This window comes from Bos grunniens, chromosome 20 (genome assembly GCF_055505025.1).
Source record: "Bos grunniens cultivar Pamir isolate PY7600 chromosome 20, Bosgru_T2T1.0, whole genome shotgun sequence".
Lineage (NCBI taxonomy): Eukaryota > Metazoa > Chordata > Mammalia > Artiodactyla > Bovidae > Bos > Bos grunniens.
The window spans coordinates 15,767,018-16,055,375 of NC_141184.1; the positions used below are offsets into that span (position 1 = coordinate 15,767,018).

General features: G+C 42.1%; 1 protein-coding gene, 3 long non-coding RNA genes and 1 pseudogene across 8 annotated transcripts; 3 read left to right on the plus strand and 2 right to left on the minus strand.

Annotated features, from left to right (window-relative positions):
• Window positions 1-30,269: 30,269 nt before the first annotated feature.
• Window positions 30,270-134,789, minus strand: LOC147350131 (uncharacterized). Of its 2 annotated transcripts, XR_015149178.1 has the most exons (4): window positions 134,179-134,789; window positions 118,116-118,201; window positions 32,498-32,569; window positions 30,270-30,814 (listed from the first exon to the last, which is right to left on the minus strand). It is a non-coding gene; the product is annotated as an uncharacterized LOC147350131 (long non-coding RNA). The 2 variants fall into 2 exon arrangements; XR_015149177.1 differs by lacking the exon at window positions 118,116-118,201.
• A 167-nt stretch (window positions 134,790-134,956) lies between these two features.
• On the plus strand, window positions 134,957-191,012 carry BASP1 (brain abundant membrane attached signal protein 1). Of its 3 annotated transcripts, XM_086362503.1 has the most exons (3): window positions 135,634-135,825; window positions 142,148-142,221; window positions 189,406-191,012. In XM_086362503.1, the coding sequence occupies exon 3, from the start codon at window positions 189,415-189,417 to the stop codon at window positions 190,096-190,098; it is 684 nt and encodes a 227-aa protein (XP_086218629.1). In that variant the 5' UTR covers window positions 135,634-135,825; window positions 142,148-142,221; window positions 189,406-189,414; the 3' UTR covers window positions 190,099-191,012. The 3 variants fall into 3 exon arrangements, with proteins under 3 accessions (XP_086218630.1, XP_086218629.1, XP_086218628.1); XM_086362504.1 differs by lacking the exons at window positions 135,634-135,825; window positions 142,148-142,221 and adding an exon at window positions 134,957-135,091; XM_086362502.1 differs by lacking the exon at window positions 142,148-142,221.
• Window positions 191,013-197,722: 6,710 nt separating this feature from the next.
• On the plus strand, window positions 197,723-200,183 carry LOC147350133 (uncharacterized). The gene is made up of 2 exons (XR_015149092.1): window positions 197,723-197,896; window positions 200,093-200,183. It is a non-coding gene; the product is annotated as an uncharacterized LOC147350133 (long non-coding RNA).
• Window positions 200,184-203,998: 3,815 nt separating this feature from the next.
• LOC147350134 (uncharacterized) lies at window positions 203,999-210,987 on the plus strand. 2 transcript variants are annotated; one of them, XR_015149179.1, is made up of 3 exons: window positions 203,999-204,719; window positions 208,427-208,598; window positions 210,405-210,987. It is a non-coding gene; the product is annotated as an uncharacterized LOC147350134 (long non-coding RNA). The 2 variants fall into 2 exon arrangements; XR_015149180.1 differs by having other exon boundaries at window positions 208,427-208,545.
• A 63,818-nt stretch (window positions 210,988-274,805) lies between these two features.
• LOC147350135 (small ribosomal subunit protein uS3-like) lies at window positions 274,806-275,740 on the minus strand (annotated as a pseudogene).
• Between the last annotated feature and the right edge of the window lie 12,618 nt (window positions 275,741-288,358).

Here is a 288,358-nt window from a genome sequence, read left to right on the forward strand (position 1 = left end):
GAATGCTTTGTTCTTGTTCATTAGCTCAGTTGTGTCTGAGTCTTTGCAACCTCATGGACTGCAGCATATCAGGCTTCCCTGTCCTTTGCTATCTCCTGGAGTTTGCTCAAACTCATGACCATTGAGTTGGTGATGCCATCCAACCATCTCATCCTCTGTTGCCCCCTTCTCTTCCTGCCTTCAATCTTTCCCAGCATCAGAGTCTTTTCCAATGAGTTGGATATTTGTATCAGGTGGCCAAAATATTGGAGTTTCAGTTTCAGCATCAGTCCTTCCAATGAATATTCAGGGTTGATTTCCTTAGATTATTATTATTATAGTAATGAGTCATTCCCTGACCCCCTTTAAAAAAATAAAAAGAACAATAATCCATGGAACACTGTTTAACAAATTGTATAAGCACATCGTTTTGTTTGCCAAGAGCTGTCCAATCATCTCATTCATTCCATTCAGGGCCAGCAGGGTTGGGGGAAAGCATATGGTGAAAGAACTGAGCTAAGATCTTCTACAGTTTCTTCCCAGAGTTTGTGTATTTTCTTTATGGCTAAAGGTCTAAGTACTGAGACACATTTGAATTAAGGTTTTATGACTGAATCTCAGTACACCGATCATTTGGACCAGAGAGAAAATGGATTGAGTAGGTGAATTCCAGAAAAATCCCCAAGTTTAAACACATTTAACACTACTGCGGGATTGGGGGCAGGAGGAGAAGGGGACGACAGAGGATGAGATGGCTGGATGGCATCACTGACTCGATGGACGTGAGTCTGAGTGAACTCCGGGAGTTGGTGATGAACAGGGAGGCCTGGTGTGCTTTGATACATGGGGTCGCAGAGTCGGACATGACTGAGCGACTGAACTGAACTGACTGAACACTACTACATGATCAGGATTCTAAATAGCGTGCCACCTTGACATATACACGACTCACTTACTTTGGTTTTTGTGAGTGATTGGTGATGTCACAAGTAAGTTCCATTTAAGCAGAGCCACCCTCAGTCTAGAGAATGGTTGGGTGGCTCAGCCTCTGGACGAAGGCTACATAGTTGAAGTTAGGAGGAGAGAGTACTTATGTTGCTTTCAAGTCAAAGTGAAAAGTGTTACTCGCTCAGTTGCCTCTCATTCTTTGTGACCCCACGGACTGTAGCCCGCCAGGCTCCTCTGTCCATGGGATTTTCCAGGATAGAATACTAGAGTGAGCAGCCATTCCCTTCTCCAGGCAATCTTCCTGACCCAGGGATCAAACCCAGGTCTTCCGCATTGCAGGCATTCTTTACCATTTGAGCCACCAGGTAAGCTTTAAAGTCAATACAGATATCAAATCCTTGACCTTACATTCGTGAATAAGAAACTTAGAGAAACTTCTAAGCTGCTGGGAATATTAGCTACCATTTACTGGTCACTTTCAAGCTACCAAGCCTTATTCCAGTGCTTTGTGATAACTCATGTAAGCCTCCCCATACTCCTGAGAAGCAGGTACTCCTACTTTTGTTCCTGTCTGACGCACATGCAGGTACCACTATTATCCCCATCAGGCAGAGAAGCTGGGTAAGTTGCTCAAGGATGCACAGCTAGTGTTGTCTTTCAGTCGCTCAGTCATGTTTGACTCTTTGCGAGCCCATGGACGGCAGTACGCCAGGTTTCCCTGTCCTTCACCGTCTCCCAGAGTTAGTAGCAGCTAAAGTAGCAGATCGGAGAAGGCAATGGCACCCCACTCCAGCACTCTTGCCTGGAAAATCCCATGGACAGAGGAGCCTGGTGGGCCACAGTCCATGGGGTCGCTAAGGCTCAGACAAGACTCAGCGACTTCACTTTCACTTTTCACTTCCATGCATTGGAGAAGGAAATGACAACCCACTCCAGTGTTCTTGCCTGGAGAATCCCAGGGATGGGGGAGCCTCCTGAGCTGCCATCTATGGGGTCGCGCAGAGTCGGACACGACTGAAGCGACTTAGCAGCAGCAGCAGCAGCAAAGTAGCAGATAGAGATTTCCAAGCCAGGTAGGGAATCCTGGAGGGCCTGAGAGAGTTCGGATCTTTTCTCATCTTCCTCTCCTCCCCAAGTTCGAGCAGTTTTAGGACAGTAAAGGAATCTTGCCAGAGAAGGAACAGAAGAAATGGGATGAGGACCGCACAGGCTGGATCCATAACTTTTGAATGTATTTAGGAATGAAAACCATGAACCAAAAGTAATTCTATTATTTTTATTTCTTTCAGATTTCCCTCTTCTCTTTGTTATCATTCTCCCTGATAAGTTTCTCTTTATTCTTATTTGAAAGTTATGGTAAAGAAAGCAAACTTTCCTCTCTCAGCATTCTTTCCATCAACAATGGGACCCTGTCAGCTTTTTGTTCTGTTCCCTGCTTATCTTTCTCATAGAAATTTAAATTTCATATTAGCCACCGGCCTTATTCTTTGACAATGCTTTTAAGAAAGAACAGGAAAGCAAGATACAACTCAAGTCAAACATGAACCTCTTGGCTTTATACCCACAGGATCTGCCAGATGAGTATAGATAATGCATCTTGCCAGAAGCACATTTGACCTCAGAGTTGCAGAGCACCCACAAAGTGTTCAGGCAACACCCAAAGAAAGGCTATTTCCCATGTGCATCAAAATTATATAAAATGCAAAGCAATATGTCCATTGTCATGAGTGAGCTGGGTCTGAAGCCTTATGAGGCATTTATAAAGCAAGATGATGGGTTTCACATACTGTTTTTAAACAATTTGTTAAACAGTGTTCTGTAGATCATTGTTTAAAAAAAAAATCAGGGAACAGTGAATGAGATAACATACCCCAGAATACTGATGAAAAAAGAAATGCGGAATCATGTGTAGGAAGCACAGAAGTAACTTAAAAAAATACAAGGAAGTTAGGAGCAATAACTATACTGATAAGAAGGACATTAGCAATTCACCCATTTAATGGGTTGATAGGCAGATGAGAGCTCTGATTGCTGCATCCCTAGGAAGTAGTTCTTTTAACATTTAATAGCCATTTATTGAGCACCTACTGAATGCCTTCAGGGTCTAAGTGCTGGGGACACGGTGGGCAAACAAAGCAGTCATTTTTCTTAAGTTCACAATTTCATGGAGGAGCCAGGCAAAAAATCAACAAATATGTAATGTGTAAGGTGACGACGCATGCAGAGGAAGGAAATAAAGAGGAGTGAGAGGGAGGGTTCTATTTCATATAGAATAATAGATGAAAGCCTGCCCGATAAGGTGACATTTGAGTTGAGACCAGAAAAAAGCAAGGAACAGAGCAACACAGGTATCTGTGGCCAAGAACATTTCGGGCAGTAGGGGCAGCAGGTGCAACGGCCCTGAGGTAAGAGCTCACCCGGGTGTATCTGAAGACAAGCAAGGAAGTCCCAAAGAGGGCAGAGGAAGAGGAAATGGGGCAAGTGGAGACTGTGTATTTCCTTGTAAGCCATCTGAGGACTCTGGCTTTGGAACAGACGAGTGGCATGATCTGGCTTAGATTTTTAGAAGGATTGCTGTGGCTCTATGTGGAGCCAGACTTTGGGGGAGGGAAAGACTACGTAGCTATGAAAACTCTCTTCCAGATCTGCAAAGTATCAGTAAGAATAGCTGTTCTCAAATATTTTAATGTAAAACTTTATTCAGATAAAAGAAACAAGGCCTTTGGCATGATATTTAAATGACCCACGGGGAGGGAGAAGTTTTGGGCAAATGTAAACAACACCAGATTCAAGAGGTGAGTTGAGACATGCTTTCATTTTAGCATGTGCAATAGCCAAGTCATCACAGCACAATCAGAGCCAGCTGGGACCACGGAAGATGACTCCACATCCTGTTGATGCACTGCTTGGCATAATGTGGATGGAAGCCAATGAGGATGGGCGTGATGGAGGCCCCGTGACTGCTGCCAAGCTTTGCTCAAAGCCAGTGGAAACTCCTGATTCAACTCAGCTCTTTTCTGTGGCTAGCAAGGGACAGGACTTAAAGGGAAGATGCTGAGATCTCCACGATAAAGTGGGTCTCTGATGTCCCACTGGAGCCATTACTGAGCCCTTTCCAGCTCCTTTTGAAACTGCTGGGTCTTTTTGCCAGCATTGCTAGCTAGCCTTTACATAGCATTTACCATGTGCCAGGTAGTGTGCTAACTTACTATATTCATTGCCTTATTAATTTTCACAAAAGCTCGAGGTGGAAGGTACTATTATCTGTGAGCTGGACCATAAAGAAGGCTGAGCACCAAAGAATTGATGCTTTCAAACTGTGGTGCAGGAGAAGACTCTTAAGAACTGCTTGGACAGCAAGGAGATCACACCTGTCAATCCTAAAGGAAATCAACACTGAATATTCACTGGAAGGACTGATGCTGAAGCTAAAGCTCCAAAACTTTGGCCACCTGATGCGAAGAGTCAACTCACTGGAAAAGACCCTGATTCTGGGAAAGATTGAAGGCAGGGGGAGAAGGGGATGGCAGAGGATGAGACGGTTGGATGGCATTACCGACTCAATGGACATGAGTTTGAGCAAACTCTGGGAGATGTTGATGGACAGGGAAGCCTGGTGTGCACACTACATGGGGTTACAAAGAGTAGAACATGACTTAGTGACTGAACAACAACAACATGTTTTAGAAATAGGATCTGAAGTTTAGACACTTTCATAAGGACTGAGATTCAAAGCTGGATAATCCGACTCCTGTTTGTACATTGACACAATAACATGTCTCTGAATGTTACTTGCTAATGTCTCACATGAGGAATTGCCTGATGGCTAAGTTTATTCTTAATTGGTTTCCCTTTAATAGATGTTGGCACAGTTTTGCATCACCATGAGGTCTGCTCATTCTTAGTGCAGGTTATAAATAACAAGGTATTAGGTTGATGTGAAAAAACGCTTATTGCCAGTATGCAAGCCCTACTTCTAGCAAACCTAGTAAAGTGAAACAATGGACTTATAAAACAGGCACAAGAAGGGCATGCTTTGACCATAAACTTTTTATTGCTTTGCCAAAGAATTTGCCTGAGTGTTCCTTTAAATAGTGGGCTCAATAATGCCCCAAGTGTACAATTTACATTTATTCAAGGGGTCGGGGGTTCTGACAAATATAACTGCATGATTATCAAAGTGGAGAGAGTCCATGGTTTTTGGTGAAATGGTTCGTCTGGTGCCGACAATCAAGCATCACAATTTCAGAGTGAAGGTTTCCTGTTGAACTGTTTTACAAGCTGGTAGCTTTTAACTAGGACTGAAACACATGCTTGCTACATACTAGCAGAGAAGTCCTGTGCATTCACCAGCAGGTTTTAAGTTAATATTACTTTCCTAATATGGGGACTTCTTCTCTAGTCTTGCCATTCATAAAAATGGCTGGGCATTTTAGTGGCAAATAATCTGTAGGTGATGACTTATTAATATACTGGCTGGAGAAAGAAAGAAATGAAAATGGAAGGATGTCTCTTTGTGTTCTACATAATTTTTCTTTTTTGAATAACAAAGCTAGACCTTTACTGGTTTTCAGTCTCTGTGCTTTCCTACAATGCTTGCTAGAATGTTCTGAAATGGTTTGAGGCCTTGACCCATGCCTTGCTTGAAGCATGGTCATAGCATTTCAGATGGTTGCTTGCCCCCTCCCGCATCACATGTTGTTATCTTAGATGCTGCGCAAGGTAAAGGGAGCATACATAGGTGTTACTACCCTGACTACACAATTCAATTCATCCATGCTTTGGAGTCTAGGAACACAGCAGTGATAGAAACCACAGTAGGTGAAGGCAGTGAGTTACACTGCTTCTCTCAGAAATGGGAGAGTGGAATAAACCCCCCCCTCCAGGTTCCTGGGTTCTGTGTCAACCTCTGTGGGCTACATGAGGTAGGAGACAGTCTTTGGGGCTGTAAGAGAAAAAGGAGGAATCACGTTTCAGAATTCACAGCCAGGGCTGTCATTCACAACTAGATTAGCAAGTTCATTCCTCTGCCCTAAAGTTGAAGACAGTGGATGGAGAAGTGAGCTCGGTGGGTAGTTTAGAACCTCATTTCTTGAAGACAATCAAATGTGTCTTAATTTAATTCTGAACAGAAACCAACAGTTGTTAAGTTCAGATGAAGCAAGCACCATATATGATCTGATATGGTTTCCATTCTAGCCCCAAACGTGAATCTCCCCAGCCTCTGTTGGTTACCAAGAACTGACATTAACTTACTGATATTTATAATCAACTTTGTGTTCACGTTTTCCCTTCTGGTACACTCAGCACTTCAGTTGTTCACTCAGTATTTTTCCTTAACAGAAGTAGATGTGTTGAAACTCTTTCCAGAGGGTTTTCCTTGTTTGTAACTGTGAATTCTTTTTCTTCACTTTTTCCCTCTCCTAATTGTTGAGTTTTACTGCCTTATAAGCATTTTCACAAATATTTTGAAGGATTATTAAAAATAAAAACAGTGCTTTTCCCCCTCTTGATCTTAAAAAAAAGAAAAATAAGAAAATCACTTCTTCGCTGAACTTTGGTTACCTTTTGGGCAAATCTTTTTTTCATCTTTTCAGTTGCATTAGCAACAACAAATAGATGTGTGAAGGATTATAGGAACGAGGACTATAAAGAATTTCAAACATTTTTAAAAGCTTCAGCAATTCAAATTATTTCCAACATATCTTACTTATATCAAGTCAATATTTTATTAGTACAAATTAGTAATTTTTCCTTTATTAATTTTTCTAAAACTAGAAAACTTTTCTAAAATTATTTATAAAATAAAAGTTTTTTTTTACTCTTCATTTTAACAGCTTCTCTATAGAGAAACAATAGTAATAAGTATTAAATAACTGTACAGTATATTTAAAGACTTGCTAACTTTACTGAAGAGAACTATTATGCTGATTAACTTAGTATGAGAGAGACTTTAGTGCTTCTGTTTTTGTTGTTTAGCTGCTCAGTCATGTCCAAATCACTGTGACCCCATGAACTGCAGCACACCAGGCTTCCCTGTCCTTCACTATCTCCCGGGGTTTGCCCAAATTCATGTCCATTGAGTCGGTGATGCTATCTAACCATCTCATCCTCTGTCACCCCCTTCTCCTGCCTTCAATTTTTCCAGCATCAGGATTTTGTCCAACGAGTCAACTCTTTGCATCAGGTAGCCAAAGTATTGGAGCTTCAGCTTCAGCATCAGTCCTTCCAATGAATAGTCAGGTTGATTGCCATGCAGTTCAGTTTCAGTTCAGTCACTCAATCGTATCTGACTCTTTGCGACCCCATGAACCGCAGCACGCCAGGCCTCCCTGTCCATCACCAACTCCCAGAGTCTACCCAAACTGATGTCCATTGAGTCAGTGATGCCATCCAACCATCTCATCCTCTGCTGTCCCCTTCTCCTCCTGCCCTCAATCTTTCCCAGCATCAGGGTCTTTTCCAATGAGTTAGTTCTTCACATCAGGTGGCCAAAGTATTAGAATTTCAGCTTCAACATCAGTCCTTCCAATGAACACTCAGGACTGATCTCCTTTAGGATGGACTGGTTGGATCTCCTTGCAGTCTAAGGGACTCTCAAGAGTCTTCTCTAATACCACGGTTCAAAAGCATCAATTCTTCAGCACTCAGCTTTCTTTATAGCCCAACTCTCACATCCATACATGACTACTGGAAAAACCATGGCCTTGACTAGACAGACCTTTGTTGGCAAAGCAATGTCTCTGCTTTTTAATATGCTGTCTGGGTTGGTCATTTAGGACTGACTAATTTGATCTCCTTGCTGTTCAAGGGACTCTCAAGAGTCTTCTCCAGCACCACAGCTCTAAAGCATCAATTCTTCAGCACTCAGCCTTCTTTATGGTCCAACCCTCACATCCATACATGACTACTGGAAAAACCATAGCTTTGACTATATAGGCCTTTGTTGGCAAAATGATGTCTCTACTTTTTAATGTTGTGTAGGTTTGTCATAGCTTTCCTTCCAAGAAGCAAGCTTCTTTAATTCTGTGGCTGCAGTCATGGTTAGCCCCTCTGGGAAGTCTGTATTTTGTCTACAAAAATCTTTCCCTGGTCTGTAAACTGACAGATTGGTTGTAGCTTTTTTTTTTTTTTAATTAAAGAAAAAGAAAAATGCAAGCCAGCCAGCCCTCTGCTTAGATCTACTAGTGGGAGTGACTGTGACCCCACTGCTCCTGGTGTTTATTCTCCCTCCCCTCAACCAAGGCACCATGTTTTACTGTGCCTTGTATTTAGTTCTAGGTGCCTAAGCTCCATTGAACAAGTTGGTTGAGTTTAAGAGCAACCCTGAAGCAGAACTATTTGGACAGCTTAGTAGCTACCATGAGTATATCATTTGTTATTGTTCAGTCACTCAGTAGAGTCCAGCTGTTTAGGACCCCATGGACAGCAGCACACGAGGCTTCCCTGTTCTTCACTATCTCCTGAAGTTTGCTCAAACTCATGTCCATTGAGTCAATGATGCCATCCAACCATCTCATCCTCAGTTGCCTCCTTCTCTTCCTGCCCTCAATCTTTCCCAGCATCAGGGTCTTTTCCAATGAATCAGCTCTTCACATCAGGTAGACAAAATATTGGAGGTTCAGCTTCAGCATCAGTCCTTCCAATGAATGTTCAGGGTTGACTGGTTTGATCTCCTTGCTGTGCAAGGGACTCTCAAGAGTCTTCTGTGGATACATCAGAGTTAATACACTGTTAAGATACCTCAAATTGCTTCCAGTCATTTGCATATTCTCTTTCCTGAGCTGAGTTTGCATTATGATTATTCATAGCTCAAATTCATAGCTCCATGTAAAAAAGATAATATGGAGGAAAAGCTTATTTAAAGCTTTGTTTGCCAGGGATGTTACTTATACTATGTCCCAAATCCTATGAATATAGTGGGTTATTTTTAAGGAAACTACTCAGCAAGTCAGTATATACAAAGCATCTTGTGCAGAAGTGAAAGAAGTTTTCAGAAATTTATTTCTATTTAGGAACAAAAGCTTAAGTTATGAGAGACTCTGAGATCGTGTGTGTGTGTGTGTGTGTGTGTTACCATAAAAGAAAGAGTATTGTAGTGAATGTTCACATACACAATGGCACTGCAGGCAGACTTTGCCTAGAATTTTCTGTGACAATAGGGGTAGAATCGAAATGTGGCAGGAACTACACTGGACCCAGCTCTAGGGAAAGGAATGCATATCATTTAGGAGAAAAACGGCCTTTGCTTTCAGAAAGTTAATCTAGCCTGAAAATCTAACCTACAGTGGTCCCAGCACATCATGCTTTTCATTCATTGTCTCTGTCATATCTTGATGATGATGAATTACTAATATGCTCTTTTAGTTTTAATCCTAAAGTCAGTCTCCAGAGTCTACACGGAACTTTTATCACCTCTATTTCTAACAGTCAGTCCATTCAAACCCATGTGTTGAGGGGAGGAAGATGAGTAAAACACAGTTCTTGCCATAAAGTGCAACCGGCCTGATAACCTTGGTATGATGTCATCTCATATAAAGTCCATTAGATCTGTAAACATTTTGAGATGAGGAGGGAAATTCGCCTTATTCCACAACTTTCAACATTATTACATTTCAGTGTAAGGTGTTTATTTTACATAGATGGATGACAAAGTTAAATTCCACGTTAGGAAGCAGAACCCAGTGGTGAACTATGGGGAGGAGAGGATGAAGGCAGAGAGGCAGGAAGAAGGGGAGTGGTGGGCTTCTCCGGAATCTCGGCTTGGCTTTGTGGTCCAGGAATTCTGGGAATTTTCTCAAGCTTCTGGGCTGCCTTGAGAAAGTTTGACCTTTGTGTGGCCAGTCGGTTTTGGAGATGAGATTCCAGCCTAGTGACTTTACTTTCAAAAGGGGCTCTGAATGTTTCCTTCTAGTTTTTGTCTCTGTTTTCACTATGTCAAAAAAGTAACATCTTGGGACCTTCATAAACGAATCTTTCAGCATTTTTTGAAGTCTGTACAATACAAGCTGCATAATATCTTTAAGAGTATTACCATCATTTTCTTTTCTAGATGCAAGCATTTAATATCGGTCCTAATATCCTGTCTTGTCTTTAATGCTTGGTATCCTAAAATCTAATTTGGATTTGCCTTATAAATGATTTCCAAAAATTGTGTATCTTATGGTATCCTATTAAATTTATCTGTATTTCCTGTCATTCATTGTTTAGAAGAAGCAACATACTAAAAAGTCTATGGAATATAAAGAGCCAAAGTTCTTGTGACATTAAATACTGTTATTAATTACCCCAATATACATCTTTATATAATAGTAGTTTACAATATCCCTGAGCATATGAACTATACCTGACTTATCTATCCCCAATTCTAATCATATTTCCAGACTTAAGTGGGCACTTATCACGTGTTCAATAAGTCATTGTTTAGGGAATTAATATAAGTCTGAAGAAAGAGCATTGAAGTGCATGTTTGTTATAGATCGAAAGTTTGTGGTTCCCCCCCCCCACAAATTCATTTTCTGAAATCTTAACTTAAAAAGTGAGGCCTTTGGGAGGTGAGTAGGTCATGATGATGGAGCCCTCATGAATGGAATTAGTGCCCTTATGAAAGGGACCTCAAGAACTCCTTTCCCCTTTTGCCATGTGAGGACACAGCAGAAGGACATGGCCATCTATGGAACAGATACCAAATCTACCAGAGCCTTGATCTTGGACTTCTCAGACTCTAGAACTATGAGAAAAAAGTTTCTGTTGTTTATGTCACCCAATATACGGAACAGACTAACCCATGTTTTTATACCATTAATGATATTTATTGTGGACTTACTTTTAATCTCTTTTTTGACTGCCTCAGAATTTATTCAATGGAATTAAAACATTTGAACACCTTACATTTAATATTAACAGCCCATCAAACATCACAATTATTAACAAATCCATTTCATGTCAGTACAAAGGCACTTGATTTACATTGAGATAGAACAAAATCTGTTTTATTTGTATGAAGCACCTTACTTAGAAATGGAATTCAGCCTCTTATTACCAGCATCCATCCATCCCCAAGATTCAGCCTGTGTGGACACCATCTTGCTTCAGAACTGAGGCAGAGATAAACAAGAGCTCATAGACTGGGGATCAGTCCATCACTTGGCAGTGTACAGCCTCGAGGAGATGATACACATCTCTTTTCAGAAGTTTGCTTTCTTCAATTATATGATTTTAAAACAATGGGCCACAGCTCACATGGTCTTGGAGAATCTCAGATAAAGAATTTCACATTCTTTACTCTCAACCTGACCCAACAACTGTGTAATTCTAAACTGTGTAATTCTAAATTTCCATGAGGCCGTGGGTTTGACTTTCCTGGACTCTGCCTATGGTCTGGAACTAGATGGTTTCTTTATTTGATAAGTTCCCTGGCTAAAGTTTCAACGAGACTGGCAATTATTCTCGGGAAAATGCTATCGCTTTATCTTAAGGAAAGCTTCTTGGATGAAATTTTCAGGTTTCTGGTTGATCCAAAGTATTAGGAAGGGAAGCGTTTGGTGTCAGAGAGTCTCGTCCTTTATCAGTGGAAAATAATCTGTTCAAATCACGAGAAGTCTTATAGGATGTTCTATTCCAAAGCCCTTCATTTTTTTTTCAGATGGGGAAATGGGTGCCTAGCGAGGTTAATTGAAGTCATACCGAGTGCTTTTTCTGCACTTGGGGCAGGAACGGGATCCTTGGTTTAGTGAATGAAACATGGTTCCTTAAACATCCTACTCACCTGGTTATAAATTACCCTTTAAGTCTCTGATTGTGTGTGGAGTCTGTGAGCTTGGCTGAGTGTTACTGTTCACAAGTGTATCTTTTTACTTAAGGATTAGCAAGTGTGTGCAGACTTAGCCCAGGTGAGCTTTGATCTTGCCCAAGGTCAATGTTGAAAACTGGCATCTTTTATGAAAGAGGAACAGGAAAATCCAGTATAAGATTTCACATACATATTTATTCTCCTGATAAGCTTCACATTTCCTAATGCTGTAGCTTTCACTTCCCCTGTTAATGATTTGATTGTGTGTGCCTCTCCATCATGATTTTGGTTTCTCTGAAATGGGATAAGTAATGGTTTACATCTCAGTTTGTCTCATTCAGTCATTAGATATTTGACTATAGTCTGTATTATCCATTTGGTGCTTAACATACAATTTTTTCTTGGTTACATTTTTTTCTGCATTTCACCCCTAAATATAAGCTAAATAGCTACTAAAAGAAAATAGGTTTAGCTTAGTGTCTTGTATATCATTAATGCTTAATAACATTCCTGTTGCTGCTGCGTCACTTCAGTCGTGTCCGACTCTGTGTGACCCCAGAGACCGAACCAGGTTCCCCCATCCCTGGGATTCTCCAGGCAAGAACACTGGAGTGGGTTGCCATTTCCTTCTCCAATGCATGAAAGTGAAAAGTGAAAGGGAAGTCGCTCAGTCAGGTCCGACGCCACCCCATGGACTGCAGCCTACCAGGCTCCTCAGTCCATGGGATTTTCCAGGCAAGAGTACTGGAGTGGGGTGCCATTGCCTTCTCCCTGAAGCTACTCAAAAACCCAAATTTTATAGGGTAAGCTACTTAAAAGTGATCATGGCAAGGCATGAATTTATTGTTATGGCGAGGCATGAATTTATTGTTTTGGCAAAGGTGAATTTCCACAGAGTTGCATGGTGCCAAGTATTCCTACAATTGCACAAGTTCATCTTTCTGGGCCTTTCTGTGCACAGATCAAAACTCTACAATACTTTTTTCATCCCTTCTTGGTTCCTTTCCTCCTCGGACCAACTGTTTGAATTACCAGGTGTTTGACCATCTTCTTGTAGTGGCTAGTTTGAAATTTTCTTAGCTATTCCCCTGTACTTCATAATGGACATGTGTGTTCTCAAAAGAAATGATCATGAATTGGCCAGTATTTCATGGACCATGTCCTCCAGAACTTCTGTATATTTGCTGACAGATAATGAACTGTAACTGGCGTGGGAAACATTGCTCCTGGCTTGATTCCACCCCATCGCTATGATATTATTGCTCAGCCATTAATTCTTTGCCCAGAGAATATTTTCCCTCTATGGATATGCCTTTAAGACTGAAAACAAAAAGGCTTAAGGCCACCAGGCAATTGCAGAAGGAGGGTAATTTCTTTGTTGGGCTTCTGTTGACACCTCTGTGCCCAAGGTTAATTACACATTTGGTTAATTGGTTTAATTAGTTAATTGGTTTGTTGAGCATGCCTCCCTGATGAGAATTACAAGACCTAGAGAACTGCCAATTCTTGCATAGATATGCCCTTTCGTTGCTTGTGGCTTGTAACCAAGGCACACACACTGCTTGCTTTAAAGAGTTTGTTTGGGGGGAATCTACTCCTTGTTCTCTGAAACAGATTTTCTTCTTCTTTAGGATACAAGTAGAGAAAAATGCCAGTTGCCTGCCAATTCCAGCAAAGCCTGCTTCTCTCTAGTGAGGCAGGAGGTGGGAATGGCAGCTCCCGGGAGCAGGAGATGGTTGTGGAGAAGAGTTGTTGGCTGGGAGGTTCATAATCTGAGATTCGCAGGCATCCACTCCCCTCAACAGAAAAGACCAGAAAAGAAACAGGATTCAGTGTGTCAATTCAAACACTAACAGTTTTTGACTAACCAATGAAGAAAATGAATTCTTTCTAGACTGCTGGTGGAATCAAGGAAAAAAGAGTGTTTAGCCATAGATGGGTTTTTACAGTCATAGACTAACTCTCTAATCGTTTCCAATCCTTCCTATTTTCAATTTGCCTAAAATCCTCCTTTTCCCAAGATGATACTGTAGATGTTGAAGATATTATTAGCATATTTTGTTTGGCGTCCTAGGGAATCAAAGCTTGGAGAAGAAACACTCCAGGCTCCTCTTTCCTTGATGAATTGCACTCACATCGGAGTGGGTTGAGGGCTGGTCTCGCCATGCATTTTCACTTACGTGGTTCTGAGCTTTCTGGAAAGCATGTGGCTAATGATTTTAAAGCTGGTCGAGATGCCTTTAACTAGAGAATGGAGCTTAATTATCCATTTTAGGAATGATGCTGTTTTGTCCCAACCAACTCCAATTGTTGGGTTTCTCATTTCAATCTGTGGCATTAACAAGTTTGTAACCTCCTTTGTTAGAATGCCTCACAATTTTCTTTCCTTTCTTCATAATTAGAGAGCCTTTTGTAATCTTTAATCAAACTTTTCTTTGAATAAGCTTAATTACCTCTCACGCCAGCTTTATTGACCGGTGTGGCTAATTGATCTTTTTTTTCCTTCCATCATATTGCTTTTTATGCTTTAGAGGAAATTGCAGCTCTTGTCATTTCATTTTCTCTTAATGGCCGAATATGCCTTTAAAAATTATAATTATTTAAAAATCAGAGAAGTCATATAATAGTAGTACTATTCGGCCTTTGTTTTTCCTTCTGAATCAGCCTTTCTACTGCTCCCTACAAATCATACTTCAAGCGACATTTTTCTTCAGATTTGAGGTTTGGAAACCAAACACGAGCCCAGCATCCTCTAACCAGTGCGGAAGTCTGTGGCAAAAAGTTCTCATGCTTTGTGCCATGTGGGGAGCTCTTGTTCATACGTCCCTGTGTCAAAGGCCACTTCCTCTTTTTTTTTAGGGAGGCTTTGGGGAGAAAGGTGGGTGGTAACACTGTCTCATTGATGACTCATGTTCCTGTGGCTGTGAGCGGCTGGTGAGTGGCGGGCGGAACTCTTCAGAACAGCGATCTCAGGGTGGGAAGTCTCGCTTAGCCAGTCTGATTTCTTCTGCTTTTCTCTGCCGTTTCGCCAAATTCTGGCGAGGTGTTCACGCAGCATCATCCCCTTCATGAGGAAACAGGAAATGAGAACAGAACTCCTTTAGACTAGACTGGGTTCAGAAAAAGAAAACCACAACGAAAAGAATCCAGGAGGGGAAAAGAGGGTGATGGAAGGCAGAGAAAGAAATGAGATGCTTAGGAACAACCTTGAGAAAAAATGGGGAAGGGTATAGAATTGCATTTCAAAAATGACCCTTGTGCTGGTTATCCCTGCCTTTGCATATGGAAAGTTTGGTGTCCAGCTCTAAATGGCTGCAGCAGTAGATCTGTGGGCCCAGACATGTTCTGTGTGAAAGATGCTTTAATCATCCGCTGACTGTTCCTGGCACCTTGGTCAAGGCTGGCTGAATCGGCTCTGTGCAGTAGGGTGGGCTGCGTGGAGGAGGAGATAGGAGGAGAGAGGAGCCCCAGAGAAGGATGAGGTGGTTCTGCTGGGAGTCCCCCTCCAGGGAAACCAGCAGCCTGGTAGGTCAGCAATGGCCAGCTACAGGTCCACGTGGATGGGATGTTGGAGGAGAGAGGTCACAGACAGCAGGAGGTGACAGGGTGATGGATGAACTTCCTGGGGCCACAGGAAAGATGTGGGTATATGGCTCAACTTCCGCTGGCTTCACTTTACCTAACAAATTAGTTGGATGAGTAAGGCTTTCATAAGAATTAGCCAATAGTCCCATACTGTATTTTCACCCCATAAAATGATTAATTTCAGGTGTAACTATTGTTAGTTGTTACCTAATCACCTCTTCTGATGAGAAGACTTTTGTTTCTTTGCTCTTATCAATAGCAACGGAAGTAGTGTCAACCATAAACTAACACTAAATATTTGGCTTGGAGGCCAGTGAAGTCAGAGATAAGGCTGAAACTGGGATCACACTTGCCCTTGGTTTCACCATCTGGAAAATGATGAGGGTGATCTTACTTCAAACTGGCTGCCAGGCCACTTGTAGCACCTTCAGTTTTTCTTGAGGACATGCCAGTCCTCTGCTTGGTGCTGTGGATGCCACGTCCACCACTATGTCTGCAGTAAGAGAAACAATAAAATCATCACTCACATGTGCTCGCTAGGCGCCAAACACTGTTCTAAGTACCACCTAGTACACACGCACTCAGTCGTTTATCCTCCAAACTGTGAGGGATGTTGTGTTGTATTTCCACATTTTACAAATCAGGAAGCTGAGACACACAAAAATTAAAATTAGGGAGAGGGATAAACTAGGAGTTTGAGAGTAACATACATATACTACTATATGTATTAATAAAATAGGGAGTTCCCTATTTTTCACTCAGTGGTGTCTGACTCTTTGCCACCCCACGCACTATAACCCATGAGGCTCCTCTGTCCCTGGAATTCTCCAGGAAAGAATGCTACTGCTGCTAAGTCGCTTCAGTTGTGTCCGACTCTGTGCCATCTCATAGATGGCAGCCCACCAGGCTCCCCCGTCCCTGGGATTCTCCAGGCAAGAACACTGGAGTGGGTTGCCATTTCCTTCTTCAATGCATGAAAGTGAAAAGTGAAAGTGGAGTCGCTCAGTTGTGTCCGACTCCTACCGACCCCATGGACTGCAGCCTACCAGGCTCCTCTGTCCATGGGATTTGCCAGGCAAGAGCACTGGAGTGGGGTGCCATTGCCTTCTCCGCAGGCAAGAATACTGGAGTGCAATATCAAGCTATAATGAAAAATAATCTGAAGAAGAAAACATATATGAATATTTATTCGGTTATAAGTATACAGCTACGTGTATATGTGTATATATGCCAGTATATAACTGTGTACACCTGAAACTAATACAACATAGTAAATGAACTACAGTTTTTTAAAAAAAAGGTTAAAAGAGAAAAGTTAAAGTTGCCCCAGGTCACAGAGCAGGTTACGTATGACTAACCAGACAGACTCACATCCTGCCTTCGGAATGCTGGCCATCTGATGAGGGCATGGGCCGTGAGACACTCAGTTGTAATTAAGTGCTGTTGCCTGAGCAAATAAACACATAGCAGAGGCGATGCACTAAATATGGGGGTTAAAGTGTTATATGAGATAAAGTGTTACATGAGACACGTCTGATGGCCGGGGGCTGGGGCTGGTAGGGGGCCAGCAGAGCACAGGGTGAGCAGCCTGCTGAGAACAAATGTTCCAAGACTAAGGATGAAAAGAAGCTGAGTATGGGATGGTCTGGGATGTTCCGAACGACTTGGGAGTATGGTTGGAGGCAGGAGGCAGCAGCTGCATGGGGGAAGGTCCCTGAGGGGCCTTTAAGAGCGGACTTCAGGGACTTCTCTGGTGGCCCAGTGGTTAAGAATCTGCTTTGCGGTGCAGGGGACGCAGGTTTGATCCCTGGTTGAGAACTAAGATCCCACATGCCTCCGAGCAACTAAGCCCACACAGAAACTACTGGGCCCGACGTAGCCAAATAAATAAACAATGAAAAAACAAAAAGAGCGGACTTCATAGTGAAAGGAGCTCGTCATAGTGGGTAGTGAGGAAGTGAACTGCTCAGACTTGGCTGTTGTGAGACCACTGGGGTTTCCATTAGTGGCTGAAATCTGAAGAGACACTCGGTAGTAACAGGGATTAGGACTGGGGCACTGGCCATGAGAACAGAGAGAAGATGGGTTATGAAGGCCAATGAAGAGGTAAGGTTGATAGACCTAGTGGCCTTGGAGTATCCACCCAGGCACCTCCAGGCAAGATGGCTCCTGTGAGTCAAAGGCATTTTTTGGAGAGGGCCACACAGGTGGCCCTCAAGTAATTATGCAGCTGGGGGGGCAGTACCCCCATAGAACTGGGTCCATGGTGGTGCCATGTGCCGAGGGAGAGAACAGGTCAGACCCTCTCTTCCCCTCCCCTGTATGCCTCTTATGTCCTAAGTGGAAACTTCAACCAATGAAGACAGACAGCTGGTAGGCTTTTGGAATAAACGGCAGAGCCTGGGAAGTCCTGTGTGGGGGTGGTATTGGTGCCTCGCCCAGGACCTCTTTGCATGGGGGTACTTGGATACTCCAAGACCCCTCCCTGCCAGACACACACTGAGGTCAGGCCAGTGGAGTAATACATAGGCCATAGGAAGGGCCACCCCCTTGCTTCAAGATGGGACAACTCTGTGGTTTGACTGGTGGTGCTGGGACCCCCTGACCCCATGGACCAGGCTGAGAACAGGCTTTCCTGAGACAGCATCCTGTCTCCCCTCTTCCCTCTTCCTCAGGCCCCTTCTCTCTCCCTGTGGTGGATTTACTGTATCCTCTCAAAATTCATAAGTTGAAACCCTGATCCCTGGTACCTCAAAGTGAGGCTGTATTTGGAGATAGGCCTTTGAAAAAGTTAATGAGATTAGAATATTGACATGATGTTGAGCTTCCCTCATAGCTCAGTTGGTAAACAATCTGCCTGCAATTCAGGAGACCTGGGTTTGATTCCTGGGTTGGGAAGATCCCCTGAAAATGGAAATGGCAACCCACTCCAGTATTATTGCCTGAAGAATCCCATGGACAGAGGAGCCAGGCAGGCTACAGTCCTGTAGCCTGGGCTCGCAAGAGTCAGACATGCTGCTGCTGCTAAGTCGCTTCAGTCGTGTCCGACTCTGTGTGACCCCATCAACGGCAGCCCACCAGGCTCCCCTGTCCCTGGGATTCTCCAGGCAAGAACACTGGAGTGGGTTGCCATTTCCTTCTCCAATGCATGAAAGAGAAAAGTGAAAGTGGAGTCGCTCAGTTGTGTCTGACTCCTAGCGACCCCATGGACTGCAGCCTACCAGGCTCCTCCGTCCATGGGATTTTCCAGCAAGAGTACTGGAGTGGGTGCCATCGCCTGCTTAGCAACTAAACCACCACCAAGTCGATCTGTCTGGTGTTCTTATAGGGGCTTCCCAGGTGGTGCAGTGGTAAAGAATCCACCTGCCGATGCAGGAGATGCAAGAGATGCAGGTTCAGTCCCTGGGTCGGGACAATCCCCTGGAGGAGGAAATGGCCATATACTCCAGTATTCTTTCCTGAGAAATCCCATGGACAGAGGAGCCGGGAGGGCTACAGTCCCTGGGGTCTCAAAGAGTCAGGCACAACTGAGTGGCTGAGCATGCACCCAGGTGTCCTTATAGGAGGAGGAGACGGGACACACCCAGGACACCAGGAATGTACAAGCACAGAGAGACGACTGTGAGAAAAGGCAGCAAGAGGTCGGCCGTCCGAAAGCCAAGGGGAGAGGCCTCAGGAGAAACCAAACCTGCCAACGTCATTGTTTTTTTTTTCCTTAAATTTTATTGGAGTATAGTTGATTTATAGTGTTGTGTTAGTTTCAGGGATACAGTAAAGTGATTCAGTTATACATATATTCATTCTTTTTCAGATTCTTTTCTTGTATAGGTTATTACACAATATTGAGTAGAGTTCCTTGTGCTGTACAGTAGGTCCTTGTTGGTTATCTATTTTAAATGTAGGAGTGTGCGCATGTTCAGCCCAAGTTCCTGATTTATCCCTCCCACCACGTGTCCCCTTTGGTAACCGGAGCTTGTTTGCTAAGTCTACGAGTCTGTTTCTGTTTGGTAAGTAAGTTCATTTATATCATTTTTTAAAATTAGATTCCACTTATGAGTGATATCATATGATATTTTGTCTTCGTCTGACCCAACACCTTGATCCTCGACTTCCAGCCTCCAGAAATGTGAGAAAATAAACATCTATTGTTTAAGCCGGCCAGTCTGTGGAGCTTTGTTATACCCGCTCGAGGAAATGAACACACTCCCTTACCTGCTTTTCCTAAAGAGCGTTCCCTGAATAAACCCCAAGCACTGGGACCCTGGTCTCAGGCTCGGCTTTTAGGGGATGTGACCCAGGACACCCAAGTGCTAAGGGAAAAATGTTAGGTTGTGTTCCAAATGTGTCAGCCCTTTGTGGTTTATTTTTATTAACTTGTTAGAGGAGAGCTAATACCCAGGAAACAGGCTGACCAAGGACTCCCAAGGTCTGTCTGTCCTGGAGCTGGTCCAGGCTTTGGAGGAGGGGGAATCCCCAAGTTTTCATGACTAGAGTCTCTCCCTTTTTCTCAGTTGCACAGCCTTCTGTGTCTTAAAACAGTGTAAGGAAAAATATTTTAATGTACAGGTAATTTAGTTTCTGGTTAAGGTAAAAAAAATGATTAAAACCAATTTCAGTTAATTAGAATGCAGAAGGAGAAGGGGACAACAGAGGATGAGATGGTTAGATGGTATCACTGACTCAATGGACATGAGTCTGGGTAAACTCCGGGACTTGGTGATGGACAGGGAGGCCTAGCGTGCTGCAGTCCATGGGGTCGCAAAGAGTCTGACATGATTGAGCTGAACTGAAACATTTTTTTTTAATTTCTTTTTTAGAAAAATATGTATTTTTATGTGTTTATTTGGCTGTGCCAGGCCTTAGCTGCAGCACGTGGGATGTGGGATCTTTTAGTTGTGGCATATGAACTCTTATAGGATTCAGCATGCGGGATCTCGTTCCCTCACTGGGGTTCGAACCCAGGCTTATCACATTGGGAGTCTTAGCCACTGAACCACCAGGAAAGCCCCCACACATTTTAAAAAATTTCTTGACATCAAATGCTTGTCTTTACCCTGTGCCTTTACCCTCTGGGTGTGTACACGTTGCTGTTGTTGCTGTTCAGTCACTGAGTCGTGTCTGACTCTTTGTGACCCCTATGGACTATAGCCTGCCAGGCTCCTCTGTCCATGGGATTTCCCAGGCAAAAATACTGGAGTGGGTTGCCATTTTTTTCTCCAGGGGATCTTCCCGACCCAGGGGTAGAGCCCGTGATTCCTGCATTGGCAGGCGGGTTCTTTACTATCTGAGCCACCAGGGGAGCCCGGCTGTGTACATGGGGGAGATGTAAAGGGAAAAAGTGGGTTAGAAAATTATCTAGGGTCAAATTCTGATTCAGCTGGGGTGGGATTTTAAGCCCTTTATTATACCTAGCTTCAGGTTGAAAATGAAAATTAGTTGCTCAGTCCTATCTGACTATTTGCGACCCTGTGGACTGTAGCCCACCAGGCTCCTTTGTCCATGGGATTCTCCAGGCAACAATACTGGAGTGGATAACCATTCCTTTCTCCAGGGGATCTTCCCAACCCAGGGATTAAACCCAGGTCTCTTGCACTGCAGGCAGATTCTTTACCATTTGAGCTACCTTCAGGTTAGTTTTTTGTTTTTGTTTAAAAGATAAGAAAACAAACAGAAAAAAAAAAAAAAAGAAGTCCCAAACTTGTTTAAGTTCCTTTTCCCTCTAGCATTCTAATTATTCTGACAACAACGCTGGGATATTTTCGATAGGGTATTGTTCCGGATACTTGGGTCAACCAAGTAAGCAGAGTCTCACGGCTCTGAGTTCACATGTGCAGTTACAACGCACCCCTCGTTCTCAATGGTGAACTTCAACTCTTTTCACCTTTCTGTCCTCAATTCCCCTGGCTGGCTCTGCGTGTCAAATAAACCTCTCCAAATAGACTTGGAGCCTGGCTCGGCAGCATTTATTGAAAACCCATTATGTCCTGTTTACTTCTGCTGCAATCAGAGCCTGCCCATTTCTGATACACACTAATGGGAAAGTTTTGGCCAAAGAGCAGTCGATTGTTCTGGGTCTGTCCCGTCCCGTGATACCAAACATTCATCTGTGCAATGCATCTGAAAGCTTTTGTCCCCTAGTAGCTAGTGGCTAACCTTGACAGAGAGAGAAAAAGAGAGGGAGGAAGAGAGAGACAGAGGGAGAGAGCGTTGGGGGTGGGTGGGTGTTGATTTTATTAGCTTGGGACACTTTATGCTGTGTTTTTGAAGAAGTGTCAAAATCCCCATAGTGTGTCTTCTAGCGTACAGTTTATTTTCTTAAGCCTCTGCTGACAGGGAACTGACCAAGAGACCCAGGAGGTGCCTGAAACATGCAGGAATGAACAGTCTTTTTCCTTTTGTCCAGCAGAGCGGGTTCCTCGTGGTTTCTAAAAGCTGTCCAGGGACGCCCATTCAAAGCGGCTTGAGGCGTGACTCAAGAAAATTTAATGAAATGTGCATAAGATGTGCTCATTTTTTTTTTCAATGCATGATGACAATGGAGAAGTAATTGTAGAATATTTTTAAAAGCAGGGAGTTGCCAGGGATCAGTAACTCCTAAAAAAGTAAACTCCTTGAGGAGAGCATCCTTGCCTCATTTATTTTTGTATTGTCACAGTATCGAACTGTGCTTGGCAGGTTGGGCCATGAATAAATAAAGTGATGAGTAACAAATGTGGCCCCGAGGCTCAAATTCTGGTTCCTGCTCCAGCCGACAGAACAATTTTAATCCTGCATCTTGCAACCGGCAACAGGTTACGTGCAACACGAAATCAACTCCTAAACCAGCACCGTGTGAAGCCAGCTGCCCTATCCTCCTTGACCCTGGTCTTCATAGCATATACAGCCTTCACAAACCATTTCATATATTCCACGGTGGGGCATGTATTGCTTGTCTCCCCTACTAGTATGTGAGCCCTGCTGCTGCAGCTTAGTCACTCAGTTGTGTCCGACCCTTTGCAATCCCGTGGACTGTAGCCTGCCAGGCTCCTGTGTTCATGGGATTCTCCAGGCAAAATACTGGAGTGGGTTGCCTTTCCTTCTCCAGGGAATCTTCCCAATCCAGGGATCAAACCTGGGTCTCTTGCACTGTAAGTGGATTCTTTATCCTCTGAGCCATGAGGGAAGCCCCCATTTGAGCCCCAGTTGGCACAAACTCTGTGCATGGCCACATTGCATGACGTAGGATCCTAGTTCCCTGACCGGCACTGAACCTGTGCCGTTGACAGTGAAAGCATGGAGCCCTAACCACTGGACAGCCAGGGAACTTCTTCTGTGCATCTTATTTGTAGGGCTTCCCAGGTGGTACTAGTGGTAAAAAAACCCACCTGCCAATGCAGAAGACATAAGAGACCTGGGTTCAATCCCAGGGTCAGGAAGATCCTCTGGAGGAGGAAATGGCAACCCACTCCAGTATTCTTGCCTGGAGAAGCCCATGTACAGAGGAGCCTGGTGGGCTACGTAAATTCCATAGGTTAGCAAAGAGTTGGATACGACTGAAGCGACTTAGTACACATGCATGCATGCACTGCTGTCTAGATAATCTCAGGCTCATATAGTTGAACAATAATAAATTTTGTTGAATGAATGAATATGTAAATGAATATAGGAACACAGAAGATGTACAAGTATCACCTAATTAAATGTATATCCACTGAGAAAATAATCTGTGCACTGTGCTGTTTTAGACCCTGTAAAACAGCCAGATCCTGTTTTCAAAGAATTTATAAGCTCCTTGGAAAGAAGAAAGACCAACATCCTCTCTGACCTTCACTCTCCCATCTCGTGAACTTGCACCACTGACTCCGTGGTCAGTAGGACTCACCATCTACTGGAGCCATGGATATTCCTCTAGCACTGAATGTGGGTTCACACATAAAATTCCACATATATGAAGTTCTAAAGAAGACCAAACGAATCAAGGGTGACAAATCAGAACAGTGGTTGCCTTCCTGGGGAAGAAGGGGTTGGAATTGACTAGAAAGGAGCATAAGGGAACTTTTAGGGTGTTGAAAAGTTTTTAAAACTTGATTGGGGTGGTTTAAATGGGTATATGTGATTGTCAGGCCCCACTGAACCTTGAAAATGTGTGCATTTCATGATCTTTAAATTACGTCTCCATTCATTAGAGGACAATGCTTGAGAGGAGATAGTATTTAGAGGATGATTTCTACTCAAGGACACCTGTTACATCTTAATTTGCCCCTGACCAGATCCCTGTGGGGCTTCCCTCATAGCTCAGTTGGTAAAGAATCTGCCTGCAATGCAGGATACCCTGGTTCAATCCCTGGGTTGGGAAGATCAGCTGGAGAAGGGATAGGCTACCCACTCCAGTGTTCTTGGGCTTCTCTAGTGGCTCAACTGGTAAAGAATCCACCCACAATGTGGGAGACCTGGGTTTGACCCCTGGGTTGGGAAGATCCCCTGGAGAAGGGAAAGGCTACCCACTCCAGTATTCTGGCCTAGAGAATTCCATGGACTCTGTATAATCCATGGGGTTGCAAAGAATCAGATATGACTGAGTGACTTTCACTTCACTTCTCAGATCCCATATGCTCCCTTCTCCTCCATCACTGACACGGTTCAGATGTGTTTGTATGGGGGGCTGGGAGTTGCTAGAATCTGCTAAAACATCTTAGGTTGGTTTGCATCATCAAAGTGGACAGAACACATTCATGGTAAGTCATTTCAGTCATGTCTGACTCTTTGTGACCCCATGGACTGTAGCCCACCAGGCTCCTCTGTCCATGGGATTCTCTAGGCAAGACTACCAGAGTGGGTTGCCATTTCCTTCTCCAGGGGATCTTCCCGACCCAGGGATTGAACCTGAGTCTACTGTGTCTCCTACGTTGCAGGTGGATTCTTTACCACTGAACCACTGGGGAAGCCCCCCAAAAAGTGATAGATTTATCCAAAAAGTGATAGATTTGCACCTTGCCTGTTGTTAAAGACCTTAATCTCTCTGGAAGCAGAGCCCCAGATGAATGCAGCCATTTTTCCTACACTCATATAATCAACCACTGAGAACTGGGTTTGAAACTTAGAACAACTCCCTCCCCACTCCCATAACCCCCATATCTGAGCTAGCTTTCTTTCCATCTTAGTGCGTGGAGCAGGAAGCCTTTTTTGTTTTTAATAAACCTAGGTTCTAATCTTTGATCTATCACGTTATTATCTGTATGAACTCAAAACGATTTACTTACTATCTTCATGCCTCAGTTTCCACATCTGTAAAATGGGGTTACCTCTGGTTAGGATACAATGAGATAATCTCTAACCACACTGAGCGCTTAATAACTGCCGGCCCCTCCTCCTTCCAACCTATTCATTACTAATTCTCTGCACTTCCTTCTCATACTCAGGGCCTTGGTTTGTTTTTTCACAAGGTTATAATATAGTGAATCAGTTCTTTAAAAAAATATTTTTCTTCATGGGAATTAATAACCCTAACTGCTTGAGTAGAGCTTAAAAATTCCATAAGCCTTTTTTCCCCATCCCCAGCAAACTCTTGGTCCAATAAGAAAATAAATCTCATAAATATGACAAACTACAGCCTATTGCAAAGAAACCAGATAGATTTCTTTAAAAAAGAAAATATGTGAAAAGTTAAAAACACTTGGATTTTTGGTAGACTTTCTGTCATCTTTGGCAAATCGTTCACTGTCCCGTGTCCATTAAAGAACTTCTCAAGATAAAAATGGCTGTCTCTCTTGCAATGTTGAGACCCCTCCACAGAAACAATTATTACTTTCTCTGTCTAAATACCTTTTAGGAAAAATCTTGAGGTCTTGTGTTGGATGGTCATGTGGTCATGTGGTCCCTCAGATGACCTTGAGGACATTCTGGTACTGAGAGTCTGTTATTTGAAGGGGTCGAAGGGGACCCCTGCTGCTTGGCTAGTGATGTATTTATCTCGCTGCCTTGTCCCCTCAGCAGCCTCTTCTGCACACTGTGCCCCAGTTCTGTCCCCCTTTCCTCCCCAGAGATTCCAGCCTTGGCAACAGCTCTTCAGAGGGTTGACTAGGCAACTAGGAGCACAGATGGCACACACTCACACGCATACACAGAAAGGTCTCGTAGACTTTATGGACGGAAAGCAAGCAGTCCAGAAAGGAATGATTGATAAACCCGCTGTCCTCTCTTCCCACCGTGGAGGCCCCAGCCGGGGAGGACTGGATCCTGTGCGGAAGCCACACAAGATTGTCGCCAGCATCATCACAGTCTTCCCTGCAGCCAGATCTGGGCTGTAGCTCTGGCCCCCAGTGACCTAATTTTCTGCCTAAAGGTGTGGCTTACACGGCGGTGTTCACCGTTCCTGCAAGGGGGGCTCCGGGGCCTGGTGCCTTTTATTGTACAATGGACTCAGTAACCTCTAAGAAATCACACACTGCACCCAGGAACGTGCAACACAAACACGCTCATCAAACCCCATGAGAGTCAGGTCTTAAACCTGGAACTCAGGGTTCTAGTTGGTGACCTTAGCACAGGCTGCAGATTCTTTTCTTTTTTCAGCCCAGCTGCTCACTTATGGGATCTTAGTCTCCCAATCAGAGATTGAACACAGGCCCACGGCAGTGAAAGTGCTGAGTTGTAACCATTCAGGGCACAGATTTTGCCCATGTTTTTTAACCTGACCATGCTTCCCCAAAGCAAATCATTTTTATTTTTTAAATGTTTTTTTGTTGTGGTGAAAGTCACATAAAACACACTGTTTTAACCATATTTAACAGTACAGTTTAGTGGCACTAAGTACATACACGTTGTTGAGCAACTCGCACCATTATCCATATTCCATCTTCCCAAAGCAAATCTTGGTCATGTTTCCCAGAATCCCCTCTGTCTGGCTTAACTCACAGCACATCACCCGGGGGCAGCATTGTGAGTGAACCAGCATCTCCGTGCTCCCCTCCAGATAAGGCTCAGCCCTGGCCTCTGTCCCCACCCTCCTCATGACTTCTTCCCTTTTAACTTTGGAGGCAAAGCAAGGCCGGACACAGAAGGTGCCTGCTGCTGTGGTTTTTCTCACAAAGAAGGTGAATATGGGGGCCGGGATGGCTAATCCTAGGTCCATCCTAATAGAGGTACAGGTGGAGGATATTCATGAACTTGGTTCTTAATTTTATTTTCGAGTTAAGAAAAAAAAAGTCTGATGGAAAACTTTTTCAGTTTGGCTCACAAGGAAACTTTGGGACTGATGGCTAGCAAGAAATACATCTTCAATTTCATGCATGTGTTTTGCAAAATGTTAATAGAATGTGGAGAGCTCTCTAAATTGAGCGATGACTCGATAAATAATGGCAATTTCTGGCTTACTCGGGTATCTATCGTTTGAACCCAATAGCTGTCATAAGTAGTCAAATAACAGAGGAAAAGGACCTAAATTTTAGTAGAGGCCCCTCTGGAGAGAGGGCAACCCCAGGTAGGGTTGAGGATGAACCAGGCAAATCCTGAAAACAAGAACATGCTTCCAAGTCTACACGTCTTCTTCAAAGCTTCTTCCAACATTCTAGGAAGCTGGACTCTGAACTCTCTTCTAAAACTCTGGGTTGCATCCTGGGAGACATATGAGACTTTCTTCCCAAACATTTGTTTTAAAATCAAATGGGCTGAAATCTATAAGCAGGGGTGAGCGTGGGCCTAGGGGATATACTTAAGGAGATTCATTTTCTAGCAGGACAGACTTATCTTAAATAATGAATAAGGGGCTGTTGATCATAGCACTTTTATTGAACCACAGCAATATGCTGAACTTGATATGTTAATAATAAAGCGAACAAAAATAAAGACGGTGCTTGGCTCTACTTCATTCACTGACTGGGAAATGAAAGCATGAACATGCTTTATAAGTGGCTGGCTCCTTTCCACCAGGTAGAATGCCAAATTTAAAAATAGGAAACTGAGCTTTGAAGTATATATCACAGCGGTTTTCCATAAATTCCACATTTCCCAAAACTGTATAGTCACTCAAGTCTTGGTATTTGGATGGGCCACTGGGTTTATCAATTCTTTTTTTTCCTTTGTAAGATGTTTGTGGGCTTCCATTGTGGCTCAAACTGTAAAGAACTTGCCTGCCAATACAGGAGACACAGGTTTGATCCCTGGGTTGGGAAGATACACTGGAGAGGGAAATGGCAACCCACTCCAGTATTCTTGCCTGGATAATTCCATGGACAGAGGAGCCTGGTGGGTTACAGTCCATGGGGTCACAAAAGAGTGGGGCATGACTTTACAGCTAAACACCACCAGTTCAGTTCAGTCGCTCAGTTGTGTCTGACTCCTTGCGACCCCATGGACTGCAGCATGCCAGGCCTCCCTGTCCATCACCAACTCCCAGAGCTTACTCAAACTCATGTCTATAGAGTTGATGATGCCATCCAACCATCTCATCTTTTGTCATCCCCTTTTCCTCCTGCCTTCAATATTTCCCAACAGGGTCTTTTAAAATGAGAGTTCTTCAAATCAGATGGCCAAAGTATTGGAGTTTCAGCTTCAGCATCAGTCCTTTCAGTGAATATTCAGGACTGATTTCCTTTAGGATAGACTGATTGGATCTCCTTGCTGTCCAAGGGACTCTCAAGAGTCTTCTCCAACGCCACAGTTCAACAGGATCAATTCGAGGCTCAACACCACCAAGCTGTTTGTAAATTGCTAACGAAAGATTACTAGGCGGGTTTTTACTACCAAGAATAAAAGGAGCCCTCTAGTGGTCAGAAAGTGCACAGGCCAAACAATGCAAACCATTCTGTTTGCAAAATTTCAGGGTTTAGTTTTAACTAGACTAACATTTAAGCCTCAAATCTAAGAATGTTTTGCCATTAGGAAAATGATAAGATAATCCAATTGAAAAAGCAATGTTTTGACATACACTTGGAAAGAATAGGGGACCTCAAAAGAAACAGGTTAAATTTGTCTTATAATGAAAGCAGAAAAACAATCACATTGTATAGGTTTCATAACTGCCTTTCCTTGCCATGACTTTATTGTGGGTTTTTTAAATTAGATGTTGCATCATCCTATGATGGGCAGCATGCAACTTGGCTCCTTCAGGCCTCAGAGCATACTCTGTGGATTTGGAAGGCATCCAACACGACTTAGGGACTACACCACCACCACCAAACTTCTGTAGCTGGAGCACTGGGGTCTGGGATCAGAATTGTTTGGGTTTGTACAAAACCGGTCATTTCTCTCCTTGTGCCCTGTCGTTGATTTCTGGATCTCAGGTATAGATGTTTGGTGTGTGTCTTCTTTTTCTCCGGGCTTCTGTGAGGCCCATTCTTGGGTTTGCTACTTGAGCCACTATCTGTAGAACCTGGCTTTGCCAAGCAACTCCTGCTTTTCCTAAAGATCTTTTCTTCCTGCATGTACTTTTTAAAAATAATTATTTTTATTTATTTACTTATTTGGCTGTGCCAGGTCTTAACTGCTACATGCTGCATCCTCTATCTTCATTGCAGAATGAGGAATCTTGTAGTTGTGGTATTGAGGACTTTTGATGGGAGCATGTGAACACTTACCTGTGGCATGTAGGGTATAGTTTCCTGACCAGGGATCAAACCCAGGCCCCCTAGAGTAGGAGCACAGAATCTTAGCCACTGGACCACCAGGGAAGTACCTTTTTTAAAAAGTACCAACATGTACTTAAAAAAAAAATGAGATAATGATAGGTTCATGGGAAATTGAAAGCAAATGGGGAGGTCCCACTTACTCATCACTTAGCCTCATCATGGTTACATCTTATATGACCACAGGACACTGGCAAAACCAAGAAGCTGAATTGCGACAATCAGTAGAATTTCATTCAACTTTCACTGGCTTTACAAACATTCATTTGTGTGGCTGTGTGCATGTGTGTGTATCAAGTTCAGTGCAGTTTTATCACATGTGTGGGTGTTTGTGTAACCACAGCTGTGATCAGAATACAGAACTGTGCCATTAGCACCGAATTTGTCATGTTATTCCTCATACCCACACCCAACTTCTCCTCTATCAACCCCTACCTGGTGGCAACCCCTAAACCTGTTCTCTAGCTTCATGATTGTGTTATTTTGAAAACGTGTAAATGGAATCATATGATATGTCATCTTTCGGAGATGAACTTTTTTTACTCAGCAAATTTCCCTTGAGATTTATCCAAATTGATGTGTATCTCAACAGTTTACTCTTTTTCACTGCTGAGTTGTATTCCGTGATGTGTCCATTCCCCACTTTGTTCAACTATTCACCCACTGAAGGACATTTGGCTTATTTCTGGGTTTTGGCTAATATGAATAAAGCTGCTATGAACATTCTCATACAGATTTTTGCTAAATTACAAAATGCCGGTGAAAGAAATCGAAGATAGCCTAATAGCTCCCTTTTAAGGAGAACCAACTCAATTTTTTCAGCTGAAGGTCACATTCATTTACCTAATACTTAGCCTCTTTGAGGGCTCTTTATGCGAGCCTCCTTTTGATAGAAGTCCTCCTGGGATCCAAGTTTAAATTTTTACTCTTTTATTATATGGCAAGATAAAATATCATTTACTTGTGACGGAGGCTCAAAATAGAGGGGACATATGCATACCTATGGCTGGTTCATGTTGATATATGGCAGAAACCCATGCAACATAGTAAAGCAGTTATCCTCCAATTAAAAATAAATAAATTTAAATAAAAAAGAAAAACTCATTTACTGATGTGTTTAAAGTTTTCATACATGGACCAATGGCATAGAGCTTTCATCCTTGTCATTGTCCCCGTCCCTAAAGTCTATCGTTAGGATCAGTTATTTCCTAAGAGTTAGGTGTGCCTTCCTAGACTAACGTAATCCAAAACGGTGGCTGCTAACCACATGCGTCTATTGAACCCACAGCATTTTTAATTGAGATGTGCTCTAAGTGTGAAATACATACCAAGCCAAAGACTTACTACGAAAGAAAGCATGTAAAATATGCCATTGATAAATTTTTATTATTGATTGCATGCTGAAATATTACTTTGGATATACTAGGTTAAACAGTACACTATTCAAGTGACTTTTGTTCATTTCTTTTTAATTTTCTTTAATACAACTGGAAAATGTAACACTATGTGGCTAGTGTGAAAGGTGTACGTCTATTGGACAGTGATGTCCTCAGAGGAAATGAAGACTGAGGGTGGCCAAGGAACTCGCCCAAATTCACCCTATAAACACGTTACTGATGTCCTCTGTTTACGCTGGTTTTCATTCCAGTGATTACTGATTGGCTGTGTGTCAACATCATGCTTTTGTATTAAACGTGTGACGGCAGGAAGAGATCCTGTTGTTGGGACAGTCAAAAATTGTCCAGATGCTTCTGGATGGTGGGCTCCGTTTCGGGATGCCACTGATGCTATCCTCTTGCTGGCTGCCTCCTATGGCAGCCTCGAGGAACCTGCGCTTCACATGTTCCACTTGGTACAGACATGTTTGAACCACCTTCTACCTTCCGTTTTTCTTCCATGTCTTCCGTTAGTCCTGAAGGCAGATACAAGATGCTGAGCTTTTAAACCCATTTCAGAATCTGTAGCATGTCCTCAGCACATCTCGTGCATATGGGCTAACATTTATTCAGCAATAATGCCCAATTATGTACCATGAATTATAATAATTATTGAATCCTCACACTAGCTCAGTGAGGTACATACCAGCATATAATATATATATATATATAATATATATTTATACATATATCATTGGAGAAGGAAACGGCAACCCACCCCAGTATCCTTGCCTAGAGAATCCTGTGGACAGAGGAGCCTGGTGGGCTGCTGTCCATAGTGTCGCACAGAGTCAGACACGACTGAAGCGACTTAGCATGCATGCATGCATTGGAGAGGGAAATGGCAACCCACTCCAGTGTTCTTGCCTGGAGAATCCCAGGGACAGGGGAGCCTGGTGGGCTGCCGTCTATGGGATCGCACAGAGTTGGACACGACTAAAGCGACTTAGCAGCAGCAGCATACATATATCATATATATAAAGATTTAAATATATTTTATATATTTACATACATATTATATGTAATATAATATATTGTTATATGTAAATACACATATATAACATATTTATATATCTTTATATGTATATTATATATATCCCCTAACAATACAAATAAAAAATAGTTTTTTCTTTCCAATAACAAAAATTTAGAAATCTAAATTACCATTAGCAGAAAAATGGGTAAACTACATTTGGCAAACAATCCAATCTTCTCCCCCAAAATTCCTTATGATAAAGGAATTGTTTGTTTAAAAGAGAATTGGCAACAAGATATACACAGAACAGTTTTTGAATCTAAGTCTACTTGTAAAGCTGTGGGGCCAGATTTCCAGCTGAGTGACTTTGGGTGAGTTATTCACCCTCCCTGTGCCTCAGTCTGTAACTGGAGAGGACAGGAGTACTCACCTCTTGGGGCTGTAGAGACGAGTAAAGGAGTTAAGGGATGAACATGCTTACAGCAATGCCTGGCACACAGTGTCAGCTCTTATTGTTTCTCATGTCCATAATTTTTAGTTTCAACTTTTAAAAAAGTGTTTGTTATTAGGAATGAAGATAATGAAAATATTCTGGCCAAAAGGGCAGATGTTACTTATTTAGATAGAGTTGCTAATTCTCTAGATGGAGAGCAGGCATAAACTTGGAAATGACTTTGATAAATCCGGAGTGTTGCTGAAGCAAATATTCGCTGAGGAATACAAATTTAGTAAATAGCTATGAAAAGAGATAACGTTAATTACAATCCACAGAGACACTGAATAGGGAATACAGCGCTGGAAACATCTCAAGAGTGGGAATTCAGAGAGCCAGCTGCAGGCTTCACTACTCGGGAGCCAGATCTTCTCAGCAAATTTCCAGATCCTCCCCACCCCATGTGCTTTGCTGTTAACTGTGGGTAAGGACTGACCTACAACTTAGGCTGCTGATGAGTGAGTGATGGTTAGTTGGGGACTTTCCTGGTGGCTCAGATGGTAAAGAGCCCAAAATGCAGAAGACCTGAGTTTGATCCCTGGGTTGGGAAGATTCCCTGGAGAAGGGAATGGCTACCCACTTCAGTATTCTTGCCTGGAGAATTTCCTGGACAGAGGAGCCTGGGGGACTACAGTCCATGCAGTTGCAATGAGTCAGACAAGAGCGAGCAGTTAACATTCACTTACTCACCTGGTACACATCTTAGATGTGCGTTGACGAGCCCGTAGGTGAAAAAGTTAGACATCACTAGCACCGCTGCTGCTGTTGAGATGATCACAGAGACATGTTTAGTGGCAAAACAGCCTGTGTGGAGTGGGCTCAGTTTATAAAATGAGACAGAGGATGAGATGATTAGATAGCATCATCGACCCAACGAACATGAATTTGATCTAACTCTGGGAGATAGTGTAGGACAGAAGAGCCTGACGTGCTGCAGTCCACGGGGTTGCAAAAAGTCGGACACGACTTAGTGGCTAAACAACAACAAACTCCTCAGAAATGCTATAGCCCGTGATACTGAGATACTAGAAGTGAAACAGGAATGGTTTAGAGAATTCTTTGTGTGTCTTCTTCCTTTAAGTGTTTCACCTTAGTCCAAACTTTGCTAGAAAACACTTTTTTTGGTTTGCTTGTTTGCTCCTGCTATTAAAAAAGGATGTGAAGAATAGAGACACAAAAATATTGTAAAGGATGCAGTTAGTTCGGTGAGGAAAGGTCCAGGGGTTTGGGATTGTTTGGCCTGGAGAAAAACAGGCTGAGGGAGGCTCAGTGACGACCTTGAGAAAAATGTAAGGTCTTATCGTGGGGAACGTGCGCCAGGCTTTTTGTCAGTTTTGTGGAGGACCAAATTAGTGGACGTGAACGCAAATTAAAGCAGAGGGAGTTCATGTCCATAACTGTGATCAGAAGTCACAGTGAATAAGTCTTGCTGGAGCTGCCAGGAGAGAACAGGAGTCGGCCTCCAGAGGTTTGAAGAAAAGCAAAAACAAAAGTAAGCCATTAAGACAGTCTTTCGAAAATCTCTTCCAGGCCAGGAGGTCTGCTGCTCTTTGGCTCTCACTCCTAAGCAAAGAATGTAAAACTGATTTTCTTATTTTCAGTGCAAAATGGTATTTTCTCGCTCATATCTGGAATGTTTATCAAGTGCCCCAAACCACTTTCTCCTGCCCCTTGTTCCTCTAAGACTGGTTGCTGTTGTTGTTCAGTCGCTCAGTTGTGTTGGACTCTGTGACCCCCATGAACTGCATAGTGCCAGGCTTCCCTGGCCTTCACCATCTCCCGGAGTTTGTTCAGACTTATGTCCACTGAGTCGATGCTGCCATCCAGCCATCTCATCATCTGTTGCCCCCTTCTCCTCTTGCCCTCTATCTTTCCCAGCATCAGGGGCTGTTCCAATAAGTTGACTATTTGCATCAAGTGGCCAAAGAATTGCAGCTTCAGCATCAGTCTTTCCAATGAATATTCAGGATTGATTTCCTTTAGGATTTACTGGTTTGATCTCCTTGCAGTCCAGGGGACTCTCAAGAGTGTTCTCCAATACCACAGTTCAAGAGCATCAATTCTTCGGTGCTCAGCCTTCTTTATGGGCCTACTCTCACATCTGTACATGACTACTGGAAAACCATAGTTTTGACTATATACACCTTTGTCAGCAAAGTGATTATGTTGTCTAGGTTTGTCATAGCTTTTCTTCCAAGGAGCAAGCGTCTTTAATTTCATGGCTGCAGCCACCGTTCACAGTGATTTTGGAGCCCAAGAAAATAAAATATGTCAGTGTTTCCACTTTCTCCCCCTGTATTTGTGAAGTGATGGGACTGGATGCCATGATCTTCGTTTTTTGGATGTTGAGTTTTAAGCCCGCTTTTTCACCTTCATCAAGAGGCTCTTTGCTTCTGGACTTCTGGTTAAATCTGCCTCTGCATATTTATCCCTACTTGCCTTCCCTTTACCTGTTTCTGTCCTCCTGGGGCTCATCCTCTTATCTCCTCTCAAAGTTGCCTGTCTCCTTCCTCTATTTCCCAAATTCTCTGAGTTGCATCTCTGTTTTTTCTTTTATTATTTCTATTTCTAAGGCATAGAATCAAGACGCAACTTGACAGCACGTGTCACATGAATTTACGTTTTGTAATCTGAATGCATACAGTCCTGAGATGTATTTTCAAGGTGTATTTTCTATGAAAATGTGTAAGTTTAACCCTTTCATTAAAAGGTAATTCAAGTTCATTCTAAAATTGTAACATGTATAAGTATAGCACAGTATGGTATGGTCTGGAATATGTGAGTGTTTGGCAACTACTGCTGTGGGTCAAGTCTGGCCCTCTTCTTGTTTTTATATCATCTTTGGGCAAAGAATGGCTTCTGTAGTTTTTAAATGTTTGAAAAAGTGTGGTCCAGTGGCTAAGACTCCAAGCTCCCAATACAGGGGTCCCAGGTTTGATACCTGAGCCGGGAACAATGTTCCACATATTGTGACTAAAGATACTGCATGTGCGACCAAGACCTGGTGCAGCCAAATGAATCATTAAATACAAATAAATATTAAAAAGGGCTTCCCAGGTGGCGCTAGTGGCAAAGAACGAGCCTGCCAGCGCAGGAGACATAAAGAGACTTGGGTTCAATCCCTGTGTTGGGAAGATCCCTTGGAGGAAGGCACGACAATCCACTCCAATATCATTGCCTGGAGAATCCCCTGGACAGAGAAGCCTGGCGGGCTACAGGCCACAGGGTCAAAAAGGGTTGGACACAACCGAAGTGACTTACCACAAATATTAAAAAAAAATAAAGCACTAAGTAGGAAGCAACACTTACAGTTGCACCTCCAGTTCTCTTGGCAAAAGTAGAGAAAAAGCATGTAAAGTTGTGCCAGGAGGAAAGCCCTGCCTCAGTTATGACAAGAAATTAATATGTCATTATTAATGTGGAAATTCACATACAGGAGGATTAAATGATAGTTCTCACAATATGTTCATAAAAACGTAATAAAGTGCTTTCCTATGCTACATATGCTCTGTGTGTGTGTCCATATTATAAGGCAGGGTATATAAACACGTGCTTTTCATACTATGGATTACAGAACCATACAATGGACCAGGAGATAAAAGAGATCTCAAGATACAAAGAGATTTTGTTAGGTTGCTTTTCTCATTTTTTTTCAAAAAAATTTTTTTTTCTCATTTATTTGGCTGTGCTGAGTCTCAGTTGTGGCATGTGGGATCTAACTCCCTGACCAGGGATCAAACCCAAGCCCCCGCATTGGGAACATGAAGTCTTAGCCACTGGGCCACCTGGGAAGTCCCTCTTCTCTCATCTTATACCTTAGTTCATTACAAAATAATCTGTTTCCAAGATGACAGTTCTGCAGAGTTAAACATTTATTGAGCTCTCGTTAAATACTAGGCATTGTGTTAGGTGCTGAGTATGCAAAGAAAAGTGTAACCTGGCCCCTTGGCCTTTGGAGATTGTAGTAAATGAACTAGCGAAAATTGTATCTTCTAAAGTGTTGTTTTCTGCTATCAGAATGATAGGAATATGAACCAGTAATTTTACTTCTAGGTACCCACTCCAAAGAATTAAAAGTAGTTAGGCCAACAAATACCTACACATAAATATTCATAGAAATATTATTCACAGTAGCCAAAAGGCAGGAAACAGCCTTATCCTTCTGCTGATGAATGGTAACCACAATGTGGCCTATACATAAAGTGGGATATTGTTCAACCGCTAAGAAAATAGCGTTCTGATTCTACAATATGGATGTACCTTGAAAATTTAAGCTAGGTGAAGGAAAGAAGACAAAGTGTCACATCTCACACATCCAGAATAGATAGGTTTGTAGAGCCATAAAGCAGGTTGGTGGTTGTCAGCGGCTGAGAGGAAGAGAGTGGACAGTGACTGCTTGGTGGGTATAGGCTCCTCTTTTGGGGTGATGAAAATATTTTGGAGCCAGATAAAGGTGATGGTTGTGTAACACTGTGGCTATGCTAAATGTGGCTGAATTGTACACTCTAATGGGGTTAGTTTTACATTTTATGTGACTATAAAATATTCTATTTCTGTGAATTTCACTTTAAAAACAGTAAATTTGTAAATAAACACAACCAGCATCACAGTTGTGGTATTAGCGCATTACTGCGTGCTTACCATGGCCTGTAGACTCTTCACATGGATTATCTTGTTGAATCCTCAAATTAACCCAGTGAGGGAGATGCCATTAGTATAAGCATCTTACGGACGGACAAACAGAAGTTTAGAAGAGTTGGGTGATGTGTCTCAAGTCACACAGCTTATAAGAATCGCTCATAAGGTCCCCACTCCGGCAGTGAGAGTCTCACACTTGCACTTCTCAGCCTGTCTGCTCATTGATCAGGATCCCTTGGATCTCTGTCCTTTCATTTCCCAGTGCCTACTTCCCCCACATATGCGGCTCCTACTTCCCAACCTGCTGGGTGAGTCTGAAGGTCAAACAACTCAGGAAAGGTGACCTTCAATGTCACTGCTGACTCTGGGCTTTCGGAACCCAGGTGACTCAGCAGGGGGCCTGAGCCGCAGCTGTGGTCCTTCCGGCCCGCCTTTGCCCTAGTTTCTTTCTAGATGAAATCTCCGTGCCTTTATTAAATAGCAGCACCTGCCTTTGGTCACAAGAGCCCAGCCACTTTCTCTCATCAGTCATGGACATGCTTCAGTGGTTCTTCCTTTTCTCTTCTATTCGTCAACTTTTCTCTCCACTGACCCATTTTACCAGCATATTTAGCTCCACCCCTCTTGCAAGCCTCATCCCACTTCTCTTTCCTTTACAGCAAAAGTCCTCATAATGTTTGACCTGATGCTGGGAAAGATTGACGGCAAGAGGAGAAGATGGTTGGAGGGCATCATTGACTCAATGGACTTGAGTTTGAGCAAACTTCGGGAGATAGTGAAGGACAGGGAAGCCTGGCATGCTACAGTGCATGGGGTCACAGACTCAGACACAACTGAGCAACCGAACAACAAAAACAAATGTTTGTCTGATCTCTCTGTCTTCAGTCTCTCTCCTACCCTTCACTCTAAATTTGCTAGAGGTCTCTGCTCCACCTTCTACCATGACTTCTTTGGTTAAGGTCCCCAAGCATCTCCCCATGCCTAGACCCCAGGTTGACACTCAGTTCTCACCTACTTCATCTATAGCAGCATTTGGTGCAGTTTCATCTCTTCTCCAAGACTTTCTTCCTTTGGCTTCCAGAACATTTACTCTCTTCATTTTCCTCCCTGCTCAGCCTCCATGGCTATTTTAATCTTTCTTCTCTGACCTGTTAGATCAGAGGTTCCCAGAGCTGCATCCTGAACCTCTTCTCTCCTCCCCCTGTGTCACTCATATGTGGAGATGGGATCTAGTTTTATGACCTTAAGTACCATCTATATTGGACTTCCGAGGTGGCAGAGTGGTAGAGAATCTATCTGCCAAAGCAGGAGATGCAAGACACATGGGTTTGATCCCTGGGTGAAGATCCACTGAAGAAGGAAATGGTAACCTACTCCAGTATTCTTGCCTGGAAAATTCCATGGACAGAAGAGACTGGCAGGCTACAGTCCATGGGATCTCAAAGAGTTGGACCCATCTGAGCACACATGCACACACACATCATTATATGCTGATGACTCCCAGATAAAATTAACCTGGACAGCTCTCCTCAGTCTAGGAGAGCAGACCTACATCTTCAAGTGCTTACTTAACATCTCCATGTGACTGCCTAAAAGATATCTCAAATTTAAAGCATTTACAACTGAATTTCTACACTTCCCTAAAAGCCAATTTATCACAGTTCTTTCCAAGTCTGTTAATGACTGTGTCTGCCTTCCAGTTGCTCAGACTAACAACCTTGGAGTCATCCCAGACTCCCCTTTCTCTCACTCTGCCATCCAGCCTGTCAGGAAAGCCTTTCAGTTCAGTTCAGTTGCTCAGTCATGTCCACCTCTTTGCGAGCCCGTGAATCGCAGCATGCCAGGCCTCCCTGTCCATCACCAGCTCCCAGAGTTCACCCAGACTCACGTCCATCGAGTCAGTGATGCCATCCAGCCATCTCATCCTCTGTCGTCCCCTTCTCCTCCTGCCCCCAATCCTTCCCAGCATCAGAGTCTTTTCCAATGAGTCAACTCTTCGCATGAGGTGGCCAAAGTACTGGAGTTTCAGCTTTAGCATCATTCCTTCCAAAGAAATCCCAGGGCTGATCTCCTTCAGAATGGACTGGTTGGGACTGTCAAGAGTCTTCTCCAACACCACAGTTCAAAAGCATCAATTCTTTGGCGCTCAGCTTTCTTCACAGTCCAACTCTCACATCCATACATGACCACTGGAAAAACCATAGCCTTGACTACATGGACCTTTGTTGGCAAAGTAATGTCTCTGCTTTTGAATATGCTATCTAGGTTGGTCATAACGTTCCTTCCAAGGAGTAGGCATCTTTCAATTTCATGGCTGCAGTCACCATCTGCAGTGATTTTGGAGCCCCCAAAAATTAAGTCTGACACTGTTTCCATTGTTTCCCCATCTATTTCCCATGAAGTGATGGGACCAGATGCCATGATCTTCATTTTCTGAATGTTGAGCTTTAAGCCAACTTTTTCACTCTCCACTTTCACTTTCATCAAGAGGCTTTTTAGTTCCTCTTCACTTTCTGCCATAAGGGTGGTGTCATCTGCATATCTGAGGTTATTGGTATTTCTGCCGGAAATCTTAAATCCAGCTTGTGTTTCTTCCAGTCCAGCGTTTCTCATGATGTACTCTGCATATAAGTTAAATAAGCAGGGTGACAATGTACAGCCTTGATGTATTCATTTTCCTATTTGGAACCAGTCTGTTGTTCCATGTCCAGTTCTAACTGTTGCTTCCTGACCTGCATACAGATTTCTCAAGAGGCAGGTCAGGTGGTCTGGTATTCCCATCTCTGTCAGAATTTTCCATAGTTTATTGTGATCCACAGAGTCAAAGGCTTTGGAATAGCAAGAAGAGGAAAGCCTTTACCTGTGTCCAATAGGGAAAAAGAAAAAAAAGGCACCCACTATGGAGAACAGTATGAAGATGTCTCCAAAAACTGAAATTAGAGTTACCATATTATCTGGTAATCTCATTCCTGGACATATATCTGGACAAAGCTGTAATTCAAAATGATATACACACCCTTATATTCATAACAGCACTATTCCCAATAGCAAAGATATGGAAACAAACTAAACATACATTGACAGATAAATGGATAAAGGAGATGTGGTATACATATATATTTTGGCCACCTGATGTGAAGAGTTGACTGATTGGAAAGGACCCTGATGCTGGGAAATGAAGGCAAAATGAGAAGAGGGCAGCAGAGGATGAGATGTTTAGATAGCATCATCAACTCAATGGACATGAATTTGAGGAATCTCCAGGAGACAGTGAAAGACAGGGAAGCCTGGCGGGCTGCAGTCCAGAGTTGGAGATGACTTAGTGACTGAACAACAAACAACAATATTATATATACTACATTTGATATATATAATGGAATATTACTCAGCCATAAAAAGAAGGAAATAATACCATATGCAGTTACATGGATGGACCTAGTGATTATCAGATTAAGTGAAGTAAGTCAGAAAGAGAAAGACAAATACTTCATGATATCACTTATACGTGGAATCTAAACTATAACAGAAATGGGATTTCCCTGGGGGTCTTTAGCTCACACCATTGCTAGCTGGATAAAGAAGTGGGACTGGATGACAATTATTGAGATAATTTGCTACACAGCAAAAACTTAGCTGAAAACTAGATAAACCACCTTTAATTGATTTCTCTTTTATTTGCCTAATTAGATGAAAAATTATTTAATGCAACAATGTGTATGTAAGTTACCTTGTTTTATAACTTGAAGTCCTTGACCTTTCTAAGTGCTGTCACTCACAAATCTCACTGGTAGGAGTAGGCTTTGTTGTTGTTTTACTGTATTTCTCTTAGGAACCACATCTAGTTTCAAAAAGGCTTGTATTTTTAAAGCCCAAAGCAAAGGACTACAAAAGTAAACTCTTGAAATTTTCAGACCCTTGAACAGACATTTGTGACATCTGGTTTCTTGAAATCTTCTAATGAACATCAGCTCCAAATGCAGAGAAAAATTCAAAGCCACAAGAAAGAAGAGAAAGACTTTAGTCCAAAGGGTCTTACCTACTACCTGCCCAAACATGCTACCTTAGAAATGGTTAAGTATTTTAAAGGTTTTTCTGTCATTCAACTAAAGGGAAATTATTCTAAACGTTTTCCGTATGTTTTGAACAATAATAAAAAGGAATATTTTTAGAGCATTGTTCCCTATGCCAAGATGTGAAAGTCACAGTCACCTTTCTATCAGGGAGCCATAATGATGGACATGAATTTCTCATTTATTTTATGAAATTGTAATAAATGACTAAATCAGGAAATCATAATTGCATTTCCCAAATGGCATGAGTAAAAGCCATTAAGGATGCCAGGAAATTTGGGGGAGGGAACAAGCTTCTTTCAGGAATAAAGCCCCCAAACAAAAAGCAGCTGTTTTTAAACATTTGACGTGCAGAAAGACGAATTCCACCCTAACCATTGTTTTACAAAGTGCAAGAACGTCCCAAAGGGTTCTTTTCACTGCAAATGCTTTTGCCCCTGTTATGAAATCATAGTATCTGCTTCTAAAGTCTGCTCTTAATTTTCATCAAATCTGAAGGCAAAAATGAAAAATATGTCACCCTCGTCTTTCGAATTTTTTTTTATCTTTTGAATTTTAAAATGTATTTATCTTGGCCAGTGTGGAGAATATTTCCAGGTAGACAGTATTACTCTCTTTGATATGAAATGAGATATATTTTGAAATGCCAACCAACAACCAGTTTCATGGGAAAAACATGAGATACTCATGCTGATCTATTGCACGTTAAGGTGGGGATAGCAGTGTGTGTGTGTGACCTTTCAATAAATATCCTTCCATTGAAAAAACACACTTTCATGCTGACACTTTAACAAGTGAACTGAGCACATAATCTTACAGTGAATTAGAGAAAGAGTCAATGAAATCATTAAGCACAAACTGTCTGATTAGCAAACTAATTTATGAGATGCTCATTTTCCTCTTCTTTGCTCTTTTTGCATGATAAGTTGCTTCAGTCCTGTCCGACTATGTGTGATCCTATGGCCTGTAGCCTGCCAGGCTCCTCTGTCCATGGAATTCTCCAGGCAAGAATACTGGGAGTGGGATGCCATGCCCTCCTCCAGGGGATCTTCCCGACTCAGGGACTGAACCTAGATGTCCTGCATAACAGGCAGATTCTTTACGGTCTGATCCACTAGGGAAGACTTTTTGCTCTTTAAGTAAATGATTTTCTCGACCTTATTTTGGGCTCACTTGGTAAAGAATCCACCTGCCAATGCAGAAGACGTGTGTTTGATACACCTGCCAATATTTATTTTTTACTTTTTTAACTTTTTTTTTTCTGGATGTGGGCCATTTTTTAAGTCATTATTGAATTTTTTAAAATATAATACTGTTTATTTTTTATGTTTTGGTTTTTTTGCTAGAAAGGCATGTGGGATCTTAGTTCCCTGACCAGGGATTGAACCCACACCCTCTGCACTGGAAGGCAAAGTCTTAACCACTGGACCACCAGGGGAGTCTCTACTCCTAATTTTTTTTTTAATTTAATTTTTTTAAATTAACTAATTTGTTTATTTTACTTTACAATATTGTATTGGTTTTGCCATACATTGACTTGAATCCACCATGAGTGTACATGTGTTCCCCATCCTGAACCACCCCCCACCTCCCTCCCCATCCCATCCCTCTGGGTCGTCCCAGTGCACCAGCCCCGAGCACCCTATATCATGCATCAAACCTGGACTGGCGATTCATTTCACATATATTATACATGTTTCAATGCCATTCTCCCATATTATCCCACCCTTGCCCTCTCCCAGAGTCCAAAAGACTGTTCTATACATCTGTGTCTCTTTTGCTGTCTCGCATACAGGGTTATCATTACCTTCTTTCTAAATTCCATATATATGCGTTAGTATACTGTATTGGTGGTTTTCTTTCTGGTTTACTTCACTCTGTATAATAGGCTCCAGTTTCATCCACCTCATTAGAACTGATTCAAACGTACTCTTTTTAATGGCTGAGTAATACTCCATTGTGTATATGTACCACAGCTTTCTTATCCATTCATCTGCTGATGGACATCTAGGTTGCTTCCATGTCCTGGCTATTATAAACAGTGCTGCGATGAACATTGGGGTACACGTGTCTCTTTCCCTTCTGGTTTCCTCAGTGTGTATGCCCAGCAGTGGGATTGCTGGATCATATGGCAGTTCTGTTTCCAGTTTTTTAAGGAATCTCCACACTGTTCTCCATCGTGGCTGTACTAGTTTGCATTCCTACCAACAGTGTAAGCGGGTTCCCTTTTCTCCACACCCTCTCCAGCATTTATTGCTTGTAGAATTTTAGATCGCAGCCATTCTGACTGGCATGAAATGGTACCTCATTGTGGTTTTGATTTGCATTTCTCTGATAATGAGTGATGTTGAGCATCTTTTCATGTGTTTGTTAGCCATCTGTATATCTTCTTTGGAGAAATGTTTGTTTAGTTCTTTGGCCCACTTTTTGATTGGGTCTTTTATTTTTCTGGAATTGAGCTGCAGGAGTTGCTTGTATATTTTTGAGATTAATTCTTTGTTCATTGCTTCATTTGCTATTATTTTCTCCCATTCTGAAGGCTGTCTTTTCACCTTGCTTATAGTTTCCTTTGTTGTGCAGAGCTTTTAATTTTAATTAGGTCCCATTGTTTATTTTTGCTTTTATTTCCAATACTCTGTGAGGTGGGTCATAGAGGATCCTGCTGTGGTTTATGTCGGAGAGTGTTTTGCCTATGTTTTCCTCTAGGAGTTTAATAGCTTCTGGTCTTATGTTTGGATCTTTAATCCATTTTGAGTTTATTTTTGTGTATGGTGTTAGAAAGTGTTCCAGTTTCATTCTTTAATTTTAAATTGTCTTATTCCACCTGCCAATGCAGGAGACACAAGAGTCACAGATTCAATCCTTGGGTCAGAAAGATTCCCCTGGAGTAGGAAATGGCAACCCACTGTAGTATTATTGCCTAGAAAGTTTCATGGACAGAGGAACCTGGCCAGCCTGTGGTGTTGCAAAGAATTGGACATGACTGAGCATGCATGCACACAGGCACATTTCTCTGACTCTATGAATTAGGACTACTGGCTTATCACGACATTTGAATTAATTGAGCAGGGAATTCCATGACTTTATAGATACCTCTTGGGAATAAGATTATTTTAACAAACAACATGGAAATAATTTGTGTTATGTTACATATATGGGTGGGAATAAAGTGAAAATTATTCTCAGTCTATATGCACTTATGTCTTTGGCTAATGGCAGCTTGCCAGAAGCCTATGGTCAGTATATGTAAAATGTTACTTATTGAGAGTAATGGGAACCCTTTGTGACCTCCAATTTCAATTTCTTATAGCTTCAGTTCAGTTCAGTTCAGTCGCTCAGCCGTGTCCGACTCTTTGCGACCCCATGAATCGCAGCATGCCAGGCCTCCCTGTCCATCACCAACTCCCGGAGTTCACCCAGACTCACGTCCATCGAGTCAGTGATGCCAGCCAGCCACCTCATCCTCTGGCGTCCCCTTCTCCTCCTGCCCCCAATCTCTCCCAGCATCAGAGTCTTTTCCAATGAGTCAACTCTTCACATGAGGTGGCCAAAGTACTGGAGTTTCAGCTTTAGCATCATTCCTTCCAAAAGAAATCCCAGGGCTCATTTCCTTCAGAATGGACTGGTTGGATCTCCTTCTTAGAGGAGTTAAAAGAACTGATGATGGAACGCTTGTAACAGATTCTGCATCATGACCTAGTCATTCTGCAACACATTTTCTCCAGGACATATTTTCCCCCAAAGTCATCACTCAGAATGCTGCCTTCTCTCTTAGGGAGAAAGCCCCAGAAGGTCAAAGTCAAAGGCCTCTCCTTTGACCCATGACCAACATGTGTTACAGATCTGTGTGGGAATCTGTTGCATGTGACAGGGTCTTCTATTTCAAGGCTTTGCAATAACAATCTAGAATGGAGACTTTTGCAAAGGTAAAGTGGCAGTGTGTTGGGGCCAATGATATAACTTCTCATTTGGGGATATTTTTCTCAAAGGGTTTCCTCTGAGGTCCTGGGACCCCATAGCCACTAAAGGATCTCTGATTTGGCCACAAACAGAACATAGGATCCACCAACCCAATTCTTTTTTGGATCTGTCTGCATTTTCCCCATTTCAGTCTATTTTTGGTAACTGGCTACAAGATCATATAAACAGCTATGAAAGCCCAAGAACGAAGCATGCAATTGCATTCATTTTGGAGAACATTAATTGCGTGCCTATGGTTTGGAGAGCTTTGCCCTGGGTCCTGAATATAAACTGTGGGCTTTGCTCTCCTCACATGGAGCCCAAGTTCCCATTTAAATGGGGCATGTTTGCACGTACACACAGATGCCAGCACCCAGCCACCAAAGTGCAAACACTGGTAACCTGTGACTCACAAATCTACCCAGACTGGAGAAGGCAAGTTACAATTTAGGGATGCCCTTGATGCAAACATACTCAAACCCGATCTTCCAGACGTGACAACTTGAAATGTACATGAATATGGGGGACAGCAAAGGTCCTTTGCCAACAAAGGTGAGAGTAGTCAAAGCTATGGTTTTTCCAGTGGTCATGTATGGATGTGAGAGTTGGACCATAAAGAAGGCTGAGCACAGAAGAATTGATGCTTTTGAACTGTGATGTTGGAGAAGACTCTTGAGAGTCCCTTGGGTTGCAAGAAGATCAAACCGTCAATCCTAAAGAAAATAAATCCTGAATATTCACTGGAGGGATTGATGCTGAAGCTGAAGCTCCAATACTTTGGCCACCTGATGTGAAGAGCCAACTCATTAGAAAAGACCCTAATGCTGGGAAAGATTGAAGGCAGGAGGAGACAGGGGATGACAGAGGATGAGACGGTTGGATGGCATTACTGACTCAAGTTTGACATGATTTTTACCAAGCTCTGGGAGATGGTGAAAAACAGGGAGGCCTGGTGTGCTGCAGTCCATGGAGTCACAGAGAGTCAGACACAACTCAGCGACTGAACAACATGAGGGACGGCCATGGGCTCTGTCTGTCCGGTGGCTCCGGTTTACAGGGAAACATGTTAGAACAAGCTAACCAGGGGCAAAGGAATTGTCCAGGAGTGCAGGATTTAGTTGAGAGGAAGTTATTACCTATTTTGGTCTTTTGGTTTCTTCTAGATATTTCAATTATCATCGCGGATAGAAGTGAACTGGAGAAATCAGAGATTCTTGCCTGCAATGCAGGAATCTCAGGTTCGATCTCTAGGTTGGGAAGATCTCCTGGAGAAGGGCATGGCAACCCACTCCAGTATACTTGCCTGGAGAATCCCACGGACAGAGGAGCCTGGTGGGCTACAGTCCATGGGGTTGCAAAGAACTGGACACAACTGAGTGATTAACATTTGCTTTTTCTGATTTAATGTTGGTCTCTGATTTCAGCGTTCTTCTTTTAGAACTTTGAGTGGGTCATAGATTTCTTAAGCTTTAGTTTATCTGGAGGAAAAGCACAGACATCCTTCTTATATAGACTCATGGGTATTACAAAACAGGGCAATTTCAGGTCCACCACATCCTGGTGCAGCATATGCAATTTGACTAAAGACCAGCTTACATACAGGATTGGAGGTGGAGGTGGGTAACAGGGATAAAGCAGCAGATTCCAGCCTTTCTGCCTTCATGAAAGCAACAATCCTTGTTTTTCTCAATCCCAGGTACCCCAATGTTATCCATCTTGAGCAGCATCTTTCAGGCTATGAGTAGGGCTTCATTACGTTGGGAGACCAACTGTCCTACTTTGTCTGGAACAGTCCTGATTTCAGTCCTAAAAGTTCATGCATCCCAGGAACGGCCCCCAGCCCTGGGACAAAAAATTTTAGAAACTGCTTCTTACAGTTTCTACCTTTTAGAGATATAAAAGACAGTACTATATCAAGGCACTTAATGAGTTCTTCAGCAAAGATACCTGTTGAAACTCATTGTTTCCTAAATTTTTTGGCCATAGAACCCTTGACAACATCTCTTTAACACTGTTTATTTTAACTTGAAAAATACTCTTATGGTTACAAGGATATTGTGATTTGTAAGAAGAAGTGTATTTCTGATATATATTTGGTTTTTGTGGTTTCTGGTGTACAACTCCCCAAACCCTTGGAATTTCCCAAGCAGTATGAGAAATGCGAGCATCTTTGGTCATAATATTTGGTCTCTAGTCTTCAGTTAGTGAAAGCCTGATGGCTTCACTTCTGTGCCATCAGGGTAAAATGAGTGTCTTGTTATTCATAACAAGCCCCATTTCCAGCACGGCTAGGTTTATGTTAACGAGGTAAATTTTGGAGAGCGTATAAAGAATGGGGACAGGTTGGTAGGAAATCAACCATGAACTTTCTGGCCCTTAGTGATTTCTGGAGAGGGAAGAGAGGCTAGATGTTGAACCCATCACCAATGGCCAGTAATTTAATCAGTCGTGCCTGTAATGAAGGCTACATAAAAATCCCAAAAGAATGGGTTCAGAGCATCTCTGAGTTTGTGAACACTTGGAGATTTGAGAAGAGTGACCTCTTGAGAGAGCTCTTGTCCTCTCCCCATACGTCTTTGCTCTACACATCTCCTCCATCTGGCTGTTCCTGAATTGTATCCTTTTAGAATAAACCAGTCGCTCAGTCGTGTCTGACTCTTTGCGACCCCATGGACTGTAGCCTACCACGCTCCTCCGTCCATGGAATTTTCCAGGCAAGAGTACTGGAGTGGGTTGCCATTTCCTTCTCCAGGGGATCTTCCCAACCCAGGGATGGAACCTGGGTCTCCCGCATTGCAAACAGACACTTTTACCGTCTGAGCCACCAGGGAAGCTCAGAATAAACCAGTGATCTAGTAAGTAAAATGTTTCTCCAAGTTCTATGAACAGGTGTTGTTGGGACCTCTGACCTCTAGCCGGTTTGTCGGTCAGAAGCCCAGGTGACAATCTAGGCTTGCTTTGGTGCCTCAAGTGGGGGCAGCCATGCGGATGAGCCCTTAACCTGTGGGCTCTGACACTGTCTCCTGGCGGAGAGTGACAGAACTGACTTGAATTGGAGGACAACCCGCTGGTGGGGTAAGGAAATAATCTCAAACTCACACACTGAAATTAAACATAGACTTTTTAGTTGCCCTTTTCAATCTTGTGGAGTAATGAATGTGTCAAGCATTGTTTTCTATTAAGCAAGTTTCTGGAAGCACCTACCACCCTTCCCTATTTCACTAGTGGAATGGGTTGCCGTTTCTTTCTTCAGAGGATCTTCCCAAACCGGGGATGGAACCTCGTCTCTTATGTCTCCTGCATTGACAGGCAGATTCTTTACCACTGAGCCACCTGGAAAACCCTGTTTTTATATATATTTTGTTGTTATGCACCAACATTGTGTTGGGGCTTCCCTGTTGGCTTAGATGGTAAAAAATCTGCCTGTAATGTGGGAGACCGGGGTTCGATCTCTGGGTCAGGAAGATCCCTGGGAGAAGGGAATGGCTACCCACTCCGGTATTCTTGCCTGGAGAATTCAATGGACTTAGGAGCCTGGCGGCTACAGTCCATGGGGTTGAGACGAGTCGGACACGACTGAGCAAATAACACTTTCACTCCATTTTCAACTTATAAAATTTGTTTTTTTAAAGTGCCTCTTATGTGTTTCCTACATCATTAGTTTGTATTATCCTTTAACAAAGGAAAGAAACCATAGCCCATCCTATGTCCTATTTTCATAATTTTGAAATTAACTTCTACCTTCAAAGAGGAAAGTTGGCAGGTAGGTCATTGTTCTTGTGCAGGTTGTACCCAAGTCAGAGATCACAGAGTGACTTCAAAGGACACTCAGCCCACACTCTACTGTATACAAGACAGATAACCAGTAAGGGCCTACTGGATAGCACAGGAAACACGACTCAGTATTCTGTGATAACCTATATGAGAAAAGAATCTGAAAAAGAGTGAATATATGTATAACTAAATCACTTTGCTGTACACCTGAAACTAACGCAACATTGTAAATTAACTATAGTTCAATAATTTTTTTTAAAGGCAAAAAATAAAAAAAAAAGAGATGTGTTTCTGATTCCCACTTCTGACTAAGAAGGCACTTTTCCCTCAGTGACAAGGTGTTACAAGCAATGGTTAGAGGTGTCTAGAATCATTTATAGGTTGAATAAGCTTCTGTGCTCTGACCTAAGAAATTTCCCACTGCAAACCTAACGGTGGTGCCTAGGGTCTGGCATGTGATTGGCTCAGAAATATTTGTACTGAATGGAACTAATCTTCACTTATACTCTTGCTTCCATGGGGGTGGGGGTGGGGGGTAAGGGGATGGATTTTGAATTACAAATGTTTATAACACAACTTGTTTAAAAATTGGAGATAATCTGTATTTATTTATTTTTTGTCTTTTCATTTTTTGCTTTTAATTTATTTTTAAAATTTATTTATTTTAATTGGATGATAATTACTTGTACAATATGGTGATTTTTTTTTTTTTTTTTTGCCATACATCAATATGAGTAGGCCATAGGCATATATGTGTACTCTCCGTTCGAAACCCCCACCAACCTCCCCCCACCCCATTCTTCCAGGTTGTCATAGAGCACTGGCTTTGGGTGCCTTGCCTCGTACATCAAATCTCACTGATAACTTGTATTTATATTTAAAGATTGCCTTAGAAGAGACTGTAAGGATCTAAAGTTTACAGTCTGCACCATGTCTTTGTATTCTCCACCAGAACAGTTCTATTTGAGACTATGTTTCAATCTTCTGAGAAGTGTATGAACAATCTCTTAGAATTTCAAGATGTCAGAATACAGTCTGTTCTCAAAAAACGGCAACTGGTGTTCAGTGTGTTCTCAAAAAATGGCGACTGGTGTTATCTTATTAGTTGGACCAGGTACCTCAGATCATCTACTTAGATGGATAAACTGAGGCTCAAGAAGATGAAGTTGCCTATCTCTGTAAATGTCAGGATGGGGGCAAGATTCTTAGTTTGATGAATTCTCATCATATCTCATCTCAATATTCTTCAGATTATTGCTTCTGAGAAAATATAAAGTGAGGATTCAATTCCAAGTCCATATGAGTTAGCGCAACCTCATTCCCCTTCCTCTTTGAATATCTATCAAATGGTATCATATTCTCTTTTTAAAAAAAAATTATTTATTTTTTAAGGTCTTTATTGAATTTGTTACAATATTACTTCTGTTTTGTGTTTTGGTTTTCTGGAACTCAGAAAACCTGGGATCAGCTCCCTGACTAGGGATCAAATCCACACCCCAAGCAAAATCTTAACCACTGGAAAGTGAAGTGAAAGTCACTCTAGTCGTGTCTGACTCTTTGTGACCCCATGGACTATACAGTCCATGGAATTCTCCAGGCCAGAATACTGGAATGGGTAACTAGCTGTTCCCTTCTTCAGGTGATCTTCCCAACCCAGGATCAAACCCAGGCCTCCTGCACTGCAGGCAGATTCTTTACCAGCTGAGCCACAAGGGAAGCCCAAGAATACTGGGGTGGGTAACCTATCCCTTCTGCAGTGGATCTTTCTGATCCAGGAATCAAACTGGGTCTCCTGCATTGCAGGCAGATTCTTTACCAACTGAGCTAACCACTGGACCACGAGGGACGTCCTGGCATTATATTTTCTATAACCAGTGCTGCATGATCAAATCAGACTTCCTCAATTTTTAGTCTGTGATGGAGATTATGTGAAGGATGTTTATTAGGAAGTGTATTCGATATGGACTCCTGCCAAAAAGAGAGAAAATTTGCTTGACTAAGTGTGGCAAGCTGAGCTGTGATGCAGTCTGGCAATAGCTTCAGCTCATCCCACTAGGAGCCCTGAAACGAAGGTGGTGCTCAGAGCTGACTCCTCTTGGGGCAAAGATCTTGATCTTTATGACCCCTATGCATCAGTCACTGGATGTGGGTGTTGCAGAGGGGATGTGACTTTGAGTGAAGAAATTCCTTTTCACAATGGTGGTCATTATGGGGGCAGCACAATGAGAGTCTGGGGCCTGCAGCATTGCCAGCAGCTGGGGGAGTGAGTTTTCATTCCTGAGCAGAGTCTGCGCTGAGCCCTGCAAGGCCCACCATGGGCCTCATCCCATCTTTTCTCCCAGGCTGGAGATGATTAGATTAAAATGTCCTACACTAGCTTCTGTGATGCATCAAAGAACAGGACTGAAGCCAATATAGGAGTGGCTACAGAGCCAACTCCTTTTTGAAACAAATCTGGACAGATAATAATAATCCTTTTAATGTCAGCTTTTGGATGCTAATTCTGTTTACTTTGATAGAGTAGTGCTCAGTCGCTCTGTCCTGTCTGACTCTTTGGGGCCCCATGGACTGTAGCCCACCATACTCCTCTGTCTATGGGATTTTCCAGGCAAGAATACTGGAGTGGGTTGCTGTTTCCTTCTCTAGGGGATCTTCCTTATCCAGAGATCTAACCAGCTTCACTTGCATCTTCTGCATTGGTGGGTGGATTCTTTACCACTAGTGCCACCTGGGATTTCCTGATTGAGTAGAGATGATGGTTAAAACACAAACTCCTGAATTTAAAAAGGAGGAGGAGAATGAGGAAGATGGGGAGAGGAGGAAGGGGAGAAGAAGAAGAAGACAGCTATGGTGCCAGAGTATGGACATTTTTAAACATGTGTCATCTTTTTTGTATATTTCTGTGCAATCTTGTATTGTGTACTATTTAAAAAAAAAAGATTGTGTGATATAAGTATAAATTCCTGTCCCCACCTATGAGAGAGACTTTGGAGCCCTGAATCTCAGGGCAAGCAAAGAATAGTGGCTGGTGACAGCCAGGCTGCTGAGAGAGTTAATTCTTAGGTAGGTTGATAAGAAGTCTGGGGTCCCCAGGGAGGAGAAATGGGTCTGGGGCTCTCGAGGAGGAGAAAAGGACAAACATTTTTTTCTACATTGCTTTGTCTTAGTCCCATAAGACAGTGTTTTCTTGAAGCCCAGAGCTAATGATTACACAACAAAATTCATCTTGCTCAAGGGTATGTTTTTCCTTTAACTCTGTACTAATGATTATATAATAACAATGTATCTTGCTGAAGGACATGTTTCTCCTTTTTAACAAGAACATTCTAACTAATCTTGTTATTTTAAGATGTGTGTTGTGGGAGTGGGTCTGGTAAGACCTTTCTATTGTTAGTTCTCGGAGAAGGCAACGGCACCCCACTCCAGTACTCTTGCCTGGAAAATCCCATGGACGGAGGAGCCTGGTAGGCTGCAGTCTTTGGGGTCGCTAAGAGTCGGACATGACTGAGTGACTTCACTTTCACTTTTCACTTTCATGCATTGGAGAAGGAAATGGTGACCCACTCCAGTGTTCTTGCCTGGAGAATCCCAGGGACAGGGAAGCCTGGTGGGCTGCCGTCTATGGGGTCATACAGAGTCGGACACGACTGAAGTGACTTAGCATAGCATAGCATAGCATTGTTAGTTCTAATCTTGTTAATTTGAGATGTATGTTGTGGGAATAGGTCTGGTAAAAGTATATAAGGCCTTGATAAGGCTCTCTGTCCCCCTTCTGATGTCTATGTCGGAAGTTTTCTCTGTCCTTTTTCACTGTAATAAAATTTCTGCTACACAAAACCTCTTGAGTGATCAAGCCTGTCCCTGGTCCCTTGTCCCAAAGCTAATTCTTCTTCAGAGGTCAAGAATTTGGCATCGTTCACCATAAGCTATCACTGCCAGAGCCAGACTGCTTGGTTCAGTTTCTCCACCACACATGGGCTATGTAACAGTGGGTCTCATGTTCCCAGGACCCTGCCTTAGGAGATGGTTGGAGAGTTTCACTTCAGTGAAAGTGGAAGTGTTAGTCACTCAGTCTTGACTGACTCTTTGTGACCCCATGGACTGTAGCCTGCCATGCTCCTCTATCCACAGAATTCTCCAGGCAGGAATACTGGAGTGGGTAGCCATTTCCTTCTCCAGGGGATATCTTCCCAACCGAGAGATCGAACCTGGGTGTCCTGCATTGCAGGCAGATTCTTTACCTTTACTCCAGGGCACCGCTCAAAATATACAATCTCACAATGTGACCCAGCAGTTCCACTCCTGGGTATATATCCAAAAAAACCCAAACATTAATTCCCATGTTCATTGTCCCATGTCCCATGTCCATGTTACATGTCCCATGTCCCATATCCATGTTATACGTCCCATGTCCATGTAAATTGTCCCATTTACAATTGCCAAGATACAGAAGCAATCTTAGTGTCCATCAGCAGACGAAAGAATAAAGAAGATGTGATACAAATACACAATGCAATACTACTCAGCCATAAAAAAGAACAAAATTTTGGGACTTCTTGGGTTGTCCAGTGGTTAAGAATCCACCTTCCAATACAGAGGACTTGGGTTCAATTCCTGGTTGGGGAACTAAGACCCCACATACCACAGGGCCACTAAGCCTGTGCACCACAACTGCCGAACTGTGGGCCCTGCAGCCCAAGCACCACATCTAGAAGGGGCCAGTGAACTGCAACTCCTGAGCCAGCACAAGCAGAAAAAAAGAAAGAACAAAATTTTCCATTCCAGCAATATGATGAACTTATGAACTTAGAGGGCATTATGCTAAATCAGACAAAGAAAGACAGTGTCTGATATCGCTTATATGTAAACTCTGAAAACTACAACAAGCTAGTGAACATAACATAAAGGAAGCAGACCTACAGATAAAGAGAACAGATTAGTGATTACCGGAGACTAGTGGTTACCACTGTCTCCAGTACCAGTGGTTACTGGAGAGGGAAGCGGGATGGGCATTACAGGGCTAGGGGAGTGGGAAGAACAAACTTATTGGGTATAAGATAGTCTCAAGGAAATATTGTACAACACAGGAAAGTTAGTCAATATTTTATAATAACTACAAGTGAAGTATAGCTTTTAAAAATTGTTAATCACTATATTGTACATCTGTAACATGTAATTATATGCATCAGTTTAGTTCAGTCACTCAGTCACATCTGACTCTTTGTGACCCCATGGACCTCAATACGCCAGGCCTCCCTGTCCTCTCGCCTTCAATCTTTCCCAGCATCAGGGTCTTTTCCAATGAGTCAGTTCTTTGCATCAGGTGGCCAAAGTATTGGAGTTTCAGCTTCAGCATCAGTCTTTCCAATGAATATTCAGGCATCAACTATACATTAATAAAAAAATAAGCTATAGGTTAAAAAAAACAAAAAATATACAACCTCTATTTGCAGTTTCTTTTCCCAATGCATACCCTTCCAGCTGACCTCCATCCTAAATCTTTCAACTGTGCATCTGGAATGATCTGTTTTTTTCTTTTGTAAGGACTTTCTTCATATAATCAACCCATTGTAAACTATCTGCTCTCCTCTCAGAGGGTCACTGTTTTTCTTGAATTACTGGAGGCTGGTCTTTCTTTTACAGTCTATGTATTCTTAATCTGGGACAGGCATCAACATTGTCCTCAATCCCCTTTCCTGTGTCTGGATATCAATCTCCCTCAGGTGGAAATCCTCTTTGTTTTGGGTCATGCCATCCACCTAATCCACCCTCCATCCCTGTGGATCACTCATTTACTGGCCTTCTGATCTCTCCCACATTTAGGAAAGCCTTGGTAGTCAGTTCACAGTCATCTCTATGTCACCATCTGCAACATACAGGATCAGTTTGATGTCCATGTCAACAACCCCAGACATGATGACCTCTAAGGCTTCTTGATCTGAGAACCAATGCATGGACTTCCACTGCCTTTTAACATCTCTCTTTCACTAGCACTCCCTGTTACCTTTTTGCCACCAAACAGTGTCACCTCTGAAAACTCCAACAGCTTAATGCTCTGGCTTGAGTCTGCCAAGAGGTCAACCTTGAGAAGAGACACCAGTCCAAGCAGTTTGTGCTTGTGCTCAGTCACTCAGTCACGTCTGACTCTTTGTGACTCTCTGGATTGTAGCCCACCAGGGTATTCTGTCCTTGGGATTTTTCAGGCAAGAATACTGGAGTGGGTTACCATTTCCTCCTCTGGGGGATCTTCTCCACCCAGGGATTGAACCCACATCTCCAGGGTCTCCTGCCTTGCAGGTGGATTCTTTATGCAATGAGTCATCTCAGCAGGGGACTGGGGTGACAAGGAAGAGAAGGAAAGAGAGCATCCCTTAGAGTTATCCCATCTGGAGGAAGGGAAAAGGAGCCAGGCAGTTATTCTCTGGTTCCCATAATTCCTTGGCTAAGGGCTGCTTCTAGTGGACAGTAACTGCTTGGTGTTCTCAGCCTGAGAAGGTGTTGAGCTGAAAACAAGTAACAGTCTGGCTAGAGAAGGGGGCATAGAAATAAGGATTGGGGGTCACAGACAGCATCCACTTCACCTACCGATTCTCTTCTCTTCATGCTGTATTTCCCCTAAACATGCCTCTCATCTTTATTGAGGTCCTTAATCCCTTGACTCATTCATTTTCAGCTAAATGATCAGCCTCCTGGTACCACAATTCCTTCCATATGGAGTCTGGGTCCCGAGAACAATTTGAACTTCTTTCTCTCAAGCCTCTCAGATTCATTGTCTCCTGGCTGTTGTTTTCCTCTTCTTTCTTCTTTTCTTTTCTCAACCACAATTTGGTATTTCCCAACTAAGCTCAGACTATAATAGCTAGAAAGAATTGCCCACCCAGGCACACTGGTGCCACCGCAAATTAATGGAAATCTGTCTCCCAGTTTATTATATTTTTTTAACTTATTCTAGGTCAGCCCTCTCTTTAATAACTCTCAGAAACTCGGCTGAACTTTCCCTCTCTCCTCAAGGCATCTCCTCTGCTTTTATCCCGCTCATTCTCTGTCGATGACTCAGCCAGATTTCTTGCTGGAATGGTCTATATTTACTGCCTCTATTTTCTTCTTCTCTTCCTTCTTCCTCAACCTGGCCCATTGTGACTTCTAGCTCCATGACCACAATAAAAGAGATTTTTGCCCTGAGGCCAAACTCTGTGTCAACTCAGTGGACACTCCTACTCTCATCTTTCTTCTTAGCAACATTCTTGGATATTTTCTGTTTTGGGAATTTTCCCATCTCTTCTTTTCTGTGCCACCAAACTATCTTAGTTTTCTACTTATCTTTCTGGCTAGTTCTTCTGTTTCTGAACAGTTTCATCATCTTCGATGCATCCACTGAATGTTTGAGCTCCTCAAAATTCTCTCTCGGACCCTGTCCTTTCCTTTGTAAACTTTCCAGAAATAGTCTTACTCTTTTGAAGCCTGTATTTTCTACCTACAGGTTAGCTTTCTCCTTTGGGATTTAGGCTCATATGTGCCGTCGTTTATGTTGAATGTCTCAAAGATACACTAATGTCAATATAGCTAGAAGTCAACTCATAATCTTTCTACCTAACCCAGTACCTTCAGGGTACTTCGTTTTAGCAATCCCTCCAGTCTGTGGAGGGATTTCCAGATTTCCAGACTGGAAATCTAGGAGCTAGCCTCAATTCTCTTTCACCTTATCTTACTGAATCTCACTTCTTAAGCATCTCTTGAAATCTTGAACTCATCCTTCAGCTTGCATCACTCCCACCTTTTTTTGACCTATAGTTATTTCTTTCCAGTATTACAAAGGTGGGTCCATCTTGTCCTCTCCCAACTCTTCTAATCCATTCTCTGAGTGGCAGCTGAAATCAACTTCATGAAATTCAAATGTGATCGTGTCCCCCTGCCCCCAGCCCCTCTTAAGATTCCTCAGTGGCTCCCTAGTACTTTTCGGATTAAGATGTGCCTTCCTGACATGTCCTATGAGGTCCTACTTCTTCTGGTCTTACTCATGTCTCCAGCTCACTCTGCTGCATCCGCACTGCCTGTATTTTCATTCTGACTCTTTCAATTCTCCCCACTTTTGCAGGACTTTTTCATACTGTGAACCCTCCTCCCATCTCTTTCTGTAATAGTTGACCCCAGCTTGTGGGTTGGAGTCATATTGTTTCATCAAGTAACATGTCCCACTTGTGTTACCTTAGCAAAGAAGGCTTTGTTGATACCTTAGTGGGTCAATTCCTTTTGCCATAAACTCTTATTGCATCATGAAAATCTTCATAGCATCTCTCCCAGTTTCAATTTTATCATCATTGGCGTGACTTTTTGATTAATGCCTGCCACTCCATCAGATTCTAAGCTCCAGGCAGACAAGGATGATGCTTATTGTGGTAACAGGGTACTTGGTCAATGCTCGGAAAATATTTATTGCAAGAGTGACAATTTATGAGTGAACAATTTTCTATTTCCTAGAGAAAATCAAGTTTTGAGGTGTGAACACCCTCATTTTCCAACCCACACCTTAATAAGTTTTTAGTCCCCAAAAGATCTCAGTTCTGGATGAGTCCCCTCCACTGTGCTCTTAATCGCATGCCCTCCCTGATCTGGTTCCAGTGATTTCATTTTTTTCAAATTTCAGTGTTTCTTCATTGCCTTATTCCTTTCTTGCATCCATTTATATTTTCAAGCCCCACCAGAAAAAAATATCCTCCCCAATCTTGCATTTTGTCTGCCTTCACTTCTCATTTTCGTGTGCTGTCACCTTCTCTAACATGAAATCAAATTCAAATCATTTTCTTGAACTCCAGATCCAAATTACCAACCGGTGACTTGGTATATTTATCTGTACGTATTAAGGGCTCTTCTAATGCAACCTGTTTCAATTTGTTTGAACCTGCCCTGCCTTTGTTCCTTTGCGTGCTTACTAAGTCACTTCAGTAGTGTCCAGTTCTTTGCAACCCTATGGACTGTAGCCCACCAGGCTCCTCTATCCATGGGATTCTCCAGGCAAGAATACTGGAGTGGGCTGCCATTTCTTCCTCCAGGGGATCTTCCCGACCCAGGGCTCAAATCCACGTCTCATGTCTCCTGCATTGGCAGGTGGGTTCTTTACCACTAGTGCCACCTGGGGGTAAAAAGTAATATCCCTCACTCAACTACCAAATCAGCGTTCTGTTCCTTATCCTAATTGTCTTTAGTTCAGTTCAGTTCAGTTGCTCAGTTGTGTCCCACTCTTTGCGACTCGTGGATTGTGGCATGCCTGGCTTACCTGTCCATCACCAGCGCCCAAAGCTTGCTCAAATTCATATCTATCAAATCAGTGATGCCATCAAATCATCTCATCCTCCTTTGTCCCCTTCTCCTCCCACCTTCAATCTTTCCCAGCATCAGGGCCTTTTCCAGTGAGTCAGTTCTTTGCATCAGGCAGCCAAAGTATTGGAGTTTCAGCTTCAGCGTCAGTCCTTCCCATGAATATTCAGAACTGATTTCCTTTAGGATGGACTGGTTGGATCTCCTTGCAGTCCAAGGGACTCTCAAGAGTCTTCTACAGCACCACAGTCCAAAAGCCTCAATTCTGCGGTGCTCAGCTTTGTTTATCGTTCAACTCTCACTTCCATACTTGACTACTGGAAAAACTATGGCTTTGACTAGATGGACTTTTGCTGGCAAAGTAATGTCTCTACTTTTGAATATGTTGTCAAGGTTGGTCATAGCTTTTCTTCCAAGGAACAGTTCAGTTCAGTTCAGTCGCTCAGTCATGTCCGACTCTTTGTGACCCCATGAATCACAGCATGCCAGGCCTCCCTGTCCATCACCAACTCCCGGAGTTCACTCAGACTTACATCCATCAAGTCAGTGATGCCATCCAGCCATTTCATCCTCTGTCGTCCCCTTTTCCTCCTGCCCCCAATCCCTCCCAGCATCAGAGTCTTTTCCAATGAGTCAACTCTTCGCATGAGGTGGCCAAAGTACTGGAGTTTCAGCTTTAGCATCATTCTTTCCAAAGAAATCCCAGGGCTCATCTCCTTCAGAATGGACTGGTTGGATCTCCTTGAAGTCCAAGGGACTCTCAAGAGTCTTCTCCAACACCACAGTTCAAAAACATCAATTCTTCAGCGCTCAGCCTTCTTCACAGTTCAACTCTCACATCCATACATGACCACAGGAAAAACCATAGCCTTGGCCAGACGGACCTTTGTTGGCAAAGTAATGTCTCTGCTTTTCAATATGCTATCTAAGTTGGTCATAACTTTCCTTCCAAGGAGTAAGCGTCTTTTAATTTTAATGGCTGCAGTCACCATCTGCAGTGATTTTGGAGCCCCCAAAAATAAAGCCTGACACTGTTTCCACTGTTTTCCATCTATTTCCCATGAAGTGATGGGACCAGATGCCATGATCTTTGTTTTCTGAATGTTGAGCTTTAAGCCAACTTTTTCACTCTCTGCCTTCACTTTCATCAAGAGGCTTTTTAGTTCCTCTTCACTTTCTGCCATAAGGATGGTGTCATCTGCATATCTGAGGTTATTGATATTTCTCTTGGCAATCTTAAATCCAGCTTGTGTTTCTTCCAGTCCAGCGTTCCTCATGGTGTACTCTGCATATAAGTTAAATAAGCAGGTGACAATGTACAGCCTTCACGTACTCCTTTTCCTATTTGGAACCAGTCTGTTGTTCCATGTCCAGTTCTAACTGTTGCTTCCTGACCTGCATACAGATTTCTCAAGAGGCAGGTCATGTGGTCTGGTATTCCCATCTCTTTCAGAATTTTCCACAGTTTATTGTGATCCACACAGTCAAAGGCTTTGGCATAGTCAATAAGAAATAGATGTTTTTCTGGAACTCTCTTGCTTTTTCCATGATCCAGCAGATGTTGGCAATTTGATCTCTAGTTCCTCTCCCTTTTCTAAACCAGCTTGAACATCAGGAAGTTCACGGTTCACGTATTGTGAAGCCTGGCTTGGAGAATTTTGAACATTATTTTACTAGCATGTGAGATGAGTGCAATTGTGTTTGAGCATTCTTTGGCATTGCCTTTCTTTGGGATTGGAATGAAAACTGACCTTTTCCAGTCCTGTGGCTACAGCTGAGTTTTCCAAATTTGCTGGCATATTGAGTGCAGCACTTTGGAACAAGTGTCTTTTAATTTCAAGGCTGCAGTTACCATCTGCAGTGATTTTTGAGCCCAAGAAAATAAAGTCTGACACTGTTTCTATTGTTTCCCCATCTATTTGCCATGAAGTGATGGGACTGGATAACATGATCTTAGTTTTCTGAATGTTGAGTTTTAAGCCAGCTTTTTCACTCTTCTCTTTCATTTTCATCAAGAGGCTCTGTAGTTCCTCTTCACTTTCTGACATAAGGGTAGGGTCATCTGCATATCCGAGGTTATTGATATTTCTCCCAGCAATCTTGATTTCAACTTATGCTTCATACAGTGTGGCATTTCTCATGATGTACTCTACATATAATTTAAATAAGAAAGGTGACAGTATGCAGCCTTGACATACTGTCAGTTGTCAGCTGTTCAGTTGTCCCACAGTTGTGTCCGACTCTTTGTGACCCCATGAATTGCAGCACGCTAGGCCTCCCTGTCCATCACCAACTCCCGGAGTTCACTCAGACTCACGTCCATTTAGTTGGTGATACCATCCAGCCATCTCATCCTCTGTCGTCCCCTTCTCCTCCTGCCCCCAATCCCTCCCAGCATCAGACTCTTTTCCAATGAATCAACTCTTCGCATGAGGTGGCCAAAGTAGTGGAGTTTCAGCTTTAGCACTGGTCCTTCCAAAGAGCACCCAGGACTGATCTCCTTTAGAATGGACTGGTTGGATCTCCTGGCAGTCCAAGGGACTGAGTCTTCTCCAACACCACAGTTCAAAAACATCAATTCTTCAGCGCTCAGCCTTCTTCACAATCCAACTCTCACGTCCATATATGACCACTGGAAAAACCATAGCCTTGACTAGATGGACCTTTGTTGGAAAAGTAATGTTTCTGCTTTTCAATATACTATCTAGGTTGGTCATAATTTTCCTTCCAAGGAGTAAGCGTCTTTTAATTTCATGGCTGCAGTCACCATCTGCAGTGATTTTGGAGCCCCAGAAAATAAACTCTACACATGGACATCACCAAATGGTCAACACCGAAATCAGATTGATTATATTCTTTGCAGCTAAAGATGGAGAAGCCCTATACGGTCAGCCAAAACAAGACCAGGAGCTAACTGTGGCTCAAATCATGAACTCCTTATTGCCAAATTTATACTTAAATTGAAGACAGTAGGGAAAACCACTAGACCATTCAGGTATGACCTAAATCAAATTCCTTATGATTATACAGCCTTGACATACTCCTTTCCTAATTTGGAACCAGTCTGTTGTTCCATATCTACTTCTAACAGTTGCTTCTTGATCTGCATATGGATTTCTCAGGAGGAGGGTAAGGTGGTCTGGTATTCCCATCTCTTGAATAATGTTCCACAGTTTGTTGTGATTCACATAGTCAAAGGCTTAGGCATAATCAATAAAGCAGAAGAAGATGATTTTCCGGGATTCTGTCGCTTTTTCGATGATTCAGTGGGTATTGGCAATTTGATCTCTGGTTTCTTTGCCTTTGCTAAATCCAGCTTGAACATCTGGAATTCTTGGTTCATGTACTATTGAAGCCTCACTCAGAGAATTTTGAGAATTACTTTACTAGTTTGTGAGATGAGTACAATTGAGTGGTAGTTTGAGCATTCTTTGCCATTGCCTTTCTTTGGGATTGGAATGAAAACTGACCTTTTCCAGTCCTGTGGTCACTGCTGAGTTTTCCAAATTTGCTGCCATATTGAGTGCAACACTTTTACAGCATCATCTTTTAGGATTTGAAGATAGCTCAGCTGGAATTCCATCACCTCCACTAGCTTTGTTTGTAGTGATGCTTCCTAAGGCCCACTTAACTTCATATTCCAGGATATCTGGCTCTAGGTGAGTGATCACACCATCGTGGTTATCTGGGTCATGAAGATCTTTTTTGTACAGTTCTGTGTATTCTTGCCACCTCTTCTTAATATCTTCTGCTTCTGTTAGGTCCATACAATTTCTGTCCTTTATTGAGCCCATCTTTGCATGAAATGTTCCCTTGGTATCTCTAATTTTCTTGAAGAGCTCTCTAGTCTTTCCCATTCTATTATTTTCCTCTATTTCTTCACACTGATCACTGAGGAAGGCTTTCTTATCTCTCCTTGCTATTCTTTGGAACTCTGCATTTAGATGGGTTTCCTTTTCTTCTTTGCCTTTAGCTTCTCTTCTTTTCTCAAATAACTTACTCTCTACTCCATTTAGTCAGCATGACTTGTCTATGGTGCTTCTTAAATATTGGTGGAATATCTGCATTTAGTCAGCACTGATTCTCATCACTAGTTCCGAGACTATGGAGAGAGCTCCCAAATATTCCCCTAGGTCACCCCAGCCCCACTTTAGAAGTGTATTTACACTGGTATGGTGATCTTTCTAAGGCAATCTGGTCCTGAATAATCCACCTCCCCCAAGGTTCTCCATACTCTCAAAAGCATTGATGTTTATGCAAGTCCCTACATGATTATATCTTCAGTTTCACCTCCAGCTGTTCCTGCCGTCATCCCCTCTGCTCCAGTTACTCCCAGCTGCTACTGCTACTGCTAAGTCGCTTCAGTTGTGTCTGACTCTGTGCGACCCCATAGATGGCAGCCCACCAGGCTCCCCCGTCCCTGGGATTCTCCAGGCAAGAACACTGGAGTGGGTTGCCATTTCCTTCTCCAATACAGGAAACTGAAAAGTGAAAGGAAAGTCGCTCAGTCGTGTCTGACTCTTCGCGACCCCATGGACTGCAGCCCACCAGGCTTCTCCATCCATGGGATTTTCCAGGCAAGAGTGCTGGAGTGGGGTGCCATTGCCTTCTCCGTAGATCTTGCTAATCTTGTAATGCTTCCCTTGTGGCTCAGCTGGTAAGGAATCTGCCAGAAATGCGGGAGACTTGGGTTCAATCCCTGGGTTGGGAAGATCCCCTGGAGAAGGGAAAGGCTGCCCACTCCAGTATCCTGTCTGGAGAATTCCATGGACTCTATAGTCCATGAGGTCGCAAAGAGTCAGACATCACTGAGCGACTGTCACTTTCAGGATGTTGCACTGTTTTATGCTTCTATGCCTTTTTACACACTGCTTCTTCTCCCTACCGCACCCTCCCCCGAACTCTGAAAGAATGGAGAATCTCTACTCATGCTTCAAGGTCCAGGTCAATGAATACTTGTTTTGAACAGCTTTTCCTAAATCTTCCCAAGTAGAGCTGAGCATTCTGTCTCCTGTCCTCCCATGACCCATATCACATGCTCTTAGGACTCATGATGGCAGAGCTGTTGCACAGGGTTGTTCAGGTTGTGGACTCTGCAAGTCTAGGAACTTTGTTTGCAAAATCAGCACAGTCATATATCATGCCATTACTTTTAAGCTTTTTTTTCATTCTTTATTCTTAAGGATCATGGTAATGGAGAAGAGGGATAAAAAGATTAAGAGTGACATGTATTCAAGGAAGCCATAAACAAAACAAAAAGACAACCTAATAAGTGGGAGAAAATATCTGCAGATGATATGACAGACAAGTGTTTAATTTCAAAATACACAAATAGCTCATATAAGTCAATGACAAAAAAATCAAACAACCCAATCAGAAAATGGGCAGAAGACCTAAATGGACTGTTCTCCAAAGAAGACATATAGATGGATAATAGGCACATGAAAAATGCTCCAAATCACTAATTACCAGAAAAATACAAATCAAAATTACAATGAGGTATCACCTCACATTGGTCAGACTAGCCATCATTTTCAAAAATCTACAAATAAAAAGTGCTGGAGAGGTTGCGGAGAAAAGGAAACTCTCCTACACTGTTGGTAGGAAGGTAAATTGGTGCAGTCATTATGTAGAACAGTGTGGAAGTTCCTTAAAAAACTAAAAATAGAGGTACCATGTGATCCAGTAACCCCATTCCTGGGCATATATACAGAGGCAATTCTAAATCAAAAAGATACACGCCCCCCAGTGTTCACAGCAGCACCACTTGCAATAGCCAAGACATGGAAGCAATGGAAATGTCCATCAACAAATAAACGGGAAGGAAGAAGTGGTACATATATGCAATGAAATATTACTCAGCCATAGAAAGAATGAAACAATGCCATTTGCAAAACTGCAGATGGATCTAGAGATTATACTTAGTAAGTCAAAGACAAATATCAAATGATATCACTTAAATGTGTAATCTAAAATACAATACAATGAACATATTTACAAAACAGAAACAAACTCATAGACATAGAAAGCAAATTTATGGTTACCAAAGGGGAAGGGGACAGGAATAAGTTACGAACTTGAAATTAATCAATACAAACTGCTGTATGTAAAATAAACAACAAGGACCTACTCTATAACACAGGAAACTATATCCACTGTCTTGTAATAACCTGTAATGGGACGGACTATGAAAAAAAATATGTATATATATAAGTGAAATTTTTCTCTACAGCAGAAACTAGCACAGCCTTGTCAATCAGTCATACTTAAAAAATATATAGTGTGTGGAATTTCCATGTGCAGGATTGCTATGTTAATTCATGAGGAGTGCAGGACAAAGATGAGTTCAAATTGAGTTGAGATGCTTATGTGTGTAAGGCAGGAGCTTAAGAGCTAAGTTTTGCTGAGCTTTAATGTACCCACACTTAAGTGGTGCATTGTGCAAGAGGTATGACAAGAAGGAGCTAGCTTAGGTGGTGATTTTTGTGCAGAACACAAGAGCGGAAGAGCTGAAGAACATAGACTAAAAATGACTGAAACACAGTTGGTCACTGAGATAGGAGATGATGACTGGTGTTGGCAGTGGGAAATCTCTTCCATAAACCTCCTCCCAGGACTGCTTAAGTACTCAGTCATGGACAGACCAGGGCAATTGCTGCTGCTACAGGATGGATGGGTCATTTGTCTGCCCCTTCCCTCTCTCAATAGATGGGGAGCTTCACTAAGCCAGGTATTGAATCTTTTGATTTTACATCACCAGTATCTTAGGTAAGTGGGCTTCCCTGGTGGCTCAGTGGTAAAGAATCTGCCTGCCAATGCAGGAGATGTGGATTCGATTACTGAGTCAGGAAGATCCCCTGTAGAAGGAAATGTAAACCACTCCAGTATTATTGCCTGGGAAATCCCACGGACAGAGGAGTCTGGTGGGTTATAGTCCAAAGAGTCAGACACGACTTGGCGACTAACAACATCTTTGGTGCCACCTGGCCCCTAATGGGCCCCCACATTGATGTTAGCCAGAGGAAAAAAAAAGGAGAGAGAGGTTTATGGACTTTGACGATAACAGGAATAATAATAGTCAACACATATAATTTATGAGTATATAATAATGATAGTCAATGCGTAGCTTATTATGTGCTTTGCAGTTTTGAAGTGCTTTGTCTATATTAACTCAGTTTATCCTCACATGTAGGTGTCATAATTCCCATTTTACAGATGAGGAAACTGATGCTAAGAGATGTTAAGTAACCTGCCCAAGGTCACACAGCTAATTAGGAGTGGAGTCTCTTTGGTACCCCATCTCTTGTGATGGCAATTTTACTCTAAAGAAAGGTTGGGGAGCTGAAATGAGGCTTCTGGTTTGCACCCTTACAATATTACTGCTTTTTATTTTAATTTCTCTTTTGTCTTTCATATTTAGAAATCCCTATTTGTTAGTAGAAACAAGGCTTCCATGCACATTTTTTTTTCTCTTAATAGTCCTAGTGGATGAGTCAGCAGGCAGAGAGGTTGAAACTCTTATTCTAGGGAGATATTGCGCTCTACTCCCCTCAGCTGCTACAAGGCTGCTTTCCTTTAAATGTAGGAGAAATTAGGGAACTTTTCTCCCAATATTTTACCCACTCATCTTTTTTAAAATTTATTTTTCTCTTTCTTTTTTAAATTTTTTAAATTATGAAAGTATGATAGTGCATTTACAGGAGACTTGGAAAATATAGAGCAAAGTTATCAGAGCAGAAAAAGAAATAAAAGGAATTCAAATTGGAAAAGAAGAAGTAAAACTCTCACTGTTTGCAGATGACATGATCCTCTACATAGAAAACCCTAAAGACTCCACCAGAAAATTACTAGAACTAATCAATGAATATAGTAAAATTATAAATAGGATACAAAATCCTATATAAAAAGGATTATATATATATAAAGTTATAAAAAGGATATAAAATCAACACACAGAAATCCCTTGCATCCCTATACACTAATAATGAGAAAAAGAAAGAGAAATTAAGGAAACAATTCCATTCACCATTGCAATGAAAAGAATAAAATACTTAGGAATATATCTACCTAAAGAAACTAAAGACCTATATATAGAAAACTATAAAACACTGGTGAAAGAAATCAAAGAGGACACTAATAGATGGAGAAATATACCATGTTCATGGATTGGAAGACTCAATATAGTGAAAATGAGTATACTGCCCAAAGCAATTTATAGATTCAGTGCAATCCCTATCAAGCTACCAATGGTATTCTTCACAGAGCTAGAACAAATAATTTCACAATTTGTATGGAAATATGAAAAACTTCAAACAGCCAAAGCAATCTTGAGAAAGAAGAATGGAACTGGAGGAATCAACCTGCCTGACTTCAGGCTCTACTACAAAGCCACAGTCATCAAAACAGTATGGTACTGGCCCAAAGACAGAAATATAGATCAATGGAACAAAATAGAAAGCCCAGAGATAAATCCACGCACCTATGGACACCTTATCTTTGACAAAGGAGGCAAGAATATACTATCGATTAAAGACAAACTCTTTAACAAGTGGTGCTGGGAAAACTGGTCAACCACTTGTAAAAGAGTGAAACTAGACCACTTTCTAACACCATACACAAAAATAAACTCAAAATGGATTAAAGATCTAAACGTAAGACCAGAAACTATAAAACTCCTAGAGGAGAACATAGGCAAAACACTCTCCAACATACATCACAGCAAGATCCTCTATGACCCACCTCCCAGAATACTGGAAATACAAGCAAAAATAAACAAATGGGACCTAATTAAACTTAAAAGCTTCTGCACAACAAAGGAAACTATAAGCAAGGTAAAAAGACAGCCTTCAGAATGGGAGAAAATAATAGCAAATGAAGCAACTGACAAACAACTAATCTCAAAAATATACAAGCAACTCCTACAGCTCAACTCCAGAAAAATAAATGACTCAATCAAAAAATGGGCCAAAGAACTAACTAGACACTTCTCCAAAGAAGACATACAGATGGCTAACAAACACATGAAAAGATGCTCAACGTCACTCATTATCAGAGAAATGCAAATCAAAACCACTATGAGGTACCATTTCACGCCAGTCAGAATGGCTGTGATCCAAAAGTCTACAAGCGATAAATGCTGGAGAGGGTGTGGAGAAAAGAGAACGCTCTTACACTGTTGGTGGGAATGCAAACTAGTACAGCCACTATGGAGAACAGTGTGGAGATTCCTTAAAAAACTGGAAACAGAACTGCCATATGACCCAGCAATCCCACTGCTGGGCATACACACCAAGGAAACCAGAATTGAAAGAGACACGTGTACCCCAATGTTCATCGCAGTGCTGTTTATAATAGCCAGGACGTGGAAGCAACCTAGATGTCCATCAGCAGATGAATGGATAAGAAAGCTGTGGTACATATACACAATAGAGTATTACTCAGCCATTTAAAAGAATACATTTGAATCAGTTGTAATAAGGTGGATGAAACTGGAGCCTATTATACAGAGTGAAGTAAACCAGAAAGAAAAACACCAATACAGTATACTAACGCATATATATGGAATTTAGAAAGATGGTAACGATAACCCTGTATGCGAGACAGCAAAAGAGACACAGATGTATAGAACAGTCTTTTGGACTCTGGGAGAGAGGGCGAGGGTGGGATGATTTGGGAGAATGGCATTGAAACATGTATAATATCATATATGAAACGAGTCACCAGTCCAGGTTCGATGCACGATACTGGATGCTTGGGGCTGGTACGACCTGGGACGACCCAGAGGGATGGTATGGGGAGGGAGGAGGGAGGAGGGTTCAGGATGGCGAACACGTGTATACCTGTGGTGGATTCATGTTGATATATGGCAAAACCAATACAATATTGTAAAGTTAAAAAATAAAATTAAATTTAAAAAAAAGCAAAAGAATCTGAAGAGCAAATTCTCTATGAATTTTAAATGAGCAAAAGTACAAGAACCAATTAAGAAAATAATTGGTGATGATTGTATTGGAAATTTAGACTAAGATTTGTGTTGAAGTGCAAAATGGTAAGCCAAAGCAAAATACAAAAAAAGGAACAGGTATAGCTCTTATATGATAAAACGGAAAACAAACGAGAGTATCTCTTTAATCAGAAGAGATGGATTTTTTTTTTTGGGGGGGTCTGGCACTAATTTATTGCCTAAGTCAAGGAATAGTGAACACTTTGAATGATGTATTAATAATTTCTTAAAAGATTCAGAACTATGCTTTGTTTACCCTATGCCACTGATCAATAAAAATTAAGTATATTAAAAAAAAGAACAAAGTTATATATAGCTCCACTATATATTACAATTATTTTTTAAAATAGACAAAAATTTTTTAGCTGGAGTTTCAATATTAAACTCTCAAAAATTAATAGAATGAATAAACAGAAAAGTAGAAAGATATAGAAACCCCAAAAATACTATGAACCAATTCAACATAATTAAGATTTACACAATTTTCACACAACAGCAGGATACAAATTCTATTCAAGTTCTCATAGACTACAAACCAGGAGACACTGGAACATATCCAGGGACATAAAACAAGGTGCAAAATTTTCATGGTCTAAAGATATTGAAATCATACAGAGTCTGTTCTATCACTGTGCAGTTATGTTAGAAACCAATATCAGAAGATATTTGGGAACAACTCACATATATTCAAGTACAATGTGGTATTTACCAAGAGAGATTTTTGACAGCCATTGAAAGCCCTGACAAAGTTAAAAGACTGAAAAAATGCAAAGGGGGACTGAAAACAAGAAAGTATTTAAGTAAGATCAAAATGAGAAATTAATGTCAAAAATACTTTAAAAAAACTCATGTATTTGGAAATTAAATGTCCACTTTTAAATGATATTACCTACCCACCTTTTGGTTTTGATACTGTTTCTGAGAACAGAAGGCTATGAGCCACTTTCCCATCTTTATAAACACATATGTTTTTCTGGGTAACACTTCAAAGATTTAACATGAATTTTCCCTCCTTATCTGTTGTAAGGTCACCTGATACAATTTCTTTTTCTCTAGCTTATGCTTTTCCTTCTTTTCTTCACTGGCTTTTGCGAATTGAGCAATTTATAATTTGGCTCCACTTTGTCATCTGATCCCAGAAGTCAAATAATTGCATTTCTTTTGGAAACATTTATGATTTAATTTTCTTTGTTATTTAGCTGCATTTCCCTAACCTGTGGGGAGCTTGGGGAGGCAGTGTTGTAATATGAGGTCTGTGAGTCTGAAGTTTCCTGGAGCAAGGCAAAAGAATTCATACCTGGCTTGCATTTGACGAGGATCCCACATGGTCCATTATTTTCTTTTTATCCCAATGGGCTTTAAAGACATATATGTCAGTGATTTTGTGTTGTCTATATTAATAAATAAGAGCTTTGACTTTTAAATTCTAGCTCTATGGGTGGAAACGGGCATTTTTGTTTAACATGCACAGAATCAACAACAATGGACAGATTCCAATTCATCCCTTGATTTGGATCTTGAAAAATATTTAGTTGAAAATAATCCTCTTCCACCCCCGCTCCCTGGTGTTTTCTAATTATGTAGTTGGTTGGCCTAAGAGTCTGAAATGCTGGCCTATGCCATTTCTCTGAAAGGATTTGTCTTCTTGAAGGCATTTGAGGTCTTAGATTTCCTCTTGCCTAAAAATAGAACAGTGCGTGCTTAGGGTCATTTAGCCTACACTTACATGTTGAGGACAAAATGTCCGTGAGTTTCTACCCTTAATTCTCTCTAAATTACATTTGGTTTGGTTTCTGAATGGTGTCAAAATGATACATGGCGGTAAAACTTCAGTTTCAAAATTGGGATTTGGTACATTTCCAGTGGTGGTAACAGAGCTCCCTTTTGTAAAGAATGGAGCAAAGGTTATTTTTCTAGGATTAAGTCATGTCCTATTTGGAAGCGAGACTACGGATTAGGTATGGCTGGGTTTCAAATAAAGGGGATTCCAGTCAATTGATTCTATAAATCACATTACTTGTCAGGCCACATGTCCTAATTTTCCATTAGGAAAATATAGTTCCTGTATTCATTCTCTAGGGGTGCCATAGACTGGGGGGATGAGGACCTAACAGAAATTGAGTTTTGCGTAGATCTGGAGGCTAGAAGTCCAAGATTAAGATGTTGGCCAGGTTGCTTTCTTCTGAGGTCTCTCTCCTTGGCTTGTAGATGGTCATGTTTTCACTGTGTCTTCAAGCAGTCTTTGCTCTGTGTTCACACATTAATGTCTTAATTTCCCCTTCTTGTAGGAACCCCAGTTAGACCAGATTAAGGCCCAATTATATGATCTTGTTTTACCTTAATTACCTATTTCATGACTTTATGTCCCAAACTGTCTTATTCTGCAGTACTGGGAATAAGTACATATGAATTTGGGGGGTGGGGTGAAATAGTGGGGACACAATCCACCCCATGACAATCCCTAGAGGACTGGTCATCTTCTGGACTTTAGTAGCTAAGTGGGACCTGAACTTTTCAGGATATTTATTATTACACTGAAGAATGATGGTAATCTCCAGGACCTAACACATTGCTTGATACCAAAAAGTATGGAATGTTTTAATCCCAGAAAAAATCTAAAAGTATAAGTAGAGTAATATCAGTTCAGTTCTGTTCAGTCACTCAGCCATGTCCAACTCTTTGTGACCCCATGGACTGCAGCACACCAGGCCTCCCTGTCCATCATCAACTCCCAGAGCTTGCTCAAACTCATGTCTATTGAATCGGTGATGCCATCCAATCATCTCATCCTCTGTCGTCCCCTTTTCCTCCTGCCTTCAATCTTTCCCAGCATCAGAGTCTTTTCCAATGAGTCAGTTCTTCACATCAGGTGGCCAAAGTATTGGAGCTTCAACTTCAGCATCAGTCCTTCCAATTAATATTCAGGACTGATTCCCTTTAGGATGGACTGGTTTGATCTCTATGCAGTCCAAGGGACTCTCAAGAGAGAAGTCGCTCAGTCGCGTCCGACTCTTTGCGACCCCATGGACTGTAGCCTACCAGGCTCCTCTGTCCGTGGGATTCTCCAGGCAAGAATATTGGAGTGGGTTGCCATTTCCTTCTCCAGATCTTCCCAACCCAGGGATCGAACCTGGGTCTCCCGCATTGCAGGCAGACACTTTACCATCTGAGCCACAAGGAAGAGACTATTATTATATAATACATATAAGAATGTGGTGTGTCTTTAGATAATAAATCATGTAGTCTAGCAATGACATAATCTTAGGCTGCCAACTATGATAATTGACATCTCAGTACTTATTAGTTAAAATGTGTGAGTGAGTGATAGTCCCTCAGTCATGTCCAGTTGCAACCCCATGGACTATATGTAGCCTGCCAGGCTCCTCTGTCCATGGAATTCTTCAGGCAAGAACATGGGAATGGGTTGACATTTCCTCCCCTATTATATACTAGGTACTTTGCTCTGCTAGGAGAAAATAAACACTTTATCCTCCTGTCCTCAGGGAGTTCCTAGTTTAGGATCTCAAAAATTACAAATATAATGGGGTCACATATATGAACAAACTACATATTTGGCTACCCACTCTTCCCTTCCTAGATCTGACTCAGATCTGCTCAAACTCCTTGTCTACCAGGAAGTTGAATGCCATTGCCAAAACTTCTATCCATTCCTGGTGTCACCTTCCTTTGCTTTCAGCTTCCAGCTTCTGCTGAACTTGTAGTCTCCACTCTATGTCTTGCAGCTATTCCTTTATCTTTTCCTTGGAATCAACCCAAACATTGGATACAACCCTTGATTACTTTTCGTTCAATTAAATTATATTACATGATGCAGCTGTGTGAAGTAGATGTCTGTTGGCAGTTTGATGACAAGGAAGGTTACATTGCAAGGCCATAGAGTGATTAATTTAAAACTGAATAATTGACACCCTTATTCTTCAAAATGTGTCTTGAGCATTTCCACCAACTCTAATTCCATTCCCCCACTATTTTGCTGAGATCTCTTTCTGTCCTCTGCCTTCCTTCTTTCTAAAAAATATTTATTTTTAATTGGAGGATAACTGTTTTACAATGTTGTGTTGGTTTCTGCCTTACAACAACATGAATCAGCCAAAGGTATATACACGTCCCCTCCCTCTTGAACCTCCCACCCCACCCCTCTAGGTTGTCACAGAGCACCAGGCTGGGCTCTTTGTGCAATACAGCAACTTCCCATTAGCTATCTATTTCACACGTGGTAATGTATAGATGTCAATGCTCCTCTCTCAATTCATCCCACCCCCTCCTTCTCCCACTGTGCCATAAGTCTGCTCTCTATGTCTGAGTCTCTGTTCCTGCTCTCAGCTGGTGCTCTGTGAGATCTTCTGCATCTGCAGATGTATTTCTGATGCATCTGTGGAGAGAGATGTACTCCATGTCCACCTACTTCTCTGCTCTCTTGTCTCTCTGCCTTTCTTCTTTCTGCCTCTCCTTCTCTGACTGCCTTCTCTGCTCCATAACCTCACTCACTCCATCCATCTCATTCTCTTTCACTAAATAAGCAGAGTTGTTGAACTCTCTTCTTCCATCTGCTTGCAGATTACACCCTCAGGACCTCAGCTTCTATTCCTACAAATATTTTCTTATACAAACACAGTTCCATCCCAGAATGAACTGCTTCAGCTTGCTGGGAATTATGAGATTTCTTAACTTGATATTCAAGCAAACGGATCAAATGTTAACATCTTAGCAGTAGAGATTAACACACATCCTTTGAAAATTTAGGAAAAGATGTAATTAGTCATGCCTACAAGTGTTTACAGTGGAAGTGAGAAATAGATTTAAGGGCCTAGATCTGGTAGATAGAGTTCCTGATGAACTATGGGATGAGGTTCGTGACATTGTACAGGAGACAGGGATCAAGACCATCCCCATGGAAAAGAAATGCAAAAAGCAAAATGGTTGTCTGGGGAGGCCTTAAAAATAGCTGTGAAAAGAAGAGAAGCAAAAAGCAAAGGAGAAAAGGAAAGATATAAGCATCTGATCTGCAAAGAATAGCAAGAAGAGATAAGAAAGCCTTCTTCAGTGATCAATGCAAAGAAATAGAGGAAAACAACAGAATGGGAAAGACTAGAGATCTCTTCAAGAAAATTAGAGATACCAAGGGAACATTTCATGCAAAGATGGGCTCGATAAAGGACAGAAATGATATGGATCTAACAGAAGCAGAAGATATTAAGAAGACGTGGCAAGAATACACAGAAGAACTGGACAAAAAAGATCTTCATGACCCAGATAATCATGATGGTGTGATCACTGACCTAGAGCCAGACATCCTGGAATGTGAAGTCAAGTGGGCCTTAGAAAGCATCACTACGAACAAAGCTAGTGGAGGTGATGGAATTCCAGTTGAGCTATTCCAAATCCTGAAAGATGATGCTGTGAAAGTGTTGCACTCAATATGCCAGCAAATTTGGAAAACTCAGCAGTGGCCACAGGACTGGAAAAGGTCAGTTTTCATTCTAATCCCAAAGAAAGGCAATGCCAAAGAATGCTCAAACTACCGCACAATTGCACTCATCTCACACGCTAGTAAAGTAATGCTCAAAATTCTCTGAGCCAAGCTTCAGCAATACGTGAACTGTGAACTTCCTGATGTTCAAGCTGGTTTTAGAGAAAGGCAGAGGAACCAGAGATCAAATTGCCAACATCTGCTGGATCATGGAAAAAGCAAGAGAGTTCCAGAAAAACATCTATTTCTGCTTTATTGACTATGCCAAAGCCTTTGACTGTGTGGATCACAATAAACTGTGGAAAATTCTGAAAGAGATGGGAATACCAGACCACCTGACCTGCCTCTTGAGAAACCTGTATGCAGGTCAGGAAGTAACAGTTAGAACTGGACATGGAACAACAGACTGGTTCCAAATAGGAAAAGGAGTACATCAAGGCTGTATATTATCACCCTGTTTATTTAATTTATATACAGAGTACATCATGAGAAATCCTGGACTGGAAGAAACACAAGCTGGAATCAAGATTTCTGGGAGAAATATCAATAACCTCAGATATGCAGATGACACCATCCTTATGGCAGAAAGTGAAGAGGAACTAAAAAGCCTCTTGATGAAAGTGAAAGAGGAGAGTGAAAAAGTTGGCTTAAAGCCCAACATTCAGAAAATGAAGATCATGGCATCTGGTCCCATCACTTCATGGGAGATAGATGGGGAAACAGTGGAAACAGTGTCAGACTTTATTTTTCGGGGGGGCTCCAAAATCACTGCAGATGGTGACTGCAGCCATGAAATTAAAAGACGCTTACTCCTTGGAAGGAAAGTTATGACCAACCTAGATAGCATATTGAAAAGCAGAGACGTTAGTTTGCCAACAAAAGTCCATCTAGTCAAGGCTATGGTTTTTCCTGTGGTCATGTATGGATGTGAGAGTTGGACTGTGAAGCAGGCTGAGCGCCAAAGAATTGATGCATTTGAACTGTGGTGTTGGAGAATACTCTTGAGAGTCCCTTGGACTGCAAGGAGATTCAATCAGTCCATTCTGAAGGAGATCACCCTTGGGATTTCTTTGGAAGGAATGATGCTAAAGCTGAAACTCCAGTACTTTGGCCACCTCATGGGAAGAGTTGACTCATTGGAAAAGACTCTGATGCTGGGAGGGATTGGGGGCAGGAGGAGAAGGGGACGACAGAGGATGAGATGGCTGGATGGCATCACTGACTCGATGGACGTGAGTCTGAGTGAACTCCGGGAGTTGGTGATGGACAGGGAGGCCTGGTGTGCTGCGACTCATGGGGTCGTGAAGAGTCGGACACGACTGAGCAACTGAACTGAACTGAACTGACAAGTGTTTGAACCATGTCATAGGAAGAAGTAACTTTTTAGCAGGGTCCTGAAGCATGAAAAGGAGGGAGGGAATTCCCCTCCTTCTCCACCCCCATTCTAGAAGGAGGGAGTAGCCCTGGGCATGAAGCAAAGCACTCCACGGCTGAGCAAGAGGTCCTAGAAGCAGAAAACTGGGATGTATGGGGAAGAGAGGGTGGGCCCACATTGCTGACAACTGGTGGTAGGTTGGAAGGTCTAAGTTTGGGGCTTTTATTTGTTTCATTTTAACAGAGAATCTTCTGCAAAGGCTACTACAGATCAGAGATCAATAGCCAGAGGCAGTTGACTTCTTGAAAAATTTAAGCCTCTCTAGTCTCAAACTGTAGCACCTCTATTTACTCAGAGACCAGAAAGATGATAGGAGCAAAATTTCCCTTGGTTCCTTCTTTGCTTATCAAGGGGCCACACTTTCTCATGTGACAGGTCTCAGAAGCTTTCCTGGGATCTCATGACTCCTGAAATATATGTCAAAGATATTCTTTAACGTGGTAACTAAATGAGGGAACTAATAAGATGTTCCAACTGGTTCAAAGGAAAATTCAAACAACTTACACATATGTAGGCAATGAGGAATGATAAAGTGAATCTAAAAAAATAGATGCAAAATGGGTCAAGGTCAGTATTGCTTTACAGGACAATATTACCAGTTGTATTCCACTGGAAAAAAAATTCATTTGCATTTCTGTGGACAACTATCGTTTGCATCATTTTTAGTTTTCCACAACTTACAGAGCTGTAAAAAAGCCCAAAGACAGTAAGTATAAGCCTTCATAGATGCATATAACCTGAAAGGGTAGTCAGACAGGACCCTCATTAAATTTATTAATGTCTATCCATTCTAAATCTTCATAATTTTTCCTCACTTTGGTAAGTAAGCCGACTATTTGGGTTTACCTTGGAGAAATATGCAGTGGAGTTGTCTGATTTTGCCCCATCCTGCTGCTTATCCCTGGTGGCTAGTTGGTAAAGAATCTGCCTGCAGTGCAGGAAACCACCTGGGTTTGATTGCTGGGTCGAGAAGATCCCTTGGAGAAGAAAATGGCAACCCACTCCAATATTCTTGCCTGAAAAATCCCATGGATGGAGAAGTCTGGTGGGCTGCAGTCCATGGGGTTGCATGAGTCAGATATGACTTAGCTACTGAATTACCGTCAGGGCAGTTTGCTTAAAGCTTTCAAACACCAGGTGCTTGATATACAATAGATTTCTTACCTGGGAGAAGGTCCATCCCAATCTCTCCTCCACAATCTCCTTCGGAGCTTTTCCCCATTTCTATTTTTGCTATTCTGGGTCCTTTACTTTGATAGGGCATTTTAAAAGTCCTTTACATTGATAAGTGATTTTTAGTATCCTCGATATTTCTTCTGTGGACCGTATCCCTGGCCAGTGTTTTTCTTGGTTGTTACTTTGGGTGGATAACAAATTTAAATTTAGCTCAACTATATGCTCTGGAAGAGTAACTCAAATAGCCTTCTATTTTATAATAGTTGTATATAGTATGACCCATACAGTGCAACTGAAGATAAGAGTCATTATGAAATGAATAGAAAAGACTCCAATCATTTAAAATTTTTCCTGTTGCTTATTTTACAATGGCAGCTGAAAATAATAGTTCGAGGCACTGAATGCTGTGATCCTCAAATGACGTTGTATCTACTTTTTGTTTTATGTTGGAGCATAGTAGATGGGGAAACAGTGTCAGACTTTATTTTTGGGGGCTACAAAATCACTGCAGATGGTGGCTGCAGCCATGAAATTAAAAGACGCTTACTCCTTGGAAGGAAAGTTATGACCAACCTAGATAGCATATTCAAAAGCTGAGACATTAGTTTGCCGACAAAAGTTCATCTAGTCAAGGCTATGGTTTTTCCTGTGGTCATGTATGGATGTGAGAGCTGGACTGTGAAGAAGGCTGAGCGCCGAAGAATTGATGCATTTGAACTGTGGTGTTGGAGAAGACTCTTGAGAGTCCCTTGGACTGCAAGGAGATCCAACCAGTCCATTCTGAAGGAGATCAGCCCTGGGATTTCTTTGGAAGGAATGATGCTAAAGCTGAAACTCCAGTACTTTGGCCACCTCATGGGAAGAGTTGACTCATTGGAAAAGACTCTGATGCTGGGAGGGATTGGGGGCAGGAGGAGAAGGGGACAACAGAGGATGAGATGGCTGGATGGCATCACTGACTCGATGGACGTGAGTCTGGGTGAACTCCGGGAGCTGGTGATGGACAGGGAGGCCTGGTGTGCTGCGACTCATGGGGTCGTGAAGAGTCGGACACGACTGAGCGACTGAACTGAACTGAACTGACTGATAGTTGATGAAAAATGTTGTATTAGTTTCAGCTGTATACAGCAAAGGAATTCAATTATACATATACTTGTATCTATTCTTGCCAAATTCTTTTCCCATTTAGGTTGTTACATAACACTGAGCAGGGTTCCCTGTGCTATTATACAGTTGGTCCTTTTTGGCTATTCATTTTAAATATAACAGTGTGTACATGTCAGTCTCAAACTCCCAATCTATCCCTCCCAATTGAGATATAACTGACATATAAGATTGTATTAGTTTACAATAATTTTGATATATGTATATATTACAAAAGAATTGCCAAGATTAGTTTAGTTAGCATACATCACCACACACATAATTGTTTCCCCTGTATTGAGAACTTTTAAGATCTACTCTCTTAGCAACTTTCAAGTGTACAATACAGTGTTTTTGGTTTTTTGGTTTTGGGGGGGTTTTACCATGCCTCGAACCATGTGTGAGTTTAGTTTCCTGACCAGGGATCAAACCTGAGCCCCTTGCATTGGAAGCGTGAAGTCTTAACCACTGGACCGCCAGGGAAGTCCTCAGTACGGTGTTATTAACTATAGTCACCATGCTGTACATTACAGGACTTATTTATCACATCCTGGAAGTTTGTATCTTTTAGCTAAGTTCACTGAAAGGGATACTTCTTAATCCTGAAAGATTGTATTTCAGACTTCTGGCCAGTTAAACCTCAGGGGTGTTCCCCACTGGAGAATAACTTGGCATCTGGCTGTCCAGAACCTCCATCTTTTCTGTCTTAACTCCTTTGCTGCCAAAAGTTCTGCGGGACTGGAGCAGAGGGCTGGATGTGCTGTGGGGTGAGGGGCAGGAAAATGAGAGTGAGGATCTGGGGGACACGTGGGGTCTGCTTATCTGAGCAGAGACGTGTTTATCTTTGGAGCCAGATTGGAGGCTACAGTGAGCAAAAAAGGAAATCCAGCCTTTAAAGTAAAAGCTGAACACCATAAATCACAGGACTTCAGAAAGGGTCTTAATTATGATCTGATATCATTTCAGAAAGTTTGCTCTGGTGACTGTTTTGAGCACTGATCTCACAAGTTGCTGGGGACTCCTGTACTCAGAAAAGCATGCAAGAAAATATTAGGAGAATATTGGCTGCAGATGTACTTTTTTATTTGAAAATAGAAGACACTGAATTTGACTGATATTTAAACACTGCTTCAGAGGATTACATGCGTATAATTTATAAATAAATGTACACAGATTGGGAATGCCTGCTCAGAAATATTTTACTGATGGGGACACAATTATGGGCTTTTGTTGTACTTTAAAATAAACCCAAGGGCCTTCCAGATTTCTTTTTTTGTCCTTAATGGCATAGAACAGAGGAGGAGATGAAGCAGTTGGGAAAGAGACAGATGGGAATGGTATCTAGGATTTGGTGACTGGTGGTTTGTGAGTGAATCCTTGATAAAACCCTAGCCCTCAGTGAGGAATGTATTGTCTTTCTAGCACTTCTATAGAACTGCCATCAATTCCGTGATGGCATTGCAATCCACCTAGTTAGTTACCGGTCGTTTTCCGGTCTGTCTTTTAGATATGTATTTGTAGCAATTTAGTAGATGCTAATGCTTTTGAACTGTGGTGTTGGAGAAGACTCTTGAGAGTCCCTTGGACTGCAAGGAGATCCAACCAGTCCATTCTGAAGGAGATCAGCCCTGGGATTTCTTTGGAAGGAATGATGCTAAAGCTGAAACTCCAGTACTTTGGCCACCTCATGCGAAGAGTTGACTCATTGGAAAAGACTCTGATGCTGGGAGGGATTGAAGGCAGGAGGAGAAAGGGAATGACAGAGGATGAGATGGCTGGATGGCATCACTGACTCGATGGACATGAGTCTGAGTGAATTCCGGGAGTTGGTGATGGACAGGGAGGCCTGGTGTGCTGTGATTCATGGGGTCGCAAAGAGTCAGACACGACTGAGCGACTGAACTGAACCGAACTGAGCTGAAGTTAAATGTTGCAATGTGACCATTACATTAAATGTTTTAATGGCTCAAAAATGGAAGAGATTTGTACTTTTGCATAAGAGAGTGTTGCATATAAAGATTGGAACCCAGCCTTTTGCATCAAGAATGAAGAATGCACTAGGCTATGCTGAAGAATTAGGGTTGTTAAGTCTAGACTCATGACTCTACATTACAGGTTGGAAATTACTGGAATTAGTCACTGGTTAGTGCCATTATCTGAAATTCACATGGTGATTCAGGACACTACTAAATACTCACATTCTACAAATTGCAAGCATCAGAGACCCAATTAATCATAAAAGTCATTTTTTCCTTATGAAAATGGAAGAGTCAAAATTAGCCCTAGAAGTTATTTTCAAAGCATTTCCTTTTGGAGACGTAAGGAATGCTGACTATTCAACAAACAGTAGTTGCATAAAGAAGATTTTTGGTCCCATGATCTGGCTGAAGCCTTGCAGGGCCAGCTGCTTATCTCATGAATGGAATTTCCTGTTAATATTCTTGTGGGCTAATTGTTCAGCAGAAGTATAACAAATGTCAACAAATATCACCAATGTGTTACATCTTAGTATTCAAGAGACAGCAGAAAAAGTTCGAATGTTTGATTTGGTTGTTCCTAAAAGGCAAGAGCACAATCTTTACCTTTTGTCACAAACTACTCTTGATGGGATTAATGCTATGTGGAGAAACCATTTGCTTTAAATGTCCTTTTCTTTTAATTTTACAGCAACATATGGCTTAAGATAAGGCTAGCTAAGGGAAGAAACAAAATTGTAAATTCAAACATCATTATTATAAAGCGCTATTGTTTTACACGGATTGCATATAGTTTTCATCCCCACTACACATGGAAATGAATTTTCTTGGACTGAAAAAACTTCAAATGAACTCTTAAATTTCTTGGCTGCAGCCACAAAGACATCTACTTTTTAGTGTGAGATGTGAGGTGCTTAGAAGAGGAGGTCCCTGCCATGGGAAGTAACATCTCCGGACACCAGGATTTAGGTCAGAAGCGGAACTTTAGTGTCAGTAGAAACTTCCCAGAACACAAGACAATAGATTCTAAAAAAGTATTTCCAGTTTTTCTTTTTTTTCTTCTAGTAAAATTAGCATTTCGCACTAAGGAGCTGTTTCTGGAAGGTGATGGTGGTGGTGTGTGTGTGGGGAGGGGTGGGCGGAGAGGATTTTAGCATACTGCCCTGCTCTTGTGCAGACTGTTGTGCTCAGTTGCTCAGTCATGTCTGACTCTTTGCGAACCCATGGACTGTAGCCCACCAGGCTCCTCTGTCCATGGGATTCTCCAGGCAAGAACACTGGAGTGGGTTGACATGCCCTCCTCCAGGGGATCGTCCCAACCCAGGGATTTAACCCAGGTCTTCCGCACTGCTGGTGGATTCTTTACCAGCTGAACCACCAGGGAAACCCTGTGCAGATTGTTAATCCTGTCCTATTTTCTTTTCCTTCACCCTAACATACTCAGAGTGTCCAAGAGCTAGAAATGAGCTACAGATCTGTTTCCATTCTCTTCCAGATGGTACCAACCTCTGCTTCTTTTTCAGACCCAGATGAAGATGGAGTCAGGCTTCTGAAAACCACAGCTGCCTCTCATTTTGTGAGCATCTCCTGGGGAAGGGAGGTCCCGCCTTCCCAGGTATTAGGAGCCATAAGGATGGAAGATTAATTGCTCCCTCCTCTGATATCTTGTCTGTTCCTGTACATTTGTAGGTATTAAGTCACTCTCTGGCCACTTGTGTTTAGCCCTAAGAACCTCCGTGTCCATGATGATCAGACCCACACACGGCCACCAATCTCGTCTCACCCTTGGAAGAAGGCTCTGCAAGTGTCTGAACACTCAGGGTGGTACTCTAACCATTGTCAGAGTTAGACACTCAGGTCTCTAACCATTGTTCTATGTTTGTATATGGTGTTTTTATAGTTCTGTTTTAGAGCTCAATTTTCTGTTAATAACAAATTCTTGTAAGTGTGCTGTATACTGATGTTGTATATTCATGAGTTCTGCACCCACTGAGTGAGCATCTCTTCCCATGTGCTCAGCTGTAAGTGGGGCACACAGGGATGAGTAAGACCTTTCCTGCCCCCAGAGCACCCGAAATAAGGTGACATAAGGAAGGTGCTGACAACAATCCAAAAGTCAAAGCTCAGAGCATTGCTTGTTTTTGTTCATTCTGGTAGCTGAGAATATGAAGAATTAAAACACAAGAGAAAGGGTGTGTGATAAAGATGCATATGATTTGTAAAGCCTACAGTATCTACTACCTGGCTCTTCACAGTCAAAGTGTGCTGACTCTTGACACAAGGACTGCAAGGTGGAACTTTCAGTGTTTTGCCTTCATTGAAGTCCTATTTGTTGTTCAGTTGCTTGGTCGTGTCCAACTTTTTGTGACCCCATGGACTGCAGCACGCCAGGCTTCCCTGTACTTTACTATCTCCTGGAGTTTGCTCAAATTCATGTCCATTGAGCCAGTTATGCCATCCAAACATCTCATCCTCTGTCATTCCCTTCGCCTCCTGCCTTCAGTATTTCCCAGCATCAGGGTCTTTTCCAATGACTTGGCTCTTTGCATCAGGTGGCCAAAGAATTGGAGCTTCGGTTTCAGCATCAGTCCTTTCAATGAGTAGTCAGGGTTGACTTCCTTTGGGATTGACTGGTTTGATTTCCTTGCTGTCCAAGGAACTCTCAAATGTCTTCTCCAACACCACAGTTTGAAAGCATCAATTCTTTGGTGCTCAGCCTTCTTTATGGTCCAACTCTGATATCCATACGTAACTACTGGAAAAACTATAGCTTTGACTATATGGACCTTTGTTGGCAAAGTGATGTCTCAGCTTTTTAATACACTGTCTAGGTTTGTCATAAATTTTCTTCCAAGGAGCAAGCATCTTTTAATTTCATGGCTGCAGTCACCATCTGCAGTGATTTTGGAGCCCCAAGAAAATAAAGTCTGTCACTGTTTCCACTGTTTCCCCATCTATTTGCATGAAGTGATAGAACCAGATGCCATGATCTTTGTTTTTTGAATGTTGAGTTTTAAGCCAGCTTTTTCACTCTCCTCTTTCACCTTCATAAAGAAACTTTTTTAGTTCCTCTTCACTTTCTACCATTAGAGTGGTATCATCTGCATATCTGAGGTTATTGATATTTCTCCTAGCAATCTTGATTCCAGCTTGTGCTTCATCCAGCCAGGCATTTCACATGATGTACTCTGCATGTAAGTTAAATAAGCAAGATGACAGTATACAGCCTTGACATTCTCCTTTCTCAATCTGGAACCAGTCCATTGTTCCATGTCAGGTTCTAACTGTTGCTTCTTGACCTGCATACAGATTTCTCAGGAGGCAGGTAAGGTGGTCTGGTGGTCCCATCCCTTTTAGAATTTTCCACAGTTTGTTGCGATCCATATAGTCAAAGGCTTTAATGAGGCAGAAGTAGATGCTTTTCTGAAATTCCCTTACTTTTTCTATGATCCAACAGATGTTGGCGATTTGATGTCTGATTCCTCTGCCTTTGTGAAATCCAGCTGTACTTCCAGATGTATGAGCTGGATTTAGAAATTCTATTAGGAATGGTCAAAAGGCTATAGGGTTCATGAAGGGGGGGCTGATTTTTTGTTTTAAAGAATTTCATCATTTTTCCAGCTGATACTTTTTGACTCTCCCTGACAAAAATAAAACAAAAACTAACACATTCCACAGAGCTTTTTTCTTTTTAACTTCACTGAAACCTTTGAAATTACAAATATGGCAATTGTTAGAGCTGTTATTCTTTTGGGAGAGACATCTCCTTACCTCTGAGAGCAGATGCAGAAACAAAGAAATGAGAATTTCTTTTTCTTTTCTAGGTCTTCTTAAAGCAGCCTCACATTTAATGAGTGGTTTCATTTTGTTGAGTTATCCATTTCTTTTTTTGTAATGTAGGTGTCTTTTTTTTTATTGCAACCATGCTGTGCACCAGGTGTGACCTTAGGTCTCCTTGACCAGGGATTGAACCTATGCAGTGGAAGTGGGGGTTCTAACCACTTGGCTGCTAGGGAAGTCCAGAGGTATCCATTTCTTCTAGCACATGCTGGGTGAACGGTTGTCTTCAGACTCTATCCAAAGCTGCCATGGGAGGTGTCCAGAGGAATGCTACAGTATTATTATTATTATTATCTTCACAATTCTCTAGTCAAAAATGGAAATTGGAGAGAAGCAGTTTTGGGATCGGGGAGGGAAGAGAGAGCAAACACCCAGTTAGTGCCTCTCAGCCTAGAGCTGCACCCTGGAATCCTCAGGGAGCTTTTCAAACATATTGAGGCCAGACCATAAAATGGAAAAAAAGTGGAACAAATACACCTAACTGTATATCAAGTTGGAAGATAACCACTCAAGGGAAAGAATGATTCCAACTGAGTTCTGAACTCAGATCAGCTTCCCCGGTGGCGCTAGTGGTAAAGAACTTTCCTGCCACTGCAGGAGATGCAAGGGATGTAGGTTCGATTCCTGGGTCGGGAAGATCCCCTGGAGGAGGGCATGGCAATCCACTTGAGTATTCTTGCCTGGAGAATCCCCATGGACAGAGGAGCCTGGTGGGCTACAGTCCATGGGGTTACAAAGACTCAGACACAACACAGTGACTGAGCACTAGCACTTGCACTCTGACTAGACATCTTTGGTGGTACTTAGACATCCTAAACCATGTCCAACTCTTGCGACCCCATGGACTGTAGCCCACCAGGCTCTTCTGTCCATGGGATTTTTCATGGCAGGCATACTGGAGTGGGTTGCCATTTCCTTCTCCAGCTGGAAGTGTAGTAAAGATAAAAAGAATTGCAAAGAATTCTTAAACTTCTCTCAGCCATTTTATTAGTAGTCATACTGGCATTGTGATCTTGATATTATTTTATTTGTGTGATGAGATAAAGCAGATTAGTAAGTATATTCATTTTATTAATGTTTGGTGAAAGGGGAAAGAGATTAAAAAGTAAAAAATGCTGAGAAGGCGAAAAGAAATGTCAAAGCAGCAGCTGTGCTTTGCTGGAGCAGCCGTGAAGAGATACCCCACGCCCAAGGTAAGAGAAACCCAAGCAAGATGGTAGGTGTTGCAAGAGGGCATCAGGGGGCAGACACACTGAAACCATAATCACAGAAAACTAGTCAGTCTAATCACACTAGGACCACAGCCTTGTCTAACTCAATGAAACTAAGCCATGTCCTTGGGGAAACCCAAGATGGGCGGGTCATGGTGGAGAGATCTGACAGAATGTGGTCCACTGGAGAAGGGAATGGCAAACCACTTCAGTATTCTTGCCTTGAGAACCCCATGAACAGTATGAAAAGGCAAAATGATAGGATACTGAAAGAGAAACTCCCCAGGTCAGTAGGTGCCCAATATGCTACTGGAGATCAGTGGAGAAATAACTCCAGAAAGAAGGAAGGGATGGAGCCAAAGCAAAAAGAATACCCAGCTGTGGATGTGACTGGTGATAGAAGCAAGGTCCGATGCTGTGAAGAGCAATATTGCATAGGAACCTGGAATTTCAGGTCCATGAATCAAGGCAAATTGGAAGTGGTCAAACAAGAGATGGCAAGAGTGAATGTTGACATTCTAGGAATCAGCAAACTAAAATGGACTGGAATGGGTGAATTTAACTCAGATGATCATTATATCTACTACTGTGGGCAGGAATCCCTCAGAAGAAATGGAGTAGCCATCATGGTCAACAAAAGAGTCCGAAATGCAGTACTTGGATGCAATCTCAAAAACGACAGAATGATCTCTGTTCATTTCCAAAGCAAAACCATTCAATATCACAGTAATCCAAGTCTATGCCCCAACCAGTAATGCTGAAGAAGCTGAAGTTGAACAGTTCTATGAAGGCCTACAAGACCTTTTAGAACTAACACCCAAAAAAGATGTCCTTTTCATTATAGGGGACTGGAATGCAAAAGTAGGAAGTCAAGAAACACTTGGAATAACAGGCAAATTTGGCCTTGGAATACGGAATGAAGCAGGGCAAAGACTAATAGAGTTTTGCCAAGAAAATGCACTGGTCATAACAAACACCCTCTTCCAACAACACAAGAGAAGACTCTATACATGGACATCACCAGATGGTCAACACTGAAATCAGATTGATTACATTGTTTGTAGCCAAAGGTGGAGAAGCTCTATACAGTCAGCAAAAACAAGACCAGGAGCTGACTGTGGCTCAGACCATGAACTCCTTATTGCCAAATTCAGACTGAAATTGAAGAAAGTAGGGAAAACCACTAGACCATTCAGGTATGACCTAAATCAATCCCTTATGATTATACAGTGGAAGTGAGAAATAGATTTAAGGGCCTAGATCTGGTAGATAGAGTGCCTGATGAATGATGGAATGAGGTTCGTGACATTGTACAGGAGACAGGGATCAAGACCATCCCCACAGAAAAGAAATGCAAAAAGCAAAATGGCTGTCTGGGGAGGCCTTACAAATAGCTCTGAAAAGAAGAGAAGCAAAAAGCAAAGGAGAAAAAGAAAAATATAAACATCTGAATGCAGAGTTCCAAAGAATAGCAAGAAGAGATAAGAAAGCCTTCTTCAGTGATCAATGCAAAGAAATAGAGGAAAACAACAGAATGGGAAAGACTAGAGATCTCTTCAAGAAAATCAGAGATACCAAGGGAACATTTCATGCAAAGATGGGCTCGATAAAGGACAGAAATGGTATGGACCTAACAGAAGCAGAAGATGTTAAGAAGAGGTGGCAAGAATACACAGAAGAACTGTACAAAAAAGATCTTCATGACCAGATAATCACGATGGTGTGATCAATGACCTAGAGCCAGACATCCTGGAATGTGAAGTCAAGTGGGCCTTAGAAAGCATCACTACGAACAAAGCTAGTGGAGGTGATGGAATTCCAGTTGAGCTATTCCAAATCCTGAAAGATGATGCTGTGAAAGTACTGCACTCAATATGCCAGCAAATTTGGAAAACTCAGCAGTGGCCACAGGACTGGAAAAGGTCAGTTTTCATTCCAATCCCAAAGAAAGGCAATGCCAAAGAATGCTCAAACTACCGCACAATTGCACTCATCTCACACGCTAGTAAAGTAATGCTCAAAATTCTCCAAGCCAGGCTTCAGCAATATGTGAACCATGAACTTCCTGATGTTCAAGCTGGTTCTAGAAAAGGCAGAGGAACTAGAGATCAAATTGCCAACATGTGCTGGATCATGGAAAAAGCAAGAGAGTTCCAGAAAAACATCTATTTCTGCTTTATTGACTATGCCAAAGCCTTTGACTGTGTGGATCACAATAAACTGTGGAAAATTCTGAAAGAGATGGGAATACCAGACCACCTGACCTGCCTCTTGAGAAATTTGTATGCAGGTCTGGAAGCAACAGTTAGAACTGGACATGGAACAACAGACTGGTTCCAAATAGGAAAAGGAGTACGTCAAGGCTGTATATTGTCACCCTGCAACGCTGGACTGGAAGAAGCACTAGCTGGAATCAAGATTGCTGGGAGAAATATCAATAACCTCAGATATGCAGATGACACCACCCTTATGGCAGAAAGTGAAGAGAAACTAAAAAGCCTCTTGATGAAAGTGAAAGTGGAGAGTGAAAAAGTTGGCTTAAAGCTCAACATTCAGAAAATGAAGATCATGGCATCCGGTCCCATCACTTCATGGGAAATAGATGGGGAAACAGTGGAAACAGTGTCAGACTTTATTTTTGGGGGGCTCCAAAATCACTGCAGATGGTGATTGAAGCCATGAAATTAAAAGACGCTTACTCCTTGGAAGGAAAGTTATGACCAACCTAGATAGCATATTCAAAAGCAGAGACATTACTTTGCCAACAAAGGTTCGTCTAGTCAAGGCTATGGTTTTTCCTGTGGTCATGTATGGATGTGAGAATTGGACTGTGAAGAAGGCTGAGCGCCGAAGAATTGATGCATTTGAACTGTGGTGTTGGAGAAGACCCTTGAGAATCCCTTGGACTGCAAGGAGATCCAACCAGTCCATTCTGAAGGAGATGAGCCCTGGGATTTCTTTGGAAGGAATGATGCTGAAGCTGAAACTCCAGTACTTTGGCCACCTCATGGGAAGAGTTGACTCATTGGAAAAGACTGATGCTGGGAGGGATTGGGGGCAAGAAGAGAAAGGGATGACAGAGGATGAGATGGCTGGATGGTATCACTGACTCGATGGATGTGAGTCTGGGTGAACTCCGGGAGTTGGTGACGGACAGGGAGGCCTGGCATGCTGCAATTTGTGGGGTCGCAAAGAGTTGGACACGACTGAGTGACTGAACTGAACTGAGATATCTTCATTCTTCATTTAAAGTGTGTGTGTGTGTGTGTGTGTGTGTGTGTCTTTCTACTGAAAGAAACTAAAATGATGACATTCCAGTAGCCATAAGAAGGCTACTGGACACTTAGTTCCTAAGCGTCATTTCAAGAAATTTGTCCTTTTGGAGAAATGGTCAGTTCTAGGCTTGGGTCAAGAGAAGTCCAAGGTGAGAATGGGAATCTTATGCCAGAAAGGAAAAAAAAAAAACAAAACTGTCAAAGGCGAATGAAGTCATCAAAAGGTCAGAAGACCAACTTTATAGCATTTCCATTAGGCAAATTTAGGACACTGAGACTTTAAAAGAATGATACATGTTATTGATTGTAAAATAAATTCAGAAGCCCGTAGTTATCTAAAAGAAAGAGACAGAAGGAGAAAAAAGAAAACCTTGCTTGCTACTGCTAAAGGTGATTAAGCAAAAAGAATTAGCATTTACTCTGGGCCTTAATGATAAGAGATATAGTTCATCTTAAGTTAATGAGAAAATGTTTTTCAATGCCATGAGAGATTGCCAGTTAAAAAATATAAAGGATTATGGAATCTTAATAATGAGCATCTAACTCTCATTCATCATGAGTAAGAATGTAAGGTGGTACAGCCACTGAAGAAAAGAATTTAGCATGCACTTATAAAGTTAAACATACACTTACTAAACAACCCAGAAATCCTCTTCCTAAGTATTTACCCTTGTGAAAGGAAAACTGAAGTTCACACGAAGATCTGGATGAAAATATTTGTCTGGTTTTGTTCGTAATTGCCCCAAACTGTAAACAACTGAAATGTCCCTCACCTTGGAATGGCTAAACAACGTGCAGTGCCTCCTGCAAGGGGATTCATTCAGTCATAAACAGGAAACACTGACAGACACAAGAACGGCGCGGATGGATCGCAAATACATTCCGTTAAGTAAAAGAAAGTGAAAGTGAAGTCGCTCAGTCGTGTCCGACTCTTTGCGACCCCATGGACTGTAGCCTGCCAGGCTCCTCTGTCCATGGGATTTTCCAGGCAATAGTACTGGAGTGAATTGCCATTCCCTTCTTCAGGGGATCTTCCCAACCCAGGGATCGAACCCAGGTCTCCCGCATTATAGACAGATGCTTTACCGTATGAGCCACCAGGGAAGTCCTAAGTAAAAGAAGCCAAACTCAAAAGGCTACACCGTGTACGATTCCATGTGTGTGACATTCTAGAAAAGGCAAGTCTAAAGGGACAGAAAATACACGAATGGCTGCCAAGGGCTGGCGTTGGGGGCTGACTGGAACAGGATATGGGGATTTGGCGAGGGTGGGAGGGGGACTATTCTATAGAGTGGTGGTGACGGTTGCCCTAATACATACATACATTGGTTTAGGAAGAATTGATGCTTTTGAACTGTGGCGCTGGAGAAGACTCTTTAGAGTCCCTTGTCCTAAAGGAAATCAGTCTTGAGTATTCATTGGAAGGACTGATGCTGAAGTTGTCATTTGAAAAGAACCTGATGCTGGGCAAGATTGAAGGCAGGAGGAGAAGGGGACAACAGAGGATGAGATGGTTGGATGGCATCACCAACTGAACGTACTTGAGCTTGAGGAAGCTCCGGGATTGGTGATGGACAGGGAAGCCTGGCGTGTTGCAGTCCATAGGGTCACAAAGAGTCAGACATAACTGAGCCTAGTCTCTTTAACTTACATTTCAGTTTAGGATCAACTGGAAACAGATGCATAAGTTAAATAATGCCATTGAGAGATAATCAGACCAACACAGATTTTAGACTATGCTATGAGACAGCCAGCTTAATTGCTTTAAAATGTCAACATGATTTAAAACAAAAATAAAGGGAGAACAATAGACTAAAGAATCTTTTTTAAAGACATAAACTCTTTGAAAATGTATGTATTCATTCGTTCTGGCTGTGCTTGGTCTGTGGCTTTGCGTGGGCTTTCTCCCGCTGAGCGTGTGGCCTTCTCACTGCGGTGGCCCCTCTTGTGGAGCACGGCCCGAGGTGTGCGGGTTCAGTGGCTGTGGCGCAGGCTTCGTTGCTTTGCAGCATGTGGAATCTTCCCAGACCGGGGATCGAACCACATCTCTTACATTGGCAGGTGGATTCTTATCCATGGTACCACCAGGGAAGATCGACTAAAAAGTCTTAATAAGCAAGTACAATGCACGATTGGATTCTGGCTTGAAACAAACAAACCAAAAAAAAGACAAAAAAAAATGAGATTTTTTGAGACAATTGGGGTAGGGCTTCCCAGACTGTTCAGCAGCAAAGAATCTGCCTACGTTGCACGAGACAACTGGGGAGATCTGAATATGGACTGGATATTGGTGAGCTGCTATTATTTTCTTAGACATGATAATGGTAGTGTGTTTATGTAGGACAATGCCTTTGCTTTTGGATAGTGTCATGTTTAAGTACTTACAGGTAAAATGTTATGGCTGTAAAGTATATTCAAATAGTTCAGCTACATGTATCTAATTGTATCTATGTATCTATCTCTGCTTCTATATGTCTATCATCTATTTCTCTATCAGCTATTTATCATCTATCAGTCTATCTTATTGTGAAATATTCACCAGTGTGATGGGTCCGTAGATTTCCATGTATTATTCTCTACTCTTCTTAATGTTAAACATTAAATTTAATTTAATGTAAAATTTTTTATAACAAAAAGCAGGGGGGAAATTAATACCAGATTCTACTCTAGACAAAATAAATCAGGATGTCTTAGGGACAAGATTTAAGCTACAGAATTTTTTTTTAGATGCTCCCTAGATGATTTTTTCCAAAAATAAAAATAAAAAAATCATTTTATTAAGCTCCTGGATTCCGTTGGTCAGGAATTCAGACAGGACAAAGAGGGGGTAACTTGTCTCTGCTCCATGACGTCTGGGAACTCGGCTGGGATATGCTGGTACCTGGAGTCTGGGATCATCTAGATGCATCTTCACACATGTCTGGCAGTTGAGACTAGCTGTTGGCCCAGCCTAGCCTTCGCTGGGCTGTCAGCCAGCACACCTTTATGTGGCCTCTCCATGTGAGAGCTCTGTATGGCCTGCAGGTGGTTTTAGTTTGAAGCCAGCATTTTCCCAAACATGAACAATCATAAAAATGATCTTAAGCATTTACCATAATAAAATTCAGATTCTCTGGCCCTTTTCTTGGGAATGGAATGGGGACTATTAAAGTTGTTGTTGTTGTTCAGTCACTAAGCCATGTCTAACTCTTTGTGACCCCATGGACTGCAGCATGCCAGGCTCCTCTGTCCTTTACCATCTCCTGCTGCTGCTGCTAAGTCGCTTCAGTCGTGTCCGACTCTGTGCGACCCCAGAGATGGAAGCCCCCCAGGCTCCCCCGTCCCTGGGATTCTCCAGGCAAGAACACTGGAGTGGGTTGCCATTTCCTTCTCCAATGCATGAAAGTGAAAAGTGAAAGTGAAGTCGCTAAGTCATGTCTGACTCTAGCAACCCCATGGACTGCAGCCCACCAGGCTCCTCTGTCCACAGGATTTTCCAGGCAAAAGTACTGGAGTGGGGTGCCATTGCCTTCTCCGTTACCATCTCCTGGAGTTTGCTTACATTCATGTCCATTGAGTCAGTGGTGCTATCTAGCTATCGTATCCTCTCCCGCCCTCTTCTCTTGCTTTGAATCTTTCCCAGCATCAGAGTCTTTTCCAATGAGTCAGCTCTTCGCATCAGGTGGCCAAAGTGTTAGAGCTTCAGCTCCAGCATCAGTCCTTCCAATGAATATTCAGGAATGATTTCCTTTAGAAATAACTGACTGATCTCCGTGCAGTTCAAGGGACTCTCAAGAGTCTTCTCCAGCACCATAATTCAAAAGCGTCAATTCTTCGGCACTCAGCATTCTTTATGGTCCATCTCTCTCATCCATACTTGACTACTGGAAAAATCATAACTTTGACTATATTGACCTTTTTCAGAAAAGTGACATCCCTGCTTTTTAATATATTGTTTAGGTTCATCATAGCTTTCCTTCCAAGGAGCAAGTGTCTTAATTTCATGGCTGCAGTACCATCGTCCACAGTGATTTTGGAGTCCAAGAAAATAAAATCTGTCACTGCTTCCACTTTTCCCCCTTCCATTTGTCATGAAATGATGGGACCAGATGCCATGATCTTAGTATTTTGAATGTTGCATTTTAAGCCAGTTTTTTTCACTCTCCTCTTTCACCCTCATCAAGAGGCTCTTTAGTTCCTCTTCACTTTCTGCCATTAGAGTGGCATCATCTGCATATCTGAGGTTGTTGATGTTTCTTTGAGAAACCGTGATTCTAGCTTGTGACTCATCCAGCCCGGCATTTCGTATGATGTATACTGCACATAAGCAGAATGACAATACTCCTTGTCATACTCCTTTCCCAATTTTGAACCAGTCCATTTTTCCATGTTTGGCTCTAACTATTGCTTCTTGACCTGCATACAGGTTTCTCAGGAGACAGATAAGGTGGCCTGGTAGTCCTGTCTCTTAGAAATTTTCCACAGTTTGTTGTGATCCACACAGTCAAACGCTTCAGTGTACTCAGTGAAGCAGATGTTTCTCTGGAACTTCCTTGCTTTCTCCATGATCCAGTGAATGTTGGCAATTTGATCTCTAGTTTGTCTGCTTCTTCAAAGCCTAGCTTTTACATCTGGGAGTTCTCAGTTCATGTACTGTTGGAACCTAACTTAAAGGATTTTGAGCATTAATTTGCTAGCATGTGCAATGAGCACAATTATATGGTAATTTGAAAATTCTTTGGCATGGCCCTTCTTTGGGATTGGAATGAAAACTGACCTTTTCCAGTCTTGTGGCCACTGCTGAGTTTTCCAAATTTGCTGACATATTGAGTGCAGCACTTTAATATGTATGGTTAAAAACCACCCAAGTGGTTCTAACAGAGAGGTGAGTTTGGAAAGCACTGACCTAGAGCAGTCAGACACCACAGAAGAAGGGTAGTATCATATTCTATTGTCTCATTTCTGAAACTTTGTCCCACAGCCTTCCTTTGATTTCTAGATAACCTTGCTGCTTTCAACTCTGTCTTTCTATTGGCTGTGATTATGGTACTTCCATGAACGTGTGGTTTTTTGCTAAAACACTTGTCTCATTTGACTCAGCCCTTGGAACTTCTTACTCCATGATTATGTGGGTGTATGGAAATTGGGTGCATTTGAGATAAACTGAGAGAGAGACAAAAGTGAGGCCAGATCTTACCAGTGTTTGAATGCTGCTCTGATGATTTTGGCTTTAAGTCAATATGCAATGGTAATTCAGAGAGAGTTTCTTGATTAGGAGAGTAAAGGAACAGGAATGAATGTTAAGAAAGTGAATGAGGGCAGGGAAGACCTGGAGGTAAGGAGAACAATTTAGAGACTAGGAGAAAGGTTATGGGGGCATTTACCAAGAAGGCAGCAATCTCAATGTTAATGAGAAGATAATCTGGGATCCATCATTTTCAAATTCCTTACAGACCACCTTCATATTCTTTGCTATCCTTGTTGGTTTATAAAATCAAATGAACATTTCATCTTTTAAGAAGAAAGATGGCATGACTGATTCTGAATTTGTTCTAGACTAGTCATGATGTATTTGAGGTGATCAAATGAGGTCATGACTCTGGTTCCCCTCTTGACCCAGAGAACTGAAACTGAACCAAACTTTGGATTTGCGGAAGTCTATCTCAGTAGCATGATTTTCCAGTCAACTAAACCAATCATCATGATCTAACACTGAGGAAGAACTTCTCTAACCACACTAGAACCAGAGAAATGGACTGTCTTCTTAGGAAGCTCCCAGTGGAATCTGTTAAATGATTACTAAGATAAACTGGCATGTTTTCTTTGGTTTTGCTTCTTGTCTAAAACTCTGCATAAATTTAATGAAGGTATAGTTCCTGCTAGGGGCTTCCCTGGTGGCTCAGTGGTAAAGAATCCACCTGCCAATGCAGGAGATGAAGGCTCAACACCTGGGTCAGGAAGATTCCTTGGAGGAGGAAATGGCAATTCACTTCAGTATTCTTGCTTGGAGAATCCCCATGGATAGAGGGGCTGGTGGGCTACAGTCCATGGGGTCGCAAAGAGTTGGACACGACTGAGCAACTAAGCACACCACATACAAGGAGTAACTTGTAGATAAACGTAGGACAGGTCATCAAATTTCAGGCCACACGTGAGTAGGGTCTATGCTTGTCTTTGTAAACAAAGTTTTACTGGGGCACACCCCCTCTCATTCTGATGTGCCCTCTGTGGCTGCTTCCAGCCACAATAGCAGAGTCAAGTAGCCGCAACAGAGCCTCAGGTATTTACTACCTTGTCCCTCATAGAAAAAGTTTACCAACTCCTTCAGGAGACCCAGGTTCAACCCCTGGGTCGGAAAGATCCCCTGGAGAAGGAAATGGCAACCCACTCCAGTACTCTCACCTGGAAAATTCCATGGAGGAAGAATCCTGGCAGGCTACAGTCCATGGGGTCGCAAAAAGTCAGACACGACTGAACGACTTCACTTCAGTCCGGGAGAATGACTTTCTCATCAGCTTGTCATGTGGCTCTGTACATTCAGGATGTTGAAGGAAGGATAATGAAAACATCTTTATCCATTTTTTTCCTGTAAAGTCAGGAAAGTCTACTTGGGAGAAACAAATTTGAGTCCGCTTTTATGTGAGCGTTCTTTGAAGTCCCCCTTCTTTTCCTCCCTAGCTCTTCCTCTCCTCTCTTCTCCCCTTACCCCCTTCCCACTTCCTTCTGCTTCTCACATCTGTGGTCTCATCTGTGATTTGTGGTACCCCTGAAACCTGTGGGCTCTGGAACCAGACTGCCCATGTTCACATCCCAGCATGTCCGCTGACTCCTTGTACAACCTTGACTGTGTTGGGTTTTGGTCTTACCTACGTTAATAGAACCTACTGTTCAGGGTTGTTGGGACAATTGAGTTACTGCAAGGCATGACTAGGACAATAGCTGCCTATTATCAATACTCTGTAAACATTATCTCTTTACTAGTATTGGTTTGACATAGGATCATCTACGGCCAACACTCCTTGCTGAGACTTTCAGGATTCTCACACCAGTGATGACTTATGTCTGGACAAGAGCCTGCCATCCATTTCAGGCCTCTCTGAAGTGGTTCTCAAAGTGTGGTCCCTGGACCGGCAGAATCAGCATCACCTAGGAACTTACTTGAAATGTAAATTTTCAGGCCCCTCATCCAAGATTTATAGAATCAGAGACTCTGGGTGATGTATTGAAAAAGGTTTAACAACTGGCTCACCAGGAGAAAATACGCTTTAGAATTTGCTGATTCCTGTGGTTTAGATTCTCCCATTATGACTGCATTCAAGCTACCAAAGCAAAGTATCAAATGTGTTGTTGCTGAGTTGGAAAGAGATACACACCATCCGCTCTCCTAAGCTGATAGGAGGACCAGCTCTAGCATGCTAGCGGACCACGGGGCTGTGTTTCAACAAGCTTTCTGGATGATTGTGCTGCATGCTGGAACTCGAACACCATTGACCTAAAGAGGTTAGTCGTCAAGAGACCCAGGAAGGAAGTGGGTCAGAGGGCTTGGGCAGCAAAACTTCTAGGTGCATGTCCCACGTGGCCACTTCCTGACCCAGGCCAATGCCTGGCATATACTTAAGAATAAGAGCACATCAGTTGTCATTATTGTTTTTCTGTCTTCGTTCCTGCCACAGTCAACCAACACCTTCTCAAACACTTAGCAGGAGCTCTGAGGATTTTATTGCTGCCCAGGATCCCCTGGGTAAACAAGGATGATCCCGCTGCTGCATTCTGCAGCTAGGCCGGAAGAACTTTCCCGAGGGCTTTGTCAGGTTGTCTGTTGCGCATCAGGGTGATTAGGCAAAGTGGAAAATGGCTATCACCCCACGTTACACCATCATGCAAACAGTCAACAGCAGTGTGGTGATCTGCAGTGTTGTTATAACGCTAGGTGGGAGGCCAGGCTGCAGGTGGACTGGAGGCTCACTTTTGTCCTTTAGTGTCTGAAACAACTCAGATGGGGGTCTGGCATGTTCTTGATAATCCCAATTTCCACCACCGTCAAATAGCTGGGTTCCTGTGTGTAAGGGAGCCTAGTGAGCAGAGGCCAGGGTGGTAAACTTGAACTGTAACCGAACGTCCTTGACTGTGCTGAGCCTACCCCGGCCCCCACCTCCACCTTCACAGCAGTGTCTATGCTGGTCCTCCTCCTGGTCTTCCTTTGTGGTTGATGACTAGCCCAGTGTCCACCTCCACATCCTCCTTGTGAACAGAGCCCTGAATTTGTTCACACACGGGAGAAAATGTGCTTAGGGAAGGTGGGTCCCTCAGTTATGAACTTGGATTCCAGTGCTGTCCGATAGAACTTTCTGGAAGGGGGCAGCGGTCTCTATCCAAACTGTCCCTTCTAGAGACTTCGGTTGCATGTGGCTATCGAGCCCTTGAAATGTGGCTTGTGAAACCAAGCGACTGTCTTTCTTTTCTTTCTTTTTTTTTCTGTACTAAGCAACATGTGGGATCTCAGTTCCCTGACCAGGCATCAAAACTGTGTCCCCTGCAGTGGAAGCCTGGCGTCTTAGCCGCTGGACTGCCAGGGAAGTCCCTGAATTTCTAACTGTGACTAATTGTCATGTAACTCTAAATCACTTCATGGTGGATAATGGCTACCATGTTGGATGGTACAAAGACACCAGACCGTGATGGTTTTCGTCCTCTTTGCCAGGTATTGTCAGACACGGCTCCCTGGCCCAATCCTGACCTCCAGGTTCTGGTGCAAAGGGATGTGGGCATCTGGAAAGGACTTTTCTCCTTGATGATGGAGAGGGATGTACCACGAAGCACTTGTCATTCTCACCTCCTGCCTTGTCCCCTGCCCACACTTCCCTCCCTGCCCTACACGTTGTCACGTGTAGTGTGAAGCTTGCTGACTTGGCAACCCTCTTGTGTTGATGAGAGGGTGATATTAATAAATGAAGATGATAAAAACTAACATTTATGGGGAATTCCCTGGTGGTCCATTGGTTAGGACTCTGCGCTCTCACTGCTGAGGGCCCGGGTTCAATCCCTGATCAGGGAGCTAAGATCCCACATGCTGTGTAGACAAAAACAAACAAAACCTCTAACATTCACATAGTGTTTATCATACATCAGGCCCTGGCCAAGCAGTTTACACACACTAATTTAATAATTTAATGCTAACTAATTTAATGCTGGCAAGACCCCTGGAAGGGAGGTGCTAAGTTACCTGCAGTTTCACAGAGCACAGAACTGAAGCTTGAGTAGTTAACTGGAGAGAAGTCCCACAACCAAGAAGTGCCACAGCTGGGATTTGAACCCAGGGACACTGAGAGCAGAGGCTATGCCTCTCACTGTGACACCATCCTGCCTAGAACTGACAGAATGGCAATACCCTGAACCACCAAGTCACTAGACTTCTTGGTATGTGAGACAAATACACATCCTTGTGTTTAAGCCACTTTAGGCTGGGTTTCCTGTGACTTGCAGCCTCAAACATCCTGACTGATATCGTATCTTTGAGTGAGTCTCTGTCTTTTGGAATTCCCGACCATGCTGGTCCATGGAATCATGCCTCCACCAGGGGCTGACTCACTGCTGACACAGATTAGGAAACCATCCCAACGTCAGGGAAGAACCATCCATCTGAGGCCTGGGAGCCCCGGTGTTGAAATATCTAGATGGAGACACTCACAGGGGGATTCTACCCGTGCTTAGCCAGGAGCTCGAATTACTGCAAAGTTTGGCCTTTTAGCTCCTGCCCTTATTTCTGATTCTGATAAATGAAGCTTGTCCAGAGGTAATGTGGAAGAGAGAAACTCAGAGAGACAGGGAGACTTGAAAAACATCTGTAACGGCCGCAGTGCAGATTCTTCAAGTTTATTCATTATGTTCTCATCATGGAGTTGATGTCTGGGTTCCCCTGTCTCCCAAGCCTTCCTCTGTGACTAAGAATTCAGGCTGACTTGAAGTTGTGTTTCACTGGAAAGGAGGGTGATTATCTCCTGGGGCTGATGAAAATTTGGAAACCTATGAACGTTCGATCCATTCAGTCAGAAATAAACATGGGCTTAGGGGCATAGTGCTGAGATGCTCTTGACCACAACAGTATGGGACACATTGAGCTGGGTCAAGGCAGGTGTCACGGGATGTCCCCTTCTGTCCCCAAACTCACCCTTCCTTTGCCTGTGGCTGGGGGCCCCTATCTCCTCCATTGCCCTTATCCCTGCCTCTCCAACCCTGGTATTTCTGGTATTTCTTTTTTTTTTTTTAACTATATCCCAGGATTAAGTGGGTTTCCCAGGTGGTGCTAGTGGTAAAGAATGTGCCTGCCAATGCAGGAGACATACGAAATGCAGGTTTGAGCCCAAGATCCCCTGGAGGAGGGCATGGCAATCCATTCTAGACTTCCTGCCTGGAGAATCCCATGGTCTGAGGAGCCTGATGGGCTACAGTCCATGGGATCACAAAGAGTCAGACACGACTGAAGTGACTGAGCACATGGCGCAGGACAGGATTAAGCAGAATCAGGGCTGCAATGGCTGGATACCTGCGATGGTCCCAGACGAGGGAAGAGCAAGCCTGAGGGGCAGACAGTCCTGGGTCCATCCTTCACCACGCTATGCGTCCCTTGCTCAGTCAGCAAAGAGTCATGAGCATGTACTGTTAAAGCAGAGAGACGATGGTGAACAAACTCTGGGAGGAAAAAAAAAAACAAACTGGTCCAACTGCTGTAGGACCCTGCTGGGGTTTTATTATTATTTATTTGGCTGCATCAGGTCTGAGTTGTGGTCAGATCTACGTTGTGTCACAGGGGGTCTTTCAATGAGGTGCCCGGGCTCTGGAGCACGCGTGCTTATTTACTCTGTGGGCATGTGAGCTCTTAGTTCCCTGGCTGGGGATCGAACCCAGTCTCCAGCATTGCAAGATGAACTCTTTATCACTGGACCACTGGGGAAGTCACTCTGCTGGGGTTTTAGTTTTTAATCTGATTTGAGTATTTGATGTATCCAAAGACCCAACATTATTTCAAATCTACAAGATAAGTAAGTGACTTTCTCATGGGATGTGGGTAGGTGACAAACACAAGCCCTGGATCCTCACAAGTTCCTCTTTCACCATGAGCCCCTTGTTGTAGAGATTGGAGGAGCCCCTGGCAGCCTGTGTGATCCCACTGGTTACTCTTTGAAGTAAAAAAAAAAAAAAAAAAACCTCAAGATCAAAGGAAATATTTGGCTGAACCCAGTCATTTGGCCTTGATCTGCTAGAAATCTTAATTTAATTAGTAATATAAACTTTGTAAAGACTTCACTTTTCCAGCTTGGTTTAGCATATATCATTTTTTTTTTTAATTTCTGAGTGAACTGAAACAAAGGGGAAAAAATGTAAAAATATCTCCCATAAAACATGAACTATGCGATACTTTGATCTCGTGTGTATTTTTCAGTAGTACTGACCCAAATTTGTATAATTTTCATTCTGGGCATGTGTGTGTGTGTCAAGTCACTTCAGTTGTGTCCGACTATTTGTGACTCCATGAACTTCCCCAGGCTTCTCTGCCCATGGGATTCTCTGGGCAAGACTACTGGATTGGGTTGCCACTTCCTACTCCAGAGGATCTTCCATGACCCAGGGATTGAACCCACATCTCTTGTGTCTCCTGCATTGGCAGGTGGGTTCTTTACCACTAGTACCACCTGGGAAGCCCATGATTTTCATTCTACTATGAGTAAAAAGTTAGTGTGGGGAAATATTTTAGACTAAGTTATCTTCTTGTGTTCCAGACAGGCAACCTTCTCAGACTCTGTGATGTTTGAAATAAAAGCATTTTAGGAAGGAGAGTATAAGCATTATGGCATATTCCATAGGTCAGGCACTTTCTATATGTTTAAAGAATGCACAAGAACCTGTGACCTAGGCATTCCTCTCTCTAGTTTGTGGAAGAAGTCAAGTGACATTCTCACAGACACACAGCTTGTATGGATGGAGCTAAGACTTGTCGCCAGCAGATGCTAAGCCCTGGTCTGTGTTCATAGCCCACTGTGAATTTAGATCTGCGTTTAGACCTTTAGATCACCAGAGCTAAAGAAATTAGCTGAATGTTAAATCCTGCAATTTAAATCCCTGAAGGAGCACAGATAAAACCCAGGCCACTAACTCTCTGGAGTATGGTCTTTTCTTTTGCATCTCTGCAGATGGTCAGGAATGTGAAAAGTTGTCCTAAGTGAATGCAGCCACCTTTGGGGTCCTTGAAGAAACGCTTCCATTTCAGGGTCCTAGCAAGGAGCCTTCTAGGGCAGTCTTGGCCCAAGATAATGGGTGTCCTTATTTCTATTTGTGTATGGAGTGTGTGTGTGTGTGTGTTGTGTGTGTGTGTGTGTGTGTGTGTAAGCTATCTAGCCTCCTCCATGGGACAGCATTCATTTTAGAGATAAGTCTTAAACATTTTGTTCCAAGGAAGAATACACGTGGAAGTGCAGATGCCAAGATTTCAGCCCTGATCTATTTCACGCCAAACCTATTGTTTACTGTTACATAGACATGGTCAGGATTTGGAGGCTATCATTTGAGTTCACCAAATCCCACAACGGAAAGTTTCCAGTGACTCTGGAAATATAGCTAGATCTTGAGCAAGAATTGGAAGCTCCTGCTCATAGTTTTTCTTTTCACTTTCACCTGTTAACAGAAGACAGAAAAGTGATTGTGTGACTGCTAATACTGATGAGGTAAAGTCTCATTTTCTTAATAAGACCAGGCTCTTTAAAAAGACATGAAGAAAGAGAGAAAGAAGGAAGGAAGTGACAAGCTACTTTTGAGAAACTTTCAGCAAACAGATCGATCTCTCCTCCTTATTCAAGAAGTCTGCTCCCTCCAGAGTAGCTTCCATTGACTCACCTCCAAGGGATCTCCCATGGACCCTTTTCAACAGTCTGCAATGTAAACTTGCATGACTTGGCTGGAGTTTACAGAAATTCAAAGTTATTTGTACCCGCCCCTATCCTGCCACCACCAGCATTTCTTTAGCTGGGAAATTTTTAAAGCTTCTTACTGGAATTTGTTTCATGTGGTTAAAATCCCCAAAAAGTAAAATGTGAGCCTGGCATAAAGGATCATTTTTGTTTTAGAGTCACATTCAGAATAGCAAGTGACAATGAGATACATGCCTTTGTAAGGAGGCCCCTAGTTCCCATCCCCTAATGATTTCCCTAAAATCTATTTGAAACTCAGAATCTAAGAAGTTTGCAAAAACATGTTGTTTGTCATTTGTGCTGAGCGCTATTTCAATGCCCCCTTGGAAATATGGAGGGAATGGGGATCATACTCCAAATTGTGTGCAACATTTCACTGCATTTGCAAAGGAATACTGTCTATTGAATCTAGTGGCCAAAATGAACTGATGATTGTTGGGGCTGAGTGATGAATACTTAGGGCGTCATCATTGTTCCCTCCAGGCTGTGGTGCCAGTTTGGAACTTTCCTTACTAAAACAAGGAAAAGGAGAGAGAAAACACTGCCAAGAAAAAAAACAATCATGGCCCTAGTTTGGGGCTGTTCTCAGAACATTCGAGAAGAGCTAAACAGAAGCATGACTTCCATTTAGTTCCAACTCATCTTTTAAGGAAACCTTAAAAATATTTCCTGGAACTTTAAACACACTCAAAAACTATTTCAACACAGCTCAGCCTGGGAGGAGTAAGAGAGGGCAAGAGTACAAGATGGTTGAGAAAGAATATGACATATCGTTAGCAGATGATTGAAATGGTTTCCAAATAGCAACAGGACCTGAGGGTTAGAAAAATAGACCAACACCAGTGATCCTGAGACTAGTTATGTGGCTGCTACGTACTGGAATTTACCTGGGAGTCAAAAGAGAGAGCTTTGGTTCTAGGGTCTTAATTATCATAAATACTACAGGTCTGGCTCTTTGGCATCACTGTGTGTCCCACCCCTTCCAGACAAGCAGTCTGGAAGGACTGTCATGCTTTGTCATGTCCAGAAGGGACAGTCATGCTTTAAGGCAAATTGTTCTCTGTTTCAGATTTTCCAGTGGAAAAAGGAATGTACGTTAGGCAGATTACTGTACCTTCCCTCTGTCACGCCAGGGTAAGCTTCCTAGAGCAGCTAATTCTCCTCCTGCAGGACTGGCAGCTCCCAGCCATCAGCTGGTGGGGCAGAATTCCTTCCTCCTCCAAGGCACCTGTGGCCCTAGAGACGCCCCTTCCACCTGGGGTGGCGCCCAGCTGATCGAGCACTCCAGTGCCCTGGAGGCTCAGAGGACTGGAAACAACGGGACTGGATGCCTGCGGGGCTTCTGGAGGCTCGCGAGTCCCATCCTGCCTGCCACTCTGCCATCTCCAGGGATCACCCACGTGCCGGCCCCCGGTAACCTGTCTTCTTGGCTCCCTGCCGCTCTGTGGGTCTTTCCCATCCACGGGCTTCTGACTCCTCTTCTGCTCCCATGCCAGCTGGTCCCATTGGGCTGTCTGGGTCCTGGCTACTAGGTGGATAATCCCTTTTGCATCCTCAGAGTTTTCCAAGGATGCAAACCTTAACTGAAATCTGGCTTGCTTTCTACTTTTCTATTTTCCATCAGCCGGGTTGGGGATTTAGGCTTATGTCAGTCCTCTCCTCCCCAACCCGTCCCCCCACCCCAATCACTTGCAATCCATCATTCTTCTTCCTTTTGGAAAATAATCCCCCGTCTGTTGACTCCTTGACATTGTGTAATTCCTCTCTTTCCTCCTTTTTGTCTCCCTCTGGGATGTCCTGGTGATTGCTCCCTCCCACTTCTCCAATTCAATTAAGATGTGTCTCTGTGTATGTGTGTGTGTGTACCTATATACTGTCAAGACCCCAGCTGCAACATCTGATGACCTGGATTCTAATGTCTGCTTTGTATACATTTGTTTGTGTGACTTTGGCCAAGTACCTGAATGTTTTTAAGGTTGTTAACTCTTCTGGAAAATGCAGATAGATAACAGTAGCTGTTATAGAATGTAGTAGTTGCAAGGATGCAGTGAGAAGATCCATATAAGGCGATTGGCACGGTTCCGGCATAACTCGAGAATTGTTAACTATGATCACACTGGGCTGCTTGTTTTCCTTCCAAATCCCACCAGCTGGGGAAACTTTAGTGTTCTTTGGAATGACCCAAGCTGTTCCCCACCAGTGAGCCCTGCCTTCTTTGAATCGGGGCATCTCTGCCGCGCCCCCATCCCACTTCTTTATGACAATGTCCTGGTCTACACTTCACTGCCAGGGTCACTGTCTTCTTATCCTTCATATCCTTGCCTCTTTCTTTTGTCTATTTTTTAATTTTTATTTCCCCATGTGTCCTGCAGGATCCTAGCTCCCTGACCAGGAATCGAACCCATGCCCCCAGCATTGGGAGCCCAGAGTCTTAACCACTGGACTGCTGGGGAAGTCCTGTCCTTGTCTTTTTGTATCACCAGGTGGAACCCTTCAGCCTTGGTCAGATGACTGACTTTCCTTAAACCTACACAGGCTGTGCTGTATAGGTAATTATCTCACATAAACGTCAGGCTTGTTCTAAGGTTGTATTTTCATAATTCTTCCACTTAAGGATGAACACGGGACTAAACTACTCCCTGTGGGAAGACTCTTACCCTCTACCTCTCATCTGGAGATTGGGCCCTGAGTCAGGAGTGGCCCTGATCCCAGGGGGTGATCATCTAGGACACTCTCGGCAGAGAAGCAGGGTGGCACTCTCACACGGGAATGGCCCAGTAGGTAGGACACCAGGAGGTAACCTTCGTCACCTGAATTCAGTGTCTGATCTCAGACAAAGACCTTGGAGTCCTGGGACAAACCCAGCTGTGCTTCTGTGCTTCCTTGACTTTCTTCCATTTCTCTTAAACTGGGACTTTTGGAAATTCCAGTCTGTCTTAACCCTGCTGAGTCACAACAAGGATAAGGAATTCTGTTTGAGTGTGAGCCAGACTTGGAAGATGGCTTTTGGGGAGGAGGAACGGGGACAGCAGAGGGAATTGAATGGAGGGCTTCCTAAGGCATTTGGAATGATCTTGGCACACAGAGCCAGCAAGCTAATGACCCTCCTGTGCCAGGGATGTGGGGAGGCAGGAAAGATGGGGAGAAGGTTTAACCTGGCTTGTGTTTGACCTTTCCCGTATTCTGAGAGGTGGCATGGCCCTTTCTCAGGATGGAATGGGGAGGAAGAGAGAAGAAACTCTTGCAGATACTGGGAGATAAGAACATGACAAAGGACTTTCATCCATGCAGCTTGAGGTTTTATGAATTCCCAGAGCAACAGACACATTTCTATACAAAACACAGGAAAGATATCCCAAAGGTAACTCCTGATTGACCATGATTCTGAAGGATGTCTTCACTCTTCTCTTATATGTAGATAATTAAGATTAAAATAGAACTGTACAATATTTAAAAGAGACCGGAGAAGCACCCCCCCCCCCACACACACTTATCCACAGGGATCATTCCAAGACTCCCAGTGGATGCTTGAGACCACAGATAATGACAAATCCTGTATATTATGTTTTCCCCTATACTAGCGGGCAGATATTCTGGACAGAAAGATGATTCACATCCCTGGTGGGACGCAGAGGGACAGCATGAGGTTTCATTATGCAACCTAGAGTAGTGAGCAATTTAAAATTTATGAATTGTTCATTTCTGGAATTTTCCTTATAACATTTTTGGACTGCGGTTGACCTTGGTTAACTGAAACCATGCAAAGTGAAACCTTGGATAAGTGGGAACTACTGTATACAAAGAGCTGGGAGGTCTGCCTCTCAAACTCGGTTCATCCAATGGAAGGCCATATGATTTAGGACAAGATGCTTAACTTGCCTCTACATTTCCTGAGGTTTAAAATAACTGTTGATTAAAAAAAAGAAAAATCTCCTTTAAGATGTCATGAAGAATAAGGGAATATTCATGTCATACTTTGAGTAACTCCAGGGAGCTAAGTGCTTTAAAAATGCCATCTGGTTTGTGAAGTTTTTAGGTATTTGAGGAGAACTATAAAATGCAGCAGGAAAAAAGTGCAGACATCTCTAGAAAGCATTGAGCTGTGCGTTTAAAGAAAACTAAAAACAATATCTTATGTTTAATAAGAAAGTGGAGTATTGGCACTGGGTAGAAAGGAAAAAAGGAAGTGATAGAAAAAAATTCTTTAAAACCTTATGCTCAGTTAAGTCTCTTTTCATTGCCATTTCCAGAATTCCATCCCACTGTTTTTGAGTTCACAGAAATAATTAGCTTCCTAGGGATGCAGTAGCAAACTAGGTGGCTTGAAAAAACAAAAATTAACTTTCTCACAATGGTGGATGCTGGAAGTCTGGGTGGGGATGGTTTCTTCAATGGGCTCTGATGGAGAATCTGGTCCTTCCTTGTCTCCTAGCCATTGTCTGCAATTCTTGGTGTTCCTCACTTGCAGACGGACGACCTTAATTTTTTTTTTTAATTGTATTTTATATTGGAGTATTGGAAGCAGGATGAGAAGGGGATGACAGAGGACCAGATGGTTGGATGGCATCACTGACTCAATGGACATGAGCTTGAGCAAGCTCTGGAAGATGGTGAAAGACAGGGAAGCCTGGCGTGCTGCAGTCCATGGTGTCTCAAAGAGTTGGACATGACTGAGTGACTGAACAATTGGAGTATGCTGCTGCTGCTGCTAAGTCGCTTCAGTTGTGTCCGACTCTGTGCGACCCCATAGAAGGCAGCCCACCAGGCTCCCCCATCCCTGGGATTCTCCAGGCAAGAACACTGGAGTGGGTTGCCATTTCCTTCTCCAATGCATGAAAGTGAAAAGTGAAAATGAAGTCGCTCAGTTGTGTCTGACTCTTAGCAACCCCATGGACTGCAGCCTACCAGGCTCCTCTGTCCATGGGATTTTCCAGGCAAGAGTACTGGAGTGGGTTGCCATTGCCTTCCAACTAACAATGTTATGAGAGTTTCAGGTGAATAGCAAAGGGACTCATCCATATGTATACATGTATCCATTCTCCCCCAAACTCCCCTCCCATCCAGGCTGCCATATAACGCTGAGCAGAGTTCACTGTGCTATACAGGACGTCCTTGTTGGCTATCCATTTCAGACACAGTGGTGTGCACGTGTCCATCCCAAATTGCCAGTCTATCTGTTTCCCCCAGCCTTTCCTCACCAGCAACCTTAAGTTTATTCTCTGTGAGTGTTGGATGACCAGTTCTGTCTCTTTCATCACAAGGCCTTCTCTCTCGGTGACTCTCAGCATCAAAACCGCCTTCTCTTATAAGGACAACAGTCATACTGGATTACAGTCCACCCTAACGACCTCATCCTAATTTGCAAAGAACTAATTCCCAAATAAAGTCACATTCACATGTGTTGGGGATGGCTAAGACTTCAACGTATTTTGAGGAGAGGACACACTTCAACCTACAATACTGACCAACTTAAAACTAAATCTTCACTTTGCCTGGGTGATGAAGGCAACTCTCTGTGTGGGTGAGGCATCTTGGGGGCACCTTCCAGGGCAGGCAGGGAGCCCAGGGACTGAGTTGCAGAGATGTGAATTGTGCTGTGCGTGCCTTTATGCAACTTTTCCCTGGGTACCATAGTGCCCTCAACTAGCCACCCCTGGCCCTGCCTCAGTTGTCCTTCTGCTCTCTGTCCAAGACATTTATTTTTAGTTTAACAGATAAATCAAACACTTTAAAATGAGAGTTAGTTGGAAGAGGGGACCTATGTATACATACAGCTGATTCACTTTGTGTTCAGCAGAAACTAACACAACATTGTAAAGCAATTATACTCCCATTTAAAAAAATGGGGTTAGTTAAATAAAAAGGTCAAATGTATTTTTTTAAAAAAGGGTCAGAACATGCATTCTTGGCCTCTTGCACTCCGCTTCATTTTCCTCAGCTCTATTTGCCACAGCCACAGAGGAGTTCTCTTGACCTTCTGCAGCAAAGAGACCATGCCCCTCTCCCCCGAGAGGATGCCATCGCTCAGCTGGAAGCAGCTGGTGATGTCAGATGCGTTACAAAATTAAATGCCTTCTACTGCTAAATCTTATTTTAAAGCTTCTCTGGTCTCCTGCATTTTCTTGTGTATGATTATCACCAGGGGTGATGGAGTGGGAGGAGAGGAGGAAAGACAGGGGAGGACATTTCCAGCAGAGTGCATGCATGCCTCAGTCGCTCAGTCGTGTCCAGCTCTTCGCAACCCCATGGACTGCAGTCCGCCAGGCTCCTCTGTCCATGGGATTCTCCAGGCAAGAATACTGGAGTGGGTTGTCATTTCCAGGGAACCTTCTCAACCCAGGGATCGAACCCGCATCTCCTGCACTGCAGTCAGCTTCTTTACCACTGAGCCACCAGGGACAGTTCCAAGACTCGCTGTCACCTCCAGCCTGACAGTCTTGGTTCACATTCTCATGCAGGTTCATGTATATTAATCTGAGTACAGGGTCAATTCTGGATGACTGGAGTCAGCTACTTTCTAGCTTCTGCTGCCAGAAAACGGATTATTTTTCCTTCAACAAAATTCGAACACGGTGGCCGCTCATTTTTGCAAAAACAATATGCTTTTGACAGTATTAATGAAATGACTCCAGTTTACCCAAGTTGATGAAACCGTTGGCTGTTCACTCCTGTCTGCTTTGACTGCAGTGCCCCCTAGTGGATATTTTCTAACAAGGTTCTCATGGTTGATTACTTGCCAGAAATAGAATGCATTTTAGCAAACATTATTTTCTAAAGTAGGTCTGTATTTTTTTCTTTTTTTTTTCCCAACAAAAGTTCACTTCCATATATGACCAAATTATGTATATGTATAATCCTCTGATTGTTCACATGAGATTCTCTGCACGTCCCCTGCTAATTTCAGGAAAAAAGGGAGAAGGAAGGGAGATATAATTAAACAGGCACAGAAGGAAATGACCATGAGGACTTTAGAACTGTGCTTGGTAACATGATGTATGTGTCTAGAAAACAAAAACTCTGGAAATACGGTATAGTGAAGCTTTAAAACTGAGATTTACATGACTAAACAATTTTTTTTCAAAGTTGTTTTTTTTTTTAAATTTTTAACAGGATGAGGATATGAATTTCTGTGGCTAGAGTCTGACCTCTATTTTTAGCCTGAGGGCTTGTGACAAGTACATGGGGAGGAAACAGCGGCTCCCCAGATAAAGACCACTTTCTTACTGCTTTGCATAAAGATGCTCTGCCCTGAACTTTATCCCCATTTTAATCAGCAACTTCTGGGATCTCCAGCTGCTCTGCAGGCTCCGGCTCCTTCTGGCCCACAATTAGGGTGGAGGTGAAGGCCCTGGCCTCACTTCCTGGCTCTGTAGCTTCTAGAAGACTGTGCGGTGCAAAGTCTAGGGATTCAAGTAAGTTTTATCTATTATGGGAAACAGATTGGGGTGTGAGTGGGGGGTTCTCAAGTCCTCTCTGAAGCTATCGCATAGATCCCCACACTTGAGATTTTGCAAACGAGCCAAAAAGGAAAGAAAGTTCTAAATGGGGAATTAAAGAATGATTGCTAATTAAAAAATGTTTTCTCCAATAAATGGCATTAAAAGTAGTAATTACACAACTACTATCCACATTAGTTCATAAAAGAGAGAACAATTTAACACAAAAGATGAGACGTAATTATAGATGGACATTTCATCCAGAGGAAGTTGTGTTTTATATACATATATATATATATAAAATATGTATGTGTTGTTGTCCTTCCTTGTCTTTCATTTCACCATGCAACAAGGAAAAGTTTGTTCTGAATTGGCAGCTGTCTGTGGACTGACTTGGGGGAACTCTGATCCTGAACTTTGACTCTCCCTGGTAATTTGGAGTGCATCTCCACTGTGTGGTTTCTTTGGAACTGAGACGCAGGGCCCACTGTTGTATCAGGAGAGATGAACCATGAAAAAGAGAATCTGCCCCCCAGGGGTTACAGAATTTGTCCCTGCTGGGCTCTGCTTGCTGTGGAGGGTACATGAGAAAGTCAGGTCACTGAGAACCCTGGGGACCGCAGGACCCAAAGACACCGCCTAGCTAATCCTCTCAGGTTAGTGCAGAACTGCGAGTGGAGTATCCCGGACAGATGGGCTGTGCTCACGCTCAGAGCCCAAGCACTCTTGTACACGGCAATGCTAACCTCCGTAGTGCTCACGCTTAAAAAGGAAAGCCTCAGACTCTTAGAATCAGCAATTTACAGCCAGAGTGGGTCTAAAATCATGCAGTAGAATTTCCCCATATTAAAAGGTCACTAATTCACCCAGAAGAGGCAAATGACAAGCACAGATTCAGTAAGATGCTCTGGAAGGGGCTGGCATTCCCCTGTACGCACCAGTGCCCAGTGATGGAGCCTTGAACGCAGATCTCCTGGGGATGGCGGATGGCTGCGCTGGGCTCTCCTGCCACTCTACCTTACACTTAACCCCACCCCCTGGGGCACACTCTCTACTTACTAGGAGCCCTGTGAGCCCAGGAAAACACAACAATAGAGAACTTTCTTGAGAGCCTTCTCCCACTAGGCTTGGATCAGCTATTTTAGAGTCTAAGCTTTCTCTTATCTAGCCCTTATTTTACAAATATTTAATTGTTAGGTTTTCTTTTCAAATTTAGTTCCCTTTTCACATGTATTCCTCCAAATGGGCCACAGTGTCGCAATGTCCAGTTGACACCAAATATTTACATAATTTATGGATTCTCCTATTCTGTGCATTTTGGGAGTTAATTCACTACATACTATTACTCATAATTTTCTTTTTTAATTAATTAATTTTTTATTGGAGGGTAATTGCAATGCAGAGAAGGCAAAGGCAACCCACTCCAGTACTCTTGCCTGGAGAATCCCAGGGACGGGGGAGCCTGGTGGGCTGCCGTCTATGGGGTCGCACAGAGTCAGACACGACTAAAGCGACTTAGCAGCAGCAGCAGCAGCAGCCATTGCTATGTAATGTTGTGCTTGTTTCTAACATACATCAACATGAATCAGCCATAGGTACACACATGTCCCCTCTCTCTTGAACCTTCCTCCCACCTCCCACCCCATCCCATCCCTCTAGGCTGTCACAGAGCACCAGGCTGAGCTCTCTGTGCTATGCGGCAACTTCCCACTAGCTATCTGTTTTACACATGCTAATGTTTCTGTTTCAGTCCCACTCTATCTTTCCTACCAATACTTTGGCCACAACTGACTCATTGGAAAAGACTCTGATGCTGGGAGGGATTGGGGGCAGGAGGAGAAGGGGACGACAGAGGATGAGATGGTTGGATGGCATCACCAACTCAATAGACATGAGTTTGAGTGAACTCCGGGAGTTGGTGATGGACAGGGAAGCCTGGAGAGCTGTGGTTCATGGGGTCGCAAAGAGTCAGACATGACTGAGTGACTGAACTGAACTGAACTGACCTTTCCTACTAGCCACCACCCCCCTCCCATACCCACTGTGTCCACAAGTCTGTCTGTTCTCTATGTCTGAGTCTCTATTCCTGCCCTGTCATTTTTCTAGATACCAAATGTATGTGTTAATATATGACATGTGTTTTTTCTCTTTCTAATTTACTTCACTCTGTATAACTGGCTCTAGGTTCATCCACCTCACTAGAACGACTGAAATGCATTACATTTTATGGCTGAGTAATATTCCATTGTATATATGTGCCACACTTCTTTATCCATTCATCTGTTGACAGACGTCTAGGTTGCTTCCGTGTCCTGGCTATTGTAAACAGTGCTGCAATGAACACTGAGGTACATGGGTCTTTTTCAGTTATGATTTTCTCAGGGTATTTGCCTAATAGTGGAATTGCTGAGTATTCATATGGTAGTTTTATTCCTAGTTTTTAAAGGAATCTCCATATTGTCTTCCATACTGGCTGTATCAATTTACATTCCCACCAACAGTGTAAGAGGCTTCCACTTTCTCCACATCCTCTCCAGCATTTATTGTTTGTAAATTTTTTGATGATGGCCATTCTGACCAGTGTGAGGAGATACCTCACTGTAGTTTTGCTTTGAAATTCTCTAATAATAAGTGATGCTGAGCATTTTTTCCTGTGTTTATTAGCCATCTGGATGTCTTCTTCGGAGAAATGTCTGTTTTGGTCTTCTGCCCATTTTTTGATTGGATTGTTTGTTTTTCTGTTCTTGAGATGCATAAGCTGCTTGTACATTTTGGAGATTAATCCTTTGTCTGTTGCTTCACCCATTCTAAGGGCTGTCCTTTCATCTTGTTTATGATTTCATTTGCTGTGCAAAAGTTTCTTAAGTTTAATTAGGTCCCATTTGTTTATTTTTGTTTTTATTTCCATTACTCTAGTAGGCAATTCACAGAGGATCTTGCTGTGATTTATGTCAATAAGAGTTTTGCCTATGTTTTCCTCTAAGAGATTTATAATTTCTGGTCTTACATTTAGGTCTTTAATCCTTTCTGAGTTTACCTTTGTTTACTCTTGCCTGGAAAATCCCATGGATGGAGGAGCCTGGTGGGCTGCAGTCCATGGAGTTGCTAGGAGTCGGACACGACTGAGTGACTCCACTTTGACTTTTTACTTTCATGCATTGGAGGAGGAAATGGCAACCCACTCCAGTGTTCTTGACTGGAGAATCCCATGGACAGAGGAGCCTGATGGGCTGCAGTCCATGGGGTCGCTAGGAGTTGGACACGACTGAGTGACTTCACTTTTCACTTATGGTGTTAGGAAGTGTTCTAATTTCATTCTTTTACACATAGCTGTCCAACTTTCTTAGCACCGCTTATTGAAGAGACTATCTTTTCTCCATTGTATAGTCTTGCCTCCTTTGTCAAAGATCTGGTGCCCACAAGTGTATGAGTTTTATCTCTGGGCTTTCTATCTTGTTGCATTGGTCTATACTACTGTTTTTGTGCCAGAACCATACTGTCTCAATGACTATAGCTTTGTAGTATAGTCTGAAATCAGGAAGGTTGATTACCCCATCTCCATTCTTCTTTCTCAAGATTGCTTTGGCTCTTTTGGGTCTTTTATGTTTCCATATGAATTACAAAACTTTTGTTCTAATTTTGTGAAAATGTCATTGGTAATTTGATAGGGATTGCATTAAGATTGCTTTGGGTAGTATAGTCATTTTCACAATATTGAGTCTTCCCATCCAATTACATGGTGTGTCTCTCCATCTGTTTATGTCGTCTTTGATTTTTTTCATCAGTGTCTTATAGTTTTCTGTATATAGCTCTTTTATCTCCTTGGGTAGGTTTGTTCCTAGGTATTTTATTATTTTTGTGGCAATGGTAAATGGGATTGATTCCTTAATTTCTCTTTCTGATTTTTCATTGTGAGTGTAAAGGAATGCAAGTGATTTCTGTGTATTGATTTTTTATTCTGCAACTTTGCTAAATTTACTGCTTTTGTGATTGCTGCTGCTGCTGCTAAGTCACTTCAGTAGTGTCTGACTCTGTGCAACCCCATAGATGGCAGCCCACCAGGCTCCCCCATCCCTGGGATTCTCCAGGCAAGAGTATTGGAGTGGGTTGCCATTTCCTTCTCCAATGCATGAAAGTGAAAAGTCAAAGTGAAGTTGCTCAGTCGTGTCCGACTCTTTGCAACCCCATGGACTGCAGCCTACCAGGCTCCTCTGCCCATGGGATTTTCCAGGCAAGAGTACTGGAGTGGGTTGCCATTGCCTTCTCCGAATTTACTGATTAGCTCTTAGTAATTTGCTGATAGTATTTTTAGGGTTTTCTATATATAGTATCATGTCGCCTGCAAACAGTGAGAATTTTGCTTCTTTACCAATCTGGATTCCTTTTATTTCTTTTTCTTCTCTGATTGCTGTGGCTAGGACTTCCAAACCTATGTTGAATAATAGTGGCGAGAGTGGGCACCCTTGTCTTGTTCTGATGTTAGAAGAAATTCAGGTTTTCATCATTGAAAATAATGTTTGCTGTGGGTTTATCATATATGGCCTTTATTACCTTAATGGTAGCTTCCTTCTAGCTGGTTTTCTGGAGAGTTTTATCATAAATGGGTGTTGAACTTTGTCAAAAACTTTTTCTGCATCTATTGAGATTACCATGATTTTCATCTTTTAATTTATTAATATGGTGTGTCAAATTGATTCAGTTGTATGTACTGAAGAATTTGGGCATCCCTTGGATAAATCCAACTTGATCATGGTGTATGACCCTTTTAATGTGTTGTTGGATCCTGTTTGCTAGAATTTGGTTGAGAATTTTTGCATCTATGTTCATCAGTGATACTGGTCTATAATTTTCTTTTTTTATGATGCCTATGTCTGGCTTTGGTTTTCAGGGTGAGGTTGGCTTCATAGAATGAGTTGGGAGTGTTCCTTCCTCTGCAATTTTTTGAAAGAGTTTGAGAAGGATAGGCATTAGTTCTTCTCTAAACATTTGAAAGAATTTACATGTGAAGCCATCTGACCCAAGGCTTTTGTTTTTGGGGAGATTTTTGATCATAGCTTCAATGTCAGTGCTTGTGATTGGTTTGCTCAAAATTTCTATTTTTTCCTTGGTTCAGTCTTGGAAGGTTAAACTTTTCTAAGAATTTTTCCATTTCTTCCAGGTTGTCCATTTCATCGGCATATAGTTGCTCCTAATAGTCTCCTTATGTTCCTTTGCATTTCCACATTGTCTATCGTAACCTCTCTTTTTTCATTTCTAATTTTGCTGATTTGAATCTTCTCCCTTTTTTTCTTGATGAGTCTGGCTAATGATTTGGTACTTTTATCTTCTCAAAGAACTAACTTTTAGTTTTATTGGTCTTTACTATTATTTTCTTCATTTTCTTCTGCTATGATCTTTATGATTTCTTTCCTTCTGCTAACTTTGGGGTTTTTTGTGCCTCTTTTTCTAGTTGCTTTAGGTGTAAGGTCAAGTTGTGTATTTGATGTTTTTCTTCTTTCTTGAGGTAGGCTTGTATTGCTATAAACTTCCCTCTCAGAACTGCTTTTGCTGCATCCCATAGGTTTTGGGTCATTGTGTTTTCACTGTCATTTTTTTCTAGGTTTTAAAAAAATTTCCTTTTTGATGTCTTCAGTGACCTATTGGTTATTTAGAAGCATGTTGTTTAGCTTCCATGTGTTTGTGTTTGTTACAGTTTTTCTTTTTCTTTTTTTATTCCTGTAATTGGTATCTAGTCTCACAGCATTGTGGTCAGAAAGATGATTGACAGAATTCCAATTTTCTTAAATACGCCAAGGCTTGATTTATGATCCAAGATGTGATCTATCCTGGAAAATGTTCTTTGTGCACTTGAGAATAAAGTCTATTCTTCTGCACTTGGATGGAATGTCTTGAAGATATCAATTAGGTCTCTCTGGTATAATGTGTCATCTAAGGTTTGTGTTTCCTTGCTTTCTGTTTTGATGATTTGTCCGTTGGTGTAAGTGGGGTGTTAAAGTCCTCTACTGTTATTGTGCTACTGTTGATTTCCCGTTCTGTCTGTTAATGTTTGCCTTATCTGCTGAGGTATTCCAATGTTGGATGTATAAATATTTACAATTGTTATGTCTTCTTGGATTGAGCCCTGGATCATCATGTAGTGTCCTTCCTTATCTCTTGTAATATTCTTCATTTTAAGGTTTGTTTTTTCTGACATAAGAATTGCTACTCCAGCTTTCTTTTGATTTCCATTTGCATGGAATATCTTTTTCCATCTTTTACTTTCAATCTGTATGCATCTCTAGGTCTGAAGTAGGTCCATAATGGACAGCATATATATATGGGTCTTGTTATGTATCTATTCATCCAGTCTGTGTCTTTTGGTTGGAACATTTAACCTACTATATTTAAAGTAATTATTGATATGTATGTTCCTATTTCCATTTTCTTAATTGTCTTAATGGACAATATTTTTGTTTTCTTAATAGTCTGAATGAAGTGAGAACAACAACAAAAAGAACTAGGAGAAAAAAAAAAGAATCCCAGATAACTGGTCAATGCAATATTAGGTAAATAGTAACAAATGCAAAGGAACACACACACACACACAAAACCAAAACAGTCCAAAGAAAACAAAGTACAAGAGAGTGACCTAGTGAACCAGACAAAACCAAAACTGATATCAACAAATTAAAAACAACAATAGCATGGCAGCCAGATTCTTTACCAGCTGAGCTACCAGGGAAGCCCAAGAATACTGGAGTGGTAGCCTATCCCTCTTCCAGGGGAATCTTCCTGACCCAGGAATTGAACTGGTGTCTCCTGCATTGCAGGAAGATTCTTTACCAGCTGAGCTAAATATATATATACATATATATATATTTATATATTATATATATTTATATAAAATATAAATATATATATATAAATATTTATATATTTATATATTACATATATATATAAGTTGATTTACAATGTCGTGTTAATTTCTGTGGTACAGCAAAGTGGTTAACTGAATCATCTCTTTGGGGACCATTTTCTTCAGATAAAGTCCAAACTGTTTAGCCCTACTTACTAGACCCTCCAGAACCTGGTCTCTGCTGGCTTTTCTTTCTCAGATGGTCATATACCTGGGACCAAACTGGAGGTACAGAGTTAGACTTCGGTACAAATGGATTGCTCAGTATCCTCTCTGAGTAGTCCTCATTTTGGCCTCTAAAGTCCTTGAACTACCCTCTGCATGATCAAGTAGACAATTGTACTTTTCCAGGAAAACTCAGGCCCAATCTCATCTCTTCACAAAGTCTTTCCTTACAACCTTACGTCTTCAATGAGTGTTCCTCTCTCTGACTCCAAAATAGTCTTTTGGAAATTAGTCAAACTACTTACTGAGTTATTCTCTATTACTGTCTTTAATTGTTATTGAAACTTCTATAATTAGTAATCTAGTTTAATATCTTGTGCTTATCTTCCCAACTAAATTGTAACTCTTTGACGATAAGTTTTAATTTTAACTTAAAAACAATCAAGATAATATGTGTACATAATTTAAAATGTCATCAGTACATCAGAAAAGACTTACAATAAAAAATACCATTTTTCTACTCTTTCCTTTCCATCTTTCTTTTCACATTCCTTATAGGAATTCCCTTTCAATTCTTAGTTGGTTCTCCTGGCAGATTCCTCCATGTATTATTTTTCTTTCTCTAGTTCCTAAATTGTCACTTATAGGCTATCTATTGAATTTCTGCTAAGGAATATAAACATAGGGTGTTCTTCCTCCCATCATTCCCACCCCCCTTTTCAGCTTACATTTTCCTAATAAAATCACAACTTTTGCTGTTAAATTATTAGTCAGTATTTACATAATTATGACTATATAATATGGTTTATCACTGAGCCAAATAGAGTATATGGGCTTATTTTTTCCCTAAACTTTCATTTTGTTGTCTCTGAAACTATCTTTCATTTTATTTCCAAATGCTCTCATAAAACTAATGTGTTTGTCAGTATTATTTTCCAAATGCTCAAATGCAACATATAATCTTTCAGTTCAGGTTTTGCTAGGAAATCTTCCTCCCACAGATTCTGTTCACCTGATCTAGTCTGGGCCAGTTGTTGGCTGAACTGGAAGCACTGCTGTTCCACCGGGACCTCCCTTTCTTTCCTATGTTGAACATCTTTTTTTGGTTCCATGTCCCACTTCTCTTTGGTATTGCCCTCATTCTGCTGGGATCCTTAAAGTTTGAAAACGTCTATTCTACTCTTACTTTGGTGGATGGATTGGCTGGATATAAAATCCTAGATTGAGAACAATTTTCCTTTAGAATTTAAAATGTTTTAGCTTTTCCTTCTGGTGTTTCCATTCTTATTCCTGATTCCATTGGTGTCTTTCCTCTCTGGATGGCTTTAGCACCTTTTCTTTATCCTCGGAGAATTTCAAGAGTCTGCTTTGTTGTGATCTCTTCATTCATTGTACTTGGCATTCAGTGTGCCTTTTTCATTTGAAGACTTGTGATCCTCAGGCCTGGGGAAAGCTTTCTATAAACACTCTGACGATTTCTTCCTTTTAGTTCTCTTTCTCAAATTTCAGAAATGTTGGGCCTCTTGTTCCAGACCTGTCTTTCTATTTCTTAATATTTTTGCTTTACTTTCTAGAATTTGCTCCATATTATATTGTAACCTTCTTATTGAAATTTATATCTTAGTTAAAATTTTTTTTAATTCTCAAGAAATCTCTCTTGCTCTTTGATACTTGTTATTTTATGAACAAACTCTCTTCTCTAATAGCTCTGATGGCACACACACACACATACACACAGACATCTGTTTCCTGCATCGTCTCTATATTCCCTGGAGTCATTTCTACCATCTCTTCTAACTCATGTACAAATTTTCTTAAATACCTGGAAATCTTTGGCTGGCCTTTTGTAGTTAAGACTAAGAGACTTGAAAACAATTTGCAAGCTCTCTGTGTGGTTAGAGCTGCAGGCTTCACAATTATGTCTAACTAAAATTTTGGCTAGAGGGCCAACTGATCTTCTCATTAGTGAACCATTTCTCCAGAGAAGCCTCCAGTCTCCTACTGGGTGGGTGGGTGGGGATGTTATTTTCTGGTTACAGGAAAATACAGCAGGAACCATGTTCTGAGAAATGTTTCTGGCATCAAGCTGTGAGGAAGTGGACTGAGTATTCTACCATGACTAGGCTGACCCTTAGTTAATTCCTCTGCTTTCAGGCCTGCCTCATCCTCTTTCTGGTGCTCATCATTAACCATTAGACTGGTGCTTCTTTTCTTTTTAAACTGGGGTATAGTGGGGTTTCCCTGATGACTCAAACAGTAAAGAATCTGCCTGCAGTGCAGGATACCTGGGTTCAGTCCCTGGGTCGGGAAGAACCCCTGGAGAAGGGAATGGCTACCCACTCCAGTATTTTTGCCTGGAGAATTTAACGGACAGAGGAGCCTTGTGGGCTATAGAGGAGCCTGGTGGGTTGCAAAGAGTTGGACATGATTGTTTCATTTTGACTTACAATGTTGTGTTGGTTTTTGCTGTATAATAAGTAAATCAGTTATATGTGTACAATTATTCCCTCCCTCTTGGACCTCTCCACCCCCATTCCCACCATGTAGGTCATCACAGAGCATCAAGCTGAGCTCCCTGTGTTATATAACAGCTTCCTGAAAGCTATCTGTTTTATATATGGTAGTGTGTATATGTCAGTCAAAATCTCCCAACTCATCTCATTCCCCTTCTTTTACTCTGGGTTCATCCATCTATTCTCACTGTCTGCCTCTCTATTCCTTGCTTTGGAAATAGGTTTATCTGTACCATTTTTAAAAAAAAATTTTACATACATGTGTTAATATACAATATTTATTTTTCTCTTAATGACTCACTTCACTCTGTATGACACATTCTTAAGTCTGTCCACCTTGGAGTCAGTTTCTCTAGAGCAAGTGTCCAGTTAAGGCTGGGGGCAGGGAGCTTGGAGGTGGTTGCCTCAGTTGAATACTTGGGAGGGAAGTTGGGGGTACATTTGTTCTGTGCAGAGACTGTCAACCAAAACCCTGCAGTGTTCCCTGCCTTTGGGTATCTTCCACCTTGAAGTCCTGGATCTTTGAAAGCTCTATAGGGTAAGCTGACTTTCCAGTCCTTCTGGGAAAGAATTACAGTTTAAACCATTTTGTTTTTCATTAAAAGGACTAGTTGAAAAAGATTGTTGTGAATTGTGTGATGGGGTGGAATTTGTGATGCTTGATCTGGGTTGAAAGAATCAGCAGAAACTGCAGGTTAGAATCTACATGACTCAGCAAGTTGGCTGTTAAGAGGCACACACTGAAAGCTGTATTAAGAACACTAAGTTGTCACCAACGGGAAAGTAAATTTGTATTCTTTGGGACATTAGAATGCATTCTTGCAGAAACATCAAGGGGATGTAAAAATAATTTTAATTTGGCACCAAATAGATGTTGCTTTGTTACTGTGCCCTGGGGCCTGTAGGGGAGATGTCCCTTCCTTTCCTTGATGCCAAGAACAGAAGGGAAGAGAACAAAATTATTTAATGAAATGGAATTTTAAAATCAGAATATTTTAGGTTGAGTAATTTGTTTTCATTGAATGTACCTAGCAGTCAAAGAAATGTGTACCTTATTAGCCATTTGCAAGCCAGGAAGATGGTCCTCACCAGATACTGAATTTGCTGGCTTGATATTGGACTTTCCAGCCTCTAGACCTGTGAGAAAATAAATGTCTGTTATTTTACCATTTGGTCTATAGTCAGCTTGAGCTGACTAAGATATTCAGTTACTGTTCATCCCCTTCACCAGACTGTGAACCCTAAGAGGGCATGAGGGTAGAAACCATATGTTTTTTAAAAATTATTTCTGTATTCACAGAATTTATCTAGTATAGCAGTAGATTCTCAACAATGATAAAAAATGTTGAATGAATGGTAACAAATAAAATATATTTTAATTAAAAAAAAAAGAAATGAGTACCTTCTGATTATCAGGCTGTAAAGGCAGAGTAGCAGCGCCAGGGAAATTAACACTAGTTGTTCAATAAATATTCTTGAGTATGTGCATTCCATGGAGCCATGGATAGCACTTAATCGCTCATACTTTCCATCATTCTCTACGTAAAAAGTGTTTAAGTCATATCCGACTCTTTGCGACCCCATGGACTATAGCATGCCAGGCTTCTCTGTCCATGGGATCTCCCAGGCAAGAATACTGAAGTGGGTTAGCCATTCCCTTCTCCAGGGGGTCTTCCTCACCCAGGGATGGAACCTGGGTCTCCTGCATTGCAGGCAGCTTCTTTACCATCTGAGCCACTAGGGAAGCCCAAGTCTTTTTATTGGACTCTAAATCTCATTTTAAATCTCGAAACGATGCCAATACCTTCTAATGCAACTTAAATAAGACCTAAGGGCGCTTTTATCATGACTCTGGTGGGTAAAGTGAATGAATGGAAATGATCAATGATACTAATGAATAACTTAACATTTATTCACTGCTTAATATCCACCACACACAAGGCTAAGCATTTTTTAGGTATTTATTCACTTATTTTTATAACTACCATATAAGATATTGTATCAGTCAATTAAGTTACGCTGCAGTTAAAAAAAATATATAGACCCCAGATAAAAATAGATCTCAAAGGATTATGACAACACACATTTATTTTTTATTCACATGACATGTCCATCGTGGGACTGTTTCACTAGGGACCCAAGGCAGGGCAGCTCCTGGGTGGTGGATACTGGTAGTTTCAGGTGATGAGAGAGGAGAGCTGGTAAACCAGGAGAGAGTTTTCAAAATTTCTATTCAATGACATGTCATTTCACCCCTCCATTGAATGGCCAAAGCTAGTCACATAGTCACTCCTGACCTGCACGTGTCAGGGAGGTTTTATTCTATTTCATGGAATGTATGTGTGTGTGTGTGTGTGTCTGTGTGTGTGTGTGAGTGTGCGCGCTCAGTTGCTGAGTCAGTCACGTCCGACTCTTTGCAACCCTATGGACTGTAGCCCTCCAGGCTCCTCTGTCCATGGCATTTCCAGGCAAGAATACTGGAATGGGTGGCCATTTCCTGCTTCAGGGGCTCTTCCCGACCCAGGGATTGAACCTGCTCTCTTGCATTTCCTGCACTGCCAGGTGAATTCTTTATGACTGTGCCACCTGGGAAGTCCTATTTCATGGAAACACATCTCAAATCACATGTCCATGCCTGCTCCCTGTGGGTGGAGAAGTCCAATCATTCTTCAGGGACAGCAGCAAATATTTTGAGGAATACAACCTACCATCAACAAAACAAAATCAGAAAAACAAGACAAAAACACAATGTGGAGGGCTTCATAATGCAGAAATGTGAGAATCAAACCCTGTATGCAACTTTTTCAAAAAGAGAAATAATTTTCCTTTGTAGGTTATTATTATAAGAAAAAGAAAACGTTAAGGTATTATCTACGAGGAATAACACCAAGAGATTTCTTTACAAAAGGACCAATCTAATGTTATTTCTACAAATTAAACTCAGATTCTAAAATCTAGATTTCAGACAGCTTAGGTGGTCTCAAAGAAGATCCTGTTTCCCTTTGGGGATTCTGTAGTGTTTTACATTTACCACGTGACTCTAAATTTGCCAAATGTGAGGAATAGCTGGGTCAGTTAAGCTTTATTGTTTCAAGGGGATATAATCTTAAGAGGAAATAGTTTCCCATCACCAGAAGTGTATCTTAAACTCCTCGGTACCTAGTTAATCTTTGCATTTTATTTCCTTTCTAATGGTTACATAAAGTCTTGTCTGACAAGTAAGTACTTGTGAAGACAAGTTCATACACATCTCACTACTGGAAACTGTTTTCCAGTTTACTCAAATATTCATTAAAAAGCCACCACTTCCCTGGGTTTAACATTTGTCACATTATGGAAACAAGCCAACCAGTCGACAGTGTTTTCTCGGTATAAGCCTGCCATCTTGTGGTCATTTGGAAAATCAGATTTGGTAAAACAAGTGTTCTGTAGTACTTTTCCTTGAATTAGTATTTTTTGACCTCCTAATGCTAGGTGGCTTCATGGCAAATAGAAGAGGAAAAAGTAGAAGCAGTGACAAATTTTATTTCCTTGGTCTCCAAAATCACTGTGAACAGTGACTGAAGCTATGATATTAAAAGATAACTGCTCCTTGAAAGGGAAGCAATGACAAATCCAGACAGCATATTAAAAAGCAGAGACATCACTTTGCTGACAAATACCCGTCTAGTCAAAGCTGTGGTTTTTCTAGTAGTCATGTATGGATGTGAGAGTTGGACCATAAAGAAGGCTGAGAGCCCAAGAATTGATGCTTTTAAACTGTGGTGCTGGAGAAGACTCTTGAGAGTCTCTTGGACAGAAAGGAGATCAAACCAGTCAATCTTAAAGGAAATCAGTCCTAAATATTCATTGGAAGGACTGATGCTGAAGCTGAAGCTCCAGTACTTTGGCCACCTGATGCGCAGAGCTGACTCACTGGAAAAGACCCTGATGCTGGGAAGGACTGAAAGCCAAAGGAGAAGAGGGTATTAAAGAATGAAATAGTATAGTATAGATAGTATCACTGAGTCAATGGACATGAATTTGAGAAAACTCCAGGAGATAGTGAAGGACAGAGGAACTTGGCATATTGCAGCCCATTGGGTTGCAAAGAGTTGGACATGACTTAGCAACTGAACAACAACAATGCCAGATGGCGCAGTGGCAAAGAATCTGCCTGCCAATGTAGGAGATGCAAGAGACTCAGGTTTGATCCCTGGGTGAGGAAGATCCCCTGGAGGAGGAAATGGTGACCCACTCAAGGATTCTTGGCCTGGAAAGTTTCCATGGACAGAGGAACATGGCAAGCTACAGTCCAAAGAGTCAGGGACAAGACCGAGTGACTGAGCACACGCATAATGTGTACTAAACAATGTCCTACACCCTAGGCTTATGACAGTGAATGAAATGGACAAGAATCTCCACCTTCCTGTAACTTAAGTTTGAAAGCGAAAAGACTTTTGTAAGTTTAAATTGGGAAATGTGACCCCATGTTCTTTACCATTCTTCCTGCTATGTTTAAGCAAAATAACCTCTTTCTATAGATGTCAGCTCATCCCCTTTTTATTCTCCAAATCCAAATACCTCTTGCCCTCCCAAGGACTTAGCAACTATAATTAACCCCTCATTCATCTACATTATCAGTCTTTGTACATTCCCTTCAACACATACACATGCTCCAATAGCTGTCATTAAAAAAAAAAAAAAAAAAACAACTTTCCTTTGTTCCAAATTCTCTCTAGCTAATGCTGCATTTCTCTGCTTCCCATCACAATAAAACTTCTCAAGGTTTTGTTTGTAGGCTTTGTGCCTACAAGGACCTCGCCGGCCTCTTTTATTACTAAATTCTCAGCACTCTGGCAGAGTTCCTGGCATTTAGTAGGTGCTTGGTAAATGTTTAGTTTACACATGAAATCATATTGCAAGAATGGCAACTCCCACCCAGCCCTGCTGCTGCTTCTAGAAAAGGCATTAGAAAGTGAAAATGTTAGTTGCTCAGTCATGTTCAACTCTGTATGACCCCATGGACTGTAGCCCACCAGGATCCTTTGTCCATGGAATTCTTCAGGCAAGAATATTGCAGTGGGTTGCCATTCCCTTCTCCAGGGGATCTTCCCAACCCAGGGATCGAACCTGGGTCTCCAGCAGTTCAGGCAGATTCTTTACTGTCTGAGCCACCAGGGAAGCCCTAGAAAAAGCACCAAGTTGATAAGAATTATGCTTAGCATTTGGAAAGATGCTTTAATCTATGGCTTCCCAATTTGTAAAGTGAGGGGATGGAATATGTTGGAGATGACAATTATATATCAGCCTTGCGGTAAGATCTAATTGACGGTGGCATCTTGGGTATAGTATAACAAAGAATTTTTTGCCCAGTAAAAGGATACTGTGGTTGATTGATATTGATTGATTAGCAGTGCCCAACTGGATGTGGAAGATGGTGTTGGCTGGGCATTCCTGGGTTACATGGCTTCCTTCAGCTCTAAATGTGAAGTGATTTGAAAAGACAGATTTCCAAAACATTGTCATTTCAACTGCATTTTAAATTTGAACTAGATTTAAACTTTTGAGCAGTTCTCAACATTTAATGATAGAGTAAGGTTTCAATTCAGACTCAAAATTATAAACTACAATCTCCAGGAATAAATCTAAGATGAATTGAAAGGGATCTACATCTATTTATTTAACTAGAATTCATCTGATATCCTATATCTTGAAAGAAAAGCATTTTATTTTATAGTAAAAATCTTCCTTTCAGAAAAATGTCCTGCACTGTCTGGTATTTATTATGTCTGTTATTTTATTTCCCTAGATGTGTTATCTTTTCTTCTAGTTGGCTGGCTTCATTTGGTTTTTTTTTCTTCCATTTTGCTTCTTTACAAGGAGATAATCCCAGGCTAGACTGATGAATATTTCAAGCTTTATTTCCCTTATGGGAATAATAAATGTGAAGTTAATGAGATTAAGATAAAAATGAACCCCAGAAGGGAGTGTAAGCCCCTTTTAATGAAGATCAGGATTAAATGCAAATTTTCATCACTTCATAGGTCACTCAGTCACTCATAAACGTTTCGAGTGGATAAAAAAACACCTGAATGGACATGGAGACTTAAAAGAATGGGTAGAGTTTATCTCAGTGTAAAGAAAAGATAGTGATTGGTGATTTTAGTGGGAGGAAATTATTAATGATGTATACCAGGGTTGGACAAACTGCTAATCTTGTGTCAAAGCTGACCTGTCAATGCGTTTTTGTAAATAAAGTTTTATTGGGCCACAGCCGTGTCCATTTGTCTTTATGGTCTGTGTGGCTGCTTTCTTTTGATATGGCAGAGTCCCAGTGGCAGACAGACCTCTCCTGGCTTGCAAAACCTAAAATATTTACTATTTTGGCCCTTTCTAGGAGGGCCTTCAGAGAAGGCAATGGCACCCCACTCCAGTACTCTTGCCTGGAAACTCCCATGGACGGAGGAGCCTGGTAGGCTGCAGTCCATGGGGTCGCTAAGAGTCGGACACAACTGAGCAACTTCACTTTCACTTTTCACTTTCACGCATTGGAGAAGGAAATGGCAACCCACTCCACTGTTTTTGCCTGGAGAATCCTAGGGACGGGGGAGCCTGGTGGGCTGCCGTCTATGGGGTCACACAGAGTCGGACACAACTGAAGTGACTTAGCAGTAGTAGGAGGAGGAGGAAGAGGGCCTTATAAGCTTCTCCATTAGATTATTTTTTAAAAACATTTAATATTTAAAGTAGTTTTAATATGCCTTTTAATTTACTTGCTTAGTTTTTCTGGCCACACCATGTAGCAGATCTTAATCCGTGAGCAGGGATTGAGTCCCTGCAGTGGAAGCATGGAGTCTTAACCTCTGGGACCACCAGGGAATTCCCTAGATTGTATATTTTTGAAGACAGGGATTCTAGGTTTAACTTCAGTTTTTAATTTACCTTTAAAAAAGTATCCACCCCTTTGAGATGATCAGTTAATAACTCTGGGAAACATCATATAGCATACACATTTCTGCAGTGGGTGGTATTTTCTAGTAGTAGTTACACATGTACTTTAGGCCAACCCTGTTTTTCTCAGCCCTCAGGGCTCTGTCCCGCTCCCCCATCTCTGCACTCTGCTAGGGCCTGCAGCGAGCCCCACTGGAAGGGTGTCCATCGCCAGACTCCCCCAGCAGCCCTTCAGGCAGACCTGAGGAGCCCTCCCTGGCCAAAATACAAGCCAGGTCTTAAATCTAAAAGAAGAAAAAGAAAACCTTAAAATACAAATGTTTTCTTATTATTTTTCAGTCAATACCATACTTGAGAAGTTGATTTTTGCACCTCAGCTTTTACTTAAGTCTGAAAGTGTGTTAGTTGCTCAGTTGTGTCCAGCTCTTTGTGACCCCCTGGGCTATAGCCTGGCAGGCTCCTCTGTCCGGGGGATTTCTCAGGCAAGAATACTGGAGTGGGTTGCCATTTCCTTCTCCAGAGAATCTTCCCAACCCAGGGATAGAACCCGGGTCTCCTGTGTTGCAGGCGGACTCTTTACCATCTGAGCCACCTTTACTCCAAAATATCTGGCATTTAGTAAGAAGCAGCCAAAGTGCAGGAGATGGAATTCCAGCTGAGCTATTTCAAATCCTAAAAGATGATGCTGTGAAACCACTGCACCCTATACGTCAGCAAATTTGGAAAACTCAGCAATGGCCACAGGACTGGAAAAGGTCAGCTTTCATTCCAATCCCAAAGAAAGGCAATGCCAAAGAATATTCAAACTACCACACAACCGCACTCATTGTACATGCTAACAAAGCAATGCTCAACATTCTCCAAGCTACGCTTCAATAGTACGTGAACTGAGAACTTCCAGATGTTCAAGCTGGATTTAGAAAAGGCAGAGGAACCAGAGATTAAATTGCCAACATCTGTTGGATCATAGAAAAAGCAAGAGAAGTCCAGAAAAGCATCTACTTCTGCTTTATTGACTATGTCAAAGCCTTTGACTGTGTGGATCACAACAAACTGGAAAATTCTTCGAGATGGGAATACCAGACCACCTACCTGCCTCCTGAGAAAGGAGGTCAAGAAGTGACAGTTAGAACTGGACATGGGACAATGGACTGGTTTCAAATTGGGAAAGGAGTACCTCAAGGCTGTATACCCTGCTTATTTAACATATATGCAGAGTACATCATGTGAAATGCTGGGCTGGATGAAGCACAAGCTGGAATCAAGATTGCAGGGAGAAATATCAATAACCTCGGATATGCACATGACACACCCTTATGGCAGAAAGTGAAGAGGATCTAAAGAGCCTCTTGATGAAAGTGAAAGAGAGTGAAAAAGCTGGCTTAAAACTCAACATTTAAAAAACTAAGATCAAGGCATCTGGTCCCATCACTTCATGCAAATAGATGAGGAAACAGTGGAAACAGTGACAGACTTTATTTTCTTGGGCTCCAAAATCACTGCAGATGGTGACTGCAGCCATGAAATTAAAAGATGTTTGTTCCTTGGACGAAAAGCTATGACCAACCTAGACAGCATATTAAAAAGCAGAGACATTGCTTTGCCAACAAAGGTCCGTCTAGTCAAAGCTATGGTTTTTCCAGTAGTTATGTATGGGTGTGGAGAAGGCAATGGCACCCCACTCCAGTACTCTTGCCTGGAAAATCCTATGGACAGAGGAGCCTGGTAAGCTGCAGTGCATGGGGTCGCTAAGGGTCGGATACACTGAGCGACTTAACTTTCACTTTTCACTTTCATGCATTGGAGAAGGAAATGGCAACCCTTTTCTCCAGGCAATGTTCTTGCCTGGAGAATCCCAGGGACGGGGGAGCCTGGTGGGCTGCCGTCTATGGGGTTGCACAGAGTCGGACACGACTGAAGTGACTTAGCAGCATGTATGGATGTGAGAGTTGGACCATAAAGAAAGCTGAGTGCTGAAGAATTGATGCTTTTGAACTGTGGTGTTGGAGAAGACTCTTGAGAGTCCCTTGGACTGCAAGGAGATCAAACCAGTCCATTCTAAAGATCAGTCCTGAGTGTTCACTGGAAGGAGTGATGCTGAAGCTGAAACTCCCATAATTTGGCCACCTGATGCGAAGAACTGACTCACTGGAAAAGACCCTGATGCTGGGAAAGATTGAAGGCAGGAGGAGAAGGAGATGACAGAGGATGAGATAGTTGGATGGCATCACTGACTCAATGGACATGAGTTTGAGCGAGCTCTAGGAGTTGGTAAGGGACAGGGAAGCCTGGCGTGCTGCAGTCCATGGGGTCACAAATAGTGGGACATGACTGAGTGACTGAACTGAACTGAGCCAAAGGGGAGGGGTGAAGAGTTCCCGGATGGCCACCCCTTGGTTCCCTAGGAGCCTGGATTCCCAGGTTGAAAACTTCTGCCTAAGACTGAAAGGGAGAGGCAGCACCAGGGCGTGGGGACTGGAGTAGACACATGTTTTGAACCGACCTTGCTCCCACAGTGGACACTGTGCCCAGTGCCAGGAGACTCTCCCTGCTCCCTTCCCGTGCCCTCCACCCACATGGAGAATCTGTCTATGTGCTCCAGCCACAGTTGCTGGTCTGGACCTCATTATTTTTCCTTTTTTATAAAAATGTTTTCGCAGAATTATACTAATATGGTTTCTGCATTTGCATATTGATACAATAAATGGTCTCATGAGAAAACTGCTATATCTCCAGTAAAAGTCATTAATGAAAATTTTTCCTTTAAGAAATTTAGTATCTTTTACAGAAAGGGATATAGAGATACATTCTTCTTAAAGCTGATTGCTAGGAAGAGTTGTTCCTTCTGACACACTTGAAATGTTTTCCCTTATCAGAAAAATTAACAGTCCATGATATTTTGATTTTTTTCTCTCTTGGCTTCCAAGAAACTTAGAGCTAAATTCTTTGTGCAAACATAGCAACATACTTCAGGCCTTCCGTTATGGTTTTCTGAACCCTCCTGTCTTCCCTGATTCATTGCTTAAGTTTTGTTATTTTATCCCGTCCTCAAAGGTCATATTGGTGGGGCTACAAAATTAGCTTCCTTAGAATACATTTTCTGAGTATGTTTTATGAACTGGCTAAGAGTTTTACATTCATTTTCTCGTATAATTTTCAGAACAGTCCAATGAAATTGGTAATTTTCCCATCTTCTGGAAGAAAAGACTAAGACTAAAAGACAAGAAAGATCGTAAGGCTGGGAAGTGAAGGCAAAGTTAGGATTTGATACCATTTATCACCTAAAAGCCAAGCTTGTCAACTCAATCACTGAGACGGACAATCTCTCCCAGCCATATTCTGGTGGGTTTCAATAGATGTCAAAGAGACCAGCTCTGTAAAAATGTAATCAATTTTCCCATTGAAAAAATAAGATTAAGAGGATGAACAATTACTAATAGCAGACTTTTATCCAAAGAATTGATATTAACCTTCTCACAAGAGACTGAGGCTGTGGCATCAAATGAAATCCAAGCAATGAATCAACACTGGGAAAACAGTCTAGTCTTGTCTGTAATTAATATGCACCTTAAAACCATTATAAAATGTTTTGGCATTGGAGCTCTGGAGAGGTAGGTTCTCTTAGGTTCTTCTGGTTGCAGCAAATTTGTTTAATCTTATTGGAGGACAAAACCATAGAAATCAGCATAGTGTCAATTTATGGGTCCTCTTTCTAGAAACTGAAATCGAGGAAATACTTTAAAAGATGAGAACCATGTGTTCAAAACTGTCACTGCAGCATTATTAGCAGAAAGGAGATAACTAGTCTTCAGTAGAAGATGAAATGCTCAGGTGATTTTGATTCAGCAACAATGCTGTGTACTAGAATTCACTGATACACTGAGGAAGACATAACAAACAACATTGTAAAGAAAACAGAGCTCTGTTTTGATCATGCAAATACAAAAACTAAGTTACTACATGGATGGAGTGGCAGGAACTAACTATAGACTAAAATCTTGTTCCTCCTATTAATGAAATCCCCATCTCAGAATCTGGGAGTGGGAGGCAGTTCTCTGCATTAGAACTGGACTGGATTAGGGCACCCCAGGGACCTCGGCCAGCAGCCGAAAGGAGAATGCCAAGGCTGCGGCCACATTCTTCATCCAAACCGAGCCACTAATTTAAAGGTGAAGAAGCAGAGAGATGCAAGAAGCAGTGGTGTGGTGTTAAAATACAGAGTGCCAGGAAAGCTGATGAGAAGGCAGTTTCCAAGTAGTGATTTCTTAGCCCAGGTCTCCCGAGCAGTGCACAAAATTATACATTGTGTTCCCAAAGTAATGAGAGGTCACTGCAAAAACAGTCATTCAATATAGAACTTTAGAACATGATATTAGAAAGCCGAGTAACCTTCTGCCCCACCTCTGAAACGACACCGACTCCCACTGAGATCTACAGTGAACAGTTTGGGCTGAAATCCTGTAGCTCTTGCCTGTGTATTTACGTATAGCATAATATAGGGACAGTAATACTTGCTACACCGTTCAGGAACTTACTTTAGGCACCTAAGAAGTTGTTTTTGACATCTTTCCTTGTGTTTGATTTTGATCACGAGTCTTTTAATTACTACGAGTCTTTTAATTACTACAATGAGATTGCTTTTCTTTTTTGTTCCAAGTCGTCCAGAAACGCTGATGCTTTAAGACAGGAACCACGCTTTCCTTGTGTGTCCAATTTCCTGGCCCATCACTCATTTTCACAGATGACTTTCGGGTCCCGTTAAAACTACTGATACAATAGCTGTTTTTGTGGTTGGTTGGTTTTTAGATATCCTCAACCATTTTTGCCACCTCTTGCTTGAATACATTTGCAATTTGGCTTTCTTATTTCTTACTATTTTGCTTTTCTGTTTGGGGAGGAATCATTCTTTCTGACATTACGTTGAACTTTGCTGAGTAGGAGATTTCTAGGCTTAAGAAGCAAGAGGGCTATGGTTTCTGTTTGGAAGTCTTGGGGAGTCTATTCAAAGAGCAGAGTTGGGGAGATGTTGGAATTTGACAATATTTGCACTTGGAAGAGTAGGCAAAGCAGCATCACTTTACTAATTTACAGCAAAAAAAGAAAAAAAGAAAAAAAAAGTGCATTCTCTGCCTTCTGCTTGGCAACTTACTTTGCACTTAAAACCAATTTATTTGGGGCACTATTTCTTGCATTGGAGTTAAAAGTAAAAATACCAGTGGGGTATTTGATCTGAGAGAGAAGCAGGTGGTAACAAGAAATGCGGCTGGTCTTAAGCTTCACAATACTTAATGTTGGAACCTCTATAGTCTCTTTTACTCAAAAGGGAAACCATATGAAAAAGTGTTCTACAACATTCTTTCTTTATGCCATTGTAAAGTCACTTGTTATTTGAAGAGCTTAATGGGTGATTATGGAGGAAGGGCAGCCAAAGAATTAAGGACTATTTCCCCAAGACTAAGGTCCCTCTGTTCTAATCCTCTGCTCTATGTCTGTAGAAACAGGTAAGCAGTGCTTGAAAAAAGCCCTCCCTGGTTAGGGAGGCAAACATCCTTTGATCACTGGCTTTATGTATTTTCTTTTATTTACTGTAAATAAATATATGTATAAGTATATGATTTACTGTAAAATCAATTTACAGTATCATGTTAGTTTCAAGTATACAGTATGCAGATTCAGTTATACACACACATACACATCCTTTTTCAAAGTCTTTTCCCTTATAGGTTATTACAAAATACTGAGTATAGTTCCCTGTGCTATATAGTAGGTCCTTGTTTATATAGGTCATATTTATAAACAGTAGTAGGTATCTGTTAATCCTAACCTCCTAATTTATCCTCCCCCGCTTTTCCCTTTGGGGCTTCCCTGGTGGCTCACATGGTAAAGACTCTGCCTGCAAATTGCAGGAGACCCAGGTTCAATCCCTGGGTGGGGAAGATCCCCCGGGGAAGGGAATCTTCCCTCACTCCAGTATTCTTGCCTGGAGATTTTAATGGACAGAGCAGCCTAGCAGGCCACAGTCCATGGGGTTGCAAAGAGTTGGACATGACTGAGTGACTAAACCTCCACCACCTTTCCCCTTTGGTAACCATAGGTTTGTTTTTGTCAACAAAAAAAGATGCGCAACTTGAGAGTTGCAAGTGAAGTTTTATTTGGGGCAAAATGAGGACTGCAGCCCGGGAGGCAGCACCTCAGACAGCTCTGAGAGACTGCTCTGAAGAGGTAGTGGGGGAAGGTCAATATATAAGGTTTTGGAGAAGGCCAAGTTCAGAACCATTAAGCACTCATTTTACAAAAGGTTTTCTGTTAGTAGTGAGGGTCTGATGTCACCATGAAGGGATTTAGTGCTTTTCTAGATTATAAGGAGATGCAAGGACTGAGATCGTAACACAAAAGTTAAAGTTGCTCAGTCATATCCGACTCTTTGTGACCCCATAAACTATACAGTCCATGGAATTCTCTAGGCCTCTCAGTATCTCTCAGATACTGGAGTGGGTAGCCATTCCCTTTTCCAGGGCATCTTCCCAACCCAAGGATCGAACCCAGGTCTCCCACATTGCAGGCAGACGCTTTACCCTCTGAGCAACCGGGGCAGTCCATCTCTGCAGAGGCAAATGGCAAATGCCCTTGCTGTTCAGTCATTGTCAATGCTCTTGGCAAGTGCCAATTTGTAGTTGACATTTTCTACATCTAGTTTTGTGTATTTGCTTCATAGAAAATGCTAGTGAGTAGATAAAGTGCTTTGGGATTTACAGGATAGGTGGGGAAATTCCTGTCTGTGAAAGGGAGGAGGGAGTTGGGAATGAGAACTATTCAGGTAGAGGATAAGATTTGTTTTTTATCCGTCTTTTATCTTGGGCAAAAATGTTCCCAGTGTGGTGCCAAGGCCAGGTTGCTCCTTGCATTTCAGGTCCACTGTTTCGTGGTAAACACACGTTGGCTCAGGTTTCCAGCTCTCCTCTTACAGGACATAAAGAGGAGCGTGAAACAGGGGACCAGGTAAGTTGTTTTCTTCCTTTTACTCAGCATGTAGGAATACAGTGAATTAAAAATCTTTGCTGTGGCTCTGAAAGTCACTGCCCAGATCTGTAATCTATCCAAGAAAGGTGGCGATGAAGGCGCTCAGGGCGCAATGCAGCCCCTGCTCAAAGGAAAATCTGTTAAGTCTTTGCACCTCCAGACCTGCTGCCTCTACTGACACCTTGAACCACAGCAAGAGACAGGTCCTCAGGCAGCACGTGCTCTTCAGAAAAATCAGGTGTTAAACCAGGGTTTCTCCACTTGCTGTTACTGACACTTAAGGATGAGCAACTGCCTGTTATGGGGCCGTTCTGTGTGCACTGTAGGAGGTTTAGCAGTAACCCTAATCTTTATCTATTAGTTACATTAGTTAAATCTAAAGATGCCTGATCTTAATCTATTAGTAGCACTTCCCCCCTTATGGGTTTCCCCCAAAGCCTGGAGATATTGCCACATGTCTTCTTGACTCAGAAGAACGCTTGCTTGAGAACCACTGACTGAAACAAAGTCCTTTCTGGGCTATGTGAAGGCTGTGATTGTAATAACGGCAGTGGAAGCTGCAGCGGGGGAGGTAGAAAGGGAGAAAGAGGAAGTAAATATGCACATGTCAACATTTTCCTTCGATTAAAAATTATTAATGTATTTAAGAAAGAAAAGCTATATGCTTCCATATGTAATATTGCCTGTCTAACCTTTAGCTTGCAGTTCATAGAAGAGATCTTGTGAACAAATTGCAGCAATTCAGTCTTTGCCCAATACTTAGCTGTCCTGCTGAATTGATCAAATTCTCTATAGAAGTCTCTGTGGGTTTGCATTAATTCAGTGGCCCTGAACAAGATCTAGTCAAAAAGATGTCAGGCAAAGGTGGCTAGGGGAACACTGCGGTGACATGACTGTGACCATGCTTCTGCTTCATTCATGTTGGTCCACAGGTATTATTTGGGGTTGTAATTCTCTTTTCACTGTTTAGGAGGAAAGGCTGGGGGACTGGGAAGGTGCTTGGCCTCGGTGGGTGATATGAGAGGTACTGAGAGGGGAGCTGTGGGTGAGCTTTGGCGGTGAGATGAGGTCTACATAATAATCTACCCTATATGTCTCAATAACAATAGATATGAAAAGCTGAACACATATTAAGGTTTTTGTAAGCCTACCCATTTAGATGACATGAGTCCATTTCATTGCAAGCAATTCTACAGCAAATCCTTTAGTAAAAATCAGTAGTTGCTGAATCATTTATCTTTTTGATGAATATTTCCATAATGCAGGTTATGCCTCACTGAAGCAAAATATGTAGGCAATTGAAAATGACAGTGAAATTCATTTTACATCCCAGGAAGTCTAGTTTTATTAAAAATTATTCACTCCTTTTAGAGAGTAAAGCAATTTTTATTTTCATGAATATAATGTTGAAAATTAATTACATTTGTCACAAACTGCACCTTTAACATCTACTTCCAAGTTAATTCGTCTATAATCTAAACAGCTAGTGGCATCCATAATAGTTTATGTTAACAATTTTCTGAACTCCAGAGCTTTAAATTGCTTAGTCATTAATTCCCTAAGTGTGGGTTAAAAAAAACAAACAACCTTTCAAGAGCATGCATCTTAAAAATGTAAGATGTTAGATGAACAACTAAAAATGAGACTAAAAACATCAGCAAATTGGATTTTATAATGTATTGGGATATAACAGATATAACGTGTTGGGTACGATATGGTGCATATCTACAAATTCTGGAAAAGCTTCCATTCTTAAGATTAATAGCACTATCAGCCAGTTACAGCATTATTTCATTAAAGAAGAATTCCTTTAAAAATCTTCTAAATAAACAAATCTGATGGAAGACCAAACTGAGGAGACCTGAAGTCTCATTGATGTAAGCTTTTGCCTCCCGTTTCTATGGTAACCTGTGATCTATATTCTAACCACACCTTTGAAAGGCTTGTTTTCTCCATCATGAAAATTTAGCTAGGAGCACTGCAAGTACCAAACATTAATTGTTAGGGTTTTTTTTTTTTTTTAATTGAAAAAAGGAAAAGATATAAGATAACATCCAAAGACTTACCACGCAAACACAATAGGAACATATATTTACTTATTTGGGGATGAGTTTATATGACTGGAAGATCACAGGGATAAAAACTGAATGCTAAATGAAATAACTATGCAGATACCCTAACAAATATATTCAGTACATGTTACGAGCATAAAATTGTAAATGCTCATTTAATTGAATAGGGTTAAAACTTAAAGACTTGCTCATAACAGTTCAAAAAAAATGATAGGCCAGTAATTTTCAACCTGGAGGGATTTTTGCCTCCCAGGTGACATTTAGCAATGTCTGGAGACATTTTGGTTGTCACAAGTGGTGGTGGTGGGGGTGATACATGTGTGTGTTTCTGTGTGTGTTACTGGTAACTAGTAGATGGATAGAGGTCAATAATGATGATGAACAACCTACGTTACACTGGACACATCCACCCAATCCCCACCCCCATCAGAAAATTATCTGTCCAAAACAGGAGACTGAGAAACCCTACATCTAACTTCATAAATAATGTGCTGGAATGAGGGACATATACTGATCATAGAAAATTATTGAACATTTATGTTCAATCAAGTAAAATGCTTTCATTTGTAATTTTCTTCCCTGTTTTTGTACCATGTTTACTTCTTTGGCTCAGTGATAAAGAATTCTCCTACGAATACGGAAGCTGCAGATGTGGGTTCGATCCCTGGGTCAGGAAGATCCCCTAGGAGGAGGAAATGACAACCCAGTATTCTAGCCTGGAATATTCCGTGGGCAGAGGAGCCTGGTAGGCTACAGTCCAAGGGTCAAAAAGAGCTGGACAGGACTCAGCGACTGAGCGCGCACACACACACATTGTTATTTCATTTAAACGGCAGACAAAAGAAAAAAATGAAAAAGAGCAAAATTCCCTTGCCCCTTTGGCTTTCATAGGTGAATATTTCCAGCTTTCACGCCTTCGTCTAATTTGGCGTGACCCGCATAAACTGTAAATATCAGTACAGTTGGGGAGCCTTGTTCCATTGCAAAACTTGGAGGCTTGTATGGGGCTGACACTGTCACCCAGCTTAATTTAAATACAGCAATTAAATTCTGGTAAGTTTTTTCCTTGTTAATCGGAAATGGACTTACCTTTTCCCACTTGAATGCAGATGCACTTGCCTTTGGCGTCTGCCTCCTTGTAACACATGGTTACACTGTGTCATTCCGGCTTTGGATACATTCCTATCCTCGAATCCTCGCCCAGGTCAAGAGGGCAGAACCATCCTGGAGAAGCAGGAGCAGCATACTTTGGTTTTCTTTGCTGCGATGTGGGCGAGCCGGAAAGCAATCCAGATACCACCAGAGGGCGCCCAAATGCCGCAAATGAAAGTTCCAAAGCCTCAGAAGGGTTTTGCAGGGAGGGTAAAATTGGCTTTTGTCTAATGAAAAGAGCTATACCGTTCTAAGCGATGTCGTGTTACGTTACTTTTCGCATTTGCTTCTTGCCAACAGATAAGCAAGGTGAGCATATATCCCCACCCTGGTGGTTATTTTGTATTCCTGTGATAAAGTGGCAGGCCCCCCCGGGACACCCCACACCCCGCAGTTGGCCACGGTTTTAACCTGTGCGTTTCTGAGCTTGCACTGTGCGGCTTGTCTCGGCTAACTCGCTCTTCCTGAGAACTGGTGCCTCCGTTAAGCACAGACATCAAAAAAACAAAAACAAAAACCCGACGGCTCCGTGCCTAGGGCTCTGGTCTTTCCTCCTTCTTCTCCCAAGTTCTGAGAGCATCCTCGCAGGGGCGACGCCGCGCGCCCAGCAGGCTGGACCTCCGCGCCGCGCTGGTCCAAAGCCGAACCCTGCCGGGGCGCAGCACACTCGGTGCACCCGGGCGCCGCCCAGGCGTGCCTGCCCTGGGAGACCACTGTCCACCCTCGGGCGTCGGTCCTCACGGCCCGAACGGAGCCACCAGGTCAACCCCTCCCCCGAACCTCACTGCCTGCCCGGGTATCAGAATTTCAGCCAGACATCGCGAGCGTTCGGATGGGATGCTGAGAAAGGGTAGGAAGGGGCAGGGGGCGTCAGGCACCACCTCGAGGCGGCCCCTCAAGGTCTGAGCGAGAGCCCGAGACCTTCTTACCCAACCGTTCCAAACAGAATAGACACAGAGAGAGAGGGGGGCGCAATGGAGAGCGAGAGAGTGTGTGTGTGTGTGTGTGTGCCCCAAACATCGCCGGCGCTGCGGGGGGAGGGGAGGCGACGGAGATGGGGGACCAGGGACTGGAGAGGAGTGGAGGGGAGGTGGATTGGGAGTGGGCTAGGAAGGAAGGAGGGGTCCGGGGATGGAGGGAAGGGGAGGGGGCGAGGAGGGGAACCAGCCCTTTGGAGAAGGGAGGTGGGGGTACCCGGGCGGGCGGGGCTGGGGGACCGCGGGGAGCAGACGGGAGGCGGGCGAGGCCCTGAGAGGGACGGGAAGGGAGGGGCGTGCGGGGGGCGGGGCGAGCGGGGGGCGGGCGGGCGCGCGGGGGGAGGGCGCAGGGCAGGAAGGGGAGGGGGAGCGCGCGCGCGAGAAATGCAGAGGCTGCGGCGGCGGCGGCGAGGGCAGTAGCGGCAGCGGCGAGGGCGGCGGCGGCAGCAGCGCGACAGCTCGCTCCTCGCTCCGGGCTCCCCGCCGTCGAGCCGGGGAGAGAGCCTCCCGCCCAGCGGCCAGGCACCCGGCCGGACGACGCCCAGCGACCCGGGCCCCTACCGCGGCACCGCGTTCACCTAGGGGCGGCCACAGGCACCCAGACCCGGTAAGGAGGCGCGCCCCGGTGGCCCCCGCAGCCGCCGCGAACCCGGGGTGCCGGTCACCCCGGGGGCCTCCGTTTCCTTCTCCCCCCACCGCCACCCCCTCTCTTTCCTCCTCTGCACCCGCCCCACCCCCCCGAGGCCCTTTGTTCTCTCTCGGCGCCGCGGCCCGGGATGGGGGGTGTGGGGAGGGGGAGTGGTGCGGGGCCCCCGATTAGACGGCGCTGGTCGTGGGGGGTGGGGATCCCTTGGGGAGGGCTCCGTCGCGCCGGGGGGAACTGGGGAGATGGGGGGCGGCCCCCCGAGGTGGGTGGCTGCAGCTACTCGCAGGGTGGGGAGGGTGGGGAGGCTGGGGGCATGGGGGGGCTGGTGAGCCTGCTAAGCAGAGTCGGTGGTGGGTAGCGGGAGGAAAGCAGCTAGTGCAGCAGGAGATTGCCGAACGTGAAGCCTTTGCGGTGCACTGAGTCCCGAAGAGACGGTTTTGTGTCTGGTGGGAGAGGCTGTCACCCGCGCGGCTCATCGCCGGGAAGAAGGCGCTGGGTGCGGGGGTCGCAGCGGCAGAAGACGAAGGGTGGGGGTGGGGCGGGGCGGGAGTGTAAGGGGGAGAAGGGATACGGGGGGACGTGGTGTGATCAGAAGGAAGGAGGTGGCTTTTTGGTTCAGCAAATGGGTTTCCTTGGCCGCTGGGACTCCTGAATCTTGGCTTGGGGTGGGCGAGGAATGCGAGGTTCACACGACAACGTGCCTTCCGAAGCACCACTGAGCCCATCAGAGCCCCAGCCCCGGACGGGGCCGAGCTGCCTTGCCATTAACCTGTGGGCTCCATCTGAGCGTTTCCTTGTCTCCAGTACTCAGTTCGGAGAATGCGCTGGGCGCCTCCTCTGGCGGCCCTGGCCCGGAGGGTGTGAGCTTGAACCTGACAGCGCGCGGCCCTTCGCCGCCCAGCCCGGCCGGGAGCGAAGGTTTGGGGTTTAGTAGGTTTTGCCTAAAGCGCTAACACTGAAACCCGACGCCTAGCCCCTGTTCCCCCTTCTTCGCCCAATCGCCTCCTCCCTCCTTCCCCAAAGAATAAAAATTGCAGAATCCTTGGATCCGAGCGCACACACAATGCGTGGCTACAAACCGCATTCTTTTCATGAATATTCATCGAACGCTTGGCTGGGCTCCTTATCTGCTTCCTCAAGAGACATTTCCGCCTTGAAACGAACTCCGTGAACAGTCTTTGCCTGTGTAATTTTCACCCTGCTTAAAATAACGCAGCGCACATGGGTGCATTTTTTAGTACCTGGAACAGGATTGACAACCACGCCTCGGTCTGCCGCGAGGCCACTAGCATATCTGCGGCAGGTTAAAATCAAACACTGTCATAGAGGTGGTCTTCCTGCATTAGGGGTGTGGATCAGCCTCGCAGGGATTACAACCGGGGCTCACAGACCTCAGTACTGCGGGCAAAATGAATGAATCCGGACTGTAATTACCTATTCCTTTGTCTTGGCCTCGCGCATGCGCCGGAGAGCAGGGTGTGGAGGGCCCGGGCCGACCCATCTGATCCCTCCATCACCCACCCACCCACTCCCTTCCCAAGCCCAGGAACAAAGGCGTTTGCCCTAAATGTTGCGTGAAACCCTTGGATACAGATGACAGTTTCCCCCCACCCCGTGCGTGTATTTCTTCTCCTAGGCTATCTCATCTTTTGCCTTCTTAGCCATTTCAGTTGATGAAAAATAAGATTAGCCTTGATGCTGAGGGCAAACTGTGGGGTTTAATGTTTTTGTAACCGAACACTGCTCTTTTCCTTTTTCGTGCTGTTCATTGTTCTTTTTCCTGTAACATATCGCACTGCAGTGATGGTGGCCCTATTAATTTGCATCAGTTAACCGTTTGTCTGAAAGGTTTTTGCTGCTGGCCGTTTGATGAAGGGACATTGGTCTCAAAAATGACAGTGGTTCTTGCCCCTGGTGTCACTATGGGAAAAATTAAGACATTTGGCATTTCTTCAAACAAGAGGGCCTACAAAACCCAGAGATGAGAAAATGGTTACTTTGTCAGGATCCTAACGCTGTTTTCTTTTGATTCCTACCTCATTGTTTCATTAGGAAAATCCAAGAAGAACCCCATGGAGATGGAGACCACTGGTAGGGGAGGAAGAAGGCAGATGGGGCTGCTGGGGTGAAGATGGTCTATTAAGTTCTGAATTTTTCTTTTCCATATATATCGATATATGTGTCCATATATATATGGACATACACACACACATTTGATGGTTGATGACTGATTTTTCTTTCCAGTGATGCAGACTATGGCCTCTTTTTGGGCCAGTTTGTTCTACCAACTAAAAAGAGACTTAACTGTTGTGTATAAAAAGGAGCTAAATAATTATATTTTTGCCATGGTACATTACACTTGAAAGAATTTTATGTTTCAGTATTCTCAGTACACCCCGGTAAGACAACACGTGGCAGGAAAATGGAAATTATCTCTTTTGTTCCTGTTAATAAGACTTGATATTGATCAAGTTGAATGTATCAGCACCTTTATTTAATATGGAGGGTAGCCGCCTGCTACCCACTGTCCTCCATAGTATTGGGTGGATTTTTTAGGGTTTAGAGGGCTAGGGGTAGGTTTTTTTTCTTTAGGTTATGTTTTTGAGGAACAGATGAGTCGGAGTATAGATCACATGCAGTAACGAGTATATACCAATATGCCCCCAATTCGATGAGTCTCAGGTTTTTGAGCAAGACCATTTTTAAATTGAATTATAAATGATGGGTTACCTTATTTTTTTTACTCGGCTAGCTTTTTGGCAAGCTTTAGTAGGTGGAGAAAGGGAGCTGAGCCTTTTGACAAAATGCGCCAACAATGACCATATTATCAGTGGCGCCACTGGCGTATCTCTCCTTAACTGATGCACTTGCTCATTATGCAGGCGGAAGAGAACCTTTTCTCCCCACAGACCACCCTAATTTGAACATCTGATTTGAATGGAAGAGTCCTACAGGGCTCTGGCTCCTTATCTTTGGAGGCATCCGTTGCAATCTTCCTGGATTTACTAGAACAAACCATATTATAATCTAAGGTGTGACGTATTCTGTCTCATTAACTTTTGTCTTTAAAATTTTTTTCATATTAAGGACAATTTCAAACCATTTTCATTCCGCAATCAAGATAAGGGGAATATGAAAAACTTAGGAGATTTGGTCACTGTTAAATGGATGTCTGTAATATCCACTGTAATTTTGTAAAAAATTACCAAAATCCAAAACCATTTTTAAGGAAAGTAAGGTGTATACATATGTATACACACACACACACAATTTGTATATATATATATATATATATACTCATGTTACAAAATAAATTTTATTACTGATATGAAACAAAATAGTTGGTACAGAATATCATTTTATAGTGCTTCATGTTGGTCTTTGGAAAATAATCAGTTTTCTGTTTTTCTCAGTATGTATATAGAAAGGAGAGCCTAGCTAGTCTACTAAGATGCTCATTTCCAATTTTTACCAGTGTACCCCTGAAATAAATGGGTTGCATTGAGCATCTTAGCATGTTCATTTAGGTTCTTAAACATTCACATGAAAGCATTTTAAAAGCTGTAATAAACAAATGCTTATAGTAAACAGAAGATTTATAAAGTTGCTCTGCCTTATTTTTGTTATTGTTTGTAAAATTTTGTTTTGAAAATATTTAAAAAGAGGCCTGCTCACTATTGTTCATCAAAAGCAATTTATTTCCTTTGGTGTCTGATTCTGTTGAAAGAGATGTTCTGAATTGCTTAGGTCTTTATCTTTCTAATATGTAGTTTTAACCTACTACTTTATTTATATCCTCTATCAAAAGATTAACATCTTGAAGATTATTTTAGTTGGTAAACTGGAAGCCAGGTACTGTGGAGGTAAAACTGAGCTTGTATATGAGTTGAAGTTCTGGAGGTGGGTGGGGGGATGGGAGCAGAATCTGTTGTTTTATCAAGTTTTCTTAACGCATTGAATCCTTTCCATTTATTCTGACTCTTAAGACTTTGGGTAATACAATGCATTGGGAACTTTACTTTGCAGCTTAAGTCTGGTGGATTAGTATCAGGAAATAACCCAGGCTGTGAATAGCCAGAATGTTTTTTAGAGAGAAAATATTCTTGATAGGGGGGTTTCCTAGGGTGTGGTCGAAAGGAGAGTCAGTTTGAAAAATCTCTAGGCACTGGCTGGGCCACTTTGACCAAATTGCTTCAAACCGCTCTGAATTTCATTTTATCCAATTGTAAAACTGGAGTAATAATTCCTAATTTTAGGCTATAAAAAGGATCGCACATGTCTGAAAAGGGCGTAAGTACAGTGGCCGGCTCCTCGGGCCCCTCGCCCTCTCAGTCTGCATTTTCAACGTAGCCATCAGTGCGAATGACATCAGTAACTAATTTCTGTATACTGAGCTGTGTTTTTGTTCCATGCTGATTAAGACTTGAGGGTTTCAGTATATTCAGTCAGAAATAGGATATTTCAAACCTCATGGAGATACATATTTGAAATTCTATGAAACACCGTATGAGAGTTTGATCCCAAGTAGACTGAATGATGCCAGAATGGCCACCCTCACTGAATTTCCCACAGCTGCCTACATAACTCAAGAGATGGCATTTCAGTTCTTTTGAGAAAATACAGGGGTGGTCTTAAAACCACAGAAGTTCCCAACCTGCCCAAAGATTTTTGTTAAATCCATCCCCTCCCCTGCTATCAAGACAGACATCTAGGTAAGTGTCACGTAAGAAAAAAATGTCCAGTAAATCTTATCAGAAGTAAATGATAATCATCTAGATCTTACCAGTGGATAGTTAAATTGTAATTTTGAAAACACACAAGCCTAGGAAGCAAAGTGATTAAACGACATTCTCTTCTTTGTTCTGGAACTCAGAAATGGGATGACGTGGAAGCCGAGTCTCATAGTATATTTTTCTTCTTCTGCACCCTAAGGGTTTAAGGAACATTAAAAATCAGGCTTTCCAAAAGCAGTAGATGTTTTTGAACAAAAACAGGGAAAGCCAGAGTTTTTTTGACTAGCCAAGGAAGTCAGAGAGGGGAGGTGGTAATTGAGCATGCCTCGAAGTCTTGGAGTAAATTCCTGAAAGCTTTAGAGTCTTTGAAATGGAAGCCATCTGCAAGCGCCACAGGGACCCAGGTCATAAGGACACATTTCAAGATTATAAGAAAATGGTGTTCAGTTGGGAAGGCCAAGTATTTCCACATTTCCTTCTTATCACTTAAGAGGCTTTCTAAACTTGTTTTTGGATTGATTTATTTTCTTAATCATTTTGAATGACTTAAGAATTTCGTTTCAGCCATTTACTAGCTGTGTGACCTTTGTCGAATTGTTTAACTTCTCTGTGCTTCAATTCTCATCTGTAAAATGAAGATTACAATATAGAGTTTCTGTAAAGATTAAGTAATCAGGGGAATGCCTCCCACATTCTGTGTACCTTTATAATACACACTCACTGTAGAGAGGTGAGCAGACCAGCTTTCTTTACTTCATCCTCTGTATCTATAGCTGTTTATATTCTTATTTCGAAGGTTATTATTGCAAGAAAGTCTGGTGGGGGTACCTTGGACAGGAGTTGGTAGAACATAGAAAGCTGGTTTAGAAAAGCCTCCAGATATAGCTCTGATACCTTGAACTTGTTGCCAAGACACTGTGCTAGTTTTAAAAGTCCAGAGTGGGTCCCCAGCCCCCATATTGATTAGTATTACAATGAAAAACAATACTGTGAAAGTCTTTGAAACTTAAAGCCCCTGGTGACTTAAGTACTTTACCATACTTACAGACGCCTGTACTGCAGAAGACCCAGGTTTGACCCTGGGTCAGGAACATCCCCTGGAGAAGGAAATGGCAACCCACTCCAGTGGAGATTTTCAGAGAAAGGCTCTCTGTTTTGATCTGGACTCCACTGGATGACCTTAGGTGTAGACACAATTCATTCATAACCTGAAAAGACTTGGCTTTGTGGTGTCCTGAATCAAGATGTATTCATTAGCATCTGAAAGAAGTGTCTTAGTCATTAGTGCAAAGATTGGTAAAAACCAATTTAGATATTTAAAATACTGAGGACACTGTTCCACATCCCCACCACCCACACCAGAAGTAAAACCAAAGCTTGTCTTACTCAGAGATGTGAAGGTATTGTTACCTGTTGACAAAATCTCTGGAAATAATTATCCCCCCTGGCAACCTTAGTCACTGTGACAAAAAAAAAAAAAAAAAAAAGGAAGTTCTTTGGCCTTCCAGATATTTGAGATGGTTCATCCTGGAATCACTTTGACTTTTCAGGCATTTAATTCAGGGATCTGCCTAAGTGATTCATCTTTGGCCTTCTGGACACTGGACTTTGCTGTTGAGTGAAGGTAAAGTCATTTTTCATTTTGGTTAAATTATTTTTCTAATAGTTTCTTTAAACAAGATTTTGAATCTTATGGAATCAGGAGGGAAATTAATTTATCTGTCAGGTATCCACTGTGGGAAAGCGGTTTTGGGTATGGTAAGTGTATCATAGATGAAGTTAAGGGATGAAATTGGACATCTATTGACTATTATGTGTCTTATGCTGTAATTGAAATTTATCCTCTCAAACAAATTGTAAGAGGCATTTTGCCTGTGAATAAATAACCAAAAAAAAAAAAAAAAGAGGATTAAATAATGTACATAAGATCCTAGGGCTAACAGAAATTAATAGAATTTGGATCCATGTCTAATAGTCCTATTCTGCTGGCCAATGCTACTTTTTCCCGTAAGCCTTGGCTATTTTATCTCATGTAATATGGACACTTGGGATAAAATGGGTAATATATTGTAACACATTAACCTCTTCAATATTCATTTAGAGAGAGTTGTGCTAGGTTCTTCTCTGAAAAATTATCTTAGAAGAGATACACTGTCTAATAAATATTTAATCCATAAATGCATTTAGTGGCCTCTAGATTAGAAATGCTTCCTGTTGTGTGAATATAGGCTGATGTCTATAAGTCATCTCTCTTTCTGGGATGACGATGATGATAAAGGCTGCTTTTGAAGGACCATAGAAAAATGGCCTCGTTGCACTTCACAGGTGGAAATAATCACTCAAATGCCTTACCTGTAATTCTACTTTTGATATACTAATCAGAGACACTAGTCAGCCCTCTTCCAGCTCTGTAGTTGCCTAATTAGAAATAAACCAAGTCCTAAACTCGTGACCCCATTTTCACTCTACCTCCACGGAGGGTTCATTTACGGGTTCATTTACGCAAAGTTGGTGGCTGCGTTTAAATACTCTCCTAATTATCAATGCAACCTCAGTCTTTTGTAAATTCTTGCATCATCCTAACAGAAGGATTGTAAGCTCATCACTAAAACACTTCTTTTGGAACTCAGAGGACCTTAGAAATGTCAGTAGCTTAGTCGAGGTCCCATGAGCTGGTCAGTGGCCAAGTGGAAACCCAGGTTATTTCCCGCTAAAGCTCCATTCCTATCAACCCTCCTTTTGGTCTAATTGAGTCAAACTCTTACTATCTTCAGCTTAAAAAAAATTCCTTGCTTTCTTTGACTCTGATACCAGTTTTGGGGTTTTTTTTAAAGTCTTTATTGAATTTGTTAACAATATTACTTCTGTTTTTTTATGTTTTGGGTTTTTGACCCTTGAGGCATGTGGGATCTTAGTTCCCCAACCAGGGATGGAACCCACACCCTGAGCCTTGGAAGGGGGAGCCTTAACCACTGGACCACCAGGGAAGTCCCTGATACCAGGTTTTGACAATCCAGCCTGATCCTGTGTTCTCTCCAGCAGAGAACCAGTTCCGCCTTCTCGATAGCACCACTTGTGCTTCCTGCCTGCTGCTGCTTTTGCTACATGCCGTCTTCTCCGCTTTCTTCTTATTATAGGCGTGTGGTTTCCTTCAGATGCTAAAGAATTTATGGCATGCGTTAAAATAATTTCGCCCAGAAGACTAAATTTTTGTGTCGTATCTTTGTTTCTCTCCTAAAATAAACAAATGTTGCAGGGTTTGGAGCCTGCAGATGGAGGGTAGGAGTTTGAAAAGAAAGCCAGTTGGTTTTAGACTACTTTGGGGGCTGTGGAGTGAGCAGAGCAGTGAAGCATTGTGCCCTAGAAATGCTCCAGAATCTCTTGGAAGATCCAGTGTGCACAGTGCTGTAGAGATGGACATGAGTTTTTCTGTCCGTTCCTAGGGTTATCTGGACTTCCCAGTGGCACTAATGATAAAGAACTCACCTGCCAATGCAAAGTACATAGAAGACAGTGGGTTTGATCCCTGGGTCAGGAAGATCCCCCGGAGGAGGCATGACAACCCAGCCCAGTATTCTTACTTGGAGAATCCCATGGACAGAGGAGCCTGGTAGGCTACAGTCCATGGGGTTGCAAAGAGTCAGACGAAGCGAGTTAGCACACACAGACAGTCCGGTTTACTGGCTTGAGAGCTGCATGAAACATGAGGTTTGATCTTTTTTCTTTAGAATGATCAGAATGATCGTTTGTGGTATTTGGGATGATTTAGAGGATTTAAAAGGGCAGTAAGTTTCTGAAGTAGTCATTAAAATATGAAACTGAAGTACTTAAGTTGTTAAAACACTTGATAAAGCTTAATATTCAGATGTTTGAAATGAATTTTAGCAATGTAAACTGTGTGCATTTGTATTTGGAGAAACTATGATAAGTTTATTTTTAGATAAGAGAGTTCTAATTCATATTTAAAACAATCTATTTAGACATTTCAGTAAGTAGAGAATGAGTCTTAGATAAATTTATATTTTTTTCCCAGGGAACCCTGCAATAAACAAATGACTTTGCAATTTTGTTAATGCTTTTAAATTATCATAGTTTTACAGGTTCAGAAATGGACATATTTCTTAAATAAAGCCAAATTAAACCCCCCCCCCCTTTTTTTTAAGTTTATGAGGCAAAGGATATCAGAGAACAGCTTCTCCTGCTTAAGCTTTCTAAATTACAAGTGTCCTAGATTGCGTGGCCAACTAATTTTGAAAAGACCCACATCATTTACCTGATGGTGGCCATTCAAAACACCATTGCCAATAGATTAATACAATAGCCAAGTTAAACAGTAACAGGATCTACTTGGGGAAATAGTATATCAAAAGAGAAAGCAATAACAGCCATCTAGTGCCTGTGAGGACATCCAGATTTCCTTGGAATCACTGGATCTTCCCACAGTCCTGTTTTAAGCCTCTCTGAGCTTGTCTTGGAAACTATAGGGGCTGTAGAATGTTTGCTGACTCTGACCTTTATGAATATTCTCAGCTGTTTCAACATGGAATAAGAGCATCTGAGTTTGCTTTAGGCATGTTTAAGACTTGGGAAAAAGGAAAATCTAGAGAAATCAGTGACTTACAGATGGAGAGATTTGAGACGGCTTTCCTCCTTTATCCTGTATTCCATCCAGGAGGTAGATTATATGACCACTTGGGTATTCACTAAAGACTTGATTGATTAAATGAGGCGTTCAGGAATCTAATTTGCATGACTCATTTTCCTAAGGTAGGAAAAAAAGAGTTTCAATCAACAATTAAATGGTTACAGTAGCTCTTACAGAGTCTTGTGATCACCCAGCCTCAGTGAATACAATTGACCAGAGGTTATTAGGCACTAGAGTGTCTCAGTAGCCCTGGTCATCTTTTGTTGAGACTTCAAGCTTTGAATTCCCAGGGCTCACCCAGCTGGACTTCAGAAACCTGGTTCCAGAACTTCTACTATGTGGTTTTCAGACAAATAGTAACAAGTGTTTATAGCAATGGTCTCCCACAGAGAGCATTTGTAGCAATGGTCTCCCACAGGTTGTTAACACAAGGTTGATGGTTTCCCAGGTATGTGTTTCTACATGTGACTCACATCTAAGTATCACTCTTGTCCACTACCTAATCCAGTGGTTGACTAAGGAAAAGTCTCATTGAAAGTTTCATTGGTATAAGAGACAGAACCAGTAGCTCACTCCACTTAACCTCCACCCTTTCTGTTCTAACTGGCTTCGCTTCTGCCTTCCAGAGAGCTTAGCTTTCATTTCATTTATACTAAAGTCACCTGGGTGGGTGGGTCCGAGGTCCTCCTAGGAGAAGTCAACTGGCTACAATGCAGAGAAAAACAACTACATGATGGGATTATGACATATACTTTCACTAAGGTAAGAGAAGAATTTTTAAAAACTGAGTCTGAAGGTCACCAAGCTTCTCATGGCTCTGCCTCACCCAACCATGTTAATTGGTCCTTTCCTGCCTGAAAAATATCACATGGTTGTACTTTAAACTTTAATGTTGTCAGTAGTAATACATTCTATGGCTGTATCCTTATTTCCAGCAACAAATATTACCATATTAAGGGGAGACGTGGTGGTTCGAGGGATCAGTTGGCAAATTAGGGTTTGTCCCCAGTTACATTAGGATTTGTCCCCACACTGCCACCTTTAACTTGCCTTCTTTATGACCAAGAGTGACCGCTTGCACGTGTCTTTCCTGTTAGTGATGCCCGTTGCTAGGCATACTACTTAAGGAGTATTCTTTGTCATATCTGTAGTGAGATAGCCAAGGGTCCCAAATAAAGGGTAAAGAAGTCCAGAATGATGTCTGCAAAAAATGTTACTGCTGTTATAAGTGGAATGAAGAAAAGCTCAACCCAATAGAATTGAGCATGATTTCTGTTGAAAGAGGGTGTCATCTGGGACAGATAATATCTAAAAACCAGCCCCCTCAATTTCCTAAACCCTTAGGGTATTTAGATAGCATCATATAATAAAATTACTGTTAGCAGCACACAGCACGGCCAAGCAGCAAGCCCTGACATGTTAGTAGTTGTTCACATAGTTTACCCGGCAGAGAAAATATCTAACTGCTACAACAAATGTTTTAGATCGCTAACATGCACCGTGGTTAGTGTGAAGTGCAAGTTGGCTGCGGAAGAATTTCCATTGAATTCTGATTCTGATAACACATTTAACTACCACCCTAACTAAACCGTCCCATCTTGAGAGAGGGCGAGGCCTTTGGGAGTAATAGCATTTCTTACTAAATACTGAGGTTTGTGAAAATCCTTCTGAAAAGAAGGAAATGGCTATGCTTGAGGGAAGTTTCCACGGGGTATTTTTGCAGCTGTGTTTCTAGATGGAGAGAGGGGAACACCATTCCTTTCTGTTCCTGAGAGTGTCTGGATTCCCCTTGTGTGGGCAGGGTTTCTGGTAAGTACAATACAGGAAGCAAAACTGCATTGTTCTAGATCAGCAGTCGGTGACCTCGTTTCTAAGCCCCAACCCCCTCTATCTAGTGTTTTCAGGGGAGAAAAAGGAGCCTGGAGAGTGAGAGGAGGCAGGGGAGGGGCAGGAGAGGAGAGCTGGAGATACTCTCGTGTAACAGGAATTGCAGAGGCAGGACACTTCGTTCCTGGGTTCCTCAGCTAGGGCTGCCATGACAGACTCCCCGGCCTGGAGGCTACAGTGCCAAAGTCAAGGTGTTGCCCAGTTCAGCTTCCTCTTGTGACGTCTCGCCATGTCTTGCAGATGGCTGCCTTCTGGCTGTGTCCTCATTGGGTCTTCTGTCTGTGCGTGCACTGCTGGTCGCTGGTCTCTCTCTCTCTCTATGTCCTAATCTCTTTGTATAAGGACACACCAGTTCTATTGGATTTAGGCCTACCTCTGTGGCCTCATTTTCACCTAATTTACCTCTTAAGTTTTGAGCTGCAGGAAGTTAGAACTTCAGCATATGAATGGAAGCAGGGCACAGCTCATTTCATATTAGGAAAGGTGGTTTAGAGGAATATTCAAAGCCCCTATGCAAAGTGCCCCGTTCCCTGCCCTTAAGACAAAGGAGGTGGGGAGAATCAGCTGCCCTGGAGCCTCTGGTTTTGTTGTTGTTCAGTCACTAAGTCCGACTCTTTGTGACCTCATGGACTGCAGCACGCCAGGCTTCCCTGTGCTTCACCATCTCCCGGAGTTTTCTCAAACTCACGTCCACTGAGTCGGTGATGCCATCCAACCATCTCATTCTCTGTCATCCCCTTCTCCTCCCGCCTTCAATCTTTCCCAGCTCAGGGTCTTTTCCAGAGAGTCAGCTCTTCACATTAGGCGGCCAAAGTATTGGAGCTTCAGCATCAGTCCTTCCAGTGCCTGTGGTTTACTCCTTGCAAATCCATGTGAGGCAAGCCTGAGCAGTGTTCTCTTTTGAGGACATGAGATGCAGAGAAGTTAATTTCCCTGAGATTCACATCACTAGGAAAGGTAGAACCTATGTGGACTTCAAAGCCTGTTTCTATGGCTCCCTCAGGCTGGGGATGGCAAAGGGTGTGTGCAGGTACTATTCTCTCTGTTGGACTCAGGATAGATGTGGGATGAGGCCTCAGAATCCTTCTCAACACAGTGCTTTAGGCAGTTGCCACCAATCAATAGGCGTTAATTTGTGGTGAAGCCTGTTTTCATTCCAGCACTATATGATCATGCTTTTCCTCTGCATGAAGCCTTTTCCATTGGTTATCCATATTTCTAAATACAGCAAGGGAATAAAGGAAGAGAAGAGGATTTACATAGTCCAGGTCATGTAAAGGACACCTATTCTTGAATAAATTAAAACAGGTGTTCTGGGGGAGAAAAAGAAAAAAGGTAACTCCTACCAGCAGTGGCCTTGGTCAAGAGCCCTTCTTAATGTGGACGGAAGGGTTGACCAGATGTGTAAGCCAGTTTAAAATCCTGTACCAGCATCCATGCTTGTTGGTAGGGATTCAGACTCCAGAAGAATCTTACTGTGGGCAAGTTTTATTGGATGGATGGTTGAAGACATTAGAAGATACAGGTTTTAACAGAAAGCAAATGTGGAAAGAATGGTTGGAATTTTGACAGGTTTCTCTACAGTGGGACAGTAAGGGTAGGGAAGTTAGTGACAGGAGTCATATGAAATTTTTGATAACGAAAAAATCAGGGCTTATGAATTCTGGGGCCTTTCCAAGAAGTAAAACAAGTAGTGATACTGAAGGGACTCTTGAGGGGCATTCTCAACAAGCGTGGGTGTGACTGTGTCTTCACGTAACACTTTGGCGGCTCTTTTGCAAAAAGCACTTTACGACTTTTGAAAGTGCCCTTTCAAGTGATTCAATCATTGCCTTTCTGTTTCGAGCTGCAGGTCACGTCATGTTGTGTTAACTATAGCAATAAAAATATTACCTCACTAAGCCACAGTCTAATTGAATATAGTAATTCAATTTGATGAAGCTAGATGAACTACTGGCCCTAAACTAATTGAAAGTTGGTACTGTTTAATATCTTTTATAGAAATAATTGTCTTCATAAAACCTGCAATGTTACTGTAGAATTTTTTTAATTCTTTAATTTATGCAATATCTGTTTTTGAGCCGATGTCTGTAGTCTTCTTTCAGTGTTCAGTTTCTGGTCAATAGCACCTTCTTCCATTCATTCCAGAAAACGGGGATCATCCTGCAAACAAAAGTCTGGCATCTCCCTGGTCATTGCCCCTCATATCCGTCCATTCCTCTCTACACTAAGTTGTGAACCTTGTTGAAGTTTTTACCCCTCTCCTCGATTACTGTGATCATACTCTGCTAAATGCAAACGTGGCATCCCTGTGCTGACACTTTTTTATCATGACTTTCTCTTACACGTAGAATAAAATTATCAAAATCCTTTGCCGATTTGTAAGTTCCCTCGTGTTCACCTTCTGTTTTCCTCTTCAGTCTCCTCTGATCCCCATTCTCACCCACGTGGCCTGCCTTTCAGTGCTTCCAAATGCTCCAACCTCTTTCCCATTGTTCTTCTGCCTGGAATATTCTTTTCTCCATTGTCCAAGTACTCCTCAACCTAAAAATGCCACTTTCTCAGACGTTCCTTTCCTGACTGTCCCCATCCCTCTCAGAGCGCTTGGCATTTTTGGCTCTTAATTGATCAAAACACGATGTGATTATTTAATGTCTCCATTCCTCTGGATGGAAAGACCCAGGAGGCAGGGATGCGTCAGTTTTGTTGATCCGTGACAGAGCTGTCCAGCAGTTCTGGGGCTTACGTGGCGCTTCATATTTGCTCAGTGTCAAGGTTGCCCACAGGACCATATATTTCATGGAGGGCACACATCCTCTGAAAGTCACCTTTGGTGGCTGAGATAACTTCCATGTATTGACATGCAATTTCACCTCATCAGTTGTGCTTACTATGAAGATGAATACCTGATGAACTCCAATTAGTGTAATTATTCTGTTTCCAAGCACTAACCTTAGTGGTAATTGTTCTGCAGGCCTATGACATTATGGAGTAATTAGTACTAATGGCTCAGGCATCCAGGCTTCCTCCTAAGGTAGGGTGTCAAATAATGAAATTGTGTTATTTGGGAAACAAGCAGTATCACCCTGTGAGGTCTTTTCAGACAGAATCCACAGCCGGTGAACATTGGGGCAGATTGTAGCTGGACTTCTCATGCATTCTTTCAAGTGCTTGAATGTCACGGGTCTGCCATGAATCGGTCATATTGAGCATCTTAACCATTGAATTTTTATACCAGTCTTTGTGAGGTCAGGAGTATTAGGCCTCCAGATGAGCATAATGATTTTAACACCAATAGATTATAAACCTAATGAAGTAAATGTGAATTTAATGGGCAGAGGAGCCTGGCAGGCTACAGTCCATGGGGTAGCAAAGAATCAGATATGACTGAGCACACAGCCCTGATTTTATGCTGTGACCACTTACTCTAAATGGTGAGTTTCAGCACAAGGCTTTGTTTTGTTCATCTTTGGCTATCAGTTTCTAGCACAAAACCTATGGTCCAGTAAGAACTGAATGCATAAGAGGTCGTGTTTTATGGCCATGTGACATCTTGCTATGCAGATAAAGGCATATTTCAGAGCATTGACCTTTGCTGTACTTTCATATCCAGGAACCAGCTTGTAACAAACTTTTAGCAGATATCACAGTGTTTCCTTTGGGTTGGTGGGGTGAACACAATTTAGAGCGTGGTGATTTACTCCTCACCCACCCCTTACCCCTGCCACTTACACGTACTCTTTGATGGTCAGTATTCAACTTTCATTGTCTTATCCCTGAGTGTCTTTAGCTTCAGTGTGAACTAAAATTCTTAGAGATAAGTATTTTCTTCTCAGCCCTGAGATCTCTCACAGGACATTGTCTGGTGGTCTAAACCTCATTCTTAATGATAGAATTCTTATTAAATAAAAAAAGTTTGTAGTTTTTGACAATTATAGGAAATTGATTTCTAAAATAACCTGTAGTTAAGAAATAATAATGTAAGGTTCCAGTTAAAAGCAAGTCTAATCTGGCAATACAACTTATTCTAAAACATTTCTAGATATTGATATTTTATTTGCAACATTTTTATTTTAATTGTCTACTTTTTAAAAACATTCAATGCGCGGTTAAAGGTGAAGTGATATCTGGGTCTTGATTGTCTTTATCTTTGAGCTGTGTTGGGCTGGCTATCGGACATCTCATACCATCTACATGATTAATACCATAAACACATGCTACTTTTACTAGTAAATCAATACGTTGTCTTAAAATGGTCTCATTTTAGATGAAATGGGGCGTGTTCTACAAGATGGCTGTAGACTTGTACGGTCTCATTTTCAGTGAGTTCAGTTTGTGAATTAGCCAGTGGCATTCTCTGCAGCTGTGGCTCCTTCATCTCCCCCTTCCTTTCTGATGTCCCTCCCTACTAACACATAGGATGGCACATCCGTGTGGATTGAAGGGAACTGGCCATCCGAAGGGAGAGCTCAGCCTGGGATCATCGACGCTGTAGGGTCATGTGAGTTGGATTTAAATTGAGTAGTAGAATGAAAAGGGCAGTGACACTTTTTGCAGTTAGTTTTTGATCTTATGTGTTGTTGAGTATCCCTAACTCACCATACTGACAGCTGGCTTCTCACATACCAGACTTCTTGTTTTGAAGCCTTGAGGTTGTAGATTATGTACTTGGAATATGTAATTAGCTGGAATGACATGGTATTGATGGTTGAGCAGCGGTTTATGACACAAATGAGTAACTGGATGACTGATAGACCTTTGGATGTGTATTTCCAAGAAGAATTTACTAAGCAATACTTTCCTTGATTTATTTTTTTAAAAAGTCGTCTTAATGTGGCTTGCTAGGATAAAGATGTCATTTTGGTTTTAAAGTTGAGGAATATAAACAGAAAAGTTGCTGTGGCTGCAGTAAGGAAGCCCAAGGCATGGTTGGCTTAGACATTCAGGTCCCTCATACCCCAGCTCCAGGAAGCCTTCTGTGTGAGCCTCCTGCTGTTGTGGATACCTGTGTTACTCCCCTTCAATTTTTTGTGAAGACAGTTCTATTTCTGTTCTATAAATGCATTATCAGGTTGGGTGCACATGATGTACACGCACACATTTGAAGACCTAAGCCTAAAAATTGATTTTATATAGTTAAAAGGTACAGGTATTACTTGCTAATGAATGCAGTCTTTATTTTAATGTCAATGGTTTTCTAAAAAACGAAACAGGCAGTGGTTTTGGTAAGCATATTTTTAAGACTAAGCTTTTTAAAAGGAGTTCAAATGAGCAGCCGACGTGGGAGTTTGCTACTCTGTTAAATGCAGTGTAGGAAAATACAAACCACATTAAAATCTTGTAGAGTTAATGTTTGTTTGCTGAGTGAGCTGAGAGACGCAAAGACCTGTTAACCTTGTTTTTAAGGAGTTTACAGTTGGTGAAGGCAAAAAGGTTCACCAGTAATTACAGTGAGACAAAAGCATTGGTCTGTATCCACATAGAGATATTAGATGACTATTGAATTAGCAGCCTGGATCAATCATTATCTCTGTCTTCTCTCTGTTCTGCTGTTGGTAGATCCATCTTTTCTACTTAACTAAGCCATCCATGTGGGATATTCCGAGTTTGGTAGGCTATTATTTAAAGAGTTTTATGTAACTATCACTTTTGAGAGGGACTTCCCTGGTGGCTCAGATGGTAAAGTGTCTGTCTACAATGCGGGAGACCCGGGTTCAGTCCCTGGATTGGGAAGATCCCCGGGAGAAGGAAATGGCAATCCACTCCAGTACTATTGCCTGGAAAATCCCATGGACAGAGGAGCCTGGTAGGCTACAGTCCATGGGGTCACAAAGAGTTGGACATGACTGAGCAACTGAACTGAACTGATCACTTTTGAGAATATAGAATCCAGCATTGGTTTCATTTAATTCAAAGGTCTTAATCACTCGGTAGAGAAGTCATTTACATATCTTACATTTTCATTAAGAACATAGTACTTTGGGATTATAAACTGAAGGGAAAACCTTCAAGCCTAGTTAATTCTCAGAACACATATGAATATGCTTTAGGTCTCAAGCAGAGCAGCCTCTTCAGTATCTGAGGGACCTATCAGGGAAGGGTTCCCAACTGGTGCCCCCTGACCACTGTAAGACAGGCTGCTCAGCCTGAGAAATAAAAGGGAAGAATTTCTCTTGTTCTTTCTTTGAAAGTCTCAGAAAAGCACTGAATGGTTTGTAGGATCCTTCAAATCTTTATTCTTGGGAAGTTGCTTCCTGAATTCAGGAATGAATGATGCTTGTCCTTTGTTCTAGAGAGAGTTGGAATCTCTAGGAACACAATGGGAGGAGTGTGGAAATGACTCTGATCTGGGACTAAGGAGTATCTCTGTACAAAGTTCATTTTGCTAAAAGGTGCTTTGGAAAATCTTAATTCTAAAGTTTCTTGGATTAGGTAAGTTTGCAGTGCTAAAGTTAATAACATATCATTGTTCTATTAGTATTCCATGTTTTGTCATAGGAGTTATATTTACTTATGTGTCTAATCCTTTTTGCTCTAAAGTGCTGGTTTCTCTTGATTCCTGTATTGCAAATAGCTTACAGAGATACGTGAACATGACTTTAAAAAGAAATCTCAATGACTTCATGGCAAGTTTGGTAACCAATCTCATATTGTTCCTCTAACCTTCACCTTCTAGTTTGATTTGTACTACCTGTTGTCTGTACCCGCTGACTGACAAATGATTATTTTTCAACCCCATGGGGAAACTCGTTGGACATAGAAACCCTGTCCACTTGACTGCTGTTCTTCTACAACTTAGGCAATAGTTGTCTCAGAAATATTGTTCAACATAAATCAATGTATTAGTCTTAGAGACTATCTACCTTGAGGGAGAGAGGCAAGAATGATTATTCTGTACATTTTAAAAATTTGTTATTACATGAATTTAAACCAGTGACACATTTGTGAGTCCCTTGGGCAGGTCATTCGGAGAACTAATTTTCTGGCTGATAGATGGGAATTATAGTATTCATGTTCTGTTGATATTCTCTTAAGTAGTTAAATGGCTACTGAGTATATCCTGAGACCATGTCCTAAGAGTTTAGTTTTCACATCATTGTTATTTATATCATCTTTGTAGACCCTAATATCTAGACGTTGAGTAAGTCAAATGTACTGGATAAAGCACACTTCTCATTAGATCCATCTTAAGAAAAAATTCTTAACAGAAAGTCTTGATGTAAATATATCAGGTCTTCATATCAAACAAGCCACTGTGTAAATCCTGATACTTTCAAGAGCTGGTATTTTTCTGTATACCTTTTAAAGTTTGTTAATGGAATTTTCCAGCTCACCTTGCAGTAAACAACCACAAATTCTTTCTCGAGGTGTTGTAAGCAAGACTGATAAGGTTTTCTGAGAGGGAAGCAAAGAACCTTCCTTGAGCGCCTCAGGAATGCATTTCTAAATTAAAGCATGGATTAAAGATCTGTTTTTAATGTTACTGACTTTGACGCTTTTCATTTTGAAGAAAGAAAACTGCCTAAATCTGGGGTTGGGTTGAAGGCATTACCGTGTAGACCTTTAGAGACAGATGTTTAAATGAGGCTTCTGTAACCTGGCCAGGGCAGAAGGAGAAGAGGGTGGTAGAGGATGAGATGGTTGAATAGCCTCACCAGCTCAACGGATATGAATCTGAGCAAACTCCGGGAGATGGTGAAGGACAGGGAAGCCTGGCATGCTGCAGTCCACGAGGTTGCAAAGAGTCGGACACAACTGAACGACTGAACAGTGACAGTAACGTGTGTCACCGAACAGTACAAACGTGTGTGGAGAGGCTGGTTCATGTGATAAATGCTTATTTGGAGTCTTGTCTTCTCTGAGTTTCTCAGTCACATTCTCTTGGATGGGTCTGAGCACTTTGAGACACTTTGCCTAACACTACTTGGTGTGTGACTAGGAATATGTTTGTGAATTGTACTTATTCTATTGTCCAGGTGCCTTTCGTTTGTTTTTTCCCCTTTGTTTCCATTGCTTTCTCTTTTCAGAATAGCACTGCACTTTCTTCTTCTTAAACTCATTCCAGATTTCTTTGGTTCTCCTCAGCATCTTAGTTTCATCTAGAAAAAGTGGTCACCATTTTCAGCCAACTCACCTGACATAGCTGCCTATCTGAGTTTTTATTGAAGGCAAAATAAAACTTCAAAGACGCTGAAGAAGCTTGAGCATCCCTTCTCTCCCTTTCAACTAACACCTACCAGTGTTTATCTTGGGAGTAATTTGAGGTTTATATGATGAAACACGTAGTCAAGTGTTAATAGAGACTAATATCAAGCTTCAGAACAGTGTGCAGAAAGCTTTAATATTTTTTGTTGAGCATTTGATACTCTCTGATCATGGGTTTCTGTGGAATCCATGAAAGCATGGAGGAAAAATGCTTGCCTGGCTCCCTGATAACCTCAACCAAATGTACTGATGTTCAGCCCCAGCCATTTCCCATCGGAGCTTGTCCCACCTTTTGTCTCCTTTTCTTCTTGTGCCTCATGCCATCTCCAGTTTGCCATCCCATTTTCCAGCGCCATGTTGGCTCCTAATTTCTCATAAATACCTGAAGTGTGGTGTAAAGGATATGACTCTTTAAACGTGATTCATTGTGAATCATATTTCAATATTGATATCACAGTGATTTCCCAAAGAATATGTGGAAGCTTCTTTCTCAGTGTAAACTGTGAATCATCTACTTTCAATCCAACGTTGGTTATCTTCAGTATGTTTTAAGGACCCAACTTCTCAGGTGAAGACTACACAGCTCTCTAGTGAATGGCTAGAAAAGGATGACGGGTCTAGTGCTTGTTCAGTTCAGGCTGTAAGAAGCCAGTGTAGCTGCTTTGAGCCAAAGGAGTGTGTACAGTAGTGACAGTAAAGCCACACAAGTCCTTTACTCTCACCTAACTCATCAGTCAGCACTTGACTTGATACTGGGCTTCCCTGATGGCTCAGATGGTAAAGAATCTGCCTGCAATGTAGAAGACCTGAGTTCAATCCCTGGGTCAGGAAGGTCTCCTGGAGAAGGGAATGGCAACCCACTCCCGTATTCTTCCCTGGAGAAGTCCATGGGCAGAGACCCTGGTGGGCTCCAATCCATGGGGTTGCAAAGAGCTGGACACGACTGAGTGACTTTCATGGGCAGAGACCCTGGTGGGCTACAATCCATGGGTTTGCAAAGAGCTGGACACAACTGAGTGACTTTCCCTTTCACTTTAACCGAATATTATACAGTATTCTAGCTCCTTCTGAAAGAAAGTGTAGCATAGATGAAAAGTCTTCTCACTTCATTTCCCCCACTCCCTTTTTTTTCTTTCCTTAAGTTACCAGGCCCCAGGTCCAGATAAGAAGGTCGATGTTAGTCCATGCACAGAGGGCTGTGTATTTGGTGATAACCATTGGCCTCACACACAGCTGGAACCTAGGTCTCAGAGTCCTAAAGGATGTGTTGAGATAGCTAGGGCCATCATCTTAATTACAGCTTTGGTTACCTTCCTTCCAGGATCTTTGCAATGTAAGGCTGATTCCAGTTTGGACCCAGTTAGGAATTGAGATATGTCTGGCATATACGTGTCTGCTAATGCCCTTTAATGGTTGAAAACAGAAGCTTCCCTTAAGGAAGCAAAACTGCTCCAGTTTGGATTTCCCCTCCCCTTGCACCCCTGTGTGTGAAATCCTCTTGACTGGTAACCACTGCAGAGTGGAGTCTTCGGGAAAGCCACCCAGGAGTGTGGTGGTGGTTGCGTTTTCTTTCAGTCTTCCAACCTGTAGGCCTGTATTTGACACTGTTAATAGTTGATGGAGTTTCAAAAGTGCTTCTAAAAAGGCCTAAGATGTTATGGTTTTGACTCAAAGTTGATAACATGAAACCATCATTACAGGGAAGGTAAAACCACACAAAGATGTGGTTTTCAAACGGCATTTCACAGCATTTTATAATCTTTTAAAATTATGTTATTATAAAATAAAGCCTTTTAGTGTGCTGAACACAAGCTTAGCAGGGACCAAGCAGGTAGTGCCGCAGGCTTCACAGATGCCGATGTTTTAGGATACAGCAACCTGAAGGGGGACGTGTTGTTATCCTCCCATTGTACAGATGAGAAGACTGATGCACAGAGCCATAAATCCCAGCTCACACAGCCTGTGACACCAACCCTTTCTGGGCCACAGTCTATGCTCTTCACTTGCCAGAAGCATTCCGGTCAATGGAAAAACTTAATTTGTTGCTTCCAATTTGGGTCACTTCTCTTGACCTCTTTAAGTAAGTGCCATGCATTAGCTGTATTGGAAATAGAACAGGAGTCGGAAGCTATGTCTGTTCGGGGGCTGGAGTGGAGCCAGTGTGCACAGAGGTCCCTGTGTCTGCCTGTGAGACTGAGGGCCACCAGTGTCTCATTGCCTCTCCTCCAGCCCTTTTGGCTGCAGTGGGTGGGAATTGATCCTGTGGGTCAATTTACCAAAAGAAAACCAAGACCCCAGACCACTCGGCGACCAGGAGATGGGGACTTGGGCACCAGGCTGCAAAACTCATCCAGTGATTCAGCGTGCAAACTTTGGAATTCCTGAGACTCAAATTTAAGCTTAAAGAATTAAATCAGAGAACTCAACTGAAATATTGAACCATACTGTGATCTCCCTACAGAATACGAAGTGTGCTGTATTTTAAGGGAAGGTGGTTATCTCTGAGACCCCGTTCCCTCATGTTCTGTGTGGTTTCTTCAGTGGCAGAGAGAGGCGTGAAACCACAGTAAGACACTGGCTTCTCAGACTGCTCCTTAGAGTGGAAAGATTCTTGATGTTTTGGCAATTACTATCAATTACACTGATTTTGTTGGAGAAGGAAATGGCAACCCACTCCAATGTTCTTGCCTGGAGAATCCCAGGACGGAGGAGCCTGGAGAGGTTACAGTCCATGGGGTTGCAAAGAGTTGGACATGACTGAGTGACTAAACCACCACCACCACACTGAATTTGTAGTTCGTGTGTGTGCGTGCTCATGCACGCACATGCTCAGTTACATCTGACTCTTTGAGACCCCATGGACTGTAGCCCCCAGGCCCCTCTATTCATGGGATTCTCCAGGCAAGAATACTGGAGTGGGCTGCCATTTCCTTCTCCAACAAAATCAGTGTAATTGATAGTAATTGCCAAAACATCAAGAATCTTTCCACTCTAAGGAGCAGTCTGAGAAGCCAGTGTCTTACTGTGGTTTCACGCCTCTCTCTGCCACTGAAGAAACCACACAGAAAACCAAGCACTGGAGCTGTTGCCAAAGTGTTTATCAGACACAGTTTCTCCAGTGCCATACATGCTTTGTATTACATAAAATCAGGTAACATTCTGTTCAGTTCAGTCACCCAGTCGTGTCCGACTCTTTGCGACCCCATGAATCGCGGCATGCCAGGCCTCCCTGTCCATCACCATCTCCTGGAGTTCACCCAAACTCACGTCCTTCGAGTCGGTGATGCCATCCAGCCATCTCATCCTCTGTCGTCCCCTTCTCCTCCTGCCCCAATCCCTCCCAGCATCAGAGTCTTTTCCAATGAGTCAACTCTTCGCATGAGGTGGCCAAAGTACTGGAGTTTCAGTTTCTGCATCAGTCCTTCCAATGAACACCCAGGACTGATTTCCTTTAGAATGGACTGACTGGATCTCCTTGCAGGTAACATTGTTTCCTTGCAAATATATCCCTACACTGTAAACTGTAACACAGAGTTGAAGGTTTCTCTTTGATAGTTCAGGCTCTCAAATATTGGATGAGAACGTTTCCTTCAGTGAGAATCTCTATGTTAAATTTTTCAATATATGCCCTTTTGGTAAGAATGTATTAGTATGTATTATACATCACAAGGTCTGGAGGACAGAATGTAGGTGAAAGGCTGGTCCAATGTTATGCTTTTTTTTCTTCCAAACTAGTAATTTAACTCATGCCAGAATAATTGGATTTATACTTCTGAGTGATCTTGCTTTAACTTCAGACCAAATTTTGTATAATGTCAGTTTTGTTTGATTTGCTTTGTGAGGATAGGTAAAAATTATATCAAGTCACAAACATGAATAAAACATCAAAGTGCTGTCCAGTATCAGGAATCGCATAATGACTTAGGAGTATGGTATACGTGGATATCTGGGGACCTACATTCTAGCCAGTAACTTCTGCTGAGTTGAGGTCTGACATTGAATCCTGGAAGCCCTGTCTTTCAGTTCTCCCTTTTAGGGGTGAGGGAACTGATGACCAAAGGGTCTATGAGTTACCCACAAGCACACTGCTGTTATATATACAGATCCTAAAGTTATGTTTTAATGTGTAGGGGCCTTGATAGGTGTTTAGACATTGAATATATATTTACATTTATTTGCAAAATACTGTCATTACAGTTTTTAAAAAGGTAGTTAAGACTTTTTTTCTTTTAGTGGATTTCAAATACATTATATGTAAGTTATTTTAAATTTTAATATTTTAACATTAAAATTATTTTTAAATTAAAATTTTAAAAATTATTTTTTAACTGATTTTGAAAATGGAGTTAATTTTATCCTTATGCTGCTTTGTCTCAGTTGAGCTATTTGATTAACACTGATTGGTTTCACTCTTCTGATGGTTAACAGACATTTTATAAATGATAAATATAAATGCCAACTACATAATATTTGTATATAAAGTAATACAAATCTATAAATGCCACCTTGCCTCCCTTATTAATTTTATTTCTTTTATAAACACTCTCACCTCAGCAATATGTGAGATCCTGAGATTAAGGATAAACTTATAATTTTATAGGCCTTTAAAAATTACTAGGTTCTACATAGAAAGTTGGGGCTTCCCCAGGTGGCTCAGTGGTAAAAGAATCCACCTGCCAGTGCAGAAGACATGGGTTCAATCCCTGGGTAGGGAAGATCCCCTGGAATAGGAAATGGCGACCCACTCCAGTATTCTTGCCTGAAGAACCCCATGGACAGAGGAGCCTAGTGAGTTAAAGTCCATGGGGTTGCAAAGAGTTGGACACAACTGAGCATGCACACATGCACATAGAAAGTTACATTTTTTCCCTCTAAAAAGAGAATCTCCTTGGTCTTTACTGTTTGTCTCACTTGGAAAAAAAAAAAAGAAAAAACTTTCTGGGTAGGAAAAGGTGAAAGTAGAGAAAAGGACAAGGGAGGGAAGACCAGAAAAGAAGAGAGAGGAGAAGAAACTGATTTCAGAGTGAATAAATACAAAGCTCAGAATAACTCCGAAGTACCAGGACTCAGAGCTGTGTGTGCAAAGCTTGAACTTGTGCTTGTTTTCCTGGAGTCAGAACAAACCTTGGGTCCAGTAGCGAGGTACTGATGTGTTGAATGATATCAGTGAATGTACAGACAGAGACAAACGTGTGAAGAACACTCTCAAAAAGGAAAGGGAATAGCTTTTTCTAGAATGTTTTCCCTAGACTTTTCTAGAATTACTGGGAAAGGCTTCATGGTAGAGCCCCATCCTACTCAAAGGTCTTGTGTGCTTCTTTGTTCATTCGTTTGTTTTTGCACGACATGTGGAATCTTCGTTCCTGGATCAGGGATCCAACCCCTGTCCTCTACAGTGGAAGCATGGGGTCTTACACTAAACCATCAGGGAGTCCCCCCAAAGGTATTTAAGGAGGCTTTTTCAACAAGATTTGTCCCTGCTTTGAGTATAGACTTATTAGCCCCTTCAGAGGACAGTCTCGACTGTGTTGACAAGAACAAAAGACTCCCCATAAAGACCTTTGGAAGGGAGAGATCCTAGATCACAGAACCCTATTAATATTAATAATAATAATTAGTCACTTAGTCGGGTCCGACTCTTTGCAATCCCATGGACTGTAGCCTGCCAGGCTCCTCTGTTCATGGAATTCTCCAGGCAAGAATACTGGAGTGGGTTGCCATTCCCTTCTCCAGGGCTTCTTCCTGACCCAGGGATCAAACCCTGGTCTCCTGCATTGCAGGCAGATTCTTTACCGTCTGAGCCACCAGGGAATCCCATTATTAATAATAATTAATAGGTTAAAACTGGGGCTTGCAAGATGGCTGTGGAGAGTTAGACTGATAACTAACTGAATACCCCAGGTTTCCCAAATCCACAGCTCTCCAATGCATAAAGGTGTTACTTGGGAGGGAGAGAAAGAAATTCATGTGCCAGGGGCTAACCTGCATACAAACTAGTAAACTTAGAGGATTTCTAGGTTTAGACTCAAACCCAGGTTATTATTTCAGTAATGGCTGGTTTAGTTCAAACTTTGTTAAGTGTAGCTCACTGTGAAAGGAATGGTGCTGTGCTTTGGGCCAACTCACATCCCTGCATCTAGATACAAGCTTATATAGATACTTGTAACTTGGCAAAATCTGAAGAGAGGGATCTTTTTCAAAATGCATTTTTCTACCTCTCAGTCTCTGGGCTTCTGAGCTCTGTGACTGTGGAGGAAAGTTGCCCTGTCTTCTCTGTCATTTTGTGTCACCTTGTAAAAGTCATCTGGATTTCTGAATGTTGGATTCTTACTTGGATTAAAGTTGTCAGCATAGAAAGTACTGGCCACTGGATCTGGGAAGCTGTTGATCCAGGAGTCTTCCGTGTGAAAAGGGGGCTCCAATGGGCTCTAAAGGATGTGGATCCTGACTTTATATGTGCAAGGGGTTTTTGAGATGTTTTCATTTAGTTCTGAGATTGGGAAAACATAAATGTTACCATGTCTTCATTCGATGACAGAAGCAGTTATTTGAGTACCATATTGTCCAGTGGGTGTGTGTTCCTTGGGCTGTCAGGCTTTTGAGACTGATCTGAAGCTGTAACTATATCATGGATGCTGATCCTTCAGAGGTATCTGTGGTTGGAAACCAGCTTTGATGTGGCTCATGAACTTCCTGGGCCAGCACTTAAGCCTGCCTTTGATGGAATCGCCCCTCAGTCAGATTTAAGCAGTGTGTTTGAAATCGTATCTCTTTCAGTGTATAAGACAGTGATAGAAATGAAGTGCATGAGTGTGGCTGAAGAAATCCTTCGGCACTTCACATGGCCCAGATGTAACTCAAAAGAATTGGTGGAGTTTGTGTTACAAGAAGCAGGGGATAAATGTATTGCAGAGGATTTGGGAAATAGTTAACATTTTTGTGGTCTCTTTAGCAGTGCCCCACTGTTGCCTGAAAAAGCAACATTAGTGATCAGAGAAATTGTGAATCTCTTTGCATCTGGGCCACCACGACGCTGCCTTAGGCATGGACTGATCCATAGCCTCACAGTCTTAAGGCTTCCTCTGTCTTGTTCTCAGTTGCTTATGATTTTTTTTTTTTCAGTTCAAACATTGAAGTATTCCAGATCTAGGATAGTGAGCAAATGGTTTCATGCTGGTCAGTATTCTATTAAATACATTTTAGACGGTTGCCTTGGAGAAGGCAATGGCACCCCACTCCAGCACTCTTGCCTGGAAAATCCCATGGACAGAGGAGCCTGGTGGGCTGCAGTCCATGGAGTCACTGAGGGTCGGACACGACTGAGCGACTTCACTTTCACTTCTCACTTTCATGCATTGGAGAAGGAAATGGCAACCCACTCCAGTGTTCTTGCCTGGAGAATCCCAAGGACGGGGGAGCCTGGCAGGCTGCTGTCTGTGGGGTCGCACAGAGTCGGACACGACTGAAGCGACAGCAGCAGAAGCAGCAGCAGACGGTTGCCTATAGTCATATTGTCAGAATTCTCATTTAAGCTATAGGTGTGACTTTCTCTGCACACACTAAGTATAGCTATTGTTTATAAACTACTGCAGCGAAAGGACCACGTTCACACCTGGTGTCTATTACCTGGAAAAAGTGACCAATAAGTGTGCATTTCAGAGCAGCCTCTGTTGTGACCTTAATTTCTTGATTTGGTGTGAAAACAGTTACATCATACTTTAAAATAAAAGGTGTTTTCATCATGTGCTGCTGCTGGGTGTGCCAGATAAGGATTTTGTAACTCAAATTTATTTCCAAACGTCAGTGCCTGTTGCTGCTCTAGTCGACTGTGTGAATTTAAATGGGAAGTCCCTTCAGCAGGACCGTTAAAAAAGATCTGCTTCAGGTTGAATTGGCCATTACACTTCCCAATATTTATTCTACCATAGAACGTTCCCATTGCATAAACCAGAGGATTAGTAAAACCAAGTTCAGTCATGAAAGTGTTCTCCTGAACTCAGAAGGAAGGAGCAGTGTGTTGTCCTGGGTGGTTTGCAGTCCGTGGTAGAGCATGATGTCCTAAAACAAGCATGTTTGGGGGCCTCTGTCAAACAGGAGGGCACTGGGTGACTCTGACACCATAATATCAGACAGGATCATTGTTTGAACAATAACAGATATTGTTTATAAACACATGGCACGTTGCCGTTGTGCTTTTTCATCACTTTTAGCACTTTTACCTACGGTTGCACTTCTTTTAGGCTTCTTCATTACCTTTTTCTAGTCACATAACCACCATTCCACCAAGTTCTAGCATCTCTTAATTATGGAAGGCTTATTTACATAACTAAATCTCACCGTGTTGAAGTGTAGGTGCTCATTGGCATAAGTATTACTGTAGATGCATTTGTCAGAGTCCATTTGGGCTTCAACAGTAAGTATTAATTTCACTTTGATATGGAGTCTGGGAAGTCCAGGATCAAGATGCCAGCAGACTTGTGTCTGGAGGGGACAAGGAGCTCTTTGGGATCTGTTTTATAAGAGTGCTAATCCCACTCATCAGGGCTCTGCCTCCAAGACCTAATACTTCAAAAAGACCCCACCTCCAGACACCATCACTTTGGGGATTAGATTTCAACATGTGGATTTTGGGTGAGGGGAGGAAACAAACATTCAGTCTGTAGCAACAGTTAAAACACTTATTCATTAAAATCTGGAGGTCTTTTTGCATTTTGGAGGCTGTCTTTAATTTCTTTGAGATCTCAACATTTTATACATTCCAGGGGCCCCTGTGAGCTCAGACACCCTCACCCTGTACCTGCAGGGCCTGACTTGGAACCATCCCTGTTGCTGGCTCCGCCTTGCTGAATTCTGCTCTTGATTGGGTGGGTCTGACCTGTGTTGTTGTTCAGTTGCTCAGTTGTGTCTGACTCTTACTGACCCACAGACTGCAGCACGCCAGGCTTCCCTGTGCTTCACCGTCTCCCGTAGTTTGCTCAAACTCATGTCCATTGAGTCATTGATGCCATCCAACCATCTCATCCTCTGTCATCCCCTTCTCCTGCCTTCAGTCTTTCCCAGCATCAGGGTCTTTTCTAGTGAATCAGCTCTTCACATCAGGTGGCCAAAGTATTGGAGCTTTAGCTTCAGCATCAGTCCTTCCAGTGAATATTCAGGGTTGATTTCCTTTAGGATGGACTGGTTTGTTTTCCTTGCTATCCAAGGGACTCAGTATATGTCAGTCTTCCTGAAGCCTTTTATTTTTCACCCGGAAAAAAATTTGGTCACAGGTGAGAAGACATCTGCTCCTCTAAGCCTGTAGCAACAAATCTGAGCTTGCATCTCTTTGAGTTACAGTATACAGGTCCTTCTTCATGGTACTTCTCCAAGCCAGATTCAGGTACTAGTTCAGTGAGACCCTAGGAGTCCTGTTTAATCAGTGCCAAGGCAGTATGTCTCATCACACATTAAAAAACCCACACACACTATTTAAAGTCACTTGCTAAACACAGCCTCTTTTTCTTTTTTAATCATGAATTCGTTGGTGGTGGTTTAGTCGCTAAGTCCTGTCTGACTATTGCGACTCTGGACTATAGCCCACCTGGCTCCTCTGTCCATGGGATTCTCCAGGCAAGAATGGTAGAGTGGGTTGCCATTTTCTTGGGTTGGTCCAAAAGTTCATTTGGTTTTAAGTAAAAATAAAAGACATATTTTCAGTTTTCATCAAGAACTTGATTGAATAACAGATTGACTAACTGAATGAACTTTTTGGCCAACCCAGTAGTTTCTATCGTGTTTTCTATAAAGGGCTCTTTTTTTTTTCATACCAGCATGTCTCTATCTTTGCTTGCTTTGCTCCTTCCTACTTAATTTTTTTCAACCCACAACTTTTTTCTTGTCCACCCTTAAACGTGTTTTTAGAGCTCCTTTCTGCTTTTTCCTTACTGCAAGAAGAAAGAGCTGCTCTTGCTTGTGCTGTTTAATCAATCTTCACTAAACTGCACCTCCTATTTCAGTTGATACATGATCTTCCTGACTATAAAAAGTCACTTTGTTCTTTATAAAAACTTTGCACTTTACAGAAAGTGTGTTCTTTGGTGAACTTGTCTATTGTGTGTGTGTGAGATTACCTGCATTGAGTTTACAGAAGTATGAAAAATCAACCTAATTTTCCACTACTGGCTTGTCCAGAGTTTTTAACCTGGACTTGCTGTGTTGATATCAAACCTAAGTCTCTCTGTTCTCAGGCAGTCAGAATACAAAGTATGTGATAAGAGGTTTTTTAAAAAAATTATCTTGTTTCCCAATCTTAAAACATTCCCATGTGACATTCTTCTTTACTGATAATATTGTTGCAGGCTCAAAAGAGCCTGATTAATCTTTGTAGCATCTTTTAGGCTTGGATCACACTTTCATCTGATAGTAGGAACTGAGTCACTGGTGAAGTATGTTCATCCAAGACTCTAGCTTAGACAGGGGTCAGCAAACATCTTCTTAAAGGACTGCTGCTGCTGCTGCTGCTGCTGCTGCTGCTGCTAAGTCGCTTCAGTCGTGTCCGACTCTGTGCGACCCCATAGACAGCAGCCCACTAGGCTCCTCTGTCCTTGGGATTCTCCAGGCAAGAACACTGGAGTGGGTTGCCATTTCCTTCTCCAATGCGTGAAAGTGAAAAGTGAAAGTGAAGTCGCTCAGTCGTGCCTGACTCTTAGTGACCCCATGGACTGCAGCCTACCAGGCTCCTCCGTCCATGGGATTTTCCAGGCAAGAGTACTGGAGTGGGGTGCCGACTAGATAGTAAATATTTGAGACTTTGCCAGCCCTACAGTTTCTACCATATCTATTCCACTCTGCTTTCGCGACATGAAAGCAGCTATAATGTATAAATGAATGGGATGGCTGTGTTCCAGTTAAGCTTTATTTTCAAGAATGAGCAGGTGGCCCAATTTACTGACCCCTGCTCTAGAAGAAAGCTAAGTTCTAGAATTTCCGCTTTTAATGCTGCAAGTAAAATCATCTGACAAAATTGTGAAAAAAAAAAGGCAGTCATTCTCTCTCATTTCCAGAACTCAAAATACTTAGCCAATTTTGTTTTTAAAATTAACTTATCTCTATATGATCTTTTATAAGTGTAATGACAATTTGGGGAGAGCAGCTGCAAAGTATGAAATTGGATTTCCTTTGTTCTCTATTTTATTTTCTCCTGTCTAGTCTTGATGGAATTCTGAGTTACGAAGGTCCCTCCACATCTCTCAAAATAAATCCATATCTTTCAAGTCAGTCCCCAAATCATGGAAAGCCTTGATTACCTAACTGAGGCATTGAGTTCTTTGATCATCATCCATGTGTGTGTATCCCAACATCTGTGGTGTTACAGACTGGAATCTGAATGTTTGGCTACTTGCATTATTAGCAAAGTTTCATGCATTTTACTTACCAAAGAAAAGACCACTATGACATTTAGGGGACTTTATGGAAGGTGCGGAGAAGGCACTGGCAACCCACTCCAGTACTCTTGGCTGGAAAATCCCATGGGCAGAGGAGCCTGGTAGGCTGCAGTCCATGGGGTCGCTAAGAGTCGGGCTCGACTGAGCGACTTCACTTTCACTTTTCACTTTCATGCATTGGAGAAGGAAATGGCAACCCACTCCATTGTTCTTGCCTGGAGAATCCCAGGGACGGGGGAGCCTGGTGGGCTGCCGTCTATGGGGTCGCACAGAGTCGGACACGACAAGTGACTTAGCAGCAGCAGCATGGAATAGAAAACGTCTGCACCTCAGTTACTTTATCTCCTGTTTTTTTCTAAAATTTTTGTTATGCATATATATGTATATATACTGTTGATAGTTTTCCAGTAGGTTCAAATTGCAAATCTGCTTTTGTATTATAGTAGAGAATTTGAGGTGATATGAGCTACACAGGGTTTTTAAGGGAATTATCTTTTTCTCATGAAAGAACAAATTCCCAGGACTTTGTATGCAAATAAGTGCTGATTATAACAAATGAGCATAATGAATTTGTAAAAGAATCATAAGCAGATTCTTGATTCTCTTTAGCAGTTCTCATTTATTTGTAATTGAAAAAGCAAATCTTTGCTAAAATAATTTTTATCCGCCGTGCATGTTCATTTCAGAGTGCCCTTCCTCCCCCAGGCCAGGCTGGCTGTGTGCATCATTAATACAGGATGCACCTTTGGGGAATGGCCCCCTCGAGGCTGTAGAGTCCTGCTTATCTGTTTGCCCTTTGGCTCTCCTCTTGACTTACAGGAAATATACCATTCTTATACAGAAGGTCTTTGAAATTTGAATGCCTGGGGGAACTGAGAAGTCCTGGTGGAGTTTGAGTGTCTATTATAGTGAGTCTATTATAATCATCTGTGACACTTTTCATTAATTCTAAGTAAAGAGAGTTTTGCCAAAGAAGATGGTTTGGATTTTAACATTGTCTGCTTTCACAGCTATGTCATAAATGGAATAAACCTGTGTGAATAAGTAAAGTGAGGTAAGTTGTTAGAAGTGTTTAATTTGCGAAAGATCTTCTGTATTTAATGAAGAATTCAATAAGCTTTGAATAACTATGTTCATTTCTCAGGTAAGAATTTGGGAACAATCGCAAAGCCCATGTTTGAGTCATCACAAAGTTGAATCCTGATGTAGCGTAAGGAATTTTTGCTCTACGCCATGCTTCGTAATGATCCCTAAGACATTTTAGGCTTAAATTAGTAAGCGATCCAATATTAAAGTGGAGGGAGTAAATCCTAAGGCAGTGTCTATGTTGAATGTCCTTATTTCACTGGATGGCCCCTTGGCTGGCCTATTTCAGTTGGCACCAAAAGAAGTAACACGGTTCAGACGCTGATCTTGCCCTTTAATAGATGCTCCATCTTTTGTAGGTGGTCTTAGGTAATTTTAATTCACCTTGTGCTTCCTTTTAGCCTCCCAATTGACTGAAGGTATAGCTTTGATTTTTCTTCATGTTGCATGATAATTCTAACAAGCAACATTTATTTATTCACTTATTTGGACCCATTTTGGCAAACAAGTTAATAATTTGGGACATGTGAATTCTTCTATACTAGTGTTTATTGTCATCATCATTTAGACACATGATATTTTAGAGAGGAAACAGCTCAGCCACTTTGTTTTATAGAAAAGCATTACAGGTCTAGAGAGGTGGGGAGCAGGTGCAAGAGGACGCCGTTCTAACAGAGATTCTCCTTCCTTTTGGTTCAACTTAATCTTTTTAGGACCCCTGGTAGTAACAGAGTAGAGTAATATACCCACTTCATACTATAGTTAGTGGGTTCACTAGGATTTTCCCATTAATGTAGATTCATGAGTCACAGCCTGGTGTTACCTTCCACACTCTGATTCTGTAAAGTAAGTGCCCTACGAGCAAACTTACAAAGATGTGGACATGCATCTGGTTCCAACAGGGAACCGGAACCTTTGCCATCAATGTCAGACATGAGTGAAGTACAGCCTGTTCTCTGCCCCCTGTTGCTGGTGATTCTTCAGCTCCACCATCTCCTACCTCTTCCTCTTCCAGTCGGTAACTTGCCTGCCTGTTCACTCAGTGCCAGCTGTTGTATTTTTCTGTATTGTAAGATTAAAAATATTTTCTTTATTTTTTATATTTCTTTTAATAAATTTATTTATTTTCAATGGAAGGATACTTGCTTTACAATGTTGTGTTGGTTTTTGCCACACATCAACATGAAAGAGCCAAAGGTATACATTTTTTTTTATGTATTTCAGTATACATGTTTTTTGTGTATTATTTGTGTGAAGTCAAAGTGTTAGTTGCTCAGTCATGTCCAACTCTTTTGTGACCCCATGGACTGTCACCGGCCAGGCTTTTCTGTCCATGGATTTCTCTAGGTATGAATAGTGGAGTGGGTGCCCTTTCTTTCTCCAATATTAATACTGTAAACCCACTGCAGTACAGTATAGCCGATTGTGTTAGTTGGGTACCTAGGCTAACTCTGTGGGACTTATGAACAAATTGGACTTTAAAATGTGGTATTGGAACAGAAGAAGCCTCTTGAGAGTCCCTTGGACTGTAAGGAGATCTAACCAGTCCATCTTAAAGGAGATCAGTCCTGGGTGTTCATTGGAAGGACTAATGTTGAAGCTGAAACTCCAGTACTTTGGCCACCTGATGCAAAGAGCTGACTCATTGGCAAAGACCATGATGCTGGGAAAGATTGAGGGCAGGAGGAGAAGGGGATGACAGAGGATGAGATCGTGGGATGGCATCGCCGACTCAATGGACATGGGTTTGGGTGGACTCCGGGAGTTGATGATGGACAGGGAAGCCTGGCGTGCTATGATTCATGGGGTTGCAGGGAGTTGGACACGACTGAGCGACTGAACTGAACTGATTGGAACGGAACTTGTTGGGATGTAGGGGTCTTAAGAGTTGTGTAGCATCTGTGGTACCGGTGTCAGACTAAGGCTCTTGTGTCTTTTGAAATCTCTTGCCCCACACTGATGCCTAGTGTCAATCAGGAAGTGTGGTAATTGTTACCCACTACCCTTAAAAGTGTTACCAGGCAGGAAGTTGTGGGAGTGCAAGCTTGGTGATGGGGATGAGTTGTAGAAGCCTCAGGATCTTTAGTGAAGCTTACTTTTTCCTGCTTGCCTAAATCAGGTAACTTTTGTCATGTTGAATGCATCTTCTCTATCACCTCCACCTTCTGTTTTCAGTGGACTCTATGTTTGCCTTTGACTTTCTTATTAAGACAGCACACCTGTCGTCAAATGTATCTGTCACAACGCCAGGGTTGCTTAAGACTCGGACCGTCACTGGTGTATTCCATTTAGCAACATCCTACGGATCAGAACACATTATAGACTCTGAACTCCAGGTACCCGCATATAGGAGACACGGGTTGAGTGCACAGATGGGACCCTTGGTTTCCTGGTCAGAAGGAATTTGTGCCCGACTGAGTGACTCCTGGTGTATCTGTCATTGACATCAGAGGTGTCCCTCGGCCTTCCTTTGTCTGGTATCAGCATGCCTTCCCACCCCGCTTTTTAGTGCTTTTCTTGGTCCTTTCAGCTCCCATCTTGGTCTGTATCTCAGATACTGCGGAAAAAATTTGAAGGACAACGAAAGCCTCATTGGCAAAGATTTTGGTCCCTACTTCTGTATTTTCTGCTCTAACTTTTGCAGAATAAATTGAGCTGAAATGTTTTTGTTGAAATAGTTTAAGCCATACCATTAGCATCCAGCCCACAAGCTAGCATGTGCTGTTACTTTGACCTTTTTCAGAGAAAGAATTTTCGTCTGACCTGGACTTAAAGGATGGGGCTGTCAGAGTTGATTTTGTTTCCCACTGGGCATCCAGCACAGCGCCTGGACGTTAGTGGCATTCTTGAAATATATGCATTAGCAGATTTGAGTACTCAGCAACATCTCATTAAGTTTGTGCATTATTGCAGCTTCTTTGGGTAAAGATGAAAGATTATAGACCTAAGGGATATAGTTCTAGTTGTTTATATTACAAATGAAATAACCAAGCCCCGGGGAGTAACGTGGCTTATTTAACATAAGCAGTCAGCATTGGTTATGGTGAGATTCAAGCTCAGGCTTAACAGATATTTGTAAAGATTTAGGTTCACAAGGAGTGGTGTCAGTTCTTTTTTGAGGGAGAGCGATTCAGGTGAATTTTTGTGTGGCTTGCACGGCCCTAGAGGGACTCCACTGAGGCATGAAATGGGTGGCCTGTTTTAAGTTCCCCATGTTGGGATGGTATTTAGCACTTGGTCAACAGACTAGGTCTTAGCATGATGCTGGTGTGGCTCAGAACTCAATGCCACATTTCCTAGGACTTGTCCACCTCCCAGGAAACATGCTTATGGATTCAGACAATTGGATTTTTCTTAACTTGCTTTTCTAAGTCTATAGGCAAAAATAGAGAAGTGACTGGCTTCTTGCCTGAATTTTTTTCCTGAGACCTAGAAAGGATATCTGGTAATTCCTTCCTTTACTTTGTATTTAAATGTGTTATTTTATAGCTGTAGGTGAAGAATAAGATATTCCTAAGGAAAAGGTTTATTGATATTATCATTTTATAACCACTTTATTGAGATATAATTCACATACCGTACATCCACCTGTTTAAAGTGTACACTCAATAGTTTGTGTATTACATTTAAAACTCCATTAAATTATGGAACGGAGAAGGCAATGGCACCCCACTCCAGTACTCTTGCCTGGAAAATCCCATGGACGGAGGAGCCTGGTAGGCTTCAGACCATGGGGTCGCTAAGAATTGGACACGACTGGGCGACTTCACCTTCACTTTTCACTTTCATGCATTGGAGAAGGAAATGGCAACCCTCTCCAGTGTTCTTGCCTGGAGAAGCCCAAGGATGGCAGAGCCTGGTGGGCTGCCGTCTATGGGGTCACACAGAGTTGGACACGACTGAAGTCACTTAGCAGTAGCAGCAGCAGTAAATTATGGAAAAATACATATAAAATTTGTCAACTTAACCATTGCTAAGTGTTCAGTAATTCAGTGGTATTAATTACATTCACAGTGCTGGGCACCCATCACCACTTCTATTTCTGAAACTTTTTAATCATCTCAAGTAGAAACTCTGTACCTATTAGGTAGGAATTCCCCTTTACCCTCAGCAGCCCCCAGCCCCTGGTAGCCTCTCATCTGTTTCTTGTCTCTGTGAATTTAACTCCTTTGGTGCCTCATATAAGTGCAAGCATACAGTGTTTGTCCTTTGATGTCTGGCTCATTTTGTAATGTCATCAAGGTTCATCCATGGGGTAGCATGTGCCCAAACTTCATTCCTTCTTACGGTGTGAACTCCAGACAGGTGAAGTGGGCAAAACAGGGGTACTCTGTATGGCCCTTCACCACAGTTGCTCAATCTAAAGCAGTAAGAGAAAAATAGTCAGGAAAAGACTCTCCCTTCTCCCAAGGCTGCTTTAAAGCACATTTTAAGATCCTTTGTCCCTTCTGATTTTCCCTGTAGAGTTTTCTCATGTATGCTGGGCACACTTGGTCCTTTGGTGTTCCAGTTCGGCATTCATCTTTTCCCAGTGTTACTTAACTCAGGTTTGGCTGCTCACTGCTCGAAAGCCAGTACTAGAGACTGTTGATTGGGAAGGAAAGATTGCTTTATTCAGGAGGCCGGTAACCTGGGGAGAAGGTGGACTCATGTCCAAGAACCAACATCTGTTCTCATCATTTTAAGATTTTACCCATTTAGTAACATTTATTGCTTTTAAAATCTACAGATTATAGAATGGATATTGTGAGCTTCAATATAGAATGTAAACATTAACGGAAGTGATTACTAGTTTGATTATAATTGGATCCATTTTCATTTGCCTGTTTTGAATATAGTAATTTGTATTCACCTCTGTTTTCCTTAATCTTGAAATTCAAGATTACTCCTTATTATTGACACAACTGAGAAATGGTTTTAGGTAAAAGAGTAAACAAAAAAATTACTGAATACCTGCTGTGTGTCTTTAGTTGAACTATGGCCTTTCCTGAAAATTCTCCATTTAAGTGCTATTAATAACCTCCTCTCCCTCTTTTTTCTTTTATGGTTGAGGCTGCGTTTGCTGAGGTTAACGTTCATGCCCAAGTTCACGTAGCTGAATTTGGCCGGCTGACCCCATTGCCCATACACTTCCCCCCACAGAGTGTTGGATCAGGTCTCAAAACTCATTGGCAAGCCATCAAAGTTCCGTTTGAAACTAAAAAAAGGAAAACCTGTTTTCTGAAACGTGAACTCTTAATTACATAAAATGGATGCTTCTGAAAACGGTGTTGTCTCAACAGGGTGGACTGTAAACCTTGAACAACAGTGTAAACCTCATGTTATATAAGAAGGGAGTTTACAGAGCCGAATATCCACTGAGCTGTGTTTCCACTCCAGTAATGGGCAGAGTTGCTAGGGTAACAAGGGAAGGAGCCTTGCTCTTCTAAGTGGGCTGCTCGCATGTCTAAAATGAGGGGCCTGGGGAGGGGGTGGTGGGGAGGGGGTGGTGGAGGGGTGGTGTGTGTGTGTGTGTGTGGTACTCTCTCACTTGTGTCCGACTCTTTGCGACCCCATGGACTGGAGACTGCCAGGCTCCTAGGTCTATGGAATTCTCCAAGCAAGCATACTGGAGTGGGTTGCCATTCCCTTAGGGTATCTTCCCAACTTAGGGATCGAACCTGGGTCTCCTGCATCGCAGGCAGATTCTTTACCATCTGAGCCACCAGGGAAGCTGGGAATGATTGAATACTGGGGCGTTTGGGAGAAGGAGAATAAGCCCAGATAATTCTGGTAGCAAAGAGAACTCAAAGACAAAATGGCTCGTTCTTTGGGGCTGATACCACCTTGTTCTTTCCACCCTTATTTCTGAGTTAGACCCAGCTAGATGTTCTGCCATGATTGTTTTTAGCTTTGTAATCACCAGAATCACACTGGTTTCATGTTTCAGTTTTTAGAGATGGCGAAAAATCCCTTAACTGACCCAGTGTCTCTTCAAACTCCATATATCTGTATTTCTCAATAATGACTTTGAGTCACCAGCTTTGGCTCCACCTGCTCAGTGTGTTGAAAAACAGATTCTTGGGACCCACTCTGGACCCCCTAATTAGCCTCTGTAATGAGACCCTGGTTCTACATTTTTAACAGGCTCCTCACTGGTGATTTCTACGTACACAGATTTCACTACTACTGTTTGACACATTATATTGAAATATCAACCAAAAAGAAAATTTGAGTGACTTTGCTTCACATGACATCATGAATAAGGAACAAATTGGTATTGAATTCCAGTTGCTTTAATTAGAATTCTTTCCCATTGATTCATTACTTGAGAAGGTATCTGTTGAGCTTTTGCCATATGCCTGGTCTGGAATAAAAGACAGTCTCTTTTTCAGTAGTTGCATGGTTAGGAAGAAATAGCCCTCAGTTGTGTTTTTAAATCTCACAGCCCCCTGAGACTCAAACCTTTAATGTCTCTTCAGTGCTTCATTAAGTAGCCAAGATGCTCACTTTTGAAGCAGACAAAAAGCATGGCAGGGAGTATGAACATGGACAGCTTGGGATAGAATGTTTGATTGAGAAGTTTTGAGAAACAAACTTGATTTGTATGGAGAGGCCAGATGACAGATGACATTAAATGTTAACACTCTTGCTTAAACTCTATTGCCATAGCCTTTTGAAGATAGATATAGCACATACTATTTGCCTGTGGATTTAATGCATTGTATCTTAATTCAGAATATGTGTACTGAATCCTTATTTGTGCTAAGCACAACACAAAGAAAAAAAGCAGATTCTTTGTTTAAAAATCAAGGATGCGCATATATATATATATGGAATTAAGAAAGATGGTAACAATGACCCTATATGTGAGACAGCAAAAGAGACACAGATGTAAAGAACAGACTTTTGGACTCTGTGGGAGAAGGTGAGGGTGGGATGATTTTAGAGAATAGCATTGAATCATGTATATTATCATATGTGAAATGGATCACCAGTCCAGGTTCAATGCATGAGACAAGACGCTCAGGGCTGGTGCACTGGGATGACCCTGAGGGATGGGATGGGGAGGGAGGAGGGAGGGGGGTTCAGGATGGGGGACACATGTACACCCATGACTGATTCATGTCAATGTATGGCAAAAACCATTACAATATTGTAAAGTAATTAGCCTCCAATTAAAATAAATAAATGAAAAATAAAATAAAAATCAAGGATGCATGTAGAGAATTTTGGAATGGTTTTCATCAAAAATGCTCAGGACTGGAAATACTGCATTTGCTGTTGTGCCATTGGAGAAGAAAAAGACACATTAAAATGTCAATATATGGTGACTTTAGGTGTTCACAGAAAGTGCAGGCCTCCCTTTATGATTGGATGTAGAAATTACTGGAATGAAATTGCAGTTCTTCTCAGTGTAGGCGGCCGCCTCTGTGTCTCCTTGGCCACCAGCCTCTCTTTGTCGGGTGAGCCGCACTGAGCAAGTCTGTTACAGTTCCAGAGCCCATGATGGTCTGTCTAATCCATCTTAGCTCCTGTGAGTTTTTTCCCTGTGCTTTAAAAACTCTGTTTTGAGAGTTCAAAATTAGCCGTGGTGATAAGACATGCTAGTTTCCTGGGTCTGTGGAAGAGAGGAATGGTTCAGAAGTGATCTCAGTGGCTTGCATTTCCTGGGCTGATTGTTGTTCCTTTACCAGCTTTATTGACTAAAAGAGCAGGTGATTCATTTAAACTCATATGTTAGAATGCAGTTAAGCGTGGCTTTTGAAAGGACCACCTCACCCGTTAAGTGCAAATAAATAACGATGTGTGTGTACAGCAGACTCTAAAAGCATGTTAGACAATTGATGAGAATGAATAATACATGTTCTCTGATAGTGTTTGCTCTGTGTGGTAGGATATTTTAAAAGTGGGATAAGAAACCCTCTGCATGAGGTCTGCATTTAGTTATTCCAAGACAAGCTTAACCATCATCTGCCATATTTATAACAGCAGTGTCCATTCAGAGTTTTATGCTCAGAGCTTGTAGAATCAATTAGGAGATATACTTTGAAAAATTGATCTTTACAATATACACATAGTAATCTAAAAGAAAAATGCCTTGTCAATATTAGTGTAGTAGTTTCTGTGTATTCTCATTTTAATTATGTGATGGCTTCTAATGCTTTAGAGTTTCTCATCATGGATGATCCCTGGAACTTGGCCATGTCCCATTTAATGGAATGGACATTTCATTTTAATTTAGCCTTATTTCTACTGCTAAGTGAAAGCCCAGTTTATATAACTCAATTTATATGGTTGTATAGATTCATCTTCTGAGCCTATAACTTGAAAACTGAATCTTGTTCTGGTATCATTATATTTACATTGAATAAATCTGAAGTTAGATTACAGGTTGATGTTGAAATGGGGTTCAGTCTATCCTACTGCTAAAACTTCCAACACAATACAACACAATGTAAAAGGGTTAAGAAATGATGGTATAGATAAATAACCAAAGATAGAGGCTTATCTAAGACTAGATTGCATAATAAGGAAATAATAGGGTAGTAATTAGGTTCTTCAGAGAAGGCGATGGCACCCCACTCCAGTACTCTTGCCTGGAAAATCCCATGGGTGGAGGAGCCTGGTGAGCTTCCGTCTATGGGGTTGCACAGAGTCGGACACGACTGAAGTGACCTAGCAGCAGCAGCAGCAATTAGGTTCTTAAGAATTAACGTTCCTTGTATACACTGTTGTATTTAAAATGGATAACCAACAAGATTTTACTGTACAGCACAGGGAACTCTACTCAATACTCTGTAATAACCTAAGTGGGAAAATAATTTGGAAAAGAATCTGTTCAGTCGCACAGTCGTGTTCGACTCTTTGCAACCCCATGGACTGCAGCACGCCAGGCTTCCCTGTCCATCACCAACTCCTGGAGCTTACTCAGACTCATGTCCATGAAGTCGATGATGCCATTCAACCATCTCATCCTCTGTCATTGCTTCTCCTCCTGCCTTCAAAGAATAGATACATGGATATGTAAAACTGAATCACTCTGCTTTATACCAGAAACTAACACAACACTGTTGATCAACTGTACTCCAACGTAAACATTAAAAATAAATAAATAAATTTTGGCTTTAGCAAAAAAGAAATTAATTTCATATTTATATTTATATAAAATATGGGCCTAGATATCAACTATGCATTTGTTATCTAAGAAACTCTTAAACTCCTTTGTAATGCACTAAACCTGTTTGCTCTCCTTTTGCACATCAGATTGTTTCACAATAAGGCCTCTCTTGGTTTAGTGGTCACTGTATTCATTCTTTAGCATTTTCAGACATTTTAGTTGATGAAATATCAGTCCTTTTCCTTCCAGTACTTGAGAAATCTCTTAACTGTTACATGAAAGAACTGAGAAGATAAAGTACCATAGGTCAATGGCTATTTCCAAGACACGTGATACCATGTTGACACTAGAGAGACCTTACTGAGTCTTTGGTCTGGAATAATTCTGATTGACTACATGCACTTAAAAGAGAGCTATGCCATGACCAGTCTGGGAAAACCACTGGATTTGAAATTCACTTAACTTCTCTCCCTCCTCCGTCTGTATAGCAAGGGTTCCTGCTTACCAGGCTTAATCTTGACCGACAGTCTTTCAGAACTGTGCCCTGTCCATTATTTCTCCTTTATCTTTCCACTTTAGTTTCTCTCTTTATTCGTTGTCTCATCCCATCTTCCCATATATATTTTCAGTTCTTCCAAATCCTTATAAGCAAATAAAATCCAATATTGACAAAATTGTAAATTGTTGCCCTGAGATTGCTTTCACTTCACCAAAACCCTTCAGTGTGGGCCTTTGTAGATATCTTTTCTGGCTCATGTCTTTTTTGAGCCTTTTGCAAAGAGGTGAATGTCTTCACTCCTACCTGAGTCACTCCAGGGTCAGTAGTAAACAACTCATCACAAGATCAAATTGCGCAATTTCTGTTCTTGGTTTGTTTTTTTAAAAAACTCATTTTGTAGCAGAATCTAACTCCTCCAAGCTGCTTCCTAAAATTCTTTCTTGACTTCTGACACCTTTTTTTTTTTTTTTCCCCCTTTCTGGAAAAATCTGGTTTTCTGCTTTCTGCCACGTAGGTATAAACATTCTCTTAGGCAACCTTGATAGATTATGTTCCATCACCCTTCCCTCCAGGTAGATGAGACCTCACCTAGCTCCAAAGTGTAAATAAGTTTTTCATACACTCTTGACTAGATTCTTCCAGACAAGAATTTGTTGTTGTTTGTTGTTTAGTCATTAACTTGTGTCTGACTGTTTGCAGTCCTATGGACTGCAGAACGCCAGGCTCCCTGTCCTCCACTGCAGTCCCAGACTTCGCTCAGATTCATGTTCATTGAGTGGATGATGCCATCCAACCATCTCATCTTTTGTGCCGCCTTCTCCTCCTGCTCTCAATCTTTCCCAGCATCAGGGTCTTTTCCAATGAGTTGGCTCTTCGCATCAGATGGCCAAAGTATTGGAGCTTCAGCTTCAGCATCAGTCCTTCCAGTGAATATTCAGGGTTGATTTCCTTTAGGATGGACTGGTTTGATCTTCCAGTCCGAGGGACTCTCAAGAGTCTTCTCCAGCACCATAATTTGAAAGCATCCTGTTTGTTTGCTCTAACATAAATGCTTTCCAATTCCCTATTTTCATTTAAAGGTAGCTTAGTCATCTTTCAAGGCAGTTTATCATAGTGATTAAGAGCCCTCACTCCAGAGACAGAGTGTGTGGGTTCACACCACTATTTCCAGAGTATGAGTTGTGTCATATTGGGTAGGTTATTTGACTTAGTTTCCTTGTAATAAAGTGGAATTAGTAATAATTTCTTGTAGGATTGATGAGATTATGGACTAATGGGTTAATATATGTAAAGATTAAATAGTAAGACAGTCCTAGACAGAGTAAGTTCCTGTGTATAAATAGTTTGGATATTTCTACTGTTTTCAAACTCCACCTTGTCTGTCTCCCAACTTCAACTAAAGGTCATCTCTTCTGGGAAAACTAATTTTTTGCTGTCTCATTTTAATTGTTTCTGTATGTCTAACCCTCATGGCTGGATGGCATCACCAACTCGATGGACATGTGTTTGGGTGAACTCTGGGAGTTGGTGATGGACAGGGAGGCCTGGCATGCTGCTATTCATGGGATCGCAAAGAGTTGGACACGACTGAGCTACTGAACTGAACTGAACCCTCATGCTAGACTAGAGTAGACTTTTTGCTCTCATGCGTTCTCTGCTGTGTCACTTAACTTGAAAAAATTTTTCTTTTCCTACTAAGGAGCAAGTCTATTTTTAAATCTAGAATAATTTCTGAAGATTTTAAGTTCTTAAGTCAACTCTGCATGTTGGATTTTTTTTTTATCCGAGCATGTGGGATCTTAGTTTTCTGACCAGGGATTGAACCCACACCCCCTACATTGGAAGCATGAAGCTTTAACCACTGGACTGCCAGGGAAGTCCCTGTGTGTTGAATTTTTGATGAGAGATCCTTAAAGATACTAGAGGGTGCTCTATAGGGCCTGGACTTCATAAAGGAGAGTAGAAATGTCATTTGTGATTAATTTCCCTTTCTACAAGAGAGCTTTCTGACTTTGTAGTTATAACTCATCTCAACCAGCTCTCTAGGAAAATCGGGTTGTAGCAGGGTGAGTGTTTGTGTATCTGTGTGCCTTCCACAGATTTGCACATTTTACAGTACATTTTTACAATGTTGAACACTTTTATTGTGACAGGGAAATAAATTAACTTTGAAAATGTTTCTCTAAAATTTTACTCATATTTAATAGGTTTGCCTTAGAAATTTAGACATGGGTTGACAATTCTTACTGTAGTACCCTATCCCTGGAGGACATTCCCATCCCTAAATGTTGGTGATGTTACCAAATGGAAGCTTTCACTGAATCAGATAATTCCAACAATGGACATTATCACCAGGCATTCATTTTCTTCTAGAATAAAACTTTCGGCATTTGAAAGGAAAAGGCCAGTCATTTATTAAAAACAGAAATTTTTGGACATTAACAATCATGTTTTAGATTTCTCCCCCTCTACTCTTATTGTAAATGTATTTTGAATTTGTTGTGTTTCTCCATACTTTTAAAATTCTTTCCTTAAGGTTAAAAAAAAAAAAAACAAACAACCCAAGTTGTTGATCACACCTACCTGAAGCCAATGCAGGTAGGTTTGATCAACAACTTGGATTTTTTCAGCCAGAATCATTATGAAACCAGCATGTCTGGTGATGTTTGTCTGCAGATGCATTTTATGAGTCAGTTCTAACTTTGTATGTTACCTTAAAAAAAACAATAATTGGATTGTCTTGTATTTAAACCTGTTGAGTTTTTGTAGCCCTGAATTTGCAGAGTGACACAGTTTAATTTGCTATGACCACATATTTAACTTTGTCAGGAAATCGTGATTGGTTCTCATGATGTGATCAAGACAAATAGTCTTTTTTTGATTCTGTTTCCATCTTATAATCAGCAGAAAATATATCTGCCTCACAGATGGAAACAGAATCAAAAGGAGACACTATTCCTCATCTTGATCACACCATGAAGCAGCAATCAAACCAGAAATAACACTTCAGTCTCTGACACATACTGTTGCATATTCATGTTAGGCTTTGCCATAGACTTGGCGTCATCTTTTTCACTGTAATCTGTTTGATATTATCCCTAAGAACTTTATAGTCTCCTGGTTCTAGATGAAGTGATTAATCCAAATTCATATTTTCAAAGTAGAAACTTGGCAGTGGATGGGACCTTTGTATGATGCAAGCTGTCCTATATAGAAAAATGCCTAGATAATAGTGCAGAGAGAGAGATATAAATAGAAATAGCATTGAAGTCATAATATTGTAAACTTCAGGCCATATGGAGAAATACTCTGTTAATCATTTTCTTGTTTTGTTTTATACACCAGTTAATGTATGCCAGTGATTTTCATTGTCACAGAATTACATCATTGTTCATTGACAAAGTAACAAAAATACAGAATTATACTGAGGAGAAATGGAACTGGGAAATGTCATGAAGTATGTAGTCATTGTAGGAAGACTATAGTACACATAATCCCTGTGGTTTCCAGGTAGTTAATGCCTAGAAACTGTGTCATTATGCAAGGTTGCATTTTCTGAAGAGAGTCAGTGCTATAACTGGGACTTGCATTTTTCATCTGAAGATATGAGAAGCCAACTAATGAATGTAACCAACAAAGTGCTACCTAAATGATGGTGATCATCATTTAGGTGATCATCTGCATATCAGAACATCTAAAATTCAGTACATGGGCTGAGATAAACATTTTACATTTAATCACCAATACTTTTGCTTTCAGAATGCAGAATGGTTCTTGAGAGTTCTTTGGATGACCCAGCTATCTAGAGTGACCCAGCTATCTAGAATGCCCAATGACCTGCCTCTAAGAACTGAGATTTTAAAGTTGGTGATGACAACCTTATTATTTCTCCAAATTAAACTCCTTTCAATCCAATATTTACCCCATTCTCTCTCACTGAACACAACCAGCTTACTTAGTGCTTTATTTCAGACTAAAGAAAGGAAAGAGTACATAGGAGTCCCAGAAACATCTTATTTTTCTGGAAAACCATAACACTTTCACAATGGCTAGAATATTGATTAGGTTCTATCCTGGTAGGTAGGATTTTGAGTTCCTGTGTCTTAAAACACAGACAGTTGTGATGGAAAGCAAAGGAATTATATGGGCAGAGTGGCTGAGCCGTGTGTTTTCACGGGGTAGCCAGGTTATTTGAGAACCTTAGTCAGTGGAAGGGGCGGAACTGCTTTCTATAGAGACTACTCAGAACCAGGTTGGCTCAGTGACTCCACTCACATAGTCTACCAGCGGCTCCTTTTCTTAGCACTGGGAACAGGGAAACTATTCCAGTGGGCTTCCAGTTCCTACTACCATCCCTTTACTTTTGGTGCAGGATGGAGTCAAGATTTAAATCCTTTACTGCTAGATACTTTATCTTGCCTCTGAAGCTGTCCTCCTCAAGAAGTTTGTAGGATTGAATATTTGGCTTCAGTTTCTATAAGTTAAAGTACGGAGAAAGACTGGATCCAGAGGAAGAGCAGATATTCATACGCAGTAAAGGGAGGTAAAGAGGAGTATTTGCAGTCCCCTGGAGAAGTGGCAAAGAACCCGCTTGCCAGCGCAGAAGACAAAAGAGAATCGGGTTCCCCGTGGGTTGGGAAGATCCCCTGGAGAAGGGAATGGCAACCCACTCCAGTATTCTTGCCTGGAGAATCCCATGGACAGAGGAGCCTGGCAGGCTACAGTCCATGGAGTTGCACAGAGTTGGGACACGACTGAAGCAACTTAGCACGCAGTGAATCTTTGTTCTTACTGTATTAAAGTCACCATGACCTCATGCTGATATTCCCAAAGCAAAGATGTTGGTATTAAAAATCTATGACTGGAACTCTTTCCCAACTTATGATAAACTCCAAACAAAATCCTCTCAAATGTTGCATTCCAAGTAGCTCTGTAACAATGCAGCTGTGTCCTAGTTCTGTGTGGTATAGCTTTCCATTACAATAGATGTAGAAATGAATTACCCCTTGATTTTGGAAACAAGCAACTCATGAGAGATCTCTTAGGTAAAACTATTTTCTAGTCAGATTCTAAACATGCAAGGGAATCCATGAAAAGATACAGGCCTTTATGAGAAAATGAAAAAAATTTTTTTTTTCTTAGAAGAAATATTCCATTTTCTGGGCTCAATTCAGTTCAAAGCAAAACAAAGCAAAAATGGTCCCTTCCAAAGGAAATGATAATACTGTGAGTGAGTGCTAGGTGGCTTGTTTTTGACATGAGTTGTAAAGAAAATATTTATAATTTTTCCAAAACGACACTTTGTCCTCTGCCTGTCTACTTTTATTTTCCCAAAATGAAAGCTGAGTTTCAGTTTGGTAGGCTATGCTGATGTGCATGCTTAGTTGTTTTAATCGTGTCCGACTCTGTGTGACTATGCACTGCAGCCCACCAGTCTCCTCTGTCCATGGGATTCTCCAGGCAAGAATACTAGAATGGGTTGCCATGCCTTACTCCAAGGGATCTTTCTGACCTGCGTTTCCTACATTGCAGGCATGTTCTTTAAAAACATATTGGGAAAGTCCTGGATGAGTTGATCATAAGAGAATTTGCAAGAATTGTGGTTCATCTAATACAGATGTAATTTTGCCCAGCATGTCCTGGGATTGTGTGTACAAAATAAACACAAACTGAGATAATTTGAATGGCTAAGGACCATCTTCCGTGTTCTCTGACAGCCTTCCTGGAGCAAAAGGATCAAAGAATTTGAAGAGCTTTGTGGAGGTGACTATCTTTGTCTATTAGAGTATCATTATTACCATATAATATTTCAAATTATTTCTTCGCCTGAATGCCTCAAAGAAAATTTTTTTAAGGTTTGCAGTAGTGGTGATATGTAGAATTACATTTTTTTCTCTTCATAGATATATATTAGTATTCAACTTGGTAGTTGACCATTACCTTGTAAACAGGAATTCCATTTACAAGAAAATAAATACTTGTTAGCTCCAAGACTCACCAAAATCCTCCAAATATTTGTGTTGGAGAAACAATTAAAATCTGATTTCAAGGCCATTTATTATTTACTTCATGTATTTATTTCTGAGGCCCAAAAACATGGATGTGATCTCTTTCTGAGTCCTGATGGGAAGTGTAGGCAAAGAACTGGACTCCGGGGCTTCATACCCGCCACTGATCTTCCCTCTGATTCTCATGGCTTCGCTCCTGTTTTCCCCCCTTCCCTTCCAGGTTGCTTTCATCACATAGCAGTGCTAGAATGTCACTTTCTCTCTTCACCAAAAAGCGGTTTTCATTCTTCTGGAGTATTTGTGTATATAGCCAAGTGGGATTAATTAACTAGATAGCTATAAGAATGGAGTAGCAGATAGTCACACGACAGCTGTGAGCCGTTTAGAATACTGTAGTACCTGAAAAATATGAAGTGATTTGGGACTTTATAAAAGAAAAGTTTCACCTGTGGGAAGAAACAGATAGGTGGTGGCATTTGACTGTTACCTTCCTTCATAAGCATTCTATGTTTAGCTTATTACCCAAGATAAAGTGTAGATCAGTTTTTTTGTTTTTTTTTTTGCCTTTCACATATGTATATAATATGAGTAAAATGAAGAGTTTTAATTGAATTTGGATTCTCTTTTCATCCTGAGAACTGAAAGGGAGTTTTTTTTCTTGTTTCCATGGACCAGGTGATGGAGAATTAGTGGGAAGATAAAATGATGTTTCTTCTATGATCACTCTGAGTATGAGCTCAAATTGGGAGGAAGTAGATTTGGTGACTGATCCATAATTTTTACTTCTGTCTGGGAAATGATTTCTTGGTATAATAGACTGACTGTTTATATTTTTAAAAGATTTCTAACCTCAAGAATCTTAAGTACATTAAAGAATCAAATCAAAGAAGTAGACTAATATTAATATTAGCAGTATGGGGGTAATAGGTGACAAGGGCTTCCCAGATGGTGCCAGTGCAGGGGATGCTAGAGATACAGGTTCCAACCCTGGGTCAGGATGATCCCCTGAGGAGGGTATGCCAATCCACTGCAGTATTCTTGCCTGGAGAATCCCATGGACAGTGGAGCCTGGCAGGCTACCGTCCACAGGGTCACAGTCGGATACGCCTAAAGCAACTCAGCATGCACGCACAGGTGGCGACAACAGATAACCACACAGACTTCTTTTCCACATATATCCAGTCAGCAGGAGCATCCTTGGAACACAGATACCAAAAATCTTAATGCCATTTAAAAATATTTTAATCACAGTGCTTCTAATTCCTGATTCTGGATCTTGTGTGTGTGTGGAACCTGTGTCCTACTATTCTCCTACAGTTTACAAGCACATGATTATCTAAGAATTGCAGAATTAAATGATGGGGGAAAGAACTAGCACTTATTGCAGGCTCATGAAATGGCACGTGCAACGTCTGCATGAAGTGATTCCTGTCCAACATCTCAAGATTAAAAACAGTGAAGTTTCTCTCTCTTGATGTTGATCGGCAGTTGTTTTCTAGGCCAGTTTGAAGCCATCAGTCCGTGGTTTTGGCCCTTGTAACATACAATTCTTTTGTAATTTCCAAGGACAACTCCTGAGTTTGCTTTCCTCTGAGATGTTGTAACTAATAAATCAACTTTAGTGTTTGGTTGTCATATCAACATGGAGAGCATAGTTCAGTGCACAGGTCTGAGTTTTCCTGCTGTGTCACTCAATGGCTGGTAAATGTCCCAATGTGGAGAAATGCAGAGGTCGCCTAGCCCTTTCATTATAGCTTGAAAATGAAAGTTGCTCAATTGCGTCCGACTCTTTGTGACCCCATGGGCTATACAGGCCATGAAATTCTGTAGGCCAGAATATTGGAGTGGGTAGCCTTTCTCTTTTCCAGGGGATATTCCCAACCCAGGGATCAAACCCAGGTCTCCCACATTGCAGGTGGATTCTGTACCAGCTGAGCCACAAGGGAAGCCCAAGAATACTGGAGTGGTTAGCCGATCCCTTCTCCAGCAGGTCTTCCCGAACCAGCGTCTCCTGCATTGCAGGTGGATTCTTTCCCAACTGAGCTATCAGGGAAAGATTTGGGTTTAAGTACCTTCCAGGATGGATTACTTGTTGATGGGCTTGTGTGTGTGTTTAACTGTTTTTTGTTGTTGTTTTTTTTTTTTTAAATTTAGAAGTTCAAACTTCTGAATTTCTACACCAACTGATTTCTTTCAAAATTATAAGTGATAGAAATAAGAGAAAAAATATATGCCCACCACCCCTTATTTCTTTAGGATTTTGATACAAAGCTCCATTAGCAAATGGGATGATAAAAAGTTACAGGGACAGAGGGTACCAGAAAATCTGAAATTTGTCCTAATCATGTCAACATCTTGGGGTTTGAGTCACCCTAGATCTGCACCAGCCTTGTGACTCAGGATGGGTACCCTTCCTGAGAGGAGAACTTTGCCCGCTTGCTAGTTTCTCGGTAGAGTTCTCTATGACGACCTAGACCATGCCATCCTGCCTCACCTAGTTTTGTAGGACTTGGCCTTTTTCTTTTATGACACTGCTCCATGAACTCAGCCTGTTAGAATTTGGATAGGGATAAAAGGAAGATACTAATGGTATACTTATGATCTCATGGTGCTGTTGAGAAGATTAACATATTTGGGATTAGGGTTGCTCCTGGATCCCTGGAAACAGATAATAGACTTGAAATTAGAATTCTAATTTATCCCTGGTTGTTAGCAAGCTTTTCACCCATATTTTCTTGAGAAATAATCAGACTGTTCTGCTTTTCCAGTGTTCTAGAAAATTCTGTAAGACTCCCTCTGATACCTCACTATAACTAACATAGAAAAATTTGCAAAAAGTAATAGTGTTTATTAACTTTCAAAGACCAGTAGGAATTGAGACATACTTTCTTACTTAGAATTTGATTATGTACGTTCATTTCCTGCCCAGAAACAAAGAATAGGATTGGTCCTAATTGTGTTTCAGAACATCAATTTTAGTAAAGTAGATTTTAGGTTTGTAAACTAACATGACTCTAAGTCTCTAGGGATACCTGTATACAATTTCATGCTGTGTATTTCAGAGAGGACACTTGGTTATGGTCATACACCCACCACATTTATACTTTGTCTTCTGTACTGTCTTAAGTTGGTTCATGGGTTTCTATTATGGAATTGGGAGAATCTCCTACAGGCAGACCTGTCAGGTTTTCTATTTCTTAGCTGGAGAAGGCAATGGCACCCCACTGCAGTACTCTTGCCTGGAAAATCCCATGGACGGAGGAGCCTGGTGGACTGCAGTCCATGGGGTCACTAAGAGTCAGACACGACTGGGCAACTTCACTTTCTCTTTTCACTTTCACGCATTGGAGAAGGAAATGGCAACCCACTCCAGTGTTCTTGCCTGGAGAATCCCAGGGACAGGGGAGCCTGGTGGGCTGCCGTCTATGGGGTTGCACAAAGTCGGACACGACTGAAGTGACTTAGCAGCGGCAACAGCAGCTCTAACCTATTGTACCAAAATATCTTGAAATATCAGAGTTGACATTTTGACATGCACCATTCATACATGCATAGTGGGTAATTTAGAATTCAGTGAAAGAGTTTAAACTATAATTTAAAATACTGCTCCAGTTTATTTTTTCATATTTTCATTTATTGTTTTGTGATTGCTTAGGGGATAAAAGTGCATTTAAAGTTTTTTTGCCATATATGCTTGCATTCACTTCTGAGGGAAAAATAACCAAAAATTAAATTAAATATAGCCTGTCGGATGTCTGAAGTAGGTTATGACCAAAGTCACTCCCCTTTGAAAAAGAAATGTGTATAAGAGAAATTCTTACTTTGATAACATAATAAAGGTCTTCTTTGAGAACAGGAACAGTATTTTCGTCATCTTTTGGTTTATTGCCTTTTTTTTCCCTCCCCAACTATTAAAGTCATTCCGGACAGGAAGTTCACGTACATCATGGTGAGACAGATTTTGACTGAAGAATAGCACTTTTGTATCTAACACCCGGCTCTTAAATAAGATAAATGTAGGTTATCACTGTCCTGAATCATGAGTCCAAGGAATGGAATGAATAAGCAGAAAATTTTCTATTCTAAATGGAAAATACTTAAAAAAAATCACAGAGTGCAATATAATTCTGCCAGGGGTCAGTTCTGACCTGAAACAGAACCAGAGGTGCCCCCTGTGTGGGGGGACACCGTGTACGTTCTCTCCTCTCTGTCTTTTCTCCTGAACTTGTTTGTGGGGAAGAAAGAGAATATTGCCATGTGATTTTTGCCACATTTCATCAAGGAAAAGCAACCAATTTGCCTCTAAAGAGCAACATTTCAGTGGATTCCCATTGATACATGATGCCATAAAAATATATCTGAACTAAATTTATACCTGATTATTGATTTGGATGAATGCTTTAGTACCAGAGGAGAAAGATTCAGGATCAAGTACACTCACAGGTTCTTACACCAGAGTCAGTGTCAGCCTCCAGGGAGTTGGAGACTTACCTTTGAGGGAAAAGGCTGTTAATGACCATTAAATTTGAGTATCTAGTTTGAATTCTCATCAGGAAATTGATCATGAAGGACATTGTTATATTACTATGAAACTATTTCTTTTAAGCCAAAAATACCTTCAAAAGCAATGAATACAAGTCTGACACAATTAACAAACCAAATGTAACCAGTGACACTCTTTTCTGAGCAATAGTTTTCCTTTAATGGGTCCTTCTTAATACTGAGATAGACCAAATCCTCCTTGCCTTTGGTCTTTGAAGATGTGAGTGCATATACGAATAGTGGAGTTTGAAGCTTGAGATTATTTTCTTGAAATTTGAGATGTGTGTGATTTTTTTCCAGCTGTGTCATTTCTCTGGAATGTGTTTTAAAATCATGACACCTTTCACTAGCTCCCCCAGAAATCTAAAACGGCTGTGACTGCCATTTTGTTCCGTCCTTGGGGTCTGAGCTGGACATGAGGAAGCAGATCCACAAATAGTGGCTCCGTTTCTCTTTGCAGTTGACAGTCTTAGTCTTTTTAATCACTGTTGTTTGATTTTAGCTGGGTATGTCCTTGGCTTACTACTGATCAGATACTTTAAATGATTCATTGTTTAAATTTTATTTTATTTTAACTGTGATGAAATACTTGTAGCATATGATTTACTGCGTTTACCATTCTAAGGTGCATGGTTCAGTAGTGTTCTGAACCCTTTACTTTGTAAATAGAAGCCTCTTTCAGTTTTTATACTTGACAAGTATCTTAGCGCTGCTGTAGCTAATTACCATAGATTGAGTGGCTTGTCGGAGAAGGCAGTGGCACCCCACTCCAGTACTCTTGCCTGGAAAATCCCATGGACCAAGGAGCCTGGTAGGCTGCAGTCCATGGGGTCACTAAGAGTCGGATGTGACTGAGCGACTTCACTTTCACTTTTCACTTTCACTTTTCACTTTCATGCACTGGAGAAGGAAATGGCAACCCACTCCAGTGTCCTTGCCTGGAGAATCCCAGGGATGGGGGAGCCTGGTGGGCTGCCTTCTATGGGGTCGCACAGAGTCGGACACGACTGAAGCGACTTAGCAGCAGCAGCAGAGTGGCTTGTAAACAATAACAATTGATTTCTCACAGTTCTGCTAGGGTGGGAAGTCCTAGATCAAGATGTGGGCAGATTTGGTATCTGGTGAGGACCTGCTTTGAGATTATAGGGGGCTGGTTCTTGGCTTCGAGGGCACATGGGGAAGGGGGCCAGAGAGGTCTGTGCAGGGGTTGCTTCTATGAGGGTGCTAATCTGTCCATGAGGGCCCCACCCACATGTCCTAATCACCTCTGCAAGGTCACCCACCCCACCCCGCTTCCTAATACCATCACCTGGGGGTTTAGAATGTCAACCCATGAATTTGGGGGGACACAGACATTCTGTCTACAGCCTCGAGTAACTCTTTCTTGTTTTGTTTTATGTCGTGTTGTTACAGAACTCCAAGATGGGAGGCAAACTGAGCAAGAAGAAGAAGGGGTACAATGTGAATGATGAGAAGGCCAAGGACAAAGACAAGAAGGCTGAAGGGGCTGGGACAGAAGAGGAGGGAACCCCAAAGGAGAATGAGGCCCAGGCTGCTGCCGAGACCCCAGAGGTGAAGGAGGGCAAAGAGGAGAAGCCGGAGAAGGATGCCCAGGACACCACCAAGCCCGAAGACAAGGAAGGCGAGAAAGATGCCGAGGCAGCCAAGGAAGATGCCCCGAAGGCAGAGCCTGAGCCGACGGAGGGGGCCGAGGGCAAGCCAGAGCCCCCCAAAGATGCTGAGCAGGAGCCGGCGGCTGCCTCAGGCCCCTCCGCTGGTGGCGACGCCCCCAAAGCTTCGGAGGCTGAGGCAGCAGAGCCCGCGGCCCCCACCAAGGATGACAAGAGCAAGGAGGGAGGGGACGCCACAAAGACTGAGGCTCCCGCCGCTCCTGCCGCGCAGGAGACGAAAAGTGACGGGGCCCCAGCTTCAGACTCAAAACCCAGCAGCACTGAGGCTGCCCCATCCTCCAAGGAGACGCCGGCAGCCACGGAAGCGCCGAGTTCCACGCCCAAGGCTCAGGCCCCCGCAGCCCCCGCAGACGAGGTCAAACCTGCCGAGACCCCGGCAGCTAATTCCGATCAAACCGTAGCAGTGAAAGAGTAACAAAGGACAGCCTATGGAAAGAAAGAAAAAAGAATACAGCTTAACGACGACCTGTCTCTCTTGTCTCTCTATCTCTCTCTCTGTCTCTCTCTCTCCTATACTAACTTGTTTCAAATCGGAAGTAATCATATGTATTGCCCAAGAATAAGGATGTGGTCCCATCAAAGGGAGGGAGGGGGTGGGGAGAATCCAAATAGTATTTTTGTGGGGAAATATCTAATATACCTTCAGTCAACTCTACCAATCAGCCCTGGATTTTCAAGATCAATGTCTGAAAGTGCAGTACATCTTTTGTACCTGAACTGCTGTCACACGCACTCCTGCCACTAAGATCTGAACATCTTGTCTTTCTGCAAGGGGCGGGGGGTGGGGAGTGAGGCGTTTGATTCTGCCCGCAGGGCTGTGCCAAGGCAATCAGATGTTTATGAAAGCAGTATTTTCTGTGTTTTCTTTTTCATTTACAGCTTTTCTTATTTTGATATTTTTTTAATGTTGTGGATGAATGCCAACTTTCAGACAGCCCACCGTAGCCTGTCCACATGTATCTTGATGCCAATACTCCATTTTTCCTCCCCCGGTCTTTTTGGGAATAACAAACATTCTCTCATCCTACTTAGCCTCCCTAGATTTCTCATGACGAGTTAATGCATGTCCGTGGTTGGGTGCACCTGTAGTTCTGTTTATTGGTCAGTGGAAATGAAAAAAAATAAATAAAAAAAGTCTGCGTTCATTGCAGTTCCAGTTTTCTCTTCCATTCTGTGTCACAGACACCAACACACCACTCATTGGAAAATGGAAAAACATAAAAATTAAAAAAAAAACAAAAACAAAAAAAAATGTACAATGGATGCATTGAAATTATATGTAATTGTATAAATGGTGCAACAGTAATAAAGTTAAACAATTAAAATGAAGTCATGAAGACTACTGGTTTTCTTTTTACCACCATTACCCTTTCCTGCTCCTGGGTCATTGCCTCAGTAGAGAACAGAACAATTATTGGGAGTTTTCTTGGGTATATTTGGATAGAAAAATAAAGCAGGATCTTCAAGGTTATTTGTTTAAAAAATGAGCTGGATCAGTGTCAGTCTACGGAGATATACTCTTAAAAAAATGAGGATGTGATTAATTAAAAGTCACATTTTGAATGAAATACATTGTAAAACAATAAATGGATTTGAACTTAAAGGCTGGGTAGAAGAGAATCATAAGGTCTTATAGATAGATAACATGCAGGTAAGTGGTGAAACCACTGAAGGTTATTTTATCTGTTTGTAAACATATTCATGGTAGCTGTGGACTGAAAGCAGACACGAAACCGGCCTTTACAGTGACTGGATTCCTGTTCCAGTTTTGCACTGATGACTGAGGGACTGAGGGCTTTTAAGTCACTTCTTTTTTCTTTACAATATTGTATTGGTTTTGCCATACATCAACATGAATCTGCCACGGGTGTACACATGTTCCCCATCCTGAACCCCCTTCACACCTCCCTCCCCATACTATCCCTCTGGGTCATCCCAGTGCACCAGACCCAAGTTTCCTGTATCCTGCATCGAACCTGGGCTGGTGATTCATTTCTTATATGATATTATAAATGTTTTAATGCCATTCTCCCAAATTATCCTCCCTCTCCCACAGAGTCCAAAAGACTGTTCTATACATCTGTGTCTCTTTTGCTGTCTTGCATACAGGGTTGTCGGTACCATCTTTCTAAATTCCATGTATATGCATTAGTATACTGTATTGGTGTTTTTCTTTCTGGCTTCACTCTGTATAATAGGCTCCAGTTTCATCCACCTCATTAGAACTGATTCAAATGTATTTTTAATGGCTGAGTAATATTCCATTGTGTATATGTACCACAGCTTTCTTATCCATTCATCTGCTGATGGACATCTAGGTTGCTTCCATGTCCTGGCTATTATAAACAGTGCTGCGATGAACATTGCAGGCTTCTCTCTTACATGTAAGGGGGTTAAAACAAACCCGTTTCACTTCTGAAATACTAGCTTGTGTATATGCCTGGTGATGGTTTTATGGGGTGGACAGGTATGTCCCAACAGAAGGTACGTCACCTCTGTGACACACCTTGCTTTCTCCCCCAGGGCTGGAATGGCGACCCCAGGCTGCTCATATTCCATAGATGGGGAAGGGTTGGGAAACTGGTATCAGCAGTCGCTTTTATGGAGCAGTGAGGCAGGTGCATCAGTCCTTTAACCTCAGAAAAGAAGGAATTGTCTCAAATCTCTTGGTGGTGGTTTAGGTCTTTTGCAGTGGGTTATTAAAAGCCAAATCTCAAATATAAAGCACTTAAAAGTGAAGTGAATCCTGAAAAGTGAAAGTTGCTCAGTCATGTCAGACTCTGACCCCAAGGACTGTTACAGTTCATGGAATTCTCCAGGCCATATACTGGAGTAAGTAGCCTTTCCCTTCTCCAGGGGATCTAACCAACCCAGGGATCAAACCCAGGTCTCCCGCATGCAGGCAGATTCTTTACCAGCTGAGCCACTAGGGAAGCCCAAGAGTACTGGAGTGGGTAGCCTTTCCCTTCTCCAGGGGATCATCCCAACCCAAGAATCCAACCGGGGTCTCCTGCATTGCAGGCAGATTCTTTACCAACTGAGCTATCAGGGAAGCCCCAAAGTTAATCCTAGACAAAGATTTCTCATGATTGAGTCCATGAAATGGCAGGTTTGAGAAGAGTGGGTTGGGTGGTAATAGAGAAATAATAGTAATAGAGTAATAAATAGACCCTGACCTAGGAAATTTTCTTTAGAATTTGTGAAGGGCCAGTATACTGGAATTAATCCCCCAAATTAGTTCATCCTCATCCACTAGTGAACAGTGGATGAGGAGGGACCTTATTCGGTTTTTATGGGTTACATTACACAGGATTAAAAAAGGAGAAGTCCCCTCCAATTATCATCTCAGTAGTCTAGACTGTACCACACTTAAGATGTTGCCAGTGGGTTATACTGGAGAAGAAGAAACGGTGAAACTGGATACTAGGGTTCAATGCGGTTTCTTGTTTCTATAGTGAAATAAATTTGAACTCTTAATGCTTGAAAGCACAGCAAGAAATATGTAAACACATTAACCACCAAGCAGCTGTTTTAGGTAAGAAAAATAGCAGAGAAATGTCCATATTATTACCAGTGTGTCCTGGCCTATGTAAAATAGCTCGGGGGTGGATTAGTGGTGCTGGTAGAGAACAGATTCTTTGAACCATGGAGGGTATTTAAATGATTACTAATATTAAGTACCATGCATTTCTTGCAGATAGATGTGCTCGTTGATGAAAGTCATATAAATTCACTCCATCCTTTTCTCATAAAAAACTCACTAGGCTTTTGGGTGATTAGAACAATCAAATCAGTCTCCTGGATTAGTGTTTATCGCTATAAATTCCCATTTAGGGATAAACGAAAGCAAGGAGGCACTTTCCTTAGTTTATTTACACTTAAAGTTGTGTGGGAGAATTAAAAAATCCGAGTTATTTTTCTCTTTTCTAACTCCAGTCGGTGTTCCAGCAATGAAAAATTATCAGAAATGTGGTCCTCCAAGTACCGAAATCAGAATTTCAACCCAACCGTGGTTCATGACATTTAATTTTACTGTAGTGAAGAAAACCTTGGTTTGAAGTTGTGTATTCAGCAGAACGTGTTTTGTGTGTGGGAGTGATGCACTCAGCCCGGAAATGTTGAGCGTCCATTTTAACTCTGGAGGAAGCTCAATTGCTCCGTTCTCATGAATGATCTTAAATAAAGGGAAGGTACTGCATAGACTTGTGCGTCACTGGCAAGTTATTTGGGGACTCACCACATGTTTGGCTCACCACTTCATGTGTATTTAACATCTGCTTTACGGAGAAGAAAGGGTTCCACTCACTGGGTGCCAATGTACCTACAGCAAAAGCAACGGAGAGTGAAATGAGCCTTTCCACAGTGACCAGCTTTGTCCCTTTACCTTGAATCTCCTGTCCAGTAGCTAACACTGCTGCTGCATGTTAGGGATGGACTCAAGTCCTCAAGAGCTGGTGTGTGCCATGGTGATCCCGCCTGGCCTCAACCCTAAGAGCAGGCCATCTTCAGCCTGTCTGTGGTCACTGATGCAGAGGCCTCACATGGCCACCATCCAGGAACCACACTTGCCGTTGTTAGAGGAGTCAAGGCCAAGGTTCGGTGTACACTAGGCACATGGTTGTCAACCATCTGGTGCTGATAAAATCTAGACATTCTTTAGTTGCCTCAGTTGGGAAAATTATTAAATGCAGCAGCTACACACTTTGTTCTCATAAAACATCCCCAAATCTTAATTTTCATTAAATGAAATACCATGCTCTATTGAAACACATTATCTTCATTGTAACACTCAACATCAATTGATGTCCATCCACTGTCAAAACTGGCTTAGGAACACACATTTACATTGTTTCTTTACAGACATAAGGCTTTGACATATAGTAAATTTCACTCAAGTTTTATTTATGGAAAAAAAATTACTATTTAGATAATTTACTATTTTGTTGTAATCCAAATTCTTTCCTCAAGATTGATGAGATTAGTTCTCATTCTTTTGATTTCTATTTCCCAGCATAACAGTGCAGTTATTTTACTCTTTATTTTTAACCAATTTACACAATATTGGAAATCAGATGCTTGGAAGATAATTTTCTTACCATCAAATCTAAATGAAATCCTTTCTGGGTAGAGTAACCTTGATTTAGGATTTCCTCTTTCATCACTTTAAATATATCCTTCCACTCATTTCTGGCCTGCAGAGTTTCTGTTGAAAAATCATCTGTTAGCCTTATGGGGATTCCTTTGTATGTCATTTTTTGCTTTTCCCTTGTGGCTTTTAATAGTTTTCCTTTCTGTTTAATTTTTGTTAGTTTGATTAATTATGTATCTTTGTATATTTCTCTTTGGATTTATCCTGTATCAGACTCTGGGCTTCCTGGATTTGAGTGACTATTTCCTTGTTGGTGGGAATGTAAATTGATACAGCCACTATGGAGAACAGTATGTGGAGTCCTTAAAAAGCTAGGAATAGAACTACATTATGGCCCAACAATCCCGCTACTGGGCATATAACCTGAGAAAAGCACTAGTGAAAGATACGCGTGTACCCTGGGTGTCCCTGGTTCCTCAGTGGTAAAGAGTCTGCCCACAAGGCAGGCTTGGATTGTATCCCCGAGTCAGGAAGATCCCCTGGGGGAGGGCATGGCAACCCATTCCAGTATCCTTACCTGGAGAATCCTATGGACATAGGAGCCTGGCAGGCTAGAGTCCAAAGGGTCACAAAAAATTGGACACACTGATGTGACTGAGCATGCACACGTGTACCCCAGTGTTCATTCAGCACTTTTAACAATAGCTAGGGCATGGAAGTGATAGCTTAAAGTGAACAATGTCAGATTCATGATCTACAAAGAAGAAGATTTAGCTTCTGGACCAGGGACCAGGCTTGATCACTCAAAAGGTTTTATATAGCAGAGTTTTCAGTTTAGTTCAGTTCAGGCACTCAGTCATGTACAACTCTTTGTGACCCCATGGACTACAGCACTCCAGGCATCCCTGCCCATCACCAACTCCCAGAGCTTGCTCAAACTCATACCCATTGAGTTGGTGATGCCGTCCATTCATCTCATCCTCTGTTGTCCCCTTATCCTCGTGCCGTCAATCTTTCCCAACATCTGGGTCTTTCCAATGAGTCAGTTCTTCCCATCATGTGGCCAAAGTATTGGAGCTTCAGCTTCAGCATCAATCCTTCCAATGAGTATTCGGGATTGATTTCCTTTAGGATGGACTGGTTGGATCTCTTTGCAGTCCAAAGGACTCTCAAGAGTCTTCTCCAACACCACAGTTCAAAAGCATCAATTCTTCTGGGCTCAGCTTGCTTTATGGTCCAACTCTCACATCCATACATGACTACTGGAAAAACCATAGCTTTGACTAGATGGACTTTTGTTGGTAAAGTAATGTCTGCTTTTTAATATGCTGTCCAGGTTGATCATAGCTTTTCTTCCAAGGAGCAAATGTCTTTTAATTTCATGGCTGCAGTCACCATCTGCAGTGATTTTGGAAACCAAAAAAATAAAGTCTGTCACTGTATCCATTGTTTCCCCATCTATTTGCCATGAAATGATGGGACTGGATGCCATGATCTTAGTTTTTTGAATGTTGAGCTTTGAGCCAACTTTTTCACTCTCCTCTCTCGCTTTCATGAAGAGGCTCTTTAGTTCCTCTTTTCTTTCTGCCATAAGGATGGTGTCATCTGCATATCTGAGGTTATTGATATTTCTTGAAATATTGATTCCAACTTGTGCTTCATCCAGCCTGGCATTTCACATGATGCATGATGTCTTCTGTATATAAGTTAAATAGGCAGGGTGACAATATACAGCCTTGACGTACTCCTTTCCCAATTTGGAACCAGTCTGTTGTTCCATATCCAGTTCTAACTGTTGCTTCTTGGCCTGCATACACATGTCTCAGGAGGCAGGTCAAGTGGTCTGGTATTCCTATCTCTTTAAGAATTTTCCACAGTTTGTTGTGGTCCACACAGTCAAAGGCTTTGGCATAGTCAATAAAGCAGAAATAGATGTTTTTCTGGAGCTCTCTTGCTTTTTTTATGATCCAACACACGTTGGCAATTTGATCTCTGTTTTTTCTGCCTTTTCTAAATCCAGCTTGAACATCTGGATATTCTTGGTTCACGTACTGTTGAAGCTTCATTTGGAGAATTTTGAGCATTTCTTTGCTACGTGTGAGATGAGTGCAATTATGCGGTAGTTTGAATATTCTTTGGTGTTACCTTTCTTGGGGATTGGAATGAAAACTGACCTTTTCCAGTCCTGTGGCCACTGCTGAGTTTTCCAAATTTGCTGGCAAATTTAGTGCAGCACTTTCACAGCATCATCTTTTAGGATTTGAAATAGCTCAGCTGGAATTCCATCACTTCCACTAGCTTTGTTCATAGTGACTTGACTTTGGACTCCAGGATGTCTCGCTCTAGGTGAGTGATCACACCACTGTGACTATCTGGGTTGTGAAGATCATTTTTGTATAATTCTGTGTATTCTTGCCACCTCTTCTTCATATCTTCTGCTTCTGTTAGGTCTATACCATTTCTGTCTTTATAGTACCCATCTTTGCAAGAAATGTTTCCCTGGTATCTCTAATTTTCTTGAAGAGATTCATCTCTCCTTGCTATAGCAGAATTTTATTCAAGTATAAAAAGAGAGAGGAAGCTTCTGACATAGACATCAGAAGGGGGACGGAGCGTGCCCCCTTTGCTAGTCTTAGCAAGAGAGCTATATACATTTTTCAATTTGTTATTACAGTAAATCAGAAGAATGTCTCAATTTTGTAAAGGTCTTACCAGACCAACTCCCATGATTTACATTTTAAGATAAAGGGATTAGAGCTAACAATAGAAAGATCTTCCTAGACCCACTGCCATAATATACATTTAAAGATGACAGAATTAGTCAAAAGGGTCCTAAGAAGTAGAAACATGTCCTGGAGCAGGATACATTGTTGTTATATAATCACTGGTACAGAGTTTAAGCTGAGTTGTTTGTTTTGTAATCATCAGCTCTAGGCTTAAAGAAAAAAACGTTTTATGAGATGAAGGAATGTAGAAAAAAAGTTTATCCTTTTCTCCTTCTCAAGAGCCCCAGACCCCTTTCAACTCCTCTGAGATCCCAGACTTCTCATCAACTTGCCTAAGAATTGACTCTCTCAGAAGCAACCAGATACCCATCAACAGATGAATGGATACAGAGATTGTGGTACGTATACACAATGGAATATTACTCAACTGTTAAAAAGAATGCATTTGAGTCAGTCCTAATGAGGTGGATGAACCTAGGGCCTATTAGAGTGAAGTAAGTCAGAAAGAGACAAGTGTTGTATATTACCACGTGTATGGAATCTAGAAGGATGGTGCTGATGAACCTATTTGCAGGGCAGCAATGGAGATGCCGACAGAGAACAGACTTATGGACACAGTGGGGGAAAGAGAAGGTGGGATGAATTGAGAGAATAGCATGGAAACATATATATTACCGTATGTAAAATAAGTAGCAAGTGGGAATTTGCTATGTGACACAGGGAGCTCAACCCAGTGCTCTATGACAACTTAAAGGGGTGGGATGGAGAGGGAAATGGGAGAGGGATTCAGGAAGGAGGGGATATATGCGTACTTGTGGCTGATTCATGTTGATATATGGCAGAAACCAACACAGTAGTGTAAAGCAATTATCCTCCAATTAAAAAAATGCTAAGATGAAGGAAAAAACAATATACCAAATAACAGTGCCACTGATATTTGTGGGATTAATCAGATGAATTTTTCTTTGCATCCTTATAAATGGAGACCAAATTTTCCTCATTTATAACTGACATTGTTTTGGTCAGCCAAGTAGTTCATGTTTTAAATGTTTAGTCAATGACTGCTTTTTGGCCAGGAGTTTTTAACCCTTCCTGTTCATGGGAAAGTGAAGAGAGTAATTCAGAGAGTTTTTCATAAAAGTATTTGTCTTTTTAAAAGTTTATGTATTTTTTGACTGTGCCATGCAGCATGCAGGATCTTAGTTCCACAACCAAGGATTGAACCTGTGCCCCCTGTATTAGGAGTGCAGTTTTAAATAAAGATATATGTCCTTGATTAAAAAGAAAAAAGTTTCTTTTCATGAGCCTATATGCCTTGTGCCTTTTTAAGGATAAAAATTTTATTAGTGTATGAAATCTCAAAATCCACGAACCATTGGTTAAGTACATTTCTCCAAACTTCTCTCAGTCATTTTATTAAAAGCAATTTTTCTTCTGAAGCTGTGTACTTCCATTCACTTACATATTTAAATTCCTGGAGGGAAATCTTTTTGCAAAAGAACTATGCTCTTGAAAAAGGATGCTTGGCACAACTGTACACATTGAAATAGAAAATTGAATAGCAATATCATATATCTCTATCTCATGTACACTTGACCTTCATATTTTCCTAAGGCCCAAATATCACATTTGTTCCTCATTTCATTTCCTTTGAAGGTGGTTTTATGTTTCTCCCAAGTTTCCCTCTGAGTCCAGGAGAATTCACATTTAACATCATTTATTTATAAATTAATAAGCCTTCTATAATGTGTCTACTTCTTTTGCTTTAACTCCCCCAGATTCATGTCTTTACTGGTCAAATGACAAAATGATGGCACGATAAGCACCAATTTAGAATCATCAAGAAAGCTTTCGTATTTGCTTTCTTCACATATGTTTTTGATTATGTAGTCCAGGATTTAAGAGTAAGAAAAAAGAGTCCAAAAATGTTGTATTGAGGAATTCTCATCTTGAATACGGCTTTACATCTATTTCCCTAATTCTAAGGCAGTTTCAGATAAAGGAAAACCAAGCCAGACAGGCTGTAGGCTTCCCCAAAGGCATGGGTGTCGGACAGTCTACTAAAGCTTCAAACGAAATTGGCTATTTTAAACTTATATAAATATTCTGATACATTAAAAATGTATATCTTAAAGACTCAGTTTCAGTCACTAGGTAGACTACTGGCAACCTCACTATCTTTTGGCTTTTAAGCTGTGAATTTATTCAAGTAGAAACAATGTTGAAATAAGCACCAAAGACTATTCTTGCCTTGTTGACTAAATTAATCCTTAATATCAGTTGGTTTGTATTTAAGAGCCACACATTCAGAAACTCTGGCCCATCAATGTTGTTACTCAAAGGAAAAAGGCACTTTTTTTTTTTAAACTAGAGGAAACCATAGTTACTTGTAATACATTTTTGTTAACAAAAAGAACAGTGAAAAAAACTGAAAAAGAAAAAAAAAAATCCCTGAGCCCCTAAAATGAAAGCAATCCTCTTAATGGAAGGGAAAGACTACATTTCAGTACTTTACTGACAGAAAGAGCCCTGTTTGGAGATTTGCCATAAGCAGAAGGGAATGACACGTCTGATTACAATCACCTTTTACGCAGGTTTGGGAAATTTGATCTGACAGGTGAACCCCGTTAAAAGCACTGAGTAGAAGAACAGCAGTCCTGTAGCAGCAGTGAACAATTTCCATCCTCAGCACAGACGTCTAAGAATAGAGCTGCCTCTCAGCCGGAACCACCCACTGCAGCCACCAGAGTCTGACTAGTATGCAAATTCCCCAGAGGGTGCTTTTCCTTCTTCTTCTTCTTGAATAAAAAAAAAAACTATATATATATATATTTTTTTTTTAGCTGTGTATAATAGAGCCTATATTTTACTTGCTACCTATTCATCTGCTTTCTCTAGCAGGGGCTGAAAAATGCCTTGACATTCAGGGCAAAGTCTAAGTTTTCTAAATAACACATGCACACACAGACACACACACACTAGTAAAAACAACGAAACCAAAAATAACATAAATAGAAGACAAAAAAGAGTTACTTACATTTCTGATGCTAGCCAGAATTTCATTATAACTTAAAAAAAAAATCTTTTATTTCCTCTCTTCCTCTGTATTTTGTCTTTCCCATCAAGTTTCCTACTTCTATTTTTTTTTCCTTGATCAGCTAGTGAAATTCTAAAAAGATATTGCCACTGTCTCCTTCCTCCTTTCCTTCCTTCCTTCCTTCCTTCTGCCCACTGAATTCACACTGAGGCAAATACATACCCTGGGTAAAAACTGTAAAAAGTATATACATCATAAGTGTGTACTTTCTACATACACATCAAGTGTACTGTTTTGTTTTTTACTTTGCACAACACATTATTCATTTGTTCTTTGCTCAGAAAGAATAATGTACTTTTCTTGGAACTCATCTGTACTTTATTTACTTTCCCCCTCCCCCCACTTATCTATAAGAATAACAGGGAGATTAGTTCAGTTCAGTAGCTCAATAGTGTCTGACTCTTTGTGACCCCATGAATCACAGGACCAGGCCTCCCTGTCCATCACCAACTCCCGGAGTTCACTCAAACTCATGTCCATCAAGTTGGTGATGCCAGCTAGCCATCTCATCCTCTGTCGTCCCCTTCTCCTCCTGTCCCTAATCCCTCCCAGCATCAAGGTCTTTTCCAATGAGTCAACTCTTTGCATGAGGTGGCCAAAGTACTGGAGTTTCAGCCTCCCCATCAGTCCTTCCAATGAACACCCAGGACTGATCTCCTTTAGGATGGACTGGTTGGATCTCCTTGCAGTCCAAGGGACTCTCAAGAGTCTTTTCCAACACCACAGTTCAAAAGCATCAATTCTTCAGAGCTCAGATTTCTTCACAGTCCAACTCTCACATCCATACATGACTACTGGAAAAACCATAGCCTTGACTAGACGGACCTTTGTTGGCAAAGTAATATCTCTGTTTTTCAATATGCTATCTAGTTTGGTCATAACTTTCCTTCCAAGGAGTAAGCATCTTTTAATTTCATGGCTGCAATCACCATCTGCAGTGATTTTGGAGCCCAGAAAAATAAAGTCTGACACTGTTTCCCCATCTATTTCCCATGAAGTGATGGGACCAGATGATCTTCGTTTTCTGAAAGTTGAGCTTTAAGCCAACTTTTTCACTCTCCTCTTTCACTTTCATCAAGAGGCTTTTTAGTTCCTCTTCACTTTCTGCCATATGGGTGGTGTCATCTGCACATCTGAGGTTATTGATATTTCTCTCGGCAATCTTGATTCCAGCTTGTGCTTCTTCCAGCCCAGCGTTTCTCATGATGTACTCTGCATATAAGTTAAATAAGCAGGGTGACAATATACAGCTTTGACATACTCCTTTTCCTATTTGGAACCAGTCTGTTGTTCCATGTCCAGTTCTAACTGTTGCTTCCTGACCTGCATATAGGTTTCTCAAGAGGCAAGTCAGGTGGTCTGGTATTCCCATCTCTTTCAGAATTTCCCACAGTTTATTGTGATCCACACAGTCAAAGGCTTTGGCATAGTCAATAAAGCAGAAACAGATGTTTTTCTGGAACTCTCTTGGTTTTTCCATGATCCAGCGATATTGGCAACAGGGAGATTAAGGAGGATTAAATCAGAATCTAAAATAATTTTAAATGGTCTTTGATGTGGAGTGCTCATTAAAAGGGAATCCTAAAGGTTTCACATCAAGAAACTCTTCCAGAAGGCAGGGCAGTGGTTCTGAAATGTCATACAACCTGACTACCTAAAAACTTCTAGGATATTGAAATAAACAAAATCCAGGCACCAAGCCATGATTTTGAACCAGCAGTTCCTATGGAAGGCAGAGGGAGGGGAAGAGTTTCACAAAGCCCTTCTTTGGGAGTTCACTGAGATAGTGTGACTTTCATACAATTTTCAAAGAGACTTGGGTTAGAATCTGTTTTTCAGGATAATTTGATCTTAAGTAAATTACTTAACATCTCTGAGGCTCACTTACCTCATTAGGAAAAAGGAATAATAATAAGCTGCAGTGAATATTTTTTAGCAAGAGCCAGAAGTAACCAACTCTTGACATATACTCAATGAACCACAGCAAAGGTTTTAGTTTCTAAAAAAGCTGAGATTGTAAGCTCTGGCTTGTCTTTAAATTGCAAAGGAAAATGTAATGGGAAGACATTTCTTAATGTTTCCTTGGACATACAAAGACAATGACTATGGACTTGAGACTCAAGTTATCCTGGACGAAACAGCCTAGTTTGTAGTGCTGGGAGAGTGTGTAATTTCCTTGGTTTTGTCTTGCTGCAGCAAGAGGCGTGAGGGCAGGCCAACCCCAAATGAGGAGCCTCAACAAGTCTTGGCTCCCTCTTTTTATATCTTTTATCTCCTCCCCCTTGAGCCTGCCCTATGCAAATTAGGCCTAGCCAGCAGGGGAGCATGTTTGTTTCACCCGAGGTTCTCACTCAGGTCCAAGGATACTTCCTTTGCTCCCTTTTCGCGGGCCTTTTCCTTTCTTTGTCTGTCTTTTAGCCACCACCATTTTGGACCCCTTTTTCCTATTCTAACTACTTAACAGTAGGAAAAAAATAAAACACACATGCAAGGCATGGAAACCACTTGGTGTGGGGAGGTGGGGAAGGTCAAAATCCAAGATGGCTTTCCTGAGAATGTTCATATTAGGTTACTGAGATAACTAAGATATGAGTCAATGAAGGAGAATGAATCCCCTTTGTGTATGGCAGGTGAAGAACTTGGAATCCTATCTCTATTGTGTAGTTAACTTTGTGAACTGAGGACAGCATTAACTTCTTAGAGCCTCAATATGCTAATCTGAAAATTAGAGAACATGCCTGTCTAGGGATGGGGGTGGGGAATTGTGAAGAGAATCAAAGGATGTGTTTGGCACAGTGTATGAGTGTTACCAGGACTGTTGCCCCAGAATCATATCTCTGTCTCTCCCTGATGGAAACCAACTACTCTTATCTAAGTTTCAGGAAGAAGCTGCAGAGAGAACAAAGCAAGAACTGGATAGAACCTGCTAGGCCCAAGGTGGAAGTCTTGACTTACGGTAGACCTTGAACTTCATTGTAATACATTAGAATGCTAAAGACACACCCACCAGGGCCATGACTGCCATAATAACAGCCAGAAAAGCCCCCAAAGTGCAAGTGGTCTCAGTTGTGTCCAACTCTTTTTGACCCCATGTACTGTAACCCTCCAGGCTCCTCTGTCCATGGGATTTCCCAGGCAATAATACTGGAGTGGGCAGCCATTCATTTCTCCAGGGGATCTTCCCCTTCCAGGGATCACACCCAGGTCTCTTGCAATACAGGCAGATTCTTTACTGTCTGAGCCACCAGGAAAGCCCATATAACTACTGAAAATGAATGTAGCATTGGTTCCAGGTAAAGTCACACCCCTGTTCTCAGATAAGTCATGACTATTCCTCTGGGGAAAGAGTATTTACTGTGACTGAGGCAGACCAGCTGGAGTGCTGGGCAGATAGCTTGGTAGTGTTAGGTAGGTAGAATAGGGAAAAGGAGTCCAAAATGGTGGTGACTAAAAGACAAGGAAGGTCCGAGGACCAGAGTGAAGACTTCAGGCAGAACAAACAGAACAAACAGCACTCCTGGCTAAGCCCAATTTGCATAGGGCAGACCCAGGTGGAGGAAAAAACATATAAAAGGAGGAGCCAAAGCGCTTTCTCTCGGACTCTATCTCCTGCGTGTGTGTGCGCACGCGCGCGCTCTCTCTCTCTCTCTCTCTCTCTCTCTCTCTCTCCCTCTCCCTCCCTCCCTCCCCACACACTCCTCCACTCTCTTCTCTTCGAGTCTTGGATTCTCCTGCTATCTTCTAAATAAAATGGAGCTGTAACACTGATTTGCCTAAGAGCTGTAACACGGTTTGTCCAAGACCCGAGAGCTGTGATGCGCCGAGGGCTTTAATGTCCGTTGCTCCAAATCCTTGTTTTGACGAGACAAAGAACCGAGGAACATACACTCGCGTGACATCTATGGTGCTGTGACTCGGATATAACCTGGCTGAAACAACCTCTGCGTGGAAGATGCCAAGCACAACAGGAGACCAACTCAGCAAAGCTCCCGCGCTAGAAGCGGAAGGCGAAGAAACCCAGCGCAGGGGAAGGCCCATGGTGCTGGAAACCGGGACAGCGAAAAACAAACTCAGCAGAAAGCTCATGCGGCCCAGTCTCAGATTCCAGAAGACCTCCAGTTAAGGTAAGAGGTCCTCGCTCCTATGGCTGGAGGGACCTTTACAATCTCTCGTTTCTTGTTTCCTCGAACCTCCCGCGAACAGGCGGGCAGCAGGGGCACAAGTGAGGGACTCTGGAGAGGCTGCTCCTCAGCATGTCCCAAAGGCGCTATCTGCTGAGCCCCAGTAGCTGTTATACAAGCCGGTGGGGGTTCTTCTGTCCTTTCTCTTCTCTGTGCCAAAGATCAGACCAATGAAACTGTGAGCACCAGTCAGATATTTAGCAAATTTTCCAGTGGGCTATGAAGGGGATTCCTTGGCATGTTTTACCCACTGCTTTTTCCTCCTGTCCTTCAGCTCTCTCCCGGGACTCAAGCCGGGCCAAAACTAATGAAACTCAGGCTCTGATGTCTCATTGCAAAAATTCATTGAGAGACAAAGCAATAAGAGGTAGATTTGTTAGGATCCAGAGAGAAGCCACCCTCCAGGATGTGAACCATTGCCAAGGGCAAGGGCTTCGGCCCTGGTATTAGGCCTGGCTAGGTTTTGTGAGGGGATGGAATTCATATGCTAATGAGTGAGAGGATCATCCCAGCCATTGGGGAACCACCCACTCCTCCCTCTTCTGACCTTGTGCCTTGGAGCTGTCTTGCCACCTCTGCGTGTGTCTGTTGGTTTATAGATTGGGGATTAAGGTTTACTTGAATTTGACTTGTCATCTTGGACCCAATTGATTTTAATTAGTTTACATTATACCCTTGTGCTATGTCATTCTTTCAAAGGTTGTGCTCTGCCCCCTTCCCTCCTGTTTCATGCTCTTTTTCTGAGCCCCATCCAGACCCACAAGACTGCCTCTACAATCTTCTGGAGAGACAACCAGAAAATAGCTGGCCTTGGGAGGGAAATACTCTATAATATCCAACCCCCTAATCCTACCCAATACTGGTCACACTGGAGATCTTGGGGACGCCCAAACTCCAGTCCGGGGGGTCCCAGGAGGTCATCACGCCTTGACCTGCCTAGGGATCGGTCTTCAAAAGGTTGTCACGCCTCAACTTGTTCGGGGATCCTCTAGTCCCAGGGGTCCCAGGAGGTCGTCACGCCTCGATCTGCCCAGGGACCCAATCCTCGGGAGGCCGTCATGCCTCGACCTCCCTGGGGATTCGATCTCTAGGAGGCTGTCATGCCTCAGTCTGCCTGGGGATCTGCACCCTGACCCGGGGACGCCTGGCTCTCAGGTTGTAACAGTTCTGGGTAGGATAAGCTTTAGAAAGACTCACGCCTAAGGAAGTCCACCCATGGAAACATAAAGAAGCCTATTACTTGTGGGACTGTGCCCAGTCTCAGCAATAACTCAGGAGCCCAATGAGAACCCCATTGCCTTTCTGGAGAGGCTAAAAAAGGCAAGTTTACCAACCTGGACTTAGACTCTTACGAGGGATGGGCGATTTTAAAGGACAAATTCCTGTCCCAATGTGCATCAGATATCAGAATTAAGTTACAACAACTACAACAGCAGAACCCTGCTGCCTCTTTAGATGAGATGGTCCAGACAGCCACCAATACCTTTTATAACAGAACAGGAGAAGGAGGCCAAGGCCCAGGAGAAGGAGAGAAAGAAAGAGATAAGGCATGCCCAGATGCTGGCCGCCCTCCAGAGAAGCCCTATGGCACACCCCGAGTCCTTGAGGGACAAGGCACGAGACAGATGCCTGATCTGTAGACAGGTGGGGCATTGGGCCAAAGAGTGTCCAAACCGTGACAAGTCTCCTAGAACGGCTTGCCACAAATGCCATCAACTGGGACATTGGGCGGCACTCTGCCCTTGGGACCCAAGAGCCTCAAGGTCAAGTGCCAAGCCTACCCTCACGATGGTTCAAGAGGACTGAAGCGGCCCGCTCCAGCCAGCCCGCCTGTCACAGATAACCATCATGGGGCTGGAGCCAAGGGTGCAACTAGATGTGGCAGGTAGGTCCGAGAATTTCTTGGTTGACACAGGGGCTACCTAGTCTGTCTTGATCTCCTACTCCGGAGCCTTCTCCTCCCAAACCTGTACCATTTTGGGTGCTACAGGAAAAGCAACTACTAAAAGATTCACCCGAGCACTTCTTTGTTGCTGGGATGGACAAATATTTTCCCACCAGTTTCTGGTGGTCCCTCAGTGTCCTACCCCCTTATTGGGAAGAGATATACTCACTAAACTGGGGACCACCCTTGTGATGGGAAGTTTTTCAGCCCCTAGAGCTCTACAGCTCCTGGTTACTACTGAAGAACCCATTACACCTTCAATAGAGAGGGACCAAAAACTATGGGAAGACAAAATTAACCCCCAGGTGTGGGACCAGGGGATTCCTGGACGAGCCCACCAAGCTGAACTGGTCATCATCGTCCTCCGAGATCCCACTTGGTTTCCTAACCGGAAACAATATCCACTCAAAAGAGAGGCTCAGGAGGGACTACAGCCTTTAATAAATAAATTCCTTGCTTGTAGGCTATTGGTCCCTACCAGTTTGCCATGTAACACCCCAATCCTCTCAGTAAAGAAAAAAGACGGAACCTGGTGAATGGTTCAAGATCTCCGGATCATAAATGAAGCTGTAGACCCCCTCCATCCCACAGTACCCGATCCCTATGTAATCTTGGGAGAAATCCCACCCAGTGCCAAATGGTTTACAGTCTTGGATCTCAAAGATACATTTTATTTTTTTGCATACCACTGGCTAAAGAATCCCAATACCTTTTTTCCTTTGAGTGGGAGGCTCCAGGAGAAAAACACCAACAGATGACTTGGACAGTATTACCTCAGGGGTTCAGAGATAGCCCCCACCTGTTTGGACAGGCCCTTAGTCGGAATCTCCTAGATCTAGACCTGGGACCTAATGGGAAAATATTACAATATGTAGATGACCTACTAATCTGCTCTCCAGATGAGAAAAGTGCCCAACAACATGCAATTCAGGTTCTAAACTTCTTGGCAGAAAGGGGATATAAAGTCTCCCATGCTAAGGCACAGATGGTCGAGACAAAGGTCACTTACCTGGGAGTTCAGATTACACACGGGTCCAGGAGGCTGTCCTCTGATCGGGTACAAGGAATCCTCCAGTTGCCCTCCCCCCACGACTCGAAAACAATTGCGAGCTTTCCTGGGGCTAACGTTATTGTAGAATCTGGATACCCAATTATGGTCTAATCGCCCAGCCCTTATATGAAAGCTTAAAGGGACGAGATGATTCAATCCCACTGATGTGGGGAACTCCTCAAAAGGAGGCAGAGGCTACACCAAAACAGGCCTTAACTCAGGCACCTGCCTTGAGGTTGCCAGACCCAGAAAAAGCATTCCAACTTTATGTCCATGAAAGAGAGGGAATAGCCTTGGGAGTGTTAACTCAAAGATTGGGATCTGAGCCCCAGCCTGTAGCTTATTAATCCAAGAGCCTCGATCCAACTTCCCGAGGTTGGCCCCTCTGCCTTCGAAATCTTGTAACTATTGCAATCATGATAGAAGATGCTTTAAAACTCTCCTTTGGGGGCAAACTAACTGTTTTTACCAGCCACCAAGTAAAACAACTCCCAAATGGGAGAGGCCATTTATGGATGTCTGATCAAAGAATCCTCAGATATCAAGTAATGCTGATGGAAAATCCAGGCCTCACTATATCCTCTTGTGAGGTTCTTAACCCAGCCACCCTCCTCCTTACCCCCGAGGGCTCTCTTCCCTTTCACTCTTGTCTAGAAACCTTGGACCACTGGACAAAACCCCGAGAGGGATTGTCAGAAGATCCTCTGACCAATCCTGAGGAAATCTGGTACTGATGGAAGCAGCTTTGTCTTGGATGGAAAAAGAAGAGCCGGGTATGCAGTAGTCTCCAATTTTGAGACCATAGAGGCTAAGCCTCTGCCACCAGGTACTTCAGCCCAATTAGCTGAGCTCATAGCCCTGACTCGAGCTTTAGAGCTGGGAAAAGGAAAAGGAATAGCCATTTACACTGACTCCAAGTATGCCTTTCTGGTGCTACATGCACATGCGGCTATTTGGAAAGAAAGGGGCCACTTGACCACCTGAGGGTCCCCAATCAAATATGGTGATCAGATTCTTTGACTCTTGGAGGCAGTCCATCTTCCCACTGAGGTTTCAGTCTCCCACTGTAAAGGACACCAAAAAGGGAACACGGAAGTGGCACGAGGGAACCAAGCAGCTGATCAGGCAGCTAGGAGAGCAGCATTACAGAACCATGACCTAATAGGGATTGCCACCTTAGTTCCACAGACTAATTTGCCAGAAACTCCTTCATATACTGAAGGTGAAACTCTAAGAGCGAGGGCTTTCAAGAAGATCCTATGAGGTGGTTCAAAAAGGAGGGACTCCTTTTTCTGCCTGGAAACCTCCAATGGAAGTTGGTTAACTCCTTACCTGCCACCACTCATTTAGGAGAAAAGGCCCTCCACAGATTACTAGAAAGGTCCTTCAGAGGAACAGGCCTCCAAACAACTATAAGACAGGTGGTCTCCTCTTGCCCCACTTGCCAATTAAACAACCCCCAAGGAGCTCGAAGACCCCGGCTGGCCCAGCCCATCCAATGACGTGGGGCCTACCCAGGAGAAGACTGGCAGATGGACTTCACCCAGATGCCAGTTTCTCAAGAGTATAAATACCTATTAGTTATGATAGATACATTCACAGGATGGATTGAAGGCTTTCCCACCCGGACTGAGAAGGCTGAGGAGGTGGTAAAAAAACTGCTCCATGAAATCATTCCAAGATTTGGTCTGCCCAGGTCATTACAAAGTGTAAATGGGACATCATTTACTTCTAAGGTCACTCAAAGGGTCTTGAAAGCATTGGGCATTACTTATTATCTCCATTGTGCCTGGAGGCCTCAATCTTCAGGAAAAGTAGAAAGAGCCAATCAACTCTTAAAATCAGCAATAAAAAAGATAACCCAGGAGACCTCCCTGGGATGGAAGGAGGCTTTACCAATAGCTCTCCTCCACACCCACATTGCCTCTAAGGAACAGGTTGGTCTTAGTCCTTATGAGATGCTATATGGGAGACCTTTTGTTTATGTCAATGACCTCTTCCTAGATCCAGAGGTTCAGACCCTCCAGTCTTATACCATGGCCATTGGGCAATTCCAACAGGATATACGCTTGTGGGGTATGAACCAGGACCCAAAGATTCTAAAGAGTCACCACTATATGCTCCAGGAACTCAAGTCCTAATTAAAGTCTGGAAAGATGGGTCCCCAAAGGCTCAACTCCAGCCCACATGGAAGGGCCCCTACCCTGTAATACTTTCTACCCTCACAGCAGTCAAGATACCAGGACATGACTCCTGGATTCACTACTCACGAGTCAAGCCGTGGAAGAAAACAGAAGACACTCAATACACCTGTGAGCCCCTGGGAGATCACAGATACCTATTTAGAACTACCAATGAGTGCCATTCTAATGAACACACCCAAAATCTGGTTTCTGGGGATAAGACTTCTCAGGATAACTCTAAGGAGCCAACACAGCTTGACAGAGATTGTACTCTAAGACAGACAGGAGATAGATCTTCTGATCCCTGAACAAGGAGGGACTTGAGCTATCCTGGTGATGTGAATTTAAAATTGACCAATGTCCCTACTAGTCCTTGTTATGCTATATTGATGATGCTTATGATTATTCCATGTACTGTCAATTGGCTAACCTGTTTTGTCTCTGCCCAGGTCAACCAGCTACAACGTGCAGTGCCAGTTCAACAAAGATATAAAACTACAACTGACCACAGAAAATATCACACACACCCTTGGACACTGCTATAAGGACTCTGAGGATTGAGACTAGCAAGACGGGGAGGCCCAATACCCCTCGCCACCCCAGTTCAGCAGGAAGTAGCCAGAAAGACCTCAACGCCCCTATTGCCAAAGAATTGGGCCTCCCATCTCTTGAGGGGGGAATGTTAGGTAGGTAGAATAGGGAAAAGGAGTCCAAAATGGTGGTGACTAAAAGAAAAGGAAGGTCCGAGGACCAGAGTGAAGACTTCAGGCAGAACAAACAGAACAAACAGCACTCCTGGCTAAGCCCAATTTGCATAGGGCAGACCCAGGTGGAGGAAAAAACATATAAAAGGAGGAGCCAAAGCGCTTTCTCAGAACTCTCTCTCCCTCGTGCGTGCACGTGCTCTCTCTCTCTCTTTCTCTCTCTCTCTTTCTCTCTCCCTCCCTCCCTCCCCACACACTCCTCCACTCTCTTCTCTTCGAGTCTTGGATTCTCCTGCTATCTTCTAAATAAAATGGAGCTGTAACACTGATTTGCCTAAGAGCTGTAACACGGTTTGTCCAAGACCCGAGAGCTGTGATGCGCTGAGGGCTTTAGTGTCCGTTGCTCCAAATCCTTGTTTTGACGAGACAAAGAACCGAGGAACATACACTCGCGTGAAGGTAGGAAACCTAAAGATGAAGAAGGAATATCTGCAAGATGACCTCCAAGTTTAGTAAGGTGGTAAGATACACTTGAAAAGAGAACTGGCAACCCATTCCAGTATTCTTGGCTGGAGAATTTCATGGACAGAGGAGCCTGACAGGCTATAGTACATGGAGTCAAAGAGTCAGACATGACTGAGAGACTAACTTTTTTAAGACACACTTGAGGGCCCATCAGAGATGGCTTATCTTGACTAACGAATCGTGATGTTCTGTTGCTTGTTCTTCCTCAGAGTTCCTTGACTACTTAGGTGCAGACATATAAAAAGAGCACAGCTGGGGCCTCCAGGGTTGGACTTTTCCAGTGCACGTGTCAGAAAAACAGGCCTCAAAATCCAACTAGAGAACTGGCAAGATTTTTGTTGATATGGTGGCCATCACATGACAATAAGACCAAGGGAGTGTGAACAACAGGAGACTGGTAGATGGGGAGAAAGGAAAGCAGGGAGTGGGATAACACATTGAGAAAGCTGAACCACAGTAGTGATAAGAGTGGCTGGAAAAGCATGTTTGAGAAATGGAGGAGGACACTGGAATAGGAAGTTTTGGAGGTGGAGAAGTTTTGCACGGTGACAATTTTCCTTGTGACTGAGGAAGAAGGTTGCTGAGGAGATGAATACGTTATTGAATAAGAGGAAGTGAAGCCATTAAGAGCCAGGACTTGCGCTAAGCTGCCCATGTGAAAGGCGACGCCATGCACAAGGCTGGTGGCCAAGACGTGGGGAAAGAGAAGGCGTAAACAGGAACCCATGAAAATGTGAGGAGGAGGGAATGCTTTGGCCAAAGGGCATAAACTTCAAAGCAGACGGTGCTGTTTTTCACAGAAAGTGAACGTATTAGTCATACAGTCATGTCTGACTCTTTGTGACCCCATGGACTGCAATCCACCAGGCTCCTCTGTCCATGGAATTCTCCAGGCAAGAATTCTGGAGTGAGTTGCCATTCCCTTCTCCAGGGAGTCTTTCCCACCCAGGAATCGAATCCGGGTCTCCTCCACTGCAGACTTTTCACAGAACCATTGCCCAATACACTTCTGGAGTTTGCCATAGGAAGCAAAGAGCTCACCAGCCTCACGTGAGAGGTCTCTGGGGAGTTCATCCTCACGGCTTCAGTTAAGGCAAGGAGGGGCAGGGATGTTCCGTAAAGAAGATAGAGGGTAAAAGGCATTTCCTTGCTCTGATGCTGTGCTTCCGCAGCTGAGGCTGGGCAGGGAAGCAGTGCATTATGGGAATGATGGTCTTGCACCAAATAAGTGACTCCAGTAACTTACACTTGTGTGTTGGCCGATAGTAATCAGAGATGAGAGACGTGGAGATTAAGCTTTAATGCTCCCTCTGAGGACAGTGAATTCTGGCCCTAATGGGTAAAGATGTATTCTCCACTTTGCTTCAGTGGACCCTGCAGGCTGGACCTCAGACAAAGCACATGTCTGTGTTGGTGAACCTGCTTTACGCTTAGGCTTAGCACTCACTTCTCTGATCACCTCGGATCTCTCCAAAGACCTCCCATGTCTCCATTCTCTTGGACCCTTTCTCTCTCACTCCCTACACCGAGAAGATATTAGCAGATTCCCTGGTTTGAAGCTTGTCTCTGAGACTTTCTGAGTTCAGCAACCTTGGGCAAATTACTTCACCTCTTTGTGCATTGTCCTCCTTATCTGTAAAATGGGAGTAATACTCTCACCCAACTTGCAGGGTTATCACCAAGATCAATGCTATCATGGACCTGATGCACTGTACCTGGAATCCAATTTTCACTTTCACTGGAGCCCAGTGACAGACTAAAGAAAACCTGAGGGTTTCTGTCTCTCTGCTTCTCCAAATATTTCCTAAAATCCAGCCTTACTGGACTTTTTCAAATCCTTTCTGTCATAGAGGTCCTTTATTAGCTGGGAGTGATTGAAGGCAGACATATAACTTCTCCTTTTCTTATCTCCAGTCTTTTGAATGTTGCCTCACACTATTTTTAAAATATTTGTTGAGATGGAAGTGGGTTATGTAATAGCATTTCTTATGTCTTCTCCCAGACTTATTTGCTTTATTAGACAAGACAAAAGGTTTAAGTAAAAATGACTTTCATTGTCCAGTTTCAGGTAGATGGTTAGGCACAAGAGAGGTATTTATTTGGGGAAGATTGAGGTGATGTTGGGTGGGCAAAACAATATTATTGATGAGGATCTTCCTAGAACTAATGAAATTGCATCATGGGTGGCTGGTTTTGACTTTCTCAACTAATAAAGGCAAATCTGTATCTGGTATTTGTTACAAATACATGATATGAAAACAACATAGTTTGTTATCTTATTAAGGAATTTAAAGTATAGCAGTCTCTAGTGTTTGGAAAAGAAGAGATGTGAGGCTTGTCCTAAATTAAATATTACAAATCAAAAACATGCATCTGTGAATCACAAATTGAAGCCAGTCATTTTTATTTTATGAAGAAGTTGAATGGAATTACCTCATACACTTCCTATCTGAGTATAGATTCCAGTGGCTCTCCAGTAGTTTTCCTATGGAATTGGGTGGTAATGAGCAGATGAGCTTACTGTGATCTTGCTAAAAATGCTGTATTTTTCAACTTAAATTTGGAGAAAATAAAAGAAATTAGAAAGCAGTTAGAGTAACAATCTGCTTTGCTTGATATTCTTTGGAGAAAGTGACATTTATTATTGAGTTTTTCATGGGTTGCTGGAAATCTGAAGTCTGTTGCATAGTCTTGGAGTTTCAGCCTTTTCCTGAAAGTTCCATAGGAAGTTCAGTCAGAAGAGCTGATATTAATTTACCTAATTCTCTGAGTCTCCCTAAAGATCACTAATAATCATTGAGTAGCTTTATCTTTTTAAAACAAGAAACTAAGAATTTACACACTAAGTCTATAATCAATCCATCAGAGTTATTAAGTAACTAGAGAGTGAATTTATTCTGGCAAAGCCCTTACAGTAAACTAACATACAAGTTATCTTCTCTCTCTATGTAATGGATGATGGTTTGGTAACTTCTAGTGGAAATGTACATAATTCTCTTCTAGATTTTCTTTGTATGAACCATGGTATTTTCTTTTTCTTATGGAAAAAGTATGTGTTCATGATTTCCATCAATCATATCACGCTACTATGCATATACCTATATCCTCATTGATGGTGGTTTAATCACTAAGTCATTAAGTCATGTCTGACTCTTGCAGCCCCATGGAGAGTAGCCTGCCAGGCTCCTCTGTCCATGTGATTCTCCAGACGAGAAGACTGGAGTGGATTACTATTTCCTTCTCCAGGGGATCTTCCCAACCCAGGAATTGAACCTGGGTCTCCTGCATTGCAGGCAGGAGCTCCAAGGGAAGACTTATATCCTCATTATATTTCAATAATTAAAAAATAACATTATTCTTCACTTACAGAGAGCATACAAAAAGATACTGCAATCACAATGCACCTTTAAAAAGAAAAAAATCCTACTATTTTCCTTAAATTTGTTCAGTTACCCAATTTATAATACAATGAAAATCTGTGTAAGGTTATAGACATATGGATTATTATATTTGTTATAAAACACGTTCACATTGGTAGTTTATCCTGGGTATCTGATTTTAGGGAGAAATTCTGGCTAGTCACGCTACCTTTTTTGGCTGATACTTTCTTATAATCTTGGTCTTAAGAAACATATGGATCTATCAATGGGTCTATCAACTGAGAAGTTGCTAGATTAAATCTTGTTACTTTTTTTGAGCGCCATCATTTTGTTGGCTGCCCAATGGTCTATACTCCATAGCTCAAAGTCACTCCCACGAGGTCCTTCTGATGTTCTAATCAGAATTCTTCAAACTTTGTCCATCTTCCAACTCTCTGAAGCAAACACAAACTAATTCTCATGAGAGATTTTATACCAGCTACAAGCAACTACCATGCCCAAAAAGAAGAGGTGGCCAAAGTATGGGTCCTGATTCAGAAGACTTTGTTAAGTTGAACCAAAAGATACTTTGCATTTGAATTTTGGCTCCTTAAAAAAAAAATATCCTAGACTATGGTTCTCCAATTTGCCTTGAGATAACTTGGCTTATGGAAGAGTTAGAAGAGAGGCTTATGTGATCTTTGAAGAAGATCACTTAGAAAAATAAAGGTGTGGGAGTAATAGTTGCAGACAGAATAGATATCTGAAAACCAACAGGGCCCAGGAATAAGCATATCAACTGGGAACTAGCAAATCAGATGAAGAAGAAGCTGGTTCTTCACTTGAGCATCCAGTCAAGAGGCAAGATCAGAAATCAGAGATTTTTGTGATTTAGGAAACCAAACATCCAACCATGCGTGCATTTACCATAGATGATCCATGCTTTCAATTTCTCTCCAGTCTATCTCTTCAGCCTTTTGTCTTCTCCCCAGTCCTCCCAGAGCTTTTCCTGAATGTGTGGACTTCCTTTCTGCTGCTCACACCATTCCTCACCCCACTTGTGTTTCTGATAAGTTTGCTGAGCATAAGGGAATTTTCACCATTTAAAAATGGTTGAGGTGGAGAGTGGAGATAGGAAGTAGTTCCTTAGTATATTTATTTTCACCAATTAAGAGCTATATTTAAAGGTAACAAATGGTAACTTCATTTCCCTATTGGTTCAGCTGGTAAAGATTCCGCCTGCCAATCCAGGAGATGCGGGTTCGATCCCTGGGTCAGGAAGAAACCTGGAGAAGAAAATGACAACTCCCTCCAGTATTCTTCCCTGGGAAATCTCATGGACAGAGGAGCCTGGCAGGCTACAGTGCATGGTTATCAAAAAGTCAGACACAACTTACTGACCAAAATGGTAACTATGATGGAGAGTTTTCTGCATAAGAAATGAAGGTAATTTTCTAAATTTCCTTTATTGCACATACTGAAAAGGTAAAGGTACTAGTAAATATCTCAGAGTATTTCTCAAACATAGCATGCATATGAGTCACCTGGAAACCTCATTAAATCGAAGATTCTGATTCAGTAGGTCTAGGCTGAAGCAAAGGCTCATCATTTCTAAACAGCTCCCAAGGGGTGCCCACACTGCTGGTCCTTGCTCCACACATCAATAGCTAGGTCTTAAGGGATTTCAAATAATTAATGATATTTATTCTATGCAGTTGGAAACTGTCTATTTCTCAAATGTATGTCATAGGTGTGTATCTAATTTTTTTCCAGTCTGGTACTAAAAATAATAATAATAATAATAATTCCTGGGCTCTCTGCTTTGCTGTCTATATCTGAATGATTGCTAAACTTAATTCATGAAATGTTGAACAGACATTGCTCGGCCTCCAACAAGAGACCGCTAAATGACCGTTTCTGTGTCTTTAAATACTTGGAGAGGTTTTGTTTTCTTTTTCTCAAGGAAGAAGCTTCCCAGCATACCCTCCACTCCCACATTCACAGAGGACTAAAATAGAAATATGCTTAAATTGGGACTTCCCTGGGGGTCCAGTGGTTAGGACTTCATGCTTTCACTGCTGAGGGCATGAGTTCAATCCCTGGTCAGGAAACTAAGATCCCATAAGCCACGCTATGTGATCCCCCCCAAAAAGTTAAGACTGTATAACTTTGATTTGTTCATAGCAGAGATTTATGGAATGCTGGGGCATGTAAGAATTCTCATCACTGAGTGATCTTCTCAAAGAGAATAGATGCATGTCATCCCTGCCCCCAGTACTCTTGCCTGGAAAATCCCAAGGATGGAGAAGCCTGGTAGGCTGCAGTCCATGGGGTCGCTAAGAGTCAGACATGACTGAGTGACTTCACTTTCACTTTTCACTTTCATGCATTGGAGAAGGAAGTGGCAACCCACTCCAGTGCTCTTGCCTGGAGAATCCCAGGGACGGGGGATGGGGCTGCATAGAGTCAGACATGACTGAAGCGACTTAGCAGCAGCAGCAGCAGCATCCCTGCCCCTGGACGAGAACCATTGATTCAGAGCATTGTTGCTGTTTCACTAAGTTGTGTCCAACTCTTTGCAATCCAGGGACTGTAGCCCTCCAGCCGCCTCTGTCCATGGGATTTTCCAGGCAAGAATACTGGATTGGGGAGCCAGTCCCTTCTCCGGGGGAATCTTCCGGACCCGGGGATCAAACCGGAGTCTCTTGCATTGGCAGGCGGATTCTTTACCACTGAGCCACCTTTGAAGCATACCTACCAAATTTAGAAGGCTGGAACCCTGATCCTCACAGGTCATGATTTCTCCATGTAATCACAGAAAGATCACACCATCACCTTCCATTATGTGCACAGCCCCTGCCTGATTCTCATCCTCTGAATTCCTCTTCTTTCTGCCTCTGGGAAGACTTCACTTACATATGAAGATTCCTCTTTGCCTCCAAGATAGAGGACCATTTCTTGACCTCAGTCCCATCAGGGGACTTAGGAAGCCTTAGCCCAACATTGAGGCTAATTATGGCTGTACCACCTAGGCTTTGGGACCTAATCTACCTGTGGACCTATTTAGGATTAGAGGATCAGCGGCATATCCTGGAATCTATGCCTTCGTAAACTGTGCTCCTCCAGAATTGAGGTCCTTCCTAGATCTTGCCAGTCCTCCTTGTGACTGGGAGGCCAGGTCCTGAGCTCACTGCTAGTGGCAAGATCCAGCTGCAGCCAACAGAGGCTTGCCGAAGACTAGATGCTACCTGCATGATTTCTGAATTTTGCCTTTTACCTAGATCCCCTGACTCTCTGGTGGCTTATATAGTAATCTGCCTGCAGTGCAGGAGATCCAGGTTTGATTCCTGGATTGGGAAGATCCCCTGAAGGAGGAAATGGAAACTGACTCCAGTATTCTTGCCTGAAGAATTTCATGGACAGAGGAGTCTGGAGGGCTACAGTTCATGGGGTTGTTAAGAGTCAGACATGACTGAGTGACTAACACTTTCACTTTCCTGACCCTCTTGCCTGTACAGATAATCCTGATATTGTTCTTCGGTTTCTCTCCATACTCATCCACCTGCAGCTGTAAGGCTGTAAGGCTGTAAGCCACCTGTAAGGCTGAAAATTAAGGCTCACTGGTATGTGTTGCCTTGACAACTAGGGGGAATTGGGAGGGGCTTGGGGTTTTCTTGATGGCTCACATGGTGAAGAATCTGCCTGGATTGCAGGAGACCCGGTTCGATCCCTGGGTTGGGAAGATCCCCTGGAGAAGAAAATGGCAACCCACACCAGTATTCTTGCCTGGAGAATTCCTTGGACAGAGGAACCAGGCAGGCTACAGTTCATAGGATCGCAAAGGAGTGCACATCTAAACAGCAACCACACTTCATCTTTTAGCATTTCAAAGTCCTTACAGAATGCCACACAATCAGGTCAAAAGAAAAAACTTATTTCTCTTGCTCATCGGTACCATGGTAATGGATGTTGTAGTTTTTTTTTTTTTTTTTTTTTTAAGAGTTATTTATTTATTTTTGACTGCCCTAGGTCTTCATTGCTGTGAGTGGGCTTTCTCTAGTCGTGTCAAGTGGGGGCTATTTTCTGTTGCGGTGAGCGGCCTTCTCATTGAAGTGGCCTCTCTCATTGCAGAGCACAGGCCCCAGAGCTCGAGGGCTTCGTTAGTTGCGGCTTGTGGGCCCCAGAGCTTGGGCTCAGCAGTTGTTGAGCAAGGCGGGCTCAGCTGCTCCATGGCAGGTGGGATCATCCCCAAGCAGGGATCCAACCCTTGTCCTCTGCATTTGCAGGAAGAATCCCAACCACTAGCCCACCAGGGAAGCCCAGTGTAGTTTGTTAATAATAAACTCAGAGGTTTCATCTCCCACGACTTGACATCTAGTTCTGACTCTGAAACGTGAAAGTGAAAGTGAAGTCGCTCAGTCGTGCCCGACTCTTAGCGATCCCATGGACTGCAGCCTACCAGGCTCCTCCGTCCATGGGATTTTCCAGGCAAAAGTACTGGAGTGGGGTGCCATTGCCTTCTCCCAAGGATAATCCTGGCTGAATGACTTACCCTCTGCCACATCTGTAAAATGGGTACCTATGCTTTGGAGTTCTTGTGGGGATGGACGGGGTTAATAATGTCAGGCCCTTGGAAAATTTTATACTATATAGAAATCTCAATCTCAAATGCAGGCTTGACAGCATCCATATGTTCTTACACTGCTATTTTCTAATATCCTGACTTTCTGTGGATTTATGGCTAGTGTCTTAGTTTAAATCTGCCTTAAAGCCTTACTTGTTCTTGATTGAATTGCCGTTTTATTTGACAGTAATTTTTTCTCTGATCTGAATTATTGCAAGGGGGAAGCCATGAGCACAGGGCATAAACATGCTTGGTGCGTACTCAGGAAGCAGCTGGCTAAATAAATGCAACGTTAGGCATACTTTATGATTTAATGACCTGGATTTTTTCCACACTCATGCCTAACTTACTTCTGCGTTCATATTTGTGTTCAAGATGGCTAGATTTCCCCAAAGCCTGACTTCTAGAATAAAAGAGATGTTGTTCAATTGTTGCCTCGAGGCGTTATGCTTTGGTCACTGTAAGTTAAATTCACTATTTTCATCAGAGAAAAATCATGATTTAAAATAAAAGTTATTCTTCATGTTGGAAATGAGGCGGGAGCTTCATGCCTTGTTGGCTAGTTAAATAGACCACTAGAAGTGTAATATGGTTTGCGAAGGGCTATTATTTATACATAGTGGGTTCAGATTAAGGTGTGGTTGACATACCATATTTATTAGAGGTAGAAAGAGAGAAAAAGAAATTAAACCTACACGTTGCAGATTCAGACACAGTTTTTGGTTATTTTAAGTTTAGACGTGGACAGGTGACAGTTGGTAGAAAGCGTGTCTGTGTGTGTATGTTGGCGTGTGCATGTGGGTGCATCTACGCAGGTGGAAGCGAACACACTGCAGAAACAGATAATAATCACAGAACACCAGTGATCATTCAAAGCGCTATTGACACTCATGCGTTACAGGAAGAGTGACCTCACTGACATAACCCTCCTGAGATTGCAGGATCTAAGGATTATTGCTGCATTAGGGGCAATTTCTAGAAGAACTAGTTCACATATTTTTTTTCTGTCAGACCAGAGCACAACTAAGAATGTGAAAAAAAAAATTAGACCTTCCAAAGTTGTTTTTATTACACATTTTCTAGCCTTTGATAAATGTTTATTTGTTATCTTGTATCACTCATAAGTTAGGGAAACATCCTTCATGAGTAGGTATTTGGAAATCATAAACAGTTAAGAACTGAAGCTGTTTGGTAAGCACAGCCATACACATTTTGAACAATAAAAACGAGCTTTTAGTTTTGAAGAAATAAAACTTTTTTAACAAATGAAATATTTTAAGTGTTTTTTATGAAGACCCAAAAGTTCAATCTGTGGACACATAAGTGCTGTGACCTTCCTGTTACCTTACCTTATGGAAGCTCATGAGATGCAAACCCAAAAATAAGCCAAAGAAAACCATGATCAGAAATCAAAGAAAATTCTTGTTATGAACTTATTAGTCATTGCTCTCCAGAAGTTCTCAGTCTCTTGCTTAGATAGTAGCCTGCAAATAAGGTAATGGATGAGAAAAATGGCAGATTACATAATAATGATTCTCTGTAGAGAGAGGAGGAGAAGGCAATGGCACCCCACTCCAGTGCTCTTGCCTGGAAAATCCCATGGACAGAGGAGCCTGGTAGGCTGCAGTCCATGGGGTCGCTAGGAGTAGGACACGACTGAGTGACTTCACTTTCACTTTTCACTTTCATGCATTGGAGAAGGAAGTGGCAACCCACTCCAGTGTTCTTGCCTGGAGAATCCCAGGGACTGGGGGAGCCTGGTGGGCTGCCGTCTCTGGGGTCGCACACAGTCAGACATGACTGAAGCAACTTAGCAGCAGCAGTAGAGAGAGGAGACAGAGAATCTGTAAAAGCTGGGCCAAAGTACCACAGTCTGAGTCCATCAAGCCTGGGGCAAGTGATGCCACAGGTCAGAGGGACTCTTTCTTTTTTTTTTTTTTTATTGTTGCTGTTCTATTTTCTCATATCTTCTCTAAACTACTGAAATATGGTTGATTTTCAGTGTTTCAGGTGAACAGCAAAATGATTCAGTTATACTGGATATATATGTAAGTCTTTTTTAAAAAATCTATTTTATATACAGTATTGTGTATCTGTTAATCTCATAATTCCTTACTTATACCCCCCTTTCCCCTTGGGTAACTGTAATTTTACTGTGTCTGCAAGTCTATTTCTGTTTTTTTTTTTTTAAATAAATTCATTCATATCATTCTTTTTTAGATTCCACATACAAGTGATATATGATATTTTTCTTTGTCTGACTTGCTTCACTTAGTATGATAATCTCTAGGTTCATCAGTGTTGCTGAAAGTGGCATTATTTCATTCTTTTTAATGGGTGAGTAGTATTTTATTGTATATAGATACCATAACTTCTTTATCCATTAATCAGTCAGTGGACATTTAGGTTGCTTTCATGTCTTGGTTATTGTAAATAGTGCTGCTATGAATATATAGGTACATGTATTTTTTCTGAATTTGAAAAACTCCTTTTTTTTTTTTTTTTTTGCTTGTTTAAAATATGTTTAGTTCTCATCACACCCACAAAATTTCTATAACTGTGTGTGGTCACAGATGTTAACTAGACATTGTGGTATTTATTTCACAATACATAAAATATCAAATAATTATATTGTACATCTGAAATGTATATAATGTTGTGTCTATTATACCTCGATAAAAAATAAAAGTTTGTAAGAATTATATTATACTGAAGTGATAAGGGCAGAAGAATTGAAAATTAACTTAAGGAATATCTGCCAACATTTCTCAAGAGCCCTTGAAGTGCACACAAAAAAATTTGATGTGTATGGAGATGACCAAGGGCTTCCCTGGTGGCTCAGCCATAAAGAACCCACCTGCTAATGCAAGAGATGTGGGTTTGATCCCTGGATTAGGAAGATCCTCCGGAGTAGGAAATAGCAACCCACTCCAGTGTTTTTGCCTGGAAAATCCCATGGACAGAGGAGTCTGGTGGACTGTAGTCCATAGGGTGGAAAAGAGTCGGACGCAGCTTAGTGACTAAATAGCAGCAGCAGGGATGACCGAATCACAAAGCAAAGTTTAAATTATGCTCAGGGTCATTCCTGACTCAGTTTCTTTCATTTCCTCCAGCAGATATTCATTCTCCTTGGTTATGCTGTGAGGAGGAGTGGCTGCTTCCTCTTCCTTGGTCTCTTCTTCGGAGGCTTCTCTGGTGGTAGAGTCTGCTTGGAATGCAGGAGACCTGGGTTTGATCCCTGGGTTCGATCCCTGGGTCGGGAAGATCCCCTGGAGGAGAACATGGAAACCCACTCCAGTATTCTTGCGTGGAGAATCCCCATGGACAGAGGAGCCTGGCGGGCTACAGTTCATGGGGTCGCAAAGAGTCAGACCAAACCAAGTGACTAATGCTCATGACTGAGCGGCTAACACTGGCTGCTTCCTCTTCCTTTGTCTCTTCTTCACGTCTCTAAGTACAAGGACAGAGTCGCAAAGAGTCTTCAGCATTAAGCAGAGCATTCTGGTGTCACAACAAATTGTAGAGTCATGTGCCTTACACACTGTATGTGTATAGTCAACAGAACATCATCCTCACCTTCCTCCCATCACAGCTCTTGCCCTTTCTCACGCGTGCTCCCTCACATCACTTCATCCTCAGCGCAGAGGCTGCAAATTCAGGAGCTGTGAAACCAGGGGCCTACGGGAGCCGTGTAGGGCCAAGTGCTCAGTTCCCACAGATGGTTGTTATAAGCGAAGGCAGGAAAAGAGAGGCCAGGCCTCTTTCTCACCAGAAGACCCCAGTTACAGTTTTTATGTGAGATTTCAGCAATTTTTTAAAATTAATGCAACATTTTAAAATATGTGGGATAAAAATAACAGTTTTTAGTATGCGTCTAGTCCATAGGCTCAAGTCTTCAGCTTCAACTATCTCTGAAATTCACTTCGTCTCTGAGTCTTCCCCACACCTGACCTATGTCTAATCAAATATGTGTAAAGGACAAAGATGTGTATTAATACATGACTTCAAGCTAGATTATAACAGTAATCTTGTGTAATGATATGCTGTAATATATACTACAATAATAATAATAGTGTGTTGTAGTACTATAACCTTGGACAGCAATGTATTTCCCAAAGAACTGTATATCCTTTAGTTATAAATTACACATCAGGGGAAAGAAAGCTTATATATAATTTACTTTTTAGAAAACCTGAATTCATAATAGAACAAAAGAAAGATTTAATTAATATTCTTTAGTAGCTGTAAATCTCCCTAAACTATTAAGATGTGTCCTGGGGCATATTTAGGATTTAGGAATAGAATTCAGATTAAGTAAAATGTACTTATGATCATGCCTACAGTACAACAAACATGAATTTTAGTAAAAAAAAAGAAAAGCAGGAAACAGGAAAGTCGGAATGGATTATGTAATTTATGAGATACACTTCATTGAACATTTCATTTGGTCTACCAACAGTTTCTGTTGGTAGTTATACATTTGTTATATGGACCCCTTTGCAAAGTTCTTGCCTTCAATAAACACTGGACAGTCCCACTGCTGCTAATAATTTCATCTCCTCTGATGTTGGCTTTGTATCCCCCGAATTTAGCCTTGGGTAATAAAATTCTCAGGCTAATTCAGGGATCTTTTATCAGCTTTGAGATGGCTTTGTGGCACCAAGCTTCATGCCAAATTAGTTGAATTACACAGGGTTGAAGGGAGGAGAGGAAAGCAAAACATTTCATTCCCTTGATGTGAACTCTCAGGTGTTCCTGAGGATGCTCACCACCTCCATGATGGTGGTCATTGCAGAGTCCCACCGCCCGGCGCCTGGAAGTGCCATCCGCAGGGAGGCCCTTGTTCACCGTGGATATACTGACCTGGCTTCTCTTTGGACCCCTCTCAGCCTTGAATCTTCGCATCTGCACCAGCCTTGCAGTTCTGAGGATTTCAGACTCCACCATTGCTCTGCTAAGCAACCAATTAGTTGCCTGAGCCACTGCCTCGAGGTCCCCATTGCCATGTCACTTTTTCCACCTGAGACACGATTTCTGTGACCCCCACTTCTGCGGAAACTACCCCCTCCTGCCCCTTTCCCCCCGCTTTCCACCCCCCACCCCCTGCTTCTGCTGCTGCCCCAGGGTTTCTGCTGAAGTCTGCTGGACACTTACTTTTCTCTGCTCAGTCTTACATACAGCTATGAGTTGTTTGTCTGCCTCCAGGTTTTCTCGCTGACTGTTTCTCTTTTCTTGTTATTACTCTATGGCATCCAGCTGGGGTAAATTGCTCCCTGGAGGAGTGGACTCCTCTGAGGCTCCTTCCAGGTGTCCTAGCTAGAGGATTTCTCGCTCTAGAGACACAGCCCAGAGTTCTGCAGAGAGCTGCTCTAGGAGCACTCTGGAGTTGGCTTTCATAGCCCTGCACCTTGATTATGCTGGAGCGGGGGGTAGACAAGTGACTATGGATTCCAGTGGGGCAGAGTGCAGGCCATAGAACATTTCCTTTCTTGATTGAGAAGCCCTGTCCCTGGGGAACCTTGGGTTGATACTGTACAGGCTGAAAAATAGCACAGGGAGCTCAGTTTGGCGCTCTGCGATGACCTAGATGGGTGGGATGGAGGGGGGGTGGGTGGGAAGGAGGCCCAACAGGGAAGGATTTTATATATATAGCTGATTCGCTTCATTGTATAGCAGAAACTAACATGACATTGTAAACCAGTTATACTCCAATTTAAAAAAAATCAGGTTTGTTTTACACTTAACAATATGTCTTGGGGTCATGCCATATCAGGTCATCTTCTATCCCAGGGAACTCCTGGGATAACTGATTTAATCACTCTCCTCCTGATGAGCTGCCCAACTTTTTATCACAGACACTCCAGGGCAGAAGTCCCTGTGCTGCTGCTGCTACTGCTGACTCTGTGCGACCCCATAGACAGCAGCCCGCAAGGCTCCCCCGTCACTGGGATTCTCCTGGCAAGAACACTGGAGTGGGTTGCCATTTCCTTCTCCAATGCATGAAAGTGAAAAGTGAAAGTGAAGTAGCTCAGTCGTGTCCAACCCTCAGCAACCCCATGGACTGCAGCCTTCCAGGCTCCTCTGCCCATGGGATTTTCCAGGCAAGAGTACTGGAGTAGGGTGCCATTGCCTTCTCCGGAAGTCCCTGTACCCATGCCCTCTCATCCAGGTGTGAATCCATCTTTCACAGAAATTTTCAGTAGGCACAACTCTAAGGAAGATGACTGCAGATGGTGATTGCAGCCATGAAATTAAAAGATGCTTACTCCTTGGAAGGGAAGTTATGACCAACCTAGATAGCATATTCAAAAGCAGAGACATTACTTTGCCAACAAAGGTCCGTCTAGTCAAGGCTATGGTTTTTCCAGTGGTCATGTATGGATGTGAGAGTTGGACTGTGAAGAAATCTGAGCACTGAAGAATTGATGCTTTTGAACTGTGGTGTTGGAGAAGACTCTTGAGAGTCCCTTGGACTGCAAGGAGATCCAACCAGTTCATTCTAAAGGAGATCAGCCCTTGGATTTCTTTGGAAGGAATGATGCTAAAGCTGAAACTCCAATACTTTGGCTACCTCATGTGAAGAGTTGACTCATTGGAAAAGACTCTGATGCTGGGAGGGGTTGGGGGCAGGAGGAGAAGGGGACAACAGAGGATGAGATGGCTGGATGGCATCACCGACTCGATGGACGTGAGTTTGAGTGAACTCCGGGAGTTGGTGATGGACAGAGAGGCCTGGCGTGCTGCAATTCATGGGGTTGCAAAGAGTCAGACACGACTGAGCGACTGAACTGAACTGAACTGAACTGAAGGAAGATGAAGGAAGAAAGATACTGTAGTCTCTGTAGCAGAAAGACTACAGAACCAGGAATCAGGAGACTTGGGTTCAAGCCTCAGCTCCACTGCTTGTGAGAATTAGACCAAATCACCTTTCGGAGGCTCAGTCTCCTCACTAGTAAAGTGAACATAATGCCCCTGCCTTGCCTCATAAGGTTTCCATGAGCACCAGACCTCTGGGCACCCTCCCCCTCTTTCCTGTCCTCTTTCTTCCTTCTTTCCATTGTACTTTCTTCCTTTCTTTCTCCCGGGTGTTCTTTCTACTATACCACAACTTTTGGAAAATTCACTCGTTCACATTTCCAAAGGGATTTCCCCCCACATCTTGGGGTCCCTCTTTCTCTGAAGCCCTTATTACTCTCAGAACTCCCACAGGGACTAGGCTGCCTTGAGAGTGGTCCAATACCCTAAGCTGGGGGAATGGTGGAAGGGGCGGGTTTGTATAGAAAACCTTTCTGTAGGCAACATCCTCTGTCTCAGAAATCCTAACCTTACGATGAAAGATTCCTAACAGATGCTCTTGCATTTAAGGAAATGTATTTACATTTCAAGGGAAAGCAGTGGAATTTCATCAAGGAACCTCAATTCCATGGAGAAATCAATGCAGGGCATGTCTCTGAGCTGGCACACCACAGAGACAGGACTTGGGAAAGACTTACGGCATTTCTAAATCAGAGTGGCCAAAATCCACTGGCCACTGCTGGCCAAAACCGAGGCCCTCTCCCTTGCACTTATATCAATACTGGATGGAAAAGAGTTTCCTCAACAATAAATTCAATGGGACCATGGTTGCCACTGTGGAGAATTCTGTCTAGTGGTCATTGCTTTTAGGAGTGGGGCCTCCATCCCATCTTACTGATTTATTCCATAATTAACCTCTTAAGGATTCAGTTTAACAGTAACAGAAATTATTAAGGAAATAGAAATTCTAGAAATTATTATGGAACTAATGATAGGCACGATGTTAGCTGGTATAATTATACACATGAGTAAGATAGAGTTTCTTCTGTGAAACAATTTATTGTCCAGTGGAGGAGAAAGACAGATAGTGGGGCAAATTTGAAATAAACAAAAATGATTCTTTCTTACAAAATGATTGGCTTTATTTTTCCAGAATAATCTATTCAATATATTCAAATAAAGGATTAATATACTTCTAACAGACTTGGCAATACTTTCCCACTGTCTGTTCCTTGAGTTTTCAAGCTCTAGGAAGAGGATTTTTTTCTTACTGAAAATTACTATATTTTATTTATTTTTTAAGAAATAAATTTTATTGGCATATAGTTGATTTACAATATTGTGTTATTTTCAAGCATACAGCAAAATGAATCAGATATACAGACACATATACGTGTAAAAAGAGGAATTTATTGAACCTATTTGCCCAACAATTAACATAAATTAAATACCTATTCATTTCCAAATTCATTTAGCATCACTGTAGTAATCACCAGGCATGAGAGATACAAATCCTTGTTCCTAAAGATATTCTAGTAAGAAGATGGAGATTGTAGCATCAGAATCTCATTTTGCACCTTTGTCTGTCTGCCTGGTATAGTTTACTGAGTCAATGACAATGAAGTTTCAAAGTTGCAAAATATTTTCCTTGCAGAGAAATTTTGCTTACAATGATATTTGTTTTGTTTGGAGTTTGGCCTCAGCTGTGATGGTAAGTCTGTTGGGTCACTCAGCCCTGAAACAGTGAAGGCATCTTGCTGCTGTGTTTTTCTTTTAATGTTTGCAGAGAATTTTCTGAAAGCTTCCTTCTGTATGCAATATGGGACATGGAAAAGGTAGACAGCTACAGAGTGACTAAAAACAGAGCCAGTAGTGATTTCTGTAAGTAGAGGAGCTCTAAGTACAAATGTAGGAACAGGCATCTTGGTTATTGTAAAGAGGACTCTTTTATTTGCTTAAGAAGGACCTGGTTTTCTTAAAATTGCCACTTCTGTGAGGATATTAAGTTGACTTTGGCCAGGAACTACAAATTACAGTTAGTCCAATTGTCACAATTTTCATTCATTGACATTATTAATATTGTAGTGCATGAAAGGCCGTCCTTGTTAGTATGGTGGTGAGTGTCCCAGCCTGTCACTCAAGACTGAGGTTTGATTCCCCAGTGGGGAGGGAACACGCCCTTTTTGGGTTTACCTGGTAGCTCGGTGGTAAAGAATCTGCCTGCCAGTGCAAGGGACGTAGGTTCGATCTCTGGGTGAGGAAGATCCCCTGGAGAAGGAAATGACAACCCACTCCAGTGTTCTTGCCGGGGAAATTGCATGGACGGAGGAGCCTGGCTGGCTACAATCCATGGGGTTGCGAAGAGTTGAACTCGACTTAGCAACTAAACAGTAACAATGTATAAAAGAAACTTTAGATGAAATTTTAAAAAAGAAGACAAAATTGATGTTAAATGACTTGTACAACTCATAACCATGTTGAAGGAATTGACTGGACTAGGTAAGCAAAAATATAGACTCAGTCTTGCAACCTTTGGTGAAGTACATAGCATCAGATAAAATAACCTTAATATAATAAGGAAGTATAATAAAGAAAAGATTATGTTTTTGGTGGTCAAAATAAGTCACAGAAGCACTAGGAATATCTCAAGACTACCTAAATTCTAGGGCATCTCCAAAGTCCTAGCCCTTCAAAAGATTGAGTGATTATTTGAGCAGTTATTTAGCTGTAGATAAAAATGGAATTTCTATTGTCACAATTCATGTAGATGGTGTTGACTTTGGGTGGCAAACAAGTTGGAATCAGAGCGGCTTGATATGCTTCAGGCAATGATGTCAGCAGTTGCGTGTTAAATAAATAAATTAGAGATTCAGTTCACGCCAAGGTACACAGTCAGAAACACAACAATCTCTTTCCATTTGTTTTTCACAACAAGGTTTGTGTAACTACAGGGCAAAACCCAGAGGAAGTCCACTGGCAAATGTGGAGCCTAGTGAACCTCTTAGAATACGGCAGGTAAATGACTTGAGTGCTGAGAAAAATTCCAGCCCATCTCTCCAACTACTGAGAAGTAGATGAGGTGGCTGAAGAGTGTAGGGATAGGCCGTAAAAAGCTTGACTCTCCACAAGGATCTGGTTCCCTAGTGACTTCTGCCATCCAGATTGGAAGAATTCTCTGGGACGTTTGCACTCACTGTGTGCTATTTAACATTGTGTTCTTTTAGTTATTATTATTGATTATTACTTAGTTATTATTATTATATATGATTATTATTATTATAACAACAGCTGTTATTTTCAATAATAATAATTATATATATGAATATAGTCAATATATAATATATATTATTATATATTATATATATATTTGAAAACTTTTATTTTGTTTTGGGGTATAGGTGGCTCATCTAGTAAAGAATCCACCTGCAATGCAGGAGACCTCGGTTTGATTCCTGGACTGGAAAGACCCCTGGAGAACGGATCAGCTACCCACTCCAGTATTCTTGGGCTTCCCTGATGGCTCAGATGATACAGAATCCACCTGCAATGCGAGAGACCTGGGTTTGATTGCTGTGTTGGAAAGATCCCTTGGAAGATGGCACAGCAACCCACTCCAGTATTCTTGCCTGGAGAATCCCCATGGACAGAGGAGCCTAGAGGGCTACAGTCTGTTGGGTCGCAAAGAGTCAGACACTACTGAGTGACTAAGAACGGCACAGCATAGCCGATTAACAATGATGTGATAGTTTCAGATGAATAGAGAAAAGACTCAGCTATACATATACATGTATCATGTAAATGTATCCATCATCCCCCAGACTCCCCTCCCATCCAGTCTGCCACATAACATTGAGCAGAGTCCCATGTGCTATATGGTAGGTCCTTGTTGGTTATCCATTTTAATTATAACAACTGCCATTTATTGAAGTCTTCTTTTGTGCCAGGCATTCATTTAGAGGCTTCAGGTGTACTTGTTCCATCACCACTGTGGCATCATTTTAAACATTTTTCAGTTTCAAAGATGGTTTGTGAACAGACTCAGAAATGGATTAAAGAGGGGAAATACATTAGTAAATTGGAAAATAGGTTCTCAAATACTTGTACAAAAGTTTCCTAGGAGCATTATTCACAATAGCCAAAAGGCAGAAACAGCCCAGTACTGATCTGTGGATAGTCTATAAACTGTGGCTTATACAATCAATGGAAAATTATTCAACTATAACAGGAAGGAAGTACGGACATGTGCCACAATGTCAATGAACTTTGAAAACATGATGTAAAGAGAAAAAAGCCCAAGACAAAATGTTTCACATATTGTACTGTTGACTTAAAAAAATGCATGACGTGAGAGTTGCGAGTTCAGTTTTATTTGGGGGCAAACTGAGGACTGCAGCCTGGGACACAGCATTTCAGATAGCTCTGAGAAACTGCTCCAAAGAGGTAGGGGGAAAGGTCAATATATATGTGATTTTGTTGAAGGGGAAATACATGCAGTCAAGCTCGTATTTTTTTCTTTTTAGAAGGTTTTTGTTAGTCATGAGAAGCAGTCATTACCATGAAGGATTTTAGTGCTTTTCTAGATATGAGGAGATACAAGAATTAAGCTCGTAAAATCAGCTCCCGATCTTCCCTGGTAGCTCAGACGGTAAAGCATCTGCCTGCAATGCAGGAGACCTGGGTTTGATCCTTGGGTCGGGAACATCCCCTGGAGAAGGAAATACCAACCCACTCCAGAACTCTTGCCTGGAAAAGTCCATGGATGGAGGAGCCTGGTAGGCTACAGTCCATGGGACTGCAAAGAGTCAGACACGACTGAGCAACTTCACTGGTTCACTGGAAAATATCTAACTATCTGAAGACATGTTCTGCCAGTCCCTGCCCCCACTACACTGAGCACAGAGTGCCTCATTTCTGCTCTCCACCCTGAACTCCTTTCAGGGGGTGTTGAAGGTCAGCAGCTGCAGCAGCGCATGATTTAATCCTCATAGAGTTTAGATGACAAGTGCCAATTTGTAGTTGACAGAATAACTCCCTTTACATGAAGTATCCAGAAGATAAATCTAGAGGAACAAAAAGTACACGGAGGGGGTTACTTGGAGCTTCCGGGAGTGGAGACTGACTGCTAATGCAAATGGAGTTTTCTTTGGGGGTGATGACAGTCTTTCAGAAATAGAGGTGATGGTTGTACAGCGTGTGAACACATAAAATGCCACCCAATTGTACGCATCAAATAGTTCATTCTATGTTAGGTGAATTTAATCTCAATGAATAATTTAAAAAGATTAAACCTAGAATAAAACCAAAGGACCCTAATTTTCTATATCTCTTATAGTCACACCTTTTCATTCCCAACTATAACTCTTCTGATGGGCCCAACGGAAACCAGCAAAACAGCTGAATTTGTCTAAATTGCTTGAGATCTTAACTCAAAGTTCATCTTATCAGAAAGGACTTTCTGGCCTCTTTATAACAGGGCCTTCATGGTTTTGGCCCCTCATCCGTTGTTTGTCATTATAGCACTTTTCATCAACAAGCATATGTGTTTGTTTGTTAATCTCCTGCCTCTCCTTCCAACTGAATATTAATCTACAAGAGCAAGATTTTTTATTATTTTTATTCACTGTTGTATATAAAAAACATACCCGTCACAGTACAGTGCTCAATACATATTTGGTGAAGGAGTGCATGAATGAACATCAGTACTGGGTCCTGATTGTCTTCAACATTCATCATCACAGGTACTATAAAGGCAAACATTCTTGGGTGAAGGATAGGTATCACTTACCTTTTACTTCCAAGATCTAGGATGACATCGAGAACAGAATAATGCTCACTGAGTAGCTTTGGAACTAAACTAAGGACAATCTAGTTGGCGAGATGAGAGGTAGGTAGTAAACAAAAAGTTAAATGACAATGCAAAAGAATAACATGTTGTTAGAGCAGAGGAAAGAATCATCTGGGAGGCATTAGATTTCATTTCTAATTCTGGCTCTTTTCTTCCTCTCAGGAGAGGATTTTAACCTCCTGGGCTTCAATTTTCTCATCAGTGCATTTAGGACCAGATGGCCTCTCTGACCCATTCTAAACTATAATTATTATGCACATGTGCGTGGCAAAGGAAAAGAGTCCTATGCATTTAAATAAATGGAAAATCTCCCAAGATAGGAAAGTTATCAGGTCAGTCACTCTCCCCCCGCCAGCTCCCCCCCTCCCCATCATGGGATAAGTTTAAAGAAGAAAATTTCCTTCAAATGTGAAATTTTGTTGCTTATATATATAATTTTGTGAAATGTGAGTGGGAATGAGTTCTAAGTTGTATTCTAGGCCTTTTGAGACAACAATCCTTATTTGGAAAATGATACATTTGTGAAGTTTGACTTATTCATGATGTCAACTTTTCAGGGAAATTTAACACTGTACTAGAAAAATGAAATTCTTAAAGGTTAATAGGATCTTCAGTAGATCTTTAAGGCTACCCACCACAGAAAGCTCTGATTGCAATGATTTCTCCAACTGAAATTCTAAAGTTCCCCAGATATTTTTCTTGTTTATAATAGTATATCCATAAACTCTAGATAAACACAAACATGGAATTGAAGTCCATGCAAAAATGCTGTTCTCTACCTGGGATGGTTGAAATGGAACAAGGGCAGCAATATCATACAAGCAAAAATCAGGGTTCAGCTGGCTCTTTGAATAGAGGAGTTGGCTTCAAGACCCTCAACATGTTTCCTGGAATCTTTGAAATTTGACAGGAGGGACTTGGCAAGTGAGAGTCTGTCTTATTTGCAGTTTTAGTGCCAGAGCAGAGAAGGAAATTACAACAGACCAAAAACAAAATATTACAATCTAACAAAGGAAAATCCTCAAGTGGGCCAGCACTATAGAATCATTTATAAAAGGTGGGTTAAAAATCCATCTAATGATTTTTCCCTCAGAGCACTATGAAAAAGAAATAATCTTGCTAAACTAGAGTAATTTAAATTCAATTCAACAAACATTTATTGAGTACCTATTCTGGGACACATACTGTTTTGCAGTGAAAACAAAAACAAGGTTGAATTTTTTAACAGTCCAAAGGTTAGATCAGCCCTGGGATTTCTTTGGAGGGAATGATGCTGAAGCTGAAACTCCAGTACTCTGGCCACCTCATGTGAAGAGTTGACTCATTGGGAAAGACTCTGATGCTGGGAGGGATTGGGGGCAGGAGGAGAAGGGGACGCCAGAGGATGAGATGGCTGGATGGCATCACTGACTCGATGAACTTGAGTCTGAGTGAACTCCAGGAGTTTGTGATGGACAGGGAGGCCTGGTGTGCTGCGATTCATGGGGTCGCAAAGAGTCAGACACGACTGAGCGACTGAACTGAACTGAAAGGTTATTGTATAAATGTGACCCAATATATGACTAATTTCTTGCTTTTAGTTTTTTTTCCCCTTTGGGAACATTTCTGCCTTAATTTCAGGTAAAATATAATTTTCTTTCTTTTTCCTCTATTCCTTGAAATATGCCTGATTATTTTTTCACAATACTTTATCTTGGTCTTTTATTTTGTTTCGTACTGTTTATGCCCAACTGTTTGCAACCCTATGGAACAGTATGTTCCATATGTATGCAACAGTCCTATGGACTGTAGCCCACCAGGCTCCTCTGTCCATGGGATTCTCCAGGCAAGAATACTGGAGTGGGCTGCCATGCCCTCCTCCAGGGTCATACTATTTATAATTACATGTATTTAGGTACATACCGGGTGGCTCAGATGGTGAAGAATCTGCCTGCAATGCAGGAGACCTGGGTTCAGTCTCTGTGTCAGGAAGATACCCTGGAGAAGGGAATGGCTTATATATGTATTTAACTTTTCCCCTTTTTCCCTAAAACTAGAATTTCCTTCCTTCCCTCTGCCCCATTTCCTGCCTATGTGGACTCTGGCTGAATATACTTGATATGGTTCTTTGATGAAATAAACAGAATGAGAGTAAGAACTGGGTTATAATGCTTGTAAGTATCGTTCCATCATACAAATTAGTTAAATTCTCTAGGCCTCAATTTTCTTTTCTGTGAAATATGCAGGCAGTAAAATATGGAAAAGTAATCTCTTCAATTCATCACTGGAAACCTTGAGTTGTAATTCATAGATGTCAGGAAGAATGATGGCAATATGGCCCAGATGGCTACTGTGTGGCAGGCTATTAAGCTGACCCTATATTAGCATAAGCTAAATGTTTATTTAAGTTGCACAGACATGCAAGATGTAGCTGAAGAATTGTAATAGATGTCTTAGATTAACAATCAATCTGAGATAGTCTAAGATAAAATATTCAACTAGGAAGTATTTTGCATATTACCAAGTAATGAAGATGATAAAGACATGAGCTTGCTAGGTTGCATACACCCTAACAGTAGACTGACAAATGGGACAAATCCAGAATGCTTCACTAACTCTACTGGGAGATTGACAGAGAGGATGTCTGCTACTAGAGACTGAATTGGAGACCAAGCAACACACATAAGGACAGAGAATTTGGGGTATGCTCCTGGGGAAGATGTATAGGAAAGTTCAGAATGAGAGTTCTCTGCTAGTTTTGTGATATTGTAAACCATCTGAGAATATTCTTTGGGAGTATTTTTCAATTGAGAGTAGGGTCAAATGAAAGGGATAGCACATTTAGCAAAATCTGGTTTAGCGATGTACTCATGATTATACTAGAATAGATTAAAGCATTCATGATCTGAAATAACAGTAGTTCCATTCCTAATTGTTCTCTTGAATTGGGTGAGGCCCCATACACTCTCTGTCACTCTTGATTTCCTTTTCTTTTCTGCAAACGTTCGTGAAACACCTACCATATATAAAAAGCTACATACTGGAAAGTGTGTCAAGTTTAACATTTATAAGAGTCATCTTAAAAGTACATGGTTCTCAATCTTGAATAAATAACTATATCAGCTAAAAAAAAAAAAAAAAAGTACATGGTTCTCAACTATTTTGGATTTTAATCTGAATCTGTTTAAAAACATTCTTAAGATGTTACATTTGCTGGGCATACACACTGAGGAAACCAGAAGGGAAAGAGACACGTGTACCCCAATGTTCATCGCAGCACTGTTTATAATAGCCAGGACATGGAAGCAACCTAGATGTCCATCAGCAGATGAATGGATAAGAAAGCTGTGGTACACATACACAATGGAGTATTACTCAGCCATTAAAAAGAATACATTTGAATCAGTTCTAATGAGGTGGATGAAACTGGAGCCTATTATACAGAGTGAAGTAAGCCAGAAGGAAAAACACCAATACAGTATACTAACGCATATATATGGAATTTAGAAAGATGGTAACAATAACCCTGTATACGAGACAGCAAAAGAGACACTGATGTATAGAACAGTCTTATGGACTCTGTTGGAGAGGGTGGGAAGATTTGGGAGAATGGCATTGAAACATGTATAATATCATGTATGGAACGAGTCACCAGTCCAGGTTTGATGCACGATACTGGATGCTTGGGGCTGGTGCACTGGGATGACCCAGAGGGATGGTATGGGGAGGGAGGAGGGAGGAGGGTTCAGGATGGGGAGCACATGTATACCTGTGGCGGATCCATTTTGATATTTGGCAAAACTAATACAATGTTCTAAAGTTTAAAAATAAAATAAAATAAAAAAAATAATTGAATGAATTAATATTTCAGCCAAGTTCACAAAGTAACCTGGTGTTTTTACTCCTTTTCCAAATATGATCAACAGATCCACAGCATCAGCACCTCCTGGGAGCTCATGAGAAATGCAAACTCATGGATCCGAATCTCCAGGGGTGGGCCCAGCAGTCTGTGTTTTAACAAGTTTTCCAGGTATTCTGAGAAGCCCTGCTTCAAGTGAAACTATGAGATCATGTACTAATGATTTGCTCTAATTAGTAGTTTTAAATTTCAATAATGAGAAGAACAAGTTCAGTGTATATGGCAGAGTAGAGAAAAAAGATCAAACTGTTATTTTTTCATGAAATTGAAAATATTGCCAATTGATGATCTTTCACATATGGAAAGACTTATGTGTGCATGTGTGCTAAGTCACTTCAGTCTTGTCTGACCCTTTGCGACCCTATGGACTGTAGCCTGCCAGGCTCCTCTGTCCGTGGGATTCTCCAGGCAAGAATATACTTGAGTGGGTTGTCATGCCCTCCTCCAGGGGCTCTTCCCAAACCTGCGTCTCCATGTCTCTCGCATTGGTGGGCAGGCTCTTCATTGCTAGTGCCACCACCAGCGCTTTTACTAGTGAAAGCCTGGAAAGACTTATAACAAGTGGAGTATGAAGAGTTGGGGAAAAACATTGGCAACGATATTTAATAATTTTTTCATTTCAAAAGGCTTTGGATTGAGTTTCCATGTTGAAATTATCTGTATCATTTAATTTGAATAGATTGTCTCATAGATGCAATAATCGCATAGGACAGATTTTCTTTTTTAATAGAATTGAAACCTAGAACACACTGAGGAAAATTAACTTACATTTTAAGTTGTTCAAACTAGAGCTTTAATAATTATCTGTGAAAAAATGTTGTGTTTCGGTTTGCTTTTTTTTTTAAAATTTCAAATCCATTCTGGGCTGTGACTTCTATAAAATAGAATTAAGTGAACTACTCAGATCATGAACTCCTTACTGCCTAATTCTATTGGTAATAGATTGGTATCACTTATTCATTCATTCATTCAAGAAGATTTAAGTGTTTGCATACTCCTAGGTGTGGGTTCTCCACCCTTGGGACCCAGACCTATTGTCTTACTCTGTTCAGACTGTTAGAACAAAGTGCCATAACCTGGCAAATGATCAAGGATGGAACATAAATGGTTTTTACATTTGAAAATGATGTTTCAAAAAGGGAACGCTATTTCATGACGTGTTAAAATAATGAAGAATTCAGGTTTCAATGTCCGTAAATAGTTCCGCTGGAACATGGTCACACCCATTCATTTACAGATCACTTCTGGAAGCTTTCACACTCCAAGGGGTAGAGGTAGGGAGCTGCCGCAGAAACGCAGTGGCCCACGCAGCCTAAAAATATACTATCTGACCCTTCCCAGAAAGAGTTTGCTCTAAACCCCCGCTCTAAACCCTTAGTTCCTGTATTCTCTTCCTTCCACCCTCTGTCCTCCCCAAGTCTGAGGTCAGCTTGTGTCATTCAGTGTCACTAATACTCTCCTATCTGCCAGTCAGGGTCAAAGAAATTGTTAACCTTTGTTTCAGCATGATGTGCCTAGCAAAGCAAACTCGATTTCCATACACAAACTAATACACGTCTCTGATCCCGGAGAACCTTCTTTTCATATAATTTGCATTCACATTTTTGTTTCAGGGTTTAGGGCACATATTTTCTTAGTATTTGATTAGGGACCTGGTTTTAGCGGAAAAGGCTGTGGGCCAGAAGACCAGCTCGCTACTGTTGGTTCTGTCCAGAATGCTTTGGCATGCACAGGGTCGATGGTTGCAAATTGTGGAAATGAATACTTGTGGTTTAGGAACCAGGCAGTTGTCATTCTAGATGAGATGAGATGTCAAGTTCAGACTCTCACTTCCTGAAAAGGGTCCTCTCCTAATATGTCACAAGTGGAAGGCTTGCATACAGGCAAATATGCAAGCTGCAAACTGAAATGAGGAATACGAACGCCATTGTACTGCCTGTGGCAAAACTAGACGATCCTGTTCTTTCCCTCTGCCCAGCAGCCATCAGCTTCTTTCAGAGGCCGGATGCTGCTTTACTTAATGCTAGCCTAATAACTACCGAAACTGTGATTTCTGTTAAAATTAATCTTTTTTAAAAAAATTAATCTTTTCAACAACTTATTCATGTGCAGCAGGAGCAGTCAATGGCACTGCTTAAGCGAACTACTTTTAACACAAAGAGAAAGATTTTAGTTTGGCCTTAATTTTATATGATTTTAATTATGTGCGTGTCTGAGAATGACACAATTTTGCTTTACTTTTCCTTGGGGGGACATCAAGGAATTCTCAACTCCTTCCAGGGATCAGTCTCAATACACTGTGTGGTCTGCTTCATCACCTCTCTGTTCAATTCTCATAGGGCCAGTTGGACTTTAATTTGATGTAGTGGAAAAGGTGTGTGTGTGTGTGTGTGTGTGAGAGAGAGAGTGTGTGTGTGTGTGTGTGTGTGTGTGTGTACATACACATGTGCCCCCCTTGTAAGGAGGGAAAGACACAGAATTCTAGACTTAGCACTAAAGAATGAAGGAGTATAACCTTTAAAATCTGTGAGTCTCTACGTGGTGTACCTGTAACCTATATAACATGAGATATCAACTATGTCTCAATCAATAAAATAAAATAATGAAGGAGAATCATCATGGAAATTTCCAAAATCAATAAACACGAAAGGGTCTACATTTCATTATTAATAAAAACTTTATTTTAGACAATCTTGTTCTATTTCCCTGTAAAGAACAGCTTTCCAGAAGTGCCCACTGAGAAGGTAGGAAACTGCGTTTTTCTTCTCTGCTGTCTGGGAAGAAAAGAATAGGGCATGGGAAGGCGCCAAGATGGCGGAGGAGTAGGACGGGGAAAACACTTTCTCCCCCACAAATTCATCAAAAGAGCATTTAAACGTCGAGTAAATTCCACAAAACAACTTCTGAATGCCGGCAGAGGACATCAGGCACCCAGAAAAGCAACCCAACTCCTCGAAAGGAGGTAGGAAAAAATATTAAAGACAATAAAAGAGACAAAAGAGGGAGGGACGGAGTTCTGTCCCGGGAAGGGAGTCTTAAAAAGAGAGAGGTTTCCAAACACCAGGAAACCTTCTCACTGCCGAATCCGTGCCGAGCTTTGGAAGCACAGAGGACAACATAACAGGGAGAAAAAATAAATAAACAATTAAAACTCGCAGATTGCGAGCCCTACGGTAACTCCTCCAGCGGAGAAGCAGCGCAGACGCCTGCATCCGCCATTAGCAAGCAGGGGCTGGGCAGGGAGGCGCGGCGCGGGCTGCATCGCTGAGAGTAAGAATCTGGCCTGAATACCCTGAGCGCTATCTGAGCGAAATAATTTGGGCTAGCAAACCAGACTGTGGGATATCTACCATGCGAAACCCAGCCCTAACCTAAGACACCGCCAGCCCGCGCACGGAACAAAGGACTAAACAGAGGTAGCCGGCTGCAAACCTTCCCCCTCCGGTGACAGGCAGCCAGAGCCGGAAGGGGGCAATCGCAGCCCCAGAGCGACATTATCTATAAAACTGGCTTCTTTGCTAACTAAAACTTATTGGGGGTCTGGACGGTCAACACCTGTCTGAGAAGGTGTGCCGGTTTTACACCCAGATAACCAAGTGGCGGGGAGGCAGTAAGTCGCAGCATTGGCGCTCGCCAAACACCTCATCACCTGAGCTGCTCGGACCTGGGAAGAGCACAAAACGCAGCCCCAACTGAGTCTGCGCCTCTGAGGACTACCTGAGTGCCTGAACCTGAGCGGCTTGGACCTGGGAGGTGCATGCAACCCAGGGCCAGCCTCGGATTGTTCCCGGCGGAACAACCTAGAGCCTGAGCAGTGTGGGCAGGGAGGCTACACGCGCCGTGAGCGGGGGCAGACCCAGTGTGGCTGAGGCACTGCGAGCGCACGCCAGTGTCATTTGTTTGCAGCATCCCTCCCTCCCTCCCCATAGCGCGACTGAACAAAGAGAAGAAATACAGCTCCACCCACCAGAACACCGACACAAGCTTCCCTAACCAGGAAACCTTGACAAGCCACCTCTACATACCTACACACAGCAAGGAAACGCCACAATAAAGAGAACTCCACAAACTGCCAGAATACAGAAAGGACTCCCAAACTCAGCAATTTAAACAAGATGAAGAGACAGAGGAATACCCAGCAGGTAAAGGAACAGGATAAATGCCCACCAAACCAAACAAAAGAGGAAGAGATAGGGAATCTACCTGATAAAGAATTCCAAATAATGATAGTGAAATTGATCCAAAATCTTGAAATTAAAATGGAATCACAGATAAATAGCCTGGAGACAAGGATTGAGAAGATGCAAGAAAGGTTTAACAAGGACCTAGAAGAAATAAAAAAGAGTCAATATATAATGAATAATGCAATAAATGAAATTAAAAACACTCTGGAGGCAACAAATAGTAGAATAACAGAGGCAGAAGATAGGATTAGTGAATTAGAAGATAGAATGGTAGAAATAAATGAATCAGAGAGGATAAAAGAAAAACGAATTAAAAGAAATGAGGACAATCTCAGAGACCTCCAGGACAATATTAAACGCTACAACATTCGAATCATAGGGGTTCCAGAAGAAGAAGACAAAAAGAAAGACCATGAGAAAATACTTGAGGAGATAATAGTTGAAAACTTCCCTAAAATGGGGAAGGAAATAATCACCCAAGTCCAAGAAACCCAGAGAGTCCCAAACAGGATAAACCCAAGGAGAAACACCCCAAGACACATATTAATCAAATTAACAAAGATCAAACACAAAGAACAAATATTAAAAGCAGCAAGGGAAAAATAACAAATAACACACAAGGGAATTCCATAAGGATAACAGCTGATCTTTCAATAGAAACTCTTCAAGCCAGGAGGGAATGGCAAGACATACTTAAAATGATGAAAGAAAATAACCTACAGCCCAGATTATTGTACCCAGCAAGGATCTCATTCAAGTATGAAGCAGAAATCAAAAGCTTTTCAGACAAGCAAAAGCTGAGAGAATTCTGCACCACCAAACCAGCTCTCCAACAAATACTAAAGGATATTCTCTAGACAGGAAACACAAAAATGGTGTATAAACTCGAACCCAAAACAATAAAGTAAATGGCAATGGGATCATACTTATTAGTAATTACCTTAAACGTAAATGGGTTGAATGCCCCAACCAAAAGACAAAGACTGGCTGAATGGATACAAAAACAAGACCCCTACATATGTTGTCTACAAGAGACCCACCTCAAAACAGGGGACACATACAGACTGAAAGTGAAGGGCTGGAAAAAGATTTTCCATGCAAATTGGGACCAAAAGAAAGCAGGAGTAGCAATACTCATATCAGATAAATTAGACTTTAAAACAAAGGCTGTGAAAAGAGACAAAGAAGGTCACTACATAATGATCAAAGGATCAATCCAAGAAGAAGATATAACAATTATAAATATATATCCACCCAACATGGGAGCACCGCAGTATGTAAGACAAATCCTAACAAGTATGAAAGGAGAAATTAACAATAACACAATAATAGTGGGAGACTTTAATACCCCACTCACACTTATGGATAGATCAACTAAACAGAAAATTAACAACGAAAAAAAAAATAAAAAAACATGTATCTATAAAGTTCACTAAAGCAAAGCACAGTAAAATGAGGTATGGCAATAAAAGGCGTTAAATTTATCAAATAAAAAAAAAAATAAAGTGCTGAAAAATTAAAGCTGTCAAAAAAAAAAAAAAAGAAAAGAAAATGACATCACCAAAATGGCACCATAGGTCATTCCTGATTTCACTCCCCCTTGCAAAAAAAAAAAAAAAGAAAAGAATAGGGCAGCCTTAGGTGAAGAGTAAAAGGGAAAAGCACGAGGAATTTTGGAAGGAGAAAAGACTCCAGGACTGAGAAGTCGGTCTTTGTTTTATTTATACAGATTGTTTTTTTTTTTTTTCTGGCAACTTCTGTTTTGAAAAATTTCAAGATGCAGAAGGGTAGAGAAAATAGTTCAGTGAACACCTGTATATCCACCCAGCTAGATTAAACAAATTGTTCAGATGTCCCTATTTTTGCTCTATTCACCCATCAATTTATTCCTCTGTTCAGCTATCACTTGGCCCTCTATCTCCTCATCTCTCTATTCCATGCATTCATTCAACCACCCACCTACTGATATGTCTTCCTGTCTCTTTTTCTAGAGCCTTTGGAAAATAAGTAGCAGATATCATCAGCTTTGATTCATAAATACTTTGGCATGCATTGCTTCAAAATAAGGACATTCCCCAGTATATTATTATCACACTTAAAATCATTAAAAATAATTCCTTCATATTATAAAATATTCATGTTTGCTGAGTTTTTATTTCAGTTACTAATATATTCATCATTTTGACATTTTTTTTTAAATTGCCTCTTTCCTACTTATATATTAAAGCTTCTTTCAAAAAACATCTTTCAAAAACTATTAAATATAGTTGTCTATATTGTGCCTAGTAATTCCAATATATAAAATTTAGTATGTCTGTTTCAGATGTGTCCTCTTTTTGCTGAATTTCACTGAGATGTCTGTTTCTTGTGTGTTCTCTGAGGTTTGAATGAGAGCTGCCCATTTCCCTTGGGAGTTCATTAGTGGCAATTCTTTGAGGTTTGGTTTGAACTGGAATCTTTGGGAGAGGATGTATCTTGACTCTGTTTGCAATGAAACTGAGACTACTTTAACGTAACTCTCTGTTGAGATGTTTTAGATCACATGGCCAGTGTACATTTAGACTGAAAACTCATTTAAAGGCCAGACTACCATCATAAAATCCTAAAGGAAGTTTCTTTTTCATTCATCCAACACCAGCTTTGAGATGGATGTATAATTTTTGTTTTGTTTCATTTTGGTTTTGGTCTCCTTTTGTGCAAGATATATTTATTTCCCTTTGGGGTCTCAGCTTAACATAAAGGTTTTCCTGTTAGATTTCAGCTTGGATGTCCCTGGACTTCGTCATATTCCCAGGGTTCAGCACAACTCTCCCAGAATAGAGCCAATTTGGGACTGGCTTGCTTTTTAGGTTTTCAGGTTCCCCTTTTGGGGTACACTCAGTAATATGGTGATCATACTGCCAAAAGGAGGTGTCCTGTAAATTATTCCTTAAGATCAGAGGGGAGAATATTAAAAAAAAATGACTTTCTCCTCAGTTTAGTTCAGTCGCTCAGTCATGTCTGACTCTTTACGACCCCACGGACTGCAACACGCTGGGCCTCCCTGTCTATCAACAACTCCTGGAGTTTACCTGAACTCATGTCCATCGAGTCAGTGATGCCATCCAACCATCTCATCCTCTGTCATCCCCTTCTCCTCCTGTCCTCAATCTTTCCCACCATCAGGGTCTATTCAAATGAGTCAGCTCTTCACGTCAGGTGGCCAAAGTACTGGAGCTTCAGCCTCAGCATCAGTCCTTCCAGTGAACACCCAGGATTGATCTCCTTTAGCATGGACTGGTTGGATCTCCTTGTAGTCCAAGGGACTCTCAAGAATTTTCTCCAGTACCAGAGTTCAAAAACATCAATTCTTCAGTGCTCAGCTTTCTTCACAGTCCAGCTCTCACATCCATACATGACTAACTGGAAAAACCATAGTCTTGACTAGATGGAACTTTGTTGCAAAGTAATGTCTTTGCTTTTGAATATGCTATCTAGGTTGGTCATAACTTTCCTTCCAAGGAGTAAGCGTCTTTTAATTTCATGGCTGCAATCACTATCTGCGGTGATTTTGGAGCCCAGAAAAATAAAGCCAGGCACTGTTTCCACTGTTTCTCCCTCTATTTCCCATGAAGTGATGGGACCACATGCCATGATCTTTGTTTTCTGAATGTTGAGGTTTAAGCCAACTTTTTCACTCTCCTCTTTCACTTTCATCAAGAAGCTCTTTAGTTCTTCTTCACTTTCTGCCATAAGGTGGTGTCATCTGCATATCTGAGTTTATTGATATTTCTCCCAGCAATCTTGATTCCAGCTTGTGCTTCTTCCAGCCCAGCATTTCTCATGATGTACTCTGCATATAAGTTAAATAAGCAGGGTGACAATATACAGCCTTGACATACTCCTTTTCCTATTTGGAACCAGTCTGTTGTTCCATATCCAGTTCTAACTGTTGCTTCCTGACCTGCATACAGGTTTCTCAAGAGACAAGTCAGGTGGTCTGGTATTCCCATCTTTTTCAGAATTTTCCACTATTGTGATTGTCTGACACAGTCAAAGGCTTTGGCATAGTCAATAAAGCAGAAATAGATGTTTTTCTGGAACTCTCTTGCTTTTTTGATGATCCAGAGGAGGTTGGCAATTTAATCTCTGGTTCCTCTGCCTTTTCTAAAATCAGCTTGAGCATCTGGAAGTTCATGGTTCATGTATTACTGAAGCCTGGCTTGGAGAATTTTGAGCATTACTTTGCTAGCGTGTGAGATGAGTGCCATTGTGCGGTAGTTTGAGCATTCTTTGGCATTGTGTTTCTTTGGGACTGGAATGAAAACTGACCTTTTCTAGTCCCGTAGCCACTGCTGAGTTTTCCATATTTGCTGGCATATTGAGTTTCTCCTAGGGAAAGACAATTTCAACATGAGTTTAATGTCTTGTCTTGAAGTAGTCTAGAATACTGATGGTATACAAACCTTTGCGATGAGGTTTTTTACTTTACTGTAATAAAAAACATTAAACAGGGCTTCCCTGGTAGCTCACTGGTAAAGAATCCACCTGCCAGTGTGGGAGACATTGGTTCAATCCCTGGTCTGGGAAGATCCCACATGCCGCAGAGCAACTAAAGCCTGTGTGCCACAACTATTGAATCTGTGCTCTAGAGCGTGGGAACTGCAACTGTGGAGCCCACACACCACAACTACTGAAGCCTGTGTCCCAGAGCCCTGCTCCACTGCAGTGAGAAGCCCGCACACCGGAATAGAGAGTAGCCCCTGCTCGCAGCAACTAGAGATAAGCCCATGCAACAGCAAAGACCCAGCACAGCCAAAAATAAATAAATAACATTCAAAACAGAAAACATTAAACAAAGCATCAACTTCATTTGATCTTGTACCAGATGCTCAGTTTTGTTTTTTATTTCCTACAGCAAATGGGGGTTACACTAAAAACGAATGCTTTGCCCGTTTAAAACCAGGGAAACTAAATAATGACCAAATATTTGGGTGAACTCCGGGAGTTGGTGATGGACTGGGAGGCCTGGCGTGCTGTGATTCATGGGGTCGCAAAGAGTTGGACACGACTGAGCGACTGAACTGAACTGAACTGAATGATCAAACTAAATAAGAAGATGTGGTTTCTACTCTTAATCTCAGGAAAATGTTTCTTTAGACAGCCCCAAGAGGCAATTCCATAAGGAAAGTGAGGGCAAAAGGTGACTTTGATGGTTGTGATCTTTAGAATAGACTGTAAGAAGCCAAATGTCTAGCAAGTAAGCTACTCAGATGAAGTTCTACAATTTGAGTGACCATCACCATCAACCAACCTGAAAATTCAAAAATGTTGGAAAGTGAAAAAATAAATCTGGTAGATAATTTGATCTTAAAATTTGATACCAGATGATATAGAAAACAATATCTTTCTTCTGTTGCTTTTTTTCCAGTTTGGTTCACTAATAAAATCCAAACCTTGAATTTGGATGTAAAGTGAAAGTCTCTCAGTCATGTCTGACCCTTTGCAACTCCATGGACTGTAGGCTGCCAGTCACCTCTATCTATGGAATTCTCCAGGCCAGAATACTGGAGTGGGTAGCTATTTCCTTCTCTAGGGGATCTTCCCAACCCAAGGATCAAACCCAGGTCTCCCACATTGCAGGCAGATTCTTTACCAGCTGAGCCACCTAGAGAGCAGAAGAATGCGGGAGTGGGTAGACTATCCCTTCTCCAGTGGATCTTCCCAACCCGGGAATCGAACCGGGGTCTCCTGAATTTCAAGCAGATTCTTTACCAGCTGAGCTACTAGGGAAGCCCTTGGATGTAAGTACATTTTCAAATAAGACAATAAAATATTAGGACAAACTTCCAAGTCCATTTCCTCCAGAATGACTCCATAGTGATGATAGAAATACATGGATGAACTATTAGCTTTTTTTTTTTCCCCTCTCAAGATGTACGAATTAATGTGTCTCTTTTGGTTACTTGATTATAGCCTCCAAGGCATATCAGAAAATGTAGATATCAAGTTCCTGAAAATCACGGCGTTGTTTCTCCCAGGGAGGCCGGAGTTAGTTGTCAACAAAAACATACCCAAGTCAACTGGATAAGGACTTTATGGATCTTTTAATTCTTGAAAGTGAAAGTGAAGTTGCTCAGTCGTGTCCGACTCTTTGCCATCCCATGGACTGTAGGCTTCTCCGTCCATGGGATTTTCCAGGCAAGAGTACTGTAGTGGGTTGCAATTTCCTTCTCCATTTTAATTCTTGAGTCTTCTTTAGAAAACTCCTCAAGTATGGATGTAGAGGAAGTACCCCTTTTCAAAATAAGATGATTTTATTTAGTACTTTTAAACAAATCGATGACATGCCCTTAAGTCCTTTCCTCTGTCTCTTTAGCAGTCCACTGAGAAGCAGTGAAGCAGGACTGAAGAGGTGGGAACGTTTTGAACTGGACAAGATAGAGCACCTTTGGCTCTTGAGCCTGCTCCAAAGTGCTCCGGGCTGCACTGCCAGTCCAGAGGTGCCCAGTGGAGCCTGAGCTTGTAGAGTATCTTTGTGTACTTCATTTGAACTTGCCCTCTGGCCTGGTGTTGGAGGGTTTTTGGCACCAGGATTTATGAACTTCAACATCACCATCAGTTCAGTTCAGTTCAGTCACTCAGTCATGTCGGACTCTCTGTGACTCCATGGACTGCAGCACGCCAGGCCTCCCTGTCCATCACCAACTCCGAGTTTACTCAAACTCATGTCCATTGAGTTGGTGATGCCATCCAACCATCTCATCCTCTGTCGTCCCCTTCTCCTGCCTTCAATCTTTCCCACCATCAAGGTCTTTTCAAATGAGTCAGCTCTTCACATCAGGTGGCCTAAGTATTGGAGTTTCAGCTTCAACATCAGTCCTTCCAATGAACACCTAGGACTGATCTCCTTTATTTTATTTTACTTTTTTGAAATATAAATTTATTTATTTTTAATTAGAGTTTAATTACTTTACAATATTGTATTGGTTTTGCCATACATTAACATGAATCCGCCACGGGTATACACATGTTCCCCATCCTGAACCCCCCTCTCACCTCCCTTCCTGTACCATCCCTCTGGGTCATCCCAGTGCACCAGCCCCAAGCATCCTGTATCATGCACCGAACCTGGACTGGTGATTTGTTTCATATATGATATTATACATGTTTCAATGCCATTCTCCCAAATCATCCTACCCTCTCCCTCTCCCACAGAGTCCAAAAGACTGTTCTATACATCTGTGTGTCTTTTGCTGTCTCACATACAGGGTCATTGTTACCATCTTTCTAAATTCCATATATATGCATTAGTACACTGTATTGGTGTTTTTCTTTCTGGTTTACTTGACTGGTTGGATCTCCTTGAAGTCCAAGGGACTCTCAAAAGTCTTCTCCAACACCACAGTTCAAAAGCATCAATTCTTCAGCGCTCAGCTTTCTTCACAGTCCAACTCTTACATCCATACATGACTAACTGGAAAAACCATAGCCTTGACTCGACGGACATTTGTTGACAAAGTAATGTCTCTGCTTTTGAACATGCTGTCTGGGTTGGTCGTAACTTTCCTTCCAAGGAGTAAGCGTCTTTTAATTTCATGGCTGCAGTCACCATCTGCAGTGATTTCCTGCCCATAGTAGTAGATATAGTAGTCATCTGAGTTAAATTTACCCATTCCAGTCTATTTTAGTTCGCTGATTCCTAAAATGTCGATGTTCACTCTTGCCTATTTGACTACTTCCAATCTCCTGTTTGACCACTTCCAATTTGTCTTGATTCATGGAACATTCCATGAATATCCAACACAAGTTCCTGTGGAATATTGCTCTTTATAGCATCGGACCTAGTTTCTATTACCAGTCACAAACATCACCATCAGCCATCTAGAAATTCTTCACTTTATTTCTTCTCTTCCTTCTGTTCTCAGTGCCACCATCTTGAACTAGACCCTCAATTCCAGCCTGCACTGGACTGCTTATTGTTAAAATTCTAACACATTAAAATACCACCTCTCATCTCTCCTTACACCTGTCCCCATTGTGTATGGCACTCTGTCAAGTCCAATATGGCAAGCACAATTCAACTTGCCCTGTGCTCAAAAATATTCAGTGGCTCTCATGATGGATGGCTACACAGAAAAAGTCCAAACTCCATAATTTTGTTTTAAGTCCCTCCAGGACCTGGCCCTCACTTCCTCATCCAGCTTTAGCTGTCTCTTACAACTCACTAATAAGAACTCTATATCTTGGTTACATTCCCTTATTGTTTATAACTCTCTGCGAGAATCACATCATAAACATCAAAGCCAACAAAGATCATTATTTTTGTATTGTGAAACCTCAGAGGGAAAGGTTAAGGAAACACACCAATGGATGAAGGAAACTTATTTAAGGATGTAAATTTCCTGAAACAGAAACTTGGCACGTTCTTTTTTATACTTTGGTCACAATAGGTGGTTTAGACAGAGCGATGTGACTAAATCCATCCCACCTGGAAGCAAAAGGTCATCCTGCATAGGGAGTTTCCTCTTCATACGAATCCTTCCTGCAACTTCCTTTCTCTGCTATTTTCTTTTGAACTCTCCTCTTTGATTTTTGTTATTAACACTCCTGCTGTCCCACGTTCCTAAATATTTATCATCCTCAGAACAGCTGGATTTATTTCGATGGATGTTTCATTGTTTGTTATGCAAACACAGCATCACTTTGGACAAGATTTTCAGTTGATGGATATTCTGAGAGTTTATTATGCGTGGATGGTCTTGTCCATCACAGAATCCCCAGTCAATTTTGGCAGCCTCTGGCACTCACATGTTTATTACTCTAGAATTCACTTTGTTCACTAATTCTAACCCCTAGTTTCCTTTCTTTTTAAAAATCTTGTGATCAAACCAATAATTTTGTATTAAAATATTACCTGGTTATGTGTCTTGAATCTCTTCTTCTTTTAGCTTTATTTTGGGGGTATATTCTACCATTTATACAGTATATCAGCACATTACTTCATTATTTGTTAAGAAATAAATGCACATAAGACCTTCCCTGGTGGCTCAGAAGGTAAAGAATCCACCTGCAATGTGGGAGACCTGGGTTTGATCTTTAGGTTGGGAAGATCCCCTGGAGGAGGGCAGGGCAACCCACTCCAGTATTCTTGACTGGAGAATCTCCAAGAACAGAGGAGCCTGGTGGGCTACAGTCCATGGGGTCACAAAGAGTTGGACATGCCTGAGTGAGTAAGGACACAAATGCATATAAATTGATGATGGACACTTTTTAAATGAGAGGGATGCATGATCAGATGATATTAGAAGTTTGGAGACCATTTTTTCAAGCCATAGGTTTGACATTTATCATGTTTCAGCATATGTGATTATCCTTTTTTTAAACAGATTTGTGGAAGTATAATATACCCTACTTGCAGTCATGAAGACCATCAACAGCATTCAATTTTAGCACATTTCTGTGATCTCAGAAAGCTCCTGGGTGTCTGTTCACAGGCATTCCTTGTCCCCACCTTCAGCCCCAGGCAACTAATGATCTTTCTGTCCCTGTAGATCTGCCTTTTTTAGACTCTGCGTGTAAATGGAATCATATGATTTGGGCTCATTTGTAACTGGCTTCTTTCACTTAGCATGTGTTTTTGAGGTTCATTATGTTGCAGTTTGTATTAATGCTTCATTCATTTATGTTTTAGAACAACACATACAGATATCCTGTACAAATAGCTTACATTTTGCTTATCCGTTTACCAGTCCATGGTCATTTGGATTGCTTCCACTGTTTTGGCTGTTATGATACAGAAGTACTGCTAGGAACACTCATGTAGATATGTTTTGATTTCTCTTGAATGATTTCCTAAGAGGGAATTGCTGGGTCATATGGCAGCTTCATGTTTAACTTTTTAACAAACAGAAACACTGTTTTCCAAAGTGGCTGTACTATATTACATCTCATCAGCCAGGGGTGAGGATTCCAGTTTTTCCACATCCTCCTCATCAACACTTGTTATTGTTTTTTTTGGATTATAACCATCCTGGTGGGTGTGAAGTGACATCTCACTGTGGTTTTCATTTGCTTTCCTCTAATGACTGATGATGTGGAGCCTGTTTTAAACATATACTTTCACTGAGGAAAGTTTTATTCAAATCTTTTGCTGATTGTCTTTTTATACCTTTTCCAAAAACGTGAACCTTCTGTGGAGATAGGAGCAATATTTATACTTCTTTGAACTCCAAATGCCTGCTGGTACATTATAGGGGCACTCACATAATGGTGGTCCAAATGTCCAAAAGAATGATGATGATTTTATAAATTAAATGGAAAAAAATAATCTCATGTTTTATCTCAGAGATTCACAAACTCAAGCACCCACAGTCACCATGCTGGTAACATAAATGGGCAATTTGGGCTGGCTATATATAGGAAAATGGGGAGTGATGGAGAGAGCAAGCCTTACTGTTGAGAGCATAGCACTGAAACATATATGTTGCTGCTGCTGCTGCTAAGTCGCTTCAGTTGTGTCCGACTCTGTGCGACCCCATAGACGGCAGCCCACCAGGCTCCCCCGTCCCTGGGATTCTTCAGGCAAGAGCACTGGAGCGGGTTGCTATTTCCTTCTCCAGTGCATGAAAGTAAAAAGTGAAAGGGAAGTTGCTCAGTCATGTCCGACTCTTAGCGACCCCATGGACTACAGCCTACCAGGCTCCTCCATCCATGGGATTTTCCAGGCAAGAGTACTGGAGTGGGGTGCCATTGCCTTCTCCAACACATACGTTACCATATGCAAAATAGATAACCAGTGCAAGTTTGATGTATGACGTAGGGCACCCAGAGCCACTGCTCTGTGACAGCCTGGAGGGATGGGTTGTGGAGGGACTTGGGAGGCAGAGCTCAGGATGGAGGGGATATGTGTATGCCTATGGCCAATTCATATTGATGTATGGCTAAAACCATCACAATGTTGTAAAGTAATTATCCTCCAATTAAAATAAATAAGTCTATTTAAAAAAGAAAATAAAATTATAAAAAGACATTTAAGTTCATTAAAAAAAAAAATCACTGTAACAATAGCCAAGATGTGGAAACCACGTAAATGTCCACTGACAGATGAGTGGATCAAGAAGATGTAGTATATATACACAAAGGAATACTCCTTAGCCATAAAAAGAACAAAATAATGCCATTTGCAGCAACAGGGATGGAACTAGAGCTTGTCATATGAAGTGAAGTAAGTCAAAAAGAGAAAGACAAATATCATATGATGTCACTTTATATGTGGAATCTAAAATATGCCACAAATGAACTTATATGAAACTGAAACAGACTCATAGGCATAGAGAACAGATTTCTAATTGTCAAAGAGGAAGGGAAGGTAGGAGAGGGATGGATTGGCGGCTTGGGGTTAACAGGTGCAAACTTTTATATATAGAATGGATAAACATCAGGATCCTACTGTATAGCACAGGGAACTACAGTCAATATTCTGTGATAAACCATAATTAAAAAAAGAAGATGTATGTATATAACTGAATCACTTTGCTATATGGCAGAAATTAACACATTGTAAATCAAATACATTTCAATGAAGGAAAAATCACTGTGCAGCCAAGAAATTTATTTATCACTGGATTTGACCTGCAGGGATGCCAGATTGATACATCTGATAGGCGTACACCAGATCCTTCATCATTAAACCTAATTCGGGAGAAGGCAGCCTACCATTCAGACTGTGTTTCCCCACCACTCTGTTGCTATGAGAGTCTTTTATGAGTGATTCCACAGCCTTCTAATAAGTCTTCTTTTCTCAAGCTTTCCATGGCCCATTAGGCAACAACCAGAGGTATATTTTTTGAAACCCTGTGGATGATACTGCTGCTGCTGCTGCTGCTAAGTCGCTTCAGTCGTGTCTGACTCTGTGCGACCCCATAGACAGCAGCCCACCAGGCTCCCCGATCCCTGGGATTCTCCAGGCAAGAATATTGGAGTGAGTTGCCATTTCCTTCTCCAATGCATGCATGCATGCTAAGTCGCTTCAGTCATGTCCGACTCTGTGCGACCCCATGGACAGCAGCCCACCAGGCTCCTCTGTCCACAGGATTCTCCAGGCAAGAATCCTGGAGTGGGTTGCCATTTCCTTCTCCACTGGATGATACTGGCACACTGCAAACCCTTCAGAGACTCCTCACTACTCTTTGGATCAACTTGAAACGCTCCAACGTGGCCCCTGAGGGGAACTGACCTGAGCTGGTTTCAGTGGTTCCAATGCTCAGTGCACATGTTCATCATCGGCTCTCTGCTCCTGCAATTTTATCTTCCTGTAGGATGCCCCCTGCACCTTGTGCTTCCACTTTCAGCTGATAACTCCCTCTTATCTCAGCTTGTATTTGGTATTTATAGTCCCCTCCTATAAACTCCCATGTTGTTGTTCAGTTGCTGAGTTGTGTCTGACTCGCTGTGACCCCATGGACTGCAGCATGCCAGACTTCCCTGTCCTTCACTATCTCCCTGAATTTGCTCAAACTCATGTTCATTGAGTCAGAGATGCCATCCAACCATCTCACCCTCTGTTTCCCCCTTCTCCTCTTGCCCTCAATCTTTCCCAGCATCAGAGTCTTTTCCAATGAGTTGGCTCCCATAGGATCCTATATTTCTCTTGTCAGGGTACACTTCACATTTTATCATTTCCTGTTTTCTTGCTCAATTTCTCTGCTATTTGAGGACAAGGGCTATATTACACTTGTTCACTGATGGATTATCAGTGACCAGAACTTTTGGTTGCAAAGAAGAATCCAAAAAGACTTAGAAAATGAACTTATGGTAAAGAGGCAGAGAGGGTTGAGCGAGGGTAGGGATAGATTGGATAGATTTCAATGCTATATTGAAAATAGATAACCAGCAAGGACCTACTGTTATGTCAAATGAAATCATGTATAAGGGGCTCTCCACCATCTTCACCAGGGCTTCCCTGGTGGCTAGGATAGTAAAGAATCCACCTGCAATGCAGGAGACCTGGATTTGATCCTGGGTCAGGAAGATCCCCTGGAGAAGGAAAAGGCAATTCACTCCAGCATTCTTGCCTAGAGAATGCCATGGACAGAGAAGCCTGGAGGGCTACAGTCCATGGGGTCACAAAGAGTCAGACAGGACTGAACAACTTTCATTTTCACTTTTCTTTTTTTCCTGGGGTCCTCTTGGGGGATGACATGATGCAATGGTGAAGTCTGTAAGCCTGAATAGAAATGATGTAATAAAATTCCTGCATATATGCACACAAAGTTGATACCTGATTTTTCACTCATAATCTCCTCTGAGTCTGAAGCTTGAAAAATAGCATTCCCTCCCCCCCACCCCCCAGCTTTGGGTTTACTGTAGCTGCTCAAGGAGATAAGATATGGAGCCTGGAGATGAGAAACTAGATAGTGTGATTCTGAGCTGTAGAGCCATCCACATTGTTGTCTGACGGGTCTTTTCATTCTGGTTTATCGCTGTGCCCCCAACGACCCATTTCCTTCCTCCAGCAGAGTCCTAGGGGAATAGTAAGCACTTACCTAAGGCACCATTTGCTACAATATGCAAAGTGTGTGCATGTGTGTTCAGTGGAGTCCAACTCATGCAATGCTATGAACTGTAGCCCTCCAAGTTCCTCTGTCTGTGGGATTTTCCAGGCAAGCACACTGGAGTGGGTAGCCATTTCCTTCTCCAGGGGATCTTCCCGGCCCAGGGATTGAACCCACATTTCCTGCATCTCCTGCATTGGCAGATTCTTTACCACTGTGCTACCTGGCTGATGGTTACCAAATCATGGGCTTAATCCTCACCCAAGGAAACTCGGTGCTAGGGGTGGTGGAGATCTGTCAATGACCAAAATATGACTATTTTCTTGATTGGAAGGGCTTAGGTCTTCTGCAAGCTTAGCTTAGCAGGTTGAAAGCTGCTTGAAAGCTAGCAACTTTCAAGGAAGTTACATTTGGGTAGAAGTTTTTTCAAGTGATTTTTAAAAACTTGACTTTAAATGACATCTCTGAATCCCATTGATGATTCAGTCTTGGGTTCCAAGTCTTGAGAGTCTCAGGAAATGTGAGTTGAAGATGGAAGTGCTTTGTGCTATACCTTTTCCCCATCCTTCGTGGGCAGGATCAGATCTCTTTTATAGAGTGTGACAGGTAAATTCTCCAGATTCTAGGATGAGTAAAATCTGGTTTGTGAAGTCGCTCTTTCAAATTGTCTCTTGTGAAGCTGTTGGCAATACCACAAAGGTGATAATTTGGGTGCAGGGTTGGGTGGGCCATGGTGAGGGTGGTGGCTTGCTTTTGGTGTTAGGATTTCCTCAATCTTTAAAACTCTTGAGTCAAAAATAAAAAAGTGGGGGAGAGTAAGAGGACTTCTGATTTCTCAGTATTACTAATTATCATGGACTAAATTTAAGACTATTTTAGCATTTTACTTCGGAGAAGGCAATGGCAACCCACTCCAGTGTTCTTGCCTGGAGAATCCCAGAGACGGGGGAGCCTGGTGGGCTGCCGTCTATGGGGTCACACAGAGTCGGACACGACTGAAGTGACTTAGTAGTAGTAGTAGCATTTTACTTATTTGGCATAGTTGGAGAATGAGAGGCTTCCTATTAAGTGAGTTATTATATTAAGGGATCTTACCTTATTCAACATATAATTAATTATATTTATAATTATAGAACTACCTTACTAAGCATTGTATAGAAGCCATGATGGAACGGCATACTGATAACTTAGCTTCATCATTAAAAACACCAGATTTAATGCATTTATGTGTCCAGAGCCTCAGTTGAGGCTTAGGTCTAGCTGATCCTTAAATAAATGGGTCCAGGCCATTTTTGTTTATTTGTTTTCTTTCTAAATTCCAGAGTCTCTTCTTTAAGAAGAATTTTTATGTCTCATTTGTGTTATCAGGCTGTGGTCTCTTCCTTTTTTCTGCAAATACCAGGTCTCTTAGCAATTCACTCTCATTCCAAATTTTGAGCCTGTGGCTTCAGACTTTACCATGGGCTAGACAATCAGATCACTAAGCTTGTTTAAGCTTACGTAAGAGCAATTAGGCCCAGGGATACTCTCCTAGGGGTGAGACAGAGGAGATTTCCTATATGGAATGTGTTATATCTAATTTGGCTAATTTTTAAAATTCTGGGCTTATTTTCTGTTATAGGTGATTGAAGATAGGAAAACTCTGTAGAAGTGATGTGTTCTTTCATTACCTCTGAATGTCTGACTGCTTAAAGGACAGGATTCTGGAATTGATTGCTACATTCTATTTCCCCACCACCCCCCTGCCCCTTTCCGGGTTGTAAGGATGCTCATGATGAGAGAGACAGAAAGAGGAAAGGGAAAGTGAGAAAGTCGGGGGAGAGAATGAACGTTACAGGGGCTCATCACAGGCCCATGGCCCAGTTTTCACCTTTCAGAAATCCAATTTTTCAGTTCTTCCAGACGTTATCAGATTGTAAAATAAATCACACCAACTGTGTTAGCTTCTTATTGCTGCCATAACAAATTACCACAAATTCAGTGGCTGAAAAGCACACGTTTAGAGACTTCCCCGGCGGTCCAGTGGTTAAGACTTTGCCTTCTAATTCAAGGGGTGCAGGTTAGGTCCCTGGTCGGGGAGCTAAGATCCACACGCCTCCAGGCCAGAAAAAGTTAAAACATCAAGGAGAAGCAATGTTGTAACAAATTCAATAAAGACTTTAAAAATGATTCACACCATGGCTCAGAAGGTAAAGAGCCTGCCTGCCAATGCAGCAAGTTCAGTTCAGTCTCACAGTCGTGTCCAACTCTTTGCGACCCCATGAACCGCAGCGTGCCAGGCTTCCCTGTCCATCACCAACTCCTGGAGTCCACCCAAACCCGTGTCCATTGAGTTGGTGAGGCCATGCAACCATCTCATCCGCCATCGTCCCCTTCTCCTCCTGCCCTCAATCTTTCCCCAAGTGGACCTCTTCTCCCATCATTGCATGAACTTCTCTGACATTGGCCCTCCCAGCTCCCTCTTGTAAGGACCACTGTGATTACATTGAACCCATCCATATAATCCAGGGTAATTTTCTCACTTGGAGATTGTTCATTTCACCACATCTGTGAAATCTCTCTTTCCACATAAGGCAACCTGTTCACTGGTTCTGGAATTAGGACTTTGACATCTTTGGTGAGGGGAGGGGGAAACATTACTGAGCTCACCACACTAACAAACCCACAATATGCTGATTTAAAAACCAGATGGCAGTTTATAATGTATAATCTTAAGATATCTGATAGGATAAGTGGAATTATCTTTTTACACAGGATGCTCACTTCTGACAGGATTCTGGTCATGTGAAGAGACTAATAGGGGCTTGCTTGATAAACTTAGAATTACACCAATGAATGTTGCCAAAAAACGACAGTAGCTTGACAAATTGCCCTTTGTAGTATACAAATATTTCTACTCAGCTAGGCAGTACTGTCTGTTAGAAGTGGTTTTTAAAAAAATGTTTCTTGAGTTTGATATCCTGACACTCAGATTCCCTGTTTCTTCTCTAACAAAGAATCCATAATTGTTGTTATAATAATGTCTCCTAGTGTATAGACAATGTGATGCACCTGTGTTAAATTTGTCTGTAATCTACACCTTACAGGCAGTTGGGCTTCCCTGGTGGCTCAGATGGTAAAGAATCTGCCTGCAATGCGGGAGACCCAGATTCAATCCCTGGGTGGGAAAGATCCCCTGGAGAAGGAAATGGCAACCCACTCCAGTCTTCGTGCCTGGAGAATCCCATGGACAGAGGAGCCTGGTGGGCTATAGTCCACAGGATCGAAAGGATTCACACGACTGAGTGATTAACACTCTTATAGGTAGTTGAAATGCCTTGGTCAGAACCCATATTCTAGGGTAAAGAGCTAGCATCTGAAGTGTCGTAATAAGGAACTAACTTTTCCATTACTTACTATTTCAAGTCTCTGGAAATCTCTGCTGAGAGATTCATCAATTAGCAACTGGGATGTAGGAAATAATTTTTCCTACAATGAGTGATTTGCAATGAGTGATCTGCAAGGTAAGTGAAATGTTGGCTGGATCCTAGCACCTTTAGTGAACAAGACATAAGATCCCGGAAGTCCAGCGGGCTGCCGTGGTCAGTGTGGAGTCAAGGTCTAGAGTCATCTTAGTCCTTCATCACTCTGCTTTGTGGAGGATGCTGATGTCACACCAGGACCTGGATGGTCCAGCCTGCAAATGAGCTTTCTACCGGCCTGAGAGTGAAACTTCCATGTAAGGTACTTGTAGAGAGCCTGGGGGCAGGGAGGGGACTTTCCTGAACTTTGAGAATATGTCTCATGGTTTTTTGACACCTGCTGGTTAGTAAATACTCCTGTATTTTTTGGAAATTGGACTAAGACTTGCTTTGCTCGTAACCTATCACCTAGTATTGATCTTTTGAAAAGCTGTGTGTCCAGAAGGAAGAATTAGTAGGTGCTTGGTTTTCCAGCTTTATTAGCGGTGACATAACCCAAAGAGCTGGTTAAAACACAGGTGGCTATGCCCCAGCCTCTGAGTCAGTAGGTCTTGGGTGGAGGGTTGAGAATTTGCATTTCTTACAGGGTCCAAGTGATGTTGCTTCTGCTGGCTGGGGGTGACTCTTTGAGAACCTCTGAACTTGGTTTTGCTATGGCTTCAAACAACAAAGGTCTATCTCTTGCTCACCCTACATGTCCCTGTGACTTGGTTGGAGGCTGTGCTCTGCATTATGGCTGAGCTCATTTTACAACCCAGGCTGATGGAACGTTACTGCTTGTGGCATATATGTGAAAGACTTCTGATGGATATCACGCTGGTAATTAAAAGACACCTCAAAATTCATTAGCTGGAGACTTCCCTGGTCCAGTGGCTAAGATTCTACTCTTCCATTGCAGGGGGTCTAAGTTTGATTCCTGCTTAGGGAACTAGATCCCACGAGCTGCAACTAAAGATCCCACCTGCCTCAGCTAAGACCTGGTGCAGCCAAATAAATAAATGTGTGCATGCTCAGTCGCTTCAGTTGTGTCTGACTCTTTGCGACCCCATGGACTGTAGCCTGCCAGGTTCCTCTGTCCTTGGGGATTCTCCAGGTAAGAATACTAGAGTGGGTTGCATGCCCTCCTCCAAGGGATCTTCCTGACCCAGGGATCAAAGCCGCATGTCTTATGTCTCCTGCATCGGCAGGCATGTTCTTTACATTTAGCGCCACCTGGGAAGCCCAAATCAATAAGTTAAAAAAATTCATTGGCCAGGACTAATCACATGACTCATCCCTCCATGTGAGTGCCAGGAAGTACAATTTTACCGTGTCCCAGAGGAGGGTCTCTGAATATTTGTAAAATAGTACTAAAAATTACTGCAACTACTACCCAACTTTGACCAACGGGACCTGGTAACAGGTGATGAATCAAACTGGCTTGTCAGTTCACTCTGTCTGGGCACTGTATAGCTGATGTCCTCACTGACCTTGGTTATTGTTAAGTCTCCTCAAGTAGAATTTGAATTGATACTAAACATGTTGGTTCGATACTTACAAGGCATCTCTAACTTGGTTCCTCTTAGGTATAGGGTTGATCCATTTCTCTCTCTCTACCCATTTTTTTATTCTTAGATTTTATTGCAGATATGATCTTTTCTGACTTTCTTCTTGAATTTTGGAGATACACTTGGCCTTGTGGGCTTGCTGCCCTGATGGGCTGACTGCAGCCGTATGACAACAAAGTCAGAAAATTTGAGTCATCAGCAATACTTGCTTTGTGGCTCTCCGTTCCTCCTTCTCTCCCTCTTTTCTTTCCTTCTTCCTTTCCTTTCTTTCTCAGGCAGCTTTGCAATCTGTTTAACCATCTATGAAACTCCAACAATATCATATATCACTTAAGCAAAAATTTAAAATTTTGACTCCAAAATTACTTTTCAAGACCACTTTTCCTGCTTCAAACAATATTCCTGTTAAACACTGTCTTCTTACTGGTTCTTAATTTTTTTGGAGCCAGTCAGAAACAGTGGTTATATCTTTACCAAAGGACAAATTGAGAGGGTGCTTGTTTTGCATTCTTCGCTTCAATCACTTCAGTTCATTAGGGAAATAAAACTATCAGCACAACATCTCTGGGTACAGAGGACATGGGTAGGGTATATGATTCAAAGGATTGCCCAAGGCTAAGTCCACAGTTAAGCTTTAATTAACTGGGACAGTCAGGGGCAGGTGCTGTAGAAGGGAACACTACTGCTATTAATATTAATTTTTTATGTGAATACAGGGAGACTCCTGGATGCATTGTTTCCTAATTAATTTCCTTAAAAGTTATGAATGTCCTAAATATTCCCTAAAGGAGGGCGAGAGAGATCAATTCATTTAAAGCAGTTTAATTGTTAGAGTCTCTTCTTATGCCACATATATATACACGGCTGGAAGTTTCACTTTCTTGTGTGGGTTTTTAGAGCCGAGAATAGTTCTGCTTTTGAGATGGAAATAGTTAATGATCACTACTATGCTTTTCAGAATAGTTTCAGGGCCTTGGTGGCATTTTTAGGTTGTAGCCTGAAGCAAGGTGAAAAAAACCTGTGATTGCTTTGGGGTTTTTGATATTTAAATCAGTCATTGCAGGAAATATACAGGTATTTGTCAATCAAATAGTGTTTGCTTTTTTTTTTTTAAAGTTGAGCTCATCCTGCAAATTGGTTTTAGTAAGTCCAAGTATTTTGCCTCATGCAAAATGTTATATGTGTTCTACTATCTTATTCTCTTCAAAGCTGAATTTGTTTCTCTACCTATTGTTAACATTGATATCTTTATTGTCCTTTACCACAAATCTTTAAGTGGGAACAGGTAAGGCTAAACTATTTGTGTTTGCCCCTTGGCTTAGACACAGGCTGATAAATCACTTTCCGTTGAACCAGATTTTCAGGTAGGACAGAATTCACTGGAAGCTCTAGGCAATGCTGAATTCGACCTGGGTGAGTGGGAAGGGGCAGTGAGGCAGAGAGGCAAATTTTCCTTAGAGAATGTGCTCCTTTTCGTAAAATGGGGATCATAAGAGACTCTATCTTATGAGATACCGAGAAGATTAAAAGATATAAAATGCAAGCAGTAGCATGAAGAGTACGTACCTGGCAGATAGCACATACTTTGTATCTGTTGCCTTTACTTTTACATCTCTTTCCTATCCCTTCTTCCACAAATAAAGAAGCAATCAATCAACAGATATATCTTGTCATCCTCCCAGTTGTAAGACAGTGTTGAGCTTGCCAAGATGTATGAGACAAAGTCTTCTCCAAAAGGATTTAAAATGATTGGCAAGATGAATCATAAACAAGTGATGATTTAGAAAATTTATAAGAGAAAGAAATTCTCATAAGTTCCCAAATGAGTTTGGCAGAGGGCATGTGCATCAGAGAAATCCAGGGACTGGAGATGATCATACTGAGTGGAGTAAACCAGACAGAGAAAGATAATTATCATGTTATATGCTTATACGTAGAATCTAAAAAAAAAAAAAAAATGGTACAAATGACCCTATATACAAAACAGAAAGGGACCAAACTTGTGGTCACCAAAGGCAACATATAAAACAAACTATGGTCACCAGAGGGAAAAGGGAAAGGGATAAATTAGGAATCTGAGGTTAGCAGATATATACTACTATACATGAATTAGATAACCAATAGGGACCTACTGTATAGCACAGAGAACTATATTCAATATTTTATAATAACATATAATGGAAAAGAATCACACACTCACGTATGTATAACATACACATGAATGTATGTAAACTGAATCACTTTGCGGTGCACCGGAAACTAATACGACATTGTAAATCAACTGTACTTCAAATAAAAAAGAGAAACTCACAAGGGAGGAAGTGACTGTGGAGGGCAGTGATCCGGAAGGCATCACAGCGGGGCAGTCATGTGGATGGGTACAAAATGTGGAGGTGGAGGTGAAGGTGGGAAGAACATGGAGAGAGTATTTGTGTATTTGGCAGAAAAAATTAAAAAAGACTGAAAGCACCCAGGCAAGAAAGTGCAAGTTGTGTTTGAGGAATAGTAAATAACTTAGTTTGTTGGCAGGAAAGTACTCTATTGGTGAATATTCAATGAGAAAAACATGTGTAGAGTCACTTCAGGGACGAAACCTGTTGGTATATGTATGTTTCTCTTAGCACCATCTTGTGAGATCAAAAAAACATGTCTGCTAACATTTCATATCTAATTAGGATTAGATATGTTGGGAACACATATCTAATTCTTCCTGCTAGTCCTAACGTGGTTATTAACATGCTGCTGCTGCTGCTAAGTCACTTCAGTCACATCCGACTCTGTGCAACCCCATAGACAGCAGCCCACCAGGCTCCCTCGTCCCTGGGATTCTCCAGGCAAGAACACTGGAGCAGGTTGCCATTTCCTTCTCCAATGTATGAAAGTGAAAAGTGAAAGTGAAGTCACTCAGTTGTGTCCGACTCTTCGAGACCCCATGGACTGCAGCCTACCAGGCTCCTCCGTCCATGGGATTTTTCATGCAAGAGTACTGGAGTGGGGTGCCATTGCCTTCTCCGGTTATTAACAGGAGCCACTCATAAACATGGCTTCCCTGGTGGCTCAGCAGTAAAGAATCTGCCTGCCAATACAGGAGACCAGGGTTCAATCTCTGGGTCGGGAAGATCCCCTGGAAGAGGGCATGGCAACCCATGCCCTCTATTATTCTTGCCTGGAGAATCTCATGGACAATGGAACCTGGTGGGCTACAGCCCATGAGGTCACAGGTCAGACACAACTTAGTGACTAAACAACAACAGCAACACACTCATAATCAGGGCGATGTAAGCCATGATCATGTTAAATTTTCCTCAGAGAACATTTCCACTCCTTTGCTCACAGGTTTTTTTTTTTTTTTTTTTTTTTTTAATAAATGGCACTCCAAGCTAATCAGATGTCATACAGTATTTATCTGACATCATAAAGTATTTATCTGTTTTGATAGATTGCTTTGCTTGGAACTATCCATTCTAGGCCCATGAGACCTACTTATTGACCTGGCAATAGAGTACATTCAGTCTAGGATAAATAGATAAATACTTATACTGTATTAAATTTAATTATCTATTAAAACATACCTGCTGTTTTCACAGCTTATCATTTTCTGTGGTGCAGGTGCCGAAATGTATTGAACAACTTAAATAATTTATGCATTTGTCACATCTTTCATCAAAGCCCTGAATTTATTTAAAGTAAGTTTTACCTCTAGTATGGAATTATTTTAGGTAGACTGATTGTTTTAACAAAGTATTTGGGAACATATATAGCCCAAGTGTCCAAGCTGATGTTTTGCATGATTAAATAATGCCTTCCTAAAATATCCAACTAAGCTCAGATCCAGGAGACATATTGTTGTTACCAGAAGCTCAGCCTCTCTGTGTACAAATGCCAAAACTACTCTCAGAGAGTTTTGGATGAAGTAGAAAAGGATAGCTTTATTACTTTGCCAGGCAAAAGGAGACACACCAGGTTTTTTTTTTTTTTAACTTTACAATATTGTATTGGTTTTGCCATATATCAACGTGAATCCGCCACAGGTATACACGTGTTCCCCATCCTGAATCCTCCTCCCTCCCAGTCCAGATTTGATGCATGATATTGGATGCTTGGGGCTGGTGCACTGGCACACCAGGTTTTTGCCATGAAAAATGATGTGTCCCAACTGCAGAGGATCTGATGAAGTGTTTTATGACAACGATTCAAAGGTGGGGTCTCTGACAAGATTAGGGTTTGAGCAGGTCAGTCCTGGGTATTCATTGGAAGGACTGATGTTGAAGCTGAAACTCCAATACTCTGGCCACCTGATGTGAAGAGCTGACTCATTTGAAAAGACCCTGATGCTGGGAAAGATTGAGGGCAGGAGGAGAAGGGGATGACAGAGGATGAGATGGTTGGATGGCATCACTGACTAGATGGACATGGGTTTGGGTGGACTCCAGGAGTTGGTGATGGACAGGGAGGCCTGGTGTGCTGTGGTTCATGGGGTTGCAAAGAGTCAGACACGACTGAGTGACTGAACTGAACTGAACTGTGCTCCCTTCAACTCTTCTCAGGTAGTCTGACTAATTTTGATGAGTTTTTCTGGTCCCTCTAACCTGGGGGGCTTTCTTAGCTGATCCTTCCTTGATTCAGTTCAGTTCAGTTCAGTCACTCAGTTGTGTCCGACTTTTTGTGACCGCATGGACTGGAGTACGCCAGGCTTCCCTGTCCATCACCAGCTCCTGGAGTTTACTCAAACTCATGTCTATTTCTTTGACTAGCAACTGTTTCAATCCACCCTTTGAAACTCAGGGAATGTCATGGTGGCTGGAGTCTTGCCTACGAGAAATGGGGGACCAGAAGTCCTCCATGCATGGGAGCCCCACGGGTGCCCACTTGGCGTCATTATTCATGACAGATGCTTCTTCCTTTAAGATTTTTTTTTTTTAATGTGACCATAATCAAGAGGGTCTAGTATAAAGCAAGGCTTCCCTTGTAGCTAAGTCAGTAATGCAGGAGACCCAGGTTTAATCCCTGGGTCGGTAAGATCCTCTGGAGAAGGAAATGGCAACCCACTTGAGCCACATGGGAAGCCCTCTGAAACCATGGAGCTATCTACAAAAGCAGGCTCCTGTACAGGACACTCTTGGCTGCAGAAGCAGATACACACCCAGGCACACCAGCTCTGCACACAGCTTCAAGGCCACATGGCCAAAAAAGAGAAGAAAAAAAAAAAAAAAAGGGAAAAAAGAAAGAAAAAGAGGACAGGAGACTCAGGACCAAAAAACATAAGAGAGATTATGATGAGGACATATGGGGGTGAAGTCTCTGCTGAGGAGGTGCCAAGTTGGTGGGTTCTGGAGGATATCAAATACAAGAGGTAGAAAATGTCAAATATTGAAAACATTTTAAAGACAAGCCTTGAAGGTGTCTAGCCCTTGCCTTAGCAGTAAATGACCCACTGATCATAAGGTGCAACTTTCTGTTGTAATGTCTGGTAGATATGCACACTCAATACAAAGTTTAATAGGGACCAGAGCAAACCATTCCAATCCTAGGGGGACACATTCTCCTGCATTCTGGTTGCTCATGCCCTTCAGGGTTTTAGATACTTGCCAGTCTGAGCCCCTGAAATCTCAGAGGTCTTCTCTTACTTTGGTATTGATCTCCTGGCTCCAAATACCTTGTTTGGCTTATAGTGAAAATGGCACTGGGATTTTCCATTTCCACTCATTGCCAAAACCTCTGGCTCCTATCTTTTCATTATTCTTTCATTATTCTTGTTTTGTGTGTTTTTTCCTCTCTGGCTCTTGTTGTCAACCCTGACAACCGAGGCCGTGGAATCCCTAGGCCTGCATCATCATCTTGAATTTCCCTGGACCCTTACCTCACTCATGGGATCATGGAAGCTGTATTAGGTGACACAGTGGTAAAGAATCTGCCAGCCAATGCAGGAAACTCACAGGAGACTCAGGTTCAATCCCTGGGTCGAGAAGATCCCCTGGAGCAGGAAATGGCAACCCACTGCAGTATTCTTGCCTGGAGAATTCCAGGGACAGAGGAGCCTAGTGGGCTACAGTCCCCGGGGTTGCAAAGAAGCATTGGTCATGAATAAAGAAACTGAGCAACTAAGCACACACACACACACCCCTAAAGTTAGCTGCTTAAAACAAAAGTTATTTATAATTTTCAGGCTTCTGAGGGTCAGAAATCTGGCAGAGGCTTAGCTCAAGGGTTCTGGCTCAGGAAGGCTTACAAGGTTGCAGCCACTGTATTGGTCAGGGCTGCAGTCATCTCAGAACTTGACTAGGGCCAAAGGATCCATGTCTAAGTCCCCTGATGGGATGGCAGCAAGCCCGTTTCTCACTAGCCTTCTGCAGAGCCAGTGATACTCTAGAAAGCTGGCCAGAAAGCCAGGGGGCACTCATGATGGAAGCTGCTTTTTATAGGGGGCTTCCCTGGTGGCTCACACGCTAAAGAATCTGCCTGCAATGCAGGATACCTGAGTCCTATTCCTGGGTTGGGAAGATCCCCTGGAGGAGGGAATGGCTAACCCACACCAGTATTTTTGCCTTGAGATTCCCATGGACAGAGGAGCCTGGCAGGCTATGGTCCGTGGGGTCGCAAAGAGTCAGACACGACTGACCGACTAATATACAGCAGTTTTGCCTTTTATAACGAAATGTCAGAAGGGTCATCGCTTCACTCTGCTGCGAACTTTCTGTCACATAGACCGTCCGTGGCACCAGGCAGGAGGGAACTATGCAAGATACGAATGTCAGAGGCAGGGGTCACTGGGGGTCTCCATGGGGGCTGGCCCCTGTAGGAGCTTTCACCCCAGTTTTGCTCAGTGCTCTCCCAGCTCCATGCCTGTCTAGCTGTTTCCTCCATCATCTGTCCTGCTCCAACACGGCACTGAGAGACACAGCACATTTTCTGGAAAGCACTAGACTGCTGACTGAATGCCTTTTGTGTACCAAATGCCATACTGTATACCACAGAGGCTTCTGAAACAAGAAGACATAAGCTCTAAGGCCTTCACTGTGAATCTGAGAAAACAGAACACACACCAGGACCCTTAGAACCCTTCTCATGGAGAATATAGAAAATGAGCTCAGCTATAGCTTAGGCAAAACGGGGGATTCCCTGAAAGACCCATGTAGCCACAGGAAGGAGAATGGTGTGGACATAGCAGGATGCAAGACATAAATCCCAGCAGGACTCTCCCCACCCTTTCCCACTTCTATGACTCCCTCTATTGGCCTATTCACTCAGTCTGGCTTCTTTCTCATGGCAAGCACCAGGTATTTGGCAGCTCTGGGTCTATGTATTGAAGCTGCACTGTGTAGGAGATAGCTTTCCCTGGTGGCTCAGACATTAAAGAGTCTGGCTGCAGGGTGGGAGACCCAGGTTCAATCCCTGGGTCAGGAAGATCCTCTGGGGAAGGAAATGGCAACACACTCCAGTATTCTTTCCATGGACAGAGGTACCTGGCGGGCTACAGTCCGTGGGGTAGCAGAGTCGGACATGACCGAGCAGTTTCAAATTCTAAAATTTAAAGGAAGGGGTTTGATTGGATCAGTCTGATTCCTGGATTAGGCAGTCAGCATCCATCCTTTACTCTGCTCAACTCTCATCAGATGTTGACATCACGGCGGTCATCGGGATGGCTGTGGGAGTTAAAAAGATAAAACTACAAAGCAGATTCCCTGTTATATGGGGGTGATAGGGAGGCAGGGGGGAAGGAAGGTTAAGAAACTCATGTGTAGACTTGAACCCATCCCAAAGAGAAGACCCTGCCCACAAGAAGTTCTTCATATTAGAGAAAGGGACCATGAGAGTAGGGGTGAGCCTGTAGACTGGTGAAACTGTGTCTCAATTCTAGTATATTCCAAGAGTCTGTTCTTTTCCTTTCTCTCTATTCAGTTGGGTCTACCTGATTCTGTCCAGGTTGTCTTTTTAAGATGCCAGTTACATTCATAAAGAAGCCCTTCCCACACTGTGTTCTGAGTAGTTCGTAGTTTGCAGGAAGCCCTAGATTTCTAACAAGTCATAATAGTTTCTGACAGGATCTTTCTTTGGAAAGAAAATGTGAGAAAGCAAGGGGGATAAAAATGTCTTTGTTTTCATGGAGGCACAGTCAGGATGAATAATTAAGAAATTGATACTGAATTCAGCAGCATGATCTGAGCTGTTCATTTTCAAAAGAAGGTGGATGAGGGTGTGGGTGTGTTTGTGTTTCCAGATGACAGGTGGAATTTCTTGAGTTTTTTTGTGTTTCTGTTAATGATTCCATCCAACCAGCTGACGGGGCCAAACTCTCCTGGATGAGTAGAGCTGTTTTTCCAAAATGACACACTTAGAACCATTACATGGCTACTCAACTGACATGATTTCAGAAAGAGCTAGCGTGCTAAGTGCAAAACAACACCTTCAACTCTGTGTTCAACTCTGTCTTTGTCAGAGAGACAAAGCTTTGATTTCTATGGCTTAAAAAAGAGACAGGACTTCCTTGGTGTTCCAGGGGTTAAGACCCTTGCAGAGAGTGCAGGTTTGATTGCTGGTTGGGGAACTGGGATTCTACATGCCACATCACATGGCCCAAAAATTAAAAAAAAAAAAAAAATTACAGGTCTTCCCTGGTGGCTCAAGGGTAAAGAATCAGCCTGCCAATGCAGGGGACATGGGTTCTATCCCTGGTCTGAGAAGATGGCACAGGCCGCGGAGCCACGAAGCCCATGTGCCACAACTACTGAGTCCGTGTCCTAGAGCTTGAGAGCCGCAGTTACTGAAGCCTGAGTGCCCTAGAGCCTGTGCTCAGCAAGAGAAACCACCGCAATGAGAAGCCCGAGCACAGCAGCTAGAGAGCAGCCCCCACTGACCACAACTAGAGGAAACCAGAGCGTGGCAACGAAGACCCTGCACAGTCAAAACTAAATACATAAATACATAAACTTACAAAAATAAGCAAAAATAAAAAGGAGGCAGGTATAAATATTTCTGAAAGAGTTAGGATCCTGGTGAGGATACTGATACCTTGTACTAAATGTTAATAAATCTTTCCAATACCCTCCTGGATTTTTAAACATTGAATGAGGCATGTGCACGTGTAAGCATGTGTGTGTGTGAGAGAGAGAATTAGGTTGGGGACTTGGATTTCTAACTCTGCCTAATACAGCAGTTTGCTTAGAGCTGAGCATCATGACTTTTCATTGTGCTTCACACCGCAAACAAATTGATGATTTTGAATGGGAATTCTGTCTACAACATAATAACCTAGGGTCAGACATTGGACCCTCTCAGAATATTTATTTCTTTGATGATTTATTTTAACAATCTGTCTGAATATGAACATTCCAATGAGCCTAGTTTTTTTTTCAAAACTGAATTCTTTTCAATAGGCACATGTGAGTCAACATTTTTCCCTCACATGTCTCATTGAGGAGCAGAGAACAGTTCAATATTCTTTTCCCAATGTGGTATCACTAGCGTATTATCTCCTTCAAATGACAACCTTTGGCAACAATTCAGATCTGATAAGGCCTGTTATTTATTTAAGGTCCTTTAAGAGCACAGCCAATTAGAGACTATTGAATAGTACTCCCATCACTGAGGTTTCCTAGAAAGGGCTCAGTAATGGGGTTTTAGAGCTCCCTTTACAAGGCATGGCAGGTTGCCTGTTCTCAAAGGGATGTTTATTTTTGGAAATCTGTGATTCTCTTGTTAGACTCACACTACTTTGATTGTAGGTGTTTCAAAGAAACCTGAGCCCTTTCCAGCTATTTCTATAAAACCACCTACTTCCCCCCACCCCCTCCCCGACAGAGGTGGCTGGCAAGAAAGAATTCAGTAAAAATAGGTTTAATAAAACTACTCTGCTTGATTCAACTGACTTCATATAAATAATTCATCAAATTTCTATTAACGAAGTACTCCATTAATTAATTCATTCAGCCAGTTTATTGAGGGCTCACTGCAGTCAAGGCAATAGGTAAGTTTTCAACTCTGATTTGATAGCAAGCAAATGGACAGTGAACGCACATACATGTATAAACATACGTGTGTCATCAACATCAGATAGAGGCAAAGGCCAGGCTGAAAATCCCCCCAATGTGATGGGCTAGACAGTGATGGAGCCAGTACCCTAGCTGAAGGAGTTTATGTGTCTCATTTAGGAGTCATTTATGTGAGGTCCATGTGATCAGAAGGAGTTAAGCTGGTGATGACCTAGGAACGAGTATTCAAGGTTGAGAGAAGAACTGCTTCAAAACCCCCACAGTCGGATGGGCTTGGCATGCTGGAGGAAGAGAAAAAAAGTCCATGTGATGAAGTTCAGGCAGAGGGGTTTGGAGAAGTGGGCAGGGTCTCCATCATGGACAAGTGTAGGTCAGAAGTTTAGATCTTATTTTAAGTGCAATGACTGGTTATTGAAGAGTTGTTATTGGAAGAATGTTATGACCTAATTTAACTTTTCTGTGGCAAATGAATGATAGGAAACAAGAGAGGAAGTAGGGAGATCAATTAAGAGGCAATTATAGTAGACTAGGAGAAGGAAATGACAACCCACTCTATTATTCTTGCCTAGAGAATCCTGTGGACAGAGGAGCCTGGTGGGCTGCTGTCCATAGGGTCACACAGAGTCAGACATGACTGAAGTGACTAAGCAAGCATGCATGCATTAAAGAAGGAAATGGCAACCCACGCCAGTATTCTTGCCTGGAGAGTCACAGGGACAGAGGAGCCTGGTGGGCTGCCGTCTACAGAGTCCCATAGAGTTGGACACGACTGAAGTGACTTAGCAGCAGCAGCATGGTAGACTAGGCCAGTGGCTCCAGTTGTAGAGAACGCTGAGCCTGGAGAGTGAGGGAGGGGGCACTGGAGAAAAGAAAATATTTATGTTTATATATATATATATATATATGTATGTCTATATATGCATATACATCTATTTATGATTTAAATTTCTTCCTTTGAACTTTCTGTTTCTATATTATAATATGTTTCTATACTGTAATATGCATATTTACCATTGTAGATTTGTTATTCATAAAGAAATCAACATACAAGGACTTTCCTTGTGATCCAGTGGTTAAGACTTTGATTTCTAATGAAGGGCGTGCAGGTTTGATCCCTGGTCAGGCAGCTAAGATCCCACATGCCTTGTAGCCAAAAAATGAAACCATAAAACAGAAGCAATATTGCAACAAATTCAATTAAGACTTTAAAACTGGTCCACATTAAAAAAAATTAAAAAAAAAAAAAAAAGAAATCATACCTAATGAGTGTGTGTGCTCAAAAAGATATTTTTTCTATGTCACTATGAGCCAAAGGTTTTGAAAGTCCTCGGTCAAGGGGTCAAATAATAATGATTTGGATTTGGTGGTGATAGTGACTTGGATTTGGTGGTAATAGTGGAGGTAAAAGGCAGTAGATGCATTTGGGATACGGTGGGACGATAAAGTTAAAAGAATTTGTTGATGATTGAGTTGTGCTAGCGGAGAAGGAAATGGCAACCCACTCCAGTATTCTCGCCTGGAGAATCCCAGGGACAGAGGAGCCTGGTGGGCTGCCGTCTGTGGGGTCGCACGGAGTCGGACACGACCGAAGTGACTTAGCAGCAGCAGCAGCAGCAGGGTTGTGCTAGATTCAGCATGGGGCCATGAGAACATGTATGGCTCAAGACACAGCCCAGCCCTCAGGGACTCCTGTAGGATATTCCTGACTCAGGAATGAGGATGCAACAATTTTTGAGTTTTTGTTTCCTTATTACTTTCACCTATGATGTGACTCACATTTCCTTGAGTAAAAATAAGTTTCTCTTCATGTCCAAGTGACCTCTTTGCACAACTCTCGGGGCCACCATTAGCAGTATATTCTCTGGGGTTATGTTTTATGAAGTTGTCCTCCAGAGCAGAACATTCAGTACTGCACATTGAAAAGATGTTATGTGCGTGTGTATGTGTAATCTTTGAGAATCTTTTCCAGTAATGTGTCTCTAATTCAGGTTTATTCCACCCCTACCCCTCTCCATCTCCTACTGCCAAATGAGAGTCTTTCCTTGAGACTATGGAAATGAATGAATAATTTGAGATTAACCAACTACTTTATGGCTGAGAGTTCAGGTCTCAAGGAAGAGCAGCAACCTTAAGGTGGGACTTGGGGCCATGAGCGGAGGCTCTCATTTGTTCTTAGTGAATCTGGTTATAAAAGAGTGTAGGAACTTCCCTGGTGGTCCAGCGATTTTAAGACTTTGCCTTCCACTGCAGGGGGTGTGGGTTCAATGCCTGGTTGGGGAACTAAGATCCCACATGCCACATGGCCCCCAAACCAAAACATAAAACATAAATAATATTGTAACAAATTCAATAAAGACTTTAAAAATGGTCCACATCAAAAAAAAAGTAACCCTGGGGTTTCCACATGTGATCTGTTTTTGCCCTTGGTCAGGCTGGATGTCACTCATAATATACACCTGCTCACTTCATCCCGTCCCCAGCCTCCAAATAACCTACCCACACTAATGGCATTAGTGAGCCAGATGAAACCTTGAACATTGTGTCCCCAGAATGTGTTTGTCCTTTCCTGAGTCACTCTCATCTGTGCATTCAGAGAATCTTTTCCTCAGGCAGCCCTGGGCCTCTCTTCATTCCGTTCAGCCTCCTTTATCACACAAAACTGTTCTCTTCTTCAGGGCACAGGTTACTATGCGCTCTTCAAATTATGTTCTGGACAAACCAGATCCCTCACTGAGATGGAATTCGTGTAACAACTTCTACAAAGATAAGACTTTATGTTGTTACAGGGAGATTGCAATAATTGTTGTATGTTAACAGTGGTATGCAGATGACACCACCCTTATGGCAGAAAGTGAAGAGGAACTCAAAAGCCTCTTGATGAAAGTGAAAGAGGAGAGTGAAAAAGTTGGCTTAAAGCTCAACATTCAGAAAACGAAGATCATGGCATCTGGTCCCATCACTTCATGGGAAATAGATGGGGAAACAGTGGAAACAGAGTCAGACTTTATTTTTTTGGGCTCCAAAATCACTGCAGATGGTGACTGCAGCCATGAAATTAAAAGACGCTTACTCCTTGGGAGGAAAGTTATGACCAACTTAGATAGCATATTAAAAAGCAGAGATATTACTTTGCCAACAAAGGTCCGTCTAGTCAAGGCTAAGGTTTTCCTAGTGGTCATGTATGGATGTGAGAGTTGGACTGTGAAGAAAGCTGAGCACCGAAGAATTGATGCTTTTGAACTGTGGTGTTGGAGAAGACTCTTGAGAGTCCCTTGGACTGCAAGGAGATTCAACTAGTCTGTCCTAAAGGAGACCAGTCCTGGGTGTTCATTGGAAGGACTGATGCTGAGGCTGAAACTCCAGTACTTTGGCCACCTCATGTGAAGAGTTGACTCATTGGAAAAGACTCTGATGCTGGGAGGGGTTGGGGGCAGGAGGAGAAGGGGACGACAGAGGATGTGATGGCTGGATAGCATCACCAACTCGATGCACATGAGTTTGGGTGAACTCCGGGAGGTGGTGATGGACAGGGAGGCCTGGCGTGCTGCGATTCATGGGGTTGCAAATAGTCGGACACAACTGATCAACTGAACTGAACTGAACTGAACAATGGTATTGTTGCTATGTTGAAATGAACTCCAAATGACTGGCTGATGGATGAACTCTCAGAATAGAATTTATATTTACATTAGAGCTCCCCTTATCTATTAAATTTGCAAACAGAACCTTCACTTTGTTCTGAAAGCACAGTGTACTCTATTTATCCTGAGGTGAAGAACACACAAGTGTTTTTTCTTAAGAAACAGGAAAAATGTCTTTTATGATGTTACAATGTTTTAGTTTTTCATGGAAACCAAAGCACTAGGCAAGCAGTTGAACCAGATTTTGTTGTGGTTGCTATTTCAGTAAGGAGGCTTACATTATAGTGGATTAAAGCCATTTTTTAAGAAGGACAGAAAGTCATTATTTTCTAATGAAAAACAGGAGAAAAACTACCTGCCATTTTGTTCCTATTGGTGTTTTGGGGGAGAAACTAAAGGCTTAGACTCTGTGTTTTGTCTTGAATGCTTGAAAAACAGTAGAAACAAGACTCCTGCACTCTCACAACTGCAAATCACCCTAGGATAATTGAACATATATGCAGGACATAGCTCAAGACACTTGGTGAATTGATAGAAGCCAAGTGGAGAATTCATCATTTCACTTGACAAATTCCGTTAGTAGCCCTGCTGTAAGAACAGCAGTATGTCAGTATTGGAGTTTGAGTAAAAGATGAAAATATAAGTTGAAAATGTGAAACATTCAAGCAGTTGTCAACTGCCTCCTGCATTGTGAGCATCCTCATAATGTCTGGAGAATTCACCGCCTATATTAGTTTTCTGTTGCTGTTATTTAAAAATTACCACAAACAGTGATTTCACAAGAGTCAGACATGACTTAGTGACTAAACCACAGTGATTTAAAAAACACAAATTGGTTGTCTTACAGTTTTGGAGATTGGCAGGCCAAGATCAGTGTCTCTGGGTTAAAACGAAGGCACCACAGGCCAGCGTTCCTTCTAGAGTCTTTAGAATCTGTTTCCTTGCCTTTTCCAGCTTTTAGAGCCTACCTGTATTTCTTCAGTTGATGCTCCATCCTCTGTTATCAAAGCCAGCACAGGATCGCCAGCTACCTCTGTGTTCACTGCTTCTATCTGTTCACTGTTCCTCTGAATCTCCTGTCTTCATCCCATAAAGATGCTTGGGATTAGACAGTGCTTGTTGCTCAGTCGTGTCTGACTCTGTGACTCCATGGACTGGAGCCCATCAGGCTCCTCTGTCCATGGGATTCCCCAGGCAAGAATAGTGGAGGGGGTTGCCATTCCCTTCTCCAGGGGATCTTCCTGACCCAGGGGTCTAACCTCTGTCTCCTGTACTGCAGGCAGATTCTTTACTGTCTAAGCCACTAGGGAAGAACTAAGGCCCACCCAAATAATCCAGGATGATTTTCTCATCATGAGATCCTTAATCACATCTTCAAAGTCTCTTTTACCATGGAAGGTAACACATTCTTGGGTTCTGGGGATTAGAAGATGGATGTTTTTGGGACCATCATTCTGTGGGCCGTGTCACCTTTAAGTCACAATCTGGGCCTCTATGTAGGAGCTTTCTCTTTCTGCTTTCTTTGTCAGTTCACATGCGTGCTAAGTTGCTTCAATTGTGTCCAACTTTTTTCGATCCCATGGGCCGTAGCCTGCCAGGCTCCTCTGTCCAAGAGATTCTCCAGGCAAGAATACTGGAGTGGGTTGTCATTTCCTTCTCCAGGGGATCTTCTTGACCCAGGGATCAAACCCACACATCCTGCATTGGCAGGTGGGTTCTTTACCAACAGAGCCAACTGAAAAACCCTGGTACCACACTGAGGAGAGGCATGGGACGATCCCCTGGATGAGGGAATGGCTCCCCACTCCAGTATTCTTGACTGGGAAATCCCATGAGCAGAGGAGCCTGGTGGGCTAAAGGCCCTGGGGTCGCATGACTCGGACACGACTGAATCACCTTCACAGAGAGGCACTCATGTGACCAAGGAGGTACAAATGAGATGCACTTGTGCTGAAGTTGGATTTACAGTGAATCCCCCACAGAAACAGAGGTCTTGCATGTGGTTTTCATCCTGACTTGGTTGGGAAACTGACAATTGGAAGAGCGTAGATGGAAAGTATGGCTGGTCTCTGGGGAGTGACTTGCTATGCTGGGTCCTTGTTTTGGGATAACGTCAGTAGTCTCTAGGTCATAGATGGTATAACTTGGGTTTTGTGCCTGGTCACTTAACTAACCTATAAACCTTTTCTTTGACTAATGTGAAGATTCTGAGAGCTATGTATTTTCCTGGACTAAATTCCTTTTCTGCTTAAATAGCCAATTTGCCATTGTTAGAAGTTAACAACCCTGAATAATGCAATTTATCACAATAAGGACCATCTAATGTGGTCCAAGTTAGAGCCACAGGCATGCATCAGTGTTTAAAAAGCAGCATGGTAGTGCCCTAATCAAGGAAATAAAGCATAAACACCTCATCTAAAACCCCCATCCTAATATTCTCTTGAATCTAAAAATAAAATCTTTGCTTCTCAGTTCCTCAGCTGGATACTTCCCCTGTTCCAGATTAGTAGCTTATTCATGGCTTTATTAGTAATATGAAGATATTGACTTTTTCTCTGCTCACTGAATAACAAATCAATTCTTTCTAACGTAAGTTTCTTTCTCTCTCCTAAAACTGAAGTAGAATTGTTTGTATTTCTAAATTTCTAGACCTACCCTCTGGTTGTTTCTTTTAAAAACATTTTATTAAATGTCTTTATAGAGCAACATCCAGACTCCAAATCTAGTGGCCAAGAAGACCCTATTATGCTGTGAGTACTGGCTGGGGCATGGCAGGTGGCTCTGGCTCCCCACCCTTCTCTTTGGAGGGGGGGGTGGTGGGCAGTATTTCCTCTTTGGGTTCCAGACTGTTCACGTGACCAGGCAGAGGCTTCTTGCATGCGTGCATGCTGAGTTGCTTCAGTCCTGTCCGACTGTTTGTGACCCTATGGACTGTAGCCCACCAGTCTCCTCTGTCCATGGGATTCTCCAGGCAAGAATACTGGAGTGGTTGCCATGCCCTCCTCCAGGGTATCTTCTCAATCCAAGGATTGAACCTATGTATCTTAAGTCTCCTGCATTGGCAGGCTGGTTCTTTACCACTAGTGCCACCTGGGAAGCCCTAGGGGCTTCTAAGGGCCAGTCATATCAGTTGAGTCCTAAGGCAGCATGATCTTCACCTTAATGTCCAGCACAATCTGTCTGAGCAGCACACGGCACATGGTGGTGTCAGCATCATAGTTAACATAGATGGTCCTCACTGTGGACCATCAGGCCATCCACAAACTTCATGGATTTAGCTCTCTGTCCTTGGAGTTTCCCAGACACCACGACTTCACAGTCCTTGATTACTCTCCGTGATGAACCACAGCATGCAAGAGCAGGCCCTAACACTGTAAGGCCTCCTGGGAGTTTGTAACGCAGACACTATGCCTGGGCAAGGATAGCCAGACCTCTTGTGGCCACCTTTCCAGCATAAAGTTCTACACTGCCCTCAGAGAAGCCAAATCTCTTCTGAACCATGGAGAACATTCTGTATCCTGGTGGCCAAGACAATGATTTCTGTCCTGGTTGATGTAACTTGGACTTCAACCCCAGAGTACCCATCTTCAGCCAGCTCTCACATGAGAAACTCTTCAGTTCAGCTTTGAAGATGCCATCAGTGACAAACTTCCTCTTCTTGGAAATCTGCACCACCATCTTGCCTTCATACTCTGCTGAAAGGAAAGTGCCCTCTGGTTCTTAATTTAGCTGATTTTTCTTTGGAGGCTCAAAGCTGGCAGTTTTGACAGTTTACTCCCAAATTCTTGGAGGTACCTGGCTTGTGTAGTTCCATTTTCTTTTTAGATGTTTTTCTTTGTTAACAGCTTTCTCCTCTTATTTATTCACATCTATAGAATACAATGAATGAAAGTCACTTGGTCGTGTCCGACTCTTTGTGACACCATGGACTGTACAGGCCGTGGAATTCTCCAGGCCAGAATACTGGAGTGGGTAGCTTTTCCCTTCTCCAGGGGATCTTCACAATCCAGGGATTGAACCCAGTCTCCTGCATTGCAGATTAATTCTTTACCAGCTGAGCCACCAGGGAAGCCCCTATAGAATCAGTTCAGTTCAGTTCAGTTCAGTTGCTCATTCGTGTCCGACTCTTTGCGACCCCATGAATAGCAGCATGCCAGGTCTCCCTGTCCATCACCAACTTGTGGAGTTCACTCAAACTCACGTCCATCGAGTCGGTGATGCCATCCAGCCATCTCATCCTCTGTTGTCCCCTTCTCCTCCTGCCCCCAATCGCCCCCAGCATCAGAGTCTTTTCCAATGAGTCAACACTTCGCATGAGGTGGCCATAGTACTGGAGTTTCAGCTTTAGCATCATTCCTTCCAAAGAACACCTAGGGCTGATCTCCTTTAGAATGGACTCTTTGGATCTCCTTGCAGTCCAAGGGACTCTCAAGAGTCTTCTCCAACACCACAGTTCAAAAGAATCAATTCTTCAGTGCTCAGCTTTCTTCACAGTCCAACTCTCACATCCATACATGACCACTGGAAAAACCATAGCCTTGACTACATGGACCTTTGTTGGCAAAGTAATGTCTCTGCTTTTGAATATGCTATCTAGGTTGGTCATAACTTTCCTCCCAAGGAGTAAGCATCTTTTAATTTCATGGCTGCAGTCTTCATCTGTAGTGATTTTGGAGCCCCCCAAAATAAAGTCTGACACTGTTTCCACATCTATTTCCCATGAAGTGATGGGACCGGATGCCATGATCTTTGTTTTCTGAATGTTGAGCTTTAAGCCAACTTTTTAACTCTCTTCTTTCACCTTCATCAAGAGGCTTTTTAGTTCCTCTTCACTTTCTGCCATAAGTGTGATGTCATCTGCATATCTGAGGTTATTGATATTTCTCCCGGCAATCTTGATTCCAGCTTGTGTTTCTTCCAGTCCAGCGTTTCTCATGATGTACTCTGCATATAAGTTAAATAAGCAGGGTGACAATATACAGCCTTGACGTACTCCTTTTCCTATTTGGAACCAGTCTGTTGTTCCATGTCCAGTTCTAACTGTTGCTTCCTGACCTGAATAGAGTTGACTATATGATAGAATTAACCATGCATTCAGAAAATAATTTCTTGGATCATGATAAGAGACTGAAGGTTTCTGGTTCAAGAAGGCAAAGTAGGAGGAGCATGACCTTGCCTCCTTCCATGAATGCACCAAATCAACTGCTATGCTTGGAACAATTTCCTCTTGGGGTGGAGTGGCGGGGGGAAGGTAGTAAGATATTGAGTATTGGTATCACTTCACAAGTCTGTATCTAGTAGACAATAATTGATTAAAAAAATAAGCAAATATTGAGACTACTAATCAAGGTAGTTGAGGTGAAGGAAGCTATCTTCTACTTGTGTAGAAATTTGGATGGCATTCTGCGACATTTTGGCAAGTTTTAGAGGTGTAAAGCTTAGCTAAAAACAGCTTTCAGGCTCCAGTTATTAATAGACTCATCTTTAGTGAACTGAAATAATAGTTTTCACATGTAAGACCAAGGTCCCCTAGCAGTTCTTCTTGCTGAATTTTTCCCAAGCCCTTGAACTCTGCAATTACTAAGGCTTAAGGTGGTGTATGACAGTTTGATAAGTAGGACACTAACGTACGACTGTGATCAAATCATAGCCCTTCCACACTGAAGGTAGTGTGAAAAATACCCTTTCTTTGATCTCTTTCAAGTGAAACTAATGAGTGTTTATTTATCAGACACTGACAACATGCCCGACATTGTCATAGGTCTTACCAGAAATAAAAGAAAAAAGTCCCAAGGTCTTGCCTTCTCAGGAATTTAAAATTTAATTAGAGAAGGAACATTTTTTATTTTAGGAAAACTAAGAAATAAAATGGGCTTCCTTAGTGGCTCAGACTGTAAAAAATTCACCTGCAATGCAGGAGACATGGGTTCAGTCTCTGGGTTGGGAAGATCTCCTGGAGAGGTGAATGGCTACACACTCCAGTGTTCTTGCCTGGAGAATGCCATGGACAGAGGAGCCTGATGGGCTACGGTCCACGGGGTCACAAAGAGTCAGACATGACTAACCAATCACACTAGCACACAAAGAGTAAAATATGACCATATGTGGAATTGAATGCAAAACTGAGGGCTACAGACTGTGTCTTATGTAACTTAGGAGTTTAGACAAAGGACGGAGGAATGATGACTAGAGGGAGCCATTTGAGAGGGCTTTCTTGGGAATGGTTATGATGTAGGCTTCTTCTCCCACAATTAGAATATGAATTAAATAATATACATGTGAATTAAATGCATGTTTAATAGAATATGAATTAAAGAAGGCTAGCACTTTCAGGATAAGAAGTAGTCCAATTGGATTAAATCAAGAAAAATAAAAACCGCTTAAGGTATTTCCAGCAGAGCGGTATTTACTATGGGGAACTAGGTTTCAACATTACTGGAGGGAATTCACTGGTGGTCCAGTGGCTAAGGCCCCACGTTCCCAAGGCAGGGGGCTCAGGTTCGATACCTGGTTGGGAAACTAGATCCTATATGCTGCAGCCAAGACCCGGTGCAGCCAAATAAATAATTTTTTAAAGAAAGCTTAAAATAGTTATTGGAAAGGTTGGGGGAACAGAAAAGGAAGTGATGTTCTCAGACATAAGCAACTACAGGGAAATGCAGCCAGATGTGCAGCCCTGAATCCCTCCCTCTCAAGCGTGCTGTGACGGTCTGTTACTTCACTCTAGCCCAGGTGTAGTGCAGGTGCCAGGGAGCTTCATAGCTACTGTGATGGCCTGAGGAAGAAAGGTTCCTACTCTTCTTCAACCCTCTAATCTCATGAGACAGCCTCTTGTTGGCAGAACCTTGACTGAACCAGATAGCAAAGGAGTCTGAAATGCAGCCTCTGGTCTTCCAGCCCCTGCTAAGCACCAACAACAGACACTGCCTGGTGAGATGTGGCGTAGTTTATGCAAGTGCTATTTTAGAAAGATTTCCCTGGTAGAAATTGAGGTCCCAGGTCCCCACTGATGCTCCTCCCTGCCCCCTCCCAACCCTACTCTGCATGCTAAGTTGCTTCAGTTGCGTCAGACTATTTGTGATCCTATGGACTGTAGCCCTCCAGGTGCCCCTGTCCATGGGGATTCTCCAGGCAAGTGGATTGCCATTTCCCACTCCAGGGGATCTTCCCGATCCAAAGATCAAACTCGTATCTCCTGCATTGGCGGGCAGGTTCTTTACCACTAGCACCACCTGGGAAGCCCAACCCATACTCTATCCCCTTTCAATTGTCTTTGGGGTTTTTTTTTTTCCCTCTTGTTATTTTCTATCATATTAACATTGCATACTTGTTTTTATGTCTTAGTTTTATCTCCTTAACTGGATTTTTAAAGTCTGGGAGCACAACTTTATTAACAAATAGCAATTTACTGTACAAGAAACAAAATACCCTTTGCAATGTTGATGGCAGAGCAGGATCTAAGAAGGTTATGGTCTAGGGGAGGAAGCTGAGGATAAAGAAATAAATGGATATTTAATATTACAAGGTGATAAGTCCTATGAGGAAAAAGTAGGGTTAAATAATAGGTAAGGACAGTGGTGGGGGTGGGGAGAGGCTATTTGAAATGTGGTAGCCAGGGCAGGGTTTTCTAAGAGGACCTGTAGGATATGAGAGGGGGAGCCAGGTACATATCTAGGGAGAGAGGTTTCCAGGCAGAAAAAATAGCAAAGGTAGAGTTGAGCCTGGCTGGAGGGAAGCCAAGGCATCCAGTGATGCTCTAAGGAAAAGAGCTCAGGAAGGTGGTTAGAAAGAAGATCAGAGTGGGGGCAGGGGCGGGAAACGATGTGTCAGACAGACACGTAGTTTTTGTATTCTTCACAGAGTTGCTTTCAATTGGGAAGACAACATTTAACCTCAGTTTTCAAATCCAACACCCACCTCTCCAACATTATCTTTTTCCCTTTTGAATTTTATTTTTCCTTCTTCTCTCTGATGCAGGTCTGTAACTATATTTATTTTTCCTTTTATTAAATTGCAAGGACCACTTGCTAGAATGAGGTATACTTGGGTTATTCCTGTGCATATGTTGCCTTAGCAACAAGGCAAATCTTACCCATTTCAGCTAAAGCTTATCAATAAAGCAGTCTCATAAGAGCCTAGTGTTCACATCATTACACGTCTGTTATGCTTTTTCCTCTGTCCCTTAACCATGGCAATTCTCAGATTAATTAAGCAAATGCAGATTGACTGAATGGCTCCACAGACGCAGTCACTCAAAAAAGTAATACTAGAATGATCGTTAAAAATCACTGTGGACAACCCCAACTTACCATATTGTTTTTGTTTCCTAGCTCCGCCACGGCAAATTCTTATCCCTTCCAGGCAGAAGCTTGAGGGTTCCATGTTGAACATCTGTCATCTATTTAGACTGGCCAGTATCCATTACTTAGAAACCTCAGGCAACAATAAAGCAGTGTTTGGGAGGAGGAAGAGTTATCCAGTCTTGCCAACTGCCGTTTAAGAATGAACAGGTATGAGAGTCCCTGAAAGTAAAAATAAAGTAAGAGAAATGCATCTCAAAATTTTCATGTTAAAACTTAAGTTACCTCAACCCCCTGAAATAAATGATTTAATTTATGGTAAAAATAAGCAAATGACCTGAAACTTTTTTGTTATAATAAGTTGTGCCTCTTGTTTAAAATATTTATGAAAAAATTTAGGAAGATTTGTCTTAGCTTAGAGGAATAGTACATACTACATGTATCTTTCTCTCTGAAAAAGCAAAGAAAGTGAAAGTGTTAGTCACTCAGTCATGTCCCATTCTTTGCGACTCCATGGACTATATAGCCTGCCAGACTTCTCTGTCCATGGAGTTCTCCAGTCAAGAGTACTGGAGTGGATAGCCATTCCCTTTTCCAGGATATCTTTCCAGCTCAGGGATTGAACCTGGGTCTTCTGCATTGTGGGTGGATTCTTTACTATCTGAGCCACCAGGGAAACCCATTTATTTATCTATCTAGCATCAATTTATCTATTGACTGATTGACTGGAATTAAAGGCCAGACTGGTAGACTGGAACTTCAGGTGAGAGCTGATGTTTCAGTGTTTAGTCTACACTCCTCAGGACAGCAGGTCAGAAGCAGGAAGAGTTTCTATGTTACAGTTTTGGGAGAATTTCTTCTTCTACAAGAAACCTGTAAATGATTGAATATGTTGTTGTTGTTGAGCAACTAAGTCGTGTCCAACTATTTGGAACCCCATGGACTGCAGCACGCCAGGCTTCCCCATCCTCCACTGTCTCCCAGAGTTTGCTCAAACTTATGTCCATTGAACTGGTGATGCCATCCAACCATCTTATCCTCTGTCACCCACTTCTCCTCCTGTCCTCAAACTTCCTCAGCATCAGAGTATTTTCCAATGAGTCAGCTCTTTGCATCAGGTGGCCACAGTATTGGAGCTCCAGCTTCAGCATCAGTCCTTCCAATGAATATTCAGGGCTAAATAACTTTAGGATTGACTGGCTTGATCTCCTTGATGTCCAAGGGACAATCAAGTCTTCTACTGCACCACAATTCAAAAGCATCGATTCTTTGGCCCTTAAACTTTTTTATGGTACAGCTCTTGCATCCATATGTAACTGCTAGAAAAGCCACAGCTTTGACTATATGAACCTTGGTCAGCAAAATGATGTCTCTGCTTTTTAATACCTTGTCTAGGTTTGTCATACTTTTCTCCCAACGAGCAACAGGCTTTGAATTTAGGGGCTGTAGTCACCATCTGCAGTGATTTTGGAACCCAAGAAAATAAAATCTGCCACTGTTTCCACTTTGATTTTGACCCATCACATTATGAAGAATAATCTGCTTACTCAAAGCTTTTTGATTTAAATGTCAATCACATCCTCAAATACTTTCAAAACATCTAGACTAGTGTTTGATCAAAGAATTCAGCACTGGAGCCTAGCCAAGTCGACATATAAGATTAATTATCAAAAAGCTCAAAATAAGAGATTTGAGGTTGATTGTTCTAGTTTCCTAAAGGTAAATTCATTCTTAAAATATGAGGGAGGGAATAAAAAAGAAGTGAAACTAAAAAGTAAAAGAAACATGGCAGATAGAATAAAAGTGATTATAATTATTCTAGCAACTTCCTTATCCTTCATTTCTTTCTCATTTCCTTAATTATAATACTTCTATATGGTAAAACAATTAGGGAAGCATATTCTAGAAGCTGAATTAGAATTTGCTTCATAATTATTTTTTTGTAGTACTGTCAAGTGAAAAAATAATCTTTTTCTCTGAGAACAGAAAACTATTGCATAGCCTGGATAAAATTAAAATCTATGTATTTTGAGACTTTTTTCAGCCAAGAGAATTAATGCTTTCCATTAATGTGATATGGTTTGCTTAAAACAAACAATGCCTTGTTTTGACAATAAGATTATATAAATGACTAAAATCAATTAGTTAGTGTTGGGTTTTGGCCCTACAAGATGTCTCTCAAAGGCTTATATGATTATAGCTTGTGTGATTTTTGCAATTTTCTGTGATTATCAGTTTCTATCATTAGATGATCTTCTCTTGCAAAACTGGAGCTCATGCTTTTCATGTTTTGGTAACATTTTTGCCCACCTGGTAGAGTTATTACTGATACTGGAAATATAAAGACATGGGGGACCCAGAGGATTGCCAGGCTATGACAGTTAGTTTTATGTATCAACTTGCCTGGGCTACAGTACTCAGTTATATAACTGTGAAAGCATTTTGTACATGTGGCTAAACTCCACAATCAACTAGCCTTATTTACTTGATAAAAATGTAGAATCATTTTAATCCAAAATAAAATTAAAAATTAACTTAAAAATAAAATGAAATTTACTTAAAAATAAAAGTTAAACTAAATTCAAAATTTCAATGAAAAGGGGATTAAGAGGTACAAACTACTATGTGAAGAATAAGTTATAAGGATATACTCTACAGCATGGGAAATATAACCAGTATTTTGTAATAACTATAAATGAAGTATAATTTTTAGATATTATGAATCACTATGTTGCAAACCTGAAATTTAATATTGTAAATCAACTATATGTCAATTTAAAAATGCACAATTAACTTTAAGTAAAGGTGATTACCCTTGATAATATAAATAGGCCTCAGCCAGCCAATCAATTGAAGCTCTTAAGAGTGAAACTGGTTTTTTGTATGAAGAAGAAATTGTGCCTCAGGACTGTAAACTAGAAATCCTGCCTGAATTTTCAGCTTGCCACCTGCTCTATGGAGTTCAGATAAACACCTCAAACATGTAAGTCAATTTCTTGAAATAAAGCTCCAAAAAAAAAAAAAGGATACACACACACACACACACATATATACACACATACACATATATGTATATTTACACATACATACTTATACATGTATATACTGGTTCAGTTTCTTTGTGTGTGTGTGTGTTCAGTCACTCAGTCATGCCCAACTCTTTGCAGCCCCATGGACTGTGGCCCACCAGGCTTCTCTGTCCATGGAATTTTCCAGACAAGAATACTGGAGTGGATTGCCATGACCTTCTCCAGGAGATTTTCCTAATCTAGGGATCTAACCTGAATCTCTTATGTCTCCTGTGTTGCCAAGGGGATTCTTTATCACTAGCACCATCTGGGAAGTCTGTTTCTTTGGAGAACCCTTCAAGATACTCACACTAATATTGTTTTTTTTTTTTTTTTTGACTCATTCATTTGCATTATTAAACTTGGAATGTATTTGCTAAAGCTCAGTGTCTATATGACATTGCCTAGTCTAATGGGCATAAGAAATCATTGAAGTCATGATGCTGTGGATATGTTTGTGTAGACTAAACAGCTATTTTGAACTGTGGTGTTGGAAAAGACTCTGAGACTCCCTTGGACTGCAAGGAGATCAAACCAGTCAATCTTAAAGGAAATCAACCCTGACTATTCATTGGAAAAACTGATGCTGAAGCTGAAGCTCCAATCCTCTGGCCACCTGATGTGAAGAACTGGCTCCTTGGAAAAGACCCTGATGCTGGGAAAGATTGAAGGCAGGAGGAGAAGTGGTATGACAGAGGATTAGATGGTTAGATGGCATCACTGATGCAATGGACATGAGTTTGAGCAAGCTCCGGGAGCTGGTGATGGACAGGGAGGCCTGGTGTGCTGCAGTCCATGGGGTTGCAATGAGTCGGACACGACTGAGTGACTGAACTGAAACAGCTATTTTACTACGAATGGCTAATAACTCAGAAAATCATTTGCAAGTTGGATTAAATGTAGGGTTTATTAAAACTAGACAGTGTCATCTTATAAAATTAGTTTATATAAGTTTGGCTGTGAGATTTAACCTTCAAAGTATTAATTGTCAAATACGCCATTGAGTTGACCCTCTAGTAAAAAAAGAAAAAAAAATGATATAATGGCAATGCCTAAAATCCCCCATCTGCAAATTATATAAGATCCCTCTGCAAATGGAGGCAAATCAGATGGGTGAAGCTCAAAGCTTGGTAAGGTTCCCTGTGTGAAATCTCAATACCTTAAAAAAGGATGTCAGAACCTGAGCTGGGTTTAAAAACAAATACCAGCTAAGGGATGTGGCTCAGTTTTCTGACAGAAAATACTAAGATAGAGAATAGTACAGGTGCTCACGGTACTAACTAATTAAGGAACCTTCTCAAAATTACCCTCCACAGATCTATCCGAGGTGCCGGGTGTAACAGTCATTCTTTGTAAGATTCAAGACTTGCAGACACAAATATGCAGTCTCAGGAAGCTCAGCCTGGAGCCACTTTGTGACAGAGGGTAGAAGACTAGCAAATGCTTCTTGAAAGTAGATTTGCTGTGCATAGGTTAAAATATGTGATTTTACAAATTATCACGAGGGCCACCAAACCCACAGATTTACTACTCATATAAAATGTTCTTCTGCTTTCTTGAGGTAACCAGTGAAATTTGGGGAGGCTGACATATGCTTATTTACAACAAGTCAAGCAAGCTAGGTCAAGGAACTACAGGCTTAGAGGTGAGGATTCTTGGATGATGTGAATTAAATTTGGCACACTGACCTCTTTCTGCTGACAGTCCTCTTTTGAAGGTCATCATCTCTCTCATTGTCAAGTCTGGTGACTTTTTATCTGCTGTTATTCTCCAGGGCTTCTGAAGAAGTTAATCCTCTAATACTTTGATTACTGACACTTCCTTTCCTCGATTTTTGCTTTCTCTTCTCTGTTGATTGCTCTCTTTCTCCCACTCTAATTTGCTCTGGTGCTTTGTTGTTTACAGAATGAAAATTACAAGACTTTCAAGAAAGGCCTTAGCACTGAAATAAAGTCATTTTAGGGGATATTTTTTTCATCAGTGGGAATATAGATTTCCTAGTTCCAACTTTTTGTATTCTCCCCTCCTCACTCTTTAGTGAAGAAGAGGGCATTTTAAAATCATAATAAAACATGGAATTGTGTTGCACTGAAGGGTCTGGAAGGTCTCTACTGAGTTCTTCTATGAGAAACAGATGGAGACCCCCAACTCAAAGGATGGAGGTAGGGACTTGGGTTCCAGAGGCTGGGCCTGGAGCATGTGTTGGGACTCATGGCCTGTTTCAAATAGATCAGAAATGTGGAAAGAACAGAAGTGAGATGAGCTGCAAGTCCTCTTCTTGAGGCCCCTGGAAGCCCCACTGTGTAGGGACTGAAGGGAAAAGGGAAAAGGATAGGAATGCTTTCACACATACTTCATACTTCGCATATTTGTGAATGACTAGTTTTTCACCTAGGATAAGACAGTGCCCACCTGCTTTTCCTGCCATTGCATAGCTGGCAGAGATCTCACTTGTGAGCATGTAGCATCATCTCTTGTCTGTGGGAACCACTGGAGATGCAGTGGTTATTCTAATCTCTCACCTTCTCCCATTTCACCAAAGCATCACCCTTACATGTCTAAGTACCACCCTTATATATCTAAGTACCTTCAAGAGGGATATCTTAGATATCCCCATGCTTGAAGGAACTCAACCCACCCCCAACTGTCCCTGTCTTTCCCATTCTCTCTAATTCTGATTCTCAAAAATATCATGATTCTCCCAACTGAGAGGATGGGAGAACAGATTCCCAAATTGGAGTCTGTCTGACTCTTCTTCTCTGTTTGATGACTCATGGATTTGGTCTGCGCTGAGTTCTGTAGTTTGTTGGCTTTGGCTCTTATCCTGTCTCTATATTTTCTTTTCCATAAACTTTGTGGAAACCCTCATCGAAGTCTTCTTTGCCTCATGCCTTCTAATTGTTCTCTCCCTCATTCCTCTCCACTCCAAGCTGAATACTTTAGCTAGATTTGTTTTCTTCAAAGAAATTCCTCTTATCTTGCCATTGCGATTCACAAACATTTATATCCACCTGTCTGGTTTCCAGAGCCTTAAGTTCTAGCTACATTGTCCGAACATTCTTTTTTTGGCCACTTTGAGTGACATGTGGGATCTTAGTTCCCCAACCAGGGACTGAACCTGTGCCCCCTGCATTCGGAGTACAGAGTGTTATCCACTAGATCACCAGGAAAGTCCCTATGCAAATATTCTTGTTTCTCCAGCACAATCTCTGCACTCGCCTAAAGCCTTGGGGACAAATCTTGCTTACCCTTACCTCACTGTTTTTCTTCTTCATCTTCATCCCTGCCTAGGTCAGTGATGATTTTAAGTTTTGCAATCCCCTCTCACTGCTTTCAAACTCAGCAAACATTATTTCTTTTGCATTCTTATTGCTCAGTATTATGTATAATATACTTAATACATCCTTATGTTTCCTCTCTGCTCAGTCATGTCTGATTCTTTATAGCCCCATGGACTATAACCCACCAGGCTCCTCAGTCCATGGGATCTTTCAGGCAAGAATGCTAGAGTGGGTTTCCATGCCCTCCTCCAGGGGATTTTCCTGAACCAGGGATCTGACCCACAACTCCTGCATTGATAGGCAGGCTCTTTATCACTAGCACCACCTGGGAAGCCCAAATGACAGAATGCGGTCCACTGGAGAAGGGAAGGCAAACCACTTCAGTATTCTTGCCTTGGGAACCCCATGAACAGTATGAAAAGGCAAAATGATAGGATACTGAAAGAGAAACTCCCCAGGTCAGTAGTGGCCCAATATGCTACTGGAGATCAGTGGAGAAATAACTCCAGAAAGAATGAAGGGAGGAAGCCAAAACAAAAAAATACCCAGTTGTGAATGTGACTGGTGATAGAAGCAAGGTCCGATGCTGTAAAGAGCAATATTGCACAGGAACCTGGAATGTTAGGTCCATGAATCAAGGCAAATTGGAAGTGGTCAAACAGGAGATTGCAAGAGTGAACGTTGACATTCTAGGAATCAGCGAACTAAAATGGACTGGAATGGGTGAATTTAACTCAGATGACCATTATATCTACTACTGTGGGCAGGAATCCCTTAGAAGAAATGGAGTAGCCATCATGGTCAACAAAAGAGTCCAAAATGCAGTACTTGGATGCAATCTAAAAAATAACAGAATGATCTCTGTTTGTTTCCAAGGCAAACCATTCAATATCACAGTAATCCAAGTCTATGCCCCAACCAGTAACACTGAAGAAGCTGAAGTTGAATGGTTCTATGAAGACCTACATGACCTTTTAGAACTAACACCCAAAAAAGATGTCCTTTTCATTATAGGGGACTGGAATGCAAAAGTAGGAAGTCAAGAAACACCTGGAGTAACAGGCAAATCTGGCCTTGGAATACAGAATGAAGCAGGGCAAAGCCTGACAGAATTTTGCCAAGAGAATGCACTGGACATAGCAAACACCCTCTTCCAACAACACAAGAGAAGACTGTACATTGGATATCACCAGATGGTCAACACCGAAATCAGACTGATTATATTCTTTGCAGCCAAAGATGGAGAAGCTCTATACAGTCAGCAAAAACAAGACCGGGAGCTGACTGTGGTTCAGATCTTGAGCTCCTTATTGCCAAATTCAGACTGAAATTGAAGAAAGTAGGGAAAACCACTAGACCATTTAGGTATGACCTAAATCAAATCCATATGATTATACAGTGGACGTGAGAAATAGATTTAAGGGACTAGATCTGATAGATAGAGTGCCTGATGAACTATGGATGGAGGTTCATGACATTGTACAGGAGACAGGGATCAAGACCATCCCCATGGAAAAGAAATGCAAAAAAGCAAAATGGCTGTCTGGGAAGGCCTTACAAATAGCTGTGAAAAGAGGAGAAGTGAAAAGCAAAGGAGAAAAGGAAAGATATAAGCATCTGAATTCAGAGTTCCAAAGAATAGCAAGG

Bases quoted from the DNA above. Each gene is read 5' to 3' on its own strand.
- BASP1 (XM_086362504.1), top strand. From the start codon at position 189,415: ATGGGAGGCAAACTGAGCAAGAAGAAGAAGGGGTACAATGTGAATGAT.